At 31.7% G+C, this 202,839-nt stretch overlaps 11 protein-coding genes across 23 annotated transcripts; 5 read left to right on the plus strand and 6 right to left on the minus strand.

Annotated features, from left to right (window-relative positions):
• Positions 1 to 20,684: 20,684 nt before the first annotated feature.
• Positions 20,685 to 25,236, minus strand: LOC130892597 (CDAN1-interacting nuclease 1). 2 transcript variants are annotated; one of them, XM_057798075.1, is made up of 5 exons: positions 25,140 to 25,236; positions 23,740 to 24,061; positions 23,633 to 23,682; positions 22,408 to 22,647; positions 20,685 to 20,855 (listed from the first exon to the last, which is right to left on the minus strand). In XM_057798075.1, the coding sequence occupies exons 1-5, from the start codon at positions 25,202 to 25,204 to the stop codon at positions 20,720 to 20,722; spliced, it is 813 nt and encodes a 270-aa protein (XP_057654058.1). In that variant the 5' UTR covers positions 25,205 to 25,236; the 3' UTR covers positions 20,685 to 20,719. The 2 variants fall into 2 exon arrangements, with proteins under 2 accessions (XP_057654058.1, XP_057654057.1); XM_057798074.1 differs by lacking the exon at positions 25,140 to 25,236 and adding an exon at positions 24,271 to 24,941.
• A 1,119-nt stretch (positions 25,237 to 26,355) lies between these two features.
• LOC130892598 (bromodomain adjacent to zinc finger domain protein 1A) lies at positions 26,356 to 36,201 on the minus strand. The gene is made up of 16 exons (XM_057798076.1): positions 35,820 to 36,201; positions 35,000 to 35,347; positions 32,817 to 33,411; positions 32,481 to 32,757; positions 32,006 to 32,207; positions 31,498 to 31,932; positions 31,067 to 31,277; positions 30,640 to 30,953; positions 30,332 to 30,581; positions 29,734 to 29,983; positions 29,315 to 29,574; positions 28,995 to 29,239; positions 28,448 to 28,629; positions 28,187 to 28,347; positions 27,053 to 27,216; positions 26,356 to 26,630 (listed from the first exon to the last, which is right to left on the minus strand). The coding sequence occupies exons 1-16, from the start codon at positions 35,930 to 35,932 to the stop codon at positions 26,510 to 26,512; spliced, it is 4,128 nt and encodes a 1,375-aa protein (XP_057654059.1). The 5' UTR covers positions 35,933 to 36,201; the 3' UTR covers positions 26,356 to 26,509.
• A 387-nt stretch (positions 36,202 to 36,588) lies between these two features.
• LOC130892548 (39S ribosomal protein L13, mitochondrial) lies at positions 36,589 to 38,777 on the plus strand. The gene is made up of 4 exons (XM_057798005.1): positions 36,589 to 36,714; positions 36,777 to 36,900; positions 37,013 to 37,167; positions 38,444 to 38,777. Exons 1-4 carry the CDS (start codon positions 36,691 to 36,693, stop codon positions 38,675 to 38,677), a joined length of 537 nt encoding a protein of 178 aa, XP_057653988.1. The 5' UTR covers positions 36,589 to 36,690; the 3' UTR covers positions 38,678 to 38,777.
• An 820-nt stretch (positions 38,778 to 39,597) lies between these two features.
• LOC130892835 (39S ribosomal protein L40, mitochondrial) lies at positions 39,598 to 43,278 on the minus strand. Its single transcript, XM_057798497.1, has 5 exons — positions 43,014 to 43,278; positions 42,880 to 42,960; positions 42,653 to 42,823; positions 41,153 to 41,351; positions 39,598 to 39,826 (listed from the first exon to the last, which is right to left on the minus strand). The coding sequence occupies exons 1-5, from the start codon at positions 43,046 to 43,048 to the stop codon at positions 39,716 to 39,718; spliced, it is 597 nt and encodes a 198-aa protein (XP_057654480.1). The 5' UTR covers positions 43,049 to 43,278; the 3' UTR covers positions 39,598 to 39,715.
• Positions 43,279 to 44,009: 731 nt separating this feature from the next.
• Positions 44,010 to 58,259, plus strand: LOC130892834 (uncharacterized). 4 transcript variants are annotated; one of them, XM_057798495.1, is made up of 3 exons: positions 44,010 to 44,159; positions 52,535 to 53,335; positions 57,733 to 58,259. In XM_057798495.1, the coding sequence occupies exons 2-3, from the start codon at positions 52,556 to 52,558 to the stop codon at positions 58,177 to 58,179; spliced, it is 1,227 nt and encodes a 408-aa protein (XP_057654478.1). In that variant the 5' UTR covers positions 44,010 to 44,159; positions 52,535 to 52,555; the 3' UTR covers positions 58,180 to 58,259. The 4 variants fall into 4 exon arrangements, with proteins under 4 accessions (XP_057654478.1, XP_057654476.1, XP_057654479.1 ...); XM_057798493.1 differs by lacking the exon at positions 44,010 to 44,159 and adding an exon at positions 47,915 to 48,359; XM_057798496.1 differs by lacking the exon at positions 44,010 to 44,159 and adding an exon at positions 47,915 to 48,001 and having other exon boundaries at positions 50,489 to 53,335.
• A 7,052-nt stretch (positions 58,260 to 65,311) lies between these two features.
• Positions 65,312 to 70,100, plus strand: LOC130893137 (cytochrome P450 6a2-like). The gene is made up of 4 exons (XM_057798980.1): positions 65,312 to 65,791; positions 67,054 to 67,758; positions 68,749 to 69,000; positions 69,912 to 70,100. Exons 1-4 carry the CDS (start codon positions 65,368 to 65,370, stop codon positions 70,076 to 70,078), a joined length of 1,548 nt encoding a protein of 515 aa, XP_057654963.1. The 5' UTR covers positions 65,312 to 65,367; the 3' UTR covers positions 70,079 to 70,100.
• A 1,138-nt stretch (positions 70,101 to 71,238) lies between these two features.
• Positions 71,239 to 129,263, minus strand: LOC130893135 (serine/threonine-protein kinase N). 5 transcript variants are annotated; one of them, XM_057798976.1, is made up of 16 exons: positions 129,187 to 129,263; positions 107,260 to 107,590; positions 106,945 to 107,180; positions 106,177 to 106,398; positions 93,295 to 93,524; positions 92,503 to 92,757; positions 90,727 to 90,892; positions 89,865 to 90,053; positions 89,485 to 89,700; positions 87,107 to 87,265; positions 85,322 to 85,443; positions 84,324 to 84,655; positions 82,721 to 82,977; positions 82,550 to 82,657; positions 82,342 to 82,482; positions 71,239 to 81,735 (listed from the first exon to the last, which is right to left on the minus strand). In XM_057798976.1, exons 3-16 carry the CDS (start codon positions 107,143 to 107,145, stop codon positions 81,592 to 81,594), a joined length of 2,742 nt encoding a protein of 913 aa, XP_057654959.1. In that variant the 5' UTR covers positions 107,146 to 107,180; positions 107,260 to 107,590; positions 129,187 to 129,263; the 3' UTR covers positions 71,239 to 81,591. The 5 variants fall into 5 exon arrangements, with proteins under 5 accessions (XP_057654959.1, XP_057654956.1, XP_057654955.1 ...); XM_057798973.1 differs by lacking the exon at positions 129,187 to 129,263 and adding an exon at positions 110,853 to 111,197; XM_057798972.1 differs by lacking the exon at positions 129,187 to 129,263 and adding an exon at positions 108,532 to 108,693.
• On the plus strand, positions 111,778 to 120,327 carry LOC130893136 (transcriptional repressor CTCF-like). Of its 2 annotated transcripts, none has more exons than XM_057798977.1 (11): positions 111,778 to 111,920; positions 112,485 to 112,633; positions 114,593 to 114,786; positions 115,524 to 115,701; positions 115,822 to 116,142; positions 116,237 to 116,524; positions 117,020 to 117,174; positions 117,991 to 118,371; positions 118,555 to 118,741; positions 119,800 to 119,927; positions 120,041 to 120,327. In XM_057798977.1, the coding sequence occupies exons 2-11, from the start codon at positions 112,501 to 112,503 to the stop codon at positions 120,116 to 120,118; spliced, it is 2,043 nt and encodes a 680-aa protein (XP_057654960.1). In that variant the 5' UTR covers positions 111,778 to 111,920; positions 112,485 to 112,500; the 3' UTR covers positions 120,119 to 120,327. The 2 variants fall into 2 exon arrangements, with proteins under 2 accessions (XP_057654960.1, XP_057654961.1); XM_057798978.1 differs by having other exon boundaries at positions 111,911 to 112,390.
• Positions 122,923 to 194,202, plus strand: LOC130893138 (UDP-sugar transporter UST74c). Of its 4 annotated transcripts, none has more exons than XM_057798983.1 (6): positions 122,923 to 123,042; positions 181,826 to 181,921; positions 183,871 to 184,023; positions 184,789 to 184,974; positions 185,362 to 185,529; positions 193,868 to 194,202. In XM_057798983.1, the coding sequence occupies exons 2-6, from the start codon at positions 181,834 to 181,836 to the stop codon at positions 194,143 to 194,145; spliced, it is 873 nt and encodes a 290-aa protein (XP_057654966.1). In that variant the 5' UTR covers positions 122,923 to 123,042; positions 181,826 to 181,833; the 3' UTR covers positions 194,146 to 194,202. The 4 variants fall into 4 exon arrangements, with proteins under 4 accessions (XP_057654966.1, XP_057654964.1, XP_057654967.1 ...); XM_057798984.1 differs by lacking the exon at positions 122,923 to 123,042 and adding an exon at positions 134,153 to 134,243 and having other exon boundaries at positions 184,819 to 184,974; XM_057798982.1 differs by lacking the exon at positions 122,923 to 123,042 and adding an exon at positions 134,171 to 134,243.
• Positions 126,131 to 128,498, minus strand: LOC130892309 (uncharacterized). Its single transcript, XM_057797670.1, has 4 exons — positions 128,444 to 128,498; positions 127,967 to 128,046; positions 127,254 to 127,492; positions 126,131 to 127,202 (listed from the first exon to the last, which is right to left on the minus strand). The coding sequence occupies exons 1-4, from the start codon at positions 128,496 to 128,498 to the stop codon at positions 126,131 to 126,133; spliced, it is 1,446 nt and encodes a 481-aa protein (XP_057653653.1).
• Positions 138,625 to 154,390, minus strand: LOC130893246 (protein scabrous). Its single transcript, XM_057799183.1, has 5 exons — positions 154,161 to 154,390; positions 150,318 to 150,657; positions 143,777 to 144,478; positions 142,687 to 142,972; positions 138,625 to 140,553 (listed from the first exon to the last, which is right to left on the minus strand). Exons 1-5 carry the CDS (start codon positions 154,388 to 154,390, stop codon positions 140,138 to 140,140), a joined length of 1,974 nt encoding a protein of 657 aa, XP_057655166.1. The 3' UTR covers positions 138,625 to 140,137.
• Positions 194,203 to 202,839: the final 8,637 nt, after the last annotated feature.

Raw genomic sequence — 202,839 nt, forward strand, 5'->3', positions numbered from 1 at the left:
ACAATAATTCTGTGTAGAAATATAAGAATCGGCAATATAGAATAGTGACATTGTCAATGTATGTAATATACCTATAGTATAAGTGTTACTAAATTTGTAAATCGAAATTATACCAGTGATTTTATATCATCGATTTTGAAGATATAGTTTTATTAAGCTCTCACTGATTGGAGGTCCTTTACTTTACCTTCGATCAACACAATATAGACGTTTTACTGTCCCCTTAATAAAAAATCGGACGCAGTTAAATCTAGCAAACGATGTGGTCAAGTAAAATCTGAATGTTTGGATTTCAAACGTTCGGCAAAAATTTTTCGGAGCAAGTCCATAGTGTTCCTAACGTGGTTTCTTTATGAAATTAAAAATTACAAAACTGCTTTGTCATTGACTACGAAAAATTACAAATCATTGTTCAGTAAGAACCTCCCAAAATCGTTTCCGGCCTAACATACTTATTTGTATTATATACAAATTATATTATATTGTATTATAAACTGCCGAAACAGTACATTTAGATGAGTGCAAATTATGCTGTTATGTAGGTTTTCGATTTTCTGAGCCCAAAAATCTACAGTTTTGTTTGTTGTCTAAAACAAATAGCAGTTTAAAATTCTAAGCGATGTTGAGACAGATAAATCATTCGCAACATTCAGTCGCAGTTTACACGTTGCCTTCAATGCGAATATTTCCATGGACATATCATCTTGTTTTGGTGAAAATTATTCTCCTGCTACCAAACACTATATTGTTTGGTATTATTATATGTACTGTATAAAGAACTGCATTTGGTCAAGAGCAATTGCCTTCACAGTCTTCTATGTGTACACAAAAGCATCCATGTGATGTTTAACAAAGTTATTCATATTATTTCACATAAATAATTTGTAATAACTGTAACTTCCCTTAATCATTCACCCAAATCCAGACAAGGTTGAGTTTAAGGACTCCGGTACAACTTCTGAAAACAGCAGATCAAACTTCTAATCATGAAGACTGTAGGAGCTGCACTTGAAATATATTTTTGCCGATATTTCGAGAATTTTAATTTGTTGTTTTCTACCTTGATTGATTTGATAATAAATTTCCAGGAATTCATTTACGAAAAGAAAATTCTTTCTGTTTAATATTGGAACTGATTATTTGGTCGACTCGACAAGATCATAAAATAGTTATTTTCCAAATATTTTGATGAAATTTCAAGATTATAACAACAAAGTGACAATATCTCCTCACTTATAGATTCAATAATCGAACACGTTCTTCCACCCGAAAAATCTGACTTACCCTCCCACCGTTTTATCTTTGGATATGTCACCCTAATAACCAGTAAATTGTTCAATATTGTCGAAAATCAGGGGTGGATATTCTCACCCTTAAATATTTCATTGTCGAGCCTCTTTTAACGCTCGATTCATTATTTTGAGATTATATCTGGCAACCGCTTCGACTGGTTTGTCTCTAATTTAATTGCAATCGTTTGATGAAACATTCACGCCTTTTATTTACATATATATTAATGAAATTCTTATAACAAGAGCCCTCAGCAAGAGTAAAACTTATTGAGAGGGATGGAAATCGACTATTCACAATTTTAATTCAACTATAAAATTGAATGACGTCAAAATATCGTGTCCAATGTTAGTATATTATATGTGTTAAATTATTTTTGTCGTTTTTATAAGTATATTTCTCACTAACGCCAAGCTATAACGTCTTCTGTTGTTTCGTTTAATCAGAATGCTCTATTTGGTCATACCTCAATTGATTAATATGGAACCTTGGAACCTTTGTTAGGACTAAAAACAGTCATTAGTCGCCAATGGTCTAAGATATTTATTTTCTTTTATAGATGTTGCAATTTTTGCGATTTTTCCTTCTATCCAATATTGTATAACGATTCACTCAAATTATTGCTGTTTTGATTCAAGTATTTAGTGTATATTTCTCGAGGAACCTCCTCTTTTGACGTTATGATAAAAATTTCACGATTGTTTAGCTTCTAAATTGTGACATTGCTATGTTATTGAATACTGATCGTCGTAAAACTAAATAGCTCGATTTATTTGAAATTTTGTTAGAATTAATCAAAGAAAGGCTAGATGATAAAGTTGTTTGAAACTTTCCAAATTCTCAGTATTTACTCGAATAAACCAAAAAAACAAATTTTTTTCTACCTCACGAAAATCCGTAATTTTCGACCTTCAAGTCTGGGTTGAAAATAATTATTTTCAAGATTTTTTGTCAGAGATTTTTTTGGTTAATATCCAGTGGCTTCTCGTTTGAAAAAAGGCAATTAATTTTAGGAATTTAGTATCTATATTTACCTAGCCATGAGTGCCATCGTAGCCCCATAATGCTAAGGGGTTTAATTTTTTCGCTTGTTGCTAACAATATACCAAGATTGTTTCTCAAAAAACTGTGATAATTTGACGCTCTTTCAACACTATCTCATCAACGTCATTCATAACTATCTTTTGATTCCTTAGAAAAAAGGTTCAATGGTATAAATCTGACCTGCATCCCCACTTATGTGGAGCCTGGTAATAAACGAAATCTTACGCGGACTGACTGACCTTGGAATATCTTGTGAGAGACCAGCAGATGATATAGTCAGTTTCGTATGGAAAGGTTTTGAAAATACACTCTGGGCCATAGGTCAAAGAGAAAGTAATATGGATTAATTTCAACCACTGAAAAGTCTATCTTCACTAAAAACAAAAAACTCATTCTTAAGCCTTTTAATTTCGATGGGCTAACCATTGAATAGAAAACGGAGGAGAAATATCTGGGAACCACACTACAACAGTAAAATCCACGAAAGTCCTGATTAGATATGTAAAGAAACTTCGTAGATAATAAATAATTGGGGTTGTAGCCCAAAGATCCTGCTGGCTATAATGAGATCAAATATCACGCATAGGACTCTTAACACAACGAGAATTATTATCTCGGAGTGATTCTAAATCTTCCATTTCCCTATATATAATTGAATACCATGGGTAATCCAAAGCTAAAAGTAGTTTTTAATCAGAAATATATGCAATTGAAATACGTGTCCAGGTCAAATTGGGAAAGAGTTATCGCGAAAAGGAGATAATGGTCGTGTTCTATGGTTATAAGATTGAAGTTGGTTTGCGAATGCGCGGAAAAGTGAAATTAACAAGGCAAAAAGAATAAAGTTAATATACAATGTATTCCAAAATACAATGGAGTGAAGAGATATGAAATAGCAGACAGACCTGCTAAAGTAGAGGCGAATAAATCCTTGGTAGGACCTTAAACCTTTTGTGGAAGCGGCTACAGGACAGGAAGAATTTTCGAGGAATGAGAAAGACAAAAATACTCCAAACAAACAAACAAACAATTTACAATTAATAAGAATAGTGTTGTTGCCGGTCCCAACATACATACTTCAGCTTTTCAGAGCAGATATCTGACGCCCATGATTTTTATGAGTTAAATGACTAAGTAGCTGCCTTATACTTAGTTAACAAAGATTTTTAATGATTTCAAATAAAGTGTAAAAAATAGAAGCACAAAATGAGTTATAATAAAATAAATAAAAATGACGGCATACGAATATTGATTGAGTTTGTGTGTGAAAAGCTGGAAAGTAACATAATCGAGTCTAATTTGTGTTCAAATATATTGTGTAGCTCACTACCTATATTGTCGACGTCTATATGCCCCCTAAACAATTTATTATACAATTGGAATTATAGGAAATACAAAAATAATAAGCAAACATTATATACAAAGTTAGCTCTTAAGATATTCTGAAATATTCGAATCAGTTTGTGAATTCTCTAAAATTTGATGGGCAAAAATATGATGATCTAGTGAGTTTTATTGTTAAAAAACGTCATGTGGAGCTTAAAACAAAACGAATAATTCAATAACTGCTGAATTTATTGACATTTTTAAAAGCAAATAACTCGTAAGCTGGTACACGAAACAATTGAACTTTTTCATATTTTTTATTAAAGGTGGATAGAGAGAAAATATGATTCGATTAACTCGTACTATCGGTTACAAACATCAAATTAGATTTCTAATTTGTAACGCTAATACACGGAAAGGAAACGATTAAAAATTGTTGTAAGATTCAAAAAAAAATTTTCATATTCAAACGCTTATACTTAGTTAAAGAAGTCTTAAATAAGGTTCTGGGATCTTCAAATTTTGGCGAACGCGCCACGAATTCTGGGAAATAAAATTTTCAATAAATGACTACCTACCACACTTGACGATACCAAAAATACGGCCCGCGTAAAAAAAACAAAGAATTCCGTCGTCCTCATAGAAATTTTTGTATTTAAATACAATGAATAACGATTTGTAACCAAAAAAAAATTATTTCATCTTTTCATTTAATCTTATCTTGTTCTTTCCATATCGTTTCTGGTAAACTTTTTTATCTACCTTTCAAGTAGATGATTGTTATTCAATTATTTTTCCATTTTAATTTAGTTGCTAATGTTAAAGTCAACGACTTTCCGTGTAACCCAAAGTACGCTTGACACATATGGAAAACTACTCATTTTCCAAAGGAAAAAGTATCCACAGGAAGTCCGGAGGACCGTCAACAAAAAGTTCTTGGAACACAAGAATGTTTACGCCCTGACGAAATAAAGCAATTTCGTGGGGAAACCATTCTTCTCGGGCAGCGTCCCACTCTGTTAATTGAAAATTCATAGATCTCACCCTTGTGCCATTTGGCACTGGTGATAGCAGCTGCCTCTCAAGTTATACCATAGTAAATCGATTTCTTCGTGTACCAAATCTGCTGATATCGTATTACAAGCTTTGAATCTACTCAGCTAGAGTTGACTTTGATGTCGTTTGAAATACATTCATTGCAACGCCAGGTAGACGATTCTTTTGAAAACGTCTTCCTTGGTTCCTTGAAAGTGATAAATAGAAGAGGGTAACATGAAATACTGTGTAAGGTAGAGACATAGTTAAGTTGGGTCTTCCTGACATATACTACAAGGTATGCTTGAGAGGACTAGATTAATTACATACTGTAAGGAAATTAAGAAGGTTATAAGTAAGGTAATTTGGAATTCCCTGGGTCATGGAAGGCGAGGGAATATTGTGTTATTGAGGTACTTGTTCGGAAAAAGGTCATGAGAGGAATGGTACCTGTATAATGTATTTTCAAATGCGTCTGGAGAAGGACAGGTGTCGGGGTCGCCATAAAGTTAGATATGAAAAAGGTGGGGTCGACGTTTGCTTAATATTGATCATAAGCTTAATCGCAATTCAAACAAATTTTTGAAATGATCTGAATTTCATCAGCGATCTGTTACACTAGATGAAACTTGAGTACACAATTATACCCCATAAATAAAAATACAATAGAAAGAATCGACTGCGTCCAATGAACGTCCTGCCGTGTTCTATCACGACAATGAGCCTCTACATTTGTCCGCTATTTATGCTGAGAAATCAACTGCATCACGTTACGATTAATGCCGATTAATCCGTCAAATTCACCTGATCTAACTCAAACTGCTTTAGTGGAACGCATATTTTAAACATTTCCAGAGATTGTTGGGATAATTTGAATTAATTGGAAACGTCTTCAAGGTACATATTTTGAAATCATCTCGAAATATACAGAGTGTTGCATATTTCCGTCACATTCGGATTGATAATATTCTTGAAGCTTTTGATATAAGATGTTACTTATACAGAATCATTGAAGAAGTGTGGATACGTTTACCTGAAAATCGTAGGTGAATTAACGGTGTGCATCGAAAACAAAAATTTTGTTTTACATAACGAAGCTAGTAATATGATTCAATATCTCCGTATCCGATTACATTTTTATTGCTGTCTTTTTTTCTATACAGAGTGGATACAAATTTGAACCCTTCATATTCTTTCTCTTCATATTTCGTACCACAAATAGGTTATTTAATTTTTTTAAGTAAAGAAATAAGATGTTCGAATATCTGTCCACGCTGTAGATAAAAGAGAAAATAATAAAAAATTAGTTGAATACGAAGAATTTCACTAGAATAAAACGTCTTCTTCAATTAATAGTACCTAATGTAGAGCGTTGATTTATCTACGATTTTCACATAAACGATAGTAAATTTATCATTGAAAAAAAAAATGAGAAAATGTAGAAACGATTTTAGAAATCTGTTTAAACGATATCATTTAATTTCTAAAGATTTTCCTGTGGTTAGCGTTACATATTTTCTAAGTGGAATTTATATAATTAAATTATGTATCTTTTATTTTCATTCCCGTTTCATATTAAATCGTACTATGAAAAAAATACATATCATCTGTATTTTCATTAATATTATCGTATTACCTACTGGTAAATGGCCCTTTGTCCTCTGCCCGTGTACACATGTATAGGAAAAAGAAAATGAAAAAAGTTGGGAGCGATCTATACGAATGGCCAATATACGACGTTGTTCTGTATGAGGACAGAACAAACATATATTCAGAAAATAAAGGCATGTGTATTAATATCCGTTGTTTCCCATTTTCCTTTGTGTACTACTTCGAAAACTGTACAAACATGTCGTATTAAGAATTCCGGGAGTTTTTTTGTGCACGTATAGATATTAGTGACTTTCTTTGCGAAAAATAAAGGCATATTTTTGTTTATGATAGATGAAATAGATAAGTTTTATTAGGATACACGACAATAATCGAGTACTGGGAACAAAAAAACATACTTCCATTTAAAAATTTTAATTTCTACACTCCATTTGCTTACAGAAGCAACTTTTCAGAAAAATAAGGTAAATCTGCATAAAATATAACAATATAGATTATGAGCGTTTTCGTAGTGGGAATGTGGCAAAATTAAACACCAAAGTGTACTATCTCTAATATATCCCCAGCTTTCGATTAGGTATTTATGTAATCCTCGTCTGGGAAATAATTAGTTTAGATTTGCGACGGTTTTAAATTGTGTTATTTATTGTAATAAACATTACATTCATCAGTTACAAAATTCATTATCCAAATTAACAATACAATAAAAATATCAATTAATATTCTAATCATTTTCTATACATGAAATTAGTCACTGACGGCACTTTCAATTTGAAGTACTTCGTACTACCTGTCGTTTTTTTTCAATCCTTTCTTGTCGTGAGTCTTATGGTGTAAATGAGATGTTTTATTTGGCCCCACAAATTAAAATTTCAGCAAGATAGGTGTGGAAATCTGGGTGGCCAAATAAATAAACTTCCTCGCCCTATCCACCTATCTAAAAGAAGTGGCAATCCGATTCTTAAGAAGTATAAATAAAACCTTAGTTGTGATTGCCTCAAACAATAGAAATGTTTTAGTTTTATCTCTTACGTCTTTGCGTAAATATGTGGATTCTTCATGTTAATATTTGCTCATTTTGGAAAATCTTAGATGTTGCTGATGGTTTTTCGTTTTGTCTTAATGATAATAATTATTCAAAAATTCGTATGTTTGTCCATTTCTAGGACTCACTTCGGCAGATCAAATTTTCTTGTGCGCTCGTCGAACGATCTTTCGGATTCGACACAGGTACCTAGTGCGCGCTAGATGCACGAAATGTTTTCTAAATGTGCCTGTGCGCTCGATGCACGTGCGCTTCTCGCATCCCAACGCATATTTACACACGGCATTTGAGATAATTTTTATGCAAGAAGATCTCAACGTCTGATTTTTGGACAGACGTCACCGATCATGTGATTTTTTACCACGTCAACCGTTAAGGATTGATAAACAATATTCACTCGACATATTTTCAATAAACACATCATCGATTTGTTATGTATCATATACAATGCAATCCAAAGGATCTATTACATGGTTAGATATCGGGTTTTCTGTTGTCAATTGAGGTGGTAATACCTGGTTAAGACTCCTATTAGTATTCGTGGATTGTTCTTACTTAGGTTGATACATTCAACAGATCTTCCTGGTTATAATTTTCCAAGAAGTATATTTGTTTGTCTGCTGCTGCCCCTAGAGATTCTTCTAGTAACTAGTTTTTTCTATCTTCTTTCATCTGTTGTATTTACTCTATTGTCCTATAGAAGAAGATTCTGCAAAAGCCCTATGAAAGCTGCATCTGCCTTTGGCAAGTTTGTCTGCAATTTCATTCATTCCAGTGATTCCCAGAACCAACTGGAGGATAGCTTTATTCTCTATTTTGTTAAATTCATATTATCAAAGTATTATATATTTAAAATAATTAAATGTGACGCTTTATGCCGTTAAAATTAACAATTGAAAGAAATATTCTCACTGCATTTAATTATAGTCTTTCAGGACTTCAAAAAAAATATTTTTTTCACCGTTTTGTTTGTTTTAAATGATTGTATTGCATTTTTTCTGCGTTCACGTATTTCCTGCTACTCTTTTGGTTACTTCTACATCGAATTTAATATGCAAATCTAAATATTTACGTGTTGAATTATTGTTATTAATAGTTCATTTATCTTTTAGCTACATACTTTTCGCAACGTTATTGAATCAATAATTTCAAAATAAAACTTAATCCGAACATGGTATCTGATCTTTAAACCGTTTAATAAATTAATCATCATCCGATAAACAACTCACACTGTGTGGAAACAACTTTCACCCCACTCTCGAAAAACGTGCTCCCCCTACCACTACAAAGGACAATATATATTTGATTGATCTCCACCCCAAACTTTTCGACGGCCATTCGAGTGTTCACATTACCATAGCAACGGTGAGTTAAGGGTGTGGCGAAGGGTCGATAGGTACCCCTCGCGCGATATTCAGACAGTTTGTAGGACATGTAAATCCAATAAACCGGTGGCAGGGTTTAGGTTGTGATGAGATTATTCGGGGACAAATCGGGCTTGACTAATAACAATATTATGTGAGTAAAACGATATTTCCAGATCGTCATTGATCGATTGCTTTTCGTTTTTACAGGGGAATTTCAAAAGACTGATTTTCTATATTATCGTCTTCGTTCGAGAATATTTATTAATATATATCCTATAAAGCAAATCATTCGAATGTATATTTAAAGATTACATCGGCATTGGTTTTGTTGCCCTTGATTACGATTGATTTTGGACATAATAATGGTCACAATTTATGAAATTGGCAACACTGATGTGAATACGTCAAATCTAATCTTGCCATCATAAAGTTTGACATTTTTACTAAAAAATGGAATGAAATCGCAAACGTTTTTGTGACACGATTTTCTATGACTTTGGACGTGTAAACATCGATGCAGTGCGTGAACTGATATTGCGGGATCGTCATGTGACAAACCGTGAGATTGAAGCATACTTGGGCATTAGTTCCACTCGTATACATTCAATATTACATGAACATTTGAATGTCAAAAATATATGATCGCGTTGAATTTCGCATGATTTGATAATCGTTCAAAAAAAGCTCGTGCTGATTGGTGTAAAGAAATGCTGAAAACATTCAATCGCAGTAGTACACAAAAGAACTTAACAATAATAGATTGTATGGGTCTTTCAAGACGTGCCAAATCCGACAAAAGTTGTTCGCGTACGAAGCACTTCGAAGCAAATGGTTGCCAGTTAATTCGGAATAACTGGACATGCCGCTACTGTTCCATTAGAGCAACGTATAATGGTCAATTCTGAATCAGCATTTCTTTGCCAGAAAAGCCGAAAAAATCAGAGAAACCAACCGCAACCACTAAACTGCGAGCTTCAACTCAAAAATATTTTTGTACAGTCAAAACATTGAATTGATGGGTCATCCGCCGTAAACTCTTTATTTGGCACCAAAAATAAATTGGGAGGTCAATGTTTTTCTACACCTTAATGGTTGATGCGTTCAAATAACAAGTTCTAGTTCTGAAAGTACCTCAATCGGTATGGAAAATATGCTTCGACAATTGGTTTAAACGCATGCAAAAGTGTATTGATCTTGATGGAGAATATTTTGAAAAACCTTATTCAATAAAACTTATTTGTTTTTTTTGTCTCTCGTAATTTAATATCGTTTTTCATTTAATGTAACAAACATCGAAAAACGTGAAATAAAATGAAAGATATGTTTATATTGCCAGTTTTGTTTTGAGAAATTAAATGTGAGTAAATGAGAAGGAATGTCTAAAGCATATGCTTCCAATAAAACGCCTTTTATCAGTTTTTCTGTTATAATTTGTAAGACGACAATCTCTTATTCGAGACCAGCAGTAATCTGCAATTATGTAATCCCACTGCCCTTTCCTCCATCGCATTTAAATCTTGGTGGAAGCGCTCTTCTTTTTCCTCACTATAATTTTCTCAATTATCCACAAATATTCTTGATAACTGTGTGAGAGTGTAACTTAATCTCATTAAGTTTGTTACCATTTTTGCACAATTTCTTCGTAATTTTTTGTTTTATGGTTACCTGGAAATTTTCGACTACCAACAAAACACTTTCCCAAGCTTAATTTTTCGAAACAGTCATAACTTGGATAAAATCTGTATCTTTTATAAATTGCAATATTCGAGGGCCATCAAATATTTCACCTTTCAACTATTCCATCCAGAAACTTTTCACTAATGTGATTAAAATAATCGTCTCCTATGTCTAACGCTTTGATAAATTGCTTACCGATATAGTATTTTTTTGCATGAAAGAGTATTAAAACGTACTTACTATTCCCATTACTATTAGTACTGTCATTTTAAATATTACAACAGAATAATCTAAATATTTCCCAAAAAGGTTCATGAATGTACCTGAGCTAACACAAGTTTTCTGGCTTTTATTGATCTTTTATAACCATAAGTTGTACAGGACAATAGAAAAAGATTTGGACTGGTCAAAAGCCTTATTTATTTAAGATTATAAGTACCCATTTGCCAATAAAAGTTCTAAAGTTTGTTTCATTTCAATACCAAGAATTTTTCCCGACAAATTGTACCGATTTTACGTTATTCCATGAAGTAAGGAGGTCCAAGTTGTGTCTTCTTAACAGTTGCAACTTACAGTGTGTATTGTGCAATCTATTGCGAATTCTAGTGTGATTATAGAAAAATTGGAAGGGCTGCGTAAACGCCGAAAAATCGGTCCTTTAATAATTAATTAAAAACAACATCGATATTTAATTGTTTCAAAACATTTGCAGTTTAACATTTATGTAAAAGTGTAGATGACACAGTGGAACTAGTTAGTAGTACGCTTGGTGTTGGGATATCTACGATTTACACAGTTATTGGAGAAAAGAAATAATGATTTTCAAACAGCACGTAAAGCTCCAGGACTTTGAAGCAAAGTACATAAGTTCTGCTTGTAACAAAAATTTACGACAGTCGACAAAGTTCTTGTGACTGTCGTACTAAATCGAATTACACTATTAACATTTTTAATTGAAATAGGTTTAGGATTATACAAAATAAATTAGAAACCAAAGAAGAAATATATTTTATTTTGATAAAACATGGATCCAAGAGGGACATATACCAAATAAATTTTCGCAAGATGAAACTATTACAAGTTAAAGACAGACTTTTCCAAATTGTTTATCTATTTATATATTATTTATTGACATTAGAATCTACTCGTTGCAGTGGCTACCATGAGGACATGAATGCTGATGTTTTTGAAGAAAAGCTTGAACAAATGATAGATCTTCCTCCTTACTATATAATAGTAAATTATAATACTAGTTATCACTCCAAGACTTTTGGAAAAATTGCCCACAACCTAGTGGTTAAAAAAAGATTTACAGAATTGGTTAAATTCATAGAATATTAAGTTCCATCTCGGTTCTGTGAGAAAATAACTCTTCATTATGACGGTAGTTAGATCTACACCATATCATTGTCAACTAAATCCAATTGAACTGGTATAGGCACAGATCAAGGGAGAAGGTTGTCTAAATATAAACCCTTATACCTTTATAACCAGGATGACACAATGTTCTTCTTATCTTGCAGAAAAATTTGTTTTACCTTCAGCTCTTTGAAAGTTCTAAGTTAAATATGTAAAAACATCCAATTTGTTCATTATAACTTTTCATACAAATGTTATTTCATACAAAAACAGGTATAATTTGAAAAAAAATTTTAACTATCTACTAACAGAAGTGATGAATGGATTACGAATGCCGAATCATTTTATCACTCTCTTATCCATAAAAATAGAAAAAAACCTAAAAAGCCAAACATGTTTCTCCCAATGAAGTTGCTTTGCTTTACTGTCCCACATAGAAATGGAGCAAAAATATTTAGTGTATCCAGTTTGTTGTTGTAATTATTTTTTTCATTTTCATATGCTTCTTCGAGTTTTATTGATTTGATTTTGATTAAACTTTTTAGCAACTAATAAGCAAAATTAACAATAATCAAAATGATTCTTACGCTCCATCCAGATTATAAGAATACCAAAATATATTCCAGGACGTTCCCCTTTTTTCCATAAACGTAAAGACTCAAAACAAAACTTACCTTTATGAGGAACTTTTATTTTTCTGAGTTTTTCCATTTTGAAGCCAAAATAATCAGCGTATGTCTCCTTCAAAGAGTGATATTTTTTATTCTGTTTTCTGTTATATAAACCCCATAAAATTACAAAATAAATCATTATTATATTAAATAAAACAAAGTATCGACACATCTTATCCAGATCCAAATGTAATGTACCTCAATATTGTCAAATAACTGGCATCTCAGATGTTCTGCATGGTGTTGTCTTGGTCTTACGGTCCTTCGTCTTTCAACAACAATTCCGATAATTTCTTGAAATAACACTTTGAGACACATTTAGTTATATTCACAACAACCGTCTGTGTTCAAGCAGCTTCAATTAATTCAAAACTCTTCGTTAGTTAATTTTCTTTTTAGCATTATTGAAACTAATCAAACTCTTCAAGAATTTTTTACAACTGCTCAATATTATTGTTGAGAAATATATTTGAGCACGTGTTAATAATTCTCGCTGAAATTTCAGCTATTTTACATGTTTAGTTTCTATTTGCAAATCGTATAAGTGAGGTGTTGTTGATTTTTCTGAAAATTGAATAAAATAAGTATATAACTGATATTAAATTTTTTTAAAAAGGCTGTACGCCTATTACTCATGAAAGATGAGTTGGAAACTGCGGAGACACTGCACCATCATTCAAGACCAAGACTGAAATAAAACGTGGTCGTTGTAGCTTGGCTGATAACGAGCGTTCGTAACTGCCAAAATCTACGACAATCGGCGATATCATCTAGAAAGGTCACCAAATAGTACTGGATTACCGATTAAGTTTAGAGAGATAAAAAAAGGCTATCAGCGTGTGAAAAGAACGCATTTGCCAAAACTGCATGTATGCGTTCGCTATCCGCCCGTTAGATGCCACGTTTGTTGACTATGGACCAAAAGCGCATTCGAATAACATATCTCAGATCTTATTGACGCGGTTAAAGCGCAATGAGTCGGATTTCTCGCATCCAGTCATAACTGCAAATCCCTGACAAAAGTCCTGAGACGAAAAAATAAATAAGAAAGGGAAGGCAACGGGCGAATTTGCTCCGAAAAAGGCAAAGACGGTTTCATTGACCGGAAGAGTAATGGCTACCTTTTTTGGAATATCCATGGGATTGTAAAATAATAAAAAATACAAAAGAAACTGCTTTTTTCCGACAGGACAACGTACCTTCTCACACATATTCATAAAAAAACATCTTGTTTCGTTGTTAGGTCAGAAACTTTTCAGACAACCCTTGTATTAAAATTAAACGAATGTATACTCATTAGAAAAGCAAGGAAGATAAATCATGGGTTAAATAATAGGAATAACAATAAAAAAACAAAAAGTCTAATACAACAGAAAAAGTTCAACGAAGAAAAAATTTATCTTATCGCTGACGTATTTGTGCTTAAAGCATATCTGTGAAGCTTAATCCATCCGAGAAAACTTTTTCTTTTAAATGTTCGAAATGCTTACATTTTTCTATAAACTCTTAAATTAAACCACCCAAGTTTGTAAACTTCTACTTGAAAACTCCAAAGTTTCTCTTGAGTTCTCTTTGTTGTACGTACGACGTGTATAGACAAAAGGCATTATCCCCGTCGCGCAGTGGAAAAAATCTTGAAAACATTTTCCGAGCATTTTCACTGGGTGAAAAGCCTTCGTTCACAAAGAGCAAGAAGTAATAACGTAAATAATCTCTGGCGTAAATAATTTTCAAAAGTTATTTGGGGTATTGTGTGTAATTTGGGCCTTCTCTCTACTCTTCAGCTAAATCCCCCGTCATTAAGGGGATTTCCAAGACAATAGAATATTCAAGGGGAAAATTATACCTTTGTGGGAATGAATGAGTGCACGGAATTGAATACGGCGCGGACTTGAGAGATTTTCAACAAAATTATTTAAATAAAGTTTGTTACTTTACTCTATGTATAAACTATTTAGACTTTTTCAGAATATTTAAAATATATAACATTAGTGTTTGATACTTTTTTAAAAATTTTTATAAATATACCAGGGCCAACTTCAATACTTGAATAGTTTTCATTGTTGCATCAACTTCAAAGGTTATTAGGGACATTGAGTGTCTTTTAGATATTTGATTAAGTTTGCAACAATTGTTTTTAAGTAAAGAGTTGTTGTTTGGGAAGTAATTAGTTAGTCTTTCGTTTTTGTACTTTTAACAGTTTAGATTCTTATTACAAGATTCCGATGTGCTATATTTGATCCATACGATTTTTAAAAATGTTTTTCTATAGTTGAACGGATGGTTTTATAGATTTTAATATCGACTGCGATCTGTTCCACTCACTTTGTCACTTGTAATGAACTTCTGTTTTGATTATCATAACAATTAATACTTTGTTGTCATCTGCTGCTTCTTTGGCACGTTGATCTGCTTTTCTGCGTTTCCTGGGATACCGGGATGTGATGGGACCCAAATAATTGATAGATACGTTTGCCTTGAATTAGTGAATGAATAGTTTTTCTTCATTTATAAGATGACCTCGGCAAAATTACTACATTTCAATCATATTTTACCTGTTAATATTTTATCTGTTGGTTTCCAGGTCAAAATCCGTTATGTATCTTCAACTCAATTTTTTCATATAGGATTGTACAATCAAATGATACAAACTGTAGGTGCTCAATAATTAAAAAACAAAATTTTGGAAAGTTCACAATAAAAATCACACATCAATTGAAATGACTACTGATGTAGCCATATCGCCGCAATGTTTTGAAGTAATGCTTCAAATATATTTGCTGGTTGAGTAAGCCATTGACGGTACATAAATTCAAACGACTAACTGTCCAACAATTGGGAATTGTTATTGAAACGACGATAAAACTGGACTCAGCCAATCCCCATATTCGTTTAACTCTATTTGTGTACGCGTCACTGTCGGAATCTATGAAGTTTCGCTGTGATTAACAAATTGGTGGTCGTACTTTCTGTTTGAATTTCTAATTCTGTTGTATGTTATCGGTCGCGATAAGAATCCCAGGAGGAATTCTTTATACATTAGTAAAGCAGCTGATTTTCCTCCTACAGCTTACAAGAAACATGTCGCTATTTTTCGACAAATGCCACCTAACCTAACCTAACCACCCACTGATGTTTCGCTACCCTACCAGCATTGATAAAAAGTTATTCATCTATTTCTACAGTTATACCAAGACTATTATTATAAAGGAATTGGTTGGAAACCAAACACTGCATACGTTTCTGTTCTGCAGATTTTATTTATGAACAAATATAATACTTGTGGATACGTAACGGATTTTAATCGAAATTATAAAGAAAAAAAATTAGAAACCTGACGAAATATACATAAAGGTAGGTAGAATTTTTACAGAGATACTAACAGGAGTTCTATCGGGGCACTGTCGCCTCAACAAACACCTGAAGACGCTAGACCTGACAGATAATGAGGCGTGCAGATTTTGTTTCACATAGCACGAAACCTCTCTCGATGTGTGAAACACTAAGGAGCTCCGGAGCAATATACCTGAGTGCGTATGAAATAAATATCTGGCAATTAAAGCCATCCCACATTCTAGACGTTTTGGAAGGATTGATGGATTAGCTGTAAACACAGGGTTCTCCAGTATCGCAGCAAGAAAGGGGGACACAATAGATCCTTTGGGTCGCAGTGTATACGAGACCCCAAATCCATACATACATACATACAACTATTGATGGGAACAAAAGATATTAATGAACAAAATAATGAAATTTATATTAAGTGATGAAGAGGACCACGATAACGAGAGAAATTGCAAAAGTGATCAAATGGTTCCAAAATGGAAAAGAAGCTGATAGTTGCGGGAGAATAACACAGTGCTGTTATTACCCATTTTTAAGCCAAAAGATAGCAAGCAAAGTAACAATTACAGAAAAACAACTTTATTATACACATCGATAAAAGTGTAAAAAAAATTCGGTACATAATGCACAAAACGGATTCCGTAAAGGCAGAAATTTACAAGATGTCTTTGACATCAAGCAACTAGATAAAGCTGTCCGCCGAGATACAGGTACATTATTTGGAATTTTGTGAAGTAGAGATAGCTTTTGACAAAATCTGAGGGCAAAAATATGGAACAGTTTGGAAAAAACATTTGTTAACTTACGAAATACAATCATGAGTTTATGTAAACTAAATGTGAGTCATGTAATTAGTGAAAATCTAATATAAGACGCTTTTCTAACATTGGGACTGTCTAACAATACACTAAATCAGTTCGGTATGTAAATAAATGTGGAAAAAAGTGCAGTTATGGCACTCAAATAAATACAATAAATATAGAAATAGAAAGACAAAGCTTAATGTTTATGAAGCAATTTATAGACCAATATTAACTTAAGGCTGTGAAGCTTGGAGTCTGGATAAAAGACAAAAAATTCAATGCAAGCTGCAGAGATAAAATGTTTTGGAGTCTGAGGATAAGTTAACAATGTCCAAATACAACAAGGTCTGGAGATTACGTAACTCATGGAATTCATTAAGTGAAGACAGTTAACTTGACGGAGTCATTTACAAAGTATGGAACGCCAAAATATCAAAATAGGAGGACTAAAAGTAACATTGGATAAAGGATAAAGTAATTGGTAATATGCTTGAGAAAAGATGCTATCGGAAAGTGATATCACTTTTTTCAATTGAATTAAATAAAATTAATTTTTAATCAACAATGTAGTTACCTTCGTTATCAAAAACATCTAGTCTACAAATTTTCAAGGCCCAACCGATAAAAATGGTGTTTGACGAAAATATATCGATATGACATTTTGAAAATAAGTTTATTCACCACTAATGATAATTATTGTAGCCATCGAAATAAATTTTAGTATGGATCCGATCATGTATTGTTGTGTTGCCTAATAACGCCTTTTCTGTTAACAATCGTCGAAAATTTTCCAATTAAAGATTGGTTCATTTGGTCCATACCCAAATTTTATGTATTAAAAATAAACTTTTAAATATTTTCTTAAGAGACATAGTTAACCACATATCATTGCAGCGAGTGATTGCACTTGAACAATAAACGGATAAACCGATCAACGAAATTTCCCGTCAATAGAATCGCTTAGTGGGCGGTAAAGAGTGCTTAGTAAAGATTCCTCTCTTTGCTCTGAATTCATTAACTCCTAATTCGAACAGTTGTGACCCTTCGGTATAGTTAAATTTATTATTGAGGATTGAGGGTTGGATCTAAGGATTATCGCTTGATTTATTGTTGTATTTATATGTTTAATATTAAACTGAAAGTCAAATAGAAGCACATGTCCATATAAATAGTACAGAATATTATTTGGAACCATCAAAATAAATAATTATATGTCATTCCCCCAATATAAGCATCAAGGATTGACTTTATTAAATGTTGTGAAGATAAAGTGAATGTCTTTCTACGGTAAAATTTCACTAAAATTTAAATGAGTATTAACAACTCTCAACAACCTAAATAAATACTCTTAAAGACTTAATTTGTTTCAAAAATAAATGTAGAACTCCAAGGGAGAGGCAAAAAAATTCGATTTACGGAGCTTTTGAGTCATAGAGGATTTGAAGTTAGGTGCCAACTGGTTTTGAGTTAGGGAGAGGGCGAGCGGAAAGGAAAAAATCAAATACACATACAAATTCAAATTACATAGATAAAACATATTTCTATTGGAAAAATTTATTGAAAGAAGTCACTGATTTATAAATAAGGTTGTTGTTTATCTATAGCAAGATCAGCAGCAAATTCTTTCTCTTCTGAGCTACTTGTTTGTGCTATAAAATTACGTAACGTATGTAGTGCTAATGGAAACCAATTGAGGGCATTATACGGATCTTTTATGTCATATTCATTTATTTCATTGTTCTGAGATACTCTTCGCCCGATAATATTTCAGCAGTGTTGTTTTTGAAAACAATGTCATGTCTACGCTTAAATTTTTCCAACCATAAGATAGATCCTGTGAAATGACAAAATATTTCTGTTAACTTCAATTACCGAAAAAAAAATGTGTTAAAAATGAAAAAAAATCTCATTGCATAAAATATCGATATATTCAACTATCGATATTTTTTCAAAAAATAATCGATAAATAACGTCGATTTTTTTAATCTTCAAGTATCGAAAGTCGATATTTATTGTCGAGTGTATATAATATTTTATACTAATTATGTATTCCATTTACTGTCGTAATATTTTATGCAGTTTTAAGTATAAATTAATTAAATATACAAGTATACGTTTAAGGGTAGACAAGAACGCGCGAGCTTTACTATAAGTGCTGCCTCTATATGTAACAGTTGTGTATTGGGTTGTGTGTGTAGTGTACATACATAAGTGACAATTTTTTTGGCGGCAAGTTACTTTACGTGACGTGGTTTATTGTGTGTTTATATTTTATAACTGTTATTGTTTAGCTTGAACATGTCTGCGGTGTGGAATTTTTTCGCAAAAAAAAGAAACAATAAACTTTTTTTGTAATTTATGCGGTAAAGAATATAAAACATGTGGAAATACTACAAATTCAAACACTCATCTAAAAACAAAGTATTATAATGCTTATATACAAATGTTGAAGCATCTAGCCCTCTCAAAAACGAAAAAATCTGAAACAAAAACTAAAGTTGCCGCATCAATAAACAATGATGATCCTGATGTTGATGTATGTCTCATAAATCCTATCAAAAGTTGTTAATTTTTAAACTATAGTAAATCGCACCTCAAAGTAAAAAGATCGATAAATCAAAATATCGATATTTTTTATTCTGCATAAATCGATATTGTTTAAAAATATCGATTTATTTATCCTACATAGAGATGGGAGTACGATAGAAATACTACTCTCTCAAAAGTGTAGGCGCGAAGGAAGCATATAAAAAAAATTTTTTCAAATCTATTCATGTAATTATAGGTTTGTTCTTGGTAGCTACACTGGCAGAACTAGTGTACACTAAAGCGTTCTTTGTAGCAGAACCAACGCTAGTATCGCTATTCTTAGTAGCAGTGCAAGAGAGCTAGTTCAACCAGTTCACTGTACTGCACGCACTGGGTCTAGAGTTAGTTTAGCCAATGCAGTGCAAGAACAGAGTGGTAAACATAGGTAGGTGTGATAAAACAATGAAACAACTGTTGTAAAATATTAGTGTAAACTATGTATAAAGAAAAAACTTAGTATATATACATGAAATACCAATAAATATGTCAGATACCGCAAACTTTTTCATTGTAATTTCTAACTATATTTTCTATATAGTTAGCCACTTTATTAACTCATTGTTTTCTAAAAAAATCAATGAATAGATTAGATTTAATATATACTCCTATTTTATCGACTATTCTACATTTATATATTTTTTCTTACCATTATTAATCTCAAACAACATTTCTGGAAATGGTAGCACTACATCTTCGTCGTAGCTAATACTACAAGGCCCGACAGTTTCTATAAATGGAAGTTGTTCTGACTAAGTGAAACAAATAGCGTATCGCTCTTCCTCTCTCCTCCGGGCGCTTTAGTTAGTTCTGCGCATCTTTTGCGAGCATGAAGTTTGTGCAGAATAGATAAAGTGTCTCAAACGAGAGAGAAAATGAATACTGTCGGTACCGTAACGTAGAGACGTTTTTTCCATTAAGAACTGTCCATATAGGAGTTATTACATATATGGCCTGAATCACTTCAAATAACCTCAAATACAACAATAAACAAATGCTCCATTACTCTCTACATTATATCGTTCTTTGTATCCGATCGAACTAATTCTATACACTCATGAACCAAAAATTTGAAATTATAGTATTTCGATTTTTTAGGATATTCGGAGGTTTTCAATTTTAAAAATTTCAACAGTTAATGGGTTGAAGGATAGTGAGTATAAGGACTTTTTTTATACGAAATATTGTGAAGAATATAAAAAATTAATGGTTTGCAAAAAATGCATTTTTTCTGGTTTATTTAGTTTTTCGTTGTGTCACTGTTGTTACACTTTTATAATCAAGAACATCTCCCGGACTTTAAACAAAATACGAATTAAAACAATTTCGCAAACTAATACGCTACTAGGCTCTGGTTTATAAACATAAAATTACAAAAATAAGTTTTTTCATAATTATAATAGTTTTAAAAATATTTTGATGTAGATCAAAGTTTACGGTAACCCGTACTCATGAAAGAAAAGCCAAAATGAGCGAAAGCTTCCAGAAATAATTAATTAACAGAAGAAATAAAATATCTTCAGAATAATTTTCTATGTTTTATTGAGCTTAATTAATAATTCACAGATCAAAATTTGGGGGTGGTATTTGAACGAAGTTCTTTGGTAGATGATCTCTAATTATGTATCTTTTGTCATTCGTTTTTAGTATTGTATCAAGGAAACCAAACCAGTATATTACTAAACCTGGTCCAAACCTAGAAAAAAAAATTATACTGTATTAAATAACAATGTACAACACTGGTTGAATATTGATGGTGTCAAGATATTCCATTCATCAGGCACTGCTGTTAAGTCGAAAAGTTTAACTCAGCATGGTGACGTTTTTGTAATTCGCAAAAATAATTTTTGTAGAATTAAACTTCCTTTTAATGAACAATATTCCCTTACAACACTTTTGCCTCTTTGTACATGCCAAAAAAATTTGGATAGTAAAATCATTGATAAACAATCGTTTTATGAACATGACTGGAATCTCATTTTCCCAAAAAAGTGTCAATGGAAAACCAAGGAATCTGGTAAATCGTAAGACTTTTTTATACTCTTTCAGTACTCCATAAAACAAGAACCAAAGGAACGCGGACAGTCACTGATCCAATCTCTCCAATTCTACTTTGAAGACCTTCATAAAAAGTAAAACAGCAAAGTTGGCAATAACTTCATACAAGGAACAGAAAACGAAGCCTATCGTCCTAACCGGTCCTCTTCGCATTCTGAGAAAGTGTGGGTGTTCTTTGATGTAGTCATAGATGCCATGTCTTCTAAATTAAGCTTTATGAAATTACGTTAACAACTTTACAGCAACAAGAAAATGCAGAAAATTCGTTCTCATCATTGTATTCTACATTGATGGCTTGAAAATGAAAAATGAACAAGTAGGGGCAGGAAAATATGGTTCCAGAACCTGATGAAATCGGAACCTTTTACTTTCCAAGCGGAAACCTACGCTATTCATATATGAGCATTGTACACAACGCAATAACGAGATATTCATTCTATCAAACAGCAAGGATCCATCCAAGCTATTGACATTCAAATAATTGATTTAAGTGAGTATACATAAATATGTGATATGTGATATACACAAAGAGTAAACAAAGTTACTCTGTACTGGATATCCGACCACACTGGGATGCACGACAATGAAGAAACTGATTACCTAGCAAAGAAAAGCGGGAGCGTAGGACAACAACCTTTCAAAAGTTTCCTAAAAAGCCATCACCAAAAGTGGGAAAACAAAAGAAATTTTACATATGAGGCAAAACCTCAGATCTAAGAAAATTTCTATGTTATTTTACCATCTGGTCCCAAAAGGACCTTTCATTAAGTAAAGATGATCTAAGATTAGTTAATGGTTTGCTCACTGGAGACTGTCTGGTGAATTAGCATTTGAAAAACTCCCGATATATCTTGTTGTTTCTGCAAGGAATAAAACAATGGAGCACCTCCTCTGTGAGTGCCATGCTGTACATCGACAAAGGCTGCATTACTTACATTCACGCTTATTAGAACCTGAAGACTCATTGCTACCTCACTCATAAACAGTTGAAGATACCCAATATATCAATAGGTCAAATTATTAGCTTATCGTTTACGCCCTAGATCATATAATATAATCTAATAATACTGATTATCCTAAATATTAGTGGACGTCATTTTTTTTAACCATGATTTTATTAAATTTGGAAAAGTTTTGTTATGCGACTGGTAAAAACAGTTAAAAATAAGAGAAAATGGTAAGGAGGATACCTGTTCCAGTAACTGAGATATTGATTTTTCATATACTCTTTGTGAATTTCCGGGTCACCAAATAACGCTTTACTCTCTATCCAATTGATTACAAATCCATTTATTGAAATTGGAACTTCTAATTTACAATCTGGAGTTTTGTCATAACCATGTTTTCTAAGTTGCTCTTCATCTCTAAAACCTAATCCCAACTGTGTGGCTTCTCTATACAATTTTATTTCATACTGTTGTCCTAAAGAACTAATAAAGAAAAATTGAACTTTAGCAAAAAATAAACGAAAACATTGCATCAAATATGTATCAATTTCAATAATCCACCATTTTTACCCATTTATCTCCAACATATTTGAAACTGAACATCTGGACAAAATTAATGCACCACTCATATAAAATAAATCTGCTGATCATCAGACTGTTCTACTAAATTTGTTATATAATCTTCAGAACCATTACTTGAAGGTTATTAATAAGAATTGATCAATACAAAATTATTAAAGTAGATTTGTGAAGTTGAAAAGGGGGGCGAATTAAAAAAATAAAGAGCATTTGAATTTGTATTGGCAGGAGATTGTGCAATCCAATGCGCAATCGTAAAAAGTGAGAATATAAGAGAAAATCAGAAACATGTAGTAATTCTCAGGTCTGAAACAATCAAAGAGATTTCTGTCTTATTAGACCAACTAGTCACAAGAGGCCCATTCATTAAGCAATGATGAGCTAAGAAAAGTAACTGGTATGCTGTCAGGTGAACTCCCGACAGTCGTGTTGTTTCTACAAGGAACCAAAGAACACAATACTTAATTCAAGCTTCTTATAGCCATATATAGCCTAATAATACTGATTGTCCTACATGTTAATGGTCAATTTTATTAAATTTGAAAAACTGACTGGTAAAAAGTCTGGGAACTTTACTCTCTAGCTTATCAAATCTACTCTTTAGAACAATTACTGGAGGGTGCTTGACTATAATTAACATTCTATCATTGCAAATTTTGTAAAGTTGAAAATAGGACGAGTAAAAAAAATTGAAGAGCATTTGAATTTGAATAGGCAGAAATATGAGTATTGTTTTTGATGCAATTGTACAAGATCATCTAAAATATTTATATTCAACTGTCAGACACATCCCAAATGATATAAGAGAATTACAATTCTTTGCATTTATTTAAATTAATAAATATTTTTTTTTCAACTGCATTGAATAGATTAAATTAGAGAAACATACCTTTTCATAACATCTGTTATTGGGCTGTATACGTTATCATATAAAGTGCACTAGAAAAAATTATATGTTCATGAATGAATATTTGTTTATAACTTTGTGATACTTACCAAAAATACTTCATATGCTAATTTTGGGTCAGTTATTAGAGCAGTATCTCTCATATAAATATTAATATTACAAACAATATCAGTTTGTTCATTACCCATCTGTTCAAAATATTTATTTAAGATTATTTTAGCTACTAAACACGGAGCAACATCAAATTTTTCAGCGATTCTTACTATTATTCCAGATGGTTCTTCCTGTGCTACAGATTCTTGGTAGCTGTCCCAAAATATTTGTTTGTTGCTTTGGGTTTTTGGGTGATTGATTTTCATTCTTTTTTGAAATTCAAATTGGAGGATACTATATAAAGTATCATAGCTTTGACTGAAAACATTAAAAATTCCGTAACTAGACTTATAAACTTTTTGAAATTCATTTCCGAAAGTAACTTATTGACTTAAACATTCTACAATATTTTATGAATCATATCCCCATAATGATAGATTGAAACGGGAAATATTTATATCTACATTCAGTAAAAAAAACTAATGTAAAAAGTAACATGTATTTTTCAAATAATTCAATATGCATACCTTGGAAATTCTGTAACTAGTTTTTTTAAACAATTAATAGTAAGTCCTTTGAAATTTTTTATGGTCGAAACTATATCATTATATTCTTTTAGATTCATCTTATTTTTTAATTATTGAATTTCTAACACTACGTAAACTATTGTCTATTTTCAATATTTTGAGGTTATGCGATGTGAAACGTCTTTTTCTTTTTCAGCGCTTTTCGATTGGAAAGACCCTGGCAAATTAATAGTTGTACGAAGCTGGCCCCCCTGATTTAATTATTTCAAAATTTCGTTAATGCTAATCTTTAGAGAATCGTTAGAGAGGATAAGAGAGAAAAGAAAAAATTTTAGAGAGTAATTGGTTTTTATATAAAAACGATTTTAATTTATATTGTGTGAAGCTGGCTCGCTAATGCCATAAAAATGGATCTGGACATTTACTTTTTTTAATCATTGAAGGGAGTAAGAAAGAAAAGAAAATTAATATTAAATAAATAACATTCCTTTCGCAAATGATCTGATTTTTTCCAAATTGAGCTGATATCAGCTCACCTGTTCTCACTTTGAAACGGTGGATCAAATGGATTGATTTAAGGAGTCAAAATGCAGTTGTTGATAAAAAAGTAAAATTAAAATGAATTCCCATATTTTAACCACGATTTTAATCACTAGGCACCAATAAAAAAACAAGTAAATGTACCCTTAAACTTAAACCATTCGTCAAGATGGTGCTGCCTCGGTTAAGAGGGAGGTAAATATCTCAGTTAATCTGATTTGAGTAAAATTAAATGGGACATAGAATTCAATGAGAATTTAAATGAGTTCAAATTATCTGAGATTTCATGCAAAAGGAATACAGCAACAGTTACTTAGAGCTTGAATTACCTTAAGGACCCTAGGACTGAAGCACTTCCGGCATGCGCAGTGTATGTACACCCAAGCAAACCCATGAAATCGCTCTCTTATGCACCAATCATAAGTCATTCAACACATTTGTAGCAAAAACCTCGAATCTATTTTTACTAGTCACATCCGTCGCAAATAATGCTGTTATATTATGGACTGGACCGATTCGGTCCAATTAGTTCGATTATTTGATATATATTAGCCGTTTAGCTTTGGAGTCGCATGGGTTTACATACACTGCGCACCACGGAAGTGCTTCAGTCTTAAGCTCTCTAGGTTATTTCACGCCCTACGTAATTATTTAATATTAATTGAATTAATTACTCTCTATTAAGTTTTTTTTACTCTTTCTAACGATAAAAAAAATTAAACGGCTAGGTCCATTTTTACGGCATCAAGGAGTTTGTACAATCTAAAATATATCAAATACTCCCATGAACGTATCTCTCCATAAACGTACCTTATACGCATGCGCAAAGAGAATCCTGATTCTATACACCGTTTTTAAACTAGAAGTACTAGGAATTTAAGTTGGCGATACTGTAGGTTCCTGATTGGTCAAAACGCAAGCCGGCTTTACACAGCACTTTTCACATATTATTGACAATTGTGTAAATTGTAAACAAGATATAAAAACAGTTCTTGTGAGAACTAATTTGAGAATGGACTTGATAATATTCCAAATACATCGATGCAATCCAATTGCAGAATAGAACTAGAAAGAGAACGGATCAAATCATTTGAACTAAGTTGGAATTTCTGAAACCGTTGAGGAGTCGCAGAGTGTTGGACCGTGAGGACTGTAGTGGACAAGGCTAATTCATCTGTGAGGGCCGTAGTGCCATTGGTACTAATAGTTGGTGATATTCATACTGTCTAATGTTAAAAACAGAGCAGTTATGTTAACTTTATTTGTAACATTAACCATAACCTAAGGAAACTGCATCTTACTTTAAGATACAAAATGTATTGGTTCAAGTTAGAATAAAATCAATCGTTGGTCTATTTTGACCAGATTGTAATGTACTGAAATGACCAATGGGTGTTTTAAATATAAAATAAGTACTGTCAAGTAATTCCAAAACTTACTATTGTTTCCACCTTTGACAATCTAATATGAGCGAAATATAAGATCAAATTTAGGTCATTTTATTTTGAATCGCATCTAAGAAATTGGATAAAATAAAACTCGAGGTAACATAATGACATTTTATTATAAATATGGTATCCTAATTAACAGTAGATCTAACTATAAATTTGATAAAAAAGTTGTGAATAAAGTAAATTTGCCACGAACTGCTTAGAAAGCTATATTTGTAAAAAATAAATAAAAAAAATATATTACATTATTACTTCACTCGTTTTTTCTTTTTAGGTGGCTTGGAATCATCAGACATCATTTCTTCTGGTAGCTTAAGCCCTAATTCTTTTGCTTTTTTTTCAAAAAATTTCAATAACCTCATTCCACACCTGAAAACATAATATCAATATGTTATTAGTAATTGTTTAAAAAAATAACTATATATTGGCCAATGATTCAGGAATAATACTAAAGTGTATTTTTAATTTACAGTACTCGACTGCAATGTTAATAAATTGTGATAAAATCAAACTTTTTTGAATGAGTTGGAGTTTTAAAAGGTTGCTGAGATTCATATTGAAAACAGGTTCCACTACCACTATTACCACTGCTACTTAAGTTTTGTACCATTAGAAATGGAACATTGAGCAATTTAGTCAAACGTGAGAAATTGTTAAATCCAATAAATACGATTACATTAGTTTCATAATTACAAATTGATTTTATGTGGCATCCCTAGTTAGTGACTAATTTTAAATAATTTTTCAAATGTTACAACATACATCATCCTAGAATATAATAGGACACTTACTTATACACTTCTGCATCACTGTCATTGTAGGTATTGCAATTTTCAAATACTAAAACAACATCTTCCATAAGCTGACTATCATTGCAGTATTTGCCCATGTTGAGTTTATATTTAATTGTTCCAAAATCCATTGGTTTAGTAATAACATCATAATAATCAGGTACCTTCGAAAATGAAAAATTTACAAAATGAAACAATATTCAGTATTTGGAAAACTCTTATGATTTGATAGGTATATCAGTGTAAAATCTTTAAAAGTTGATTACAATCTATTCAAATTTAAAAAAAAATGTTTGGTGAAAATGTGTCGTTTGTTCTTGTCAAATAATTTTAAATTTGAAACCCCATAAGCTGAGATATTGTAATTCTGAAAATATATGCGAAAGAAAAAAAGTAGTATAAGCAACTCAACATTATTTTGCACGGATGATAACAAAAACATGGAGTTTTGTGAAATTGTAATTTATTCATAACTTCCAAAGTTTTTTTCTTCCTTTTTGTTAATCCACAGGTGACAATTTTATAAATCGATGAAAGAAAAACTAAAAGAAGTCAATTTGTGTCTTCTAGAACAAGAAAAAATGATGTATCTATACTTAGGGGTTGAAATTGAAGTGAATAAATCCCAATCCTTGGAAAATGAAAGTTGAGTATAAATGTATAATATATATATATATATATATATATATATATATATATATATATATATATATATATATATATATATATATATATATATATATATATATATATCAAAACAATTTTTCACTTTCCTGTAAGTTTTGCATCTAGGTCTCTGTTTTTCCGGAAAGGCGATATATATCATTAAGTATATCATATATAAACTATGCGATTTTTAACTGGAAGAATAATTGACGCGAATGAGAATAAAATCATATCTATTAGTTTAAATTAAGGTATCAAAATATACCATGAAAATGTAAAGTCAATTTAAAAAAAACTTTACACAGTTAACTGAGTAAACTGGGAAAAATATTTGGTAGACACAAATCTGCAAGAAATACGGGAGTTAACTTGAGTTTTCTCTAAAAGAACAATAAAATAGAATGCGCTAAACAAATTTTTTAACATTACGAGTTCTGAAATTTTTTTATTCAAAATATAAATGCATACCTCTGTTTTTTGAACGGGTCGTATAAATGCCCAGGCATCAGCATGCCTCATAACTTCTCCTAGCAATTCTTGCAATGCCACATTGTGTAAAGGAAGATCTTCCCTTGTATCATCCCTTCGATGGGATCTCCTATTTGTAAGATTAACTTCATCACTAGATTCTAAAATTCAAAAAAATTCAATCGGGATGAGTTTTTATTATATCTTTGCAATTGAATAAACAATTTTCAGAAAATCTAATACTACTATGATTTAATTTACCTGAATCTCTTCTGCGGTCTTTATGTCTTGGTCCTTTGCAAAGATGACAAGTCCATGGACCCCTAGGAGACCTCCTCAACGGTGGTTCACAACATTCTATATGGAAACATGTAGAGCACTTTTCACAAGAAATCATTTCTCCTCCAGAACCACACGTTTTACAAAGGTCGAATTTAACATCTCTAAAAATAAATGAAAAATTTTAACACTTCTAGTATTTTTCCAATACAATAATTTTATTTGTGTGGTTTGATTTATACTTGTATGTTGCAAATCCTACGGCTTTGTGTATTTGTGCGCTTAAATCCTGCTGTTGTGTCAAAAATTCCTAGTGTAATTGAAGAGGAGTTTCTGCAGCGAGATTACTGTATGACAATGGTATGAACAGATGGATCTCCTATCTAGAAAATCTAATTTGGGTGGAGACTGACCTACAGCTTTCAAAAACTGGTGCCTCGAGAGAGGCCCAAAACAGTTGAAAGCTACTGCTTGAATGATCATTCACAACTTCTGAAGTGAGGATATGTGCAAATTGAAAAAAACTTACCCATTAATAACGTCGTCCTCAATATCGCTTTCTTCTTCAGAACATTGTTCATCCTCATCATCGTTTAATTCCACTTCTATTTGATCACAACCGTTTCCTGATGAAACTTCTTCTTCATCTTCAACATCTTCATCTCTAAATATTCTTCTTTTTTTTGTTGGTGTCGGTTGGGGACTCAACAATTTTTCTTGCTTTTCTTTTTCCTTCTTACATCTATCACAAAACCAATCGCCTTTTGGTATACTCTAGAAAAAATAACATTAACACGCTTATTTTAGCTAGGTATTTGAATGTAAACTAAAAACTCAGCACTAACTTACCGTTAACTTTGGTTTAAGACAATACAGATGATGGCCCAAATTACAATTGTCACATAATAACATATTTTCGGAGTCTTTTTGTCGCCTGCATATCCTACAACGTGCTAGTAATGCTGACCTCGACCACATCACACAGGAATCCAGCGTACCATAGTGTAGAAATACTTGACTGTAACTAGTAGAAGCCAAAAGTGATTGCTCCCATTTATCCAGTATGGCAGTTTCTTTGTTTTTATCACTTTTATTTACATCTGCCGCGCCTAAAGATAAAGATAATGACCTGCATAGATATGTATATTCTCATGAATTAATGTTATTTCAGATAGTACTTGATTCTTTGTAATAATTCTATTATAATATTGACAAAAAATGATAAATGTACCAAAAAGGATATAACTAGAATTATAAATTGCTCTCACCCAACGGTTTTTTCAAGTATTTAGAATCCACAGCCTGAGCCACCTGTGCCAGTGAAATAGCTAAACACGTGACTGATTCTTTAAAATTATCGGATACAATCAAAGGACAATCATTTTCATCTTTAATACCATTTACTTTACAATCGGAGTTAGTACCTAGAAATCTGCCTGGATCTTGATATACTTTTAGTTCTTGTTTAGTGGTGTTCTCGGGTGTGATTGGTCTGTTATTTTTGTCCAACATTTTTGTCTAAAACACAATTTTGGGGTTTAATAAGCTTAAACGTACTAAAAAATAAAAGAAAATATCAATCTCTCTTACAATAAAATGTGTAGAAGCAGACGAATTAAATCGAAATATTTTCGAAAGGAACTAGTTTTTTATTGTTACCTTTTTAATGAAAATTTCAATCATCTCATTGATAATCTATTCAACTGATAACTTAATTAATTTTTAGGAATTTTTTCAAATTGCTCTTCATTACATAATAAGGAAACAAGCACTAAACATATCTAGTCTCCTTGAGATTCTAGTTGGTTCAAATATTTGTTACTTGGTCTTTTGACGTTTTGTCCAATAAATTAATTTAATATTTACCTTTGCATCTTTATTCCTTTCACGCCTCACAATATCTTTACTCATGTCATCATACTTCTTATTTGAAAGACATTCTCTCCACTCTTCCCTGTTTTTCACTGGCAAAAAACCTAAACTACCAGCAAATATCTTTTCTTCCATTTCTAGGATATTGTCAATGAGTGCATTTTCTAGAACTTCGTCTGGGGTCATTGTTGAAGGATAACCAAGATTGGAATCTTCATAACGGTCTTTTATCTTCTTATCGTTTCTAAAGAAATTAAACATAGAAAAACCCTTAAGCAAACTACTATACCATCTTTCTTTACCTTGTAGAGATAATCGTTTCCTTCATTTCTACATTAGGATTCAATGATTTTGATGGCGTTTGAGAAATAATACTCCCCAATCTTTCTCTATCATTTTGAATAACTTGGAGTAGTTCTCTTTCTCTCATTCCCCGCTTATTCAAACTATCTTCCACTTCAGCAAGTTGGAGTTCGTCATAGATAAAAGACCATTTTACTCTTTCGACATTAGTGGAATGAACAGGACAATTAAGAGGATTGGCAGTACACATAAGTAATGATTTGGTGAAGTCTTCATCTACTATTAACCGAGACGAATTTAAATCACCATTTACCTACAACAGTAACAGAAATAGAGAACAAAATATATATTTATTGACTATAAAATATGATCACTGGGATTTTGACAAATGTCTTCCGAAATAACGATTTTGAAGACATAACTTACTTTTGTTGAAGATTTTGCTGGATTGATCTGTTTATTATCAATGTACAGTTTCCTCATATGCTTGAGTAAATATTGTCTATTGGCATTTACTAAATCAGGGTTTTGTGGGCAAATTGATTCATTGCAAACACCAGCATGCATGTCTTCATCATTAATAAAAACTCCTGGTACTGATTCTAGTTTTAAGTACCGTCTATATGCTCGATCATAACTGCAAACATTTTTAAAAATTTTATACATTAGTTTTTTTTCATAACTGCTCTATTTTAATAATAAAATTGGCAAATATGAAATGATATTATACTTCAAAATGCATTTTAATATTTAAATAATCACAGAACCGTTCCAAGTAAACAATCACTCTTAACTTAACTGGAACTTTTAATGGCAGTTGTACAAAAAAATATTTGAAATTGCCAAGCAATACTTACCCCATTAGTGGTTGCCCATCATAAATGGACTTCAATAACTTAGATATTTTCCTTGTATTATCAACTTGTTTTCTTTCAGTACTAATTTCTAACTTTTCTAAACTGTCTTTCAGTTTTTCTGGTTCTGCTTTCAACTCTTTGTGTAATTTTTGTTTTGCAGCAACATACTCCTGTTCGCGTTTCTTTTCTATCAATTGTATGGCTTTTAAATCGTTCTTTTCTTGTTTAAGTTTATCTAAGCGTTCTTCTACTATATCTCTTACATCGGCATATGTCAACAACTGATTCATGAGACAATCAAGTATGAGAAGTTTTTCTTCTATTGTGAGTTGAACGACGTTATGTGTAGCCAAAGTTTTAAGAATATGTGGATGGTGCAGCCGTAAATGTAGACCCGGATCATCCTCGCTTGTATAACCACCTCTTTCGGCATATCTATATGGAAAATTTTATTGGTGAAATACAAAATTATCATGATTCCACTAAACTTTATAACGTATTAACATACCTCCATTTTTGTCCGGTCTCATTAATTCTAGCCCCAGAAGAGAGTAAATGTAATCTAAGAATCTCTGATACAGTTACAGAATAGAGAGGCAGTCGTCCCAGTGGTAAACCTTGATATCTTCTACTCCACCTAGAAGCCATAGTTGCCAGGCGAGTTGCATTTGTGAGGCTAAGTTGATCAAAAACATATTCATCTTTTATATCTGATAAAAGACAAATTAAATATCCATTATTTATTATTATCACAATGTTTCTTTATTAAACTATCCCACTATTGTTTATTAATGGACATCAATCAAGTATAAAAAAAAAACTTAATGAAGAATGGAGTTTATTTCGACCACTAAACTAATTACTAATCTAATAATTTGCAATAAGGGGGATACAGCCAACTTCATAAGTAGGGTAAGCAAAACGGTCATAGGTCAGTACATTGGCCAGAAATTCAGAAACTGATGTTATTGAAACGTAATTACCTGCCACATATTCTATTGATGTTCTATATTGATTCGATTCTTCATCCTGTACATTGAACAATGCTGTCAAAAGCATTTGAATAATATCAGTAAGAGGACCAGCAATTTCTTTTTCCGTTAATGCCCTTTCCATTAATTCAAGAGTGACACCGCCAGGAAAAAAATCTTTTGTTGAGAGAATCTTTGAAAATGAATCTATAAATTCCATTACCATAAGCATATCACCAAAATGTTTTTCAGGCACTTTTGATATTACTGGCATATATTGAGGTAATTTCTAAAAAAAAAAATAATCCCCATTAATAAGACAAGATGTAAAATTCTAAAAAAACTTACTTTTTGATTTTCCAATTGAGTATCTTCCTTTGGCTGTAACCATTTTTTGATTGAACTATTTAATAATAGACTGTCTTGCTTTTGTTTAATCTTTGAAGCTTTTCTTTCTTCATCCTTAGCTTGCTGTTTCTTTTTAAATTCTTCCTCTCGCTTTTTCATCTGCCCCAAAAGATTTACTTTCTTTTCGCCATTTTTTTTCGGTGCTGCAGTTGTACTGTCCCCATTCATTTTAGTCAAATACTTCGCAAGAGTTTCTTGGTTCAATTTCTTTTTTCCATTAGGCGCTCTCTCTTTTCTCTTCGATACCTCAAAGTTTGGTAGGGGACCATCAAATATTTGTTCAAATTTCATTCTGTTAATTCCCAATTCTTCGATAACAGAAGGTTTTATTACAAATATTCCCTTTGAGTCGTGTTCAACATATTGTTTAATAAAAAGTTTACATTTGTCTCGATTAAAAGAACCTTTTCGTCGACGGATCTGATTGCAATCTACTATCATTATTTCACTTATGTCATTATCGTCTGCATCTAAATGTTCTATTTCATACTTGAAAAGATTGGCAGGTGGGAAAAAGTGGTTTTCAGTTTTGTTGCTACAGAAAAGAAACTCAGTTAAATTTAAATATTAATTCAAATGTAGTGAAGGTAAGATGGTTAGAAGAGTATAAGAAGCAAGAATTTAAATGGCACATAATGAGCATCAACTTTTTCAATTATGGAAAATAAATAATTTTTGAGATTCCACCATTTTCCGATACGATGTAATCTCGAAAAATATTCATTTATCATAATTGAAAAAATTCATGTTTATTATTTGCAAATAACTACGTATTTTCAGAAAGTTCCATTTGAGTTAAGTAATTTTCACGTGAAAAAAAAATATATACATAACAGAAAAATCAGTTGTTCGACATTTTCTCGCAAACTTTAAGGTTATGTCGAAAAATATATACAATGAAAGTTTTATATTTTTGAAACACTTTTCTCTAGGAGGTCTTGTTCCGCTACATATAACAAAAAACGGTTTTCATCCCTTGAATATCAATCCATCTCACTACTTCCCTTCATATCAAGTTTGAAAATTTTTTTTTTACATTTTTTATGACCTCAACTACATATTCCAGCCGGCGGTTGCCTGCTTTTAATTTTTTTATATCAAAAAAATTTACACCACATATATATAAATGAATGGGAACAAAGTATTTGCCAGCTAGTTTATGAACGTTTTCGTAGTGGGATTGTGGCAAAATTGAAAGTGTACTAATTTTAATATATTTGCACAATTTCAAATACCTATCTATTCATCATCAGGGACTGAAATTATGGTGAAAGTACTATTTAAAAATATGTATAAAAGTACAACAATACTAAAATTATTTACATTAATTAATAATTAAAACTGCAATACTCAACTTATTATGAAAAAAAAAAGTTGTAAAGAACAGACAATTTAAATCTCACAGAAATATAGAGATGCTAGAGATGAAAATGTAAACAATTAATAGTATGAGCCATGAATTTATCATGTTTGTTATTTTTATTTGACAAAACACTACATGCTTCTATGTAAACAACATGATTCCCTTCAAGCCAACACATTACAACTAACATAATCATATTGAAATACTATTATGGCTCAAATCTGGCGTTGACTTATTTTTAAATACATTGTGGTTATCTTAAAGAATGAGCTGCACGAGCTTAAAACCAGTTTTTTGTGCAACTATGAACAAGAAAATTTGAGCATTTGTGACCTAATAAACTCATATATTATAATAAATAGGTTGAGTACAGAAATTTGAATGCCAGTATTTTATATCATAGTATATAACAAAAAAAAGTGAAAAAGTTTATATTAACTAGGGTATCTACTTCTAAAAATTAAAAATCAGTTTTATAGAAACCATTATTTCAACCCTTATTTAAATCAGACATTGCCAAGCTTTCATTATAATGCTAAAATTGTTTAAAATTTAATTTCTGTTAATACAGTGAGTGAATATATTCTAATAATGAATTAATCAATTTTAAATATGATATATTTATAATTTTTTTTTTCGAACATGTTGGATTGAATTTGTGATGTCAGAACTAAAAAAATACACCAAAAGCATATAAATGCATATAATAGAAAGATACCCTCTTATAAATATCCAAGAAAAAATCAAATTTATAACTTACCCATTTTTAAGACTATCATTTATAATATCCTCAGAAGGTGGAATAACTTGCAACACATGAGAATCTTTCCATTTAGTACCAGTGAACGATGTTTCAAGATTCTCTCCAATGAAATATCTATCTTTAACAAAATTGAATACATCGTCTGCCATATCAGCAAAAGATGTTCTATGTGTTTTGTTGGCAAGATAGAGAACCGGTAATCTGAGCTCTATAGGAAATTCTTTCAAGCTCTGTTTTGCATGATCTTCGCTCTCTAAAGCTTCTTGATAAGTTAAATTTTGTTTGCCTGTCATGCAACATGTCCATACCATTGAATTGTAAAGAAACATTCTTTCAGAAAATTCTCTAAAATGAATAATAAACATGTAAATAATGTTTGCTAATTTGTTTTGCCTACAAATAAAAAAAATATTTATACAACAAACACTAATTGACTAGATAGAAACGTAGTTTAACATATTTTATTGTTATATAATATTGAGCTAAAGCATATATTTGGAATCAATAAAAAAATATTCCATTTACTTATGGAAGAAAGAAGAGTCTACACACAGTATTTTCAATTAAGGTGTAATGGAAACATATTGAAAAAATAAAGTAGTTTTAAATAACATATAACATGTTTAATAAATAAAAACATATTTGTTATAATATTCCACATAACCTCCAAAATTATTAAAAGGAACATTATTGAAGCGATTTTATCTATTGATAATTATGTATCAAGGAAAGAAAGTAATGATACATGGAAACCGTTACGAGTGGCATGATGCATGGCAAGAAATATAGATTTTTAGAAGACGGATATTGAACTTACTCATAATCTCTAAAGATCTCGTTCGTAATTTCACAGTAAAATACTTCTTCATCATCCTTCAAGTTATCCGTAATTGTATGTGTGGAGAAAGCCTTTTTCTTCAAAAGAGGCATATCGGAAGTAAAGCATACAATAGATTATTTGGAGGGAAACTAATGATTAACTAAACGACACAAACAAACTTCACTTAAATACAATTTTATTATACGAACATTTCCCTGACGTTATCAGTAGAAAACTGTTATAGTGATTTGAAGAGGCGACTTAAACAAACATCAATCAACGAAAATTTTGGCTTCCGATACCATGCAATTTAACTTAGCAAAGCCGTGTTTAAATGGACGAGTTGAAGTGTGGACCGAGAAATCGCTCAAAGCAAAATGAGATAAAGAATGAAAAACAGAGTTTTATTGATAGTGATCGATACTTTATCTCTTTCTAGCCTATAATAACAACATTTCATCCTTTTCAACTGTAGTATTTTTCATGACTTTGGCGGTTTTGTCATATAACAAGACATTTGACATTTAGATTTACAGCTGTAATACAATTGAGGTCAAAGGCAATTAACGTAACCAACCACTGTTTCTGATAAAAAATTTAAATAATAAATATTTCATTATATAACTAACAACTTTTGATTTTTAATTTGAAGAGCAATTTGAGAGAACTACTTATTATTTTTTTCGAATAGCAAATGCCAATTTATAGTAAAATAACTAAAATAGTAGTGGATAGCAGATCTTTTGATTAAGTAATAAATGAAAAAGAAGAATATAGTTTTTAAAAATAAATTTATCAAATATATGAAAATAATCTATATTGTATTGCTTTTAATGCAAATAACTGATAATCACTCAATTCTATTATCATGTCTGTCTTAAATCGAGTTCAGGTAATTTTATATATTTTATGCTTTCTTCCACGCAAATTAAATCTATGAACATTTGCTTATAGCAATGGGCAACATTTGCAAGAGTTTGGCATATATACGATGCCGCCTGGCAAAATCCGTTTCAATCCGCTGAACTAGTAAAAAAATATCTTATGGGACTTCACAAACCTATTTATCATCCAATGAGTATGTATTGCTTTATTCATACTTTAACTAAGAATAAAACATAGAAACTTAGTCGTTTCTTCTATAGGTTTTCGTAATTTTACTGTATATTATTGATTCAATTTCCTTTTAGATGACTGTGGTGACCATGTTATAGTGATTAATAGCAATGATATTGCATTACCTGGAGATGAATGGAAAAAAAGAGTTTACTTTCATCACACTGGTTATCCAGGAGGTGCAAGTTGGACTTTAGCTTGGGAATTACACCAGAAAGATCCTACAATGGTAACTTGTATTTCTATGTCTCTTGAGTTTATGACTTTTATAGTTACTGTGTGTATAGATTTGTATTAACCATAATCAATTCTAACAAAAATGTCACATTACTTCTAATAGCAGTAGGGTTTGTGTGAACATATCAGGATAGTTTAAAAGTAGCATTTATGATTATAACTCCTTACATTAGCATTTTTTGTAAAACTTATTAGCTAAATTTTAGTGCAAAAAATTAAATACTTAATTATTCTTGTGTTAATAATCAGTGTTTGTTAGCAACTTCTACACGTGTGTGAAACATTATAGTCCTTAATAACATATCTATTGTAGTCATTTGTGTTTTATGGCCATCATAAATTCCTTTGGACTTGGAATTAGTCAGTCATTTGATGCTTGTTTATCGATCTGGTTCAAGTCATGACACTGTCTCCCATCTGTGCTTTTTGGGTAAACTAATCACAAATTTAGCAGAGAGTTCAGGTTCATTTCATTTCAAACTCAACTCAAAAAACCTGCATTTCAAAAACCAGTTGTCATATCTCAGCAAAATCTCATATTTTACTATGTCAGTATAGTCAACTAGTTTTTGAAATACAGTTCTGTAAAATTGTCATAAATGGACTCAAAATTAGGAAATATTTCCTGTTTGATATACAGACCCAAGATTGGTGATATTTTACAGAATTTTCAATTCCCTTTGCTATGATAGACAATCCTGTATGGATTCAGATAAGAAAAAAACTTAAACTCAATTTGGAATTGAGATTTTTTCACTAAGTATATATTTTGAAATTAATTCAATGAACTAGTGTTATAAATCCCAGGTCATAATATTATTTTGGAAATATAATGGCTTAATTGTTAAAAAAGTTTAAGAGGAAAGCTCCATTTTCAATAATTGAACTCTAAAGATACTTAATCAATACAACAACTGTAACATTGATATTTACTTTGAAAGTATTAGATTGTTATATGTAAGAATCATTTCAATATAAACAAAGAGCCTATCCATACTGTTAATTCTATAGTTTATTAGTTTGGAAATGGATTGTTTTTCGTGGGAAAAATTAATATATATTTATAGGTAAAGTCAATAGGTTTAATTTATCTTCAGCCTTTGAAGACAGTAACTCAGTTAATGAAACGCTCGTCAGATATTGCAATTGTGAGTGTTGATGTAGTAGTAGCGTAAACATTGTGTTCATTATGTATATCACCAATGATTCCAGAAATTCCAACGTATTTACTTGAATGGTTTATAAAAAGAATATCTACTATATTTCAGGTATTAAAAAAAGCTGTTTACAACAGTATGGATGGTAACCTTCAAAGGCGCAGTACAATGGAGAGACTTCATATTTTCCCTGATGCTAATGTTCCTACTAAATTATTGGCAAATGTTTCTAACCAGATAGCAGCACCAAGAATGAAACCAAGACGATTAGACCATTACTCTGAAGAGGAGGTTAAACAATTTCCCAAACTTATTGATTTACCAAAAAATTATATTCCTCAATAAACTTTCGTATCTTAGTGTAAATAGTTTTTAAAATAAAGTGTTACACCTCATGGGAATATAATTGATATATTCCTATTATTTCTTTGGGTAATACAACTAATCAATGATTAATTTTAAAATCCAAATCCAAATATTTTCACCCATTATCGTTTCAAATCCAATAGACAACACCCATAGGGATCAGTTTTAAGCTATTTACCTTAAAAAATTACATATTCCTTCCATACATTATTAATATAAAGATGGTCCAGTGTTTATACTGCACACAAAAAAAATTACATTGCTTCCTGGTATTCTTTATGTGTTGAGATATATCACAGACTAAATTTAAATTGTTTCCAAATATTTTAGGAAATTCTCAGTTATGACATTTATTAAAGGATGTTAAATGAAATTTTCTAGTTAAATCTAAGGTAACAAATTTAGACCTACTACTTTTTAGGAAGTTAATTATGATACTGTATGGTGTATTAGTATCATGTTGAAATTGATAACTGGAATATTATAGGAAATATGTTGAAATTCATTTCAAATTTTTTCCATTCTAGAAGTTTTCATGTACAATTGGACAACTTTAACTTAGATGGAAAAGTACGAATGAATGGTTTCTTCTTATTTATCTTATTCTGATTCTTTTTTGAAGGAGGTTACAGTTTATACCTAGTGATTTCTCTTCTAAACACTCATTTCAATAATATACGGAGAAGTGGAAGACTTAGAATCACTTATAGTGGAGCCTAGTTGCACATATGTAAACTGGTCTTTGTATGTTTGGTAGTAGACTCTCGTCGTGTTTAGCCCTAGACTACTGCCCTGTAAGTGATGACTGGTCTCACTAACCAAATGTTGAAAAAATAATATACCATGTTTTGTAATACTCCAAGTTATGGGCATCTAGGAATTGGAATAAATTTTACTTCTAATTATCCAATTATCTATTTTTTACATAAATTGACAACATCTATCGTAGTGAAAAGGTAAAAGATTTTTACTTTGAATCTGAATTATTTTCCGTACAGTAATATTTTCACCAAATATCTACCATTTCTTTGAAACATCTTGATAATCTCCATCTGGACTGTTGTAATGTTTTACTGGGGGAGTTTCTACAGGACCTTGGCAAACAAAAGGTAGCAGTTGAAAATCAGACTAAAAAATAAAATTTTTATTATAAAAATAGATTAGATATTTTGTATTCTTTCTATATAGTTTGTTAGACTCTACTCATTTTTCAGGACTAAAATATTGAAGTTACATATGACAGATGAAAAATTTAAATGAATATTTCAAGATGACCAAATACAACCTGAACATTTCCAGTACCATTTAATGTAGATAGTGAATTAGTACAGTCAAAGGGGAGTTACAACACTCACCAGTGGTGGGTCTAGGATTTTATTTTTGGAGAGGTGGACTAAAGGCAAAGTAAATGGAACTAATTGTACAAAGTATTCAAGCGTTAACGGATTTCATATAATTGAAGACGTAGTAGTGGTAGTGGAATTAGGTCATTCTTGCTAATTATTTACGAGTCTCAAACTTAGATTTGTATGAAATTTACATTCTTACAAAAAATTTCTTAGACATTTTTTTGGGAGGGGTGGGCTTCAGCCAGAAAGCTCCCCATAGATCCGCCACTGACACTCACTGATTAAGCTGCAATGCGACAATGAGTTGAAGCAATGCTATTCTTAACATGTCTCATATTGAATTATAGAAGGTATAGTCAAATCAGAGTTTGGTTAGGTAATTGACTAAACAAATTAAATTTCACAATCACAACTTTTTATACAACAATTCTGTCAACCTAAACTCAAGATTTCATCTTATTAATCAAGCCTAACATAAATAAATCAACTCAGGTAACATCCACTTTACGCAAAGATACATGCCCACCAGTGACACTAAACAACATTGCATTAAAACAAGAAGAAACAACAAGGTATCAAATTCAGAGAAATGGCTAATTGGCAGAAACAATAAGCAGCAATAAGGTAATTTTAAAACCCACATGGACCTACAGGAATCAACTCTGGGGTATTTCAAGTAACTCCAACATGTTGAAGTTGAAGCCAAGAACAAAGGTTTAAGTTACAATGCCAAAATAAGTGCTCACCCTAATGTATGCTTAAAGAAACTAACTGAACAAAACCTAGAGGCATGACACCTAAAAGGATTCAAACCAAACAAACTTTTAAATATATTTAGTTAAAATATAAAAACTGTCAAAATTATAGTCAGTCATATAAACTTATTCAAGTAACAGCAGATCCTCATTGAGGGATACTTCTCCACTGCCATCTTTAATTAATATAGCAAGCGCTTATTGTCTTATTAAGACAGATTGGGGTTAGAAAAAAAATTCTCATAATTTAATTATAATGAACTTCTGTTATTTATTAAAGTAAGAGGTATCCAGGTTGAATAAACTCAATAACTACTTAAATACATATTTACAAATGAAAAAATACTAACTTGTAGAGCTTCCTGGTAAAGTTCCTCAGATTCCTTCCTAAGTTCATCCAAAGCTTTTTGTTGGCTATATGCTATCCTATCCAACATTTGCATGTCGGCCAAGTGTTGTTCCCTCTTATAGTGGCACCATTTTTTCAATAACAGTGCTCTCTTTTCTAATATTTCAGGGGAAGAGGGTGCAAGATATCTTTTTCTTGTACTAAAATTATACAGCATTCATGTTCATCAAGCAAATTTTTATTTAATGTCTTCACACTAGAAGCGCCATCGTTGCATTTTTATCCCACTCTCAAGTTTCATTGTATATAAGATAGCTTTTCTACATAAGACCGTGAAACATTTTGTGAATCACCTAGAATTTCAGTTGGTAATTTTTGTCTTGCCAATATTCTCTAAGTGCAACACAAATGAAACTTGTAAAAGCGCTTGGCAACTAACAGTTTAAAAAAATGATGCAGCATACTATGGAAAAGGCGCCACCCGAATTACAAGATAAAGACTAGTATCAATAATGTCTCAAAATCGTTTTCGTGAGATAATGAAAGTAGACGCCAATGAAGATAAGTTTGTTATAATTTCGAAAATTTGATATGAATTTATCTTGAATGCACAAGATGTAACAAGTTGTTACATACCTGAGCCATATATAATGATTGAAGAACAGCTTTTTCTATCTAAATGCTGTTGCCAATTTACCCAGTTCATGAGCTCAAAGCCAGATAAATATGGTCAAAAGTTCAGGTAACTGGATGGCAAAGAAATTGATGGAACATTACATCAACAAAAGTAGCAATGTTACATGTGACAACTTTTTTACTAGCAGGACTGTTTAACAGACTGAGCCAAATAAAAATGTTCTAATACTCAGCACTATGTTCCAAGACTAACAATAAGTTGTTGGCCAGTACATACATTTTATCATCTGCTAGATTTGGCGGCTATAGATGTTATATAAAATTGTCAACAGCAAAATTAAACGTAGAGACTTTTTATTGCAACTGGGGAAAGAAATGGGCACATAGTACATGAATAATAGCAAAACAGCCATTCCTATAGAAATTCCAAGGTGCCAGACAAAGTCTTTCTGTTAAGTGCAATATGCATAAAAAACTGTCTGTAATAAATCCACTGGTAAGGAATGTTATTTATGTAATATTTATCATGCTAATAACAATTAGTTTGTAGAATATTTGAAATTTATTACATTCGCAATTACTTTTTTAGACGTGATGATTATAATGAGAAAATTCATACTTTGATAGGTGTTTGTTTTAATAGCTTTCATAATTTGATTTTATTAAATAAATATGATTTCAAGTTTTGTTAAAATTTTCAATTAAATCATACCTAAAATCAAGATAATTTATCGAGAAAAACAAAATGATCTAAGAAATAAAAAGTTTAAGAAATTTATATCAGTAGTTATACTGAGAATAGCGTATATATATATATATATATATATATATATATATATATATATATATATATATATATATTTACCTGAAAGTATCTAAAATTTCCAAAGGTACTTCACATTCTTCTATTGGTTTCAATTGTCTGGCATTCTTTTCCAACCTCCGAATTTGTTTCTCTATTTTTCTTTTTTTTCTCTCCTCTCTAGCCTTTATAATTGCAGGATCCAATTTTTTTTTCTTTTTTAATGGTTCAGCGCTAAACGTACGTAATATCAATAATTCTAAGGAATTTATATGAAAAATAATACTTACAGTAGAATTGGGGTACATCTAAAAAGTAACTGGCTATTTGTACTTATAGTTCTAGCTACAGTTGGAATTTTACAAGTTAATCTGAAATCGATAAGTAAATGGTTTAAGTTCAGTGAATATTGTTACAATGTTACCTGGAGAAAGTGAATATCAAATTATTTAAACTCATATTAATTTTCTCTTAGTAATTAATAACGTTCATTCTCTTTAACCTTACAATTTCTTCTCTAAATTTATAGTAGTTAATTGTTCTTCTCTTCCTCTTCTTTTTTGATCAATTGGACTTGGACAATTGAAGTTCAATAAGTTGTAAATATATCGTAATTTTGACCATTTAAATGTATTGTAATGCTTTTCTTATCTCTAATTTATTTAAACTATTTTTCAACAATGGGGTAGATTTATATACACGTGTTTTTTACTCACTTACTTTATTTATAAACTAACACTTAGTTTACTAAACTATACACTAAGGATTATTACTAAACACTTATCTGATACTTAATATGTATTAATTTATTCAAACATACTGTTTATTTGTCTATACCGATTTGTTCGGAATGACATCAGATTATTTACCGACTTCTCGCTGCTAAAACAAGCTCGTATTTCTATCCGAAAAAAGTTCTATAATAATTCTAAAAGGAAAACAAACAAATAAATAAATAAAAAGACCTTCCTAGAAATTGGTTAAAAAAACGATATAAACAAATCGCCACTGGGATAAAAACATGTAAAAATGCGTCGAAAAAAACTATTTACTCGCACCTAACCCACCGCCTATTACGCCATGCGCTGAGCTGAATTGAGCGAGTGTATCTCAGATAATTGATAATCCTGGAATAGCATGAATCGGAAAGTAGATGGATAATTTTACTTCCCTAAGTTGTTTATTCAGGTATACATTTTTAAATTTAGATAACTAACATTTAAATTATGTAATTATCTTTGTTACTTGATTTTTTTTAGATCTATGCAGTTATTCAGCAATTGAGTACTAGTTGCATCTAACTGTGCTTTTATTAACTTTCAATTCACTTTAGATAAAAATATATGGTTAGAATATTTTGAATTGGATATATACTTAATTTTTATAAAAAGTTTTATGTACTTCTCTGTGATATTTTGCATTTTGATAACATAAAGTCAAAGCTTGATTAAATCTCTAATCTAATAAAATTGAGAATAGTGATTGGAGTTTTTTTAATTACTTAACCGAATAGTTACTAGTGGATGGTAAAACTTACAATACCAGATTTTGTTATAGATTTTATTAAACGGTAAGTATCTATATCACTTAAATATCCTTATTGTTAGGTTAGGTTAATAAATCATCAGGCAATTACTTAGAAGCTTTCGAAATGATTGTCTGTTTTTTACAAAAATAGGTACTTGGTTTAATTTTCTTCGCAATCCAACGAATGAAATAATTTCTATTCTTTTTCTTATATAAATGTAACAGTCAATATAAATATATATAATATAAAAAAACCTGCACCTATACTTTAAAGGATATTTTGTACATGACTCATTGTTCTGCCTTCAAAACACGTAGACTCATTCCGAAGGAGGTTAGTTTTCTGTAGGTATTTTCAATCACTCCTCAAGGTCTTAGCACTACTCTCGTGCTACTGAAGCCTTTAACTACAAGTGTGTTTCTCCTATAAGATTCCATATGAACCTTTAGGCCATCCATTTAGTTGATGTGACATTCCAGGAGTCTACAGTAGGGCTTTGGTCCTATTGTTGTTAGTTAACCTTCCTGCGGCAGACGGCAGGCTCCGCGTGGTCCCCAGGCCGCTTTCAAATCTCGCTAAAAAACGCAGTTGTTCATGTATGAAAAAAGAACTTTAATTTATGAAGAAGGTACGCTGAAGCGATTCGTGAAGAATCTGTAGTCCGATAATGCCTAGCAAAAAAGGAAGCACCAGGGGACCACCCGACTCGGAAGCAGTTAAGTGGGTCATGGGTCAGTTGACCGAAGCCAGCCGAGAGTGAGAATCATTTCTTTTCTTCACAGCCACGTGTGTATTTAGTCGTAGATTTCGTATTAATTTTGGCGGTTTTTTAAATTAATTTTATCATTTTTTACGGAGTTGAAGGGGTAAAGGAAGATTCTACTTTTAATTTAAATCTTTATTAAAATTTATTTCGAATTTTAATTTTAGTTTTTCATTTTATGTTTTAAAAATTTACTTGCTGTGTTTCATTAACAATTTTCCTATAACAATTCAGTTTTTTAATATAAACAGTTATGTATATGTTACATAGGGAAGCATAAGAATTGTGGAAGGTCTTGAAAGAGGCGTGGCACAAAAAAGGAAACACTGATTAAGATTATCGACAAAAAATTCAAAAGTTAATGTACCAGTAACCTCGATAAACAGTAACCGGAAGCTGATATTTATATTGAAAATTATTAACAAAATTTCCAAATCTAATCATGCATTAACCTTCAAACAGTACAAATCTCAACCAATATTCTACCATTTTATTAATTAGTAATTATAAAACCTATTTTTTCTAGTTCAAATAGATACTTAAGCATTTTTTTTGATCCCATATAATTTACCAAAACTTTTAATCAGTGTAGAAATACTCGTATGAGCTTATCTAAAACCATAGATACAGAAGAAAACTACATCTACCGGGTGGGCAACTAAGAACGGCTTACTAAGTTGGAATTTCTGGAACCGTTGGCGATATTGTTACTGAATACACTGTATACACTATCACTCACGATTTCACTGCCTGACGCGCGTTTCCATAACCAAGTTATCGTATTCAGAGACTGAAGGTAAACTAAAATCTAATGACCTGTTTTATACTGAATTTTTCCACCAATAAACCTTCTCCCGCGAAAATTAATTCCAGCGGAAAAATCTCCTTGGCGGGAACCTTCACATTCATTCTTTGACTACTAAACTATAGAACGGGCTGTAAGGAATTGTCCCTTTGTCCCTCTTTAAGCTATTCTTACATCTAGCAATTTGGTTTCAAATACATCCAACAATTTATGATTGCATACATTTTTTAACAATTTTACATTATTAATATTTATGTCATGTTTATGACTAGCTGCATGATCGGCAATACTCGATTTTCTTGTCCGTCCATATTTTAAATGAGCTATATGATCTTTATACCGGACAATACCGGATCTCTTAGTTTACCCAATAAGACCGGCCGTCGCCATATCTCAGGTATTGATTATACCGAAGCTCTAGGGAAAAGAATTATAGCAAAAAGTTAGGTTAATACATACGAGAAATACACGGAAATTAATTTTAGAATTTTAGGTTCTCCACTAGAAAGCCTTTTTGAAAATATAAAATGATTTTTTTTAAGTTTACCCAATTAAATGGCACTTTATATACGAAAATACGAATTTTTCATCCCACCAGGTTTAGTATAACTCTTCAAATAAGCAGAGGGCGAGAATGGGAATGGAAAAATGCCTATAAGTCCGGTTCTGCTTAGCCGATTTTCAAAATATATAAATTTTAAATAATTTCATTTGTTACGTGAAATCTTAAGAAATGTGTAAACGGTAATTTTTTTCAAATGTTTATTCGGCTGAAAAATTCTTACACTGGCCTATCTGCAGTAATTTTAACTGCTCTCTTAATAATCTAATTATTGCCGATAGATGGCGTTATCTAAATGTAAAGCTAGTATGTCTAATAATGAGAACAAATAATTAAATACACCATGTAACGAATGTAAGTAATTAATGGCGCCCTAGGTGTTCAAAATATCGTATATCATTTTCTATACATGAAATCAGTCGCTGATTGGTGGATAGGACAGCAGTTTCAATTTCTGATTCATATACTTCGTATTGCCTGTCATATTCTTTCAATCATATCTTTTGTCATTGGTCTATTGGTGTAAACGGAATCTTTTATTCGGCCCCAAAAATAAAAATCTAAGCAAGTCCTCCTGTCCACCTATCAGGGTATGTTTGATCTAAAAAATCATGTTGTAAGAACACGACGAATAGCTAGCGAATGTCTCTTAAAAGAATTGGCAACTCGTTTCTAAAAAGGGTGAATATCTTTCTCGATTAACTGATTCATTAATGGCCCAATTTGTATTCCTAGATTCCTACACTACACATTTACAAACCAACAACCTTGATGTCTACAAAATTCGTGAAAGTATTTCAGGATCGTAGTTTCATATATCAGTTGCAATAATCCAGCCTGATATCAAAACATTGAACATTCACTCTGGTGTAGGTCCATATGATATGAATGCAATATAAATATTATAACTAATAGAGAACTTGTTCGCTGTTGCCAAACGTATGAGAACTTCAAAAAAGTTGTATAGTTTTACAGTAAAATAATTTTTATTACTGATCTGTTTAGAGCTAGAGTTGATAGAACTTCAAGGGTGATAATTACAGCTTTAAAAAATTATCTCTTTGATAACATTTTCAAAATAAAAAATCGAAGATATATAGCTTATAAAATTGAATTTTAGTTTCAAAATAATTATAACGAATAATAATTTAAAAATTTCATTCTTAACCTGATTGCTTAATGGAAAAAATTGCCTTAAATGCTCGTAAGCATTTTATTTTGTTTGTTATAAACAAATTCAGAAACAATCTGACATAAAAATTGTTGCAAAACGATTTTGCAGTGAGTTATAATTTTTTAAATAGAGATTGGAATCACTCTCCGAACATTCCGATCACAGTTTCCAAAAAACACTAGTGTAGTACTTTTTCTATTTCATTAACTTTATGGTTATTTTTAATTAAGAATGCCTCTTATATATCCGTTACATATATAAGTATCAAATCATTCTCATTATGTCAAATTTTATTTTTCCTAATACGGTCCTGTAAGTTACATTGGAAATATAGCATAATTAAAGTCATTTTTACGTCTCCAAAACTATACTAATTAAAATTTGCATGAAATAGTGGAAAAAAACAAATGTATGATTGAATCTAAGATAACATATCCACATCTCGGAAATACTAGCAATTTCCTGATTTATTGGAAAAGTAGGATTAATGATTAATTAGGTATAATATAAGCATAAGATTGGTTCATTATTGCAAGAACTGCCGTCTAAAAACGTTAGGGAAAAGAGATATTAATTAAACGTAAGCAGTATTTATTAAACGAAACTTTCAGGGGGTGTTAGGTAGTTAACATAACCTAACTTAACGTTAATGTATTTTTTTTTAATTTCAAATGGATTTTTATAAAATATTGTGCTTGTTGAAGAAGCTACCGAAATGAATTTTAAATTTTCGATACAAAAATATGGTATATCTAATATCAATGTGAGGAGAGATAGTTTTGATCCCAATGAGGGCAAACGCAGCTCAATAGCTTTCAATAAATGTTATTAATTGAAATTAGCAGGTAACAAAAATTATATCCTGCAAGAACCACTGGGGGTGAGATTGTCTTGCTAAGAAGAATAACTGAGTCAAGCTTGGTAGTAAAAGTATGGAGGTAGTTTTTTTTGTTTTAATTTTATGCGTGATATTGTTATTTTTTGCTTATTTATTTTATTAATAATTAAATGCAAACGTATTACAAGTCTATTACATATTTACATATTTAACCAATTTAATCGTAGGCTAGATCTGGAATATTAGTTTAGAATAAAAAATTTCCATAAGAGGAAATTAAAGATTAAATGTAGAGTTCAAGGAGGCGGTGCTTTATCTTGACGAATCTTGTGGATTCGCTATATCAAAATATATTTTAATTGTTGTTATAGTATAGTTCTTCCAATATCAATTGCAGAAGACGGTTATGCGAGGAACAATCAATTTTTTATAAATACGCACGGAACTCATACCAAATTAAGAAATGATTAATAATGTTTACTCCCATTGTAAAATTCGGTAAACATCTAACAAACCGTCAGTCCACGTGGACTCATCACCTTCACTGTTTACCAATGAAAATATTGAATCGTAAACATAAATGTATTTCTATTGGCGGAAGCTGTGTGTACACAATTTCTTCGAAATATTCCTGCTAGACAGCATGCGATAAGCATTGGCGTTCATAGATTTCTTTAAAGAAATAGAAATATGGCGTTCTTTAGACCATGGGCCAAAAGACAATGAAATTGAACAGTGTAGTGAAATAAAGATAGGTATGAATTTAATGATGAAGATTTAGATATACAAACACAGCAGTTTATATAAGCAAAACAGGGGGGCATAATACAGCAAAAGGTACCAGATTATCCAGAATACAGTTTAGAAATATTGCGTCAAGTTTTGTTAGCACACAAAACACAAAAAACTGAATAAATGGATGGCAATAACCGAATCGTCGAGGATTCGATGGCGACAAGATTATTTGCGTCAGATAAAAGACTACCGAAGTTTTAATAGACGAATGGGGTACAATAAGTGCTCGGTTCACGTTTGGTACCCTGCTTTAACCAAACTCCCTTACAGGCAGGTACATTTTACTCGTCTATTTTCGTTTTATAATTTAATATCCAGTTGTAGCAGGTTAACGAGGTATAATAATGATTTTTTTTCAGTATTAGCATTTTTAAAAGTATTTATAAAAATAATGAATTCATAAAATAAGATATCTACGCCTATGGTAGATAGATCAAACAAAATTGTGGGCAAGGATTTTTATAATCTGCAATTGATATTGGACGAACTATACTTTAAATATAACCATGACCTATGATATGATTTGGGTTACAATGTAAAAATGAAGTTTGATTTACTTGATTAAAACTAGAGTAGGAGGCGAACGTCAATAATAATTATCGAATAAGTTTAATGTGAAGAAAATGTTATATAGGTTTGCTTTCTATTATTAATGTTATTAAAAAGTATATAGGACGAAACAAATTTGAACAATATCATGTGAGTTATCTCACATATTATCTCTGATATGATTTAAAAAAAAATAATTTACGTTACTGAATTAATATTACATGTTTATAATTTCAAGTTAGGTACAATCAAATGCAGGTATAATCAAATTTATAAGTCTGTTATAAACTGTAATGGTCTCTTAAGATGATTGTAACAGTAATAAATACTTATTGTGTAAAATATCCAATGAACACCACGTAGTGTACGAAATACCTTGCTTAGATTGCCCCCGTTCCTAGCATTTATTGCCTATTACTAATTCCGATGTTTTCTACACCATTGCCCAACATCGTATCCATACTAGACAAATAATCGATTTCAATAGAACCAAAACAATCGCCTTACTTCGCTCCTTTTAAGAATAATTCGAGAACCTATCGAAATACAAAAACTTTCAAACTGTCTAAGCTCAAGAGATGATAGCCATAAATTACTGTCAACTTGGAAACACCTCTTTTCGATGCCACTTCGGCATACTCCAGTGCCAACAATAACCCTCCAAGAATCCGAACTCTACCACTTATAACTTGTGCCGCCAATAACATACTTCTCACGCGCGCCAAAAAGACAAAACATGCCAATAAGTCCCCTATGTTTACTAGACCTTCTTCCCAATTAGTTCAAAACCAAAAGGATAGTGTTAGTTTCTTTCCACGGTGCTCTCGATGGTAAGACCATTATCTCTTATTTTCAATTTAATCACTTTTCTATTTTTTGTTCCAGCTTTCACTTCCTCGGTGAAATTCCAAGGAGTAGGCAGATTGAGGCCTTGGAATCAATCAAAAACGGGTAATTCGTTGCGTGGAGTAGGAAGTTTCAGACGGAATCGTATCACTTCTTATCTTTGAACTAATAATCACCCTACCCCATCCTCTCTTGAGAATGACTTCAATGTGGGAGCCAAAACGTCAAGAATTTTCAAAAATCTAAAGCAGTTCAACCGGTGAACCCAGTTCATTTGTTCATAATCTATTAAGAAGAGTACTTTTTAGTGTTCGATTTTACACAATCTCACAACTAAAACTCAATAAAAACCAAAGTATTATAACATTAAAAATTACTTACGTTAATTAATTGATATTTTCTTCTAATTATTAAGCTAATGGGATTCAAAAATCAAAATTTAAATTCACACGTGACATAAATATGTAGTGTGTTAATTCTTATTGCTAAACGAATTATTTTTTTAATGTCAACTTTTAGGATAGATCCGGTAAGTGTCTATGAATGACAGTAATAGATTTTGAATGAATGATGTTGCAAAATAGATACGCTTCATTGTTTACGGAATGTCAGAGGTGTTCGAATAGATATTGTGCATTAGTAGGAATTGTACCATTTTTAGAAGGAAAAAAATAGAAATCAAATTAGAGACGACGGAATCGAAAATCGCCAGAAATGTTATGTACAACGCGTACGGAAAATGAGATATTTTTATAAGAATTTGATATATAATTTGTCGTATTTCTATTAAATGTATTATTTTCCACTTTTGTTGTATACTATAGTGTTTTTTGTAATAAATTTTACGTTTTTTTTAAATATAGGTTATACTTGGTTCAAATGTTATTTAATTGTTATATGAAACAATTAAAACTTCGAAGTTTTAGAAATATTTGAAAATTTTGCTCCTTCATTTTTTCATTTGGACAGTGTTCAGTTATAATTGGATAGAACGACATTCATTAATTTTTAAAAACAAATAAAAATTTCCCACAATACTTCAAATACGGAAATTTTTCATTTTTACTATTTTTTGGTCTAGTTTCTTCAGTCCTGCAAAATTGAGGTTATATTTCTATCAAAAGTTTCTCATTTTTGATTTAACATAATTAAAATGTCGAAGGTATTTGAAATTATGAAAAATCTATTTTTTCCTTCATTTTGTGTTTTTTTCACATATTTTCCTGTTGCGTAGTGAGCTAGTTTCCAGAGGCAACTGACTGAATTAGGTATTTTTGAAAAAAAATAAGGTTATGATTCGATAAAACGACACGACCCATCATTAAAGCTTAAATTTTCACTAAGATTAATGATAACGCCTATACAGGGTATTACGATCCAGAAAATTCATTCATTTATGCTGTGGCATAAAAAAATTTCTCATATGATCCCTTGTTTCTGAGTTATAGGCATTTAAAGTTGCGAAATCATAACTTATATTTAAGTATATTTTCTAAGTTGTATACTCGAATGTTATAAATTTTTAATGGATGATGACGTATGTCCATGTAGTGTGTGACAACCTGTACAATCTAAAGATAACAAAAATTTCATTTTTAAAAAATGGGTACGCTTTGTTTAACTCGATAAAATTTATGGTTTAGGAGATAAGTAGATTTTTAGATCGTTCTACATTCAAATAAAAAACCGTTCGCCATAAAGAGACATTCTGAAAAAAATTATCACAAATTGTAATTATTTATTGAAAATACTTACAAGAGATATTAAAACACAATCAAACATTTCTAATTGAACTGCATACATTCATAACTCAGAAACAAGAGGTCGTATGATATTTTTTTTATGCCACAGCATTATTTTCACGTCATCTACTCACTCCCGAATTTTTGGCATCACGTCCCGGAATACCCTGAATAATTCATGAATAATAAATGGTATTATATACTATTGAGGGATTTCTATTAGGCAGTGTAGTATATTTTTAGTTTTAGTAGTTGGTTACAAAGCAATAAATTTTCAATTGTTCAATTTGTAATGATTAATGTAATAAATAATAATGAAAATTAAGCATTTTTATTTTTTCAGAAATTTTGTAAATCGGTTAAAATGGATTGTGAAGAAAAACTGAAAAGATGGTTAAAACGACTTCTAAATATGGATAAATTGGAAAAATACAACTTTATTATTGAAGATAATGATGATAAATGTAGTGGCTACATGAGTCGCATATTTTTCATAACTATAAAACAAAGAAGTGGATCTCCTAGGCTCAATATAGATTTAGTAGTCAAAATAGGAACGACCGTTAAAACGGTTGGAGATACTTTTAAAATTGATAAATTCTTTTTGAGAGAAAACTTCATGTACAATAATATATTTCCAATATTTTCGAAATTGGAAAAAGAAAAAAATGTAGATGAGACATTCGATTCGTATCCCAAATATTACGGTCATTTATTCCTCGAAGATTCGCAAATCATTGCATTTGAGAATATAAAGAAAATTGGTTTCAAGCTTTGCGACAGAAAAATAGGAATGGACTTACAACATTGCAAATTAGTTCTCAAAGCTTATGCTCAATTACATTCTCTCACTTTCGCACTGAAAGATCAATATCTAGAAATTTACAATAAGATTACTTCTGAAACAGATGACATTTTTGTTGACTTGATGTTATCGGAACATAGTAAGCAGTATATGCAAACTCAAAGAGACGAAGTCTTGCAATGTTTAAAAGAACATGACGAAAATGAATTGTACGAAAACTATAAAAACGAATTCGAAAATATAGTAGATACATGCATAGCGATTTTGTTGGATAAAGATGATCAAGTAGTTTTCCTACATGGGGATAACTGGAATAATAACTTCATGTTTAAATATGAGGTAAGATATTTTTCAACTGTTTCCTACATACAACTTAGTACGCTAAAGAATTTTCCTCTTATTCATTTGTAATGTTAACACTTTAACCAACTTCCAATCTACCAGTCTAAATTTCAATAGAACGTCCCTATGAATTATAATAAACATAACCGTTCGGCTATATTTCTTTTCTACTTTTTAAGCAAGATATGTAATTTTATTAGCTTTGAAATCGATCATTACCATAACGAGAGCAAATAGAGAACTGATCGGAGTAGATTACAACGAAATTGCTACCGTTACTTTAAAGTACAAAAAATATTACCGATGGTTTATCGTTGATGAGGTTTTGTGAAATTATAAATAAAAGAACGAATGAATTTACGTTGTTGATACATTGTTAACATAATCTCTCCTCCGTAACATATTGATCTCGGTAAAGTAAATATCTTGTTAACTTCGAGTAAATTTGGTTCCGCCAAGACGGTTCTCATACCAACACAGTAATTGCAAAATTATTTGCAATTTTGTTCAGTCAATACATTTAAAAAAAATGTATGTTGAAATGTTTTGGAAAAAGCTACAAATTTTATTGTAATAAGGAAAAAAATATTATTACTTTGTGGTTAAACAGCTGAATCTGTTTACAACTACAACATATATACCAACATTTGATTATAAATAGACTTTATTGTAAGTCTTATTTTTGATCCAGTTTCTACTACTTAGTTTGCAGTCTTTCAGGTAATTCAAAAATTTCTTTGGGTCTTCTTGAAGTAGCTTTTTCATTGAATGTGATGATTGATTCATTTTTTGTTCATTGTCATATTTTAAACAGTCAATTAAGAGGTGTTTCACTGTTAATTCACTATTACACATTCTGCACGTTGATTTGTGATTTCTCGCTAATAGGTACTCATGTTTGATACGAGTATGTTCGCTTCTTAGGTGGAAAAGGTTCACTTGTTCCCTTCTACCTATATTGCTGGAATTATAGCCGTGATAATTTTTAACGATTTCGGAAGGTTCTGATTTGCATTTATTTGCCATTTTTCTTAGATTTTCTTCTTAAAAATGTTTTGAAATCGGTATATACTATATAGTTACTCTTTACTGATTGCTCGTTGTTGTATGCATTTTTTGCTAATCCATCTACTCTTCCATTTCCCTCTATTCCGTGGGATGGGATGGAACCTACATGACATTAACATTTACCTTGTTTCTGTGAGTGAGTAGCTTCTTCTTAATATGAATGGCAAAAGGATGGTTGGGATATTGTTGGCAGATTGCCGTTAGTGAACTTTGGGAATCTGTTATTATAAGGATCCAATTTTCTGAAATTCCTGAAGCGCTTCTAGAATGACAAACAGTTCCGCAGAGAGGATATATGTAATAGGAGAGAGTACAAAAGATTTTTGAAGCATCTGTGTACTTACTTCAATTTTATTCCGTTTGTTGGTGTTTCTGATTTATTGAGATGGGTAAGTTCTAGGTCTATACTAGAGAGGGGTCTCATTTTAATATTTATAAATGTATTTTCTTTATCTAAATATAATTTTTCATTAGCAACTTGCATAATTCTTTCAAGCAATAGATCATCTATCATTTAAAATGAAAATAAAATCTGTTCTAATCATCCAAAAAATTCTCATATTTGTCTGTAAAGGTTGAATGAAGAGTTCTAACCTAACAAAGACATTTTTCCATTTCCTTCCAAGTCTATACCCTTAGTCCCGCTATGCTCTATCTTTTTTAACCGTTCCAAATAATAGTATTCTTCTTCAAAATAAATAACGTCCACGTTAGATGAAAATCTCTCTCTTGCAAGTGAAACTTTGGGGTTATGAAACAGAAAAAAGTTACTGTCGGCCAGATCTGGTGAATGTAGTCAACCAATTAGTTGAATTCGTGATTTTAGCCATTACGATCACGGAAGTGTGAGAAGGTGCGTTTTTTTTAATGTGGTCGGTTTCTCCCTTTACCCTATCAAGCAATGATTCGTAATAGTCTTTTGGTATTTGGTATTTACAATCTACTGTCTTGACTGTATATTTGTTTCAGGGGATTAGTAGTGGGGGATCTAGGTTTTATCTAGAATGATGAAATGATACCAAAAATCCGATTCATCTTGCTTACATTGCTAGTTTTGATCTTAATTTTTCAGCCAGTATATGGCAAATGCATCCTTTTGATAGGACGACAGCCTTTTCTATCTAAGCTTAATTCGACAGTCATTGAATAGCATTTGGTAAATTCTTTGGACGATATGGCTGCTCTAGTTTTTGGCTGTCTCAACTATTTATTTACAACTTGATTCCTAATTTATCTATTTTCACAAAAATCTATACGACGATTCAAACAGAAACAAAGCGTCCAATATGACTGAAATTTTAGTTTTTAGTGAGAATTTTTCAATAAAAGCTCATAAGTACTCACATCTCCAGGTTTAGGTTGGAAACTTTTCAGACTATTCTCTTTTCTATAAGATTTATGTGAAATTCTGAAATATGACCGAAACACACAGATAATATCAGGACGAATAGAGGAACATATTCAACGCTAGAACATGTGGGAAGCCCAGGGAAAGAACCAGGTGATCAGGATTAGAGGATGTGAAAACAGCAGCAAGTAAATAGAACTGAAAGGCATAAAAAATATTAGTCTAGACAGAAATGTGTGGAGAGAGAGAGTGCTGGATAAGATTACCGATATACTTAACTCCATGTAACAATTTTACCTGTAGGCGTCGAAACTTTAAGGAGTTAGTAAATAAGTAACATGAACAACAAAATGACATACAGAAACTTTCTACATTTCTCGATTATTATGATGATCAAACAACATCGCAAAGTCGTGAATACGTGACTGTGACTTATAACGATATTTGTAACATACTTTACCACGAATTAAACTTATAGAGATGGGCAGGTGAAAATTGCGATATCGTGGTTAACAATATTTTAGTTCTATTCAACAATAACCAAGAAAACGTACATCCAAGTCATATTCTGTTTAAATACGTCTAAAACGAGGAAGCAAATATGCTACATTGATGAGGCATCAACCAAACTATAATTTATGTAATCTTTCTGATGCCAAAGTGGTAATCACCATAATGAATCTTAGACTCCATCGAGATCATACGAATACCAAAATCTAATACAGAACGTTCTCCTTTTTTCAAGTGAATATAGATGGACCTAACTTCAGAAATCTTCAGAAACCCGCAATTTGGGCACGGGAACCAGAAAAAATAGTAATTTACAACAGTGGCAAGGGATATAGATTATATTAGTTACTATTTTCAACCCATTATCACCGGTGAATCAGACAATATTACTCTGTACCTTGATGGTTTGGAGCATGTATGGTAAAATACCCAAAGTAGCGTAATACTCAGAGAAGACTTCAATTCTAGAGCAGTTGAATGGAGATCCGAGGAGACCGACTCGAGAGGGGAAAAAAACGATGAAATCGCGGAACAGAGAAGAGGATGCTAATACTTACGAAGAACACAAAAAGAAACGAAGCAACTAGACTAAAGTAGATTGACGTAAAGATGAAGAGCGAGCAGTGTGTAGGCATCTCAGTCTAGTCATCAAAAAGAGTAAAACTTCGTATTGGAGAGCATTATGCGCCGAAGTTGATAACGATCTTGGGGACTAGGGTATAAAATTGTACTAAACTAGGGTATAAAATTGTACTAAAGAAACTCGGCAAGTATGCTAAATCGCCACCATGAGACGTCAAGACAGAGGAGAAGTAAATTACTGCACTGTACACGTAGAGAGACAAATTCGGTTGACGGAATACCTCTATTCGTAGAAAAACTGACTTCAGCAGGGCGATTTATGAAAAATCAGAGAGCGTCAGGATCAGATAATATTCACTCAGAAATTCTCAAACTTTTGCAGAAATAGGTCCCTCATTACTACTTTACATATATAATAGATCGAGATCATACGGAAAACCAAAATCTAATGTAGAACGTTCTCCTTTTTTCCACTAACGTAAAGACAATATAGAAATTACAAACGTTATGAGGGACCCATGGTTTATCTAGTCTAGTTACTTCATTTTAAAACCGATATATTCTCAAAGCCTCTGATATTTCTTATTATGTTTTATGTTACAAATACCTCACAAATATAACACATAACTATAGTTACACATTTTCGCTACGTTTATATGAGCGGAAAGTGTGCAGAAATCTAATCATAACTAGAAATCAACTAAATTTTATTACCATTAATTGAATAATTGCCCAAAATACTTATAAGATATGCAGAAATAATAAAAGTAAGATCACATTTAGTACTTTCATGAATACATTCGTAAAATGTGCGCATGAGAACTTAAATATTTGCAAACATTCCCAGGTCAACAACAAAACTTTTATGTTAAGTGAATGTTTTCAGGAAGGTGCTCCAGCGGCAGTTTCGATTGTAGACTGGCAACTGTCGTCTATTCGTTCGCCTGTGTTCGATATTTCAAGATTCTTATTCAGCGTGTGTCGTAAAAAGGCATTGGATAAATTAAGGGAATTACTGAAATATTACTATGATTGTTTTTCCGACCATCTAATTAAACTTGGAAGCGATCCAGAGAAACTATTTAGTTTTTCGGACTTTAAGAGACATTGGAAAAAATATTCTCAGTTCGGTATTATAGGAAGTAGTATGACAATGAAATTGGCAGTACTAGACGAAACAGAAGCCCCATCTATATCCCAACTAGAATGTGGAATCGATTACAATGATACATTCAATATTGTGCTTTCTGGTAAAGAACTATATTACCAAAGAATGAAAGATGCTGTAACCGCTTATTATGAAATGAAAAATGATGTGAATTTTTTAGACTAAGATAAATATGTTGTACAGGAGATTCCTGATTACGTTATTTTTTAGTTCATTTGTAATGGCAAATAAAACACTAAACTTTCTTCTTATTCACCTTTACTACATCATTAAACTATAAACCAATAAGTAGTGGACTGTATTTACTATTTAACTAAATTGTACTTTGAAACTAAAACACTCTTGCTAATTGACATCAACCAAAATACATAATATATAAATATATTATAAGATAGAAGCGCGCTAATAATCACACGCACGCTACCAAGGCCAAAAAGGAAGTGTTACATTTCTTTTTCTATTTATCTTTTTGCCCAGCGCTAGCCGACGACGACAGCAAAAAAAGGTCTAAAAATAGAAACCACAATACAGCTTGTTGCCACGGTAACAAAATTCAGTATATGCGGCGAACAGATTAATATTAAGAAAGAAATATACATATATACGAGGCGCGTTCACAACATATGTCAAAAGCGTTTTTTCAACAAACATACACTCTATACTTAATTTAAATCTTTGTTTTCCTTGAACCGTAGGTAAAAGCGTAATGTATGGTTAACTTATGGTAAGATATAGCAGTGTGTATTAGTCTTGATCAAGTGTTTGTTCATATCAAATCTTGTGAAAAGACATTTTACGTTAAGTTTTTAACTCAACCCTTTCAATACTAGTTTTTTATTTTCCAAACAAAAAGGGTAAATTATGACTAAAATGTCAAAGAAAGTAAAAATAAGAATATTCTACCCCTTCTGAAAAAATTTTAAATGTAGGGTCATTTTCGATGGTAGGACATATACAGTGTGTCTACTTAAGTTGGAACCATATGGAAAACTTTTTTATTAGAGGTTTTATGAAAAAAAGTTATTATTGATAAAAAGTTCCGCATAGTCCAAAATTTATAATGTATCCATCAGATATCAATTTTTTAAAGCAGTATACGAAGTATGTCAAAATTGAATATTGTGCAAGTAAAGTATTTTTATTTTTTCCAATTCAGAAAAATGTTATAAAGTAAAGTTATTTTGAATTAAAAGTTATATTTAAATATGCAATTACAGCCATTTATTTTGGACATTCAGGTTTTGTGATTATTTACTAATCATGCCGTATTAAATATTCTGACGGGATAAAATTTAACACAATCTAGAATTCCCATGACATGAAGTATGCAACAGTGAATGTCAGAAAGAGTTGTTGTTTATAATATTATAATAAAAATGGCAAATTGACTAAATCGTGAAGAAAAAATAGAACTTGTGTTAATTGTTGGAGACAATTGTTTCTAATAATAGACATCCGCATAGAAACATTAGGCATTCAACAGTTACAAAAATTTTAAATAAATTTAAGGCTAGTAGAAGTGTAGAAAATAAATTTAAGAATAAACGCCTAAAACGGATTGCGAATACTGAATACACGCTTTCTGTCGTAGACCCAAAAATTTTATTAAGAAAAAGGGCCTGTGCAATCCAAACAAATTCAGTCAGTAAAGATACAGTGGCAAATATTTTGAAAGGTAATAAATATCATGCATACAAACCGCAATTTGTCCACACGTTACTACCGAGGTATTACGATTTTGATTTACGATATTCGTTTTGAATTCTGCGCTCGGATCCAAGGAAAGTTTGATAAGGACCCGTTGTTTACAAGAACTATAATATTTTCCGATGAGGCAACATTTTCCTCAAAAGGAACCGTCTCATCACAAAATTATCGCTGGTGGTATATCAGTAATACAAACCTTGTAATAAAAACTCTTTTAAAACAAACGTATGGTGTGGTGTGTACAAAAATAAATTAGTTGAACATTTACAAATTTAAGAAAATCAAGTGACTTTTTGTCCGACCTTACGTTACAAGAACGTATGACAATTCCAACAAGACGGTGCTTCCATCCATAGTACATTAAACGTTAGAGTACTCATTGAAAATATGTTTAATGGGAAGGTGATTCACAGGTATTCAGATATTTTTGGCCTCCTAGGTATGCTGATTTGACTCCCTTTGACTTTTTTATGGGGTTACTTAAAACAGCAGGTTCATCAGCTAGATCATATGATGATGTAGACCATTTGGAGAGTATTATTTCTGAAGAATGCCAGAAAATTACTCCAAATATGAAAGTAATACAAGATTTTGATAAAAGAACAATTAAATGTTCACAAAGAGACAAAATCTGAATTTTCATTATAAATGGCTGTAAATGCATATTTGAATAAACTTTTAATTTTTACTTTATAATATTTTTCTGAATTGTGAAAAATAAAGATACTTTACTCTTGCACAAAATTCAAATTTTTTGACAAATCTCGTATACTGCTTTAAAAAATTGATATCTGATGGTTGCATTTTAACTTTTGAACCATGCAGAACTTTTTATCAAGAATAACTTTTTTTCATAAAACTACTAATAGAAAAGTTTTCCATTTGGTTCCAACTTAAGTAGACACACTGTTTATACGAAAGGTGTTTTTAGATGGGACACATATGTCCCTCTGGTATTGAAATGAAGATATAAAATAAAGTGAAAAGTTCTGTTTACTAGTTCAAAAGAATATTTATTATATGATACCCGATTACAATATTTATGATACACCTTTTTACGTATAATACAACGCAAAACAGCTCTTGCAGAGTGCAATTTTGCACATTGCGCACACAGTTTTTTTTCGCACTTCCTTATTTTGCTTTACACAGCGAGCACATCTTCTTCTCGTTGGTCATTCCAACGACAGATATTATTCATCATGAGTTTTGTTGGATTTGAAGGTCGACCCGATTCTTTTGACAGTTGCATTTTCTTTTCCTTGTGTCATCATTAATTTAGCTAAGGGGACAATGAATTGCAACAGAGGCATTTTCTTATGTTTCACTTCTTGAAATATTAGATGTGTATTGATAACCGCCGTCATCAAAAGTTTATAAAATACCTTTTACCACCACTTTGTAGATCTTCTGTCAAAGTCATGTAACAATATCTTTTGGTCAGATAAATATACTCCTCCCATGAATCTGTTGTAATCGGTAATCGCAGTAGGACAATTGGTCATGCTTTTTTCTTCATCTTTCTGTTTCACGATTCACTTGTGTGGTGCCTGGGAAGTGACAGGAAAGGATTAAAACCTCCTTTGAATCTCGCTATTTTGCTGCTATAGTACCTTTTCTATTTTGAAGAAATTCTGCATCCTCTTGCAGTTTTTTATCGGCATATCTCTTCTACAAGATATGCATGTTCCAATAGAAGGAAAAGATATGGTATCCATTAGTTGAACACTTGTAAAAAACTTGTCAAACGTTAGTGTTACACAACTTTTAGCTATGGATTCGTCTATGCTAGCAAAGTTTTCGGGGAAAACTACTTTTTTCCCGTCTCAATATTTCAAGACGCTGGTTGGTACATCGGCAAATGAAATCAGAAAGCTTCGTGGAAATACAGATGGGAAGCACTCTGGTTCATTAGATGATCTGTTGATTTGTGCTAATATTGCAGATGAACGGTTTTGGGAAATATGAATGGTCGCTCAAAATCTGGAGCAATATTTGACCAAATGACATTATCAGTAGTTTTAGTTATTGTCAGTTTCTTCGTTATCTTGTACTTTCGTTTTGATGTCTGTCTGGTGAGAAATTATCAGATTCCGAGTCAGCCGATGATTTTGAAGAATGATCAAGATACGATAGCTTTCGTTTAGGAACCCTGGTTTGTTTTGAAGTTCCTGGATTTTGTCTTAGCTCTTCACAACTATCACTGTCAGAGCTGCTAGGTACATATCCTTTATTTGCATCTAAATCCTCCGATTCATAACTTGAATCTGGTTCAATCAACAATTTTAATAATTCTTCGTTTGTCAATCCTTTCCTACGAGCGTGTCTCATGATATTTGAAAGACTAAAAATAGAGAATTGATGTTCCTTGAGAATTGGGATTAGATATTTCTCAAGTACCAGTGGGACAATAATAAATGAATAATTACTTTAAATAAATTGCTTGATTCGACAAAAGAATTATTGATTTTTGGCTAAAGTTGTGATAAATAGACTCAAGGAGTACCAAGAAAGGATAGTCGAAGAATAACAAGGTTTCAAGAAAGGGGGAAGAACTACGGATGTCAACAGGCGAAATCAAACGAAATATTTTATTTCATGCAACTAATGAGGCAGAATCTTTGAAATAATCAACAGATTTTTTTTATGTATATTTATTTGAAGGCACATGTTTTTCGGTTGATGTTTTACCGGGTCTAATAACTAGTTAAATTCTTTAATTTTTATCGTGGAAATGGGTATTAGAAGCCCTTATTTAAAACCCGCCTCGATATATCAGTTTTGAGTTCGGAATACTTTGATACAATAGATTAATCTGAATCTGAATAGGAAGAGCGGCGATTTTGAAAGTTCAACCATCCGCACTTTCGTTTTTAAATAAAAATAAAACTTTGACATCATTTTATTTTTTTTCTTTCACTTTCCATTTATATTTATCTGAGTAAATACAATAATCGATCTTAGACTTTTTTAAGTTGTCATCTTTACAATCATATTATTTACTGAAGAAAATATTCTTATCTAATATTAGGGAATACCCAGATATTCAAAAATATATTGAACCTAGAACTGAGAAAATAGATAGTGTTTTATCTTTTTTTCATATCTAATATTCAATTGGATAAAATTGATCGAAAACAAATGTAAACATTTCATTTGGAAATCCCAACTTCACTTTTTAATTAGACACATGATTAGTGTTGGGCACTATTCACATATCTTATTCCGACAAACAGACCTCGACACACCCTGTCAGGAATACGTATATGACAGAAATTTATGCTAGTGAGGTTTTGAGTATACACTCTGCGACATAGATCAAAGAGGACTCGACTATGCAAGAAGGTCGTGTCGATTGAAAAATACTCTTGAGCTCATCATTTTGGACTGAACTTAGAGAGTAAGCTCCTCTTGAACAAACATAAGAAGGTGATAACTATTAAAGCCACGAAAGCCCCTGATAGTGTCAGAGACTTCACAGGAAAGATTTGAGGTTGTAATCAAAACATTCTGTCATCGTTGTACACGGCTATAGTAGGACCGATCATTACTAAGAGCCCAAGAATCAATCTTTCGAAGTATTAACTTGCTTAAATCTAAACCGTAGAAGTAAATAGAAACAATATACCATATTAGAAATGAACATTGATATTAAATAGTATACATGCAGGCCTTAACAACAACCGAAATAACTGGAATAGTACTTTAATGGCTCAGAACAATTTGGAAGTTTATTTAAGACACCAGAGAAATGTATGTATTTGAAAAATGTGTCCATTTCATTTCAAAAAGGAATTATTGCAAAAAATAGATTTTCAGCTAGTCCAATAGCGATTAGACTTTTGATCTTCAAAGTCATAAGCCCAAGCTGGTTTGAGACTGCTTGGATAAGTTAAATGAGCTAGTTAAAAAAAATGAGGATCGAATGAACTCCAAGATATACTGAAATGGACAGTAAAGTAATAGCAGACTTGCTACAATTGGGTTCACAATATATCTTTTCGATCGCAGTGTAGTTTGATATCTTGAACTATCTATAAATACATACGAGTGTAAATTTTCCAACTTCAGCATGAAGATGTCAGCATTTGTCAATATATTTGCGCATACGTAAAAAGATTCTCACTAAAATTTTAGTCATTTGGATCGCTCAGTTTCTGTTTGTTTGACAATCGTCAGTCGTTGTGAAGTTTTTCATGAAAATGAAAACAATTGATATAGAACTGTCCGTAAATATTTGATTTTGGAAGACATTACGCCTTTTAAATGAGTTAGACATTGTGTATGAGGAGCTGAGCAATCTTTTATTATCGTAAAATTTTAGATGAATTCATATATAACCCCAGTTAACTGACTACGAGTATTCTGCACAGTCAAAACCTGCGACAACTTGCTCTATGTTTGAAAACAGTTCAGCAAATGGTACTTGGCGACAGTCTTATTAGGATTGAAGATATAGAAAAGACTATCGGCTTATTAAAAGATCTCATTTACCATAGCTAAAATTAATAAAATGTACTTCGAATTGGTTGACTCGTCTTCCCCAGATTTGATATCTAGTGAAATTTTCCTGGTTCCTAGCCTCAATGTCTTTTTTCTCTGTTATGTCGGAAACTATTCAAACAACCCTCGTTTATCCGAAGAAAAATGTTTAAAATTTATTTTTTTAAACATATCGAGGGATAGGGAAAATAGGTCGGCATGCGATTTTTGATATTCTAATGCTAATGAGCTGTACTTTTATAATTCCTCATTAAAACTACATACTGGTCATGGAGGTATGAAGAGAGGGCAAGCACTTGAGCGTCATCTAACATTTCGTAAGTGATTTATTTAGAAATTACTCAATTTGTATGCTAATCTCCAAACCTTGGGACAGTTACTGAATAGTATGGATCGTAGTCGTTCGAGATGACGAAATTTGTTTATGCTCAATAACTTGAGTTATGCTTACAAGAATTTCTATCATAATAATAACTCAACCTATTTTTCATTATGGATTGAAGATAAGGGTAACTTGATTTTTATTCTATAAATGTTATTAAAACTCGTAAATTCTGTGAAAACATAATCAAATATAAACCCACTTTGAAATTGGAACTCGCACTCTAGCACACATGTTTTTCATGTGGTTAAGACGAAATTACTATTATATTACAAGAGAATAGCTCGTTTCAAAAAGGGTGAAGTTGGAAAAATCGGCTCAGTAAAACCGGAGTTATGGGTATGGGAACAAAGTTCCATATTTCCCAACTTTTTATTCATGTAGATATACTATATATATATTAAATACTTATACGCGGAGTTGATTGAAAAACAAGATTATTGATGTAGCTCAATTGGATTCATTTCATGACTTTTTGTATTTTTTATTCAATTACTTCCTCTAGCGGTAGACATATAAACTTAAAATAATTTCCCTATTCTTGTCGAGGCAATATCTGTTAAAAATATTATTTCCGCAACTGTCCTGTAAACTGTTTTTGATATATAACCGAGAGATATTCTCTTTAGGACACTCGGTACATTCTAATTTGCATATTTTTTAGATAAGGGTTATCATCTGGTACTCATTTAAAACGATTCGCTCATAAAAATACACTGAATATTCCTACCCTCAGTTACTCAGTTTGTAGTTAAGTTAAAATGGATTTTTTTAGTATTATTTTAATCACATGTATCATCGTTTTGTTGTTTTATATATTTTTGAAAAGGCATTTTTCATATTGGGAGAGAATTGGCTTAGACTATCTAGAGCCTCGATTATTTTTTGGAAATACGAAAAGTATATGTGACGGAGTTTCTATGAGTGATACTTTTGCAAATATATACAAGGAAATGAAATCTAGAGGATACAAACACGGTGGATGCTACTTTTTTTTCAAACCGATTTATATACCAATCGATTTGGATATTATTAAAAACATTATGCTGACTGATTTTGAATATTTTTTTAATCACGGAATATATCACAACGAAGAAGGAGAACCGATGACGGCACATTTATTCAGTTTGGAAAACGAAAAATGGAGGAATCTACGTAAACGTTTAACTCCCACTTTTACTTCAGGTAAGTTACTCAATCTCATACCAACACATTTCATGTACAGACACCAGATAATATTAATTCTTTATATATATAGAATAAAATATTTTCATTCAGTACTCGTTTTTCCATGTTTCAATAAACTGAAATAATATTTTTGAGGATTATAAAAAGCTGTGTGCAAGATAAGAGTTACGTTTGCACACAATGGAACAAAAACAGCATCGTGAAGTGTTTCACAGAAATAAAGCCGATTTTTTGCGCCGTTTCATAAATATGGATGAAACATGGGTCCACCTCTTCACACCCAAAACAAAATAACAATGAAAAGGGAGAATCGGCTCTAAAGAAGGCAAAGTTCGTTCTATCGTTTTTTTTTTTGGAAGCGCGGAGCATAATTTTCATTAACTATCTCGAAAAAGGAAAAACCATCAATGGCGAGTATTATGCGAACGTATTGCATCGTTTGAGCGAAGAAATCAAACAAAAATGGCCGCATTTGGCTAAGAAGAAAGTGTTGTTTCATCAAGACAATGCATCAGCAAAATTAATGAATTAAAGTTTGAATTGCTACCTCATGTACCCTATTCGCCAGATTTAGCTTCCTAGGATTATTTTCTGTTTGAATAAATGGCTCGGACGTCAAAAATTTTCCAACAAACAGGAGATATTGGCAGTTGATGACTACTTTGAGGAGCTTGACGATTTTTATTATAAAATCATAAATAATCAGCTAGTTTTTCATGTTCTGGGCGCTTTCAGGAGCAAGTGTTCTTTGGCGATACTTTGAATTTATGCCACTTCCTCAAAACTCGTCCCAATATATCAATTTTGCGATCGGATCTTTTTCATACTTATTATTATCCTTCAATTAACAATAGATTGGTAATTATAATAAATTGCTGTTTCAACTTTTATTTATTGGAAAATCAAGATTCCAAGAAACAATTTGAAACTGTTGTACGATGACTTTTTGACAAATGAATTTGTACCAAAGCTTCCAGCAAGGATAATTGTGGGAATTTTTGAAATTAATGTATTGGCACTGGTTCTTATTAAATATTTGATATTTCAAATCAATCCAACGTTTTCAAGTAAGGTAAAATCGAGCTCAAAGATTCCGTTATTTAAGTAGATACATTTATATAAACGAAGTTACTCGTATTATAAAGTGTATAAATAGAAAATTATACGTAATTTTTTATCAAATATGTATATTTTGTTAATAGTACTATATAGAAATTTAATTTAGTAAATGGTTGAATGTGACGTCAATTTGATTTTAGGAAAACTGAAAATGATGTACTCTACACTCTTTTCTTGCTCTAACAAACTAAAAGAAGTCCTAGACCAGTATGCAGCAATACAAGATCCAGTCGACATCAAAGACCTGATGTCACGATTTACAATCGAAGTTATTGGTTCAGTTGCTTTTGGATTGAACACAAACTCTATAACTGATACTAATTCCGAATTCATGCAAATAGCTAATAAAATTTTTGATTCTGGTCCATTTTGGGAGCGGTGCAAAGAAATCGCCATATTCATGCTTCCACAAAACTTTTTGAAAGCAATCAAGTTTAAATTTGCCCATAGAGAAGTTGAAGATTTTTTTTACAATATGGTAAAACGTACCGTAGAGTATAGGGAAACGAAAAATGTATTCAGAAAAGATTTTATGCACCTATTACTACAACTTAAAAATAGAGGAAAAATATCGGAAGACAACCTCATTACTAGACAAGAAGGAGAAGAGAAAGGTCCAGATTCCATTACTATAGATGAAATGGTAGCTCAGTGTTTTATATTTTTTGCTGCTGGATTCGAAACATCAGCCACTTCACTTACTTTTTCATTATTAGAATTAGCTATAAATCAGGATATTCAAAATAGGTTACGGGACGAAATTTTATTTACAATGGAGAAAAACAACGGTCAACTCACTTATGACGCTATAATGTCAATGAATTATTTGGAACAAGTAGTGTCTGGTAAGTAGAAAATTATCTATACACTTAAAATTATGACAATATTTATTTATTGATAAATCACTAAGAACAAAAATGGAAATTCCATTCCTTGTCTGGCTTGGCAACTGTATTTTCTAATCTATCAAAATTTTCGTTATCAATTTTGACATGCAGTGCTCAAGCACTTATATATTAATTTTTAACAATAAATACATAAATTAAAAGGCGTCAAAGTATCGCTCTTTTTATGTTAAAGTTTCAAATACATTTTGAGTTAAAAGTATAAACACGTCTAACGATATGACAAAAGTGTATCCGCAATAAAAATATTAGGCAACTGGTTCACACAACAGTATACAAATACAACTAGCACCAAAAAAAACATTTTTTTTAACATGTTAATTCTAATTATTATTCAACTTTTTAGACCTTTTATATGTTTTCCGTGATTAATCGTCTTGGTTCTACTAGTAGGTCTCTTTTAATAGAAAATCGATGCAAGTAACAAGTAAAAACTTGACATGTCGACCTATTTCCGTCTTTATTAAAATATGACTTCACATTGACAATTTAAGTAATTATATTAATCAATAGATCACCTACAACATGAATTTCAAAATTCTTTTTCATTATTTACAGCTTTCACGATCCATTTTTTGTATGTGATCATTTCTAAACATTCTCTTTTTCTTGAATTTGATTCCGTTTTATGAATTTTCGAATCTTTATAAATGAATGTATGATTTTTTGTTATTTAGTGCAGTTTTATTAATGACCTTGGTGAGCCAGGTGTGGATGGATTATCGTTTTATTGAGGGAATTTGTTGGGAGAAATGTTTACCTGTATTAAGTATTTCTCAATACAGGGTCACGTGAGATCCTTCTTTATATATTAGACTAAGAACTCATCGTAGACCGCAATCTTTTGATTTAAAATAATGCGCATTACAAACGTAGAATAATAGATACTATATTGTAACCAAATATAATATTTGATGATTATTGTTGTAGAAGCCCTTCGTAAACATTCGCCTGGTCCGCTATTACCCAGAGTTTGTACCAAAAACTACAAAGTTCCAGGTACCAATGTGGTCATCGAAAAAGGAACGAGAGTTATAATTCCTGCTATTGCTATTCATAATGATCCAGAAATTTATCCTAATCCTGATGTTTTCGATCCAGAGAGATTCAATGAAGATAATAAAGCAAAAAGAAAATCTTGTTCATATTTAGCCTTTGGTGAAGGACCCAGATATTGTATAGGTATGGTTTCTAATTTGTGATAGGTGTCTACAGAATAAAATTTATTGATTTCCACCTGATGGAGTGACATAGCAATTGAAGTACAATGAAAATATTGCGTTTCTTTTGTATTCAAAACTAAATGTTTATGTCCTATATTCTGTAAATTCTGAGGGCAGTTATATGACAAATGTAACCGATATAGCTGACGGGCACATGTTTGTTTGACCTTAATTTTTCCTATCAATTTGATCGCGGATCATAACCTGATCAAAGTTTAACATTTAAAACCTATTTTTATTACTTCAGTGAATTTATATTTTTAAAGTTCTTATACTGTGTTTATAGACTTTAATTCAGTTGTATAATAAGTATTTTGATAATCATTATTGAACAGTTATCAGTGGTTTACCACCCACACGAAGATTACAACAAATATCTTGAACAATCACCTATTTTTATATCGAAAAGAAAAAAATTGTTGAAATCGAAGGTTTCACTAATTATACTCCTATATGGACGATTGGTATAGGAAAAAAAACGTCCCTACGTTACAGTGCTGACCATATTCATTTTCTCTTTCGTTCGAGATACTTTATCTATAAGGCGCATGCTTGAAAATGCGCTGAACCGAGCTGGAATGTCGGAGGATAGAGAAATCGTTGCCATTCTGTCTTCCTTAGTCGGAACACCTTCCACTTAGAGAAGCTGTGCAATATCTACTGCAAATAACGTAGTATATTACATGTTATTTATACGTTATCGTTTCTATTATTTCTATAGTAGGTATGTGTTTATGATATCGGAGACAAACGAAAGCAGCAAAAAGATTCTGATTTTGTTGAATGATTACATTTATAATTTTTTTAACACTTTCAGCGTTAATATGAATACTAACTATATGTAATTAAGTGGTAATTAATATTTTTCAGGTTTCCGATTTGGTATGATGCAAGTTAAAGTAGGGTTAGCTGTGATATTAAGTAACTTTAGGGTGAACGTCCACGAAAAAACTCAACTGCCAATAAAATATGCTTATACTAATGCTTTTATTTTAGGAGTAGATGGAGGCGTTTGGTTGAGTGTTTCTAGACTTTGATAATATATGTATTATTTGAATATACTTTGTAGTTTCACTTTTGACAATTTACAGCTTCATATAAGTGAATTCTAAAGAAGTAATAAACCTATAAATAGTGCTACTTTTAATTTATTACGTATAAGTTAATAATGTCCAAAAACAAAAATAAACGGTTGGTTTACAAACATTTCTCATACAAAGTGTTTCTATATTCGACCCACAACGCTCTACTATAGAAATATTCCAATAAATGCTTCATTAACCGAACATTTATGCTGAAATCCCCTTTCACGAACAAAGTGCGGATTTCATTCAGTATTTTTCAATGGTGCTTTTTGCAATGTGTGATAGCAATTATTAATTTACATTTGATATTGATATTGGCTCATATGGAAAATCTAGTGACTCTGGAATTATGAAAAATCAGAGAACGTCAGGATCAGATGATATTCCCTCAGAAATTCTCGAACTTTTGCAGAAATAGGTCCCTCATTACTACTTCACATATATAATAGATGTCGGTAAACTAAAACTTTCCCAAAAAGATGGAAAAAGCAGAAACTAGTTCTTATATCGAAAGCGGACAGTGCAACAGGAAATCGGCCTCTGTGAACGCTATACCCTCCGGGAAAGGTGCTAGAAAAACTTTTAATACCATTACTCTAATGAAAGTTAGTGGTGATCTATCATATAAGGAGTTTGTTCCCGATCGTAACAGTTACCGTTAGGTAGCAGTAGCGTTATGCGTTACGTCCGCTGAACGTGACCAAAGTGAAACAATTGATCAATAGAAATTGGCAGTGAAATCGCTTTTCAGTACCTAGGCACTGAAGCAACTGAACTCTCATCCGCTTCATATTCGACAGCAGTCACAAAACAACCAGGTTACAACCTTTTGACATTACGAATTTTAAAAAATGATCCGATGCCGAAGTAGTGAATTGAGTTATTTAATTTGTGTATGTTAACCAAATAACACGATGAGACGGTTGTTGGTTAGAGATTAAGAATTAAAATTTTCCTTATCAAGTAACAAGTAGTTTTAATACGAAGAATACGGTCAACCATCATTGGTTAGCCCGAAGATATATTACAGTAACCACAAACTACTATTATAGAGGGTCCGTCTTCGTCGACATATTTGTGGTTCCATTGAGAAGGTTTGGAATAAAATTACATTTAAACTTCACATATGTATTTATTTACATATATCTATATAAAAATTAAATATGATATGCAAAAATAAATATTGTTATTCAATTAGTTTCAATTCATCAATTCCACCTCTTACAACTACTGATATAACATCATGAAACATAGTATCAAAAGAATTATATAAATTGTACACACTTGCAACTGAAAACAATAAACGTAATTAATAATGTATATAATTGCTAATTGAAATGGCATTTTTAAATTTTCATGTGAAAGTTAATTAGTCTCATGATTATTAAAATAGGTAAAATGAAAATTTGTCCACTTTGTCATAAATGATCAAAGAATACTCTTCAATCACTGAAACAACAAATAAAATCAATGAAGCAAATGCATAAGAACGTTAATTTGATCATCATATATAATCAAGTAGTATATTCGAAAAGTAAGAACCATTAGCTTATATAATCTAAGTTTGTCCTCTTATAACAAAATTGTCATTTACTGATTCATCACGACGTTATTTTAGCGATTGAATTAATTTTTTAGGATAATCAGTAGCTCGAACTTTGTTAAGAAAGATGTTATCGCTTGGCAGAACAATATACGAAGATAAATAATACAATTTACAACTATCAAAATATTAAAATGTGGTTGACATGGTTAAAATTTTGGAAATATTAACAGCCATGAATCCAATGATCAAGACTGTACATATGTCGCTATTAACATTATCATCAAGCCTTTTAATTCTTTGGATTATGGCAATTGTTTATAACGCTTTAAAATATTTTTCTGAAGTGGTTTACTCCTCGTTTTCTATTTTTATTTTCTTTATAATTTGTCTTAGTTGCTTTTGTTATTATTTTCCATTTGTTTCGGTTTTGGAAGTTTAGCCTCCAGTTCTCTATATTAAGTGCTCTTATGTCCTCCTCTATTTCATTTTCCCAAGTCTTTCTCGGCTTGCCTTTCCTCCTTGGCCACAATGAAGTCCATAGCGTTATTCTTTGAGTTGAGTTTTTGTGTATCTCACTATATTTTTCTTTTACAGCTGTTTCTCTACTTATTCGTTTTTCTTTACTCTTAACAGATGAGCCAATAAATATTTGTTTAGAGATTCTTCAACCTCATATGCCTTTTCTGCTGAACTATAATAAATCTAATTACCTTATACTCACAGATTCTTTTAGCTTAATACAAACTATCCAAACAATTTACACCTCGAATCAATTGGTAGTTAAAATTAAGCAAAAAATACAACATATACAAGCCAACATAAAAAAAGTTTGGTGGAAAATTTTCTCATATGTTGGAATTAAATTAAATGAAGAGGCAGATCTGGTCGCTAAGGAAGTTACAAATAGTACTGAGCGTAGTTTATGGCCTTTTCCTATATCAAAACAACCATAATATAAAGTCTTACTTCAACATAACCAACCTTAAAAATTATCTTATTATTTTAAAAAAATAAATAGATGATATAAATCTACAAAAATATTTTCGTTATTTGTCCTAAGTTCATTTTATTTTTCAGTTGATCATGCACAAAAAAGAATACAAATCGGTATGAAGTTTGCTTTGACATTGTTATAGTTATAATACTTATTTTGGGATTGTTTTATGAATTTTAATTAATTTCAATTCATTCAAAAATACCGCGGGATCAGAGTAGAGTATTTACGTGTCTTTAGATGACGCTCGGGTGATAAACAATCAGGTGTTTCGTACAAGTCTAGGAAAACTTAAATGTTATATGTGATCGGTTTATTGAAATTTTAAATTTATAATCCGAATTAAAGACATCTGATGTTCTCTGTAAAGTGAACGTAACATATTTTGACTGTCCTGTTCGCCATCAACACTAGGCATAAGTAGCACACGTTGTTTATAGTTATTGTAAAATATATTTGGGAGTAAGCTGTGAATGAAATCTGATGAACATATGAGGGCCGTTTTTTTTTCAACCTCCGATAGGCTATGAATAGAAGACAAGTTCATATAAAACAATAATTTTATTACCAAAAGATTGGTACACTTACGGTTACTTTTTGACATAATCGCCGAAGAGATTTAGACATTTGTTATATCTGTGGACAAGCTTTTCAATTCCCTCTTGAAAGAAAGTTGCTACCAATGTAGCCTAGCCGTTCAGTAACAATAGAGTACAAAACAGACCTTGAAACTTCTGGAAATTCCGTAGACAAATCAGTAATGGTGAATGGGCCTTCAGCCTGTAGAAAACGAATCATACTTCTCAACTTCACCCTTGGCGGAAGCATCAATAATGGCGGACATGTTTACTTGGCTATAGCGACAGACGCCTGAATATTAATGTGTAGTGCGAGAGCTTCGCAGTCGCCTACAACGCATCCTGGCTTAGTTCTACCCGCGTAGCGACTGCACAGAGCGATCGGAGATTGAAAAAAAAAGACCCTCGTATTATTCCTATATTTTAGATTGGTTTTAAGTTGAGAAGAAGTACATGACATTTGTAATATCAAGGATCCGGCGAGAAAGAAAAGGCAGAAAATTGGAAACACAGAATAGACTGAATGATCTGATTGACTTAGAATTTTATTTGTTATTATTTTCTGTCCGTCTTCCCCAAACCTCATTATTTACATAGCCTCTACTTTGATGGAACGTATACCACGCGTTAAGCGGCGTCTTACTGTAAAGCAATCAAAGAATTAAAATATTTTTTGTTGATATTAATATTGAAGAAGTTTGTCATAAGCCACTAACTTAAATATTGTGTACACATACTCATATAAAAATGTCCTACGATATGAATATATGAATACATATGAATCGTAAAATCCTTAAAAACATTTTGCCATTTGAGTAACTTAAAATGTAAGGGTACATTTGTCTATTTTATATTTTTTTAAAAAATTTTACTATAATTGATTGTAAAATATCAATGATTAAAGTAGATCTTACTTTTCGAATGTGCTTCTTACATTACTCAAAAATGATTGGTTGTTTAAAAAACTAATTAAAAATGTGAAGAAATATTTGTGATGATTTCAACAAGAGATCAAAATTAAAAATGTGAAAAATACCAAAAATTGCCTAAGATAACTAATTAGAAGAAATAGATACATAATCATCTGACCAAAAAATATTGGAAATAATAACAATTATTACATTTAGGGTTACATTTTATTAAATAATAGAAACAATATTAAATTATATTGTTTTAGAGTTAAACGTTGTACTTTAGCATTTTCAATAGTAATTTGAATAAATTTATGTTACTAAAACTACTCATAGATACTTATAATAGGAAATATCTGAGGTATAAAATACCATTAGATCTTTAGTTGTTCCAAATTAAAAACAATTCAAATGTATCAGCGTTATTTATTATAATTGAATAAAATATATATAATAATTGCTTTTGCTTCTAGTATAAAGGTTAGTATCTTAAAATTATCATATTAATTATAAGTGTACCAGTATTAATGAAATTATTTATCGTTTCATCTAGATTTATAAAACAAAAAATAAATTTTATTCATCTAAATCAACGAGAACCCAGAAATTATCAATATTAAACAATTTCGCAATTATAGGTTATGTTGTCAAACGAACTTGCGCGTCGAGGAAATGATTTCATCGTTCGGAACTTTAGACTCATTGTTAAAAGAATTGGCGGATAAAGATCCTGAATCATACCTTCAAAATATAAACTCCGCGAGTCTATTCGCTACGTAAGGCGAGACCAAAATGATCTAGTGAAAGTTCTTTTGTGTTCATGACTTTTTTGTGAATTAACTATTATTTGGAACAAATGCAATTGATTTATTTGGTAATTTTAGGTATAGTGGGTAGAGAGACATTTTGGATATATTTGATTAAGAACACGACAATTGACGAGATGCTGGCTCCTTGCAGTACATCCCAAACACACCGGCAAAATATAGTATAAAGATATCAAAATGTTTAAGGTTTCCAATTTTGAAGTTTACTGTTGCAAGTAACCTGCAGGAAGAAATGAATTATTAAATTCTTACACAGATATTGCTCTTCAATTATCAGAGCCGATTAAACATAAAAACAGAAATTCAACAACTGACAATTGGTACACTAATTATTCACTAGCTTCGACATCTCACGTTTGTAGGAACACTCAGACAGATTGAGAAGGAAATTCTCTCCGATTTATTACCAAATAAAAGAAGACTCATAAACTTATATATGTTTGCATTCACTGACAAGACCAATATTGGTATCTTATTCTGCAAAAAAACCAATGCAGTAAATTTTACTTTGCACAAGGCATCTGAATATAATTCTCACCCGGAAATCGTTGTATTCTATTAATCCACGGAGGGAGGAGTGAATACCGTCGATCAAATGCGGTAAATACACGGTATGAAAACGTACAAACCGCTGACTTTTAGTAATTTGTCACCAATTACTAAATACTGCTGATATAAATTCAAATAGTAATCATAAAGCAACCCGTGCATTTGGTTAAAGTCAAATAAAAAATTTTAAAATGTATCTTTCCAATCTAATGAAGCCACATCTATTATTCCTAATTTTATTTTAAAACATACATTAGTTTATTCGTCCATTTAGACTCAATGAAGAGTTAAAACTAATAAAACGAGAGAAATGTGTATTCAGTGTGGAAGAAATAAAAATAGAACAATAGTATTGATTAATTTGTAACAATAAATGGAACATCGCTGCTTCTTGGATGTTAGCCAACCCTTTGATAAAGTTTGACACACAATACACACAACACTGGTTTTCAAAAACAAGAAATATCTCACATTACCTCCCTAGAATTATTAAAATCATATCTGAGCTTCAGAGAGATTCGAAGAAGAGTGAAAAAAAATTGTTTCCAATAATTTTAAAATAAAATCTGGCGTCCTTCATTCAAGGCTGCGTTCTTGAGCCGTTATTGTACGTGTTACATACAGCAGACCTACCACATAATAATGAAACCATCATTGATACTATTATTCTTGTAGTTCATTAAAAGTAACAGCATTCTGCAGACACAACTAAATGACGTCCAGAAAGTGGAGAATTAAAATGAACGCATCGAAATCTGTATAAGTGACCTTGAGAAAAGACCAGTGTCCATCAGTTTCACTTAACAATATTCAATTAAAGTAAACGACAAAATTTCTTAATCTGTTTAAGTGACCTTAAGAAAAGACCAAAATTTCTTAAAAAAACGCAATTCGAATGTGTTGAACCAAAAGAAATTGATAATCTATCTCATCTTTTGTTTTTTCAATTGACTCAGATGTGGAATTTATGTTTTATTCCACATCTGAGTCATAGGCATAAGCATTTGATAAGCTTTGAAAAAATATTTGAGACTATTTCCTACAGAACATCCACTGAGTACAGAATCCATTATTAAATCACATCAAATCATCAATTCTAACTATGTCAGAGTATTAGAATTTATTTTCTCTAAAAAATGGATGCAGTTGTAGAGAAAGCTATCGTACTTCTGCTTTTGATGCGAAACTGGTTCCAGATCTTTTTAAAAATATTTCACTTTTCATATTAAAAATCAGTTGTATACTTGTTTCATAATATGTACTAGAGGATTATTATTCATATTTGTTCTTTGTTTTCAAATCAAACATGAAGATATTTCAACTACAAAATAATCTTTGTTGTCGAAATAGGATTCAATTATCAATTGGGAACCTTGCTTATTGAAAAAGGTCTAATTATAAAAAATGAAAACACAGTTTCAAGCGACTTGCACTTTTTTTAAATATTCTTTTGTCTACAAGAATTCCTTATTTGTTAATAGTTTATGGAATATTCGGGAAAACTAAATCCATTTTCTTATCTCTATTTGATTATATCTTTTGCATTTTTTGTATCGAAAAACGGTTTGAATACATTTTTCAAATGATCTATTTTCACAAACTTTTTGATTGTTTTCCAATTTAGAACTAGAATATTTTCTAACACTAAGAGAATATATTTTATTTTTTACAAAAGGAATAAAACCTTTTTGACACTCGAGTGTGCAAGAATACTGTCGGATGGTAATGATGTGTTCTGTCAAATTTTCAAATACTATTAGGTCTTACAAAGTATTACAAAAATTCACAACCAATTTTATACATAATTTTTTTTTTAAACAAATAAAATTTCCTACTTCTGATATTGTAAGAAATTAAAAATTACTAGCGCTACAAAAAATCGAAATACGCTAGTTGTTTGGCAATAATTATGCTTCTCAAAATTAGTACAATACGAGAAAGATCAGTTATCAGTAATCATGTCAATTATAAACACTTTACTGTTTTCTGTATTCAAAAAGACGAATGTCAATAGTAATACATAATTATTTTTAAGTTATGGGACAAAAACAAACCCCATACTAATATTTTTCATAAAAAATAATTTAAAAAGCTGTCAATGATTGAAAAGCCTCAGAATTGGAAAAGTATAAAAATTATAATTATAACAAGAACCTAAAAGATTTGCAACATTGAAGTAAAGGTAGCAAGACATACTTTACAAATGCAAGGCACTGGATTTTGGATATATAATCGATCAAAGCTACTTTGTTAATGTCCTTATTGAAAGTATGCATAGACATTGTTTGGCAGAGACGAATTTTAGAGAAGAGCATACGCCTTATGATTGTAATATAATTTTTAATAAAATTGGAACGTTACAGAAGCCTAAATTGTTGTTTCAAACCGCAAACTTTTTATATATAAGGGCTCATAAACCCTTATCTAAAAAATATCGTAATATGTTTAAAGTAATCTAAGAATTTATTGACTTATTGTTTTCAAGTTTTTAAGATAGGCAACAGCCATTTTTAATGTGTAACCTTTAAGGAATTAGTTAATGATTGAAGAGCCGATAGATAAATTTTCTTGCTGCCATATATTGAAAGGATCTTAAAAAATAGAAACAATGTCATATTAAAATCGTAAAATTAATTTATACTTTAATTTGATTTGATTTTATGTAACTATTTTTAGAGTGTACAACATTTACACTTTGACAATATAAAAATAGGATTTTATCCTTACTTTATTATCTACAACGGTTTTTAAATTCTCTTTTTGCTTGTTACTAAAATGGAGTGAACATTAACAACATACATGTACATATCTAAATCGTGTCATGAACATAACTGCACAAATATGTATACACAAAAAAAATTAATAATAATAGTCAGATCCACAGGGTACCAGTAAATTGAAATCAACTCAAAAATGGAGTTAGAAAAAATAAAACAGTAAAAATTTCATACTAATATAACTGAGAAATATAAATAAACTGGTCAAAGGCATTAGGCACTAGCAAATATCCTCCCCCAAGCTGCCATCAAGCTGTAACTGTCTATTCAAAAAATGTGATAATATTGGAGATGTAATTAATAATCTATTATTTAAATAGAGTTACAATCTGAACCATAAAACTTAAAACTTTTAGGACTAGTAGCATTTATGAATTTACTTGAACTTCATATTAAATGCAATACTTCACATTAAATTATTTTAAACAAATGAATCAAATGTATAGATATGAAAAACAAGATAAATGATGCAATACGTCAATTTATTTTATTATTAATTGTTATACTCTTATGGGAACCTATCGAAGACATCGCTTAATGTTAAAGTATAAAATTTTCTATCAAATCGAAAAAAAATTTTCTCACAAGACAAACTTAATATTAAAATTCCCTGTGTGAGCAGATACTTTTACAGTCATGAAACGAATCAGTGTATCTAAATAGTATCAATAAATTAGTTTTAGGGAAGTCTTCACATATGATACTAATTTCCTCAATGAAACTCTAGTTGAATGTGGCACAACCTTATCCAGATATTACATATATTATGCTGTTGTAAGAGCTGTTGAAAATAGCTGACTTTCGATTAGTCAAAGCTCGTTAATTTTATTTCTGGAATATTTGATTTTTTTTTTAATTTTCTCATGCATAATACTCGATAAATTGAATGATATCAATATTGTTTGGTCCTCTCGATAATTTGAAATACTTTTCGCTTTTGGAATCGCTCGTTGTCATCGTTAATTTCTTGATTTACGATGTGTAAAAGTCAAATCAATTGAGCAGTCATCACAACAAGGTGTCGGTCATGTTGTAGATGCATTTCAAAGAGAGAGGAAATACCGAAGCACTGATAGTGATTATTGTTTCATGAAGTATTTACAGAAGTGTGGTTGTGACCCTTTGAGCTGCGGTACGAAGATATGGAGGAATATGGGACCAGTGGCCGAATTAGACAGACTGGAGTACCTATCTTTCCACACGAACTTCACGACCAAAGAAGCTATATCCCAAAGAAAAAAATTATCAATGCACTGAATTATGAAATCAAATTAGATGCGATGCTTGATTTCGAGAAAAACTCTCATATCTAGTAGACACATTCAATGTTGGCCATAATAAATAAAATGCATTCTATTACAATGGAACTTACTAGGGAGCTTATGGAGATAAAAACCTACTTTTGTGAGCGAGTTATGGGCATGTTGCATAGCATTTTATATTATCATCCAATTAGAAGACTTTATGTTTTCTGATGAGTGCACACACAATCATACTAATCGTCAATAGAAAATCCTCAATGGATGAGAAGAACAGAAGGAACACCCTCAAAAGGTTTTTCATAATTATTTTTAGTGTTTCACATTTTGCATTATTTTTTAGTTTTTGACTGTACTGTAGCGAATTTCCTCAATCATATGATTTTATTTTATTGTAACCTAAAAATTTTTAATAGAGAATAAACAGACTCTTAAAACTATAAAAAATGAACCATTTAATTGATATATTAGGAGTATATACTTTCCATTTGAAAAAATAGAGGTTGGACCAGGGGATTGTAAGCAAGGATCCCACAAAAATGATGTGACGATAAAAGATTTACTTAGTAATCGGCTGACCTTGGTACAATGAAAATTGCAAGCTTTAGACATTATTCAAAATGTTGATAACATTCTAATGAAAATTAATTGCATCTCTTGTGGATTAAAAAGGTAAACACTTCCGATATGACTGCTATAAACGTCACTGATAAGGCTGGGAAAAATAGTCAACCCCACCACCATTCATATTTTCTTTAAAGGGATGTTTTATTTAAGCCAAAAACGTAAAACAGAATCAGAAATACCAACAATTGCGAATTCTGGATTAAACTATAGACTTTTTTCATGTTGACATGAAATTTGACATTTCATGTTTCATGATGACATCAGTGTTCATAGTGCCTCAACTAAAACCGAACTGTTCGATTTGGTCCCTCTGAATTAAAGAGAAGAGGAAAAAATCGAATAGGAACAACCACACAACGAGAAAAACCCACGCTTTTACGCCTCAACAACAGATGCAAGCACCAACTTCTTTACATCCCTCACCACATTCGAAAATTCACTGAACGAGGGCTGAAGAAGGTCGCTAACAAAAAATTATATACTAATTCATTGAGATTAATAGTACAAATGTTTATAAGAATAAATCTTGAAACTTGATCAAATTCTTGGTAATTTGGAATTTTTTCCTGGTGCCCTGAGTTTCAACTTTTCCGAGAGTCAACTGTATTTGTCATACCTTAACATAAATAATTATGTGAATATATACAAGTATTGATTTAAGTTGTGACCCTACTATTTTTCATAATGTTTCAGAAATTTTACAATGAAACATGATGTATCTCTTCAAAACGAGATCTCCGTGTTATCAAAATATTATTGAATGCATAAAATTTACAATCCAGGCCTGTATACTCAAAATCTTTACAAATTTAAGTTCTACTGAAGACACCTTTTCACAATGCGCGTTTCAATAACAAAAATATCTTCAGAGATTTTATCATCTGGTCACAAAAATTTTCTTATCATTCAGATAATTATGAGTGATAATGTAGTGTAATTATAGTAAATAGTGTGAATATCACAAACAGTTCCAGAAATGACCAATCAATTTATATTTGATATAATGTCCACAAATTGTACAAAATATCATTTTCTCGAATTTAATTATAATATTGATTTTTTTTGGTTAGTATTACCAGAGTATATGAAAACAAGTTAAACATATAACATGTCGTAATGACAGCCGACATGACTGTACCCGGTACCAAGTTTTTCCCTTTAAAATGTAAAACATTAATTCATCTACCTTAATTTTTATATTATATTACGACCAGCGCCTGGACTATATAAAATATACATGTTTTTAACACAATTACTACTACTAACTATTCGGAGTCTTTAGTTAAAATATAATATAAATATATATATAACTGGTTAATATAAAGATACTTCGTAGCAAATCGATTCAGTAAATATAAAAAAATCGCACAAAATTATTTTCAATACTAATGTTATTGTCAGCACCAATCTGCCATGTAAGTAAAATCTCTGAAAAGAACTTGATCTTGATTTGAAAGTTGTCTAGGTTCTTTTGGCGGTGTTAGCTGGGGCCTTTCAGATGTGAATTCTTCATCAAAATTGCTCACGTCTTCCATTGAATGCTATAAAATGAATTTGTTAATTTAAACTGTTCAAAGAAAAAATTATACTAAGGTCGTCAGCTTGCATTTATATATAAACAATAATAATAGAATAAATGTATCAAACACAAATAATGTGTTTTTATTAAATATGGCATGAGTATTCGGCAACTATTCGGCAATATTTTCACTGGTGTTCAGCCGAACCATTTGGCCAAACACCAAACAGTAAAGTAGGAAAAAGAAAAAGATTTTTATTACATCAAAAACTAATTTATGATAAGAAGAAAACATGTTTTATTATATGACTACTATGGATTGCCCATGGAAACATTAGCATGAGTATTTTCAATTGGTCATTTTCTTGTGCTTCACCTATAGGGCCGTTCAAATATTACATTAGGACTATAGGGGGCGGGAGTTTTTGATTTGTTTATTTAGATGTTGATTACAAACAACAATAACAACAAATTAAACAAGCTAGGCATGCTGATAATCCGTGGATGTTGATACTGATATTTTCAACAATTTTATTTGAAACTATTAAATCAATATCTTTTACCAAATTGATGTAATGTATTACTCATTATAGAAAAAAAAAATAAATAAAATTACATCATTACTTACTACAGTAGGAACAAAAGGTGGCGGTACTCTCCTATGCAAAAGTTCTTCCCACTGAATATGCCTAAAGAAAGCCTGTTTCTTTACATCTTCTGCATCTCTTTCACTTGAACCTAACCTCCTGTCAGGACTCTTACGCAGTAACTGAAAATAACCACAAAAAATAGCAAATTGAAAGAAGTTTCCAACATAGAAAATTAAAAATACATACTCTTCTCATAATAGCGATTGCTTCCAATGACAGAAACCTAGGATACCGTACTTCATCATTTACTATAGAATCAAAAACTTCCTCTTCATCATCACCAGGGAAAGGCGACTGAAATTATTATATTATAGAGAAAATACATATTTGATTATGTTAGCTGAAAATATAACTTACTTCTCCAACCAACATCTCAAATATTAATACTCCCAAACCCCACCAATCAACGGCCCTAGTGTATGATGTTTCTGTCAATACTTCTGGTGCTAAAAATTCGGGTGTACCACAGAATGTACCAGTTCTATCGCCGAAGCCCATACCTTCTTTGCACAATCCGAAATCTGCTATTTTTACATAACCTTCTGTATCCAATAATAAGTTATCTAATTTCAAGTCCCTGTAGATAATCTTATTCTCGTGAAGGTATTGCAAACCTGTTAAGAAAAAGTTAGATGCTAAAATAAATCTATGAAATCGAACAAATAGTCGGATAAATCAATCTGGCTTAATGGATTCTTCCGCAGACGTTTTATAGCGGATCACTGAAGCAAAGGAACATTATTTTCAAAGTATACCAGAAGAAGCAGAGGCACTAATTGACGACCAACTAGATAAAGCCCAGAGTGAGTTTAGGAAAAGACACAGTGTAAAAGATCTTTAAACAATTAATAGAAAAAACAGTTCCGAAGAAAAATATATTGCCTTCCCTGACTTACAAAAAGCTTTTGACAGGGTAAAGCAACAGACCCTGATCTATACAACGCGATCGTACATGTACTTCTTGGAACATCAGATCAGAAACTAATTAAAGTTACGTGTGAATTAGAAATCCAAACTAACTAAGGATCCCCCTAGACCAGTAAAGTTTGGCATAAGTATATACTGTGTTTGTTATTGTTTTCTAAAATTAAAAATTTAGGTTAGTTTTGTTCGGCGGACGTAAACATTGTTTACCATTTCGTCGCTTCGTTAACCACTCTGTCACAATTTTGTCCCCCTTAAAATTTTTGTTCAAAGTAAGTTATGAACCACTTTATTGTTATATTTACAAAAATAACGTTTTCAAGTATTATATGCTAAATAATAAAGGTGTTCACTAGATTTTTAATCGACTTTCATAATATTAAAAAGTTTTATGTTTTATGAAGCAAAAATGTGACAGAGTGGTATTGGATAATTAAAAAAAATGATTATTTAAAAAATTCCGTCAAGTGGAGCTAGATAATAGTAAATGTTTATATTCTTGATAATAGGTAATAAGAAACTGAAGTTCTGATTTAAAAGGAGACATAAAAAAAATAAATACTTTTGTGACCGAGGTGTTATTTTTTTCATACCATTCCTACGAAATTTGAAATAAAACGAAAATTATTTGTAATACTTCGCTGCATTATATGTTTTTGTAATCTACAATAATGAGGCAATTCAAATCACATTTCACTAAATAAATCACAAGCTTATTTTTTTATCAAATATAAAAATTTGCCAGTCAGATTGACGATAAAAAAGAAGAACGTCCCATATTACAAAACAATTTGTATTGTTATCGAAGATTGTATGGCACAATGATAACGCACTATTTAATACAGCTTTGACATTCAAAATTCAAATTCAAGGCATCATTTTTCAATTACCCAAATCATTATCATTCTTAAACCAGAGAACAAGATGAGTAAGCGGCTTCATATACTTTTTTATACTTATTAGTCAATCAAATTCACAGAAGATTATGTTTATACTTTCTTAGTATATATTTTTATAAAACAAATACTCAACTTACCTAGTACAACACAGGCTGCATAAAATACTGCTCTGGGTTCGTTGAAAACGTCAGCATGAATGTGCATCATCAAATCACCACCAGCTGCATATTCCATTACAAAGCACACGTGGGCATCGGTTTGGAAACAAGCGAATAGATTTACCAAAAAGGGATGTCTTATACAATTGGCTACTTCAAAAATTCTCTTTTCCGATAGTAATGATTCTACTTCGTCCCTAGCTATAATATCACCTTTTTTCAAAGCTTTTATAGCAAAATATTCACCTGTGTTTCTATATTGTGACAGAATGACTTTACCGAAGTGACCTCTACCTAAAACGCTGATTAATCTGAAAGAAATTTCTTTCATTAATCCTATTTTCATTCTCACATAACAGAAAGTAATCACTTAATGATATAAAAACTAAAGCTCTAGAATTCTAATGAAAATAGCAAACAAATCTAGGAAAAGAGGCACAAATTTAAGCAAGCATTAAAGTTGAGTGGTTTTTTCTTTGCTCACAATAGCTTGTTATGTTATGACTTCTTTCCATGTTAATACAAATAAAAATCCCAGTTCAGTCTTAGTTTTAGCCACAATATTCGCCAAAATTAAAGCCACTAATTTATTTCTGTACCCAGAACTAGAAAAACAGCTAAGTGGTGGAAAAAAAGACAAAATTTTACTACATCTAAGGAGGAGTCTATTAAAAATATATAAGCGACAACAAAGCTCAATCATCACAATGGAAATGGGAACATCACCTCAACAGACTATGTATTTGAGTGTTTTATATCATTATTATAAAATAGAATAACTAATAACAATGAATAAAACATGACCACACACTAAAGAACTTAATAATTAAATAAAAATAGTCTTACTACTATTACTTCAAATCCTTGTCTTTGGGAAAAAGGGAAGCTCAACTTAAAACATATCTTATATATATATATATATATATATATATATATATATATATATATATATATATATATATAAAAAGAATAATTACCTGAAATTATCAATATTCAAACCAGTGGATTGAGAATGTCTCTTGGATTCATATGCACTGTCTCTATAATTCAATTCTCTGGCTGCAGGTCTACGAACTATATTGGCAACATCATAAACAGGCTAAAAATTAAAATTCGATCTTATTACATGGCAAGTCATTATTTTCTTCTTTAGAAGGCTGAACAAAATATTAGTACCCCTATCTGAAATGAGAAGGTCTGAAGCGAAATTAGTTACCTAGTAAAAGATTAAAATGGAATGTAGTAATCTAAAAATTATTGTTTATTAATGCGCAAGGTATACTACGATGAGTTGAGTCTCTATTGTACATTGGAAACTATTAGTAATATTTTTCAGAAAATTTTTATATGGAAGTTGTCTGAAGAACTCGTTACAGTTAAAATATTTTCAACTTTCTATGGTTTCGAGCCACACAAGAAGTGGATCCCAACTTTGTCTTTTTCAATGTAACACACTGTTATTGAATTTTTAGAGTATCTTTATTTGAAACGTTTTTTCAAAAGGATTCCAGTTATCCAATGATATAGAAAGCTCCGGGAGTTATGTAGACAAATGTTTGAAAGTAGAAAGCAAATTTTCACCTGTTATGTCAAATTTTCCAAAAAAATATGAGATACGAGGTTATAAAATTAAAACCATAGATAATAACTGACACTTGAATACTGAATACTTAGGAATTAAAGTATTGATATATAAAGAGTAAAATAAAAGACATATAATATTTTATAATATATTGCTATTCGATTAAGAAAGTGGTTTATTTTACCAATATATTATTATTGCATTGGGAAGGTGGTTTATTTTAGCAAAATATTGCTACTGCATTGGGAAAGTGTTTTATTTTACCAATATATTCCTATTGTATAGAGGAAGTGGTTAGGTTAGTCTTCATGATCAAAGACGAATAGAAGTGAGCCCCTCACAAAACTCTTGTAAAGAAATTATCACAAAAATATTGTTAGTAGTTATCAATATCTGTCAACAAAACTCATCGTGGTATACCCTAGGTTATAATGAAATTATGGGAAAAAGCGAACAAGAGGTTGTTGTGATATTTGAACTTTTTCAATCCATGAAAGAAAAATTAGTTCCGCAATGAATACTTTGGAGGTGAAGTTAGAAAAACTTTTGAGAGAGATAAGGGATGTGTATGAAACATGTTATTTTATAAAAATCGAGGCATCCAATGCTACTATCAATTTGAGAAGACAAATTTCCAGATTGAGATCGATCTATTTTGACAGCAACTATACAAAGGTTCATGTTCAATTACTGGAGTCTTGTTGAGGGAAGCCGCAGCAAAACGTGAGGTTTTTAAAACTGAATATTAGGCAGTCTCGATCCAGAAATTTTTCTCCTAAATTAAATTAATATATCAGATATGTCATTTTATTTTATAAGTGCTGAAATAAACAGATATTTTATTTTGTTTATTAGAATGAAATTAAATATAAAAAAAAACTTATAGTAATGGTATTAACAGATCTATTATTATATTAGAAACAATCCTGTAAATATCATTTACGAATCTAAAAATAATGCCAAATTTGTTAGATATTAGATATCCCCAAAAGCATTGAGAAATGAGTTGCATGCATTAATGTCAATCCCAACCAAGGTGATTGGTATTGTTTTTAACTAAATATGATTTAATCTTCTATATTTTGATTTTTAATAATCACAGTTCAAATCAAAATACTTGATAATTTTAATGAAAAAATCACATTTGGCTAAAATATGTTTATAACCATCAACGAAGTACCTCATCATCTGGAAATTCTATAACAGGCTGAGGACTAGGGTTTACCAAATGATCCGGGGATATTATAGGCGTGGTTGGTATCGAAGGAATAATAAGAGGTCCAGGTCGAGAAATCTCCTGTTCCTCCAAAAAGTCGAATTCTTTTAATGCTGCAACACTCTGGAAGGTAAAGAAGTAACCCTACAATTTGTGTTTGTGCTACCTTCTAACCCAAAATGAAAGTAGATAGAAGTTTGTACATTTCGTGTCATAAACCATGCTATACAATAATATTCTTGTTTTCTGATAAAGTATTCAATTGCACATAAAAAAAGTTGCATCAAGTGGTTTGTTTGGTATTCAAAAAGTTGTACCTGCCATTTGGGAATATTCAATGAAGAGATTATGCCAAAACAGGAAGACTTTTTCTCAAACTATGATCAGGTTAACCTCAACGTAATCTAAATGTTCAGAAAGTAATATTGATTACAATCACGGTTGTTTGGGAACTGTTTTAAGTAATCAGGTCATAGCCATAATATTTATATGCAATATAACTAACAGGTTACTGAGGCTTGCAGTTTTTGTAATTTTTTGTAAATTTAATTTAAAATCGATGTGAATGAATAAATCTCTAAGAACTGTCCAGTTTCCGAGCAATCCATACAGACAGTAGAGAATCCACTTTGCAAATATCCTACTCATTTCAATAAAAGGTTTAGGAACCTCAAAGGAGTAGTGCTCACACAAAAAATCTTCAGAAAATTAACCTGTTTGTGTACGTATTTTACAGAGCAAGGAGATACTAATTCATGCACAAAGTATTTTTTAGGTATAGTAGAAAAGAAAAAATGATTCCCCAAATAATCTACACTCATGTGCCATTATGTTAATATTAAAAAATTGACATAAAAGTTTATTTTTTATTAACAGGTCGCCGATTTGTACTATTCAAACAGCAGCTTTTTAGAAAAAATTTTTGTTGTCTTTTTTGAAAATGTAAAGTTATGATCTAAGCTTAGGTAACCAATAAGACCTTAACACATATACATTTCTAGAATTTTTTTAATAGTCATAGCACATGACAGCATTTTTTATCAAAATAACGTGTGCAACTTTTGGAATATGTTTTCTTTTTACTGTCATCAGAGCAAAGTAGAGTAGTCTAAAAAGTGCAATTGAATACTTAGTTCCAGTTGATCTTTCTATTTTAAAAAATGTTGAAATTTGTTTTACGAAAGAAAATTTTTTAAAACACTAGAAATTTATTATACTACCTGGTAACGGTAACTTTTTCTACGAATACCCCATGTAAAAAAATAAAAATAGGGAATAATTATAGAGCTGCTAATAAATTTATCAAAGCTTGTATATCTATAATTTAACAATAAAAAAAGTTGGATGGATTGATTAGTGGGGCCCTATTAACGCCGTTCAGGAATGAACATTATTGCGCTAAATTCGTCATAAAGATGTTGTTTTAAATTATTTAGCGGAAGTTATAACCTTGGAAACATCTCATAGTTCTAAATTTGAATTTAAGTCTAAAACAGTACCGGGAAGAGAAAAGGGTAACATTTGGAAATATTTTGAAAAGGAAACATGTCAGTCTGTAATAGTAACATATCATTTCATCGTTTACATGTGGGACCCATTTAAGAAGTCATATAGTTTCACAGAGCACGGGAGAAATAAAGTGGACTACTGCCTTTAACCATACGATTTAATGCCCAGTTTGAATATGTTTACTCAGGAAAAACAACAGAACTCTCCAGCTTTGAATGGTGGGAAGCACAGAAAGATATACCTGACATTTGAAAAGCATCTACATACCATAAAAAAGTTTCTAAGTGCAATTACATTTTCAGTTTCTGTTGAACGCGTTTTGAGCATCATGATTCTAAGCAATTGATTTGTTTTTAACACTCCTAAAAACTAGAGAATCGCGCTGCATTTCAAGGAAATTCAACACTAATGAAGAACTATATTTGATATCAATTAAGCGGCTTCAACTACGGATGGAAAGTATGAGAATGCTGTTCTACAAATAACTACATAACCAATACTTCCTATTAATGTCACATGGTTGTAATGAGTAGAAAACTCTCATGAGTTATAAAAAAATTCATTTATGAGAATTAAAAGCTTAGTACTACTTGTAGTACACGCCAGCGTTAACGTATTAAGTAAAGTGATGCACAGAAGTGCATTAAATTTATAAAAGGTAAAGTAATCTTTCCACGGACGGAGAATCATGGTCGGCTAAGAGAACATTAAATTTATGACATTTTTCTTCGACTGGCTGAATAACTTAAAAGTGTTTAGAAATTTTTACCTCCTTACAAAAAGATAATTAGTTTCATTTATTACAAAGCTGGAACGAATATAATTTTACTTACTTCAGGATCAAGTCTGGGAGGAACGGGGGGCGGTGTAACAGACATTCTTTTCTTTGCAACTGGAGGCGGCATAGATGGTGAAGGAGGAGACATTGGTTCTGAAGGTGGAGGCAAATCAATGTGTAATCCAAGAGGTCTCTGACCACCCAAACCGGCAGCTTGTGGATCGGGAGCTTCTCCGGGTGTTTCAGGTTTATCTTCCACTACTGTATCATCCTGTAAATATGGAAGCAAAGCATGTTACTAAAAAACTTTTATTACATCAACCTGATTTATCAGATAAAATATTTTTTTCTTTTCAGTCCCTTTTCAATATCGTTTAAAAATTTAATATTAAATCAACAAAACTGATCATAATTACTACTATTTAAATTACTCACGGCCACATTTTCAGTTGAACTCAATACAAGATTCTGTCGACTGGGCATCCTTGATGATTGTTTCATCCATCTCCCCCATGTTACTATGTTAATGTTCATTTGCTTAGCTCGAGGCATTACTTGTTTGAAAATTCTTTTTTGTCTTTGCAGTTTTGGTCTTTTCGATATCATTGGATTCAAAAACTTTATCTAAAAATTAATATGGAATAAAGCAAATAAGAAGCAATTGTTACGATAATACTGGAAACTAAAGGGAAAAATAAGATTTGGAATAATTACATCAATAAACATTGACCGCAAAAGATAAGCTGGACTTATTGGGTGGCATGTTTGTTTCACATTACTCTTAATTTGCGGGGAAAACTAACACCCTCTGGAGTTGATCCATCGACGCCAGAAATAGAATTTCGATACAGAGATGAGGCAAAACTTTTTAAAAGCTTAACCATCAATAAAATCGCTGGCCCAGATGAATACCACCAGGCGTATTTGAAGAAATGCCCAGCTGAGCTAACAAGTCCGATAAACGAACTTTTTGCTTAATCATATAAAAAAGGTCTTTTCTAGTCGAATTAGAATTGTCCACGGCAGATAATTTTTTGAGCGATCCAACATAAAGCAGTAATTGTAAGACCTACTCGACAGGCAGACGTGGCTTATTAACAGCGAGTTCGCTGTATATGTACCAAGTGTAATAATAATGCTTCGTTTGGAAATAAGCGAGAACAGTTTTGAGAATAATTGCCACTGTTATACCTGAGACAGAAATGAAGTGAATGAGTATTTATACAAACCTTGTCATTTGTCAAACGAATTTTATTTATCAAACAATTTTAATTTTGGAACTATTTTAAAGAATTACCTCTGCAAAAAGTAATCCCTGTGGTTCCAAATGTAATGCCATTCCATGCCTCTCGTCATCTATAAAATCTTCAAGTTTCAAAAATTTTACTGCACATAACGATCTATAATCTCTCCAATAAATTCCGATTTCCAATTCCCGAGATTTATCCAATTCAATGGAAAACCTATAATAAATTGAAACTTGATGAATACTTTGTTAAGATAAAAGATTCAAATGCACAATTCATATATTGTAATTGTCTAAAAGTTTAAAGTAGTTTTTTTAACTTTTAGTTTTTATATGCTTCAAAAGATTCCAATTGAAATTAAATACTACTTCAACAGAATTTTGCAATAAATGCACTACATCGGAGTAGGTGTTCACTGTATCAACAATACTGATGTCAATTTTTTAGATCAATATCAGCAGATGTGTATGAGTAATAAGGGTGTCACATACACTACGACCTAAAGGATCTATAGTGTCCCCTTTTCTTGTTTCGACACTGGAGATGCTTAGTACTTGCAGCTGATCTATTAATCCCACTCCTTTTAGGAAGTTTAAGCTGTGGATTGGCTCTAGCCGCCAAAGATCTTCATTTTTATGTGTTACTAGGTGGATGCTTTGGTTAGGTTTGTTCCTCCATGTAGCAGAATCTGCACGTTGCATTGTCTACTAAGCCTGGCTTCGTCAGGCGTACATTGCCAATGACACAACAAGACTTCGTTTAGTTTTCCCAGGAGTATCTTTGGTTATCTCAAGCTCCATAGATTGTTCCACAGAAGGGTTCACGTCCTACAAACGGTTCATCCATACCCACGTTGGCTAGTCTGTTTGCTATTTCAATTTCCTCCATTCCAATGAGTCCTGTAACTTATTGGAGGATAACATTATTATTTCTGCATATCTCAGAGATTACCAAACTAGATATTGGAGATCAGAGCTCTAATACCTGCTTGACTATCGGATAAGATGCTAATAATAGATACTGATGCTCATATTCTTAACCATACTACTCTACATTGGCATCCTCTTACTAAAAAGCATTATACTACACATTTTCAAGTGGATATTGCCGAAATAATCAAAATTAATGCAAAAATCCATAAATTTAAACGCTAATAATCCTGCATTATTTATATAGAGAATATTGGATTGCTTAGTGAATTTTTGCCAGTTCAGTATCCTTCTACTACTACTTCCACTGGCACTACGGCCCTCAAAGAGCCTTGGCTTCCTCCGCCACATTCCTCTAGTCATCACTGCCAACGCTCGGTGTCTCCACCCTTTCACACCTAGCTCCCGAAGATCCTCTTCGACATCATCCAGTCATCGTTTGCTCGGTCGCCCAGGCAGTCGCTGGCCCTCGGGCTTCTGCCGGTACACTTTGCGCACCCTTCGCTCCTCAAGAACCAACTCCCCTGAGCTCGGTGTTTGTGCGGCTGCGCCACACACTCTGCCCGCACACCGGTCCATACAAGCGGGCAGAGAATTTTGCGATAGATCCGCTTTTTCCTTATTCAATTCAGTAAACGTAACTTTAGTAGTCGTTGGAGACTGAAGTATGCTCTACTCCCCGCTATCATCGAGTTGTCATTATTTTCGGTCACTAGTGATTCCAGATATTTAAACAGCGGTACATTTTCGAACTTATACCTGCCTACTTCGAAAGCCCCCAGAAAAGTTCTTCTGTTTCTTGACATAACAATTTATTTTGTTATGTCTTTGTATCTTAATGAATCATATTGTATAGCGAATTATTTTCAAACTTTATTGTTTACAATAAACACGTACCTCTGATCCCATGCCTGCTGCGAGCACGGCCTCCAACTCGTTTGCCCTACTGTAGTGTTGTCAAGTTTTAAAATGGCCATAATATCATCACTTACTTCTTCCTTCACACTGTAACTTTTTGTTTTTTTGAAAAAACTGAAATCCATGGGACTCGAACTACCGTCGGATTCTTTCTTTGGTCGACCAGGAACTTCTTCCAGCAAATCTTGGCATCCCATCAATCGCACTTCCAATGTGCCTGTTACAGCAGCACATCTGTAGATTAATGAACTAAATTATTTAAAGATAATTAACTCTTTTTAGAAACGCTTTTTTCTTATTTAAAATTTATTCAGTTCGATATGGTAATGGAAGACAAAATAATAAGTAGGAGAAGCATATGACGGCACACAACTTGATTAAGACATCTTCGTCTATAGTTCAGGAAATCAATAACTCGGTTATTTCGCGCTGCAGTCGATAAAGAAATGATCGTCAATATGATTGTCAACGATTGATAACAGTCACTGCACGCGATGAAACATTAATAATTCAAATCAACTTCAGAGACTGATAGAAGCTATTGAATGAAAAGGGGAAAATTAGTAAGACAAAGAAAATAGTTGAAGTACGAATTACAAATGACAATATAATAAAAAAGTAACAGTAACTTCTGTAGTTACAATAAAAATGGGTAGACCAAACCAAACCAAACATGAAGTAGTTAGAAAGTAGTTTACCTGTCAAAAATATTAGCTTGAAGATGACTAATTCGTTTGATACTACAAATTTTAAAAGTGTGGATGGTCTAACCTGTTGAGCATTGAAGTTGAGGCAAGATGTCTGTTGGCATCAGATCCTACTCTAAACGGTTGTAAGCTGGTGTAGTGCATCGTCATTGGACTGCAAGATTGAGCATTTGCAAGTTCTTCTTTTAAATGTAATGCCACTGGGGAATCTTCCGGTAATTCAGATTTTCGCATCTCTAACGATTTTTTCAAAAGGTCAAGTTTCATACTGCTAGCTCTTAAGCTTTCTTGTGCCTAAAATATTCAAATTTAAATATAGGTGTCAGTTGAAAGTATTGTTAAAATTAAAATGTTAATGGCAGCTTTTTTTCCAACATGTCTATAACAAAAAATTAGCTTAATTAGATAAAATTCTGGTAGATTCTTGATAAAAAAAGAAAACTCATGGCTAAAATAATGTGGGCTACCGGTTTTGTGCTCACCAATGAGTACTGCAAGTTTATCTGTCGAAATTCATGTATATTCTAAAAAAATTGAATTGCCTAGTAATAGAGAACAAACCGCAGTTTTATTGAAAAACGACATGTCTGAAATATACAACTCCCTCAAAGCAGTAGTTTGTAACCATACAGCACTGATCTAGCAACATTGGTTTACCAATTATTTCAAAGTTTGCAGAATTCTTTGAATGGTCAAACTTTACCAAATAACGATGACCTTCAACCTCACCTAGTTCAGTATTTTGCTGATAAGGACCAGACATTTTATGAGCGCAGAATCATGTAGCTGAAAGAAAGATGGCAAAAGCTCATTGAGCAAAATGAAAATATATGATTGATTAAATACTATTTTTTGTTAAAAAAAATGTTTTTTTATATTTCAAAACCGAAATTACCTTGTCGTCAACCCAATGAAAAATATTATTAAAGCCTCCAAATAAATAGTGACATTTGAACACACGCACAAACGTCTCTAGTGACAAATTCAAAAGTGGTACAAATAATATTTTTTTTCGGCACAATTCGGTTTATACAATAGTAATACGAAAATTTATTTATTTTCAAGTACACAATTTTTTCCCAAGTTTCATTCAAAGTTTAATTTCTGGCTTTTAAATTTCCAGTTTCGTTCCTGGCAGTATTCTAAGAAAAATTATTTTGAGGTCTCTCACATTATCATTTTGCAGTACCAATCAATATTACAAATTATTTAAAACGCCCAGATAATATTCTTGAGCTGCTCATGTCCTTTATCATCTACGATTCTCTTTCTTGCTTAAAAGGGAAAGCAGATATTTAGTCATAGAAGGGATGCTCTCAAGTATTATCACAAATAATTCTCGATTAGTTCTATAACGAATGGGGGTATTTTAAAAGTTAGTGGGTAGTTAGGCCGATGTCCTTTGAAAAGCTAAGTAGTGACCTTGAATTGAAGATTTTAACATCCCATGTCGTGATATACAGTTTCTTCCTGCCTTCAGGATTGTTCGTGATGCCTATAGCACCTTAAAAGACGTGCCCGGTCGAAAGGTGAGAGAGACAGACACACGAGTGCCTTAGATTGTCTCATATCAGGCTAGCCAGCGAATTATCCTCGCATTTGTCCATGTTACACGCGTGACCGGACCTTTTGCACTACAGCTAAAGCATAGGGCAAATGTTTTCAAAATTTATGGCACCTCTGCTACTTGAACAGATCTGTATTTCTATGGCGTTGATCAAGTTTTGAAAGAGTCCATTCTATCCACTGTCTGATGTACTCTCCCCCCCTCTCTCTAGATGGTGTAGAGCCAGGTCCGTGGATTTGCCAATCCGGTACACATATTGCTGAGCATATAATAGTCTTTTGACCAACATGTATTCATTCAAATACCGATCTATCATCTTCTCTATCTTTTCGGGGAAAAAAAAACTGATGAGGCTGATGAGACGGTATGATTTGGGATTGAAAGTCGTTCCTTCCGGCAATCTGATTAAACATTACTTTCTAGTTTTTAAGAATGTTGCCTATTTTAAAGAATATATTGAACCCAAACCGGAGTCCTACTCAAAGGACAGTAGATGTCTAACTTAACTGTTATCGGTGAATAATCGACTACAGTAAGAGCAAAATACGCTATTAGACAATTAATAAAATAAAATAAACAATATTAAGCTTCTGAAATATATTTTAATATACACTTACCTTATCAATATCTTAATAACAGTCGTTTGCATCACAGTCTTAATTAATAGTAGGTATTTTAAAGAAAAAAAAAAATGTAAAAAAGCACACATTTCACACATACGCAAAATAAAAAATTCAATCGCTCTTCTTTAATCCTTTCCAGTTAAAAAATGGAGTACTCGGTGTATCACCTAATGAACATGTTCTATTTCTAAAATTAGAGTTTTCGAAATATCTTCGACAATGTTCGCACGAACAATTGGGATTTTTTGCGGGCCCAATGTGGTGGCCGGGTTTTTTAAACACTGTTACAACAGACCCAAACTTTTTGGCAATGAACCTGGGTTCGGTATATTGTCCTGGATATATCGTAAACGGCGATCCCAAAGAGGGATCTAAACTAAGTCTTTCTTGTATTATTACCGCACTTGGAGATTTATGTAATGGTGATTGGCTGGTGTTTTCTTTAGGATTTGATGAAGCAGTTTCTTTTAAAATTGTCCATCCCTTTTCAGATTTGTCGCTTGCATCGGAATCGGAATCTTTCGATTTGGATATATTCATACGACTCAATCTTTTATTGACAATTTCCTGTAAATTTTCTTGTTGTTGTAAAAGTTTATTTTTTGATTCCGAGTTGATCCCTTGTTGCGTTCTATGCTTCCACATTCTTTCCATTCTTTTTATTCTTAATTTATCTTCCGAATCGGCGTAATCGAAGCTATCACTTAAATGTAAATTCACACTATCAGTTACACCAGAAATTTTGGATTCTTCTTTACTGCAACTTTCTTCTTCGATTCTCTGGGGTACAAAGTATAAACTGTCATTTTGAGGAATGCTACTTCTGCTGTGTAACAAACTATCTAAATCTGAAAACGTATCTTTCCAAGAAGTGTTTCCAATGGAAGATTCATAATCTGGTACCGTACAGCTGGACATGGTAAATGGAGTGATAGAGTTCGGAAAACTAGACATACTAGATAAGGAATGACCTATTGTAGAATACGAACTCATTTTTGATGGATAAGCAGTACTTGACGAATCTTCGATATCAGAGTCTTCTTTCTCCATGGATGTACTGTTTGTTTTAGTTAACTGATACGCCGATTTTCTAACGTCACTATTAGATTTCCTTAATCGATACGGTATGATTTTGTCGTCGGCATTTTTGTGAGTTATACACATATTTTTAGATTCAAATACTGTCTGTGGTGTTGATACAGTTTTACTTCTTGATGATGTCGAAGATGAACTACTATCGGATTCTATTTCTGTACCTGTACAATAAACATCTATGTGTATAGTGCGTGGTTTTTTTGATGAATCTCCAGATTTCGAATCACTACCAGAACCTTTTTTATCGTAACTTCTTGAAGGTGTTCCATGGTTTAGAGATGGCTTTTCTTTTGAAGAATTTTGCTGAAAAAGTAGAAGATGTTGATGAATTTATATCAAATTTATAATATTTTGTTACAAATGTGAACAGAGTAGTGAATGAGAATAGTATATATTACGTATAGATTGAATCGCTTTTCATGATATTAAATAGGTACTACTACAGGTATTACTAACAGTTCCTATGTATCAAAATATCGTTTTTGAAGGAGGTCAATGATACAAAATAGTACAAACATCTGAAGTACAGTATCAAAAATAAACCACATTTATACATTGCATGAAAGCGATTGCGATAGATAGATTGAATTTTGAATAAGACTTTTATATTATGGCGCACTAGCTCAATTTATCAATTTTCTCACTTATACAATTTCTTCACTCATTCATAATGTATTCGCAGCCAGGTATACTAATGTCGTAGGCCTAGAGCATCTACTTTCGATTTTAAAACAAATACTTTTTGGGAGGGTTTTTTAGATTTGGCTAATAACGGAGCTACCCTTTTGCATACCCTTGTCCGAAGGGTTTATTTTCCAGAAAAACATTGAAAATGCATACTCTGTTAAGGGTATTGTATATATAGATGTAACCGCAAATGTGTATAAATAAAATATACAATGTGTTCATAAACTCTTCTGCCATACGTAAACTAGATATGATTGTAGGTCCTTCTAGCATAAATTGCTTGTATCAAAAAGTTCCCTCTTTTAAGATGATGCTGTTAAGTCAGTTTCTCTAGCTTATTTCAGAAAAACGGCTTCGTAGAAAATTCAAATTTGGTTTATTACATGAGCATACATTTCGGAGAGTTTTTGTACAATATGAATGTTATAAAAAATAAGAATAAATCCAATCGCAGAAGATGAATCATTCGCTTCCACCATAATGCGAGTTCTCACAAATCAGTTAAAACGAAAACGTTTTTGAACAGTCAATACATCTAAATGATAGGTCATCCTCCGTTTGACACCCAATGATTTCTTCTTATTCCCGCAGATCAAAAATAAATTGCAAGGTTAACGTTTTTCTGCATCTGAAGAAGCGTTCGATGCGTTGGAATTAGATGTTTCGGGGATAACTCAATCGGAATGGAAAAAATACTTCTACAATTCGAGCAACCTTCGTAATTAGGTACATAACGAATGATCACTATTTGTTTTATAATAATATTCAAATCGGAAGAAATACAACGTAATTTATAATAATTTACTTTAATTACCTCTAAAATATTTCGTTTCCGGGAAACCGTTGACGATGAATCTCTAGAAGATTGTCTGCTACGATTATAACCGATAGTTTTTCCTCTTTTTATTTTACTCGTTTTCATATCCTTATCGACGATTTGCGATAGAGGCGAAGTGCATTTGTTAACCATTTCGTAAGTTTGGACGGAGACGTCCCTTTTTATAGATCGGTTGGTTTCCGATTCTCGGCAACATAAGGAACAACCTGAGAAATGGTATTGCTCAATAATAGTCTTGATATCAGTATTAAAATATTTGAGATTATTGATAACGGACACAAACTTTGCATTTTACGTAATTATATATTATCAACGAAAATAAATACGACTCAATTTTACAAGAATAATGGTGTTTATTTCAAATCGATAGGATAAGTATTAACAAACTTACAAAATTTAGAAGTCTGGATATATTTTTGTACCGCCCAAGACCCGTTCCAAATAGATACTACGTCATCAGCGCCGATTATGTAGGAGAATGACTGAACTTTATGACAAAATACTACTGGCTAGAGTGACTTATCGCTATTTTCTTCTTCAGGAAACTTGCCTCAAACCGATTTCCTTGCAATGGCGAGTTATTTTGCCACACACAAAGATTTTATGGCTGTCAAAATGCTCGGCACGAACCAGATAAACAGACAGATCGATAGAATGACCTATTCATGGAGCAGAAACATATCTTATTTGCACGGAACCACATAATTTTGAGATACCAAGTGTTAAAGTTCGAACAAATATGTTACATTTAATTTGGAGCAAATTCGACTTCGATTTTGTTGGACTTATGAAGTTGGAGTAAAGAAGTACCTGATTTTTATCATAAAATAGTTAAAATGAGGAAATACTATAGTTTTCTAAAAATTATAGTACACGTTGATTTAATCAATTTAATTTAGTTGATGCCTGATAACTAGCAAAAAGTCTCAACCAACTTACATAAAAAAGTAGTTTTATGGCTTTTATCAAAAAGTGGTGGTGCCCCTTATTTTCTTTGAAAATATTCAGGTTAGATCTCCACGCCAATGCAAAAAAAATAAAAATAATCCAATCACAAGTAACACCTACTATATTTAACAAAATTACTTGTACTTGATAAAGACAGTATTCCTTTTACTATTCTTTTTCATTGCATCACACCATTTTTTTCGTAATTTTATTCCTTCTTCATTTGGTGCAGAAATAGTGGTGTTGATACATTTTGGTACAACACAATATTTACAACGAACCTTTGTCAAACCAGGATTCGACATCCTGACAAAAAATACGACACGATGCGATAGTAAAATAGTAAAACAAAACAACGTGGTGTGGATGCGGCTGTAATTTCGAGAGCGAAACTCGATCGGCGCTGGTGACGTAAGCAAGCGATTGTCGCGTCGCAAAAATTCCACTTTGTAACTTAGCCCGAGCTGATGCCTTGGCCAGAGAAAGACGGAGCTTACGGTAGGGGTAGAGAAGTCTATCACTCACGATGCACTCCGGCATTTCCGGGAGACTGGTAGCTACGATAAGAGGGCCGGCAGTGGGCGACCAAGGGCAACAAAGGCAGTAAACGATCGATTTATTACGCTGTGGGTGTTGAGAGACCGACATTTAACGGATCCTGAGGTTCGGGAAAGACTTGAAATGTCTCGAAATAGACGTCTAAGTGCAGACACAGTGCGGCGGGGAATGACCCACGACAGGGCTCTAACTCCTGAAAAGGCATCGAAGAGAAAGGCGATTATTTGCCGATCAATATTCTCATTGGACTTTGGAGCAATACCACTATACCACTCAGACGATCGAGACAGAGTGTGGAAACTACCACGGGAGTGATTTGCTCAATGTATCATTCGTAAATCACGGCCTTTTAAAAGGAGATCAGTTATGGTTTGGGGTTGAAATAATTTCCATCCCGGACTGAACTGATTTTCATAAAAAATGGGGCACTGACTGTTCGGAAGTAAATCGAGGAAGTCCTCCTAGAGGATGTGATCCCATTTGCTTCATTTATTGGTAAGCAATTCATTTTAATGCAGGATAATGCTCGTCCACATGCCGCCAGAAACGTTAGTTGAATACTTGGAGCAAGCAGGTATCAGTTTTGGACTGGCCTGCACGATCTCCCGATATGAATCCCATAAAGCATGGCGTGTTAGACGTTGTCATCCTCCTCCTTTTTTGTACATAAGCAATAAAAATTATCCATTTTTGGCAGATTTTGTTTAATTAACCTATAAATTAACCAATTCATAGCATAAATTAAAAAGATTAATTTATTTAACAAAATTATAAGACCAAATCTAAGTGTCCGGTTTTTTTTGCTGTTGAGTTTATTTTGTCAAGTAATTTCTACTTAACAAAGCCATTCGGTCGAGGAGATTTATGAGAAAAACGTATAAAAAAGATGTAAGAAGTTAGAAGTTGAAGAAATTTACTTACGAATTATAATAGTTACTTACCAGCTTCTCCGCATTGATCTTGTGCGGCAGTATTCCCAACATTCTCACATAGTTCCTTGACTGGCGATACTCTTCGAACGGACGAAAATTCATCACTGTAATGTAAATGATGACACCACGGATCACCACAACCATAAAAACTGTCTCCTTCTCTTTCGCAGCAAACAGATGGTGTCTGACATCTCAAACTCTGCGTCCTACCACAAACTGAATGTCCGCTAGAAACTTCTGAAGGCGTCCCTTTATGTTTCCCTTTATTGGAAGATAGTACGATGTTGCAAGTACTCCTACATTTTCTGTGATAATTCGAACTTATACAAGATGTGGGAGAGAAAACATCACTGCCATAAGCTGAATCTTGTCCTGGTATGTTTAAATTACACATAGGTTTTGGAGGAGGTGTCGATGTGAAAAACAGACGACCTTTTTGGAACCCATACAGCCTATCAGTTTCAAATGTTTTAGAACTTCTGGTGTCCGATTTAACACTTTGTGTTGGAGGTGAGGTTGTGGTTGCGGGTTCCGAGGAAGTCCAAGAATATAACATACGAACGCCGTTTTCATCTTGAATTGCACCAGTTTTCGGAGGATTTTGAGGATTTCCGACGCCTGGATGATTTATTGTGAATTCTGCATGAACGGACCATTGTTGTGGTAGATCCGGTGTCGAATACATAATAATATTCTACTTCAATTTCTCCATAATCAAAGTTCTTTTTTTATTTATATTAGGCGTACAAAATGAAAAGTCATTTCAGTTCACTAACACTACGAGCAATCATTAAGTCATCGGCGCAATTGGCTTGATATTTTTAGAATATACTAGGTTATTCGATGTTTTCTTTCGAACCATCATTCCTTTGCAAACACTTGTCAAAGTTATTGTTGAGTTATATTTAAATAATAGACCGATCCGTGTCAGCTGAGTGTGTAAAAATACGACACGGTTTTATTATATTCTAAGATCAACATTTTTAATTTATTAAATTAAAAATAGTTGATATGTAGGTGGTACAAAACCAAGGAAATACTAATAGATTTTTTTATATTGTATTAGCTTGACCTATATGTATAAAATTTATTCGCTTTCCACTGAATAATTATAAATTTTGATCTTATACCAGAAAATTTCCCAACTTTACACTTCATGGACGTGGTACACCTTCTATAACAGGCAAATCCCATAACATCATAAAAACTACCGAAAACATTTACCAGAGAAACAAAATACAGGCCAAAATCAATGGCATAACTACCGAAGAAATTCCTGTAAACAATAATATTCGACAAGGAGATTCTATTAGCCCCGTGTTCTTCAACATCGTTATGAACGAAGTAATAAAAAGCATTCGTAACCTGAGAGGGGATAAAATGAAGAACAAAGACGTCAAGATCCTATGCTATGCCGATGATGCTGTTGTGATTGCAAAAAACGAGGATGACTTACAGAGATTACTATTCAAATTCAACACAACGGCAAAAAGTTTCGAAATGAAGATATCTGCAGCAGAAACGAAATGCATGATTACCTCAAAAACACCTATGATGCAAACTGGTTGTAGATGATGAAATTATACAACAAGAGATGAAATTTAAATATCTAGGCATAGAAATATCAGGATACGGTGATATCGAAGGAATCAAGCGGCAAAAGCAGCACGAACCTCAGCTTACCTGAACGAAACAAATATATCGGAAACGAGACTAAATCCCGAATCTACTAGGCTGTCATCCGGCCTATATTAACATACACAGCGGATACCAGACCAGACACATCGAATACAAAGATAATATAAGAAGCCACCGAAATGAAACTAGTGCGTAGGATCGCTGGAAAATACTTTTTGACAGGGAGAGAAGCGAGGACATTAGAAGAACATGTAAAATTGACAACGTAAACGAATGGATATTGGGAAGAAGGAGAGAGTGGAACGAACACATAGGTCGAATGAATGACGACGGAATGGTCAAAATAGCTAGAGAGCTAGGGCGCCGAAGCGTTGGAAGACCCCGCAAGAGATGGAGCGACAACCTCTCTAATAATTAAACGGCGGAGGATACGAGGGAAAACAAGCATTTTGCTTACATTAAAGAAAGAAGAAGAAGAAACTTCAAGATCAAAATTACGAGAGTTGTTTGAAAATTTTCTGATCTCAACCTGAAATATTCAGCACTTAACATATGAGTTATGGAATATACTTAAGCTTGCCTTAAAATATTTTCACCAAAATTTTGGCCATTTTGATAAGTGAGTCGCTGTAAAGATTTTTCTGAAAATGGACTAAAGAGCTGATAAATATTTATTTTGATAGGTACGAGGTCTGGATATTAGAAAACGAAACTGGTTATGAAAAAGAGTTTCCTTACAAAAATTCGAATGCTCCCCTCCCCTCGTCACGCACCTTTCAATACGTTTTTTCCATAGATCGGAGCAGTGTTCGAAGTCTTTTTTGGTGAGGGCCTTTAGGAGCTCTGCCGTTTTTTGCTATACCGCGTCCATTTACTCAAATCGGGTCCCTATTAAAGGCGCCAAATCTGATGAGTACGGTGGGTGTTCGAGCGCTGGATTACGCTTACTGGCCAAAAAAGTTGTTCTCGCAGTGTTGCCAAAACTGATAAATATTAAATTTTGGTTAATAGTCTGACTCTCGGGAGCCCATTCAGTCATCACCATACCGTTAATATCGGAAAAATCGATTAACATTGCCTTGAATTTTGATTTGCTCTCTCCACCCTCATTAAAGCGCTTACACCACTCAAAAACACGCGCACGAGATAGAGAATTATTGTCCCTATAGGCCTCTTCCAACAATTTTAGCACTCAGTCGGTGTTTTTTTTTTTAATTTAACGAGAAATTTGAGATTGACACGTTGCTCCTGTTTTTCGTAACACATGGTTTTCGGTACGAGAAAAAAACACGTTCGTTTTAAACCGATTCCGCACAAATACTATAATACTAATATGAAATTGTGTCGTTTTGTCCATAAAATTGTAATATTTTACGATGAAAATAAACGTTATTTTTCTTTTTTCTTTCTTTCTCACTCTTTTTCTTTTTTCTCTTTCTCTCTCTCTCTTTCTTTCTTTATCTCTCTCTCTTTATCTCTATTTTTTTGAATAAAATTTTACTTTTTGAGGCAATTTAACATGTGATTGTCAACTGATTGTTGTTTTTACATTCATTCCACTATTAATCGAGGAATTTTTTTCTGGATTGGCCTATTTTCCAGATCGTAATGACGCGTCGAACAATAATTTTCTTCAGACATTCGGTGTCGGTCTATATTTAAATATGGTATGTTTAGTCCATTTACGCAAATCGCTATATAATTTCGATGCAGGTTAATAAAATAATATATCGTTATAAATAGTTAAAAAATCAACTGTAAACAACAACATCGTCGGATAAATTGAACGATTTGGATTTTAAATCTTTAACCGATTACTAAGATCGATAATAGGCCGCGGCGTTAGATGTACTGAATATATTTTTGGCACAAGTTTTGTACTATTTATAAAACGTATTATTTTTTGGTGGGAACTGCCCACTTATTTTGTCACACGAATCAGAGTTTTTTTTTCTCTACTTTTTCACAGGTGTATGTGAAATTGGATAAATATTTTGGCAAGCGACAACGCATATTTTGAAAAATACCTTGACTATAATGATTTCAAGTACGACAATTAGATTCGTACAATTCCGTTAAGATTTTTTTCTACGGTCACGTGTAAAGAGACAGAGATTCGTTGATTAAAGTTAGGTAGGATAAAGAAGATTTTTATGAATAGGAGAGTTTGTTGGAGTGGGTCCTGATATAGGAATTTTTCCTCTGCAGAGCCGAGGTTGTGGTGGTTACATGGGGTTCTGTTTCCTGGAAGAGGAAGAGCGACGATTTAGGATTTTTTGCTAGAAGAAATTTGCAAGCAAAAACGGTCCTTCTCGTTTTGTTTTTTTTTTATTTTTAGAAAAATTTCATGTTTTTCTTTTTTTAATTTCAAATTTAAAGGGAGGTGGGAGGGTACAGCTGCGGCTGCGTTATTCCCTATCGTCGGCCATTTGGTAGCTTGCAGGGAAACCGGAAAAAACCTGCAACACCGACGATCGACGAAGAGTGTGTGGAAGGTCGGGTTTCGTTCGATAAATATGGGAGAGCCGGCGAGAATTCTGCAGAGTTGGTTTTAGTATTACCAAAAAAAGGGGCATTCCTGGAATTGTACTTCAGTGGAAGTTACTTGGCTTTTGGGTAAAAGCGAAATGGATACGGTTTGCCACGCCGCTAGTGACGGTACAGTTGTATCCGACGTTATGCCGAGGTTACTCCACGCTTCAGAGCAAGTCAAGTTACCATATACTATACTATATAATTTTTTTCGGAAAAATGAAAATGGTCATATTTCATCAAATTGAATATAAAAAGATATCTCAAAGTTTCTAAAAAAACGATCGATTATTTTTGATACAATGGGGCATGTAACCAATTTTTGAACTTTTATATGTTTTCTGGAGTAGCAACCTCAATTGGTCGACCAGAACGTTCACCATCATCGGAATATGTACGACCACGTTTAAATTTAACAAACCAATGATAAATGGTTCTTTTCGATGGAGCTTCATGGACGGTCATCCTGTTTATTGTTGGGCATGCTTCCCATCTCACATTACATGCTAGTCAATTTTATCAGCAGCACGAGATAATCCTCTATTATATCCCAATGCTACACATAAAATTCAGTCAATGGACGTTGCTGTCGGTATGAAAAAATATACATACACCAATAGCAGAATATTTAAATGAAAAGGATGTCAGCACAATCGAAAAATCCCGAATTATAAAATTATTGCCTTTTTCGAAGAAAAAAAAAGTGTGCAGGTGGGGATGGATAGAAGTACGAATTTTTTGAAAATCTTGATGTAGATCGATAAAAAAATCTTCTTAATATCAAATTTTTGTCGCATTTTTTGTGTTTACTAGCGCCAATTAAAATCTGTGATGTTTATTTTTTATTTCTCTGTAGCTATTAGTTTTGGGAAAAAAATTGTAGAAACACAAAAAAAGTTTTCCAACAATAAATAAAACCGCCCACAATCTTTCATAGTTTCCACTACGTTGTACCTGTCATTTGAAGGAAGTTGAATTGCATTTTCGCGTTGTGAAATGTCGATTTACAATATAAATATGACATATTTCGAAATTTTTCATGAACGTATACAATAACTACAATAATGAATTTATTCCATTCGGCTTTTACACACTGTGTATCTGAGAAGTTCACTCATACATATTTAGATCATATTGTATAGTATCAATTCCAATATCCAAATATTAAATTTGTTCCAATATTTAAAGCAATAAAAATATTGTTGATGCATTTTTATTAGTTTTTTCGTTATTAAAACAATTCTGTAATATATCTATCAAAACTTACAAGGTCAGTAAAGACCAATTGAAACTGGAAATAATGTATTGATAAAAAAAAATACTTAAATGTGCACTGTAAAGTAAATAATTGGTTATTGTCAGTTCTTTCTAATTACTTGGACAAATATGAAGAACAGTAATTTCAAGTAATATTTTTTATTCGAATCATAACTTACTGTTATATGATACAAGATGTGGATACATATCTTCCATTTTAGAAATTAGGATAAAAGAGCTACCATGAAAACGATTGTAAAAAGAAACTTACCTCAAGAAGCGCCCTTTTTTCATTTTTATCTTTATTATTGTTTTGTAATAATTTGATCACATTTTTGGCACCTTCCACTACAGCGGCCTCTACTCGCAATCTATGTTTTAAAGCTTCTATTCTATCATCTAATAATGGTTCCAATTCACCATGAGATAAATCACCATTATCTGTTAAATCCTGTATTGAACCACGCGACTTGGAGTCTATATCATGTTTTAACTGAAAATTATGAAACACCAACATTGGAACTGGTACAATTGGAGACAGATAATTCATAATTTAAATACATATATCGATACTGTATCTAAAACAGCATATATACCTTTGAGATAGTCTTCCTCTAGAAATTGTAGAAATGTTACATTACCTCACACAGTAGGTGGCATAAATAATAAAAAAGTTGAAACAGCAGTACTTCACCTTTGATATTATTTGCATTAGGACATTTTACTCAAAAAAATATTTACTGGCTAAGAATTCAAATACACTTTGAGGGCCCCGTTAACAAAATCTAGGATTAATTAAGATAAAAAGAGAGGTCCAAAATAAAAATCTAAATGGATAGGTGCTACCCTATGAGATACTATTAAATACCCGGAGCTGTATTTGGCCAGAGGACTCACACAGATAAATAACATTCATGTTTTTCATAAATAAGTTTGTCTCAATCTTAATAGAGATTTTGAAAATATTTTCACTACCTCTTATAATTTTTGTGAAGAGCAAAAACCACTTTCACATAAGCTAAATATAGGTGATCATTACCTTTGTTATCTTCATTTTCAGATATTCTATCTTCTTCTTTGAATCTTGCAACATTTGCTGAGCTTCCCATAATAATTTTTTGTCTCTACCTGTGATGCTTTGGATCATATTTTCAGCTCCCTGTTTTACTTTTAATTCTATGTTTAATTGTTTTTCAAGGTTTTCTATGCGACTAAATAGGTTTGCGTTGCATTTATCCATATTGTGATTTGCCAAAGAAGAAAAACTCAGCGAATCTAGAAAAAAACCAGAAAAATGGAGCATACTAGAAGTAATATTTTCGGTATTTTACCAAAACCAAAATTAGATTCTCACCTCCATTGGAAGTTACTAATGAAGGTGTACTTTGTCCCTGGGACAGAATAATTTGCGATTCAAGTTCGCTGAGCTCATTTTTCAGTTCAGTCAATTTAAAATTAGAATTTTTGACAATTGTGGCAACATGACTAAGAGACTTGCGATCCGTAGAAACTCCTCTCAATTTCTCCGCACCTTCCTTTATCTTCAATTCTTTTCTAATTTCACGCCTTATAATTTCTTTCAACTCTTCAAGCTTACTTGGTAGTTGTGATTCAATAAGGTTTTCAGTTGGCAAACCATATTTATGAGATAATTCATATATTACTGGATGTCTGATGTAGTCTCCCTGAAACATTTTAAAGTATTTCCAAGATATATATTTATAACTTGTTTATAATCAAAGTTGAATTACCAGAGGAAACGTTAATAATGCCATTATAGAGGGCCTATTGCTTACAGCCCACTTTATAGTTAGGTAGTGCGTTCAGTAAGGTCATGATAGATATATAAGTATCCATAATCAAACAAAGCTATCAAAACCAACTAAGAAAATCTAGATTATAGATAAAATCACCAAAAATAACAAAAATACAAATAACACAAAATGTAGAGGAAACAGTATAAACAAGCAAACAGAGAAATCTGATATAATATAATCACCAAGATGAAATGAATACAGCTAGGTCACCTATATTAACACTTTTTGACTATTTGATATGAAATTAACAAATTAAGTATTTTTTAAGCAAAGTAGGTATACTGAATTAATTTAGAGAAGAGTAGCAGGTGGATGTAAACAATGTACAAGAGGCTCCTTGTTTATCTTTGCTTTTCAAGAAAAGTGGAAATGATGTAATTTTCTGATATTTGTAGATACATAAAACAAAATGGGTTCTAAGACACCACTTCCATTCAGGATACAAGTGAGTATTGAACATAAAAATGATTCTACATTAATTTTAAAAAAAAATTGCAATTGTTACAGTCACTAAGTAATTGTTCAAAATTATCTGTTTGGAATTGGTATTTTATCTGTTGGTGTTGACATAAACGAAAATCAAAAAGGTATACAGGTATAATGTTAGTACTCCATATAAACTTTTCCAATACAGGCCCTCATTTTCAAATTTTAAGCTTCCAAAGTTCAAATTGTAATTTCTTCTTTTATTTTCAATTCCCTTACTGTTCATTTGATTAGATTAGATAGTTGAAAAACAAACAACCATGTTGTTACTTATTAGTATTTGTATCTGGAGTTTACTGAGATGAAGAGGGTAAGATACTAACTTCGGATTCTTCTTCACTGCTACCACTGAGATCCTGACTACATCTCCACATCATATTAAAAAGGATAAATATTTGAAATGAAATTTGAAGAATTAGTCACACTTATTCATAAATATAACACCTTTCAATACACTAAAGATAACAATAATCATTATTACCTGATAAAAAATATTTGTATAGGATAATACACCTAGATAATATAAGAAATAAAATACATCACACCTAATTAATGATTCATCTATTTTTACACTACTGATAATGTAGGTAGTACTTAAATTGATGTATTGATAAAGTAAAATATATAGGGTGTCCCATTAAAAATAGCTCTGGACCATATATCCAGAGCATTATGGAATATATAAAAAAATGGAAATTGCTAGTTTTTAATGTAAATGTTTATAATCGCTTCAACTCATTATATATATATATATATATATATATATATATATATATATATATATATCAAAATTTTGTGATTATCACCTTTTTTCTATGATCCAAGTTATCTATATTAAAATCACAATTTACTTTCGAGGTGGAACATAAATCAACATATGGTTTTTGCTATTCAGTTGCTCATTGCTAGTCAGCCAGCTATATTGTAGATAAAAGAAAGAAGAGCCTGCAAAAGCCCAGTTTACGGAAAGAGTAATTGTGCTAATTGTAAAACAATACTTTTAAATTTAAATACTAACAGGAAGAAACTGCTTCTGAAATTATGTTGAACATTCTTGCCAAGATAGTGAGAGCAAATATTGAAATAAGGATGATACACTAAACACATTTTTTTTGAGAGGGAGAAGGTAATAGTACTTCAAAAAAGCTTCCAAACACATTATTATCCAAAATAATGAGAGAGCACAAAAATGGGCTACCATACACAAAATCATATTTGATAAATCAAGTATTAAAAGAAGAATTGCAAAGAGAATGCAAATATGCAAAAGAAAAAAATAAACATATAATCTTAACAGAGCTATCCTGATGATAAGCTAACAGGGGTTTGAACACATATTCTCCTATAGAAAGGTGTTGACTTGCTTAGAGTCCAATCCAGTTAATAACTGTAGACTAACAATTTTTATATGAATATGTCTGTAGCAGCAATATCTCATCACAGAAAGCTTGTAGCAAGTTCAGTTTTTTGCAATTAATTATATAATATATATATATATATATATATATATATATATATATATATATATATATATATATATATATATATCCTCACACAAAATCTCTCAATAACCACTGAATTTGAAAATTTTTTAAAAGCAACATGTAACATAAATTTAGAACCTTCAAGAGAAGCTACAACATAGGGAAACACAATAATTGATCAAATCTTTGCAAAATTAAGTGCATATAAAATTGAAACTTTATTTATGAATCATATTTTAGATTTCATAAATCAATTATTATGAGAATTTTCAAGAAATAATGAGGAAAAAATTATTAAATAAATGAGATTATTGATATATTTTTATTTTATTTTACCTATAAATTCCTATAAATTAAGATTTTTGTTAATATTCACTGATTGCTAACAGTAAAAAATGTGCTATAGTCTCTCGTGCCGAGAATGCGACGACTTTTTTACTTGTTGATGTATCATTTTTTGTATATAGGTACATACATTTATTAATCTTCCTCTTTTAACATCTGCTATATTGAAGTGCATTAACATTCTTTATAGCATAAAAAACTATAATCTTGTCTATTTACAGCTATAATACTAAACTCATGACATAAACAAAAAGAGAATGGTTGAAGACAATTATTTCTGAAATTAGGTATCTTGAAATAATTTATCAAGTTACTGAGTAATGCAGGGTTGTTTTATAATTGATTTATTTGCAATTGACAGTAAATTACTTATGTTGAATAATTATTGTTAATTGCAATTTGAAGTAATAAACAGATTTATCATTAAATTAAAAACATATTTGCTTCATCTGTAGGTAGATTCTTTATTAATCTTACATTAGGCAATTAAAAAAAACTGGGACATGTCCATTTTTGGTTTTAATAATCAATGACATTTTTAAGACTATAATAAGTATGAACAATGATCAAGTGTCATGGTATTGTAGGTATATTAAGGAGTTTATTGGAACTACAATGAAACAATCAAAATCTCCCTTTGAAACCAATCTAGCAAATGCAAGACATAACCTGAAATAATAGTAATAATTATGCTCTCGTGACTATAGATACATCCTTGAAATAGCGGATATGGATATTTGGCTCCCAACCAACTGTAACAGAACTAAATAGGCAGCAATGTCTGATATAAATATACTTTAGTAGTTATTTTTTACCTGATAATAAGAATCAGCCATTTTGATTCCAAAATTTACATTACTAAATTCACAAGTTTTCTTCTATTATTTTAACAATTCATCAACCACTTTGGTTTATACACATATTTATGAAGATTATAGTTCATACACTAAATATTCAATAAATATTACCACCTAATTGTTTTAAATTGGTTTCACTAGTACTTTTACTTATAAGAACACCGTATTTACAAATTTGGCAGGCAAAGACATTTTTATAACCATTCAGAATTACAATTCACGAATCACAACAACCCTACAATTTCTATCAAATAAAAGCATCACAACGACGTTTGATCAATGTACTGTTCCTAGAAACTTCCATCTTCTTTTATATCACATACTTTTTCCACCTATTTCTTTTTAATACAGCTCAGAAGTTTTAATTGGTAATTAGTTTATTGCAGGGGAGTATTATAAGAGATAATTTGTGATTGCTGAGAAAAATACATTGGACGAACAAAATCATTCATAGAAATTAATCTATGGAACATGCTTCAGAAATAAATTAATTAGAGAAACAATGTAAAATTTGTACTCAGAAGAGATAAAGAGTGAATAATCTCACATCGACAAACACTTGATCTAGTAAATCGTATGATCGTCATGACGTCAGAATATGTAGATTTCAGTGATGCACGGTATCTTCACACAATTATTTGTTTTTAAATCATATTTTAAGGATAGTATAATAGTTATACGAGTGAAATATATGTTTTCTATAGTTTTAGATCAAGTTGCATATTCATCTTATACATTTAATAAATACATTCTATTTTTGATATTAAATGCATCTTGTATGCCAATTTGTGTGACGTCATTGCTCGATTGACAAGCTACCGATGCATAAGGCTACTCTCTAGTAATTTGCTTTGCTCAAAATGACAACTCTGTTGATTGGTTATCATTTCATTCATTCTGACTACTGTATATGCGCGGAAGGTTTTTAAATTTCGTTTACACATACGCTAGCCTCGCCATCTCTGATTCGATAAAAAAGGTGCAGCCATTACAACACGCCCTCACAGGACATTCTTGGAGTTAAGGGTAAGATGTTTGAAATTGTAAATTTTTACATTTTTATACAATTTTGCTCATACATTTTATGTGTATTAAAATAGTTTCTAACGCATATTACCTAATATTAATCATTTTAATTATTAATTAACGTATTTCTTCAGAAAATTATATTTTAGTAGGACACCATTTTCGTCGGCTCTTATAGTTGATGACAGCGCCAACGTGCTAAATTGTAGAATTTTTTGTTGAAATGCCCCCTATATCCAGCGTGGTTAACCTAGCGTTTTGTTGAGATTTTAAATCTTCATTTCATTTAAAATTACGAGCGAAATTAATATTATAATATATAACATAAGTCTGATTATATGCGTTAAAATGGCGTCTATTCAAATACAGATACTGCTTCTATTTACGTCTATGTTTCATACGAGTTGTTTTCACATTTCAAACCGTTTATTATTTATACTAAAATTGGGTTTTTCAATCAGTTTACTTCGGTAGGTATTTAAAATTTAATTCTTATAGTAGGACGTACTCAATGTCAAACTAATAATATGCTTTTAAAGGGATTATTACTTTTATTTATTGCAGAATGTGGAAACGCTGAATGAAAATGGGTACATTTACAGAAACTCCGACCATTAAATTGGAGGAAACGGCTGAAACTGTTACCGAAATCCAATCATACTTAGCAGGTTTTCAAAAAGAAATTGGAGATACCACAATACATCCAAACACAGGTTAGTAAACATGTATAAATTAAAACATTGCAGAAGAATATATGGGTTAATATAAAAACAACACTACATTAAACACTATTCACCAGATTGCAAATTATTTTGTGTAACTTGTTGCTTATTATTATATGAATATACTATTTTCATGTGAGGTATGCTTAGCAAAAGAGGAATTATGATTTTTTTGATTAACACTAGATATATGAACTGATCCAATTTGACTCATATAAAATTTGAACAATGTATACATATAAACGTTTAATATTTTTAAAAACATAGGTTTTTTAGTTAAGTAATGAAATATATGTAAACATTCATTTCTCTTCCCCATAGACCCCTTCATTTAGCATTATTGAAAGCAATATATCTATGTTCTTGGTTGTCAGCCAATTTGACTCATAGAATCACATAATTTGAAATTTATGGGTTCTATCAGGCCTGGGCAACAGTCAAGTTGCAGATTAGTTTCTCTTCTGATTTGGCATTCCTCACATACAATATTTGGGTGTATGTGGGTTCTATTGTCACTTCTCTTTCCTACTCCTTCAATTTATAGATCTATTGTGAGCAGCGCAGATAAGTAATCTATAATTTTTTAAAATTCATTTTTTGTTACAAATTGTTGTACCACAAAGGTAATTTTGTAATTTGTTATAACTTCTACCTCTTCATTTATGTTTTATGAGTATGTTCCCTTTTATTTTTTCAGAAATTTCTTCTTTGCTTAAACTATTCTGATTTTATTTTCAACCAATTCTTTTCCTATTTATGTAATTTCCAATCATTTTATCTTTACTTTTTAATTACTATTGCACAAACTACATTAGTCTTTTCTCCATATTGTTTGTTTTAATATATGATCTCTTGTAAATTGTTTGGGAAGTCATTTAGGCTATACCTATAAAGATATTGTGTGTGTGTGTGACTCTGTATATCATTGTTTTCTCTCAGAAATATGTAGAGTCTTTCTGCGGGGGGGCTATTTCTTTGGAAGTTTCTTGTCCCATATCCCACTACTGTTTCATGGTACCTATGTCTTTTGCTATGAGGGTATGACGGTCACAAAGTAAATGATCTGCTGTCTTTATGGCTGGTTCCCACAATCTGCCATTCCTATTGTCTTAAGGTGGTATTCCATGAGGCAGTGACTTCTGACCACCAGTTTAATAGCGTTTCTGGACATCTTGAGAGTTGCTTAGAGTTCTTAGATGATATGGTTGAATCTTTTGGATTGTTTCAAGCCTTTGAACATCTTGATAGGTTTTCATTAATAAAGGTAAGTTGGAATTTCTGGATGTATTGGGGTTATTCATACTAAAAACACTGTTTGCACTACCACTAAACCAGTTATCATCTTCAGAAACTGAAGGTAAACTGAGTTTACTGGAGACTTTAACTTGGTTAAAAAAACATGAATGAGACAGTAAGTGTTGATGTAGTAGTAGCATAAATAGTGTGTTTAGTTAGGTCTGAAATGTTTCTCCAGTAAAACTTCATCTGATCTATTCTGAGAGAATTTTCTAATTTTAACTATTTCTATTTTTATTTACATCTTACTTTTGCTTTTTTTAAAACACCTTGAACAAATCCCAACAATTTATATAACTAAGCAACCATGTTTGATTTGGATTTACTAGCTTAGTGTAAATTAAGTATATCTTTTGCTCAACTCGTTATAAAATATACTTTATACTATTTACAAAACGCATTGATTCTATACTTACTAATATTTCACTTTCTATTCTAAAAAATTGTCTTTATCAAATTTTTATAATCTGATAATTGTATTTTTGTAATAAGATCCATAATCTGGGAAAAATTTCCATTAAACTGACTTTGGGGGTATATGCTTCTGACATTTCAGTGTTATCCAATTTAATTTGGAAATACAATTTATCTCTATTATACATTAGTCTTAGATTTTACAAAAAAAAACACCAATTACTTAATATATCAAATTAGGTAATGGAGAAAATGAAGCAGAGAATGAGCAAGAAGAAGGAACATATTTTGTGGACCAAGCAGGGCATTATTATTTTCAAGCTAAAGGTCAAAGTCAACCTGTGATGACTGTTATGCCAACAATTACGGGTTCTGGTGATTCAAGTGAATTTGTTATTAGTCAGGACAATGATGAAGGAGAAGAAGATAATGAGGTATTCTAAAAAATTATTGTTATTATATAAGAACATAGATTTTCTACTTTCCCTAATATTTCACAGTTTTGATAAACTTAGTAAAACTAGTTATAATGAAACATTCATATTATAATTTCATAAACTTATGAATTGTTGCCATTAATTGGAGACAATCATATTATGTATATCCATATCTTGATTTGGGGTAAAATCCTAACTGAAAATAGTGTGATTTTGTCCTTCCTCCAAATTTATAAAATTGAAAAATATAGGAAATCAAATCAAAGTCAAAATTAAATATACTATTGTCTCAAAGAAAACTGGAAAAAAAAGAGATTAATATCAAAATAAATTGTAGAAAATATATATGCTATAAAAATGTTAACAAAATTGATTGAAGCATCCTCACAAGATCAATTTTAAAGTTAATAAACAATTAAATTTATAACCTTCTCAAACAGTCTAAAACCGTAGGAAGCAGATATGGTTTAATTATAGGTAAATACTCTATTAGAGGAATGAAAAAAGTTGGTAAAAAATGAGGAGGTCTGCTCTGTTTGCCACTTTTTGCTGAATATTCTTGGGGAGATTGAGAGAATAAATACTAAGAATCAAAACTGGTTTTGGACAATAAAGTTTTAGATGAGACAGTATGGAGTGGCAGTATTTATGGTAACATAATAAGCAATCTATGTGCCCTATACAAATTAAATTTCTATTTATTCTTGGTAATGTATTTGAATATTTGATTTCAGCCAATCATTCAACAAGCTGACAACAATCAAATTCTCATTAATTCTGGAAATGCATACCAAAGGGTTACGGTGGTACCAGCTGATAATAACACTGGAGAATTGAGTTATGTACTTATTGTTCAAGATCCTTCTGATATTAAAGATGGAGATCAAAGTGACGGAGAACAAGATATGGCAGGTAAGTGTATTATTATTAGCTCATAGACGTAATTGACCATTCCCCATTAAATACTCATCAATTCAATTATTATAAGCAGTCATTATATTTTGTTCAGTATGTTTTTAAATATTATTGCAGTATACGATTTTGATGATGCTGAAGATGGTGGTATAATAGATTCTGAAGCTGAAGATGACAAAAGTAAAATAGTGAAACTCATACCCAGAAAATCGCAAGTTGTTGCTCAGGCACACATGTGCAACTATTGTAACTATACGAGCCCAAAACGTTACCTCCTTTCTAGACATATGAAATCCCACTCTGAAGAACGTCCTCATAAATGTAGCGTATGCGAAAGGGGTTTCAAGACTTTGGCTTCGTTACAGAATCACGTCAATACACATACTGGTACTAAACCACATGCTTGTAAATTTTGTGACGCCGCTTTTACAACCTCAGGTAAAGGAATATAATTGTATATTAAGGAGGGGTTGGTACAGAACTGAATTCTTAATAACAAATAAATATTTAAAACTTCTATTCTCTTTTTTAGGTGAATTAGTTCGTCATGTTAGATATCGTCACACACATGAGAAACCCCACAAATGTACGGAATGTGATTATGCTAGTGTAGAATTGTCAAAATTGAAGCGCCATATTCGTTGTCATACTGGAGAAAGACCTTACCAATGTCCGCATTGTACCTACGCGAGTCCAGATACTTTCAAACTTAAAAGGCATCTTAGAATTCATACTGGAGAAAAACCTTACGAGTGTGACATCTGTCATACTCGATTTACACAGTCAAACAGTCTTAAAGCGCATAAATTAACTCATAACAGTACGTATGTTTCAACTAATATGTGAAAATTTCAATATAATTATGAAAAAATGGAAGAAGAGAAACTATTAGATGTACTTTCGTTTCAGTTTATTATAAAGCAAGAGAAGTAATAAAAGCTCTTTCTGATGTATTTATTTCTGTTTTTGAAATTTATTCATATAATTCATTGGAATTTATTCTATAAAGTTGAGGAAAATTCTATGGTTAAAGAGGTCATCGCCAGGGTTGATAACTATAAGTATGAGCATTTTCTATCACTCATACCAGAACTTCTGACGACATGATCTGGCATTCTGGTGAATATTTTCCATATGGACCGAAAAAAGAAAACCAGTGCTCTTTGTTTCTTTTTCAATAGTACAATTTTACTTATATACCGCTCTGTTTATATTAACTCTATGGGACTCGATCAGTTTCTCTTCTCACAATATTGATAAATGAAATTATTTGTTTTTGAAATTTGAAAGTTATTAGCTCCTTAATATTTTTTAGTTGGGGACAAACCAGTTTTTCAATGTGATTTGTGCCCTACAACATGTGGCCGTAAAACAGATTTACGTATTCACGTACAAAAGTTACATACTTCGGATAAACCTCTTAAGTGTAAGAGATGTGGAAAGTCTTTTCCAGATAGATACAGTTATAAGGTACGTAAGTAAAAAATGTTATATATATATATATTCGCATATTTACAATTACATTAAGAGCAAGTATTAAGTAAATGTATTGAATCTGATTGGCTGGAAAGAGAAGCATCCATTGTTATGGTTATACATGTTATATGGTGATGAGGCTAGGTTCTATATAGTCTTTTCGTATCTGGACTATTGATGTTGGAAAGGAAAGTTACTTCATAAACAAATGAGGCTATTTTGATGTTGTTGGTTTCTGGTATATCTGCAGAGTATATAAAGAAAAGAGGAACACCAGCTTTGATAACATATGAGTCAGATTACTGGTAAGAAAATTCAACTGAGACGTGTGTTTGATATGTAAAATTTGAGAACATAAGGCTTCTATTCCACACCTTGTCGAAGGTCTGAGATACATAAAGAAATTGGCATTACAGTAATTCTTGTCAGAGTCCTTTTCATATTTTATTTATTATCCTGTGTATTTGCTGCGCCGTGGAATGATATTCTCGGAATCCGAATTGGTGTTTAAGCAGTAAATTTAGGAATTCCTGTTTCATGTACATTCCTTCTAGCAGAAGTCGCCCAAGAACTTTGCTTAATGATTGTACCAGGCTGATGGTTTATAAGATAAGATCTCTTTTGGGCTTACTTGGTTTCTGCACCAGTATGATTTCTATTGGAGAGAATGCTTTTATGGAATCAGAGTGATAAATGTAAATATAAAGAAATTTTGTCTATCGGACAGTTGAATAAGTTCATCAAAATTGAATGTTTAAAATAGAAACACGACTTTATGCTATTTTTAATTATTGTATATCAAATTTTCAGCTTCACAATAAATCGCATGAAGGGGAGAAATGTTACAAATGTGATCTATGTCCATATGCTTCAATATCGGCACGTCATCTCGAGTCGCATATGCTTATACATACCGATCAAAAACCTTTTCAATGCAATCAGTGCGATCAATCATTTCGTCAAAAACAACTTCTCAAGCGACATCAAAATCTTTATCATAATCCTCACTATGTACCTCCACCTCCTCGAGAAAAAACCCACGAATGTCCTGAATGTACTCGAGCTTTTAGACATAAGGGGAACCTCATTAGACATATGGCATTCCATGATCCAGATCCAAATATACAAAAGAAGCAGTTGGAATTGAAACTAGGAAGACAGAAGAAAATACAAATGATAGATGGACAACAGGTAAAGTTATGATCTAGTTGAACATTTTAAATTTTAAGTTTTTTAATGTTCATATGTAACAAGATATTAACAGAGAAATTTTTATGGTCAATTGCACTTTTAAGTTTTGTTCAGACACAAAAGAATATTGTAATTTAATTTTCACCTATAAAACCGCTTGGAAAACTAATTTTATATAAATAGGTTGAAGTGGTACAAGGAATTGGTTCCGAAGAAGAGGAAGAGATTGATATGATGGCTGTGGAAGGTTCAGATGGGCAACAATATGTTGTTTTAGAAGTTATCCAATTAGCCGATGGAGAAGAACAAACAATGGTTGTAGGAGATGGTTCTGGAGAATTATTAAGTGAAACGATTTTACCTGATCACGGTGAGTTATTATGAAACATTCATTGTAAATGATCATTTGAAGATTCTTTAAAAATATTATACTTTTCAATTCTTGATATAATTAATAATATATAGCAGTTGATGAAATGAAGAAAAGTGAATATGGCCCTTCACTTTTGAAGAACTGAATTCTGTTAAGGAGGTACTGAAAATGAAAAAAGAAGAATAGGACTGACGAAAAACGCTTTTAAGTCATTCTATAAAATATGATTTTCGTCAAGTATCTCGAAAACAATAAAACTAAGACTCTTTCAGAGTAATGTAAAATCTGTTCTGTTATAGGCCAAAACTTGGACATATAATAGAAATATGTTCCAGAATATTCAAACATTTATCAACAAGTGTCTATGAGTTATCTGCAAAAATTTTTGGGCAAAAGATAATTATAATGAACATCTTTGGAACATAACAGAAGAAGAACAAGAACAGAAGACGAAATAACGATTATGAAGCGAAAATTGATATGGATAGGACATACACCATGGAACCAGTAATAAACATAACCAGATAAGCATTTAATTATAATACAACATGCAGAAGGAAAAGAGCAGACCTGTATGAGCATGAAGAACTATTGAGAAATAATGGCAACATAGGAAGAGGCTACAGAAATATTCAAAAAAAGAAAAGAAAATTGAGAGCCATCTTCAACAAAATTGGTCGAAACCCACATAACGTCGCATAATAAGGATATCGACAAATGCCCTTTGCTCCACTGGTAGCATGACGATGATGATTGTAACCTTTTTTAGTCATGCACTGAAATTCCGACAAGTTTGAGTTCTTGGACTCTTATGTTGAGTAGAAAGAAAGTGGTAGAATTATGAATGAAGCTATTAAGGACAAAAATAACCAAGGTAGACGAATAATATCAATGCTAAACAGCGTTTTATGGGACAGTAACATATCCAAACACAATAAGCACCAAATTTACAATACAATTATAAAAACATTGTTTATACTATCAGTTCTAATGTATATAATTCTTGTATATTAATTATTGTGGATTTATGTATCTAAAATAATTTAAATTTTTAGATCTGAATGATGAAGAAGTAATAAAAGCTCTACAATCTGCACGACGAGTGACTAAACAAGAATTAGAAGATGAAGAGATGGAAGAGAAAAAAGTTGCTACTGACATGGAAAACTGTTTTGGATTTGATGTAAGTGTAATATACTTTTTTTCGTTTTGGGATGGATTCTTTCAGGAAAATATTTTAAATTTATTTCACCTGTTTACTTTTAATATAATGTAATTTGTTTTTTTTTATTTTAGGAAGAAGATGATGATGATGATGATGAAGGAGTAAGGACTGGAAAAGATCAAATAACTTTACTTGATAGCATCCATTAGAAATAAGTATTCTAATTAATTTTTCTTTTTAATATTTATAATTATCACTTTATTTTTTATTCATCATGAATATTGTAGAATTGATAATGCACTTGTAAATTTTTGTAAATAAAACATACACTTTTACATTGATCTGTTTATCGAATTGTAAATACGGATATTACTTTGTTGGTAAGTTAAAGTATTGAATAAACAATTTTATTGGTTTACATTATTTTTTTTCTTTGATTAAAGAATTTTCAATCATTGATATCTTCAATCTCTGTTTAAACTTCATTTCATTTCAGGAAAAACATATAATTTTCAAATTTTTACATTCCCACTTCGGCTATTTCCGGGGAAAAATTTGGTAATGTGAATGAAGAATAAGGTAAAAGATTTGATCTAGTAATGCGTTTAGCTGAATATGACAGAAAAAGTACCAGAAGTTTTCTTTAACAAAGAAAACTTAATTTTAAGGAGCGTAAAGAATAAATATTTCAACTGTTTCTGTATGGATATTTTCTGTATACATCTATTTTTTTCTTTCAACATATTATAAAATTAGCATGAAATACATATAAAAACAACCAACTAAAAGTAGATTTAAAATCAGCGCTACGTAATCGCTAGAAACCAGTTATTTTAAAGCAATTTTCAAAGTGTCGTGCTTTCTTCTACTTAGATTTGATTGTAGTAGAATCATGCATTTAAAGTGCCAATAAATTTACTTTAATATGACCGACTTTAACAGATTTGAAAAAATCTTGCTTACAAGTTGATAATGAACAGCAACGAAAAAAAGGTAAGAACACTTTATATCTAATATAAATAATTTAATTTTCAACGGATATTTTTTGTAGTTTTTAATACTGAGCCTACAATTGGTCTACTTTGAACCCATAGCAACTATTTTTGAGAGTTTGTCATGCTGAGAACCTTGTAATACTCGAAATTCGAGCTTTAAACAAGTGCACCTATTTTGAAATTTTGTAAACTTTTTTAATACAGGATAACTTAACATTTTAAATTAAATAATCAGACTTCCAACTGGTTTTCAAATATACATTAAAATAAGATGATTCTTTTACTATCAGTTATTGTCGAAAGTCTGTTTGAGAAAAACATGAAGCGGTACGGTGGGAGAGCGTATTTTACTCGTTTTATTTTCAAGAACTCAAGAAAATCTATTGTGGTGTTGTTAGTAGATCAATACAGAGTGGTCTATATATCTCTTTTAAGCCTAATATGTTTCTTTACAATAACTGTTACAATATTTTATAATAGAAAAGTCAAGTAAGTAGTAATCGGCCTGCCAACTCTGCCTTCTGACAGTTACATCGAATGAAAGCCCCAGCCCATGGCACCCCTAAGAGTGGGGCTGGTGTAACTTTGGTCACAGGGCCCGGACCTAGCCATCTTTTAATTTAATTTTTAAATTTATTGCAGAATATTTTACCTGAACTTAGATTAAAATTAAAATATATAATTAATACAATGTCAAAGTTTCGTAAATTAATGTAAATTCTAGGTTAGTTACTATTTAATTATGTGCCCACAAGCTAGTAACTGTTTGCATCTACACACTGCCTCTAACTTCACCTTCTACCATTTAATTTTTGAAACAGCATATGAACATAAAGGGAGGGGGGGCGAGCCTCATCCTGGTTACATCGCCCGCAATCAAATGTGGGGGCCATGCCCCAGCCCTGCTGCACGCATTTATGCACGATATTTATATCTGTAGATTCACAGTATGTATATATGATCAGATCTACTCAATTTGAAGCGAAAATCAAACAATTAAAGCAATTAAGCATCAACATGACGTGTGTATACTGTAACAATTAACAGTTTTTAGTTTATTTCATTAATTTTAACCTATACTTTCAACAAAAAAAATATATTCCAATTCAATAATAGAAGATGGACCTAATCCAACACAATTTTTTTTATCCCTAAATATTTTTTCCAAATAAACAAGCTTATACAATATAAAAGCATCAAACATTTAGCAAAAGTCAAGTCTAAACAATTAAGTTAAATACAGAAATGGAGCAGTGCATAGATAAATTTAACTTTTATCTATGATTAAATTTGAAATATAAGAAAAAACTACTGTAAGAATACTACTTTTATTTCAATTGGGTTATTTTCTTATTGTGCTATATGTATTACATTTTTCTACATCTGTTACTTTTTAAGGGATACAATTTATGTTATCTTGACTGCTTTGACAAAACTTATTGGGATGTTAAATTTCGAGCGATGTAATTTATATGACCGATTTTGAAGTATTTAGACCACACCTTAGCAAGTTTTGTAAAACTGTAAATGATTAATATAGTTTTTTTGATTTTTTTTGATCATATCATGGGTTCATATTTTTTGATTTGTTTGTGATATAAGACTTGAAGAATATATATAATCGTGAGAGATGCACATAAGTAGCTCTTTTTGTTGAAGATTGTGCTAGATTTCTGGAAAATATTTAAAAAGACCGCGGCTTTTTTCTTCCGTCTACAGTTTGGCGTAAAAAACCCAGAGTTTTTTGTTTTTCAATTATCTTTAAACATAACCTCTTTTTTATGAAGAAAGCAGAGATTTTCTTACCGTAGAAATCAGTACAGAACATACATGAATACTTATCATTTTCAACGACTTTAAAAAAGGTCGTAAAAAATTGGAAGAAATCTTACTTTTTAGCGGCAAAACTGCCAAATTTTAACTTCTCTTTCTAATAGAAAAAGAGAAATACATAAGCCTGCGGCAAGATATGGAACTGTGAATCTGGCATTATTCTAGTTAATATATTTTGACACATGCAATTTTGAGAGTATATTCCTGTGTTTAATGTCTTTGATACCTAAAAATTCTCAGTATAACTAATAGTTGGTTAAAACATATTTTCTATCATTCGGAGTGATGTAGTGCAAATAGGAAAAGTAAGAAAGTTTTAATTACTCCGCAATATTTTTTTATTTATTATTAAAAAGTAATGTTAAAAATTTAGATTTTGTATTTAAATTGACATCGAAATGACACTAATGACAGTAAACATGTGCTTAGTTTTGGTATATTATCCTTGAATAATAATTGTTCTAGGCCAAGGCGGTAGAATGATATCATATCAGAAATAAAAGTTTTAGTTAAAATTAAACCTCCGAAGCGATGATTATAAATTGTAGTACGTGTAAAAATATTGTGTAAACCATGGTTCGACCACAGGAAGAAATTAACGAGCAGACGTTGTTCTGGCGGAAAGTATTATCAGCATTATTTTATGGTATTGCATCTTTTATGATAACAGTCATAAATAAACTAGTGCTTACTACTTATGGATTTCCATCGTTTCAAGTACTTGGTATTGGCCAAATGGTTGCTACTATTGTTGTATTATTAGTAGCAAAGAAACTTAGAATAGTGAACTTTCCAAATTTGGAATTCAGTATTTTGGGAAAAATATTTCCACTACCTCTTATATATCTAGGAAACATGTTTTTTGGACTAGGAGGTACCAAAGAGTTAAGTTTACCAATGTTTACAGCTTTACGAAGGTTTTCAATATTAATGACGATGGTTTTGGAGTTCTACATCTTAGGTGTTAAACCAAGTTTTAGTGTACAGTTTAGTGTTTATACTATGATTTTGGGTGCCATAGTTGCTGCCATGCACGATCTTGCCTTTGCTGTGAGAGGTTATGTGTTTATATTCTTGAATAATTTTTTTACCGCAACTAATGGTGTTTATATGAAGAAAAAATTAGATTCTAAAGAACTAGGCAAATATGGGCTTATGTTTTATAATGCTTTATTTATGATAATTCCTGCTACATTATTTGCCTATTATTCTGGAGATTTACACGAATCATATTATTATAAATATTGGGATGATCCATTGTTTGTTATTCAATTTTCAATATCTTGTGTGATGGGATTCATTTTATCTTACAGTGTAGTATTATGTACTTATTACAATTCAGCTTTAACTACGACAATTATTGGGACTTTAAAAAACATTTGTGTTACTTATTTAGGTATGGTTATTGGAGGTGATTATATATTTTCTATTGAAAATTTCTTGGGTATTAACATAAGTGTACTAGGAAGTTTGGTATACACTTATGTTACTTTCAGACGGAAACAGTCTGTTTCATATTCACCTATCTCTACTACCGAAGTTAAGTCTGAAAATATTGTATAGTATTTGCTACCTTTTGTAGGAAATATTTTGAAAGCTAATCAATTTTCATTACCTATAAAATTGATATTAATTTCTTGTATATACTAGTCACATTGTCAATTTTTTCTGTAAATATGTGATTTTATGGTCTCTTTAAATAGTAAATGTATTAGTAAGATATTTTTTGAATTCTTGATGAGTTATTAGAACTGAACTATTTTAGGATACTATTCTGAAGTAGTAGTGATTTTATAAAAATGTGCAATATATATATATATATATATATATATATATATATATATATATATATATATATATATATATATATATATATATATATATAAATATAAACATTATTACGTCCGTACAAAAGTCATACACTGTTGCGTCCTCAAGAAAACCAAGAGTTAACCATGATCTTATTGTGTATACTGGTTTACCAATGAAGTAGATGGATAGGACTATATGTAGATAATTGATATTCACAATTTTCAAATATACAAATTTTCATTCATTCTACAACAATGCTGCTTCCTTATAACAAGTAACTTTGTCAGCTCCATATAATGACTACACCATACATTGCTGCATCCGTGCGGTGTTGTCAAACCGCCAGGACGCAATAATATACTATCATTAAATATCACATGAAATGTATATAATCTTAAAAGAGTTTCCTTGTAGAAATATATCTCTGATTTTAAGAATATGGAAAAGACAATGTAAAATACGCAATAACTCTAATAATTAGCTACTGGTATACACTTTTTCCGACTCAAAAAAATGGAAAGCATGTGGGGATTGATCAGGTATGCCTCTAAAATATACCTCCAGAGGAAAGTGATAACTATACTTGTGAAACATCGCAATCCAATAATAACCATAAATCGTGCAAAGTCAATTGTTACCAACTTTTTAATCGTATTTTAAAGAGAATAGCCAGGAGGAAATGGATTGACCAAATCGAAAATATGGATATTGATAAAGAGAAAACAGAAATTGAGACAATAGCTAGGGACAGAAAGGGAACAGTACAAATAAATCATGAAGCTAAATTTATACCAGTTTTATTGATTTTTTAAAATATAATAGAAATCCTTTATATGCACTATCAACTCTATTTTCTGCTTTTAGTATAATAATTTTGAACAAATACTTTGATTTTTAGCCAATCTTTGTTTAGAATTTTTTCATATTTTGTTTTCAGATCTTCACATTCGAATCTTTTAGGGGGCTTCTTAGTTTTAATATGATCTTTAAAATAGTATAGTGTGACTTTTTTTTGGTCATCTGTCCAAGGAACCAGTTTACGAGTTTTTTTCTTTTTAGTCCCTGCAACAGGTTTCCCATCAACGTTGTTTGTTGGAACAAAATCTTGAGTAGATGGCTTTGACGTATCTAACAGTTCCCTTATTATTGGATTTTCATCCTCGTCACTATCACTATCAGAGTCTCGGTCACTTAGAAGATTTTTTTCCATATCAATGTTTATTTCATCAATAGATTTTCCTTTATATTGATCTGCTCCGCCTTTTTCCATTACCATCAACAGTTTAGATATCTTCGCCGTTTGATAAACATCATCGGGTAGTCGATAGGAATTTCTGTGAACACCACTTGTGTGTCCCATAAATGTCGCCAACTGTTCTATTTCCCCATCTGATAAGTTGAATAATTGCGATAAAGTTGCAAGATGTTTGCGCAGTCGGGTTGACGTAATTGATGATGGGTTTTGTGCTCCACATAATTTAGCATGTTTGGCTAACACTTTATAACCTATCAAATGTGAATTTGAATTCGCCATTGCGAAAAGATATGGGTTATTTATGGTCACAAAATGGTGTCTAACTTCTAACATTTTTTTGATATTGTCTTGTATGTCAGATTATTAAATGCTTGAATTGTATCAGACTTTTTTTGATATTGCTGATGGTCGATATCATCTTCTATGATATATTTCATATCCTCAGCTCCTTTAATTAGGACTCTTAAAGATTCTCCAGATAAGTCGATGAGATGATTCCTTAATAAACGCAAATCACTGGCAAGAGGTACAATGGTTACTTTGTTCCATTTGTTAAGATTAAGGTTGTAACTGGCATGTGAAGAAATCTCACAACTCCAATTAGTTTCAAAAAGACGAATCAACGTTTTCAAGTCCGCCTCTATTTCCGCAGTAGATAAAGTGGTACCTTTATTTTTAGTGTAAATATCGCAACACTGTTTCAAAGACGTAACAATATTCATGGCGAAAGTTGGAGACAGATAAACATCTCGTTCCGAATCATATTTAGCAATTCGTTTTGTGGCTTCCACGAAAATGTCGAAATACTTTGGCTTCAAAGCTGAAATGAATGTGGTTATGGATGGATCCAACTTTCTTATTTCCAAAAGGATTTTAGAAAGTTCTCTCATTTTGCGTGATGTTACGTAAATAAAATGTTTTTCACGGTGCGTTTTTAAGTACTTAGCTCCGAACTCGCAAATAAGTGGATCTTTTTGAGCTTCCAAAGACAACTTGTCCGCTCTCATATGCGGGAATTCCTCTTTCAGTCGTTGATCTACTTTGGCATTATGGAATAGTTTTAAATGTTTGCTATTTTGAGAGCTACCAGAATCTCTCTTTACACATTTTTTCTTATGTCTGTATAAAAGTTTCGAGGAAAAATACCCTAAACAGTTGTTACAAGGTACTTTATCTCTCTCTGGTACATAACCCTCCCTAACAGGCTTAAAACAAGTGCCACCGTCGGCCAAATAATTTCCCTTTCTTCTAAGGTCATTGAATAGCTCTTTTCTTTCTTTACTTTTAACGGGCTTTGCTAAAATTCTTGCTACATCTATTTCGTTTGAATGGTTCCGTATCACATGGCGGCCGAAATTTAGAACCTTAGTTTCGCAATAATAACAATGATCCGGTTTTCTCTTATATGGTGTTTTAATTGGTTTTGTACAACTTAAAGTACTCGGTTACCTTGAATTGTTACATAAATCTTGGTCTTTATCCATCGTTTTAGTAGTAATCAACTGTCTACTGCTTGAAGTATTCGGTACATTTAAATCGTATTCGTTATCTTTAGCTGTATCATACACTCCAATAGAGGGCGAATTAACATAATCAGTAGTAATCTTCATCTGGGTTGAGCTTTTGTTTATATTAGGTTTCTTAGTCTTCTTCGGTGCTGGATTCTCATCAACATCTGAGCAGCTATCCTGCGAAAAAAATGTAACGTGAATTATCTCGTGAACCAATTAGGTGATAAATGTATAAGAATTTCTAAAACTAGAAAGAATTTAGTGAATAGCTATTTAAGTTCTTAGTGCCATAATAAGTGTTTTATAGTACGCGTCTGGAAGTTTGCCGAACGAGCTGTATGCTAATTCTCTTACCAGACAAAAGTACTATAAAACAAGAATATGCCATGTATAATATACAAGGTTTTATCTTCGATCCCTCACCGCAATTTCGATCGACTATTTCTGCAATTTTTTATAATCACTAAGAACAAAAGTAATACTAGTTTTTCTAAAACCCCTTAACAAAGTAGAATTCGACGCTTTCAAATCCCAACACAAAGTAAACGTTTTCCGGGAAATCAGTATGGGCCTGGATATTTATCTACTCACAGGCAAGGTCCAAAACCTATATTCACAATTTAATGAAAATGGAAAAAAAAATTTACTTACTTCGTCACTACTAGGACAATATAGAGAATCTTCACTTGACGAAGCATTAAAAGGATCTTCCGGTGTACATGGAGATGACTCTGTATTCATTTGAATTTTATCATATTCAAATATTTTGTTTGAGGTAATATTCAGTTCTGACTAAAATATAAAAAGCAAAAAAACGTTTGGATAATGGAGAAATTATTAGTTTTGTTTGGGAATACAAAATACAAAATGAAGGAGAAGGCGTTTTACCTATTTTGAATTTGAAAAATATTTGTAGAAAAATTAACACATGACAACATGTTTTTCAGTAGCTACAAAATTAAATTAAATTGCAAAATTTCAAAACTATCACTTTTACTCACTAAAAGACAATGAGTGACAATACCAATAATTATTATTAATTGGAGGTAACTGAAAATTTTTATAAAGACAAAAGTCATAAGAAAATCACGAATGTAATAATTTCATATATATTATAAAAATACTTACCTTCTTCAGTATCAAAACTCAAGTTACTGAATATTTTATCAATGCGCCTTGTCATATTAGCACACTGGAAGCAACAATGTCTTGGAATAACACGATCTCACAAGCACAAGAAACGTTAAAACACAATATTTTGGGTCTAAAAATAGAGAGCAGTGTTGCCATATCTCGGACGCAACAACATATTACGTTTTTAAAATATATACTTAAGTGTGTATACAATATTTGGTACTCTGCCGGAAAATCAATGAACTAACAATATACATTTTCATCCATATTAGTAATATTATTGCGTCCAATTCCAAATAGAAAATCCAATAAAATCATAGAGAGATCACTAGATGACGTTGAGTTTTATAAAGAAATAGAAATGTAGGAACCTTTGTTGACTGTTCTTGTTAATATTTTTCACAAACGTTGGCAAAAATCCACAAAAACATGGATTGACATTGTTGCGTCCGATATTCGGACGCAATAATTCGAAGGAAGCAATAGTGTATGTGTTTGGGATGTTTATGGACGCAACAATGATAGAAGTTTATATATATATATATATATATATATATATATATATATATATATATATATATTTTAATTGATAATGGTCTACTGTTCAAAAGTATTTGGTTATTTAGTATAAATGAGACAACTTCATATTTCAATTTTCTATTTGAAATTAGAGTGTTTCTATGCATCAACATTTTTTTCATGAAAACTTCCATAACAACTAATTTATCCAACATTACCTTAATTATCTTCTGCCATTTGTCTTATAGTTTTCTTCACAACCTGAAGCAAATACTATTATAATTAAATGGTGCTAAGACTGCAGACTATGGGTAGTTGAGTCATGACTTATACCTCCTGTTCTATAGGAGATACCTGATAAATTTTTTTTAAATATACAAAGAAAAATACGTCGTTTTTGATAAGGGGGAATAAATTCTATAATCTTTTAGTTCCATATTTTAAATCATTAATTATGTATTTAATTAATTACACAATAATTTTAAATGTAGAATTGAATTTACCATCACTTTGTTGTTTCATAAAATGTGTGCTCACAGATATATTTTTATTATTTTATACATAAGATGAGTTTGATTAAACATGGTGATTTTAATATTTATTTATTTCAAAATGTTATAAATTCCTGTAGCTTTTTTGTTTTATAAAATACTCAAATGTCTCTTTTTTAATAAATTTATTGAGAAATTAGAAGCTATATTTATATATAGTTTATCATTATTATATACTGAGGCTTTTTCACAGCAATTTCGTCTTTGTCACCTAAAAGGGAAAGGGAGAGGATTTAGAGGAATTCAGTTAAATATCTACTTTAAATAGTGAATAATTATGAAGGTGATAATTATATTATACATACTCAAATAAAAGAAAAAACAATGTTCAAAGAATTAGCCAAACAATTTCTTTATATACCTATTATTTAGATAATACTTGATCAAATAAAACCCAATATAAAGTTAGTATCAAATTAAATGTTGTATCTATGAGAGTACCTATCTAATTACCCGGTTGACAAATATTTTATTTTTTAATTTAATTACAAATCATCAGGTGTATGGTTTTGATTGGGGGTTATGGCATACACTTTTTCTTCATGTCTCTTTGTATTTTGTTTGATCTTTATTCTCAGCTGCATCTTTAACATTTTCTGCAATATTTTTCTTGGCGTTTTTCTATAACCTTTACCTTCTATTTAGTTTGCAAACCTTTTCGTTGTTTTCATCTTAATTTTGTTTCATATATTTTATCTGTATTTGGTATTATTTTTAGTTTTTTTCTATATTTTTATTTCTTTTTATATCTCTTTTGTATTGTATCCTATTTTTCTAAGAAATCATTTCCATTTATACCAGCTATTTGATTTCAATTCAATGCTCAATATTTTCTAATCCTTTCGTTTAAACAAGATTACAGAAGAAATTTCTTCTGTTTTTTTTTATTCTTAAAAGGGGATTCCTTAAATCTTTCACCATTAACCAACTTATCATCTATATTCCTGTTATAATCGTTGAGCACAAACCAAGTATAAAGTGCTTCCAATAAATTATCTTTCAATCATCAAATTATAACCTACTCCTATTTCTACCACACTTTATTTTACTTTCATTGTTAGTTTGTCTGTCTTGATAGCATTTTCTAACGAACCTGTCATATGAATTTATTGACTTGAACTTTCTCATACTTTTTCGCTCTTGATTGCATTATAGGACTTTTGAATCAAACATTAAAATTTCACTAATAGATGACGCTACAAGAAACAAATATTTATCCCCTCACCAAAAGATGACATCACAAATTTCAAAGTGATTTTTATTAAGAATGAAAAAACTATGAAAAAATTAAATGTATTGATATCATTGGCTTGATTTGAATTTTCATTACTTATCCCTTATGTCTAATTACCCTTGTGGATCAATCTGCTCGCATAGCAGAGTTGTCATGTAATCCATAACGACAGAAAGGCTGTGCTGTAGGCTTGTCCTAGAGTGCAAGAAAGTCCTACAGAATCTGGTGAATTATGTCTCCAAGATCCAGCTTGTTTGGGTGCTCGGTTACTCATCAATGAGCCTAGAAGCTATTCATGGTGTTGCTATCGCGTCTATCAACTGTCTGCTTGTAAGATGGACTCGGCGGAGATAGAGACACTTAGCATGAGACAAGCGAAGGTACACATAGATGGATCCTCCGCTTCTCTTAACAAACAGCTGCTCCAATTAAATAGTCGCGAAATCCGACTAGTGATCGATCATTAACCATCGGTCATCAAGGACGCCATCTCCACACTAGGCACATCACGGATGAGTGCCCAGCCCTCACACGATCGCGGTTCTAACACTTAGGCAAGCCTAAACTTGCCATTAAAAGCCAAAGCGCCTAATCGGCTTCTCAAATGACATCGGTAATGTCAAGTAAGACACGACGGGCATATTAGAAAGCCTATGTACTTAATGGCCTCTGACTGCCCACAACGCTACTATGACCTATGAACTATGGGCTTAAGACGGGGGTTGCGTTTCTTTTTTCATTGAGTTATTCTTCTAAATGTAGTTACTTCTTTCTTTTCCAGGTTACTTTTTTGATTTAATCCATTCAGGTCTTCCTCTATTTCACACTCGTATTGTTCTGGTTTCTAATATTCTTGTCAATTGTCAATTGTATAATAAGGTTTTGATGATTTTTTGGAAAATGGAGAAAATTGCCCTTAAATATTTGGTTTTAAAACTTCCCTAACCTACGCAAATATATGATGAGTAAGAGAATGTGTATGGAGCCTCCGCATCATCATTCCTCGTTTGAGACGGCCAAAACGAATATAACCAACGATATAATCAAAAATGAATTTGCTCGCGTTGGGTGCCGCGTTTGGACCAGCCCTTATTGACGGGGTTCAAGCAAAATAACCGGATTTTTCGCGTCGATTTATAACTGTAGATGAAACCCAGATCCACCACTACATTCCTGAAACGAACGAACAGGACATTAGGCTGCAAGGGGCGAACGGCCTCCAAAAAAGCACAGATGGTTTCATCGGCTACATTCATGAGATTATGTTCATGGACTATTTTCAACAAGGTAAAAGAATCAAAGGAGAGTAATACGACACATTGTTTCATAAGGTAAAGGGAGAGATTGCGAAAAAGGGAATACATTTAATGTATCACCACGGCAAAAGTCTCGAGTTGAGCTTCGAATTGCTTGACCACACACCATATCCTCCAGATCTGACCCCTTAGCACCATTTTCTTGTTGCCTAACCTCAAAGTTCCTCTTGCAGGAGAGATATTTCCATCAGACAAGAACGTTATCGTATACGTAAACCACCATTTTGAGGACAAAAATTGCAATTATTATTTGAAAGGGCTAAAAGGTTAAAGCATCATTGGACTAAGTATATAGACGGAAACTATGTTAAAAAACAAGAATGATTATTGTAAATATCTTGTTTCTTTGTTACGTAGGACAATTTTAGTCAATCGTCAAAAATAGCAGTCGCAGTGAGTAATTTTACTTCTTAAAAAGCGTTTAAACATTTGGAAACTTTTCAATATTAGACATGCTTGGTTAACATTGAAGCAAATAACATTTTACAAAATGTGAATATCTATATGGATTTTCTCTTAAATTTTTTTATAAGAATAAAATGGCCCCCAATGTTTAATAAAAGCTAAAACTATTCTCATAATTACGGAATGTACTTGTAAGTCAAGATACAGTCAAGGTCAGCTTTAATACTAATTTCTTTTTATTATTAATCTATTGGCTTAAGGATATGATGGTTAATAAATTATTTCTGCCTCTCAATAATTCCGCATGTGCTATCATTTTATGGACAGAATTCAAGGTCGATAGATTATTATTGGTTATTGACGCCTATTTCAGTAATTTATTATTTTTTTTTTAATCAGTGGATACCAAAAGTTTTACTATATCTTAACGAACTAAAAAATAAAAAATATTTTTGAATTGAAACGAATTTACGAACACACATCTTTAGCTATGTGTAGCAACATCAAACGAATTACGGAAATATCAAACGTGCTTCGCTGAATTTTAGAATACCACTACAACCGGACAGGACCGGCTCCAGGACCAATATCGCGAACTTGTTATAACAATAATATAAATACTAACAACTAGGTTTGTTCTATAATTATTAATAATGATGAAAATATTGACTTCTTTTTAAATGCTTCTGTAAATAACAAAAATATGTAATTGTGACACTTTCTTGAAAAATTGACGATTATTCTTTAGTGGCATATAATTTTTTATAGAATCAAAACTATCATATACTTAGTTAATAAAAAAAGGAATATTAGGAAATATGATTTTCAAAAAAATGGTATTATATTGGTTTTCAACTGGATTTGAATTTATAAGCTTTTTTGATGCAATATTCTTATTGTTAATAAGTTATGATAAAGCCCGTTCACAAAACAGTCTTATAATTAATTATTGGAATATTTAGTAAAATTGTGACATAGTTCATCGTCTAAGAGTTTAAAATCGTAAAAATCCTCATGGCACATAACCCCCTTTGCACTTGTATCGTTTTTCTTATTGCGACGAAAACTAAAGCCGCACTAATACTTGGGTCACTATTCCAGTTAATAGCGGCTCGTCATAGAAAAATGACATTTCTGCCATCTCGCGTTTGTTTGCTTCAATACAATATTGTCGTTATTCCTTTAAAAAATCATAGCATTTGGACATTAATGACGCTTACTACCGAAAAATGAAATTTTTTGCATTTAGGTCTTTTTTCCGTCCTCTTACATTACAGCTTCACTTACTGCAATGTTTCTTAATCGGAATTTTAATCTGTTATCTTATTTTTCAAAGTTATAGCTGTCTACGGGTTCAATTAATCGTTAACAATGAGAGCAAGTTGTTATGTTAATGTTAAACCCCATTCCTTGGGATTTTTTCATTTTGTCTGGCTTTATTTGTAATTTCCAATTCCACTGGATGCTTCTTTAACTACATATAATATTTCTGTCGTGCTAAAATAACTGGTAATGTAATTAAATATATTACTTTGTACATTCTGGCAAATAAATGGAATAAATTTTTTTTGTTCGTAAATGAATTTATACAACAGTTGCTTGTGTTTAAGTTATGTAATATTACTCTAATTATAGGTTGGCATCATTAACGTTATGTTTTAGTACATGGACCGAAATCAGTTTCTCCCAGTTTCAACTTTTAGGCGGAACTATTATTAAAAAATAGTATAAATCGCGTGAAGTTTTTGAGAAACTGATAGTGTTCAAGAGTGAGTATAGAAATGTTAAATTCTACTTTTCAAAGTATATCAGAACTTAAAATTAATGAAACACCATTACGTTGGCGTGCTTTTATCTTGAAAGCGATATTAATTTCGGAAAAGGACGTTCTAAATTTACAGAAGTAATCGTTTATGCACCGAGATAAATTGTTCTATTGACTCAACTTTGGATAGAAATGGTTTGAAAACTAAATATCACGGTCCCAAACATTGAATAACACTAATAAATCTTTTTGCGAGGCGGGAATCCCAAAATACATCCCTGTTTAACATAGTCGAAATGGAAAAAAAATGTTAAAACATTTTGATATTCGCGTAAAAAAATTATTCTGTTTCCTCAATGACAAGTTGTAGGTCAGTTTTTAAAAAATATTTAAATAGAGAAATTGCACTAGGTTATGTAAACATTGATTTTATTAATGTGATATTAAATCAAAATATTTCTGATTGTGTCTTGATTTCATTAATTTATTGTTTTATTAATGGAACGTTGTGAAATGTTTTTGTAATCAAATGCAAACAATACTAATTAAAATTATATTTATTATGATTATAGGAATTTCAAATGAAGGTTCGATGGAATTAAAAACAATTATCTTCATTGGTACCCGTTTTTTAGCTCCTTTTCATAAGTAACCCAGTCGAAATATTCTGAAGGTCGCAACTATCTACCGGTTAGAATGTAATTATATAAAATATGAAAAATTATTGGACAATACAAATATTTCCAAGAATGACAAAGTCAAAAATCGCTAGACCTTCAGCGTTTTTTGTATTTATTATTAGGAAACTTTTTAATAATACGAGGGTGGTTGATTGACGAGTAACTTTTCAGGCATTGACAACACTTTTTCTACGGATATTATATCAGTTTCCGCTATATTTCTGACAATTTTAAAATTCATATAAAGAGAACTATTTTCGTTGTTGGATAAATATGGAAAAAAATTTCGGTTGTTAATGAAATTTATGTACGTAAAGATTATCCTGAAATTGCAAATGATTTGTGAGTAGTTCTCTGCCTTTAAAAGTGGTCATATGGACAGGGTTGAGCTAAACGTCATTTACGATATCAATTTAAAAAATGATTGTGAATTTTTCTATCGTACGTCACAATAGATGAAACTTGGCACCTACATCTCAATAAAAAACAAAAATACGGTTGAAACAATGCATTGAGAAATGTCTTCCCCGTTTTTTCGGTCAATAATGAAGATTTGTGAAGTACGAAAATGTGTTTTCTTCTTTTGTGAGTGCTGGTTAAATTTGATCATTGTTGCCACTACACGGAATAATTTATTGGCTTTGATATCTTGGAAACATCATAACCTCATTTTTTCTGTAGAACCTGTTGATGTAAGTCGACTACAATTCATTCGGGAAGTACGTGGAGTAATAAATCATTATCACGCAGATTAGGACGAAACTTTTTCAACTAGTTTTAAACCACTTAAATATTTCCAAGAAACAGCATTCAACAACCATAAGCGTAGTTTAATTTAATTACAAAAATAATATTTAAATTTTCTATATTCTATTATTTACCAACTTAATATAGTTTATGGCACCATTTTGGTATAACCTAGTAAGTTTTCTCTTTCAAACGCCCCTTTCTTATTTTGTCAATAGACTAATAGAAAATGTTCTGCGCCAATTGCTACTAAAAACAGCCATCTACTTCTGACTTACAAATCCAACAGGAGCACGTGGGTGACTTCTCAAATTTTCGAAAAAGAAATAAGATTGTGAGCTTAACAGAAAAAAAATTTGCTTCTGGTAGATTCCTATAAAATTTGTAAGTTGAAAATATAGCGGTGATTTGAAGATTTATTAAGTTCTCACTTATTGGAGGCCCTTGTCCTGCTACAACACATGGTGATCCTTGGGTCAACACAATTCAAGTATCAACTATTAGCATAATAGAAGAAGAAAGAAGAAACTGCTCCAATAACTATTCAAATCGGTGGTTATAATTAATTAATATTATTATAATTATTATAAATTATAATTAATTAATATGTTTCTAGAGATACATGAAAAGCTACAATACTGCCAAAAATTGAAAAATAAATATCAAAATTATGTTATAACCGACTGCAATTATTCATTTACCTATACAAAGTTTCTAAAAATACTGAAAACAAAAGCAAATCTATAAAAAAACGTAATTAACTATAAATAATAATGAAAAATTAATAAAATGGGCAGTTAGCTCACATATATTGAAAAAAAAGTATAATTATATCTTATAGGGTATGATTGGGGGTTAAGTTGAGCTAGAGCTTGTTATAAAATGGACAAATCGATTAATAAATTGGAAGCCAATCTAATTGAGATTTAGAAAACACAAGATTGAACCTAAATTAGCTCTTATGGTAACAAATGGAATCACTTTCAATGAAATCTCACTAGATATTGACTATAAAATGTTTAAAAAAAATATTAATCAATTTATAATCAAAGGTAAAAATGGAAAACGGATATGATTTGTATTTGTCGAAAAACAATTTAAAAAGACAGTTTATCTGCTCCCTCTGTATATAGAACACTGTGCAATAAAAAATACTACGGCACTAATAATAATAAATTTTAGTCATGTTGATTTATTTTGTTCCTCTAAATATCAAATTTTGTGAAATACATTTTGAAAAACATCAATAATACCAAAACTGAATTACTAATTAGTATTTTGTGATTTAATAAAAGAATATTTGTATATTGAAGTAGAAAAGTATTAAATGTATGGTTATATCTCAGATAAATGCTAACTAGTGATAAAATAATAGTCCAAGTTGAGCTTGAGCTTTAAATAAAACAACCCCAGTGACTAAAATAGTGAAAACATTGAACATGTATCAAATTGGATTATTTTTAATGTGGATAAAACCATTTCCAAAGACTTTGGTGCAGTTAATTCACGAAGTTGAAGCTGCTTGGACAAGATGCCACACGTAGACGACAATTCTTTTGTCGATGTCTAGAACAGTAAAGAATTGTATCCGGCTATCCATACCAATCAACCACTTTTATTATGATAAGACTTCTTGCAAATGTTATTATTTCATTTTTGATGTAAGTTCGATAAATTGTTTCTTCTGGGTGTTAGGATGTTAGTTTATTTTAGACAAGTTCTTTCTGTTTATATTCTGATTTAACCTGCTAGTATGACTTTATGAATAATTTCTGAAATCCATCAGAATGCGTTGAATGGGAGGTCCGCGAGCACAGAACATTCGTTTGGACCTATTAAAATGGGGCAAAGCCGAGAAAGCTTCACTGGCCCGACTACAGAAGGGCGTCGTAGTGAAAAGATTAACAAATGAAAAGAATGAGACAAAAATAATGGGTTTAAACATTTTATTAGATACTAAAGTGGAAAAACATTTTATTTTACAATAATAACGAACTAAGAAGTGTAATAAATAAAAAAATATTTACAAAAATCTTATAAATTTTACATACCTATTATGGCGTTATGACTTAAATTATGATATTTACAAGTTTTAAGACTAAAATAACTAGATAGTTATTCAACTAGGTTTTTCTTTGGTTTTCGTACTGAAATTTTTCTGGTAATATATGAATGAATGCATGAATGGTAAGATATATATGAACACAAATACGGCTTCGTTTTTCAAATTTTATAATATACCTACTAAGAATGAAATATCGTGAATTTTACCATGTAGTGCCCTAGGTGAACCCCTAGGAGGTAACAGAAAACTCTACAGGAATCTATGTAAATTTTGAAAGTTAGATCTCACCTTCACATTTATTAACATGTGTTGGTTGCAGGGGGTCTACTGAAGCCATTAAATTTTCTAATTGATTTCAGCTTGGCAATCTCTGATAATATGAAAATAGTAATTTTCAACATGACTGGCAATGATTGTTTTCATCAATGATTGATTCCAGATTGATATTAATTAATTTCTAGAGCTGTACACTTTTTCTAACACTATATATTGATTAAAGATATTATGTTTGGAAAGTAACTATAAGACATTACCCTCATTCTACAACCTACCACATACCTAATGAATACAAGGTAGTACAGTAAAATACATTTATATAAATCGAAAACGTTATCGATTATTAAGAGAGCATCTTGTTTGAGTATCCCCCGATTTTATTCGGCATTAGAAAAAGTATAATAAAGAAGTGTCTTTTATATTATGATATAAAACATAATTAATTTATGGGTTAAAAACATATAGTATCTTTTGATTAATCTGGTCGAATTAACCCTTTACTTAATCGAGTATACGGTTATGTTGAAGAATCTAAACATGAACTTACTATTCATAATAATCAATAAATTTGAGTTCACCCAAAAAGGTCTTTATTCTATAGGTAAGTAGATACTAGCTAGGTGTTTCTAATTTCATGCGACAAAATTCAGGAGGTGATTGCTCGTATGAAATTAAGATGAGTCTTTTCTGTTACAAAATTTTCTCAGCCTACCCACCCTATTAGTATAAGGTAAGAATAATATGCTACGAAAAACAAATTTAGGGTTAGAATTCTTATTCTACGCAACAAATTTCAAGACAAAATCAAGCAACGATTCAGTCACCTAAAATAAAGTCTTAGATGAAGATTAGCATTTTAAGGTTATAACGAAATGTCTTAGATTATTTTTATATAAAAAACGGATTTAAATGATAAGTATTAAGTAGACAATCACACTTTTGAGTTAGGAATATTCGAATAATTGACGCAATTGCTGATTGTCTCCAAAACGATTTCAAGATTTTCTACTGTTTGGCAGACTAAATAAATAATTGATGAATGTAAACGATAATTTGTATAGAAAAAATCGAAAAAAATAATAACATACATACACTATAATCTAGGTTTATATATGATATTACTCAACATTTATTTATTATGTGTATTTTTTTGATTTGACTTATTTTGCTCTATTTTTTGCACCATTGGCTTTTTTGGTTATTTTTATTTTAGAATATATGTTCAAAAAATAATATATTATTTGTTTCTTTACTGATATAACTCATTGATCTTTTAAATGATGAACGTTTAGCAAAGATGCAAGTTAGGAGTAACATTTCATTAAGGTTCCAGTTCCACAGTTCCAATGACCTCCAGAATATTTGCTGGCTTCGAGGAGGTTAGCTCTTCGGTCCTACTTTTAGTTTTTGCATTTCAAAGTGTCGAAAACATTTTTTGGAGCTATCCAGCATTGAAAGAGATAAAAAGAATTATAGTATATCTTTTAGTATTGTGATACGTGTTGGTAGACCAAAATGAACCTGTATAGGTGATAATTGATTTGACAGTAATCTTGATTCGGGGGATAAGGATGGTAATGATTCTAACAGTGCAACATGCTGTTCTAAGCGTAAATGGTAACCAATTCAACCAATGGTGTGCTCAGTATATTCATTCAATGTCTTTAAGTAATATTACGTAAAGATAAAAATAGAATAAAGAACGATTCTGGGCTTAAATAAGTTGAAAACGTTAGTTCGGTAATCACTTGTTCAACTCAATAGTAGTTTTTGATTACCTAATTTTGTATGTTGGTAGCACTGATATAAAGATACAAAAATCAAGATTTATAGCAATATCTATAATTGACAATTACCAATAAATATGGATGTTTTTATGAATTATTTTCATATTATCATTTGGTAAAACTCACCATTTTCAAATAATTTATAAGCGACGGATTTCGCCAAAACAGAAACGAATAAATAATTTCAATTTGTACATAAATAAGTGACTTGGTCAAGTTTTGCTGCATCTTTTGTTGCGGTAGCTTCAATAACAATCATTATTGACACTGAACACAATTAACTAATCGTATTAGTAAAATTTCGCATTTTTTTCTCTTTGGAAATTTTGTTACTTCTAATTATCTAACAAACGTCCATTCGTTTTATCTTCATTTCACTAGTAGCAACGGCTATCCATTCGTTTCTACCACTATCAAACCATGTCAATCCTAAGTTGTATCTCCCGTTTAAATTAGCATGTTGGCAATGAGAAAACCACCAACCTCCCTCGTAATTACTGGCGCAGTGGGTATTAGAAATATCTCGGTCGTTATCGATAGTTGAAAATTCCATGTTGTTTTGGTAATTCAAAGCGTCACTAGCGTTACCATGGTATTGGTCAATGTACAGTTTGAAACCTTGCGAATAATCGGATACTCTAAAATCTTTATAATTGGCTTGCCAATAATGATTATAGATATCCTTCATATTGATCTGAAGTTGAGTACAGTTCATCTTCGTTAGATAATGAAGATTCCTGTTGCCTAACCAATGTTCACCTAAAAACAAAAATATAATCATCATTTATTTTAATAATCTAAGTTAAAAGGATTGATGCAGTTCTACTCATATCGAATTTGCCAACAAACAAAAATGTTGGTTCAAAAAATTCGCAGAATGAATTCCAACCAGTATGTCTCAAACCATCATGTTCTGATACAATCGACACGTTTCGGTTTATCAGTCTGCTTTAACCCTCAATAACTGACGTGTCATTTTGTTGCACTACCACTGACGTACGTATGCATCATGTGTGACTTTGATGATTACTGCAATCTATTTATTTCGATACATTGGAATAATATAGGAATTGTCAGAAAACAGTAATAATAATCATAGGAAAACATTTATTAATCAATAATAGTAGAGAATTAATCAAAACCACATAAACATTTCTCTTTTTTTATTGTTTTTATTAATTACTAAGTACGGTTTTAATTTGGTGGAGAATTACCAGAGGTCACAATATGAGGCACTTTTTGTCAACAATTGTTACAGGTCGGCTTGGAGCACTGCGAAAATTCGCTGCTTGGTTGACAAATTTTATTATCTTGGCAGTTGCCTGAGATACGGCCAATGAAACGAGAGCTCATATGAAAGTTACGGCGTTTTGTTTTTCACAGGGTTTTTGATGAATATTAGACGAATTGAATTCCAGAATTATACTTTGATACACTGATCACACTCTACCATTACAACAGCACTCACAATTACACTATTTTATGAGCTCGTTAACCAAGGTAAACAGTTTGCTTGTGAGCCTTTATTAACATTCGTGGTCTCCATCGTGCGGATTATCTTTTGATGTCCAGTTTGACAGTATCAAATAGTATGAGATATTACCATATTCAACTATTCGTTTAATAATTTCACGTTAATCTTGCTACACCATATTTCTTAAACATTCCATCAGTGATATCGGTTGTGGGTGTATCACCTCTATGTGCGTGTGAACACTGTACAACATTTAAACTCACTAAACTACTTTTCCTCTATGTCATATAATAATTCAGATTACCCCAATTTGGGAATTTGCGTTGGAAACAACTCTTTTGAACGCATGTATTTAATGACTGCGCCTTGCTCGATACGATTCATTTTTGAATGTGGTTTTACAAATTCGCGCTTCTACTGATGGCAGGCACAGACCAGTCCCTGAAACGGGTCTTGATAAATGAATATCGGGGCTTTAACGATTCATAATATTTAATATATTAAACATACAGTTATTAATAGTTATAAATGATATATCAAACGAAAGAGCTCAATCTCAAACATTTTGTTCATTTCTACTGCAATCTGCTAGACAGTGGTAATAGCAAAAATGACGAGTGGTGAAGGCTGAAGTTAACAGCTGTCTTTGTAAAGGTAAAAGCACGAGGTAACCAAGAGGTAGTTAAAAAACTGCTGAAAGAGTGCGAGATTAGTCTACTCGTAGCCCCAAGAAATCAGATCAGCAGGCTAGTCATGAATTATGTGTCGATTGAGATGGTTAAGAAAACGCTTACAACTATATCCTAACCGTACTGTTGTAACAAACACTAAAGCCTATGGACTACGGATTACGTGCCAACTTCGCTATAGAAATGTTGCATGTTGATAAAGATTTTATCGGTCATGCTGTCTTCAGTGTTTAATTGACCTCTTAAATTAGTGGACATGTTAACACTCATAATAAAACATCTGTGACTCAGAAATTTTCCACCGCTTAGTACAAGTATATCAGGACTCTCTTAAAATGAATGTTTTCTGTGCCGTATACCGGTGGAGACTTTATAGGCCTCTTTTTTGGCGAAGCAACTCGTAACTGCTACTTCTTACCTTGATACACTAGAGAAATCTTCAATTGGAAAAACATGAACCACAGAACTTGTCACAAATCATGCTCACATTGACCACTTATAAGTTCAGAGGAAAAAATATTTGAGTTGCTGTTTTATTTTAAATTATAACTGTAATTTTAATGTATTAAATATTATAAAGCGTTAAGCCCCGATAATCAATCCTAAACACCAGGTATAATGGGTTACAATGTGAAGTAAAGATAAATAATTGTTCTGATTCATGAATCGACCAAGATCGGAGAAAAGAGATCAGTCCTTGTATAATAAGTATGTAATTAATAGACTAACCTGTTGCGGATCCAAAACCGTTTGAATATTCATTCCAGTTTCTATTGAAGTCAATCGAACCGTCATACCGTTTTTGAATAGTCGTCCATCCGTCTTCGCAATGTGCTAAAATAGGTTCGGACTCTCCAGGTGAAATAAGATAGATACCTGGTGGACCGTCGACACTACCGCAATCTTTGGGAAGTTTATTGACGATGCTTTTATATTCACTTTCGAAAGATTTCAATTCTTGGACCAAGTGAATGGTCGCCTTTGTTGCGTTAACGTTAGCTGAACTTGATTCTTCCTAAAATATTTATTAACAATGTATCAATTACAAACAGCGAAGTTTTGTAGTAGTTCATATAAAGGAACGTCTTCGTTATTATAAAATTTTCCAATACGTATATTGGTATAATGAATAAAAAGTCTGAACAAAATAGTGAATGTCTAGTCAATATATGCCAGTTTTGCAATGGGTTATCGGCCAATCAAGATAACCTAACCTAAGCTGAAATAAACCTAATCTAATCGAAGCTAAAGTAAACCTAACCTAATCTACTTAACAACTTTAAGAGACAATTTGAATTTGAATAAAATTTGAATGGATAAAAACATGAACCACATTTATTTTTGTCTTTTTTTATCACGCATCCACTTCAACCAAGCCGCTATCTCCCAAGAATTGCCCCTGTCCCCCAAAATAAAACCTCTCGTTGATTTTAACAGATATGCTCTTGAAGATCGTGAAAAAATAGTGAGTATTGTTATCTAAACAAATCTCCAGAAAACAAAAAAAAAATTAAGTTACGTTACAACTCAGATTAGCTTTGTGAAAATATGAGTCATCTATCCATTTGAAATTTTAATTCACATACTTTTTCAATAAAAAATAACTTATATTGTGAACTTTGAGTAATAATTTGATCACAATAATATTTTTCTGTGATCAAATTCCACATTTTAAAATGAATTTTTTCAAAAAAGTTTTAAATCACATTTTATTTATATGTCGTTTATCCAACAATAATTTCAGAATGCAGTGGCACCAAATATTCACGTTCACATTTGATTGAGCTGATTTACAATATTAATGTGTTTAGAAACTCACCTTGAGAATATAATCATGCAGCTTAGAAGTTTGTACGGTATTTGATTTAATTAAATTGTTGACAAGTTCTTCGATTTTCTTGAGCTGTTCGTGGTCGCCGGCGGTCTTATCTTGCATGTTTGAAACAGAAAATCCTATGGCTTTCATTGAGTCGATCATATTTTTTTGGTCTTCTCTATATAGAGATATCGAAGAAGAACTTTCTGTTATCTGAACTTCCAACTTAGAAATTTCTTTTCTAAATTCTGGTAGGGTTTTGTCTACTTTGTTTTCGATGGTTTCGACGTTTTCCAGAAGTTCCAACATTGATAAATGTAATTTATCGAAATTTGCAAGTTGTTGAGTTAAATTTGTGATAGAATTTGTGTTGGATATTTGAGCTTCTGTCAAATTATTTATTTTTTCTGATAATATTTTATACTTTGTATTTTTTTCTTTATCTGATTGAATCGATTTGACGTTTTCTTTCCATTTCAATGTTTTTTGTAAAGATTTTAGCTCTTCGTCCATTTGCATGATTTGCGATTTCAATGAATAATTTTCTTTGTGTAAAGTTTTAGTACTTTTTTCTAGTCGAATTATGTGTTGTTTCATTATTCTTTGGTGTCTGGCTGGGTGGGAAGATATTTCACTCTCTAGAGAAGGGGACTTTTCGTTCAGAATTTTCCAGTTCTGATTCCACTCGGTTTCCACTGTTTTCAACTGGAATAGAAACATCAAATCAGAATAGAAAACTAATTAATTATCGATTACAATAAGTAATGATTTGTTGATATACGAATCGTGTCATAGTCAAGTTGACTTCACTAAGATGTTTGTGAATTCATTTCAAAACAAAATGAAATTTTTTCAGCGGATCCTACAATGCCAGAAACTTATAGATAAATCTATTTGCCGAGATACAGATGTATTATTTGGATTTATCGATATGGAGAATGCTTTTGGCCAAGAACCGATGGCAAAAATATGAGAAAGTTTGAAAAGAAGAGAAATAGATGTTTATTTACGAAATGCAATCATGAGTCTATATAAACGAAATGTCAACCATGTAATTAGTAAAAACCTAAATTAGATTCATTTCTAACTACAGATGGAGTAAGACTAAAAAGGCGGGGCTATTCCTTTCATAGGAGAACAACAACCTTTCATAGGTTACCCATGGTCATAAAGAAGTGGGAAAACGAGAAGAATCAGACTATGTGATAAGACTCCAGGTCTGAAACAATCGAAAATATTTCTTTCCTATTCCACCAACTGGTCTGAAAAGGACCTTTCATTAAACAAAGACGAGCTAAGAAGAGTTGATGGTATGCTTACTGGACACTGTTCGGTGAACTACCATCTGAATAGCATCGGAGAAGCTTCCAACATATCTTGTCGCTTCTGTAAGGAATCAAAAGAAACCGCCGAACACCTCCTTTGTTAGTACCATACAATCCACAAACAAAGACTATGGTACTTATATTCAAGCTTTTTAAAGCCAGAAGAGGTAATGCGCATAGCAATCAGACAGGTAGCTAACTTTGCAAAGCCGTTGTTGTCTGACTGGTGACCAGTCAGGGGTACACAATAGGTCAGTAGATCAAAGAGTTAGTGAGGTAATTCACGACTTTAGGTCCTAGCTCATCTCATCCAATCTAAGACAAACAAAGTAGTGGCTTGAGTCTATCGCTTTGAATATATTTATAGATGATATATGTGCTCAACCAATTCAAAGAAAATGTGCGTTGGATATAAAAACCTCCAAGCATTGAAAATATCTGAGGAAGTATGTGCCGATTATATACCATTTTACAGCTGAAAATGCACTAAAGCCTTCCGGTATGAGAATAATTGTGAAGAAGATAAAAAACAATAAATATATAAATAGCAAAACAGAGGATTGAAACAGTGAAACATTTCAAAACCTTGGAGAAGAAATAGAAAATGGGGACAATGAAGCTGTAGAGATTACTCAAAGAATCAAAAACGCTACATACATGTTATATCATAAACAACTGCTTAATCAATAGAAGAGAGTTTTCAAGAAACATGAGCTAAACGTTTATAAAGGCATTTATCGACCAATATTGATTTATTGCTGTGAAACCCTAATAGACAAAAAAGTGTATAGGAAGCTGCAAGGATGAAATATCTTAGGCGCGGGCGAGGTATTACAAAAAATGATGATTACTTACATCAAATAATTGATCGAAATTGAGGTATTACAAATTTTCTACGAAATATTAAATCTATCTGATTAAAAAAAAAACGATATTCAAACTGACAATAGACATAAATATTGATTTGAAATTGAAATCCGGTTAGGTGGGTGTATAACGTTAAATTTTTTCTAAAATTATTTTTTATAAAATCTTAAAGATATACTCAAATTACCTTAAGGTTATTTAAATCAGGCTTTTTTGTAGTATTTTCTGTTGTAAATATTTTATAATCAATAAAATGGCCTTCATAGAAAATGTGTTCAGCAAGTGAACATCTGACAGGGTATAGATGTAGATATACCGCCGAAAACTTCCTTTGTGAGTGTAAGGCTGTCATATACAATTGTGTCTAAATTATTTGTCTGATTCATTTTAGAAATTTGTAATGACCTTCACTGTTTTCTACTTTCAAATAAGAAGACTTATTATTATTTATTACAATGTGGGTCTCCAGCCAGTCAGTTACTTAATTACTTATACGCATAAAATTTTAGTTTCTTTTTTTTTGTGAAGAATGTACCAAATTGAACGGATATGCAGGTATGCGGGTTGTGTGGTATTTAAAAATCGTTTGACTATTGGTCGAGAATGGCAGGTGAACCACGGCCGGTACTTTTGCTGGACGATGATGTTTAACGGACACAAGAGGAACACCATCGAACCAACTCACGACACACCTGCCTTACCCGCAAATATTCAGGTCCGGTTTCAACTTTTATTCGTTCAGACTAATTTTGTAATTTCTTTATTAACGACGATTAGTTTTGGATCACAAGAGAGTCAATTTTCAAGTAGAAACTTTACGATTATTGCCGCGTAAAAAATATCGTGTTTTTTATATACAGTAAATTGTTGACGCTTGAAGCGACTGCATTATATTAGAAGAGTGAGCGATATAATAAACAGCAACCTCAATAAATGAGATTTGGAATGTAAGTAACGCTAGTCGTAAGAAATTCTATTAATCCAAATTTATTTATTGAAAATAAGCTCCTACGAAATAATACAATATACAATTCACGAATTTCAATCACTACTCTATCATATCTTCCACATTCTACAGTTTAGAAGACTGTTGTACCGCTGGAGTTTTTGATATTATTGTGTACTTTTGATTGGTTAACTTTGGCATTCAAGATTATTTTTTTAGATCTTTAGATCATTATTTTTTTATCTCGCAACTCGCAACATGTTGATAATTTAGGATTAATTTGAAATTAATTCGATTTACCGGACTAATTGTTGTCGTTAAGGGATTCGGATAATTGAGAATTTGGGTAATCGAATGTATGAAATATATGAATGTAGGAAAAAAAGTTTATCCGCGACTGTTGTATAATGTACCCATTATACATCTGCCTGTTCCACCTTAATAATACCCATTAATCACGGCAGTGATTAATGAATTCATTAATCACTGCTGTCATATGCTTTCTTAATCTAGCTATCTCATATTGTTTTGTTACAAAAAATCGGTTTTTATAATTTTATCATGGAAAACACTATCAAGTATTTTCAATTTAGTTCTGTACACATAGAAAAAATTGTAAAGTTAATTTTCCTAGATCAGATTCGAAACCGGGGACTACGTTTTAAAAGCATGGAACATTAACATTGAGCTGTCAGCGATATGAATTTGTTTGACATATATCTGTTCCTCAACGTACCATGGTTTGTGATACAATTCATGAATTGAAATAGTTTTTGAAATAAAATAAATGTGACTCAAAACGGTCAAAGTTATTGTTTGTTAAGATTTCTCAGTGTTTGAATATTTTTTGGAAAATTATGTTTAAAAACCAACTAATAATGGGTATAGAAAATGAAAGTGACTTTTCTTTAGCACCACCAGAACAGCTGCTTAAGTTGCGTAATCAAATTTTTTGCCGGAAAAATCAAGGAAAGTATAATATAATTTGGCATATGAACTTTGAGCTGGCAACAGGCATTATTAATAACTATAAATAAATACCATCATATTGTAAGACTAGATACCCAGTTTAAAAGAACAATAATATATTGTATGGAATGTTTCTTCTATAAAACAAAAAAAAACTTTAACAAAAATATTTAGTAGTCGTAGATAAAGTATAGTATTCTACTCGCGTAAAATGAGTTATTATTCACTAGGTGATTTATGTAAACATGTAGTACATGCACAATGTTGTGTATTTATAAAAAATAACAAATACATATCGACGAAAATCAATGTTTATTAAGAAATTATTATCCAACATACGAGGTATGCACTTATTTATGTAGATACATACATATTTTCTTAGATTAAATGTAATTGTATATAAGTAGAGCAACTGAATGAAAATTAGATCCAGACAAGAAACTTTCTAGTTGCGATAATAAGAAAACTTTAGAATGGTACATATGAAAAGAGCTATTTCAATTTCAATATTACTAGGCCTTTCTGAGTAGAAAATGTTATAGAATGAAAATAAATTCATAACATTCTTCGTAAATTTATCTTTATTTCATTTTTCCTTGAAATTTCTTGCTGCAACTAAGTAGACATTTTTTGTGTCCTTAATAAATAGTAGATATAATATTAGATACAATTTAAAAATTCCAGATTTTGTCTCCTCCAAAATGTTTGAAGATATGAAAAGTAAATTTATCAAACCAAATAATAGCAACTTCCAACGAAAAATTATCAATACCGTTGCAGACAAATATGGTATTTATCCTCGCTACTGGCCGAACTTTGTTTCGTTAGTAAAATTACAAAAAGAAACAATTTTAAAGAATTCCAGTTATTAGCTCGAAGCACTATAAAGTTATGCAATAACAGCTCCGGGGCACAGAGGTTCTTTGTGTGATGTAAAATTTTATTGTTCAAATATTACAGAAACAAAAATATTGAAATGAAAAGAAAAATTCATGAAAATTTCGAACGATCTCCAGTAGTATACATCTAAGACAATGAATAATTCACTCAACAAAACATTTTTGACACATTTTGGTGACGGGAATACTCATTTTTGTCTTCTATCGAATCCGAATTGATAAATTCAGTAAGAACGTCGGTAGAAGACTAAAAGAGCTTGAGTGTTAATCATTTTTCACTTAAAAATAAAATAGTTTGCCTTTTATAGCGTCCCCCAACGGTATATTATATAGCAAAATATACGTTTTTTGCCTTGTTTTTTCCAGTATATGGTCGGTGAATCAGTCAATATAAAAAATATATTCAACAGTATTTCGAGTACATTTCTGTATAGGATTCAGAATATTCCTGAACACATATCGATAATCGATTAGGAAAATAGCAATGACCACTAATGGCTCATGGCTCTGAGAACAGCAGCCACTTTCTCCTTTAAGATGTTTTCTCGAATAGTCCGGAGCCAGTTAATCAATATGCAAAGATTCCTATATACTTTTGATTGAGTATCTTGCCCAATGCTTATCGTCTCTAAGTGCCGTGAGGTCCAGTGGCCAGAAATTAACTTGATGATCAGCTTTAAGTGATTTTTCCCGAAACCATTGGATACTGGAATTATGGAGACCGGTAACTTACTTGTGACAGTACTTTTCGCTACTACTCCTCTATCCCTTCATTTCCCGGAACACTAGGAAGTTCACACAAGTTGACCTAATTTTTCATCAATGTCTTTTAAATCGCTCGATACAACTTGTACCATCAAATTTGAAAATGATTTTTCACAGCCGGACATCTACGACCTAAATTTAATATAAGCGATAATCCCTTAATAAGACTTTATTTCATGACCTATAGGATATTGGGTTGGTGTGGGAGACTTTTTAGGTGACTACTAAACATGTCTCTTATTTTCTATCACTCTAGCTATGTTCAAACGTGCATTGTTCTGCATTAGTAAATAATTGGGCCAATAAAAGGGGAAACTGGTACAACATGTTCATGTGCCCTTGTAAACAAATTCCTCCGCAAACCTTAACTAAAAGTTACTTATAGTAACTTGTAGGGAAAGTATCTTTCATTTTTCTATCGGCATATACGAATACGTCTATCATAATTGCACAGACAAAATCTAGACTAGTATGGGAAATCCCTACCTACTTTGGTAAGGGTGAGTTTAACCAAATTCCGTAAAAAAATGTTTTCTGTAAAGATAAAAATAAAAAACCAAAAACTTGGTTGTTTCAATTTATCACATTTATCAATTTATTATTCAATTTATAATTTTGAAGTCATGTGGAAAAACTTTTTCTTTCCATTTTTATTATATTCCCCACCTTTTTCAATAATTTTTATCCTACTATTATTTTTTTTTTGGTTTCAAAAATTATCATAATATTGTTCGATTCTAATTTCATCTACAATATATATTTATTGATATTACCTGATTTTTAAGTTTTCCACACATCTCAGCAGTATTTCTGGACTTTTCTCTCGACATATCTAGTTCTTCTTTAAGCATCTGTAGTTCAGCTTCGTATTTTGCGTTTCTAATTCTAGCCGTTTCTAGCTCTGCGTTTAAATTTGACATATCGCTTTGAAGTAACGTCAGTTTGGTTTCAGCTCTTTCATGATTTTCCAATATTTTGGAGGAATTTAACGATTCTTGGATTTCTGATACTTCCGTCTTCAGCTGCTCAACTGAGTTATATAGCCATTTTATTGTCAGTATATCGTTTTTCTCCAATTTTTCCGAACCACCTGCATTTTGTTGGAAAGTTGATCTGAAAATAGGAGTTATTCAGTTTTAACCAGAATAATAACACACAAAATAATATTTTGAGGAATAATTCATGTGGAAATTCTAAAAAGATACTGCGCTCACCACTATTTACTATCAAATAATGAATTTTCCAAAAATGCAGAAGAATACGTTTAAATGAAGATATGTTGACTAAACATCCTTATTTCTTAATCAAATTAGTTTAGATGTAAATACTAAAATGGCTTTTTAACGTTGTATATCAACTATATTTTCATATTTGATATTGTAACGTTTTTCGTATTTATTTACACTCTTTCTATTCGTGAGGTGAATTAATAAACACTATCTCTTACGTTCTTAATTTATTTATACTATTTATACTTTATTTATATATACTATTCATTTAAAACCAAACTTACTGCGCTACATAAACTTATTTATATACCACAAATAGAATTCTACAAAGTTCTAGAACAAAAAGAAACACAAGAAATAAATAAATAGACTTTCCTAGAAATTATGTAAGAGATATAATAATAAAGTAATAAACCGACTTCTATAATAAAAAGTCCATTAAAGGCGCGTCCGTCATTTATAAAAAACAGATTAAAGACGCCGCGCGAATTCGCCGAATTTTAAAATTCCTTTGTAGCTGGACAGGGCCGACCTAAGTACCTATTTCGAGAGCTTGTTCGTAACAATATTAAATAGCTGTTCCTAGTTAGCATTAATGTTGTTGCCAAAAAATCGCTTTACAATACTTAAGAATGAGTTCCAAGGTTACTCTTGCATGGTAAGCAGCTAATTTCTAATTTCTCATTTAACTCAATTAATTGGGGCATGATTTGTCTTGGATATTTATTCCTTCACCCTCTTCCAAGTTAAATGTAAAGCGGAAGCAAATAATGTTTTTTTTGTCAACAAGATACAGATATTGAACATTTTGAGATTCAAGTTGAAATTCGGAATATGTGCACATCTTCCCTTGGTAAAATTGGTTGAAATTATGTAAGAGGATGCGCATATTTTTCTTCCGTTGTCACTGAATTACCTAGTAACTGGTCTAATGTATTATTATGTAATAACACAGCTTCTAAACTAGATGAACAAGCGCTATTCACAAGAATACTTGATATCGAGTTGCTGCATTAAGCCACTGATATCAATACCGGCACATAATTTTTCATATTGTAAATTGTCGAAAAAAACTGTTAGATATTAACTGGTTTAATTATTCTAGTTTTTAAAACAATCATTTCATTCGTAGATCTGTTTTTAAAATTTTTGGATTCGTATAGAGATTGGCTTCAAATTGAATTTTTCTTTGTATCACCGTAAGCGACGTCATGATTATCGGAAAACTTCGAAATAGTGTATACACGTGAGAAAAGTATATTATCCAAGGCCTTGAATTTGAAAAAAAAAACAGATCGGTGATAAACAAGGATATGTGTTTCGCTTGTTATTCAGTAGTTTTATTTGGATGACTTGATACAGAAAGAAAGAAAAATGCGTTTTCCTCTAACCTTGAAGTTTCACTTGCAAGAGAGATATTTTCATCGGGCAACAATTATATGAAGTCATTGGCAAAGGTAGAGGTAGCTGAAAAAGTGTGTAAACTTAAATCTTTATCATATTATCAAAAATGTCCTAAGGTACTTTTAGTTTTTCGTTTTTTCACGTGGTTATAAAAAATTAAATTTAACGATTATTTGTTTCTTAGGCCCCAATTTTAAAAGTTCAATGGCGTTTACTGACAAATTTCGGTTTAAACATTACCGGGGGTCAGGGGATAGTTTAAACTTCATTTTAATATAAACGGAGGATCCGAACCTAACTTATTTAAATTATCCAAATTTTTACGATATTATAGATCAAGATTTGTACTTAATATTTGACGAACTAAACGATCATAATGAAGAATTTATCAATATTGTCGACGCGCCGAAAAAACAAAAAGTTATTTGTTCTAGAGCAAATCTTCAAATTGTCCCATTTATTATTTGAATTTGTTGTGGTTTTACCGAAAACAGGACAGTTTTTGTTGAACACTCCTTCCAACCTTTTTCTTTCTCTTTCCAAGTTACCGCATCACTTTTTTTGGTTCCTACTGTTCCTTTCTATTTCTTCACAAGGTTCTACTTCATTTCCATCGAAATTGCTAGATATATTTAGATCTTTTTTGTTTATACAATTTTTTAAGCAATTCAATTTTAAAACAAATATCTGAAAAATTTTGGTTATATTTCTGCGTGAGTGGCAACTGACAGAAAAATGTCGATTTACCTGTGACCTGTAAAAAACTTTGGTTTAATCTGTAAAATTGCCCTTAAAGAACGAAATACAGAGAATTGCTAGTGATAATTTTTTTAAGGATTATTGCTTGTCAAGGAGACAAGAGAAGTAATATAAAAGTAAAATAAAAGGAATATAATGAAATGAAAGTAAGTATAGCTACAGCACGGCTCTAGAAAACTACCCCATATATTATTTCAAGCAGAAATCAATGAAATTGATAAATGTGTTCAATTGAATCTAGAGAGGAAGTCCGATAAAAAAGCAGCCATTGACTATAAGCTTGTCTAGGAAAATTGAACTAGGTAAGAAAAATAAAATTATTCTACAATGGATACCGAGACTTTTGTGGTATCAGCTACACAATAATGGAAAAAACACTGGAAAAGAAGATAGATAGGAGCAAAACCAATCATTGGAACAAGATACAGAGGCTGAGATAGACAAAGACTCTTCTGGGTAACTATAACCAGAGTAGATCTGCTGAATATGTCAACCTAAGTAACTAACAGGAGTTCTATCGGAGCACTGTCGCCTCATCAAACACCAGAAGACCTAGCAGATAATGCGGCGTGCAGATTTTGTTGCACAGAGGACAAAACCTCTATCCACATTCTCCGAATGGAACTCCAGAACACTGGATCCATGGCCTTTAAAGTTATCCCACATCCGTCTAGGATGTGGAATTAATGGATCAGCTATAAACACTGGGTTCTCCACTATCGCAGCAAGAAAGAGGGACATGTAATGAAACATTTTGTATGTGGGCGAGGAGAAATATTTCATTCAAAGGATTAGGGTAAACCTATTATGTGATAAGTTAGTTAGTGTATGGACATTTTGAATAAGATTATCCACCTGCATTATTATCTCTTAGGGACAATAACTACCGAATTAATTATTGTGAGATAAGAAGAGGTGATCAGAAATACCAGAAAAATAAATTTCGAGTTTAGTCACATAACATAATAAAGTTTAAAGTATTGCACATTAACGACCTGCCCTCTCATTAGATAGATATAAGTTTAATATCTTTTTCATTGTGAAATAATTATTTTTTAAGGCACCTGTTGATTGTTTTGAGCTAGAGATTATGTAAAATTGAATATAACGCTTCTCATAAGGAATTTCTCGAGGTATTTTGGTGATTAATTTAATGTTATTATTCGTATTAATCTTAATTTATTATTATGTGATTCAGAATTAAGTCACTTCTGAAGCTCTTACCTTAGTTTTTTAATTTGATTTCTCATTTCTACAATTTCTGGCATTTCAAAAATAGCTTTTTTCATGTGCTCTTCTATAATTTTCACATCTTCTTTCCTTTTATCCAATAGTATTGACACTTGTTTACTTAACACACGAAAATCTTCTTCTAAGTCACAAAAAACGCACTCAAAACCAAATAAAAACACTATAGTCAGTACACACAATGATATTCCAGTACTAGTTTTCATTTTAAATATCTAGTTCGTAGAAGAAAATCCAAACACATAAAAGTGACAGTTCGTTTTGAAATTGTGCAGTATTCGAAAGTCGGTTTTCAGCGTGGCATGTGGTACTATTTACGAGAGATAATGTGGTATAAAATGGGGTGGTAGGTACTTTTATAGAATTTGGTCGAGTGATGGGCATGCGTTGCTTAGGACAGGTGTGCGGGTTCTCGTTTTTATGCATGAACAGTGTTGAATTCGGAAGGAATTTCAGTCCTGTATTTTAAATTGAAATAGAAAATTTCTTGAAATACTCCGTATATTTTTTCGGAAGCAGTGACATGAATATAACAAAAAAAAGTTATTTTAATAATTTAATTTAATTATTAATGAACCGATAAATCTTTTTGCATAATATTTCATTTTACTTTGAATGAAATTGGTTGAAGGATATCTCCTTAATTATAACAACTACAAGTCGCTTTTGAATCACGAATTTGTAGTTACTAATAGTTTTGGTGTCCTTACTAAACAGATTTAGCATCATGCTGTTTCTAGTACTTTTGGAAAATAAACAAAAATTGTCCATACAGTGTTGTCATACCGGTAAAATCAATTGTTTTGACAATCTGTTTGTTCTTCATTAATTACTTGTGTAGTTATCAAAGAGGGAAGCTGATTTGACATTCTACACCTTAAAATTGTTTTGAAAAATATTGGTGTGATTGAAAACCTCATTAAAATCATTAAGAAGCTCCATAAGGATAACTTTTTAATTGCAAAAGTGGGAATCAAAGGTTTAAGATATAATGAAATTTATCACCAATTCCATTTAATATATATTTGGATGTAGCCCTTCAGAACTGAAGGCATGTGTTTGGGTATTTCTTTAAGTGAGTGATACTTGTGTCATGCAACTTATGCCAAACAAGCTATATGAAACATACTGCAAATGAGAATTAGAGATAAGCTACGGATTCAAAATACACAAAAAGTAATTAATGGAGTGGATTTATTTTCACTCAAAGTTATTAACCCTTATATCTGGCGTTTTCCCTCACTGGAGAGAAAAAACTTGTTTATATGTATAATATTATCTTCGTTATAAAGGAAGGAAAATACAGGATGTTCCGGAGCTTGATGCAAAAAATTCAGAAGTGAGAAGATGATATGAAACTAATGCTGTGATCATTTAGGTAGGCATTTAAAGGTGCGAAATAAGAAATTATATTTAAGTATATTTTTTAAATTATAAATTTGAACATTTTTAATGGCTGATAACGTATGTCCATATAGTGTGTTTCACTATCTGAACCATCCGTAATTTTTACAGGTACAACCTGTACAATCTAATGATAGGAAAAATGAATTTTCCAATAGAATTTTTTAATAGAAAGCTACTCTTTGTTTAACTTGATGAAATTGATGGTTTAGGAGATATGTAGAAATTTACATCGATGTACATTCAAAAGAAACCGTTCGCCATAAAGAGACATTCTGAAAAAAATTACCACAAATTGTAATTATTTATTGAGAATACTTTCAAGAGCTATTGGAATACAATCAAACGTTTCTAATTGAACTGTATACTGTCGAATATCATGTTACTTACATAAGGAAAAAATTGAAACACCCTGTCATAATTCATCACACGCTAATTTATGGAAACTTAAAACTAAGGTAGAGATTGGTGATTTAATACTTATATATCTTCATTTAAATATGTTGCATATATTAGATAATATCATGATTATTTAAAAACGTTTGTTTTTATTTTAATTTTTTCTATTTTAGTAATTTACGTTTGATACCTTGTTTAAGCCAAGTAAAAAAAAATAGTTTTAGTATTTAGAATAACGTCATTCAAAAGAAACTCACTGGAACATAATGTATAAATATTTTATGTTTGAATAAACGAAAACATCTTAAATATTTATTATTGTATTATTAACTCGTTATAATATTATTGCTAATTTTTGTCCCTTGGTCACTTTTGTCCCTTTCTTAGTTACTTATTAAAATATCTATTCGTTAAGAAATTATCTTATTGTAATTGATTTTGTTGATAATTGCGAATAATGTAAATTTTGTAGATTTATTCTTATTTGACAAAGAATTTGAATGAAGTGGAGAGGTGTTACTTTGGGTATATCTATCAAGCGTGCAGTTTGGGGAAGCTAGTGACCTTAATAAACAAAGAATTCTTCTGAGGTTTTGATTTGAATTGTCGACGGTTATTTGGGGAGGTGTAGCTCGTGGTGGTGATTATTAGAAATCGTGCTTATTATAGTTGAGGTCTTTTATATCAGGTAGCTTCATTATTACATGATACGGAGCTTCTATCAAATTGTAGAGAAACAATCAATTTATTCTCACTACTAAAACATAGTAAGTACTTCAATTAGAATACGGTCCTGTGCGGTGACAGCTTCAAATATACCCGCTTATTACGTTAATGATATTGAATGTTTCATATTGGTCTCACCTGCCCAGCAGATGTCGGAGAGTTTTATTTCCAATTTCGATGCAGCTTACATAAAGATGGTAGTAATAGAATAATCGACTAGTTTCGTATCATTTTTCAAAGTAAACAATTCATTACAAAATGTAGTGATTTCAGCAAATTTACTTACGCATAGCGTATGCTCCCTCTTATGGGGTTATTTCATATTAGCATTAAACCCAACAATACCACTTAATAGCATCTAACACAGTTCGTTCTGAAGAATATCTTAATATGTTGGATATGAACGTAATTTGGTAGTGGCAGTCATATGAATGTTTTCACTGTTATTCGCGCATATTTCGTATGTTTATTTTCAAGATTACAATCTTCAAAATTAACTTCCTGACAAAAAACACTCTAGGAATAACGATATACAAGTTCTTACTAAATGCTTATTGAATGCCATGTCTGGAATAAGTAGGCGCATAGTTTAACTTCCAGAAAGTAACGAACAATTCTAGATATATCTTCCAGGCTTTTTAATTGATACAGCTTATGTTATGCACATTCATCTTCTTTATCTGAACTATTTTTCTTAATTTAATTATTCTGTTGAAACTGTTATTATTTAATATTTTACTAGTTAAACAGTTTGCAGTTATCTTGTACTTAGAACGAAAAGCCTCCTAGGATAAAATTCGATGAAATAGCGATACCTAACTAATTAAGAAAGAATGAGAAACTCAGTAGACCGATAAGTTGAATCCCTCTGATTGAACAAGTGAATACGAAATGGGCTAAAAAAGGCATATTTACATATTATTTGGAACGAAGATTTAAACAGATTGAAATTCAAAAAGAAGAATAAACATTACAAGAAGAGGAAGTCATCAAGCTTCCGTCATCTAAAAAAGTTTTATAAAGACAAAAGAAAAAATTGACTCAAAAAAAGTTCCAAGCGTTCACCTATAGCTATATACAAGAAGAGCTCCCAATGATAAAAATAGATTGAACAAAGAAGAGAAATCCAATAATTTAAAGAAGAATCTATCAATACTCAGTTAAGAGATTCAGCAAATGAGAAGAGTACATAGAGTACTTTCTTTGGAAAGCTAAAAAATGGAAAACTGGTAAGTTAAAACTGATTGGAAATGGGTTAAAAACAACACATAAAAGGCAGACAATCCTGCATATGATTTAGAACGAGGATTTAAAATGATTGAAGTTAGAGAAAGAGAAGAAATATTGCAAGAAGAGGAAGTGATCAAGCCTCCGTCCGTTATGAAAACAAGCATATCTGTTTCTAGTCACTTATTTTTACGAATATATGGGATGTCCCAGAAAATTGAGATCAAAGTTTTATAAGAAATAATTTGTTTAAAACATAAACTATGTTTATTTGGTCTATTATGTGATTTCGCAGCTTATACATTGATGATATGAAGACATTTATGTAGTTAAGTACATAAATTATGATAGAGAGTATCTCAAAAATTATATTATATCATAGCCTGGACTCAACCATAATTAATACGTCTTCAAAGTTTTTAGCCGTAATAATCCATGCCGAGCCTAAGAAATTCTGGTAAATCTTGGCCATCATCTGGATTCTCATTTGAAGCAAATTTATGTTTTCCTGTCGTATTCCTTGCATTATTTCAACTAGTTTTCCCGTTACATTCTGCATGTGCATGGTCTGGTTTGAACTCAATTATTTTAATTGTTTAGGCTATTTGAGAAATATAATTTGTGAGACAACCTCTATGATGGTTTTTCTTCTCAGTTACATAACTATCTCCATGTCTTTAATATTTAAGCTGCATCATTACATAACCGATCAGATAAACGTAATTTATGCTTTAAACATAATGTTTTATATAAAAATTATCTAAATAATTCATATAAAGAAGAGACCCGTAGCAGAAATGTTCGTTTTTAGGTATAGAATAATGTTCTGCAATTCAAAACAATCGGCCGATCACTATGATTTCATATAATCAGTGTTATGTCCATTGAAATTTATCTGCGGCGTACTTCAAACAGGTAACCAATTAGAAAAAAATCATTCAGTTACTTTAGAATGAAAATAACAACGTTAGAATATTTTCTTCATAGCTAATCAAACATATGGGGTGGTAGGGTGGTGGTGGTTATGTTTGCGCAAATTTCCTATTATGAACTAGTTCCTTTGCTTCTTTCCAGTTTATTTCTCGTTCATTCAATATTCCTATTATAACTTTATAGTTCGATTTTCATGGTCTACCACTCTTTCTTTTTTCTTCGATTTCGAAGTCGGTCTTCATTCATCCGTTGTAAGTGTCCTCATCATTTTAGTTGTCTTTCCTTTGTATAAACTAATGTAGGTTGTTTATTTAGGTCTTTGCTTATATCTAGGCTTTTATTTATCTTTTTTTCATTTATATATCCAAGACTGAAATTCGAATGTTAAAATTTTGTCATATTTTGTTTCGAATATCATCAGTTTGATGTCTCTGGATATTAATTTTTTTATTTATGAATTTATTGCTCATAACCTAATATAGTTTATTGTTTTTTGCCATTTTGTTCCAGTTTTTCTGTATCGATTCTTATATTTATCTTGGTCTCTCCTTCCTCAATCATCATTACTTTTGTCTTGCTCTTGTTTATATCCATGTCTATTACTTCTTTGTTTCACACCTCAATATTTTCTGGCAATTCTTTTTGATTCGTTGCTAGACATCGTCTGCAAATACTCCCTCACTGATGTTAATTCTTTGTAGTTGTGAATGTCCCACATATATTTTTTTACTTAACAAATTGTATGATTCCATCTACGACATGATGAATATTAACGAACTTAAGCTTCCTTCTTATCTTACTCCTATATTTGTAGTGAAGCCTTTTGATATTTTGTTATTTATTATGACTGTATTCTCATTGTTGTCATAAATATTTTCTATTAATTTTAAAATTTTTACATTATATCCTCTTCCGACCAGTATCTTCCATATTTTCTCTCTAGGTACTATATTAAAAGCTTTTTCTGAATATAAAAAGTTCCTCTTTTCTTGTATTACTTTTACACGATCTTGGTTGTTTCTTCCCATTCGAAAACCACTCTGAGAATGTTCAAGTGTCTTTTACTGAATCTAATTCTTTCACTTCATATTTTTTTCATCATTTTCATCGCTGTTGTTAATCATTAATGTTATTCGTCGGTAGTTTTGTCTTTTGAATATTTTTGTTATCAGTGCCTTCTGCCAGTCTCTTGGGAATGTCTCATCTTCTATAGTTTTATTGAAAATATGTAACAGCATGTCTTTTCCTTTTTGACCCACATTTTTCATCATTTCTAAAGTTACTTAGTGAAATCCTGGTGCTTTTCCATTATTTAATTCTGCGATTGCAACTAAAGTGGTTCGAGATATAAATCATTTATTCTTCTACTTTTTAGTCAACAAAATTAAAACTGACCAACTATTCACTTCCCTTCAATTTGATCTATATTTCGATGAGAGTAAATGATTTCAAGTTCGTAGTTGAAAACAATATTACCTAATAATCGATTATCTTCATTCACACGATGAAATATATTTAGTATGTGTACTACCCTGTTATAAACTACGTGAATGTAGAGTGGTTTTGAGCTGTAAGTGCAAATGACTGTAACACATTCGAAATAGCCCATCGTCTAACAACTACAAGTAATAAAATGAGAACAGGGAGCAATAAAATTCAGGGTCTCTCCATTTCGATTATGTCCAATTCACTAAGTTTTCTCATTACACTCAAGCTCTAAAGTACGACTTCGATATGGATATTTATTACTGTGTTTACTTTAGATGAACGTCAATATTGAATCACAAATACTAATGTTGATATTGAGATGCATCTAAATAAGAAAACATTATGTTTCGCACTATAACAAGTAATATTGTATATACATTCAAATATAAAAGACCGATAATAGAAATAAGCAAATAAAAAACTAATAAATACCGATTGAGAATTCGCTACCAATTATTTAAACCTATTTATCTAAGTATTGAGTGTGTTGTATCAAATTTTAGTTATAGAATTCTAATCTATCAATGATCTCACACATTACATTATACAATTGTCTCCAAAAATTAGAGCTTGAATACTTTTGGTATTGTTTCTAAAATCCTCCAACCAAAAACCAAGATGGTATCTGGGCTGGAAACAATCAACAAGAAGTAAATATATATGCAGAACATCATTTAGCACACACTTTTACAGCTACCGAAGGAGAAGAACGACTTGAACAATTAATACAACATGATAGTTTCAAAATAACTTATACTACTCCAAAGGAAGTATCCACAATGATTAAAGTAAATATCATCCCGAAGAAAGCTTTGACTTAATCACAGATGGAATTCTAAAACGCATATTATAAACGCAATATTCCGCCCTAGTATGTACTTACCTTGAGGAAAGTCATGATTATCCTAAACCAGGAAATCACCAAACGTAGTATCTACATACAGATCAATACCACTACTACCAATGATATCAAAGCTATTCGATAAAATACCACTAAAAAGGTTAAGACTTATACTTGAAGAAAGAAAACTAATACCTTCACATCAGTTCGGCTTTAGGGCAAACCACTCCACCATAGACCAATGAGACCAATGAGACAGAATAACCAATGTCTTAGAACAATCACTAGAAAAGAAGAAGTCTGCTCCTCTGTTTTCTTAGACGTGGCTCATGCATTTCACAAAATTTGCCATGAAAGGCTCAAATATAAACTGAATAAACTCTTGCTTAACCACTATGCAAAACTGTTAGAGCCCTATATAAAAGAACAAGCCTTTAGAATAAAGCAAGAAGATGCTTACTCAGACTTAAAGGAAATTACCGCGAGTGTACCACAAGGTAGTGTTCTCGGGCCAGTCCTTTACCTGTTATACACCAGTGACATCCCTCAATTATAAAACCACACTATCGCCACGTTTGTGGATGAAACAGCTATTTTGACCATAGGCGATTCCCACGAAGAATCAGCAATAAACAGATATGAATTAATAGAATTAATTTTTGCACCAAACAATAGAGGATAAGTTTAAACGAAAAAAAAAATCGGAACATGTGAATTTCATAAATAAAAAGGAGCAATACGAATAGGCGATGAACAGGTATCATATGCGAATACAGCAAAATATTTGGGGCTAACACTAAATGCGAAGTTACATTGAAAACCTCACATAAAAAAAAAACGAGAAGAACTAGAACTCTGTCAATTTGTAATAAACTACTTGTATATGAACAAATCCTAAAACCGGTAGGGACCTACGGGATTCAACTATGGCGATGTGTCAACGAAAGCAACACCCAAAGATTTCAAAGTAAAGTGCTAAGGAGCACCGTTGATGCACCCTGGTAAATTCGAAATAGCGATCTTCATCGGGACCTGGAGATAGACATATTAAGGCAGATATCCTCTAAAATCGCAAAGATTCGGTTCTTGAAACATGTGAAGATCGTGGCAATCCAGCTCCTTGACAATACGAATGAAGAGGACGAAGTTTTTTGAGTTGGTGCTTAGATGTAAAAGCGGAGCCGAATTTTTATGTTAGTGTAGATAATAAAAATTGAAGGAGTTTCTACTGAATAAGATCCTTAGGATAGAACAAAATTGTTCATTGATCGTGATAATGATCAGATCACAGCGCTAGGGAGATTTTCCAGGTTTGTTTTAAAAAAAAGCGCCATCCCACCGTAAATAACTACGGAGATAATGTGTATTTGCTGTGTTTAAGAATATACTATTATGTTTTTATGTAAAAGCTGCAAAATCATATAATAAATCAGATAACTATTTAAATGCTCCACATAAAATTTTTATGTAAATACTGATATATTAATTTTCTGGAATATTCTCATAAAAAAATGACTACAAGCAGAAATGTTCAATTCCAGGTATAGAATAATAAACTGCAAATACAAAAAAATCGAACGATCACTACTATTCCATATAGTCAGTGCCATGTCCTTTGTATTTTATGTACTATGGACTTTGATAAAATTTTGAGAACAATAAAATGACGGTATTTAGTAAATGTCAACTTTCACGCAAAAAGTCTTCTTTATCAAGGGATTGTAGAAACAATCATTCAATTCCAACTGAATACCAAACGAACTCTAAAGCTAACCTTGCAATTATCTACACTAAATGAGTTTATATGATGGGTAAACATTTTATATGGTTATCCAATGTTATATAAAATCAAGAGTTTGTTGATGAATATAATTATTATATGAAAGGAAAGACAGATCTAATCAAATGGGAGGTATTCAGAAGTTCCAATATTATCGCAATATTACTTATTAAACCTTAATTATGAAGTTCCTAGTAACATTCATGAGCAGATCTGTCCATTAGAGAATAAGTTTTGTAGTTTAGTATTAATTTTGATACTAGATATTAAGTTCGCAAGAAGTTTGAACACGGTCGAGCTACGAAATTGGAGAATTTGAGGGAGCCAAATTTTGAGGAGGAAAGTTTCTAAGGACGATTATTTCAAATTGTTCCGACAAAATCGATCAATTATTTTCCACTTTGTATGGAATTGTTGATGAATTATACGTTTTGGAAACTGTTACTGTCTTTACTCTTTTTTTCTTCAACAAGCAAAATTGTCGTAAAACCTTTGCTTAAAACTTTCTTACTTTTCACATTTTCACACATCAAAACTCACTACCCTTTACTACCCACTTGGACAAAAACAATCACAACACCGATAATCTAAACTTTATCTAGCATTGTTTGGTTGGTATTAGCCGGTTCAGACCAGAAATTCATCAGTTTTGTCTAGTTTTAGTGAATATTGAGCTTTACTCGTAACATATATGTATACCAAGATGAGTGCAATTCATTGGCCTCTTACTGCTAATATAGTAATATACAGAGTTATGATAAAATAATGCGTCAAATTGTCAGTGAGTGTCAGTTTTACTATTAGCCTCGTTCTAATTTTATTATTATGGCTCCTTCAACCGAAATAAAAAGAATAGAAATTCAAATAATAGTAAGTTACGGCAACGGACTTATAAGTCATAAAGCAGTATTTGCTTTATTTAACCAAACTCATTTTAAAAAACCTCTGATTGTCAGAAGCACCTTAAGCAGGATTTTTGCCAAATTTAACGACACTTTAAGTGTGAAGACCAGAAATAAGTGACGAAGAAGAGTTAGATATTTTACTGTCAACAGAAGATGACTAACCCTCGCACAACTACAACAGAAATTGTTTTATAACAAAATGTTAGTCGTAAGTAGTAAAGTTTGCAAGAAAAGGAAAACTGAACAACAACAACATCAAGAACCCTTAGGAGATGATCTGGACAGACGTTAGGGATTTTGTGAAATCTTTTGGAAATACGAAAATACACATTTTCTCAATAGTGAAGAATTTTCACATAGGGCAACGTTTTGCGTGTTACAGTAAATTTACACCCACCTAGCGACCGCAAAAAAAGAAATGTTGGTAGGAATCGTCGGGGCAAGATTTATTGGTCTTTTCGGATCTAATTGCGGCATTTTAGGATCCAAATATTAGGAAAAACTTGGATCCTACTATTTGGTTCCAACATGATGATGCACCCCCACATTATTGTCTCAATATTCGCAGGTTTCTGGAGAGCCAATTTGAAAAAAGGTGAATTTGAAGACGTGAATCAATTGAGTAAACACCTAGGTCACGTTATTTCGCCTCTCCGATTTTTTTCTGTACGGAAATTTAAAAATTTAGTTTTACTTCAATCGACCAGGCAATTGAGAAAACTAAATGAAACGATTTTCACATAAAATGACTCGAAGATAATCGAAAACTTTGTTTATCAGGTCCACACATTTTCTTGGCTTGTATCAGAAAGTGAACGGGACAATTCCTGTAAGGAATAGCTTCGGTTTAATAGACGATTAAGTTAATGTGAAAATTATTACTAAAGAAGAAGCTCTGTCAAATAATGTGAATAAAATCTAGCTTCATTTTATAAAAAAATGGTTGATGGCGTCATAACATTGGAAAATTTGACTTTTTATTCTTTTGATTTATATCAAAAGGCACGGTATAACTTATTTTGTTTAAAAATGGACATTTTACGTTATAAGAATTTAGTGTATTACTCTATATTAATCCTTTATTCGCCGTTAATCAATCACTTAAATCAAGAAATCCATTGTTTCGTATAGAATAAACAAAGCGTCGTTAAGACTGAAAACTTCGGAGGTCGTCTGTCACTATTATTTATTTTGTGTTGACGTATACAACGAAAGAAAAGAATAATTATAATTATAATTATAATTTATTTACCTGGAAAAGCTTTCAAGAAACCTTTCTTCAAAATTCTGTTGACGGACCCACTAATTTCTTTATTATTATTCTTTGTCAAGAAAACTGTACATCTGCTAAATTCACAAGTCCATTTAATTCGTACTCTCCCTTTGAATTCGAATTAGTTATGAAAATAAATTCAGTATAAATCATGATTTATTCTTACGAATTATTATTGAGAAGAATAGGGTGATATATATCCAATATCCTCCTTTTTTATTTATCTTTTTTAATGTGATGGACTCGATTTGATAGGGTAATGATACGGGGTTTGCTACTTAATTTTTTAGATATGGCAACACGATGGGAATATGTCAAATCTGACCTTGCCATCATAAAGTTCGATATTTTTAATGGAACTCTAATTTTAGTAAGGAATTGCGGTGTAATAAACTTTATAATATCTTTTAAAAGACATTAGATTCAAAAGTCAATATGCAAATTGACGCTTGATAAAAATATATTAGAGTTAGTACACTTTGGTGTTTAGTTCTGCCACATTCCCACTATGAAAACGCTCATAATCTAGCTGCCAATTCATACCTGAGGGCCAGGTATCAGAAACGTTGTTGGCGATATGGAAGCTACTTGGACGATAGTTTTTTTCCATGTTTTCTTATTAATTCTACATTTTTTTATAAGTGGAGCGTTATCTTTTTTCATGTCAATTTCAAAAATGTTGAAATTTGTGGCTCAGCCCGTAGAAATGGTTAAGGGACCTCCTTCCATCTCTTTAAACATAGGAGTAGATAAAATCTACATGTGGAATTTTCTATTTAATGATTATTGTACTACAATTAAGTGGGTAGAAATTTCAAACTGAATCTTATAAACTACTTAAATTGTTATAAGTAATAAGTTTGTTTTCAAATTCTACTTAAATATTTCGGGACATTTTACCAAGAGTTGATTGATGTGATGCTGTGAGTTCGAACTACGCTCTAAAAATTTGGAAATCTTTACCAGAGAGATAATTCGGTTTTTATTTTCTATGCTTCTTTGGTTAGGTTGTCCTGTTTAACTCAGAATATTTGGCCTCATGAGGACATCGGGCTACTTAAGGCAGATAATATGGGCGAACGAATACATGCGAAATAATGGCAAGGTTAGGATCTATAAGACTTGTATCAGGCCAATCATGACATACGAAATAGAAACCAACAAAGCGAAAAGCATGCTTCGGGTAGCCGAAATGAAAACGCTCAGGTCTATAGTGGGAACACCAAGAGTAGATCAAATCAGGAACACTGACATCAGTGAACAATGGTTGGTGCAAGATATCGTAAGATGGGGGAGTCAAAGAAAAAGTTACTGGTACGCCCACGCGAAAAGAATGGAATAGAGTGGACTGCCACTCATTGTACTTGAAGAGAAACCAATAGGGAAAAGAGAACACGGACGACCACTTAAGATATTGATGAACAACTGACAGTCAACCTTCCAGAAACCGATACAGAGGAACCTCTAAACTAACAGATCATGAGATCTTGAAAATGAATAAGAAGAAGGTCATCTTAAGGCGCTGTGTGTTCTGCATCTGTTCTGTTCTTGTAAATCCACAGTTCTTCCCCTCACTTTTACGTCATCAATCAGTCTTTTCGTTCATTGAGCTTTCTCTGTTTCATTGATCCACATTCTCTGCCTTTTATTCATTATTTCCATTCTTATTGCTTTTTGTACTTTGAGAAGATGTCCTTTCCCGCTATCATACAGCAGTTTTCTTTTCTCGACTAGCAGATGTATAGGAACTGTAGCGATCACAACCTGTAGGGCACCAGCCGAAACGGTCCTATACGCTCTTACCGCTCGCTCAAGCATTTTCATTTGCGCTGTTTCTCTTTCTGGAATCTCATCCCTTTTTTTGATACATTACTAATCTAACCATCGTAAGCTGACACAGTTTAAAAATGACTGAAGTATTGTGACTGACGAACATTTGTTGTTGATGAAAACAATCATGAAAACAGTAAATTCAAAACAACGTAGCCGTCGCTTTGTTGTTTGAAATTGTCAAATAATATCAAAGTTATCACAATAATAGTTGACAAAATTGCTTACAAACCACCATTAAGGTTAGTATTGAGGCAGTATTGATATTTCTAAAAATGTACAAATAATTTCGTGATTCATTACTGTATCAAATGAAAAAGCGAATTGATAGCGAATGGCAAGAAGTTTCCCAAAAAAAAAAACATGAAAATGTTTGCTAATCTTGTAGTGTAAAACTTATCGAAGGATGAAACAGAAAAGAATTTTCCTAACTGTTTTAGGCTTAGAAGATTGTTTTATTGTGTACATTGTTTTGATTACAATTTCAAAACGTTCCTAAATAGTTCTATTGTATCAAAATCCGAAGTTTGTGGGATATTTATTATTAAACATTATATCACGTGAAAACAACAGATGGTGGGGCCCCGGGTGGTACGATTAACTTTTGAACACGTGTTGAAAAGACTACCCTTCAACAGAAAGTTGCCGCTGTGGGAGTAATTTTCAAAATAAATTCAATTTTTCATGGGTCCCAGTCTGCAAAAATGTCACAAAATATTTGTTCTTATATTGACTGAAGTTATTATAAATGGTGATGAGTTTTAACGCCACGTTAAAAAATGTGAAGAAAACCAAATAACATATGAATCAACTTTCAGTTGAGGGTATAACTTTTACATTGTATAAAATAACGTTTCTTTTCCACAGTTAATTACTTAAGAAATAAAAGCATTCTGTTAAATAAACATGATGTTTCATGTTTGGGACGTTACGCAGGTCGCGGTAAGAAAGTTTGTTACAGAGGGAAGAAGGAAATGCTTCCGCCCTTTGAGGTTCGCTTCGTTTCAAAGTTACTGAACTGAATCGTTATTTCACCGTTAAAAGGATTTTTCTATAATCTATTAACTATCTAACGTGAAGTTTTTTAAATATTCTGTTGAATACTTGTGATAAAGAAACAATACACACATGTATATTTGATATCTAATAATAACCATCGGACGATTTTTGGATTATACATGGAAGTCAATAGAATCTCATGAAAAACTGTTGATTGTTAATCGTTATTAGAAGTTGGCTATTTTAAACAATATGATACAGAAAGTATCTCAGTCTGAATATATGAACCTCCCCAGGAATTGACTTCCAACCAACCTACCTATTTACTTCTGAAACATAGGGCCCTACCTCACGGAGACGCCATGGCGATGTCACCGGCTACGTACCCAACTAATTCGTATTGAAATGTATTGCCGTTAATTCATTTGTCGACGGGTTGCCAATTTGGTAGCGTATCCACGACTACTGGCTCGCTGTGAGGAGTCTGAACACTGTGGTGACTTGGTGGCGTCGACAGTAAAATGTACACGAGCAAGCTGCGTCTCATTCACTCAGTGTCCTACTAGCCGCCTAGATAGATGCATAATGAGTTTCGAAACAGAGAGATTAAAAATTTAAAATTAAAAGTCTTAAAAATTTAAAATCGACCATGTTATAAGTTACCGCAATAAAAGATTATTAGTAGAAATATTGAAAAAATTGAGAAACCTGCCTACTGAAACTACTGATCGTAACCACCAAATCCGCTAACTCGAAGCTATTACCACGGTTTTTTCACTAGTCACGGAAGTTGTGAAATTCTACCCATTATGGTTCATGGCTTCAACTTCAAGTCACATGGATATTGAACTCGTGGAGGACAACCTGAATTTCCATCCATTGACTATGCCGAGTCTCCGATTGCAACGCTTAACATTTCTGATGATTTTTCTATTTAAGATATATATGATTACCAGTAGATAATAATCACAGATATAATTTCTATTTGTATGTTATTAAAATACTTACCTCAATATCTCAAATAGTTGTTCTTCGGGATTTTCCTAAAATTGTATCTTGTTTTGTCAGTTCATTTCTAAATAAGATAAAGAAATTTATCAAAAGATGATACTGACATTCTGGCGTAGTAACAAAACTGTTATTTTTTTATATGTTCATGTAATTTAGAAAAAAAAACTCCAATTCGGCTTCGATCTGACATAAAAGACTGGACCCATAACTTCTTAGGTTCCTTTTTTTTAAAATTTTTGAGATGCAAATAATAAATAAGTGCGATTTGTTTCATGCACGATGCGTTCATTTTCGATACGAAGACTGAGAGAATTGACTGATAGATGGTCGCCTCTGGCTACTCCATTTGGTGACCTCAGGTAGTCATGGCTACGTCACCATGGCATCCCAGTGAGCTAGGTCCCTAATAGATGAAAAAACGTCATTTCTTCCCATCAATTTGACTTTCTGGAGTTAAAAAGGACGTAGAGTATTCTCAACTCAAACTCGATATTGATTGTCTTTCTGCCATTATTTGTTAATGTACCAGCCTTCCAGGAGTGTGAATTATTACCAGCATGCTGCAATTTTCAGAGCTGTTTGAGAGCGTAAAGAATGACGAAATCAAATATTAGGAAAGCTGGGCAGAGGTAACTTTTCCTTTGTCGAACTAGTAAATTTCGCAATGACATATGATGCGAGAATATTATTAACAATTTTTATAGGTTTGTCCTAAGAATATGGATTTTACGAAACTTGATTTGTTTATAACCAGTCTATTGGTTATCAATAAAACAAATATCGTAAAATCGACATGTTTAGTGTATCGGACAAACCAGAGTTCTTAGAAACTTTGTTGGACATTAATTTTCCCGACTGTGATATAATTAAATCTTTCAATTCGGTTGGCACAGGAAAAGTTGGCGCCCAGGTTTCCAAATACATATTGGAATTCCTTCCGATTCTACGTACTTAGAGCTTCTAAGCTTGCAGCTTGCTGGTTAAAGTTTTTTCTTTTCGTATAGCGACTCGTGGACTATTATTTATATGGAATCGGACTTTTATTTGATTGAACTTTTCCACAACACAAGGTCGACTTAGATTAAAGTTAAATATTCATGAGAAATATTGATGTTGTGTAAAGAGCATCTTCTGTAGAAATACAAATGTTAATGAGAGAATTTAAATATTATTAGTTTATTTTGATTGAAGTTTAAAAAAGATTATTTCAAAATTCCTATTAACATTACAAAATGGAAGAAAAAGTGTATTAATATTAATGGAGAATATTTTGAAAAATAATAAAACTATATTTTCGATCATAAATATTTGATGGAACAGTGACGATCCTGAATTGAAAAGACAAATATGACATAATCTTGATTATTATATTTTATCTTCGTCATTCTCCACCGGTAGATAGGGAAATGTTAATATACACGAATATATAATTTTATCGGATCGTTAATCATTGAACCCCACGCACATTCACGGATATATGCCCTGAATAATACCTATATATACCAGTCTACCATCATGATACAGACTTTCATCAAGTTTTTCATAATTAATTTTGGGTGAAAGAAATTGTAGAATAGTTTCTACACGGATTAAAACTAAATATATAACTAAGCAGTGAGCGCCAGAAAGGAAGGTTGATAATATTTAATTTCTAGTATAATAATTACCAGCAGCGAACCTTTCCAGATCATTCGGAAAATTTCTAGATCATTCTAGAACTTTATAGATCACTCTAGAACTTTTTAAATCATTATAGAAACTTCTAGAACATTCTAGATCATTGTAGATACATTCCTAATCGATCACTTATTTTAAAACTTTCCAGATCATTCTGGGAAATGTCTAGATTTATTTAAAACATTCTAGATCCATAACAATAGTTTGCACTCATTGTAGAACTTTCCAGATAATTCCAGAAATTTTGAGATCTTTTCAGAAGTCCTCATGCGTTAGAAATGGACAGAAATATATGATTTCATATTTTCTCCAACAAAAACACACATAAACTTGTTTACTACGACCTGGAGACCAAGAGGTATTTAGCAATCCAACGGGAAGTTGATTGGATTCGATGGTGATAGACAAAATCGTGTCTTCACGTAGATAGTATTTTATTATTATAGATATTATACATTAGAAAATATTTTCTCCCACGCTGTATTAGGACACGCGACTTTTCGATTCAGTCATTATCCATTCAGTCTAGCAATTTTTCAAGAATATTTCAGACACTTATTAATAAATAACTAAAATAAAGCCCCTTGCTATATGCATTGATTGAATGATTAAAATTCCATGAAAAGGTCCACTTAATTAATTTTTGAAAAAGTCTCAATTATAATTAACATTTTTATGAAAAATATCTACGATAATAAATTGATGAATCTCTTGCTATCACAAGCCATGGAGGTTTTGCAGAAATAATTACCGAGAATCTAATTAGAAATTCAATTTCATTCGGTTATATTGCTTTATTATCAAAAAAAAAATTGTACGAAAAACTAACTTGAATGCAATTTTAAGTATGTTGTAAAACATAAGGAAAATTGTTAATTGTAGAATATTCAGTCATTGTAACTGAAACGTGAATCCCAACTTCAAGTATGCATCATGGAATAATTCAAATTTGACTTTTGTTTATTATCAAATTGACTTTGAAAAGTATGCTTTCTCATCAGGATTAAGCACTTTCTTATACTTCGAGGATCGCCATCTACAAATGACAACCACTCGAAGTTGTTGTCTTCCTTCAGTTTGTCTAAAAGCGGACTATGAAAAATTTTGATATTTCCATATATCAAAAGATTGATATATTGCATATTGTCAATATTCTATTATATCATCACTAACGCCAATACTAACTAACTTTGACGAATCCAGTTCCAAAGACAGTTTGCAAATTGTTCAAAATAATAAATTGTTATAAAGAAATTATACGCACGAAATTGAAGCGTAATAAGTAATGTTTGATAAACAGTTGCGAGGTGGCTTTAAAGCAATGAAGTGATTATTCACAGTTACTTCATTTATTGGATGTAATTGCGCCAAACGTGGAGGCCAATAATTTGGATTGATGGATGTACAATTCACATAGAATCTACATGGAATTAAAGAATTATTATGTATTATAATACAACTTAATTACTTGAATGAAACATTACTCAGAACGGCAGAATCCTTTGTTATTTTCTTCTCTTATACGTTATATTGATTATTGATAATACTGTTACGAACAATTTCGCAAAATGGTCCTTACACCGGCTTTGCTCAGCTACTATGGAATTTTAAAAATTTGGCGAATTCGTATGGCGTCTTTAACATTTTTCATAAATGGCGGAACTCGTTTGAGGATCATTTGTATAAAAATTTTTTAGTAGCAGGCGGTTTATCTACAGTTTTTCTTCTAAATAATTTCTATTTATTTATTCCTTTTGTTGTTTTTGTTCTAGAACTTTGTGGAATTTTATTTAGGTATATAAATGATTTGTGCGAACGCAGTTAGTTAGTTTTAAATAAAAAGTAGTAGTGAAAATAAAGAATTAGTAAAAGAATGTAAGTAGTAATAATATTTATAAGTTAATTATTATAAGTTAAGTGTATTGTATAGTGTGTAAATAAATTAAGAGTAGGTGTTTATTAATTCATCCCACGAATAGAACGACTGTAAATAAATACGACTTTTATCAATTGATTTCAATATATTTTTCTTGGAGTAATTCTTCTTGGAAAGTGAAAACAATAAAAATGAAATGTTGTGGTTATTAGTAATAAATTTCAAGTTTTCAAACGTCTATCACCACCTGTTATTTTCACCTTTCCTTTAGTAATGGTAGAATAAAAATTCTACCTGTCAGAAAAGGCCCAACCACATCCTATGGTGGACTTTTGATGGAACGAAGAAAAGAGCTGCAACATACGATAAGGGAGCATATGTTTTCATAATTGGTAAAGTAACAGCTGGAAGATTGATATAACGGGGGACGTGGCTAGCGAACTGTTGCTAGCCAGTAGCGGTCGGCTTAACCACTGGCAAGTTATTTGATTCTTTATTATTATGTAGTGATTTTTTCAATTGAGAAGTGTTTCAATTGACAGTATTATTATAGGTAATTATGAAAATAGTGTTGTGAGCTTAGAAAAAACTAGTTAATTTTGATTTCTACCTAGTATTTGTTGAACTTAATGCATTCAATCAAACTTTAAGAAAGGGATAGATTGAATTGGATGACAAGAAATGATCCATAATAACATTACACGATCTGAAGATAATTAAAGACAGAAACTGATATAAATTTTCCATTAAATCTATGAATAGTTCTAAGCTAATTATTGGAATACTAGAATGGCGTTCTCACAAATTATCGTTCGAAATAGAAGTAATTAATTACTTAATGTTCGCAGTTTTCTCTGAAATTCAAGGTAATACGAGCTTAAGGACTGTTTTTGTCAAAAAATAGTTAATTTCCTTAAGGATATTATATTAGCTCTAGAATTTATATTTCCTCATTAAGAAACTTTACAATTAATCGATAAATTGATTTAAGGAAGGTGAAAGAACATAATTTAAATAAAACATAACATTTCGAGAAAATGTATTACAAAAGAGAAATTTTATTCAAACATTTATACAGGGCGATGGTGAATACAAATTCAAAGTGGTTTGCATAAATTCAATCGGGCCATGAAGACATGCCCAACGGCTGCAGCTTCCACCTCTCCATATATTATTGGAAAGCGTGGCGGGAAAAATCCCCACTCAGAATGTTTTAAATAAAGAGTCATTAGAGATAAACCGAAACCTAACCTAATTTTATCAAATATTTTGTACATAGTTTAAAAATGAAAATACCAAAGCTAAGTTTTGCAAAAGGCAGCTGATCTGTTAAATAACTAGATTGCAACTTGCACGAAATTATAATGGCTCACAACAGATAATGTCGAAATCTTGCATGAAACAATCAGTTGAACGGCATGATATTGATCAAGAAATATTGCGTGTTGCATTGCATTGCACGTTGCATTGCATGCAATTTCTTGCACGGTATCTGTATTTGGACTGGAAGGAGATACGAACTTTCCAAGTTTGTAGCTAAACTTAGTCGATAGCAATATTCAAATTATGAGAAATAATGAGGTTATGTTTCTGGTTTTATCGACGATATTTAATCGTTCTCACTTTAGTCGCTATTGGATTTAGAAAAGTGATCATTTTTATATCAATCGTTATCGTATCTTTCATCTCGATCTCAATCGAATATGAAATGATTCAATGAAATTTAAATTGGAAAGTCTAGGTTTTAAAAAATTTATATTCTAGTTTTTTATTACATATATTTTAATGAATGAATTTTTCAAGTTTACGAGGAATTTTTTTCATAGAAATATTTCCTACAACACATTTAAAGTCCTCATCAAGATATATTATTCTATTCGTAAAAGAAATATCGTATTTTATTAAATTCTCATTCCTTTTTTTTCTCAATTTGGAACGCCAATGTATGCAAGCTGCATTATAGACGCGTGCCTGATGTTTCTTTTTATTTTCTGTTTCTGCTTTCTGCTGCAGCCTGTTCTTTTTTTCTTCGATGTCCATTTACACGCTGCCGTAGTGATGTCGAAAATGTGAAATATTTCATCCAAAAATATGTATAACAAATTATTATTCTGATAGATTTTTACATGTTTTTAATTCCAATTCAATCCAACTATGAAAAAAGTGAATATCTACGAAGATGTTTTGACATGAAACTGATTTTTTTCTGCAAAACATTACTGAAAAAAATATTTTTTATGGGTACTACAAAATATCTGTAACTGTAACAATTTCTTAAAATTTTTGCCGCTGTTTCAATAACAACACGACTAGCCTAGCCTAACCTAACCTAACCTAATCTAACCTAACCTAACCTAATCTAATCTAACCTTACCTAACCTAACCTAAACAAACAGTTTTTATCGTTTTTTTTATGAAAACAGTTCATATTATTAATTATAATGGAGTACGAAAATTGAAAGTTTATAAATACATCACCTTATATTGTTTAAAAAACATCCGATGTTTTTAATACTTTTCTACAAAGCCAAGACAAAAATATGACATTTCTTTCTCTTTGTTGATTTATTTTGGAGAGTTATCAACATTGTGGTCCCACTACTCAAAGTTGAGGAGTATCATAATTATAATAAACGTTGTTGAAACATCAATACATGCAAAACTGCGCGCATTTTTCGATTTAAAATCGAAAAAATATGTTCCAAAAGAGTCAAAAAACAACTACTGAAATAATTCAATAACTTCTAAAAGTACACTTGGAAAAAAATATTCTCGAGTAGAGGTTCGTGGATAAAATGGTACAAGTTAATTTCACACTTTTCTTCTAATAATTCTAGAATATTGTTGAAACTTTTTAAAATATCTAGTAATAAACAATCTCTGTCTATTTATAGTTAACTCCTTCCCGCAGAAATATTAAGAATATAGTTCGTGGCTACCCAATAATAGATGCAGCAACCCTCCATATTTCATAGTTTCCATTAAATTAAACTATAACCGACACCGATAGATGACGTGCAATTACCTACCTTTTAAAACTGTACGCCCTGAACGGACTGTTCTGCCTGACCCACGAAAGAGAGTGACTAGTTAAAATAAACAACATCCTTTTTGATTTGTAGTTTCATTGTATCCGGTCGTTAATTCGAGTGGTCACAGTAATTCCAGACATTTTACAGCATCGAGGAATTCTCCTTTTTTCACAAAATTATAAAGAAAATCCTAGTTCCTGGCTTGGAACAACTAACCTCCAGCCAAAAAAATCTTGCCTTCAATTTTTAGTGCCACCAACATGAATCTCCGTGTACAACTTGTGTTGTCTTTATGTGGATACTAATAGTGGTGGTCATCAGTATTGCAAGGTCTTGAAAGAGGCACGTTTTTTTTAATCTACTAAATAGCAAATGTGGAAACTGTTTTTCTGCCCCATTTGATTTACAGCAACCATTAGTTTACAAACAGGACCTCCTCTTAACTCAAAAAAATACTGCAGTAGTTTCACAAAACACATATTTATACATATCATCACCTCTTCGTTTATCTCTCCGTCTTCTGTTTCAACCAAGACATGCTTTTGAGCTTGTGAAGAGAAAGTTTTGAGCTTGATAAGAGAAAGTAATAGAAAGGAGTCAGATCTCAGTTGATCTAACTCCTCAGTGAATGATGAGACGTGTTGTTGTGAAGAAATTGAAAAGTTTTTTTCAAAAAATGCAAGTTCGGATGCAAAATTTATTAGGAAATATAATAGCATAATATCGATCATTTTACTAATAATCTTTGAAGTTTACAAATTTGTAATCCCAAAGCACGATTTCATTGACCGAAGAAATGGTTGCTTTCCAAGAAGCACACTTCTCGAACCACGCAGGCTTATTAGAGAGTTGAAGTTAAGCTCAGAGCTTATGGCAACTTCTCTAGATTTTACTAGTTACTTTGTAGTCTGTCATTTAAAGGAAAGTTCCAAGTGCCCATGTTTGGCCCAGGCTTGGCCCAACCATGTAGAACACTGGGCCGAAGCTGAGTTAAGTAGCCTGGCCCACGTATGGGCCAATACAGGTACGTTGAAGCTGGGCTTCCCAGGACTGGCCCAGGCTAGGCCCCTTTGTCAACTCTGGGGTTTCCTTATAATTATAAGTTCTCTTGGTCTTCTTATAAAAGCTTCTTCAGTGAATGTGATAGTTGACTCTTAGTTCGTTTGTTGTTATTCCATACAGTCATTTGAGAGAGCTCCCACAGTTAACTCACTACTGGACATTTACCGCATTGATTTATGTTTTCTCGCTAGTAAGTAGTCATGTCTAAAACGAGTATGACCGATTCGATGACTGGAAAAAATTACTTGTCCGCTTTTACTTATGATATTAGAGTTCCAGTGGAGATAATTTATATCGACTACGTATTTGTGTTGGTTATGCCACTTTTCTTTGATTTTGGTCTTATAAAATGCTTTGAAATCGGATTGCACCCTAAAGTCATTTTTTTCCATTGTGTGTTGAAGCATGTATTTTTTGCTATACAGTCTACTCTTTTATTTCCTTCTATTTAGGTGTGGGATGGGTATTGGAATATTCTTGACAGAGTGCTGTTAGTGAACTTTGGACATTTTTAAGACTAATTTTTCTTTAGGTGCTTCTGGCAAACAATTCAGCAGATTCAAGGATTTTGAAAGTTCTCGGAGTTGAAGAAGGCTCCAATTTTGTCTTGGTTTTTTTGAAATAACTTATAAAGGTTACCATATTTATTAGAAGTTCTGGAGAATTCTTGTTTTATTATGCTTGTTGGATTTCTGATTTATTGAGGGAAGCAAGACCATCAAATCCTATAAAAGAGCATTTTATATTGCAAGCAGATGATAGGTTTTACGAAAATTGAATTCAAACCTTTATCGTGTGTAAACAATATACAAAAGGACTATCTAATTTTTCAAGGACGAAGCAAAACACGTGTAGATAGCAAAACAATTCATTTATCTTGACATATCTTATATGTGTCGGCAAACTCAATTTTCCCAAGTTAAATAGATTGACTGCAATGTTCGGGAAACTTATTTACACGCTTCAAAAAAGCGAGAAAATTCGTTATACAATGCCAAATATGAAAACATATTTATTCAAAATAGATTATTTCCGCAGATCTGGTAAATAAGCCGCCAGCAAACAGAAACTATGAGAAAATATTTATATAGAAGCTTCAGATTATCAACTTATATTTTAAAACAGTGCGTAAAGGAATTATGATAATAATATCTGACTATATCATTATATTATTTGCAATAGTTAATTGTAATGTACCATGTATTAACCGTAGATTTAACGCGGCAGTTTTGTTAAGATAAGGTCAAAAAATGATTGCCTTCACATCAATCGTAGAGATCGAATTTTGCTCCTGCGTTACTGGACTTGATATTTAAAAAAACAATAAGAAAGAGTAGAGAGTATAATTGATGAAGACTAATATAATTTGAAAAAATGAACAAATTTTCATAATCTTCATTTTATATCGGTGTAATAGGGTTATAGGGTTTAGCTTTCCTCGTTGAAGTGATTTTAAAGCAAATATTGAGAAAAATAATATTATGTATAAAATCTGTGCGCATTATAAAAACCAAACAACGAATATTTTGAATAAAAACTACAGTCACTGTCTGAAATAACGTTGTATATATGTGGCTAGGGTTTACACTAAGACTCAAAGAATCAATTGCACCTCTTCTCCTGTTTTCTCTTTCTTTTCAATTGATATATTAATCCCATGCAAACTGAGGATGTGAGTTGTCTCTAACTACCAAAGATCTTTATATTCTATTTCATTTGTATTAAACTTTTTGTCAAACCTAGCATTTTCACGCAATATCTATGTTATCGACCTTACAAGGAAAACCAAGTAAACATTTTATGTCAGCTTCCTCACTTGACGCACAAGCTACAGCCTTTGGATTAGTCATTTATTGGGCCATTAAAAGTCTATTATAGTGAAGTAATTCATATTTGTATTTGTCAAAATTAACAGGTTCTTAGTGCTTTTGATATAATGGAGTTATTTGGAGGAACTCACGAAAAAGCTCAGACATACATAATAGCGGCTAATGTTTTTCTCTCCACTGATATATACATTTTTAACACGGATGGAAGCTGATTTAATTGCTGCGGAACAAAAAGCAGCGAAAAGAGGAATTACCATTAACTGTCGATAACCCTTCATGCCCTAAAAGGTCATGAGAATATAATGAACCTGGCCGAATTCAAGTTGTTGAACAAGATCAAGATGAACATACCCAGGACCAAGGTGAAGATGACCAAGACCAAGTTGAAGATGTAGATTCAACCCAGAAGCTTGTTTCACCGTTCGAACACACAATTTGCACATATACCAACAGAGGACGCAAGATAATTGGATCTATTGTGTTTACCTCTTCACCTTGCAAAGACGAACTAAATGAGCCAATAAATAAAGAAACTGTGGAGAAAAAAGAAACGCGCAGCTTTAAGAGAAACTTGTCTTCAGGAAAATCCTTGCAACATAAAAAGGAGAAGTAAAAATACAAAATACAAACAAATACAGTTTCTGCTGAAGACTCTAAGGATTCAAGCGAAGATAGATATATAACGTATTCCATATTACCCCCACCTTTTCTAACGTGGGGATTTTGTAATTTTTTTTCTAGCTTGTTTTTTGAAAAACTGATTACGATACTTACTAGCAGCATCATGACTAATTAAATGAACAACAGACGCTTCTTACAAATTATCACCATCTTTTTCTTCCCTACTCAACACATCTTCGATTATTTCGCTGTCTGTCTTTTAGCTCTATCAGTTAACGATTAACATTTTCGTCACGTTCTTCAGTAGCCAGAGAAACTTCCTTTTCTACATGTTGAGCATAATTTTTTTCTATCTTTCTTTTTTTGTATTGCTTTAACCGTGTTATATCTGGCCATAAGCTATTCCATGACATAAGTTACTTTATGAAGAAACAAGGACTTTTTCGGGTAGATTTTCTCAAGAGTTTGCAAGTGAAAAAACCACATCGTTCGTTTGACAAAACCTTGTAAAGCGAAACTTTTTTGTAATTCATTTTTACTGCTTGGGTGACATGCTGATCCATTGGTTGTGAAAGAAGAGTTAAGTTAGAGGGCAAGAACTTCACTTGTATACCTGAACATTTCAGCTCGGATTTCTCTGGATTATCAGAGGAGTTATGTAAAATAAGTGGCAATTTCCTTTTTTAAGAATTTTTTTTTACTGATTGCACATATATTCCATAAAAACATGCCTTAACAATAGCTTGCGTTATCCATCACTTACTTTGGTTTTTATAATCAACAGGTAGATTCACATTTCTGAATTGGCTGAGATTTTTCGCCTTTCCAATCATATCCAATCCATAGATTCAGTTTATGTATACCACTTGTATTCGAACATGGCATAAACGTTATCTTGTCTTTCGCCAGTTTTCGGCCCGGACAATTGTTTCAGAACGATGGATAAATGTCTTTTTAGGTAAAAGCCGCCAAAATAAACCGCTCTCATCTGCAATATAAATTTGTCGGGGGTTAGGCATAGTTCTTTGGCGATCTTCTTAAACTTATCTTTATATGGGTCGACCGCTGCTGTTTCACAAAGGAGTTTTTCGCCCGTTATACTTAGCAGACGAATTCCAAAACGCTTTTAGAATTTCTCAAGCCATCCTTCACATTCTTGAAAATCATCTTTCTCCATTATTTTACCGTAGAAGAATCTGGATTTTTTTTAAGAACTTCTCCTGAGATCGGTGTATGCTTGTTTCGCTCTTGGAGAAACCTGGCAGTCTTCAACATGAGGAAACTCTCCAGTTTTCAATGAGGTTTTTTAATTATCAATGTTTTTGCAAAATGATTAAATTTTATCAACGTTTTTTCGTATGTCGTAAATATGTTTTAATTATAAAGACTCATTCGCTTTAGTATTTGGTTCTATTATAGTCAGTTCATAATTTTTTCTATCGTTAAACAGCGTAAAGTATATTCATTGTGAGCACCATTTATAAACGTCTTTTCTTTAAGGCTCAAACTCCCTAAATTTGAGCTGAATTCAACCATAAAATCAATTTAAGTAAACAAAACGGATACTTAATTCGTTGTACCCACATCATTTACCGCTTAATACTGTTTCACAAACTTGTTTTGCAACGAAAATTTTCCTTTAGGTAATAGGATAGAGTGAGTTGCTCACCGTTTAATTCCATAAAGTGTACTTTAAAAATAAATTATCATTGGATCCGTTTACATTCGAGCAAGATTGGTTGAAACGCTTATAATTGTAATTTACAAAGTTTTCCTATATATAAAATTTATTCTTGCGAATCGGAAACGTATTAGAAATCATTCACAAGATATACGTGAAATTAGAACTTATATTTAAGTTTATTTTCTAAATTATACATTGGAACATTATGAATTTTCAATGGACGTATGTCCATGTAGTGACAGAATAAATAATTCTACACTACATTACAATCCGTTACTTTTATTGGAACAACCTGTACAATCTGAAGATAGCAAAAATGAATTTTTCAATCAATTTTTTAACAAAAAGGTGCTCTTTGTTAGAACTTTAGATCGTTATACATGCCGAGGAAACTGTTTGCCATAAAGAAACATTCTGAAGAAAATTATCATAATTTGTAATTATTTTTTGGAAATACTTTCAAAAGGTACAGGAACACAATCAAACATTTCTTATTGAACTGCATACCGTCGAACATCGTGTTACTTACATGGGGAAAAATTCAAATGTGTTAAAATTTAGTTAGTTAGCCTTCAAATCCAAATAAAATTAAAAATAAAACTATAATAAAGTTTATGGAGGATATTTCTTTGAACTTGGAAGAGCATTCCAAGATTCTACCTTATAACGTTATATTGGAAGTTTATTCTTTGGACTATTTCGTTCTTGGTGTTTACCGGTATTGCATATACCAAGCTTTCAAGATATCCCCAAAAAATCCTTGTTATGAATTTCTATGGTGTTTTGTAGTTTGTCCCTTAGTCTTTTTTCCATTCTTCTTCTATATATCTTGCTGAAAGTACTTTGTAGTGTTATTTCTTTATATTTTTTACAGTTTTTTTATCTCCTTTCTTGTATATTGGTATAATTATTCTCCAATGCCAATCTTCTGACGCTTTATTTTGTTTTTAATATACTCAAGGAGAGTTCATCTTCTCTACTTTCTTGAAACCTAATATAACCTTGTCAGTTGTTTTGCTTGCCATGTATTTCATTTTGTTTTAGACTAAAAGATGGACGATCAAGGATATAAAGTGTCGTCAGAAATATTTACCGAGAAGAATTACGCCAGTTCCAAAAAACCTACCGTTGACAACCAAAGTAAGTATACATAATATATTCGAAACTTCAAACATCATCATCATTATAAACCGTTTGGATCGTAGCTGAAACATTTGGAGATACTTTTTTTTACTTCTCGTTGTTTATTTTTGATTTCATCATAGTTTGTCGTGAATTTTGGTTTGGTGGATTTGGTTTTATTCAGAGATTATGTCCTCCATATCCAGTATTCGTATGCCTTCTTCTCCTAATTCGTTCCCTCAGATGTTTTTCAGTCCATAGTTTTTCCTTTTTTGATCAATTGTGTTATTCTTTCAATATAAAACGTTTGTTATTTTAGTGTTATTTCTTATCATTTCCCTTTCTGATTTTCTAAGTTTCTCTCGTTATGTTGAGGAATGAAAATGACGATAGAAAGAATGTTCTGTCAGGTTCTAAACTTGAACTTCGTTAATCATTTCACTGGCAATTGGTCATATCTCGATACCATAGTATTTAATTGTTAGAAAAACATCCCTAAACAAGAAAAATTAATTATGGAACTACCTAACAAATTGCGAGTATAATAATGACACAAATGAGGCGTTGCCACTTAAATTTTGAGATATGGTGACACCGATGTGAATATGTCGAGTAAAGTTTGACATTTTTAATAGTGAACGTACCCAGAAAGTCTTGTCATATCAGGTATTTGAGTTGTTTACAGATACTTGAAATATTCATCTACGTCAAAAATGGAATGAAATCGCCAACTATAAGTTTCTACTAAGATTAAATCAATAACAGATCAATTCGGTTCGAATTTTGGTGATGTAGGATCATAACCACAGTGTTTCGCTGGTTTTCCGAATTCAATCGTTGTCGCACTTCGCTACAGAATAAATTTCGTGAAGGTCTAACCTAACCTAAATTAATCTAACCTAACCTAACCTAACCTAATAATCGTAATAATCGTAAAAGTCAATCAATTCAATTAACTGGGGGTAATCGTAATACCCACAAACCTAGAAGAAAATGAGATAGATAAGAGAATTCTGAAAGGAAATCACTATCAAATATACAGAGAGAAGAAACCTCTTGAGGGGTCTTAAACTCAGAGCTTATGGATATATATCCAAACATGGATAATAAGATTTAAGCATAAGATTGTAGAAGAAAGAAGAAGGAAGCACCCAAAAAAACGAGTTGAGTGGGATATAGTTGAAGTAGGAACGATCCTGTGGAGAGAAGTAGGGAAGATCCGAGGAAATGGAGAAGAACAATGAAAATGATTGAAGCCAAGAGTCTAGAAGCTCTCTATATGTATAGCTATGAATCGTATTTGTCCATTATTTTCTATTTCATTCGTAAATTCTATATATGAACATTTCGAACTGAGTTTTAGGATGAAATCTTCTACATTTAGTTTTTTCGCCTCAAAGAAAAGTAAAATATCATCCACATATCCTGGACAAATACTTGACTAATCTTCTTCTCAAAGTTATTCATTAATAGTTTAGCCGAAATGTTAAATTCATTTTTGTATTAGAAATTATTTTGGTCCATAAATTTTTTCGTTAATCGAAGAAACTTACAGCAAATGCGATCAAAATTGTTTTCATCTTTAATTTCTTCATTTTCTACTTTAATAATAAATCCCACACTCATCGATATCCAACTGTAAAGATCGTTGGTACAAATTGTTGGAACAAAATGTCTCTGATATTGTTGGGTTACAACACATAACTTATACTTAAGTGGACCGGGGCAAAGTTGTTGTAATTTTTCAGTGTCAATATTTGTTAAAATGCGCTTCAAACAATTTAATTGTGAGGATTGGTTCCATGGTATTTTAAATAGTGTGCTCAGTGTGAAAATTACTTTGGGTCAGAGCGGTGAATTATATCTTTCCATATTTCCAAATGAAATCTGATTAAAAATAACTGTAAACTTCTTATTTCACTTCTTTACAAATGCTGTTTATTCTAATCCTGTATTTCTATTTACAGACGTTGTTTCGAAATTCAATTTTATCCTGCCTGAACAAACACTTCGATCATCTGAAGATTTGATGGTGTCGACGGTGACGATTGATGCAGATGGAGATTTAAATGTACCTAGAAAGAAATCCCGACCATCGACAGTACAATATATAGAAATCGGTACAATTTTTTATTCTCCATATCCAATTTGAAAATAATTTCCAATTTCAGTTGTATAGAAAAACGATTTATGATTAGAAAATATCATAAGGTGTTTGGCTCGACATTTTATAAAATATATTAGTAAAACCGGGATAACGATTATTGTAAGACGGGACACAACGGCACATGAACCATAAATAACCGAAACTAATTTTTTACATATTTCGAACTGAATTTTACAAATTCATATTCTGAACTCTCCTTTTCTTCAATTCAGACTTTCCAGGCCTGCTATTGTGCGTCGCAAAATCGTGCGTGGATCAGTACATTTAAATTCAATCATCTGCTCTGTGCTGGCAAATAATAGATTTTGAAATACAGAGTGGTGCAATAAAACGTGCATTTATTAAGTATAGGCTAAAAAAATAAAAACATAAGGTATTGTTGAAATAAAAAAATGTCTCAATTATATATATTATAGCAACGCAGAATACTTTTTGTGTTGTGTTGAACTTTCTTTATTCGAAATAATGGAGCTGCGTAACTTTAGGGACAAAGCCTTTTCTTCGTCAATAAATAGAAACCGTCAGACCAAAATAAATGATATTGCGATTAATAAGTTGACTCCTAACCTATTTTGTGATTTAATAAGCATAAATAATTTTTTTCGAAAGAAGCTTGCATTTCATTTTTAACGATCGAATAGTCCCAACGGGAGTTGTTGTTTTGGTAGTTTGGATTATCAAGTCTCTACTGTCTATGCTATTCTTATATATTTTTTAGAACACAAAAGTAGTACAATTCTTGATTTAGTTGGATTGCAAGTATGGAGAGGTGCACTGTTACTAGCGGATTGGATGATATACAATTATAAAAACATTCCTGAAGGTTCCATTATCTTAGAATTAGGTTCGGGCGTTGGATTTACTAGTATTATAACTTCAATGTTTTTCCCCGTTATTTGTACAGGTGAGCTCTTCAAATAATTTTAATTCATTTCAGTAGGTTATATAGGGAACGTGAAGATCATATAGAGAACAAAACAGGAAAATCCGTGAGAAAATTGACTATAAATTAGTCTAAAAGAAAGGTCATATATATATGGCGCCCAATTACTTGAGTTATGATTAAGTCTTAATAAAAAATATGATCATTTATTCATTTAATAACAAAGTAAAGAGGTGATATAAGCCTTCAATTTATTTCCATAAAATTACTATATTGTTAGCAATGCACGTATTCCAAAGTTGGTTAGTTTTTTAGATTGTACTTTCTTGATATTTTGTGTATACCTACCTGAAATCAGTTACTTGCTTGTTTACGAACTACGAACGTCATTTGCGAGTTTTTTTGCAGATATTGACAAAGGGAATATTCTTAAAGTGATTGAAAGCAACGTGAAAAGAAACAAGCATCTTGTAAGGCATCCTGTGAAGGTGTTAGAATTGGATTTTATTTCAAATGAAATTCCTCGAGATATTATGGAACACCTGCCGAATATTCCCGTGATTATTGCAGCAGACAGTAAGTAGACAACACGTGATAGACTTTTATGATTACAATAATTTAGACTATCAGTAAACGGTTTAGAAAGTAGCGTTTCATTACATGCATAAAATTATTTACAGGTATTGACTGATAGAAATAGTGACGCACAAATTTTATTTCAAGTGTAGAAGTGAAAATATTATATTTATTCACTTACCAACTAACGAACACAAATTTTAAATGGTTTGGTCAATATCTAAGACTATTTCGTACTCGTTACATCATGAAAGCTGCATCCTTGTAGCAAATATTTTTTTAAAGAAAACACTCATTTTTTTTAAGTCTGGAAACAGAAAATATAATGCATGAGGTAGCAATAACGAATGTGTGAGCATTGTCTTGACGAAACAACACTTTCTTTCTTTTGCTTGATTTCTTCGCTCAAACGTTGCAATACGTTCGCATAATACTCGCCGTTGATAGTTTTTCCTTTTTCAAGACAATCAATTAAAATTATCCTATGCGCATCTCTAAAAACCGACGCCATGACCTTGCCTGCAGATGAAACGGTCTTTGTTTTTTTGGAGCCTGTTCTCGCTTTTCAGTCCTTGTTTAGATCGTTATTTAGTTTCGAGTGAAGTGATGGACCCAGGTTTCATCCATGGTTATGGAACTGCGTAAAAATTAGTCTTCATATCTGTGAAACACTTGATGGAAACATCTTCACGACGCTGTTTTTGCTCCATTCTGAACAGCCGCGGCACCTATTTTAGGCACAGCTTTCTCATGTCCAAATTTTCAGTTAATATGCGATGTACCGCAATTTTCAAAACGCCTACTTTGTCTGCTAGCTCGCGCACTTCTAGTCGACGATCATCCAGTATCGTTTTGTAGATTTTTCTTTCAGCATTTCTAGTGTCGTCATATCATTTGTCGACCACTGCGATGCTGGTCTTCGCAAGTTGTACTGCGTATGCGTTGCTCATGATTATTGACAAATTTGGCTTTAATTGGCTACTACAGTACCAGGGTGTATCAACGATGCTTGTTAATACAGTATTGTGGAAACTTTCTATCACTTGAATGTTTCTTTACTGGCACAGCCTCAAAGCTGTATGCTATATGTTCATACCGGCTTCGATAACTGATTATAGAGAAGCAGTTTGTCGTGTGTGGACAATTTGAGGTTTCTTCCTTGAAGCCAGTACATTTTTTCATATTTTATTTCAAATTTTCAGTGTTTTGTTTTTAACGTGGACTTTCCAGCGAAGTCTAGCGTCAAGTGTCATCTGAAAATACTATACATTTTTAGTATAATGAATTTGTGCATTGTTTATTGTTACTAGAATATTTTGGTTTCGTTTGTTAACAAAGTTAACATGAACAGATTTTTCTTTTAGTTGTAATTTCCCATAAGCTTGGTCATGATTTTTTCTCATGATCAAAATATTAGTATAATCAGCAAACGTTGCAGTTGTATTCGAGATTTGGTATATCACTGGTGAATATTAAGCAGATACCAGGTCTTGGTACTCTACTCTGTTGTACTCTTGCCTTAATTTCTGTTGGTGACTTTGTCCTGTTTTCTAAAATATCTCTAATATCTTTTTTCATATTTGTTTATCATATACCTAAGATGCTTGGATCGTAATAATTTACTATCAAGTATAATAACCAAGAATGTTCGCGCACACAAAGCTCTGATCTCCGACGTGTGATGTCTATGTTTAGAAAAAAACATATTTAACCATTTTTTGATGGTTATATCAGTTTCTTTAGTTCGCATCACATTTTTCAAAATCTAAACCTAATCAGCGTATGTATTCTGGATGGAGTATATACAGATATCATCTGCAAACTGTATGCATCTTGTATTTGAAAACCGTGTTTGTGAATCGACAGAATATATATTAAATGATAAATGACTCAATAAAGATCTCCGAGGCAATCTGTGAAGAACAATTTTGAGACCGTACAATAATATAATTGTGGAATTAATATCCACACAGTCATAAGCACATTTCATATCAAGAAATAAGCAAACTATATTCTCGCCAACCAAGAAATGGAAAATATCATATCATATGTCGATTGGGGACTCTAGTTTGTTCAGTGATAAGTGAGTAAGTCCGTGCCTGTAAGTCTGTCTGTGAGTACATTACAAAAAGGAAACTATATCTCGTTTAAATAAATGCGATCATCAAGTAATTTAACTTTATGGATAGTTCAAAACAAGAAATCTCTTTGATATATTTTTTTATTTCGTATTTTATTTGGTTGAATTTGCAATCAAATTTTTTCAATAGAGTTTCAATTTAATATCTCTGATAACTGCTGATGTATATAGATTTTTTGAGGATTATATCGAAAAAGGCTATCATTTATAGAAGTCATCTATACCGTTACGGGACAAGTCCTTTTGAATAAAAATATATTGCATTTCTTTGTGTAACTGTCACGCGCACTCTTCCTCTACAAATTCATTTTCACCCCCTTTTCAACGTAGTTTGTATTCTTTATTGGAAAGTCTGGAAACGTAGCATATATTAATTTTGAATTGAAAAATGTACTACAGATATTGAATTTCGTATATTTCCGTTTCTTTCCGTTCGAGTTTCTAATTTATACACAATATATTTCCAATTATTGCTTCTGTGACAATATGAGAAGGTTCCTAAGAATATTCGATTAAGAATAAATCATAGAAACGTAACTAACAGAACAACATACACAGAGAGACACATCAAAAGTAATATCACAATAGTTCCTGTTTGGATGAAGACGATAGAAGTTACGAAGCGTTCTGTACTTCAGGGGATTGTTTAAAATTTTATATGTTTTATTAAATAATCAGGTTTTTAAGTCGATTCGTACCCTGTATTAGTTAATTACCTAAACGCGAAAATCGTTCTTCAAACTAAAACAATGTTTGTGACGTTATTAACTTTAATAAAATTTACTTGGTGGTAGCTTTTCCATCTTACATTTCCCGACGTTGTGAATAAAGCTCATCAATTTGTAGCAATTTTCTTTGTTGTCGACGTTGAAGTGAGAAGTAATTTAGCTATTTTCATTATTAAAGACTCTAAGGTGAATTTTTGTGGTAATAAAGTATCTACAGGGAGTTTCTTAAAAGGTGAACCCTTCTTTACATTAGAGTGAAAACTAAAATCTGAGTACATATCCTGATTCAATCTTTTATAGGCAGAACTATTTTTCATTTTTAGACCAAATAAAATATTGCACATTTTTTAAAATTCAATCTATAGGGTTAATAAATATATTTCATAGAGTTTGCAAAGAACAAAACATCCTTTACATAAAGGTCTGTACTGCAGTTAGCAAATCTGCATTTCACAGATAAATTGAAACCAACAGAATTGTCAATTGTCTTGGCCATCTGGTAACTGAACTAAAACCTTTGGTTTACGTCTTTTCCTTGAACAAAAATTGTCGATCAGATCGTTAGCTACAGACTTCTAAGCCGTATGTGTGACATAAGCTTCATTTTTTTATTATAAGCAATTGTTGTTTTGTAGTAAATATAACAGTTTTATATAAATATACAGTTAAATAAGTGCTAAAATATTTTCAATCACCAGCGGCGACTTTTCCAAGTGATATTGTAATAAGCCAACATTTTATCAAGTCCATCAACTCCGCCCGTGTTGTCATTGTAGTCATATACTGCTTGAGGGAAACCAATATGCTCTTTTTCTCCTTAATTGTTGATACACATGGCCACAATCACACTTTTTTCTCTTCATTTATATACAAAAATGTTACCGGAAGTTGCGTAGTTGGATCCAAATGTTTCTTCCTCTAGTAATTTGGAAAATAAAAAATTAAATGTTGCACAGTAATTAGGTCACTAGATAAGGTCTTATGAAGTGCCTTGCGATCAAGACTGATCCAAAAGAAACTAGTATCGTCTGCAAAAAGACATATTTTACCACTGATGTCTAGATTAACAATGCTGTTGAGGTACAGAAAAAGGAAAATCTGCACATACTATTGGCTTAAAAAAGACATCGTTGTATCAATCCTCATAAACTGATTTCAGTTGGTAAGGTATATCTAGAACCTTGCGAGACAAACTAATTTAAAAAACAATACTTAATGAATTTGGGGAATTATGGGAGATAAAAATTATTTTGGTGACCCGTCCATGTATATACTTTTTTGATTATAACACACCCCGTGTAGAATTCAAGAAGTTGATGAGTTGTCTTTCTTTTTTTGACTAGATAAATAAATTACGCCCACAAACACCTATCTATAATTTGATCGTTTTGTGATAGCGATTGGCAAGACAATTCGATTTTAAGCCGACATCGACAGTTGGAATTAACCAGAGAAAATTCTTTTTTTTGTAGCGGACTCCATAATTAAATAGATTAGTCGTATTTTCAATTCAACTTTATTCCTTCCAGTAAAACTATCTAATATTTTCATTCCGAATGAGATTGGATAAAAGTTACTTAAAGATAAATGAATGACTAATTACTAATTAAAAGTGATTTCAAAAGTAGTTAAACTTTCTGATACCTCCGTATTAATATTTGAATATAAATACTGGAATACACCAAATTAAAGTTTAGAATTATATACAGAATTTGAGATGGATTTAATTTTACAAAATGTCTTAATAGAGAATATGAGAATTCCAGACTATATATATCTTCCCAACATCAGCTGCTCTCTTCCTTTTATCTGTGGAGTAAGAAATATACAGTGTAACTTAGTTAAGATGACGATACTTTATCTAATAACTGAAATTCAAAATGTTTTATACAGCCTGCCAGTAAGAATTAAGTTTTTAGGGCTTATTTCTGTAATAAAAGAAACACCTTTTAATTTTAGTTTTTTTTTTTATAAATTAAGCAAATAACAAAGTATAAATTTACGTTTATGAATTCCGTAAATTCTGAAAATTGCGCTGCAATCTAAATTTTCTCCAACAAATTTTGACTCATTATTTATTGTATGGAACTGTAGGAAAATGCGAAATCTAAATGATAGGATTACACATATCATTGGAATCTTATTTTTTGAGGATAATCTATCTTCGAAATTTTCTTCGTTAATTGTGGTACTCTTCCATCTACCATGGCGCTTAGTGTAATCATAGCTGGTCCTACTTCTGATAACAGCCAACGTTAGTAGTAAACAATGTCTAAGTATACTTTTCGAGATTATTAAAACCTAAATATTTTACAATAAGGAATTCTTCTGAATGCGTTTTTGCAACAGGTGCTTCAGTATAACTGCTATGTCTGTAGGTTAAAAATAGTATTTTTGTAGCCTCGAAGAAATATCGTGTTGTAGTACAAGTTTAAAACTCGTCGTCGTAAACTAATGCGAAAGATATTTTTGTTTAATTTTCCTTTACTTTACCTTCAATACAATCTGTGATAATTACAAATATCAATTCTCTCATTTGCCATTGAAGTCTTCTTTATTATCGAATATTTAACTATAGAGAGCTCGGGGAATATTTTTTGGATATATCATCAAAGTACCACAACAACACAATATCTTTAATGTTTTCTTCAACATTTTCTGACATCCACTTTAAAAAAATGCTCATATTAGTTATCGTACGTGTTTCTGGATTTTGCGTTGCTTTTTATGCCGGGAAAATCAAAAGCATGTTCCATTTTCCATTAATGACTTTAACACATTTATAATTTTAATACTAGTAACGAAAATGCAAACAACGATAATGTACATCCAATTAAATTGGAAAAAAACATAAAAATCTTGCGAGCACATTCAGATGTAATTCCTATTCCTGCCTCTATATTTCTCATTGCAGCGTTGTACGTCACTTTCAATTGTGAGGAATGTAATTGTTGGTCTTTTTGTATGACAGAATCAGGCACGTACCATGTAGCATTTTGAATGTCTATAACTATTATCCATTTGCCTAAACGGATTTATGTGCTAAAATTGTACTTGATAATAAATAGCAGCTGTGATTTTTCCCGACAATTCTCTTGAATCGTAAGTCCCAGTTGTTTTCTTTTGTTGACTATCTGTGTTAGTTTTTGTCTAAATATGTGAAATTATCATTAAATCAACAAACTAACTTACAAATCCCGCAAATATTTATTAACGAAGTTGTTTCAAATTTACGACACTCATTTCTTTCAACGTGACAGCTGCTCTGCTTATTCAAAGGACTTCTAACTGATTATATAATCAATTTGATGGAGTGAGATATGTTGCCTGCTATATCACCAAACAATAATGGATTTTTTATATGGAAGTAATAGAAAAAATAGTTTGCCAATAACATATTCCAAATGATTATATTTACAGGTCTGACCATAATTTTTATTTTATCAGCAGACATGTGTAGAAATGGTGTAAACTAGTGTTTGTTCTATCAACTGTTATAGTTACCAAGTTTGGAATAAAATCATTTCGGGAAAGTATATTCTTACTTTTTGAAATCCTTCTCGCCAGGTTCCGTTAATTATTAGAGAACAAATAGAGGCAATCAATGTTGAAAAACGCCCTGATACAGGACGATGATTAGTGTAGCCTAACGTTTGATCCGAGATTACTTACTAATTTTTTTAATTAGCTTCAATTAGTGTTTCACCAGTAATAATCAGCTTATTGTTAATTCTTTTCTTTATAACAAAAAGTGAAATTTATTTGCTATATGAAATAGCGTTTACTGTACAAAAAATTGGTTTTATATCTTACAAAAGCGTTTAAAAAATAATGACTCGTATTATGCAGTACCGTAAATAGCCTTTTCTACTCTACCTAGAGCAATGTAGGACAGTCCTACCTCATTTCATTTAGGGCGATAAAGTAAAGCACAAGGACCTTGGTGTTGGTGGACCAATTATCTAATATTTTGGAAAGAAAATCTATTTTTTAAAAACTAGAACTAATGTGAGCAAATAAGCAGACGAGTTATTTAAGTGGACTCTTCCCTCTTGTACCACCCACTGTGTATCACTTGCTAAAACTCAAACGCAATGTCACTAGTCCAAATGCGTTGCCCGCCCTGATGCTTAAGATTTAATTTTTGGGCTACTTTGGTCTTCATACATCTATCATAAAATAACACCTTGCACTACTTGTTATAGTAGTTTTAAATAAGGAAGGTTGCATAATATAAATCGCGTTTAAGTATGGATTGGTGAAAAAACGTTTATTCGAAAATATTTGCAAAGATTATTTACAACTGCACAATACACAAATGAATGAGATCAGATAGTGAAGATTTATTAACATTAGAAAGGCCGGCGAAAATGCCATGCCGCGATGTTTTGTTTAATTTAATAGACGTTTTCGATGATGACCATACTGGGGTGAGAGTAAACCGAAAAAATAATAGTCTTGCCTTGTCTGGCCATTCTTGAGCCCTCCAGAGTCTACTTCCTGTGCCAGGGCACCGCTGGTACTGTCCTATTTACGGAGTATGGTATTATGCAAATTTTTTCTCATGGTGGCAATAAAATTTACCTTTTACATGCTAGCACAAAGCTTATATCATTTTACAATCTCATCCAAGGTATAGATACTGACCATTGATGAGCTACGTTGAATTTTTTCTGTATCTGAAAAATAATGACAAAAAAGTTGAAAAGTGCTTTTTCATCGAATGATCACCAATCGATTTAGTCTTAGCGTACGAAGAAAATTTTCATAACGCCAAAGCAGATAGAGTAGATGCTATTTTTTAGACATGTTATACATGGTTATAGCGCGCTAATTGAAGATGACACCTCTTGTTTTTAACATATTCTTCTTTTTCGACTGGAGTTGTTATAATGGTAGTTTGTACAATTTACCGGGGCTTTTTTCTTCTCTCACGTAATTTTGGAACTAAATTGACACAACAAACACGTGAATTGACATTCGTGGTACTCATTTCGGAAACAGTTTTTTCATGTTCAGTTCAGCAATGAGTTTATGTTGTTATATCTTAAAGTATTTGTCTAGTACTCACACGTCGATTTTTCAGCAGCAAATCAACTACTTTCTCAACATTTTCGTGTGTTATTTGTTATTCTCAGGACAAGTTTTTTTTCGATTAATTGTTTCTATAAAAATACTTGGAAATATTATTGTTCAAGACAATAAATATAGTAAAAGAAAATGAGAAAAAATAAATTAAGCTCTTGATATCTCTAATACAAAGGAAAAAATGGCTCCTTTATTAAATCTTAAATGTATGACTGCATGAAAATTCAAAAATAAATTTCTTCTGAATTCTAGAAAATAGATATATGGAGGATTTTTCTCTTGATATGTGACATACTGTATACTGATATATTCTCAAATATTGTGCGAACATAAACTCGAATTCAATTTATAAAAGCTCAATTGAATTAATGTTTTTTTGCAGCTATATACGATGACAGCATCACTGACGCATTTATCAAGACCATTTGTCGTTTTTTACAGAACTCGTCGGATAACACAAGTATTTTTGTGGCGCTGGAAAAACGATACGTTTTCACAATATCAGATTGCGATACGACCGCACCATGCTTCGATTACTTTCTGGAAAGCCTGAAAAAGTTGACAGATGTCAAATATGAGGAAGTTCCATTGACTTTTCCTAAATACTTTGAATACGACAGAGTGAAAGAACTGGTTTTATGGAAAGTGACATCTTCGTAGTTTTTCAATAATATTATGTTTCCAATAGTGTCTTATTTTAATAAAAATTCTATGGAATTAGTGTAATTTATTTTCTATTCAGGATACTTTTAATTGGTAAAATGTTTACTCAACAATTTATTGCGAAAAATAGGACAGGTTGGTATGGATATACGAGGGCTGATCAGTGTTCCGCTTCTGACTCGCTTACAAAGGTTAACACATTATTCAGAGCGTTTACCACGTTCTTTAAGTTTTATGAATAACTAGTAGTCGCTGAAGCCTAAATCTGGATAATATAGCGGGTGCTCAACAAATTCGAAGCCTGTTTGTCTTATTTCTTTGTGATAATCATTGTTACTTGTTCATATTTTCATCAATTTTCAGTAAAATAGATATAGAGTGTATCCAATAGCTTTGCCAACAGATTGTTGTGGAATAAATCCAGTTTTCATGATTATAAAAGTGATTTTTTCCATTTATAGTTAGAAATGGACGAAAAAATTCTGTTTTTCTCCATATACAGCTTCAAACACCGCTCCGAATCATCAATTCGTTTTGGTTCCTTTGTGAAGGAAGTCGGCACCTATTTGAAAGAAACTTCATATTTAAATGCTCACGTAAAATGGTGTAAATATGTATTTCCATTTCATATATTAGGGATGTCTACTTTCTTGTGTAACGACTTTTTGGAACACCATGATGAAATCTACATACCAGTCAATCAGAATTTTTTACTTTCATAATTCTCCACTCAAAGTCTATGTTTTAACGATATTTTCTCTGATATAAAATAAAAGCGTGGATTTCTTTTTTTTAATGTAAAAAGTTTGGAGAAGTTTAAAAATTTCAGGGAATGAGTTCAAAACTTGTCAGCTGTCTTTTGAGAAGTGCTACTTGGCGGAAAAAAATGAAAATGCCTTTTTAGTGAATCACTATCAGTCAGATCATATGGTAGCCCTCTGTTATATCCACAACAGCAGATCTGTAACTGTGTGCGTTATCCTAATGGATGTGAAAACTTTGGTGACTATATCTTGGGGTAAATTTAATAAATATCAGTAAATATCATGAGCTACCCTTTTTATTTAAAATTTCTCAACATAAAACTAGCAAGAATAGGATGTGTGAGATTCATGAGCTGAAATTGAACAAAGAAATAAAAAATACTTTTCCAACAAAGTAAATAACACATTGAGTCAACAAAAGTAAGTTCATTGATAATAAATTTATTATGAAAAATATTAAAAATCTAATTTATAACATTCCCGTGTCACATTGTTTACAAAATGTTTTTCGATACGGCTTGACCGACTATTATCAAATTTTTGGTGTATATTCATTTGGACTGATAATTTAACGTAAACTTCTTTCCATGCCTGTAAGTGATACCCACCCCACCCCAAAATGTTTTTTCATTATTTAGACTGAATTTTTTATTCTAATTTCTTCAAGATTGGGAATTAGAATTGATATAACACCCCTCATTTTCACCCTTCTAACGTAAAACATTCCTGAAATACGGTTCATGACAATCGATTAAAAACATGTGCTCAAACGTGTTTGTCAACTTGGCCTTCCTTTTCTTATGAATTGGCCTTGCTTAAAAAGTTGCTTGCGGTTTGTGTTGAAGTGAGAATGGAAATTGGGCTTTCATGGAAAATTGGAAGCCGACCTCATTCTTTAATCGACCAATACAAAGTTTAGGAAAATCGAGTTAAAATTTTAGACTGAAATTGGTATTGTGTCGATTTGTTCCGAACAGTTTTAACGAAGCAGATAAAGATAAAATTTCATTGAAATTCAATTGGATAAAAACTTATCTATAGATGTGGTGTTGGCTGAATAAATAAAAATTCTCAACATAAAAAGAATTTTGTTGAGACTCTTTGAGAATAGTTATCACACGATTTTTGTGACAGTTCAAACAATGTTTTTTTAAAAAGCTAGTATGCTCCAAAAAGTAGAAAAAGTCCATATACGTAGAATATCTCCTGACAAGTTTTGTCATATTTTTGAATATTTAATGGTGAACTTTCAAGCCATAACATTTTTGGAAAATGTAAAAAAGGCTTATTCCATATATTTTGCTGTTGTATTTGGCAACCAAAACAAATAATGGGCTCACTATATTTGCTGCCATAAGACCGGTTCCTCACAATGCAGATTTACTTTGACCGAAGGCAATTCCGGATTGTAAAGATATTGCTTTGGAAATAAATGAAGAAATCCTGGAAGCACCGAGAAACAGTTTACATTCACGCTTGATTTCAGTTCAAACAAGCCACATTTCATTGTATAAGTGGGATTTGGGGTTGTTCAAGCAATAGTTAGAACTTGAATCTTGTTTTAAAGATATTACAGCTTTAAGAAAAAATTCGGCGTTTCTCACATTTAACATTGAAAATGAAAAAAACATACGAAAATATCTCTTAGGTAAAGCGACCTACAACCGGATTATGTGGTGATTTAAGAGTTATGGTAATTTTAGTGGGTCTTTCAAGAGGGTAACCTAAATATTGACAATTTCTTTATGTGTGGTGTAGACGTGGCGTTAATGAACACTATATCAGGTAAATCTGTCCGGAAAGATCCGAATTTCAACTGAATTATAAGTACCTGAACTAATGAAAAACTTGTTGAAAACTGTGAGTTCCTCAGTTAAGTGAGGCTAACTCAAGGAAGTTGCTAGGCAATATTAACTTCAAAGAACTTAGAGCATCGAATTGATTCGTAAGTGACATGAGAGGATTTTTAGAGAAAAACATGGCTGAATCTGCAGACGGCTAGATAATAACTTCCAGATACCCATAATTCGCTTGGCTACAGAATGTCATTAAAGTTCATTTTGTCCATTTCCATGTATCATTTTTGGAACCAAAATATAAGAACAATAGAAATTCGATACCAAGTACGATGGAATCGAGCCATGATGATTGGTGATGGTGATTACTACTGTTTTTTAGGAGGAATTTAAGACAAAACTGTAATTATTTCTTCATAACGAGACGCTTTTTATGTTTTTAGTTTTGTAGTATTTCAGAAGAAAACTAACAAACTGTATATTTAGCCTACAAAATAGTTTAATGAATGAAAAAAAATCCAAGCTGATTAACCAATAATTAATTCATTCAAGAGAACATTTAAAAAATCATTTCTCGTACTCATGTATGCTTGCCTCTGTTTATTGAATTTGGCGTCCCCCTTATTTATATACTCCTTATTTCCTTCCAACTTTATATGATACTGATTTAAATTTGATCTTTTTACACACTGTAACTAAAATTTTTGTCCATTTCTGGAGTGTGCAGCCATTTTCTTAACAAAATCACACAATTAGACAAATTTGGGTTATATTATCAGATCTTATATCCAGGATCAAAGATCACATTTTCAAAATCATTACAGGCTCTGTATTTCATAAATATGGACTATGTCTAAATTAATTTAAGTTTTCGCTCAATCCCCCCATATGACTGTAACCTCTTTTAACAAGATCCTTTATGTAGTCGCATACAGCTTAACAAATACTATGTTTCCATCAGATAGATCACATTCTAGCTGTTGAGGTAGCTATTAATAATTTCAGTGTAGTTTGTATTTACCTCGCCTTTGGATTTTGGAAATGTGAACTCCAGCTTTATGCCTAACCTTTAAACATTCTCATTATGTGAACGCGAAATTGATTTCTATTCATGGTTTAACGGGGGCGTATTCTCTTAAATACGATAGTAGAAAAGGGACGATCGTTCAAATTCACTATTGGTTTATGTATACGAGGGTGGTTTGGCTGAAGGGTATTTTTCAATAAAAAATAACTTTACTGCAAAAACATCTTTTTCAAACTTCTTTCAAAAGAGATTTTTTCAAACTTACCCAAAAAAAAATTTGTGTTTAATACGCATTTGTGTTAAATCATTTTGCGTTAACCTGTTTGTCAAAGTTTGTACACAGAAAATGATTGAAAGGGGCCATATATTCAAAGTTCACCTTGTATATCTTGGATAGGACTCACATACCCGATTCAGGTATAACTTTGGACTTGTCGTCTTCATTAGATATATCTTGCCAGTGGAAAGAGAATCTTAAACCTTCAAAATTCTATGTAATGTGCCTTAAAACAATGATTCGAAGAACTACAAAATCCTTTAGCTTCCTATACAAACCTCCTAGCGATGCCTGCTACAGGCAGTTATTCTCATATCTTGTTGATTAAATGGATTATCTGCAATTGAATCATTCGAAAGAAAATTGTTATCGTTGGTAACTTTAATGTTAATCACGTCATCTGGTTGAATTTGTTTAACAGAATTGATGATAAGGGGTGTAAAGCTGAAGATTTTACCAAACGCCACGGACTTGAGATGGTGACTTTGCTAGTCTCTTGAACCTGTTTCTAATAACAGAGCCTGATCTGAAAAAAGTAAACATACATGCACCACTCGGACCATCAGATCACAAACTAATTACTGCAACGTGTGAATTAGAAATCCAAACTCAGGATCCTCCTAGACCACGTATACATTGGCATTATAGATCGGTCAAGTTGAGGCATCTAAAGTATTTCCTTCTTATGTTTTCTTTAATTTCAATGACTATTCAGAATGTGCAAATGAGATTTCGGAAGTTATCAAGGCAGGTATGGTTTGATTAAAGATAAAACAACCTGCTGAACTATGTCATCAACATTTTTGACAGAGTTTGGGATGCCCATCTTCTAAATAAGTCAATCATACACTTCAGAAAGGTTCAAGATCAACGCTGGTATTCCCCAGGGATTCAAATCCGATCTAAATCTTCGTCAAAGATAACACACTGATGTCATCGTTCAAATCAATACCGATCTTGAAAACATTCTAGAGTGGGGTGGCAGATCCAGGCTGCTGTTTTTACTAGCAATCGAGCTCAGCATTGGGTGCTGCTTGAAATAAAATATTACCACAAATTCGTTTGATGGGGGTTGAGGTTGGAAACAATATGTCCTGGCATAGTCACGCGGCTTATTTAGCGAAGGTAGTTTTAGAAACACTTCTTCAAAACCAAATAGCTATATATGCCGTAACAGTTTCTAATGCTATAAAAGGACCAAATTCGTCCATATTTGGAGTATTACTTCCAAAAATTGGGCTCTGCTTAAGAGCATACCCTGAGGATGCTCGAGTACAGACTCAGAGGCGATCCAGGGTTGACCAGAATCTTAGACAGCGTAGAGGATAGAAGAAAGGTCCCGTGACGTGTCTCTGTTTTACCGATACTACAACGGCAAATTCTCTTTCGAGTTGTTAACATAATTACACCTAGAGCAGTTTTTGCAAGACCCACTCAACTTTGATTTTAGCATCCCATTCTTCACGGAGCGGCGTTTTGAGGTCTAATGTTGTGGCTGGTGCAGGATTTCTGACCCGACCTGTCTGCATTAGAATGAAGTTTTTGTCGATTGAACGACGTGATTCCCTAAAATTTCTTCTATATATCCGTTCGTCGTGAATCTGCCCGTTCCACTGCCAGTTTGAATACAAACCAACTCAGTTTTTGCTTCCATTCAAATGCTTACTCAAACCATCCAGAAACCTCCTTCAAAAGCTACATTTTCTCCTATACAACACTGCGCAAATTATTTTCCAGGTCTTGTGTAGACTCGTTTTCTTTTATCACTACCATACGGACACACTCTGTTTTTTTCTGATTAGAGAACGGAGTCTATTGATCGTCAATCCAATTAACGTATTCTCTGTCATATCGTAGATGTGCTAGTCGGTGGGCAGGTTTAGTTTGGAACTAGTAGCTGTCTCAAGGCTAGTTACCTAATGTTTTCTTCTGATTGTTCAGCAACTCACAACCAATCCTCGCGTTTTTCTGAGCCAGTGATTTGCCACTACAGGCTTGTCGCCTAAGTCAAATTTTTGGCTTACGAGTGTATTTATCTTCAATTTGTACAAAGAAAATAATTGTCCTGTATATTCATGGAACTTAATCTATTTATAGAGTGCTTTTTATACTCAATATGCACCACGCTCTTTTTCTAAATCTTCGTATACTTATTTCAGTTCCGCGAGGCCTTGTACATTTTATTTGGCATCATTTCTCTGGCCACACGATGCTTCCACAAGTTCCATAACTCAGCTCTACTTATTTTGGTCATAATTTTCTCAAACTATTCAAATGTAGTGTTTCCTAAGCATTCTAAAATATTGTAGTAAAAGCTTCATCCCTCCGTTTTAAGACACAAAGTTCCTATAAACCTGTGTGGTCAGTCTTATGAGACACAGGATGTCGTATTGTTAAATAGTTCAAAATGTGCACCTCCAGCCAAAATGCAGGCAGCCGCTCGACGTCTAATGGATTGCCGATTACGTTCGAAGGTACCAGGGTTGCTACATTCCAGCCTTGCGTTATACAGACCTGGTCACGAATACGAATTTGCCTGCAGACGCTCAGAATGTCAATTTATCGGGACTTCTTCCTTTGGAGGAATGCAAGCCTATGGAATAAGCTAGAAAGGCCCGAACATTACAATCACAGAAGTTCAAGATCTATTCCACAGGCATCTTGATACGGCAGGTACCAATCGAATTTGTGCTTGCTTTTTTCATAAAAAAAAACGTGAACAAGGGATATTTTAAGAAAGGTCGAAAAGAAAAAAGAACCACAGATACTACTGAAGTAAACAAATGAGCAGTAATGGAGGGTGAAGGTCTAAAATAAATGATAAAAATCTTGACACCGTATAGAACGAAAGATGCCAATGAGAAACTAATCAAGAGCAAATTGTTAACGATTGCAATGTTTACACAATAACACAATTCATGATGCTTTATGGAGCATAGTTATCGGCAATACAAAAAGAGACAAGGAGGAAGTAAAAATATAGGAGTTTTTCAATTTTCTTTGATAATAATTCTATTTAGTTTACAAAAAAATTTGAGATGGACGTTTTTATGAAGAATCTAGGTCACTTTATTAACACATGTATATAAAATTAACTAAATGATAGAAGAATTATTCCACAAGTACTCAGATCCAAAAGTATTTCATATATTTTGAAGGTTTTTATAATTTCGAAAATCTACAACATCTAGTTTTGCACTCTTTTATTATATCAGCTAACAGATACATATCTTAATTGGTATCAATTTCAAACAGACGCCGACGCCTTCGAGGCAGATCGTTTCCATAGTTACCTCGACGCTTATCTTCTCCATTGAAGGTTCATAATAGTCGCTCAGATAATTTTTCATTGCCGTATTTTTATACATAGGAGCTTTATTTCAATATTAACAAGCAACAATTTGGTACGACGAGAATACAATTGAAGTGAAATAATTTTTTAGGTATTACAAATATGTAGGATTGTCAGGTCTATATTAGTTGAAGTTTGTTGTTGAATCTCTTGTCATATCGCTAAAAACCCAATATCCTGACGTTATAAGGGTAGAAACTAAACATGTTGCATATAAAAATACTTATTTTAAAACAAGATATTGCTGATATAACGTCTGTCCAAAATTTGGAACGTCTAAGCCTCATTTCAGTGAAATTGGACCAGCTTTGCAAACTATGATGCTTTTCACACTTATCACATATGTATTTGAATTTAATCTAAAAACTACTTTTTTGTAACGAAAATTAAAAATGCAACGAATTAAAAGAAATAATGATTTTTCAATATCATCGAAAATAAATAAAATCATATCCTCACTGCCCAAAATTGCTTTTTCGATTGATTACTGTTTCTATTCGTCTTGGCTACTATCAACTAAAATTTTGCAATCATATCAATATCTATGGTGTGATAGAGAAAAGACATAAGTAACACTACTTTAGGCTCATTGGGTATGAGACTACATTCTAAAATCCAAATCCAGTTGTTTCGTCTGTACCAAAAACCAAACCAAAAAAAATTGGGAGGTAGTTGCCTCTAATTTAAATAAGTACATAACCGGTGAACCAATCATTATGAAATAATACGTTCCGGCTTGAGCCAGATTTTGGTGAAATTGATCTTAGAACATCACCAGTAGACTTGTTACTTACGTCAAAATGTTCTGGATGAGTTGGTTTCTTTGGAATATACTGCCGAAATTCCACGGGTTGAACCTTGTTGGAATTTCAAAAATTTTCGACGTCCGGCTCCCACTTTGGAGCCATTATCAAGAGAAGAGTATGTTTAAGCTGGTTATTCGTTCATTGGTAAGAAGTGATCCGATTCCGTGGTCTCAATCTGCCTAATTCACGTAACGAATCACCTCTTTTTCCTGGTTGATTCCAGGACCTCAATCTGCCTACTCCTTGTCTTTGAACTCACACTCACTGCTGGTCTTGAGCTCACTGGGAGCTAGTCGACTGAATCATGTAATTATAGGGACCTATTAGCGGGTTATGTCAGTATATCAGTGACAGGAAAGGTAATAAATGTGTGGAGATCGGCTTCTCAGGAGGGTTTTAGATGAAATGTTTTTGTTGGTTGAAGAGGTATTGGAGTGAAGTGGATGAAGAAGGTGTTTCCAAGTTGCCGACAATCTCTGGCTATCGTCCCTTGTATTCAGAAAGTTTGGACGTTTCTCTTTTCGAATAATCTTGGACTTGAAGGAGCGGAGTGGGGCTATAGTTTTGGTTTGGTTGTCCGGTATGGACATGATGTTGGGCAAGGGTGGAGAAAATATCAGAATTGGTGATAAACAACAAGTCTTCCTTAGTTCTGACGGATTTGATACT

The sequence above is a fragment of the Diorhabda carinulata genome, chromosome 4 (assembly GCF_026250575.1).
Source record: "Diorhabda carinulata isolate Delta chromosome 4, icDioCari1.1, whole genome shotgun sequence".
NCBI lineage: Eukaryota > Metazoa > Arthropoda > Insecta > Coleoptera > Chrysomelidae > Diorhabda > Diorhabda carinulata.

Coding starts and splice junctions, on each gene's coding strand:
- LOC130892597 (XM_057798074.1), bottom strand. CDS start 24,368: ATGAATCTAAAAGAATATAATGATATAGTTTCGACCATAAAAAATTTC. Junction 24,062..24,270: donor CTAGTTACAGAATTTCCAAG/GTATGCATATTG, acceptor TAATGTTTTCAG/TCAAAGCTATGATACTTTAT. Junction 22,648..23,632: donor ATAACAGATGTTATGAAAAG/GTATGTTTCTCT, acceptor TTTCTTTATTAG/TTCTTTAGGACAACAGTATG.
- LOC130892598 (XM_057798076.1), bottom strand. CDS start 35,932: ATGCCTCTTTTGAAGAAAAAGGCTTTCTCCACACATACAATTACGGAT. Junction 30,954..31,066: donor CAGCAAAATCTTCAACAAAA/GTAAGTTATGTC, acceptor TTACTGTTGTAG/GTAAATGGTGATTTAAATTC. Junction 28,630..28,994: donor GAGGACGACGTTATTAATGG/GTAAGTTTTTTT, acceptor ATTTATTTTTAG/AGATGTTAAATTCGACCTTT.
- LOC130892548 (XM_057798005.1), top strand. CDS start 36,691: ATGTCTGTCTTAAATCGAGTTCAG. Junction 36,715..36,776: donor CTGTCTTAAATCGAGTTCAG/GTAATTTTATAT, acceptor ATTTGCTTATAG/CAATGGGCAACATTTGCAAG. Junction 36,901..37,012: donor ACCTATTTATCATCCAATGA/GTATGTATTGCT, acceptor ATTTCCTTTTAG/ATGACTGTGGTGACCATGTT.
- LOC130892835 (XM_057798497.1), bottom strand. CDS start 43,048: ATGAGTTTAAATAATTTGATATTCACTTTCTCCAG. Junction 42,961..43,013: donor TTGATATTCACTTTCTCCAG/GTAACATTGTAA, acceptor TATCGATTTCAG/ATTAACTTGTAAAATTCCAA. Junction 41,352..42,652: donor GAAATTTTAGATACTTTCAG/GTAAATATATAT, acceptor GTATAATTTTAG/TACAAGAAAAAGATATCTTG.
- LOC130892834 (XM_057798493.1), top strand. Junction 53,336..57,732: donor ACTTCATGTTTAAATATGAG/GTAAGATATTTT, acceptor GAATGTTTTCAG/GAAGGTGCTCCAGCGGCAGT.
- LOC130893137 (XM_057798980.1), top strand. CDS start 65,368: ATGGATTTTTTTAGTATTATTTTAATCACATGTATCATCGTTTTGTTG. Junction 67,759..68,748: donor TTTGGAACAAGTAGTGTCTG/GTAAGTAGAAAA, acceptor TTATTGTTGTAG/AAGCCCTTCGTAAACATTCG. Junction 69,001..69,911: donor AGGACCCAGATATTGTATAG/GTATGGTTTCTA, acceptor AATATTTTTCAG/GTTTCCGATTTGGTATGATG.
- LOC130893135 (XM_057798972.1), bottom strand. CDS start 108,585: ATGATGTGGAGATGTAGTCAGGATCTCAGTGGTAGCAGTGAAGAAGAA. Junction 106,399..106,944: donor TGAAAATGAAGATAACAAAG/GTAATGATCACC, acceptor CATAATTTTCAG/TTAAAACATGATATAGACTC. Junction 82,978..84,323: donor TGCAGCCTGTGTTGTACTAG/GTAAGTTGAGTA, acceptor TTTTCTTAACAG/GTTTGCAATACCTTCACGAG.
- LOC130893136 (XM_057798977.1), top strand. CDS start 112,501: ATGAAAATGGGTACATTTACAGAAACTCCGACCATTAAATTGGAGGAA. Junction 115,702..115,821: donor CGGAGAACAAGATATGGCAG/GTAAGTGTATTA, acceptor ATATTATTGCAG/TATACGATTTTGATGATGCT. Junction 119,928..120,040: donor AAAACTGTTTTGGATTTGAT/GTAAGTGTAATA, acceptor TTTTTATTTTAG/GAAGAAGATGATGATGATGA.
- LOC130893138 (XM_057798981.1), top strand. CDS start 123,311: ATGGTTCGACCACAGGAAGAAATTAACGAGCAGACGTTGTTCTGGCGG.
- LOC130892309 (XM_057797670.1), bottom strand. CDS start 128,498: ATGACAAGGCGCATTGATAAAATATTCAGTAACTTGAGTTTTGATACT. Junction 127,493..127,966: donor ATTGTCCTAGTAGTGACGAA/GTAAGTAAATTT, acceptor TTTTTTTCGCAG/GATAGCTGCTCAGATGTTGA. Junction 127,203..127,253: donor GATTTATGTAACAATTCAAG/GTAACCGAGTAC, acceptor ACCATATAAGAG/AAAACCGGATCATTGTTATT.
- LOC130893246 (XM_057799183.1), bottom strand. CDS start 154,390: ATGAAAACTAGTACTGGAATATCATTGTGTGTACTGACTATAGTGTTT. Junction 150,658..154,160: donor AATCAAATTAAAAAACTAAG/GTAAGAGCTTCA, acceptor TCCTATTTTCAG/ATCAACTTTCCAACAAAATG. Junction 140,554..142,686: donor CGGTTTTGGATCCGCAACAG/GTTAGTCTATTA, acceptor TTTTGTTTTTAG/GTGAACATTGGTTAGGCAAC.